General features: G+C 40.0%; 6 protein-coding genes across 19 annotated transcripts; 2 read left to right on the top strand and 4 right to left on the bottom strand.

The window, feature by feature from the left end:
- Window positions 1–317: 317 nt before the first annotated feature.
- Window positions 318–11,751, bottom strand: slc17a5 (solute carrier family 17 member 5). Its single transcript, XM_018661654.2, has 12 exons — window positions 11,531–11,751; window positions 10,704–10,705; window positions 9,357–9,553; window positions 7,971–8,204; window positions 7,629–7,716; window positions 6,979–7,065; window positions 5,976–6,094; window positions 4,538–4,699; window positions 4,133–4,265; window positions 3,900–4,047; window positions 3,464–3,554; window positions 318–2,310 (listed from the first exon to the last, which is right to left on the bottom strand). Exons 1-12 carry the CDS (start codon window positions 11,611–11,613, stop codon window positions 2,173–2,175), a joined length of 1,482 nt encoding a protein of 493 aa, XP_018517170.1. The 5' UTR covers window positions 11,614–11,751; the 3' UTR covers window positions 318–2,172.
- Window positions 11,752–14,104: 2,353 nt separating this feature from the next.
- On the top strand, window positions 14,105–28,290 carry arhgef33 (Rho guanine nucleotide exchange factor (GEF) 33). Its single transcript, XM_018661666.2, is given in 18 exon segments — window positions 14,105–14,354; window positions 17,060–17,103; window positions 18,916–19,065; window positions 19,067–19,081; window positions 19,809–19,930; window positions 20,222–20,370; window positions 20,809–20,934; window positions 21,307–21,433; window positions 22,235–22,367; window positions 24,265–24,369; window positions 24,773–24,865; window positions 24,989–25,137; window positions 25,226–25,315; window positions 25,632–25,810; window positions 26,119–26,579; window positions 26,673–26,897; window positions 27,054–27,196; window positions 27,323–28,290. Coding segments are annotated over 18 exon segments (2,484 nt in total). The 5' UTR covers window positions 14,105–14,308; the 3' UTR covers window positions 27,450–28,290.
- A 1,099-nt stretch (window positions 28,291–29,389) lies between these two features.
- On the bottom strand, window positions 29,390–70,942 carry LOC108873491 (mitogen-activated protein kinase kinase kinase kinase 3). 10 transcript variants are annotated; one of them, XM_051076433.1, is made up of 35 exons: window positions 70,640–70,942; window positions 58,876–58,933; window positions 58,047–58,137; window positions 57,717–57,781; window positions 57,507–57,562; window positions 56,942–56,989; window positions 56,313–56,355; window positions 55,936–56,008; window positions 55,244–55,375; window positions 54,609–54,671; window positions 54,373–54,454; window positions 53,838–53,954; window positions 53,256–53,330; window positions 51,413–51,491; window positions 51,194–51,252; window positions 46,735–46,787; window positions 46,334–46,372; window positions 43,868–43,942; window positions 41,481–41,532; window positions 40,892–41,273; window positions 39,009–39,115; window positions 38,565–38,606; window positions 38,123–38,207; window positions 37,937–38,016; window positions 37,662–37,722; window positions 37,411–37,528; window positions 37,140–37,198; window positions 36,758–36,861; window positions 36,394–36,565; window positions 36,206–36,274; window positions 35,972–36,064; window positions 35,702–35,772; window positions 35,114–35,169; window positions 34,961–35,014; window positions 29,390–34,155 (listed from the first exon to the last, which is right to left on the bottom strand). In XM_051076433.1, exons 1-35 carry the CDS (start codon window positions 70,736–70,738, stop codon window positions 34,068–34,070), a joined length of 3,000 nt encoding a protein of 999 aa, XP_050932390.1. In that variant the 5' UTR covers window positions 70,739–70,942; the 3' UTR covers window positions 29,390–34,067. The 10 variants fall into 10 exon arrangements, with proteins under 10 accessions (XP_050932390.1, XP_050932391.1, XP_050932394.1 ...); XM_051076434.1 differs by having other exon boundaries at window positions 38,565–38,603; XM_051076437.1 differs by having other exon boundaries at window positions 41,069–41,273; window positions 70,640–70,941.
- A 577-nt stretch (window positions 70,943–71,519) lies between these two features.
- Window positions 71,520–78,064, bottom strand: thumpd2 (THUMP domain containing 2). Its single transcript, XM_018661765.2, has 11 exons — window positions 77,847–78,064; window positions 76,916–77,054; window positions 76,039–76,704; window positions 75,768–75,904; window positions 75,364–75,441; window positions 75,185–75,237; window positions 74,662–74,749; window positions 74,164–74,235; window positions 73,639–73,753; window positions 72,627–72,747; window positions 71,520–72,374 (listed from the first exon to the last, which is right to left on the bottom strand). Exons 1-11 carry the CDS (start codon window positions 77,955–77,957, stop codon window positions 72,026–72,028), a joined length of 1,929 nt encoding a protein of 642 aa, XP_018517281.1. The 5' UTR covers window positions 77,958–78,064; the 3' UTR covers window positions 71,520–72,025.
- A 5,750-nt stretch (window positions 78,065–83,814) lies between these two features.
- Window positions 83,815–87,762, top strand: LOC108873540 (uncharacterized). Of its 3 annotated transcripts, none has more exons than XM_051076789.1 (7): window positions 83,815–83,899; window positions 84,246–84,496; window positions 84,882–85,142; window positions 85,267–85,436; window positions 85,704–85,853; window positions 86,649–86,813; window positions 86,900–87,762. In XM_051076789.1, exons 2-7 carry the CDS (start codon window positions 84,311–84,313, stop codon window positions 86,922–86,924), a joined length of 957 nt encoding a protein of 318 aa, XP_050932746.1. In that variant the 5' UTR covers window positions 83,815–83,899; window positions 84,246–84,310; the 3' UTR covers window positions 86,925–87,762. The 3 variants fall into 3 exon arrangements, with proteins under 3 accessions (XP_050932746.1, XP_018517304.1, XP_050932745.1); XM_018661788.2 differs by having other exon boundaries at window positions 83,823–83,972; window positions 84,948–85,142; XM_051076788.1 differs by having other exon boundaries at window positions 83,823–83,972.
- A 10,177-nt stretch (window positions 87,763–97,939) lies between these two features.
- slc8a1b (solute carrier family 8 member 1b) lies at window positions 97,940–230,045 on the bottom strand. Of its 3 annotated transcripts, none has more exons than XM_018661815.2 (11): window positions 229,408–230,045; window positions 218,094–219,014; window positions 216,552–216,716; window positions 214,448–215,238; window positions 137,758–137,876; window positions 125,769–125,914; window positions 122,265–122,364; window positions 110,289–110,474; window positions 109,922–110,011; window positions 105,507–105,610; window positions 97,940–105,236 (listed from the first exon to the last, which is right to left on the bottom strand). In XM_018661815.2, exons 2-11 carry the CDS (start codon window positions 218,967–218,969, stop codon window positions 104,964–104,966), a joined length of 2,850 nt encoding a protein of 949 aa, XP_018517331.1. In that variant the 5' UTR covers window positions 218,970–219,014; window positions 229,408–230,045; the 3' UTR covers window positions 97,940–104,963. The 3 variants fall into 3 exon arrangements, with proteins under 3 accessions (XP_018517331.1, XP_018517345.1, XP_018517338.1); XM_018661829.2 differs by having other exon boundaries at window positions 137,770–137,876; XM_018661822.2 differs by lacking the exon at window positions 137,758–137,876 and adding an exon at window positions 137,298–137,407.
- Between the last annotated feature and the right edge of the window lie 13,748 nt (window positions 230,046–243,793).

Here is a 243,793-nt window from a genome sequence, read left to right as displayed (position 1 = left end):
CATACTAAATTGTTAGTTAGCTGTTAGTAGTTCATTAGGTTGAAATTTAGGTTTTACGTTTTTTAAAATTATTTTTAGTAAGTCTAAGCAAGTAGAGTTGCGTCACTAAAAACTAATTACACTGACTGACGGGTATATTAAATCTTTTCATTGAGGGTACTACTTCAGTCGTTAATTAATTTAGTTATTGTCACAATGTCAGTGAACTTTATCTTCTCTTGCTTGTTTCCTCAAACTCAAAAGAACTATAATAATGAAAAACAGATTGCTCCTGTAGTGATAGTGCCTATATAATGAAATAATAACACAACACAATATTATATTTGAGCATAGCTATATATGATGAGATATTTACAATGCGTGACAGTGATAAAGACATCACTGGAATGTTTCCAGGGTGAAAGTTTACAATAATCACGCTCTTGATACAGTGTACACATATATCTATATCATACAAAAGTCCCTTTACTCTCTGTGTGTTGACACAACTGTGAAACTGAAATAAGAAAAAGCAGTAAAAAAACAATGACTCTACAGTCCCATATTGTCTGATCCCATTTAAGCTAATGTAATAAGGCACAAATGCATTTCATCTTGAATTGGGATGATAGTCATACTTGTTGACAGAAATTGCAACCAAGACAAATTGTTTCCCTTGTGGCTTAGTTTTGATTTACCTCTTTGCAGTCATCATGTATAAAGGGTAAACACACAGAGTATATACAAGTGACCTGAGAGTGCAAACGTAATGGAAAAATTATATTTAATCAGTTGGTCACATTGATAAAAAGCTTATACTAAGAGTAACCACTTCCCTGGTGACTACCACATATTGAATTATTAACCATGCTATTTGAAATTATTTTAAAATTAGATAAGTCAGTTGACATTTAAAAACTGAGGACACATACCTCAGTGTGATAGATAAATCTGTCAAACATAAATTAACATCCTTTCCAATCCTTGAATGACACAAGATACCTGAGAACTGGCACAAAAAGTGCAAATCCAGTCAATAAAGTAAGGCTGAACTGCTTTAAAGCACTTTTTTTCTTTCCCTTCATTGGACAGACACCAACAGCCAAGCATCTTCTTAGTGTTAAAGATTGGAAATATCAGAGCCCATACTTTCCATATGCATTAGTTAAAGGCTTCTACTAACATAAAAGAGGTGCCTGGTGGACATGACCTGAAAAGACATTACATATTGTTGTACACATAAAATCACATAACTGCTACCAGGAAGTAAATACAAAAACTTGATTCATTTGCATTCACGTGAGAGACAAAGAGCTTTAAAATCATTTTAAAGAGGCTTCACTGTAAGGCATTTTCCCAAACGAGTGTTTGTGCGTGCTGTACAGTCACAATCTTCTCTCAAAAGAGACATTATCTAATGTGTGTGTATAGTTTGGGATGACATGATTGTTATTTTTGGGGCAAACCTTTTAAACACTTAAAAACAACAATTACTGGCACTTACTTATGGATTGGAAAGTAGCACATTTTGTTTCATCCCAAACTATACACACACACAGGTGTAAGAAAATATCCCTCTGTGTAGACTTTCACTATGGCAGTAAAATTCAAGAGGTTTACTGTGAAGTTCTGGGGTAAACAAATAAAACAGAAGTGCTCTGGAGGCAGAAATAACAATTGAGCATAGCAAGTTGGCTCATGGGAAAACCTGAATGCCAGAAAGTAACAAAATTGGGATAATTTGTCTTTTACAGCTTGACCTTTGAACCTAAGGATAACTATGTTAACGGAGCTTAGTTGACCTCTCAGGTTGAAACTAACCATATAGCCTGTAGCTATCTAACTAACTTGCTACATTTTCTTGCCTCAGGTACTGGCTTTGGCTCTTTGACTCAGTTATTTTTTGCCTCCAAAGCATTTACTGTTTAACTAAAAGTGCAATCTGCTTTGTTCACTACTGTGACTGCAAGTTCATCTGGTAACAGACTGTAAGTACTCACATTCACAGTAAATATTATCTTTGAAGGTATCATGGCTGCTACTCACTGTTATTTAGCTGTACTTTGAGAATTATCAGCTCAGCTGGAACATATCTCTTGCTGAAATTACCCGTTGAATAAACCTATGACTGGGGTTTGTCCATCTGACAAATCCAGATCATAAAATGGACGAGTCTGGTCCTCGTCTTCTGCCTCAGTCTCCATGAGAGTAGGATGTGTGGACAGCCCATGGCTGCACTGTTCCTCGGCCAAACACAGTGTAGAACGACGCTCCAAATAGGTTGATGGCAGCAGCAATGTAAAAGACAGTCTGCCATTCTTCTATGGTGTTCTAAAAGACAGTCAGCACAATTAATAATTAGTATTGAAATTTAAAAAAATGAGTTTATCCCTCATTGGATTAATGTGTAAATTATTTATCTCATTATCTGGTTCATTCTGTGAAACATCTGCACACGATAATGCCGTTTACTGAAATTAATGGTGTTCTGGTAGTCAACACATCTGTATAGCCCAACATTTTGCAAATAGTTAAGAAGTTTGCTTTGTCAGAAACCACAAATACACAAATTTGAATATTGTAGTAGAAACATTGAAACTGACATAATATTGTATGTAAGGTCAAGTTGTGTAATGTTATGATTGCTGACTGATTGATTTGAAGTTGAAATAGTTTAGTGAGATGACTTTAAAAAAATATTATTGTTTAATTGGATTAGTTAGTTATTCTTATCAGTATTTATGTTGATAAATACTGTTCAACTCACTACAGTATGAAAGTTCATATTGGGTCATGTTAAAACTTTCAAAAAAGTAAAACACTAGAAATTAGAATTAGAAATTGTATATTTAGGTAATTAGAAGAATTTAAAAGGCACTAATTGGATTATTAACCTGGTTGCAATGGGTGATGATCAGTATGATGTTACTAAGTTAATTACTCTTAGTTATTTGATAAAGTGTTTGTCCTCAGCTGTGTGGGGGGGGCCTAAGCCCAGTGTAATGTTATATATCTGTGATTGTACAGACAATGCAACATGGTGAATGTAATGGCTTTCACTATTCCAGACAAAAACAAACTGTAGGTAAGACTGTGTTGTTTATCATAGAGGACGACTGGTGCCTCCTGGTGGTCAAATTGACGCTAACACACTAATCCGGAACTACCTAAACCAATTAGACATGAAATGGAGTATCAAGCCAAAAGCAAGGATACCATCTGTTTAGGCAGTGGCACTGCAGGTTGGGATACCCAGAGTGACCTCTGTTAGTATGTAAGCAGCGGCATCCTACGGACTAAAAATCATGAGTATGCAAAATTGACCTGCTGCTCATGCATCACCATGGCTGGTATACTGGATGTAATCATCAGTTATACCAAATTAAAAGTTTTGAGATTTGAAAAACAAAACAGTTAAATTTATGTTTTCTGTTGCACTGTGCAGACAGGTTAATTAGAGTGTGAGTGTACATGTGTCTCTTACATTTATAGTGAGGGCTCTTGCTATGACTGGTCCCACCATGCCAGGGATGGTGGCAAAAGTGTTGGTGATTCCCAGCAGAATGCCTGCATACCTGTAAAGATAAATACAGATTGTTAAATGCCACAAGTATTTATTACACTACGAGGCTCACCACAGCATTTACTTTGTACATGTACCAGGTTTAACATGAATAATCTTCATGTGTCTACACCAGGAGGAGACCCTTCACTACATTTTTTAATGCGTTTTAGAGAGTGCACACATCTTTGTTTAATAACTGAATAAATTCACATGAATAATTATTCTGCATACATTCAGGATGTATGTACTGTAAAATCATCATCTTGATTACAAGAGGAAACATAGGATACGTCTCAACATTCTTACATTTTGAAGCTAAAATCGTAATGTAGGGATAGGAATGAGTCATTCTTACGAAGGAGCGATGTCAAGATGGTTGATGTTGAAGCCAGAGGCTGACACTCCTCCCAGAGAGGAGGAGATGGTGAGGAAGGTCACAGCCAAGGTGTAGTTACAGCCTATGTATCCTGCTGCCACCAGGAACACCGCTGGCCCGATCATGCCTACAGAACAAACATGGTTATGGTACATTTGATGTCCAATTAAAGCCAAAATAGAGAGAATCCATCTGATACTGGTGCTCCTTACCGACAATGGAAAAGGACTTCCTGACAGCGACTGTGCGGTACTGGCAGGTTTCTCGCAGGTAATCAGCAATCTGGCCACTCAGCACAGCAAACACTGCACAGCCCATGTAAGGCAGAGCTGACAGCATACCATTCTGTTATGGACAGAAGGAGACAATAGCATATGATATGTTTATGTATTTTTATGATTATATTGTTATTGTATGCATTTCATCAGCAAGTAGAAATTATTTTTGACTCTTTGATTATGTATCTGCAGCCAGTTTATGATTTTACTCACACATGTTGTTTATATATTCTCTATTTTAAAAAATTCTAGAAAAAATGTGACTCCATATTGGACCTGTTAGTGTTTGCCAGCAGTTCTGAGCATGAGAAATGTTTGTATATATTATGTTGACCTCACCTGCTGTATGCTGAATCCCAGTATGTCACTCATGTAGGTCGGCAGCAGGGTGAGGAGGGTGTAGAAGGTCCAGTTGTAGGAGAAGTGAGCCACGACGATGGCCCACAGCGGTACGGATGTCACTATGGCTCGCCATGGGATGTGGCCTGCAGATGTGGACAGCTGGGCCAAACAGGTAGTAGAACACACAGAACAGACAGTTCTTGATTAATATATCCATGCTTGAAAACAGATATATGTGCAAAATCCAATAAATAAATATAGTAATAAATATTGTGTTAACTTATGGGAAGAAGCAAAATAGGCACTTTTCAATAGAATAACTTGGCTTGATTATTTGCCCTTATTCTGTATTACTACCCTTAATTTCCTTTGCTGGAAAAATGGAAACAGGCTGCAAGACTATCTTCTACCTATCAAGAAAAAATCTTGTGTTAACTTTTTCTCCGCCTGCTGGTGAGAAAAATGCCTACTTAATGGTATATTCTTGGTTGTCAACAGATGTTTGATTATGACTCTAGATAGAACATTGATGGCATTGAGTGTTTTATATCTGAAAACAAAGTAAAAAATTAAACAGTATACGACTATATACCTCCATAACCTCAACAACATTTTAGACCAAGGGTCATAGAGCTTTAGGATCGTACAGAATCAGAGGCTAAGACAGACACCAGGGTTGAATTCTCAGTGGAAATGATGAACCCTGCATTAGTGCTCACTATCACTGTGAAGATGTACAGTATTTAAGGAAGCTCTGCATCTGAACATCATGGTAAAATGCAGACCCATGAGAAGTGTTATGACTTAACAGCTGAGTAAGACTGATAAGAGAGTAAAATGCTGCAACACACTGAGATTATGTAACATTAGTATCAGATAACTGCACGGGAGCGGAAATGCCTGCAAGCACTCGGCTGCTACTGTCTCAGCAGTAGAGTAATGAACAGTACATCATAGATCATAATGGCAATTAGGGATATAATGTACCATTACACACTAATAATACCTATATAATTCATAGTAAAATAAAGAAATTAATCACAATCCTGTGTTTTCTTTTGCCTGTCTGTCAATATTTAACATTCTGCTTTGTCTCTATTGTGGAGTGTATATTATAATAACGTATATTATTTTACACACCAAATGTAGGACCTAATTAGAGATCAACAAACGAATGCAAAGGAAAAGAAACAGCTAAAAAAAAAAAATTAAAAAGTTTTTATCAAACAGCTTAAAGAAGTTGCTACGAAAGCATATTTTTGGAATTTCAGATGACAACTTTCTCCCTGGGAAAAATGTTCAAGACAGTAGACAAGTCTAGATCTACCCTAACATGCATCAGTGATATAAGATGAAACAAAAAAAGCCTTCATATAAAACTATGAAACCTTGTTTTTAATTTTTTATGACATATATTCTGTTTTTTTTGTGTTACCTCATTCTTCAGTGAGGTGGTGATGTAGAGTCTCTCCCGCTCTGATATCCGTGGGTGAGTGTTTGGACTGTCAAAGACAAGCAAGGCCCATAAGATGAACCACACCAGGCCAACAGCACCTGGACACAGACACACACAGACATAATAAAAAGATTTATTTTACTACAGATGAAGATTGGTGGCTTACATTCATTCAATATGAATCCACGATCACATTAAAGATTAGGTGTAGCCAGTAGATGTGCTACACATCAGAGAACACTGGAATTTTGTTGTCATTTTTTGAAACTGGACTAAGGTCTGAGCAATTTCTTACTTCTACTGCACCCATATCCACTGAGATTAACGGGTGGGCTTTCCATCTGTTCAGTGGTCTGAGATGGAGCTAAATTAAAGCAGTTCAGGCAAGAAAGTCAAAAGTTAGGACTTCTGCAGTGGTTCCTCGTGTACGCACATTTTCCTCTTTAATTTGCTAAATCATCGTTTCCACAGACCAAAGAGGAACAATGGAGAGACACTGAAAACAGCTCTCATAAAATATGAAAAGAACACATGGTGGATAAGCATTAAAAGAAAAAAAAAAAAACAGTCTATGACTAATCAGAGGCCACTTGAGGTCAGAGAAATATGCAAGAACTCTGAATACTGGGTTGTAAGTGTTCTTTCATGGCCTAAAATCTTTCTAAAGGTTTTCTAACTAATGCATTATATGTGTGAAAAAAAGGTCAGGCCAATCATAAGTAAGTCCCTCATATTCTGAACTCTGAAATTGTTTACAGAGTACTGTGCTGAGCAGCTAACAGGCTAGGTTCATAAATTCCTGAAAGACAATCTGCAAAATCTGTTAAATCACTCACCGAAATACAGTTAAGCATATCAGGTTGAGGGAAAGTTAGTGCACCACGATGTTTCTCAATTTGATCAACGCCTTTAAAACAGTCAGCTTATGACTGAAAGGGCCACCATTCCCCTCCCCTCCACTGGTGGCATCCAGGTGTCTTACCAAATACATAGAAGACATAGGTCCAGTCAAGGTAGAAGCAGATTTCACCAGACAAAGGAAGAGATATCACTGTCCCCAGCTGGGCCCCTAGAATGAAGGAGAAAATACAAACGTCTGTATCCCACAGCCTTGACCAGTCAACACAAGCAATCATGTGACAGAGGACAATCCAAGAGGTGTAAAGCCCAGTAAACATGGTTAGGGTGAGGCTGACAGATCACATTTCACACTGCCTAGGGTTGCAGTTGGTGGTTTTTTTCACTTGTGGTTAATTTGCTGTTTTTTTTAATGACTGATTAGTTTTTTGGTAAATAAACTATCTATCAGTGAGAAATGTCAATCACAGTTTCCCAGTGATGTCTTCAGATTGTCCATTTTGTTAGTACAAGGGTTCCAGTAACTGCAACCAATGAATAGTTAGTACTTGTAGTAGTAGCAGTAGTCGTTTACTTGATTAATCAATTATCTAAATTTTTGTTGATGAATTTTCTGTCAATCAACTAACTGCCTGAATGACAAAAAAAAGGAAAATGACTGTTTCGTTAAGCAGACATTCTGGCCAGTGATCCAAAAAGCTACTGTGTCTGTAAACAGGAGCATGTTTTGGTGGACAACATCTACATTGTACCCACTGTGTCTCTGTGTCTTACCAATGTAGGAAATGGTGAGTAGTCGGCTCCTCTCCAGCGGCGGGGCCCACGCTGCCCACATTGTGTACATTGCAGGAAATGTTACTCCCTGTAGACAAACAGAATGAGAAAATCAAGAGCAGGACTGCACATATGACACTCAAATATTACCAGTCAACCACACATATATTCATACAAAAATATCCCTATATTAGTTTGTCTGGCACCCACTTGATTATGGCAGTTCAGACAAACATTATAATACTACTAGCTTAGGCAAACAAAGCTAATTTTAGCATATAGTTGCGGGACAACTTATATAGTACAAACAGGGTGTGCACAAATAACTTCAACTTCCCCTACCTCTCCTATCCCCTCCAGCACCCTGACAGCAATAAGATAGCTTGCGCCCAGGTCGGCAGCCACAGGGGTGAGCAGTGTAAAAATCACAGTTCCCAGGATTCCAAAGCCCATCAGCCACTTGGGTCCAAAGCGGCCAGCCAAGTAGCCCCCAGGGATCTGTGTCAGGATGTAGCCGTAGAAGAAGGAGCCAAGGATCCAGCCCTGTGTTTCAGAGTCCCAGTCGTATACACTGGCCTGTGAGGAGCAGCATTTAGAACTGTATCAGGCATTAAGCTAGATCAAGTATTATGAAGCCTTATTATTTAGTCTTATTTATGAAGACTGGGTACAATGCTTCTGATTGTTTTGCTGTACCTCTGCATGTGTTTTTATGTATACATCTCTGTCAGTGTGTCTTTTCCTCTGTATACAATTAAAGTCTTCCTGCAACAGTTGGTGTGTAAACCTGACCAAAGCTACCACACACATGCAAAAACACACACTTAACTGCAGTAAGTATAGCCAAGATTTCAGTTGAGGATTGTGGCCTAGCCTCATTTTAACATGTCTGTAGAAAAATGGCCTCTTAGCACAGCTTGTCAGTAGTTACACATGGTAAATTATCTTTGTCCATGGTTCAGTGAGACAGAGGTGACTGTTATATACTCTATTGTGCACTGTGTTGTTGCAATGTGTAATTCAAAGCAGATAATATTCCAGTAACCTGTGACTTGATCTATGCATGATGGCTCAGTTTACACTGTGTAATTTACCATAACCGACAAAAAACTAATAGCAACATTTATGCATCAGTCCAGAATGCTGTGTGCCCTGGTCCTTTTTTTCCAAGACTGACAAACTATTGAATGTCAGATGTCAACTCCAGCCTCCTGATTCATTTAATCTTGACATCTTTTTTCCAAGGACAGTAGACAAATATGGAAAAACCTGGCTGCAGCATCATCTTATTGTTTTCCAAAGGGCATTTTGAAGCCTGTCAGTGAAGGTTTATCAGTCTGAAATGGGTACTGGTATGGTAATCTGGACTCTTTCGTCCTTTAGGTCTTTTTAATAGAGCAATACGTTTATAAGTCTCCACTAAGGAACATACAAAATAAGTACTGATAAACTTAATGCGTTGTCAGAATGAGTCACTGAATTTTGATTTTGGTTTTAGAGTCTTTTCACTCAGCAAATGCAATAATACCATGCAGCTCAAACTCAAAAATTGTTATTACTTGGCAAAATACTAAACATGACTAAACCTATTAAGGAAATTCTCTAAAGCTGGATTAAAATGTGCCAGCATGCAGTTAAAGTAGGAACAGTTTAAACAGCTTAATCACTACTATTTTGTGTGTAGAATCACATGGTCTTTACTCCAGCCACAGTCATTTTCTTGCTCACCGTGTGGTTGTGTTTGGGCCGCGGAGGATTGGCATGAGCAGGACACACTGAGCCACTGTGGTTGGCGCTAGATTGGTGGGTGTTGTTGAGCATGTCGACCATTGCCACACTGAGGTTCACTCGCAGAGAGTAGACCACAAAGAAGCCATACGAGGAGAGCAACGCCAGGCCATAGCGGGACGAACAGCACACTGGGGCTACAGAGTGAGGACAGAGAGAGAGATTAGAGAGACCTGTCTGGCAGATTATATTGTATGTGTGCTGTAGTTACCAGTTCAAATCCACAATGGAAAATGTATCAAGTAATACTGCCCAAGGTGAGTCTGTGTTACAATAGGCAACATTTAACAGCCAAATTCAGCAGTGTTGCACAAGTATAGTTATCTTTCCTATACGTCTTTTCTGCACAGTGACAGGAAAGACATCAGAAAAAAAACTGAACGTCATGATGTTAAACTGAATGTCTCTGGGTTTTGAGTGTTGGCTGGGCAAAATAAGGCATCTGAAAACATCACCTTGGACTGTGTGGTAACAGGTAACTGCAACAGTTTTATATTACATTTTTGGACCAATAAATTAATTAATCAATACAATAATTGGAAGATTAATTGATAAGCTTCCTCCCCAACTAAGTGCAACTTACACTTGGCCACAACTATCCATTTATCTCCAATTTTCTTGATCATCAAAGGTAAATGAAAAACATCACAGCAAGCTAATTGTTATAAACTGAAAATGCTTCATATATAAACTAGAGCTGAAATAAGTACTTGATCCTTTTTTTTTATCATTGTCCAGATAATTTTCATAACCAAACTTTAGTGCCTGACAAGTCTCTGGATTTTGCATGAGTAACTACTTGCTGATATGACTGTCATTATGGCATTATATCATTGGTATATCAACCTCCAGTGTCTTTTCATGCAGGTTGCCGTGTTTACTTAACAAGCATAATTTAAGGATCATTTCAACGAGTAATATCTAAACACAGGAAACTGCCCTGCTGCATTTTCATCAAACCTGGCCCTAGGTATGTCAACATGATATGACTCATAGCTCAGGTAGGCACAGCCTGTCATATGATCTCAGGGCAAATGTCCCTAAACTCGTGACTTGGGCTACTTAAAACAGCGTGTATTCAAAAGCACAGGATAGGTGTGAATGCCATCATGTAGGCCTTTTAATTCAGGACCGTCCTTGGGTGACAGGACCATGCACCATTCAAGAAAAGATTTTGTAAATTAGCACATTATTATGGTTTGATGACGGTAAAGGTGAAAGCTATCATGATTTACTTCAGTTGAGGATGTAGGCTGATGCAAAGGAGTTGGACACAACAACATAAACACCTGTACACTCATGTAGTTAATCCACAACAACAGGCAGTGGTGAAAAGTAACAAAGTAGTGCAACTAAGTGCAACTTTGGGGTTCTGATACTTTACTTTTGTACTTAATATTATTTTATACTGTAAGAACTACAAAACATTGGCTTTTTTACTGCACTAAATTCATTCACATTTATTTTTATACGATTTTTCAGATTAAAATTTCTCACAATAAACATGATCAGATCATAAAACATGATGCGTTATTATAACTAATGAACCCGACTGTATATGACATAAATCTAAATAATCTAACTAATCGTACCAATTACACCACAGGGTACCACTTACAAATCAACACATAACTAGTAATAATCTAGTTGCATAACACTGACCAGGGCCATTCTGAAGGATTGAGTACTCTTACTTTTGTACTTTTTACTGCCAATACTTCTGTACTAAATTCTGAATCTATAGCGTGATTTTTGCTACTTTTACTAAACTACTTAAAAATTTCTTCCACCACTGACAACAGCTGCAAAGTAACAACTGTGACACTGATGCATTTAATGAACAACTGTACGTTTAGAGACACTATGGTTCGAGCAATAAGGATTCATCTTCTAGGTCACTTTTGGGCGTGTTGTAGTAACTTGCATTATACTGTGCAGGTGTTTGTGTCATCGTTAATGTCTCCTCACTGTATTAACAACTGCAAAACAGTTTCTTCCCGATAAAACGACAAAAAACAGCGCAGATTTGAGACGTGTATTACCCGAAATGGACCTCGCTGTCAGCTACACGCAGCGTTATGGTTAGCTACAAAGCTAACTATTGTCTCTCTCACCTCTCTGCACTTTGCTCGTGTCCTCGGTGAAGCAGCGGTGTCTCCTGCTCGTCCCCCTCCATGTCCGACCCGTACCGCTCCATTTTCAGTGAATGTTTTAACAGCCGTGGTCTACAGCATCACAAACTAAACCTAACAACAACAGTAGCAGCAGGCAGAAAGCTAACTTCCCTTCACTGGAGCCTCCAGTCAGCTGAGCTCACCACCTGCTAACTGAAGTCACGTGACGAGTGGCACCAGACACATATATATATTTTGCCCTGAGTTTAGTGCTTAAGGCAATGACATTTTTATTTAAGTATAAGGAAACGATAAGGAAAACACAATTTGTAATGTTAGTTATGTGATTACGTGATACGTGATAGTATTCAGAAACCTCACCTAAGTAAACGTACCAATATAACAAAGAACTTCAATACAAGTAAAAGTACTGCATTTACAAGTAAAAGGATAAAAGTGTTTAAAAATCTAAAAATGTATTTAAATACTGCAGAAAAAAATGGAATTCAGTTCTGTTCAAAACGTTATATTCAGACCGTTTAAGGCCATGAATATAACAATTTCATAAACTCCTGAGATACACAAGGATCAATGGCAGTGGCCAGTCCACAGGTGGCCAACAATATCAACATAAAAAAGTAGTGTTATGTCCATAAAAAAGAAGGAAAAGGAGCATTTATCAGTCTATTAACTTCTTGCTATTTGTTTTACATATAGGCAATAGAAGATACATTCCTGAGGGCATTAATTTTAAGTAGTCACAGTGGGACTGGGGATCTTTATGCTTGGGCAGTAATTTTAGAGCAGGTTACTACAATTGGTCCCTGTCCCTCTGACAAGGCGATGTAAACTAGCAGGTAAATGAAAATGTTTAAATACTTTTAATAAAAGAGAAGTTTAGTTCATGTGCAGACGCTGCTGGGCCTTTTCCACGATGACGTAAATGTATATGTCAGTTGTCAAGACTAAAGGAAGTTCTGACCTTTCTTCCATTGTGATCCCCATTGTTCCTGGTCACTGTCTAATCATATTAGACTCAGACCAAAAACCCAGGACACAACAGGCTGCTTATTATAACTGTCTGATAAAAGTTTTCCTGGTTTGTACTGTAACCTTTGCACTAGACAAAAAGACGTAATGAGTAAAAAGTCCAGAGAAACTGTATTCTTAAAAAAGAAACTGGACATTTTCAGGCATAGTTTCTTTAAGCGAAGACCTGCACAGCAACATAGGAATAATATGCATAATATATATAGTTTAGAATGGTTTGCATGATAACATTATGGGTGATAAAATGCACTGAATCCTGCTTTGCCTGAACCTAACATCCCAAAAATATGAAACAAGGCATTTCACAGATTAATGTAACTTGTGACACACTTGACCTTTGGACTTGTGTCTTAGTTACATGACATATACACAAATTGATTTTCATGCTTAACTACACAAAATCATCAGCAATTTCCCCCACACCGCCAGTTATTGGTTAATAAGACACGTTTTGTTTTGTTTTTGTACAGAGAGAAATGGACAGTTCATTCTCCTGCACACACTCACATGTAACCACAGAATCAGATGATGAGTGGGAATGATGTAACCTTCAGACATGGATTTGTTGTTGAAATGAGGAGCAGCTCAGCTGTTCTGTCTGTGGGCTTTATTGTCTCCACTGCACAGAGAGATGTGTACTGTAGATATGAAAAGAAGCAGAGAGACAGACCTTCGGTACAGTGAGGCACAGACATGGACAGAGAGACAAACACGGGCTTTGGTCAGCCATGAGGCAAGAGGCTGTCACATTATCGGGCTAACACATGCACATAAACGTGGACAAACATCTCCACAGTATTCACACTGTTGATATTTGTTAGGAATTGGTTTGCACAACTTAGCTTGTAACAAACCTGAGAGAACTGTAATGACCTCTTCTTCCTTTAAAAGTTTCCAAAGGTCATTTGGCATGATGGTTGGCAAGTTGTTGGTAATGTTAATGCAGTTATGAACCAGTGTCCCTCTGCTGAAGAAGCAGAGGTCAAGGCCAGGAGGTATTTTCCCTGCTGCTGTGTCCCTGTCTTAGAGCTCTAAACGCTGCTGTTCTGACCCTGACCTCTGACCACTGACTTCCCTTTGAGGTGTAAAAAGTAAATGGAGTGGAATGATACATGGGAAGTTATAGTGTGTGTTCTTACAGTGAAGATGCTGACAGATGCATACTTTTGTAAACATGGTGTAACCACATTAAGTTCACGTGTCCTAGTGACAGATGAACACATCCAGTGCATGTTCTTAAAACAAACAGGCCTTTACTGACTTTTTATCAGAACTGGCCCACTGTGAAATCCTCATCCAGTGAAGGGGACTACAACCAGCTAGTTTCACCATTTACTCACTGAGGTAACTGGCTTTCCCATTTCAGGCTTGCTGCGATCAGTGCTGCTGTGTAAATCGTCCTCATTAGCAGCCAGTCACGCCTCCTTCAATCTAATGAGTTAGCTACAGTATGTGACTGCATTATGAACAAATGTCTGTCTCTCTCTCTCTCCTCCTGATCTTTCTCTTGTGCCCCTCTACTCTCTGAAGACAAGGGTCTTTTTGTGCAAAAGGGAAATCATAGGACTCACATGCTTTGGAGGAGAAAGTGAGTGATCACAGCACAGGACAGGGGTTTTTCAGAGGAAAAGAAAGAAGGGAGAGGAGCGGACTGAAGTCATCTTGAGCGGGATAAGGACATCAGAACTGGACAGCTGTGAACTAGACTGGACCAGACCAGACCAAAACATGGAAAATGGCAAAACTGAAGAAAAGATGGAAGACGTGTCAGAAGGTAAAACAGGTGTCAAAAAACTTAAGATGTATCTTTTGAACAGATGCTCGCAGAGGAAACAGTTCTGGTTTGTGCTAGGGCTGCAACTGGTAATTAAGGTCTCTATTGATTCATTTGTTTATTATTTCCTCAATTAACAAATTAATTGTTTACTCTATAAAATATCAGAGAATACTGCAAAATGCCCATCAGAGTTTCCCAGACTCAAAGATGACATCTTCAAATTGCTTGTTTTATCAGACCAACAGTAAAAGAGCCAAAGATATTCACTTTACAAAGATATAAAACAGAAACAAAGCAACAGACTTTCTTTTCTTGAATGACTGTGGATTATTTAAATGCAACAGTTTTACTCAAGAAAGGTTAAATTAGTCGTATAGATCTTTAAACTTGAGTCTCAAAAACTGTCTCTCAGCCAAAAGGCTACAAGGCTATTAATCACTGGATCTTTTCACTTTGAGCAAAGGAGCTGAAGATCAGGGACAGTCTGGGAAAATATGTATTAGAGAATAGCTCCCGACAGATACCGAATTTTGTGACTGATACCAATTTTGATATTTGGGATTTGTTGGTGCTCTCTGGTGGACTAATAGCCCATTTTCACATCAGACATTCTGACTTGTTATGGAAGGAAATGCACAGGTGAAAAAATCATCAGTAATGCCTCAGTAACTAAAACCAGTATGCACAACAGCAGGACCCTGGAACCAGCTCACCTAAATGGAACACTGTCACTTTAAAAGTTTTCAATCACAACTGTGCTTTTCCTGCTATGAAAAGTCACAATGTATGCTGTGAAAAAAATCTATTGTTTAACAGCAACATTATTTCTAAATGATATCTAACATAACTTTGTTTGATATTTCATAATGCAACTACTTGTTTCTTAGTGGCTAACATATATGTCAGTGCTGCTATGTAATAAGCGGATACTTGGTGGATATGACAGTCTAGCTATGATTAAACTCTCTGCTTGTGGTTTCCCAGTGGTAACATTTTTTTGTCTTGAGGTTTGAGGCCACTCTGGGAGAGTAGCTGTCTTGTAACAACTGAGGCTGAGCACAAACCCAAGTCGCAGGGGAAATTTGTCATATCATCTGTACTGCAGACAGAAAGACTCTGTTGTTGGACGCAGTATACTCTTTCTCTGGCTCTTTCACACTTAAGAAATGTTATGCAGTACAGATGTGGCACATTGTGCCTAAGGTCCTTGTCAATTATGCATGATAATGTATGTTAAGTACGTATTTCAAATGGCCCTCGGCAATGTTGACAGCAGCTTCACCCAGTGACATTTCCACAATAAACAGGAGCATTGTGCTTTTATACAGCTGGTTAACTGTCCCTAAATGCACTGCATTTAAAAGAAAAATCCATCATAAATCTGAATTTCCTCATGGGGCACTTTCTTACAACAGTCAAACCATTTTGTAAGCTTGAACAACAGTCCCTCAAAAGTCTCCAGCAGCTAAAGATCAGTAGAAATGAATATGTAACTCCATCAGGAGTCAATTCCTGGAGCTGCTCTGTTCACAGTGAATAGGAGACTTAGAGACTCAGCTGCCACAAGTCACAGGAAGATTGACACATAAGAAGTGACAGGACATAAAAATGATGCTTGTGCTTGTGGGTAGTTCGATGATTTTCTCTTCTGAGAAGTACTGGCATGCATAGCACTTTCACATGACTGCTGAAGCACTCTTACTGTCCTACCACTGACTTCCGTGGCATAAAATATTTGTCATGAGCCCTGGTGCAAATGTTTTTATCCCTAATACATCTCACGCAGGCAGACATCATCCATCACTAAGACTTATTACTCTGCCCTGATAAAAAAACATATGTAGTATCTAACTCAAAAACACAAATTCACTGTAAGACCATGTGTATAATATTTTGCAAGGATAGGTGGTATATATGTACATACTGTAATGCATGTCAAAGTTTTGGATAGACTGAAATATCATTTAGTACTGTGCTATGATGTGGTTGATTAGACAATTCAGTGCAGATATTAACATCCTATTAATTTAATTTAAATTTTTTGTTGTTTTGTTTTACTTAAATGCATTTACTGAAAACAAAAAAGACATAATATAATAATATAATGTGAGTCAACAGGTTGGATTTAGGGGGAACTCTGCTGGATTTCCCTGAAGCAGAAAACATAAGGAGGGAACAATTCTTGCAAACATATCGAATGTTGATGCGTATCACTAATTGTTGGAAGCACTATCATTAGTTATGTTGTTGCAGTGAGATAAATGCTGCCAAACATGTTGACTATGGTCTCTGTTATTTTGTGGTATTTATGCAGGATTATCACAGTTAATCCAACAGGAATACAGTACACTGATGACAAATAATGTTCCACATGGCACCTGCAGATTCTTTAAATGTAGTCTTCTATGAAACCTAAAACCCAAAGTGTATATTTTTTGAATTCTCTGTTTTTGAAAAACAGATAAATGAGTAAATGAGCTTGATTCCTCACAGTGGAAATTTCCACCACTGATGACATTCAAGCCAAATGACATTTTTTCCACTTGCATGTTTTAGCGACACATTAATATGAAGAATGTATCATGCCTACTTATGAATACATGAAGTAATATTATAATGGAATAAATCAACATTTTCATAAATGTGAATTGTTGCCTGTGTGGGCGTCTAACTGAGTTATTTTCCCTTTGTTTACCTTTTAGATAAAGAAGAAAATGTGGAGGAGGCTAACCTGGAGATTGCTCAGGTAAACAAGAGCTCTATCAACAATTACTGTCACTATTTTATCACCCATCTCAGATGTATTTGGTAGACTTGGAAAAGTAAAAGAAGATGTGAAAGAAATCGTCCATGGTGACTTGGACTTGTTGTCGGTACTTTCCCAACAACTTTCCTGTGCCAGCCCTACCTCCATCTGTCAGGAGCAGAGATCTAAACTTTTCAACAAGGAAACTTTTTTTTTTTTTTGAGTTGGCTGCTCTTATCAAACTCGCTCTGCTCTTAAGTCACTATTAGCTGTTTTTCAGTCAGTGGTTTAACATTTACTTTTCAGTTTTCATGGGAAAAATTCAAACTTTTGACCATATGAGATGTAATCCTCTCAGGATGTCACGCAAACTTTAAGGTTATAAGTCACACAAAGGTCAAAGGTCAATCTGGTCATGTGACAGACGGTCTGTTGTCTTGTCTATCTTTTGACATCCTTTGACAGAGGAGTAGCAATACAATCCCGTAGATCAGCATTCACAGCTCTGATAATTAGACTGACTGTGCCTCAAGCATATTTACATACGTGTTTTATATTTGAAGAAGGAAATGAGCTGAAATTTCCTTCAGCAGATACCAGGATGGAAAAGTCATATCACTGCAAATATTGCAGACACATAACCTAAAGCTACAAATGAAATAATCCCTGTTACTGTACTGTACAAATGTTTCTGACCAAAAATCAATACCTAGCATTTTAATAAAACTGTTGTTGCTCAGAATGCCAATTAAGTAAACAAACAGTGTTGTGCAGGGTGCTATAAGTGTCACTTTATAAGACAAAGTTGCAAATAGTTCTCACTCAGCTAGAGAGCAACATTGTGGAGCAATGTACCACCCAGGCTCTTCTAATCATTGTGCATGTGGTGTGAAAATGTAGTGTGTGAAGACTTGTTTCATGTCTCTTGAGTTTGAATTTGCACGAGGTCTCATGACATTTGATCAAGAGCGCATTATTTACTCACAGCAGAACACAGGGGAGCAGAACTGCCAGTGTGAGACTAACTGTGTACTAATGGACATATGTTTATAGGTGTTTTTCATTAAAAGGCATTGTGCAAATGTGTTTACAATGGACTCACAGTATGTCCTTGTGAACACTTATTCAAAGGAGTCAACCACCATGTTGAACAATACTAAACTTTTGCCTGATGTAATTACGTATTTACCATTAACTGATATCTATGAAGAACTTGTACTGTAATAGCTCTTTACCTCTGCAGGCTCAAGGTGTACAGATGTACAGTAGCGCTGTCAACCACTGATAGCATCAGAGAGGAAGAAGAGCAGAAGGCAAACAGGACAGATGCTCTATTCAGTCTGCTGCCTGATGCCTTTCACATGACTGAGAAAGAGCGAGCAAGACAGAGAGAGAGAGAGCGAGAGAGAGATGGAGAGATAGGGCGAGAGAGAGCTGCTCAGCCCATGTTATGTTCCCATGAGCTGATTCAGTTATCCCTGTTGGATAAATTCAATCAGCTATGAATAAGAAAAACAAAAATGGAACTGCAGAGAAAAGGGAGGCAGAAGAGGAGTCCACTGCTTATAGAATTAGGAAAGGATGAGGAAATGACTTTCGCTTAAAAAGTAGGACTGTCTGAAAATAATGATGGTGGCAGTGATGAAGGGAGGAGAGTAAAATCAGACCAGATAGGCTGCGGAAAGTGGAGAGGCACTGAAAAACACCAAAGGCAAAATATTACAACATCAAATACTGAGACTCTTTTATGCACTGTATTATCTTCCTTAATTCCTGAAAACATTATGCATTCAATTACTTCTTGTGATACAGCTGCAGGGCCTGGTGGCTGAGCTGCGTGAGGGACTCCATGCTGCCCTGACAGAGCTGTGTGAGCTTCGTCACAGGGACCACGGCCTGGAGGAGAAGCTCCAGGCCCATCAGACTGATGTGGATGATAAGATAATGGGCCTCAAGAACTCCGCTCAACACTTTCAAGGTGCTGGAGACGCTACACAGAGTATACAGACACACACGCATACACACAGAGCCTATTGTAAGAGAGGCCTGAGAGGCCGCTGTAACATAATTTAGAACATCTGACTGGAACTCTGTTGAAACTATAAACTAATTTCATTTATTAACTAGGAAGGCAACTCAGACACTTACACTGCTGTTCAGTGGCAGAGAAAATACTGAGGGGCATGTACATGTTTTATGTAGCCCGTGGTGTAAGATCTGTAATGTATGATTTAATGTTTATTACATTTATCTGTACATATACACACTAATATATGAGCTTTATCAACATACAAAGAAATGATTTATCCATAACTATTATGTGTAATGAGCTTTTAATATTCACAAGGTGCATCTGCACACATATCTATTGATGTGTTTTGCATGTGGTACATTCTTTATGCTGACTATATGGGAACTGAATAGAAGGTTTTAACGTTTTTAACATGATTATGACACAGCGGCACAACTGGCAAACTCTATGTGATAACACAACTATTTTTAATTTTAGTGACATGTCGAACAAATTTCTCATAAATCCCACCTGCCATCACCAGAAGTGATAAAAGCTTTAGCTCTAGTTGCTCTGGAAGAAAAATACCCTCTCCTTGATTTGTGCCTTAAAGCAATGCAGCAGATTTCAGACAGTCTTGGTTGGTTTATCAGCAGTTACACTAATGCAGTTCCTTGGTACAATGTACTTGCAGGAGGAGCTGAATGTGGCATTGTTCCACATTAAGGATGTGTCCAGCAGACAGAGAGAGGTTCAGAAGAGGATAGAACTACTGCAGTTAGAAAACATGAAAGACATCATCTCTGTTCCACACAGGTAGGACTGAATACATACACACATTTTTGTGCTTACTGTAAAAACGCTATACAGTAGATGCACACACACATACACACAAATTTGTTTCATCCACAAAAATATATTTTTCAATCTCATCCTCTCACTTCACTACAATGTCTACTTATACCATTTAAGTGCCCTTGAGCAAGGCACAGAATGTGTTGCTTTTTGGCATGGATGTGAAAAGATCAGCTGTGTTATGTAACTTGGCAAATAAGTTGTTTTTATCTTCTTTTACTTCTCCTCCCGCTGTGCTGATTGGTCCAAAAGTAGAAAGAGCTCCAAGGCAGATGTGCTAACAGCATCGGGGGATGAACACATCTGTGTGCCCAGCCAATCGGAACTCGGTGTTATTCAACACTTTTTTCCCAGTCTGCCACACAGTGAGTCACCACAGAGGAGCAACACATCTACACAGAGTGAGTCTGTGTGTGTGTGTGTGTGTGTGTGTGTGTGTGTGTGTGTCTTTACTGTAAGCCCCCTATTTAGAGTTTACATCCAATAACATTTAATGTACAGTGTTTCTTAATGTACAGTAATTATAACTTCACCAAAGACATATCTTACATTATATGTATATACATATTATTATATATTATCTGTTTATACACCAGCCTTCACATATAGGGGCCCACATGAAGTGTTATACATCTATTATAATGTGTTATAAACCATGTATTAAATGTTTGTATACTGCTTAGAAATACTAAACAAGGGGATTTCAAGTATGGCTCTAGTGTGCCTACAAATCAAAAGGATGTGTAGGGTTAGGAAAGAGGTTGAAGTGAAGGAAAGACCAATAAGAGCCACTTACTCACATTTGTGTGTGTATGTATGTGTGTGTGTGTCTTTTGTAGCCTCTACCTCTGAGCAGGAGGCTCAGCCACAGCAGCAGAGAGGTTGTCTGTCCAAATCTCCAGCGTGGGGAGAAGTGAAGAACAGCAGAAATGACACAGAAACCTCCAACAGCCAGACTGAAAACAGTAAGAAATAGAGCTTATTACTACTATTAATAAAACTACAGCTGCTGCAACTAATGATGCTAACACTACCACCTACAGTTTACTCACCAACACCACTAGACACACAGTACACGTTATGCAATCGCTGTCTTGCCAAGAGTTAAAGTGACACTCTGCATGCGCATAAATGTGAGGCAACAGTTAGCTTAGCTTAGCATGAAAACTGGAAGTACTCTTCATGCATTTGGTGTTATTTAGTGAGGGCTCAGTATTTAACACTAAATGGCTCCAGCTTCATATTCAACAGTGATGAGAATGACATCAGTCTTCTCATCTAACTCTCAGCAAAAAATGTTTTAAAAAAAAATACATTATGTCTTTGTGTGTGTGCAGATAAGAGACAGAGAGCAGCTCTGGAGTTGCTGGAGTCAGAGAGAGTTTACGTCTCCCACTTGTCTCTGTTACTAAAGGCCAACATAACCTTCAATGGATCAGAAGCACTCACCTCCAAAGACAAACGGTAATAAAACTACAGACAAACACAGAGCTCAGTCTGACAGAACCTGGAAAGAGGCAGATTTCAAAATCTTACATGGGCATCAAAAACAGACAGACATCTTTGAAATTACCCAATAATGGGGAGGATGGTAATTTAATAAGGAGGAAGCATTTAAACATTTTTCTTTTCCTTGTTTTAAAGTTACTTACTCAAGCTTACTCAAACACTGTATCTGTTTAAGAATTAGCCAGATAATGCCAACGTTATCTGACAAAGAAAAAGTCTCTCTTATGTAAAATATCGCAGACTACAGTCATTTCTGTCTTTGTCCATCTCTCTCACACACATCCACATAAACACACGCAGATCAAAACTCTGAATTTATGCCAGGGGTGGCTGCTGATCTAATTTGAGAGCTTACGGTGAGGGGAGAACAGGAAATGAACTAATTAAATAAAAGCAGGTTATATACACCAGTGAAACAGAGAGGACACTCTTTAAAAGAGATTCTAATGTAATCACTGCTCAGCTTCAGCACACGTGTTCCCAATGACCAGAAGCACCAATGAAAAGGTGCCACAGCTGAACTGGGTCAAATGGTATTTGTAAATGATTGCATTTATTTTAACTCGATTTACCTGCTGCCAGAAGTCTGTCACATAAGATAGCACAATAACTGTCAGAAGGTTTAGCATGTTACATGAAAGTACATGCATGAAGGACACACCAAGGCCAAATTAGGCCAATAATGTTTATGCAGTAAAAGTAAATATTCTGTGTAACTGACCTCTACCCTCTTTCTCTCTTTCTTGCTGTCTTCAGTCCATTTCCCAGCTCTCTTAGGTTTCTGATCCAGCAGCATCTCGAGCTCCTCCACACGCTCCAGGAACGTGTGCTCAAGTGCCAGTGGCAAGGCATCATGGGGGATGTGTTTATGAGGCTCACCAGCAAAGAGGTAAACACAGGATTAGGCTGTGTGACGAACACTTAAGAACCACTGTTCATTTTCTGTTTTTAAACATGCGTCAGAAGGGCAAAATGTCGGGGACAACCCAATAGCCGAATGGTTAGGGCGCGTACCACATGGGCCTTTGTGCCCTGCACAGCTGGTCCTTTACTGCATGTCATTCCCCTACTCTCTCTCCCGTTTCCTGTCTTCTCTTCACTGTCCTTTCAATGAAGGCATAAAAGCTCAAAAAATTAGATTTAAAAAAAAGAAGAAGAAGAAGGGCATAAATGGCATAAAAAAAGATGCTTGCCCCAGGAAACAGTCAGTATAGACCCAGTTCATTTGCTGTCAAGAAGACTGTACACCCTCTGGGGCACAAAACCAGACGCATCAACACTCACTTAAAGCACACAGAACTATACAAGGGTAGTTATTGTCCTTTTCCATGTGAGATGAGATCTATTTAAAAGGTTTAACTTGTCTTTTCTGGTGTTAAGTCTCCAAACTATGCGCTCCTGCCAAATCATTCTGAGGCATTTCACCACATTATTTTTTCCCCCTGACATTCCTGTAAGTAAAGACGCATCACACCATCTACTGGCAAGAAAAGTGAATGCCTCTGAAACCTGTGCCACCTGCAGGCAATGCAGTGTTAAAGATGCATTTCCCTCTTAATGCAGATATTTGCACATCCAGCAATGTCAGATACAGGTGCGCTGTAAAGTGTCACTTCAATCTAAAGACAAGATGATTGTGCACACTGCAATTGCTCAGCATCACAATTTACTGATCATACTGATATTTGGTTATTCCTACAAAAGTAATATATTATTTGATGAAGGTTGAGAGAGAAAGAAATGTTAGTATGATCAATAAATTATGACGCTGAACAAGAGCAGTTTGCATGTGTTTTTCTATTTTACCAATAAACCCTACCTGTCTCACTGAAAAATACAGTGCTAATCAGCTTGTGACCGCCATCCTTGCATTTGAAACAGAGCATTTCAGACCTCTTCGCATTTTCTCACTTGTTCTCACTTGTCATATTTTGCCCACTACAGATAAAATAATAGAGGAATCATTTGGTGCCTTCCTGACAGAGTTTCAACAAGACCTGAATATACAAAGCTCCAGAGATGTTTCAACCATATTGTAAAAAAGATCTGGATCTCCATCTTACTCGCTTGTAAATCAAAAGCTTGATATTCACAACCCACAATGCTGTTCCAGGCTAATTCATGCGGAGAGGTCAAAAGCTTTGGCCTTGTGACTCGCCATTTCTAATGAATCTGAATCACTTTGGCAGTCCATGACGGACATTAAATGAAATGTCAAATTCCAGCAGAGCCATGCTCAGAGCTGGAATACAGATGTAATGCAAGCTGTACAAAATGACAAATTGATGACAAAAAGGGTACTACAAATCTGTATTAACAAAATTATGATTCCCTGCAAGACTTAACCATCCATTGTGGAATATTAGGATGGTACTAATGGCAACCAAACCCAAGCTGATAGCCATAAGCAGACACAATACACTGAAGCTAATGAGTCTATTCTATTAAAGCCAATGTTTGGCTAATTGGCTGTGAGTGAATAGGAGGAAATGCAGTAATTGGTAAGAACACCTACCTATTTAAAAAAATAACAGCAGGTTCACAGTATGTTGTGGGATCCTAACACACTGAGTGACTTACGTGAGGAAGGAAATTAGCAAGCAAGCAAGAAAGAAATCATTACATACATTAAGCTCGTATACACTCGTCACACAGTTTTCCTATCACATGGACTGACAGTAAAGTGGAAAGGTGGAGGTGGAAAATGTGTATGAATGATGCGTGCATATATGCATATGAACATATACATGCAAACCCAGACTGTATTTCTATGTGTCTCCCTACAGAGTGATTTCTTGGACTTCTATGTGTCGTACCTAAAGGAGCTTCCAGACTGTTTGTCAGTTGTCACCGTGCTTGCCTCCAGCTCCGTGAAATCTTCTGCTCTGGAGGTAAAACAAAAAACGGACAGGATGAGACAATGCAGGACAGATTGGGACAGGCTATGATATTACATGAAAGCACAAGGCAGTACATTTATCAGTATATATAGTAAGATAGGACATGAAGTAACAGTATGGTAATTTAAAATTTGTTGAATGTTAAAATAAACAACACATCTTTTTGTGATTCCAAGACAACTCTGACAGGTCTCAGATATTCTCAGAAACTCTTTGAGTGGCTGGTCACTTAAAACTGCACTAGCCACAGTGACTGGTGTTTGTATACAATAGCTGCAGACACAGCTGAATAAAGTCACATTGCTTATACCTGCTGTGCTGATTGGTTTTGTTCTTCCATCCTGATTGGTTGACTGTGCTGCCCTTTTGCTCTGATTGGTGATGCTTCTGTCAGAGTGACATAATGGGTGATGAATCCAGACCCTCCCTCTACACTCTGCTCCTACAACCTGTTCAGAGGATCCCTGAATACCTGCTGCTGCTACAGGTTAGACACACACAAAGTTAAACAAATATGTTTAATATCTCAGTGATGCAGATGACTCTGGAGATTGCATTTACTCAAAGATGCTTGACCACACATAAGCAAGTTATATATCTGTATGTACAGGGGCTGCTGAGGCAGACAGATGCAGATCACCCAGACTATTACCTGTTGCTGGTGTGCATCCAGCAATTCAGGTCCTTCACAGCTCAGTACCACCATCTCCTCCAGCACAACCAAGAGCTTCTGCTGCACAACCGCAAGGAGGTGAAGAGGTCAGAATTACCACTCTACAAAATAATAATTTGAACCTGACAAAATAAGGGGAAGCTGTGTGTTCACTCTGCAGTGTGCCCCCAGCAGGTCTACTATGAAACAGCTGATAAAGACAGTAGAAGGTGGAATTCAAGCTAACCACATTGGTTCACCATACCCTTGCAGCAGTGCCATGTTGTAAGTATTTATTCTGCAAACACTTGCCTATCTATACATTCACAAAGTAATATTTGGAGCAACATTTGAGTCTGTGGTCACCACACAAAGTTGAGTCCAATATTCACTCTGGTTTTAGGCTCTGTTTTGGCCTTTACCTGTACAAGTGATAAAATCTGTCTTGACATTCTGAATCAGCTATTTTCAGCCTGTCTGCTGTTTGTTGCTGAGGAGGCAGCGTATAGGATGTTTTATCAGAGCTTTTTGCTGTAAACAGCTGCTTGCTGCTGGAAACAAGGTTGATTAATCTGCTTTATGAATTGTTTATTCGTAACAGGGAGCATGTGAACCAAGTGAAGCAGAGCAAGCAGCGTCTCCTAGAGCAGATCCAGTCTCACCGTTTCCAGGATTGGGATCGGGAGCGAGATCATGAAACTCACTGTTATGACACAGAGTGGCCTGCCCAGCTTCCATTCTTCAGCCCCGATCTAGACTCACGGAACCACAAGCCAACAGGTCTGTGGTTAGAGACAGCATCTGATTATTGAAACAGATGATCTTTTGTGGTTTCTTCTTGATTAGAATTATACTTTGGGCATCAAGAAGATTGGGTTCACTGGGTTCACGTAGCTTGGCACCCAGGGATCTGTTCCATGTCATATCCAGAGGCTTTGTAGACCTGTCTGTTACTTTATTATTTTTTTTCATGATTTAACTTTATCATATTAGGATTTGGCAGAAACAGACAGTCAACCCGTGTCATTTAAATGCTTTTGGGATAGCTGCCCCATCATGCAACCATTCAACCAAACTTTGGCTTTCAGGTCTTGGCAGTATCCCAGAGAGTGACACATCTGAGAGGTCCATGTCATGCCAGCATCAGCTTCCCTCCAGACCTGCAGGCTTTCGTCAGGTTCAACCAGGCTCTGCTCTGGCCGATGCTCTTGGAGAGTTCCTGCTCCCTCCAGATCCCCCGGGAATGGAGAGCCTTTACGAAGAGGATGGAGGCTCCCTTCATGATATCTCTATGTTCGACCACTGTTCGTCTGCCTCTTCAGATTCCTCCATTGACATTGCCTTCGTGAAGTGTCCCAAAGCCCCTTCAGCATCACATCATGCAATGGCAGCGAATGTATCGTCAATCCGTGATGTCTTTGGCAATGGTGCAAACCAAGGCAATGGTTACAGCAAACTGCCCAACCGAGGGTGCGTGTCTCCAGATGAAGCTGTAATGATGCGCCGCAATCAGCACCGTCCCCTTCAGGCCAGCCAGCGTAAGAGCAAGGTGAGCTTATTTGTAGTTATGTATATAGAGAGAAAGATTCTCAATTCCTTTTACATGTCTGAAAATAAATAGGTACATTTCTTTGCTGTCTAGTCACTGAATGGACTGCAGATGGATAACACAGTGAGTGGTCTGGATGGTGGACTTCTATCAGACCACCTCCAAAGAGTGGGAATGGGCAGCCATGCAAAGCTGGAGCGCCAGGGCAGTAAGGGCAGCAAGGGGTGTCCAACCCCATCCCGTAAGGTCCACAGTCCCCTGGGAAACAGATTGGATACAGACAAACAGAGCAATGATCTTCATGGGCTGCTCAGCATTGTGGGTGACAACAAGATCAATGTCATTTATCCTTTTCTCAGTTGTATATACTGTGCAGCCTTTGTGGGCTTCTAGAGACAGAAACACTATGATTGGTATCAGATGTAATCAAACCGGTCAATTACGGTAAATGTAATGTTGTGTTCAAACCCCCAGGACTCTGGGATCCAATCATGGGGGGACGAGTCAAAGTGGAGGAGTGGGACCGAGGAGAATAACCATACACCCTTCAGTGAGCGGAGTCGGAAGCAGGACAAAGGAGGTTTCAGGAGCTCGTTCAAGAAGCTCTTCAAGAAGAAGTGAGCCTTCATAAAAATCTTTTTACAATTTATGGAAAATTCCTCAATTTTTAGAAATACCCACTAAAAACACATCCACATTAACATGGAGGTATTGGATTTATCACTGCTCTTTCTTTCTAACAGGAGCAGTGATGAGAAGAAAGACAAGGGAGGTGAGAAAACACCAGAAAACCAAAACAGTGAACATGAGACATCTGGGAAAAATCCCAAACTGGTACATCTGGAGATAAACCGTGGCACGGCTGTATGAACACCACTCTATTACAGACAAACATTGTCACAGACTGATCAAACATACAGTGTATTGCATGATTGCATGAATGCTTAAGCATACGTACCTGCTGAATAACTTTTACAACTGCTGTATAAATGCTGTACAGATATAATCCATTTAGCTAGGCAACATTTCCTGTTAACAATATAAATTTGATTTTTATATGAAAGACAAAATCCTGCCCCTAACCCTCATACTGAGGGGAAAGCACTTGACATGATTGTACAGTGGATGCCATTTTTTTTTATACAGTCAAAGCAGCTGGTTGAATTTTTTCTCATATTAAGTGTTATTTTGTCAATCTTACTTAGAATATGGTATCATTTGCCGATACCAAAATGACACAGGATTACATTTGCAAATTAAACTTTTTGTCGATGAATGTGTGAATAGGTGGTTACAAATATGACCACTAGAGGGTGTAGTTTAACACTTTACATAGCCATACTGTTAATAGCTCTGCTCTACCTCCAGTCCCCACAGTTTCACAGACAACTAACACCTCTCTTTCCATTTTTGCTCCTTTTCTCAAGGTGTTTTTAAGCTACACCACAACTTCCAAATCTGTGTAAACTTACTCATAAACATTTCTATGGCTGCTTAATTTGTTAAGCCATAACCAGAAATTATTATATTGTGCATATACTCAGGAGAACAACCACTAAACAGTTATTATATGTCCATGTTTCTATATGTTTAAGCAATTTGTTTAAAGACAATAATTTCTATGCTCTGAATAAAACTGTTTTATTAAAGGATGAATGTGACAATCGGGAGACATTAAGAATGTTCAATAAAGGTTCACACTGAGAAATTGTTTTGTGGCTCAGGAGGTTGATTTTCTCAGAGTCACCAAATTATTAAAATACCATAAGACAGCAAGAACAAATAGAGAATGTTGTGTGTTGTACAGAATGAAAAGGCTTTTTTAAATGAAATTGTGATGATGGACTATATAAAATGTTATCACAGGGCACATCTCAAACGAAACTGGTCAAGCATTTGCTTGCTTGAGCTTGCTTTGTACTCACATTTAACAGGCAGCAGATTCTTCACTTGAACCAGCTGTTTGCTCCTTGTTAGAAAAGAATCCATTGGCTAGAGTTAAAAAAAAAAAAGAACATTATTGACTCACATGATACTCCAGTGGGTATTAAATACTCAAATTTGAATAAAATTAAACTTGTCGTGATAACACTTTGAATTACTACATGTTATCTTGGGAAGCAGCCATTTTCAAGGGTAGTGTTCTCAACCTGGGAGTCTGGATCCCTAAAGGAGACCAAGATAAATTTGGGTCACAAGAGGATTTAAAAACACACAAAAACTAACTAACTAACTAACAAAAAACATCCAGCATAATGGCATCAGGTATAATGTTTAATATGTTCACTGTCTTCATTGGACGCTTGCAAATGATCACTTAACACAGAGTATAGCTGGGTAGAGTTGTCGATATGTCTGGACATATCACAATTTCTGAGGGCTTTCACCTCCTCATCTCTCAAAATAAACCATCTTGGAAAACCTTTGAACTATCACATGCTGACAAGGTTTAGAACAGGCCAAACACTTCTAACAATACACAACAGATATGTTTTTTTTTTTATAGGAAAGGTTAAAGTTCAAATATTCTCCAGTTAACAAAATAAAAAGTGACAGGTTTAAAACAAATTATGAAGCGTCAAGCACACAAATAAGAGCTACCAAAAACTTTTCTCACCTGTGCATAGTGTAGGTTGGACAGGAAATGCAGCTTTGCTATTTGACAGTTTAGCATCAGATCAAAGGTAGAAAATCAGGTGTTGCTGATAACATTACCGAGGGGTCCTCTGAATTGAAGTGTCCTAATGCCGTGTCCATGCCACGCCCACTCTGCTGCTCAGCAGAAATGACCACCATAAGACAACAAATGGTTGAGTTCCTTCTTTTTAATGTGTTAACCTGTCATCTCATAAATCTGTTACACTTCTGAAACAAAATATAGGCAATTATACAGTATGTAAAACAAACCCATTTTTATTTTACACTATATACATTTCATAACGTGTGCATTGCATTATGAAAACAAAAGACAAAGGTGTTGTAATAGCGACAGAACAGGGGAGACTTGTGTTTCGTTAAATATTGGGAGGAACAGCTTTTGCAAAGAACTCAGGTGTATCTCAAAACAATCCTTGTGAATTACTGTCACACGATTTGACCCAGGAGTAGCTGAAGTTATAAAGCATTGACTTTTTAACATTTCAGCAAAACCAACGAAGGAAGGCCATGTTGGCACCTGCTTTCGGGGATTATAGATTAATCTTGAAACATTTATGGCTGCGAACATTAGTAATAATCAAAGCATCATTCAATCCCTCAGAAACTTATTTTGTTATTTTTCAAAAATGGACAGTTTCCCCAAAAGTAAAAGTAAATGAACCCACAGAAAGAAATGGAGCTGCTTATATAGCGTGTTTCAACTAAATCAATACATACTTGCAATGATTTTAGATGAGCTGCTATCATACAGGAGTAGTTTTTTTTCTTGGGCTTGAGATTTCATAATTCAAAATAAATTCAAAGCAAATGGGCATTTTAAGAAACAAAGAAAATCTCCAAAGAAAATCCTAAAGTGGAATCTCATTCACTTTGTCTTAATGTGATAGGTTTGAGTATTTTGTTTTGATTTCTCAGCTTTTGTTCATTTATACTCGTCAACTGAGAGGACGCACACATGAGCATGTTTTGTTTAACGGTAACCATACACGCTGTTGATGGCTGTCTTTTGAATAAGACAGTTTTTTAGGACATACCACGAGGTAGACTATCTAAATTTGGCCATAAAAAATTTCAACAACATATTTTGGCATTACATTTTTTAAAAATGTAAAATCCATACAATGTATGTTCCTTGGCGTAAACCGAGCCCTAATGTAAAGGAATGTTTGATTCATTTTTTTTTCCCAAATATATGAACCAGTAACAGTAAGTCACATGATGCTGCTAAAATCCAGTGATATTTCAATAATCAAATGGTGAGGAATCAGTTAAATTGAATTAAGTGAGCCTATAAATATTGGAAGCCTTATGGCTGACAATGTCAATGTGAGGCTATGCCATAAACTTGGTATAACTAATATATTTCTGATGCTGAATGAACAAAAGAAAATATTTTTTGTAAAATAACCTGATTGTGTGAATGAAACTTGGCTGCAGCCAGAAACTGTGACACATCGTTATTACTGGGTGTTGGCTAGAAGTACATGTATTAGCGTGATCACAGCTAAAACACTTGTCTGGGGTAGTGATTCACCCCCGTGTTTGTTTTGGATTACATAATCTTTTTTTTTTGAGCAAATCTCTGTATCAAACCAGGCTGCTGCCTGAAGAGTTCAGCTGATTTGACATTTATCTCAAATTACAAACAGCATTCAGTCTCATATAGGGCACTACAAAGGAAGGCAGTTTCTGCTCCCAACTTATTACATGGTATTTCATATGCTGTCATAATGATTAATATTTCTGACAGATGTACGGCAACACACTGTGGACAATTTTAGACGAGAACAGTGTGCACATGTGATTAAAAAAGGAGACTAATTATTTATATCCTCACAGTGGATTCACACCCTCCACACTTAACTAGACTATGCTTGTTTTTGTTCACTGCAACAGTGCGACAAAGCGTCAGGAACTGGAATCCACTGAGAGGATCTGTTTATCCATTAATAAATCATAGTGAAACATGGTGAAATAGTGTGTAGGGGCATTGGTGTGATTTCCATCACTGAGGTGTGGAGGAGGGACATGACGCCATGTTGGTAAAGTGACAAATTTCACTGCACGCAAGAGGGTAATGAGGGGTCAAGGAAAAACAGAAAGCTGTTACATTCTTTCCTTAAATTGTCCCCCAACATGGTGACACACCCCTTTCAAAACCACCTTAGTAACATCCAGTGACACGTCTGTACAGAGCTGAATGAATTTTCCATTTCCCCCAAACCTTTTAAAAGACAATACTATAATTGTTTCAGTTTCTCTTGAGTCAACTGGATTTTAGCTTTGATGTCAAGCACTGATAAGATTGTAAATCTCTAAATTTTCAGTTTGTAACCTGGCTTTATAGTCTAACATTGCACTGCATTTGGATAAGGAACACAGATGTGTATATATTAACCACTAGATGGCATAACACACAGGATTTTTAGCCTGTCAGATTTTGTTCCAAGGTTTAGAAAAAAAATAGTAGTTACTGTTAAATTTAGACTTTCTCTCAACAAGATTAATCGCTGTTGCCATGGCAGAGATCATTAATTATATCTATATCATTATATTAATGGTATTTAGTGTAACATTGACCTGATGAAGTCACTCATGTGCTTTGTTTTTGCTTGTATATATTCTGTATTTTCTGACTCATCTCAAAGCTGATTGGTTCATTTGCTGCAGCTTACACCTCTGTATCTATAGAGAAAATGAAGACCTGATTTGAGAAATCAGCTTCTGGAAAGTGAAAAATGAACCCAAATGTTTCAGCTCTGTAAGATTTCAGCATTAGAGATGGTGTCTTAGATTGACCTAAACTAGTGTTCACGTCCTCTGAAAGCAACCTCTAGTGTCACAGCTTGTAAAGACTGGTAGTGTACTGCCACATGCACTCTCCTACACACCACAACCACACAGTGCACATTTACATGCATGTGGTGTGATCTTTCACACAGATGATGGTCTTTAACAATGTCACAGCAATGACGCTTGAAGTCAAAATATGACTAAAATGAACCAAATGCAAGGATTTACACAGAGGTAAAAATCTGTTAAAAAAGCAATTTCTGTATATTTATGGAATTGTTTTAACAGAAAAACTCCTTCTTCATTTATATAGTGCAAACTCCAGTTAAATTTAATGCTAGAAATGATGGCTGACAGTTAATATGTCAGCTCTACAGGGTAAGTGATTTTTCTTTCTGTGTAAATCCATCTTTTTTCTCAGTGCCCATCTCAAGGGGTTTTAGGCAGAAACACAACTGTAACTTATTAAAGATCAGATCTGTATGATGCACTCGTATGTGCATATTCTATGTCTACGCACACACACATACACACACACACTGTGCATACACATAAGGTCATATATTATAATGACATCACATTTGTTTATCAAATACGTTTTTTTCCTCTGTGCAAATTTTTAACACCAGTGGTTCAATAAAAATAAACAAAATAGCATTTAAGAAAAAAATGAAGCTTTCTGATTAAAACAGAATTAAAAAAAACAAACAAAACAAAAAAAACAAAACAAAAAACAAAACAAAACGGATGATGACAAAACAGGAAAAAGAAACTAAAATGAACAGAACTCAGAACGCCCGCTGCCCTGACGACAGTTGCTATGGTGCATACGAGCAGGAAGTCTCAATGGTGATGCATGCAAAATGGAAATTACCAATCAGTGCCGCTTCCTGCGTTTGCTCAGTCCAATCCTGAGCTCCAGATCATTATTAAGAGTAATATTGGATTACTAAAGCTGTCCACCTGAGGAGACTGCAGGGTGGGGGGGGTCTTTGCTTCCTGACCTGACACGATCAGGGAACCGGGAAGTGAATTTACTGCCCCATCACTCCTCCGTGCCTGTCTGTCTCTCCGTTTGTCTCCACAGTTGTACAGAGCAACTATACACACGCCTATCTACACGACCAGTCTTTTTAGTGTTCGTCTCTGTCAAAAAATACTACATTTATATTTACAACAATTAAATAGAGGTCAATTAAGCACTTGTGTGGTGTGGTGACGGGTACTGGAATTTGATGCTAGCAGAGGTGGCGAAGCTTTTTAGTCTGTTTTCTCTTTTTTATCCTTTAAAAAAAACAAATAAAACAGGAAAGCCATCCTGGTTGTTAAAGTTACATCATGCCACAATAAATAAAGGTGTAGTTTAAAAAAAAGGAGGGGGAGGAAGAAGGGAAAGAGGGAGGAGGAGACAAGGGAAAGACGACAAAGGGGAGAAGGGAAGATTTTCTGTGCAAGATGGCTGTTCTGTGAAGCTTTAGCGCAAATAGCAGTAGTAGTAGTAGTACTAGTGTGTAGAAGTAGTAGTAGAAGTAGTGTTGAAGTCAAATTTCTGTGCTGGATGCTGTTTTCCCAGTGTGCAGAATGCAGGGGGGAGGTGGGATGGATTTCAGGATTCTGGGTTGAAGTTGCAGAGAGGTGATTCACCCCCTTCCCCTGCTATTGCAACCCAAACTAGCCTCAGACCAGCTGTTTTAACCCTCGCCCCGTCAGAAAACGGATCCGCAACCCGCTGTTCCTACTACAACACGCTTAACTGATACACGTATAACACTGCGCTGCATTTTTAAAACGTCTGCAACTGGGAAAATCCACATCTGCACCCCACGAACTGCTCGTCTCCCAGTTACACTGCTGGCAGGCCCGGGTGAGAAGGTGGAGGCTGGGTGGGTTAGAGGTGGGGGTTGGGCTGAGTGTGTGTCTCCCAGTTGCTTACTCCCTTGTTTGCATTAGTGGTAGGCTGTTTAGAGTGTGTGTTTTGTTTTTTTTTGTGTGTATGTGTGTGTGTGCGTGTGTTCTGTGTTGTGTGTTGTGTGTGTCTCAGTAGCTGTTTTCATGGCCTGCCAGGATATAGAGGTTGCTGTGGGCTGTAGGGTTGTCTGTGGGCCTGCTCTCCAGCACCACCACCCTGCAATACAAACAAACACACAAACACACACACACACACACACACACACACACACACACACACACACACACACACACACACACACACACACACACAAACATCCAGTTAAGTTTCAAGGGAAGAACATGAATCAGTTTTTATTTTGTGAGCAATACAAGGTATGAAGACACAGTAAAGACCCAGGATGTATTGTAGCAATATGTACAGACAACCAGCAACCCACACAGGATATGGTCCGAGCCTGTAAAAGTCCTGTTATTTAGGAAAAAGGCAGCGGAGGAATATGATTTGTTTTGAAACTTAGCCCTTCACAAAGTACGCTCTGTTCACCCTGAGGAAAACTGCGAGAGAGCTGTTAATACTGTTTTAACAGGGACCCAGAGACTTACACATTCACACACACACTCAGCTGTTGAGTAATGAGATAGCAGGCACCACAATCATCCAGTCCAAACAAAAGTGTTTCTTTGTGGTTCAAAACAATTACATTTTATGCAGGTTCTATCAATGCCAGACACAAATCTGACTGAGATAATGCCAATGCCCTATTGTTAGTTACATGTAGCATTAGCATGCAACATCAGATCATACAAAGATGATTTTGGTGTCTGACTTATTTTGTCACACACACACGCACGCACACACGCACACACACACACGCACACTCTCTCTCTCGCTCTCTCTCTTCCTCTCAGAAAGAAGTCTTAAAGCTCCTGATAAATGACATGTGGCGTCAAGCAGACCTCGAGAGTCCCGACAGAGAAGAGAGTTTTGGGCCGTGTGTGCCCAGGGGCAATGAGTGTACCTGGGCAGACTGAGGCCTCTGTCCTCAGCATCTGGATCTCTACAGTCAGCACGTCTTCAGCAATGAGACATCAGAGAGGGTGTTAAAAGCTAACCTGAGCGTGTGATGTGTATGAAGTGAGAGGTCAGTGCATATGTGTTGGTGTGTTCTCACCTGTCTGATCCCAGTAGTCTGAAGATGCGTGTGCTGTCAGAGATCTCCTGGGTGATCTGATTGGATTTAAGGGAAGAGACAAAGACAGAGACACACAAAGTCAAGGTCAGAGCTTGCCAGGAGAAGCCACCAGGCCGCATTGGTCTAGTGCAGGGACGGTATCATGGTCAAGTAAAATGTTTGGATCCTGGTCTTTAAAACATCCCTTTCTCTCACAAGGCCACATGGTTTTGGGGGGGGGTGGGGGGGGGGGGGGGGGGGTGTAATGTTGTCTCCTGACTGGTTGGAGAAAATCACATTAAAGCAGTGACTGGTGATAAGCCTGACTGGAGCCCTGTTTCAAGTGATTTTGCAGGTCTGAAAAATCTACCTGTACAATTCATCTAATATCATGCATGCATAGTCTGCATACATTTCAGGAATTGCAGCAGCTACAACAACTGTGATCAAAATCCCATTACAGTCAGAGATTAAATAACATCCTGCCATGATGCCTGGAAGTGAGCCTCATTATGGTCCTTGGGCCATTTCTAGTGTGCCTTTTCTTCAGGCACACAGGCACACAGGCACACACACACAGACACTCACCTCGTTGGTCTTGAAACTCCGTCCCTGCATGCCATGCCTCCAGAAGGCCAATACACTGTCTTGGAGACAAACTGCAAAGAAGCAGACAAACAAATAAGCTTTTATTGCACAAATTATCTTGAGGACATACACGTCAAGCCCCTTTAGTTCTAAGAAGTAAACCTTATTCTTTCAGTCTATGACCTTTAGGTTCTCGAGTTGCACAGCCTCAATATTTATGTCATGAATTATATTTTTGTTGTTGTTTGTCTCTTTTTTTTTTTTTTGTACCTATGGATTCGATCTGGAAGTTGAAGGTCAGCTCGGCTGACAGCTTTCTGCTGGATTTCAACCGGCCCTGGAGGTTCACTATCTTTATACACCCTGTAGGGAAAGATACAGAGAGGAAGCAGTTGAAATTTGTGGTAAATTTGTCACAAAACCCTCTGCATCCTGACTTGAAGAAGTCAAAGCTGCACAGTGCAAATGCAAAGACTTGTACAAATGTCTGCATGTTTTACTCACTGTCAAGACAGACTAGGATGGTGTCTCTCTCTAGCTGAGTGACATGGATCACACACGTCTGTGGTGTGTCTGCAGAGAGAGAGATGACAGGGAGAGCATTTTTTTTTTTAAACCTCCATGTTGTACACATCTGCAACATCTGTTGCGTTGTCAGATTAACATAACATCACTGGTAACACTGTTCTCACCTGCTTCTGTGAACCAGGAGGAGGTAGAGTTGGGGTTCACAGTGCCGAACCGGACCACCTGGTTGAGTTCGGTGCCTTTACTGACTGCCACGCAGATCAGAGGATAGGTCTGCTCTGGGACCACCAACATCTCAAAGACCTCCAATGGACATGGCAACGGGAAGTCGATATTCTAGATGAGGAGAAAGTAGGTGATAAATCACTTCACACACTCAGACACAGCATACTCCGCCTGAAGTGCTTGAGTTTGGTGTAGGTAGTAGTCTTGATACTGAATATTAGATCTATTGCTGTGTCTAAAATGAGCTAAAAATGGAGGCGAGGAGACACAAAGGAGGAATTATGAGGAGAGAAAAAAACTGACCTTGATGAGCATGAACTTCTGCATGGACTCCACCCACTCCAACAGCATGACACTGGACTGGAAGGCTCCACACAGGTACTTATGGCCTGTGTATGGGTTACGCACTGCACAGAGACACAAACAGGAATCATTGTAACCTTTTATATTTTGTCACTTGGTAGCACTTAACACTCTCTTTGTTTGTTAGCCTCTATCAATGTTTTGTATCCTGTGCGAAATGAAATGTGTACATTTTGTAGATTTATACTACTGTTATACACTTGTAAGGTCCACATGAAGAACTGACAGTGTAACGACATATGGGTTACAAAGATTAACACCAAAACATCTTAAACTTGCAGTATTGGTCACAAAAAATATAAAAGCCTTCACAATAACTCACCTACACAACACTTTTGGCACCCTTTAGTGTCTGGAATTTTATTGGACACAGCAAACTTCCTATAAACACATAAATAAAGAAATAGGTGTCACACAGAAAAGGCTAAAATGAGTGTTGAGGGCAACATGTAACATAGATGATTTGCATATAGATTTAAATTTACATGAATATTTTGTTTCATATTAAAATTTTCTAGGTATTAACAGTGTTAGAGTTCAATACATCAGATGGCTTCAGTAATATAGGTCTGGCCCCCTGGCTGGAGAGTTACCTGGGAATCATCTTATCAGGCAGCTTGTGTGTGGGAATGGCTACTGGTAACTTCTGTAACTGTCTGGCCTGTTCGAACAGACCACTCAGACTATGGGAGTACAGCTGGGAGGCTTTTCCTGGGATGGGATTAAAAAAAAAAGAACAGATTAAAAGAGAATAATGTTGAATTAAGATAGAAGATGGATAAACACGTTGTGACAGTACAACAATTTATATCAATAACATAGACACAGATATGTGAGAGCTCACCAGATATGGAAAGAAGACAGTTGTTCATGACATATAGCCAGGTACATCGCCGAGGGAAGAGCTGCAGGCAGACGCAAGGCAGAGAGACATTAAAGATGCAGCAAATGAGCAGCACAGAGCAACACAACTAGCTTTGTAAACTAATGAGGGAATTTAGATTTTCTGGTTGGAAGAAGAAAAAACAAAAAAACAAATAGATACATGAACTAAAATGTAAAAAAAAAAATGAACCACAGTATCATAAATATCTTAAAATGCACGATCTTCAGTCTCACCTGTTCCATTGTGGTCTCATGTAGCTCATTAAGGTTTAATGTATAGATCCCCTCTTCAGCTCCAAATATCAAATACTGGTCTAAAACACAAACACAAACATTTCAGAGCAAAGGAACAACTCACATTAGGCAAGACTAATGACTAATAATGTATTCATCACACTGTGAGCTTATGCATCTGGTTACCTCTGGTGTCAGGGTTGATCCAAGAAGTGGCACAGTGGATCTTCAGAGGACAGCCATTGAACACCTTGGAGAAACATGCACCCATCTGCGAATGATGAGAGACAGTAAATACATGTGGCACAAATAAAGAACTGTACAGATAATATAGTGAGTAATGTGCACATTATGGTGCCAGAATGTGTCAAGTTTGTCTTTCATTGCATGTGTTTTTGCTCAGAGAACAGAATACTTAATTTAGTTAAATACTGAAATACCTCCCTGGTTATTAAGGTTTTCTGAGGGAGTACAGTGTTTGGTTAAATATACTGGTGGCTTGTTAAAGAATGCACCAAAAGAAAACCACATCGTGATCCAATGTGAAGCATGTGATTAAATTTGATGGTATATCCTTACAAAGTGTCAACTGTTTTCTGAAGGAGAGCAGAAGGACACAGTTACTTACATGGACTTTGGGTGTAGGAGGGAGGCCATTACTGATTGGCTTCTGGGACAGACAGATAAACACAAACACGCATACAAGCGTGCACACGCAGATGCACACACACACACACACACACACACACACACACACACACACACACACACACACACACACACACACACAATCAGTCAGAAATGGATTATGACTGATCCTGGTAACACACTGTAAAGGAATCTTACACAATTGCCCTTCAAGATGACTATTCAGAAACTCCATGTTCTTCAAATCTTCCACATTAAACATTTTGGAATTTACAGGAGCACTATTTTCTGCTGTAACAAAATTGTAATGACAATTTCCCTGTGCGGTATAGGCTTTTTCATCTGCTTGGGAGCTGCCCATTTTCCATCCCTCCTTTGCACAGGCACCCTGATGGGTCGCTACTGCAAAGCCAAGTCTGCTTACCGGTACATCCTTCTTGTCTTTCCGTATGGGGACACTAGGGGGCATGGTGGACTGTCTGTCTGCGGGACTGTCCCTCTCACCATTGTGTGAAGAGCTCAGCCCATTACCTACAACAACAGAGACACAACTCAGTGTGTTTGAGAAACTGAGAGAGCGTGTGAGTGTAGAGGACAGGAAGGGAGAGTGCATGTGCATATGCAGATGTGTATGAGGGGGAAAGTGAGTGACAGAACAGATACTGACTTCGCAACAGAACAGTCCACTCACATGGACATGTTCTCATTAACATTGTTGGTCTCAATGAATATGATCTAATCTGCAGGACTACAGACGCAGGGGAGAGTTAAACTAAAACAGTAACAAACAAATACTGGGAGCAGAGAGGGAGGGAGGGAGGGAGGGAGCAGGCTAGCAGGAAGAAAACAGAGGATCAAATATAGTCATGAGCAGAAGACGGAGTGAATGCACCATATACCACCAGGCAGACAGTGGTCAGTATTGATCAGTTATGGCTGGTGGACCATGTAATACTCAATTAACCAACCAATCTACATGTACTACTCTCTTCAAAAAGTTTGAGTTGCTTGATAAAATAGTAAAATAATGAGACTTTTTGTAGTAACAAGTCTCTGTAGCTACAAACAAAATAATTTCCTGTCAAGATTGGGAGAATAACACACACGCCAATGCATTCCTGCTGAAAGCTTTGAAGACCGTTCCAGCATAAATGTACATTTCTAGTTAAACATATTCTCCAGTGTGTTGCACCATCTCTCTGTTATGCAACTCCAAACACCACAATTAACATCTTCCTAGAGTTCAACAACAGGCTAAGACAAATCTGAATTGTTTAGTTTACGACCAAATACAGTACAAATACTGTCAACCACAGCCAACATGAACTGATTATGTCATAACTTGGAAGTTATGATCAGACCTGCCTTTTTTCAACCAATTCAGTACGAAAACAGTGAAATCCAACTAACAAGCATCTACTATTTATATAGTCCTGAGATTAAATGGAAATTAAAAGGTATTTAAATATGATTTTCCCTCCATGGAAGTAGTAAAAAAAAATTCTAGTGCTTTAAACAGAAGGGGAATGTGGAAAATATTGGAAATACTCTAATCATACCAGAATGTTTCACTTCCAGCTCTCATGTACCAGTACATACATGAGCTGGTCTGTTACGGTCAGTGACAGGGAAAAAAACATTCCTTTAAGAAAATGCCATTGTTTAAACTGGGTACCTTGATGTAATTCTTGTGTTTGACTATTGTTCAATGAAACAGTTGAGTTACGTTTTAGAATTTAGATTAGTAAAGCTGCTAACAGGAACTAGTCAGAACAAATGTAATCAAAACAGATCAGATCAGATGGGCAGAATGTGAGTTGATAATGCACAGAATCTTCTGCTAAAGAATCAAAACTGAGCCGATATCATTATACCCCTTCAAGAAAGACACAATGGCAGAGACATACAGTATGTATATTTTAGTGCTGAATGAGAATAGATTCATTCATATGTGCACCATCATACAACTGTATGTTATTGCCTGAATTCTGATCAGCCAGGACGATGTTTTCTCCTCTTCCTTCTTCCTCCTAGGAAGCGAGGGGAAGTGGTAGCAGACTACCAGCTTTGATTGATTGGATTAAACAACCAATCAGACTCCACAAAAGATGACAAACAATCATACTGAGCAGAAGCTGATGGACGGAAGGAACTACAAACAAAAAAATTAAAAAGCACTATTATTAATGGACTCATGGAACAAATAAATCACAACTACGAGGACTGACTAATGGGAGACCACACAACCAATCGGAGGGAACGACAGGGTCTGCGGACACTACCAATCTACCAATCGGCTGCTCTTACTCTCTTCCTTTTCCTCCTCTTTTTCCTGCTCCTCTTTCACCTCCTTCAGCACCTCCCACGCCTCCTCCAGCTCCTCCTCTGTGTGAGGCGTGTGGAGCCACTCCCAGAAATGCCTAAAGCTCCCATCATCCTCTGGGGCAGAGTTTTCGACGTCCGCGTGCTTCGGGCTCTCGTTACCTAGGCTGCTGCGGCGGTGGGGCGGCAGCTTCGGGGGCGGGGGCCGCGGGGGGACGTTCGAGGCGGGCTTGGCCGGGCTTGCCGTCTCTGGGACCGGACAGCGTTTGATGGTCCCTCCCCCTCCACCGTCGTCCTCGCTGTGGCTGTCGTCTTGTTTTTGTTGCTGCTGCTGCTGCTGCTGCTGGGACGTGCAGATGGACTTGGGCTGAGAAGAAATACAGATAAGGACAAATAGTCAGCTCATTTCTCATATCCTAGGGAGCAAAATCCTTCATAAGTCATCCAATTTTAATGACATTAAACAGAATTCAAAACAACCATATTACAAAATAACCAAACTGAACCATTAATCCTCAAATGACTGTGATTGCCTGCGGCTGATAGATGAATTCAGACGTTCAGACATTCATACCTTGGGGGGAAGCGGGGGTGGGACCTTTGGCCTCATGATAGTGCTTGATTTACTGAAGAATGAGAAGACAGAGGATTTGATGAAACGCTTAGAAAATAAACTGGCAACTGCTGTTTACTGCAAACATGAGTTATACTGAAAATAATACAGACATTTGTCAAAATGTCACAACTGAGGATACGGTTTATCTTGTCATTTTCAAGCATTTTTTGTTTTGATCCCAAGGGACAGATTCCATAAACTCACATATTTTAGTATCCATACTTTGTTCTAAAAATCATACTAGAGTCAGTTTGAACTGTTCCTTGGTGAATAAGCTGGATGTCATCAAGACAAGGATAAAATTTTGATTTGTAGTTTTTGTGTATCCAAACCAGATGTGATATTTTACAGTGATCAAAAGTTAAAAGAAACTCTGAAATGACAAGTATAACCACAGCCTGACACTATTTGACACTGGGACAGACGTGAAATAACTACCCTAAAAGGTTAACCACTACATACAAAGTGAGATCATCATGGAAAAACTATAGCTAAAGCACCTGCAAAGTCTCTGAGAATGGCAGTGCTGATATTGCAAAACAGCCAGCGTCACTGAGGTTACTACACATAGTTTTTTTTAACAAAAATGTATGTAGTAACCCAAGTTCTAATACTTCAAATTCAACATTATCTCAACTATCCATATTCTTATCCATCACATAATATTTAATCAAGCAAAACTGAAATATTTCTCATTTGAATCAAAAATATCTCCCATTTTGAGGCTTTTTAACACCTATAATGCCTAATAATCATCATTTTGGCTACAGAGCTGCACTGCTTTCACAGAGACTTTCAATTTCATCTTACAGAGTGCCACTTGTTAATGACTGACAGACAATGAACCAATCAGAGAACAATGGGAATGGACAGAGGCTAGGAGCCAATTGCAGTGAACACAAATACAAAAAACGTCAATAAAAGTCACAATGATTCAGCTGAATTGCGGTCAACAAATATATATACAATAAACTGATCAAACATCATCTTACATAATACAAATGTGGCAAGGTGGTGGGTGGCAAATGGTGTAGAAGTTGGCAAAAAAAGAGAAAGCACCTAAAAATAAAGCAAGAGGATTTGTAACACAGCACACTCTTGAGTGCATCCACCTGATCCATGAGAATGGAACAGGAGCTGGATCAAAACTGATTTCAGATTTATCAAAAAGAAATCACAAAGAGTTTCTTTTGTAACAATGAGCTACAGCTACAACTGAGTTTGTGATTTTTTGTTCTCATGGTACTCCCTAATTGTACATAGATAGCCAGCATGGTTAGCTTGTGCTAAAAGCTAATTATTTAGACAAGACAGATAATGTTTTTGAGGTGGGTGCAGTTGTACACAAAATTTGACATGTGAGTCTACACCTCCAAATCTTAATTTTTCCCTTTACATTTTCTGATGTCACAAGTGATTGTAGCCAGAAAACAGTAACTATTTCAACATGTAAATAGCTAGAAGCTGTTGCTTTGATTTCACTTTACACTAAAATTGGTTGCAGTCAATTCAAGTTTTCTATTTTTGTAATCACTGTACCGTCTGCTCTGGGCTATCAACAAAAAGCCTAAATATAAAATTATAAAGTACTTAGGATCTTTCTGACTTCAGTGGAAAATATCTGTCTAGAAAGAACACTCCGGCCTGCCGCAGACATTTGGCTTTTACACAATGAGGGACGAGGCCGGGCGCCAGATATACAGTCCTATAAAGGCAGGAGAAGACAGAAGGCACCCTGAGTGTGTGCGCGCACACAAAAACACACACACAGCGAGGAGGCACACAGATGGCAGCGCAAGAGGAGAACAAAACAAGACAACAGCAACTCAGATGTCAAGGTCATGAGGCTCTAAACACCAAAAACACACAGAGACCTCGTATTTTGTGACTCACTAAATAGCTCAGAATAGAGTGAAAATGACATCATATGATGTGCCAGAATTTGATATGAAGCTGGATTTACATGTAGCTACGACATACTCTTTAATGCTGTGGTTTCTTAGCACTAACCCAAGGCTAACATCACTCCCTGCCCCTGTGTATTTATGGGAGTAAAATGTAATAAAAACGTTCTTTATTAACAGCCTCCAGGTGAGTGTTTTGGGTTAGGGTCACTGTTAGTAGCTATTAAACTTCACACAAATAGTAACAGCATGGAAACACACACACAAACACAGGTGGCATATGTGGCGTGATGGTGGGGTGTGCTGCATAGAGATGCGTGGATGAAACTGTGGCAAAAACGGGAAGCCTTCCTCCTCGTCCTACTCCTCATCCTCATGTGTGGGGAAGGAAAGAGAGAAGGAGGGGGAGGCTTCCAGTTCTAAGACTGGGAGAGAACTTACTGAGTGTGAGTTTCATCATCATCTGCACCATCATCATCCTCATCCTCATCATCCCCTAAGTGTGCCACATGGCCCCTGGGAGAGGAGGTGAAGACAGGAGTCGGGTGGGGGAGAGCGGACAAGGGACAGGATGGAGGAAAGGGAGGAAGAGGGTAGAGGGTTGAAGTAGGGAGAGCATAGGAGGGAGAGATTAAGGGAGAAAGGGGACAAGCAAAGGAGATAGGAGATGACAACAGGAGGAGGAGGAAGTGGAAGGGGATTGGGGGATGAAGGGAAAGGGGAGGGAGAGCTGAGTGAAGCTTGGTCCACAAACTAACTCTAACACCTGAACCCCGGGCAGATCTGAAAGGACTGAACAGATCCAAACAAGAAAGCAGAGCCCCCTGTTCTCACTGAGATCAACTGAATCAACAACTTAGTCAATTTCCTACAAACCTGAACCACAAGGGGAATTTAGCCACAGTATGCTGCTGATTACCTCCACACCACCTCCAGACTCAACCTACTGTTTAAACCTATACAGTCCTTACAGATCTACACACCCCTCAACAGTAGACTTAACCTCTACTCAGTCAATTCAATTTAACCACAATTTATATCCAGTAAATCCTCAAATATTAGCCTTTATTTATATGAACTGCACAGAGAACCAGACCATTCTTTGAAACTGGCTTCTACCAGAGAAAACCTGACTTTGTTTTATACAGTATTTAATTAGCTTTTGATGGAATTACTGCAAACTGAACACTTCCTACCTCTGTCATGGTGTCATGAAAAATTCAACATCTCTTCATCTATTTTTTTTTTTTTAGCAGAAACACCGTTCTCCCATACTACTCAAAAGTAGTCATTTTCGTCAAATTTCCTACAGATGTTTCACAGTGAAAGTCCACCTGGAAGGCTTTTAATGGGAAACATCTGTGCAGGTGGTGATGAGTTTCATAGACAGCAGCTTTACGTCGATCAAAGGAACAGCAAAGTGGAGGCAAGTGGAATTAATCAGTGAATAAAAACAGTATTTCTATTCACAAGAGAAATTCTGAGCAGATGGTTACTATGAAAAGTTTTTTTTTTTTTGTTGTTGTTTTTTTTTAGCCATCCTTTATTAGCAACCACATTTTATTTGTTTGAGCCGGACATGCTCCCAGCTATTTTTGAACATCAGCCTTTATTTGAGGATTTAAAGTAATAACAAAGCCATTATTGTCCATCTTAGAAAACAGAATCTTTTTGGGGGGGATTGTTAAATTTATGAAAACCTATAGACTGAGCTGACTTCATCAAACTAGAACCTTTAAGTCCATGTCACATACAGTATATTAACCTTTTTCTTGTATTTAGAAACAGTAAACTACACAGATATGCCTTGACAACATATGAAAGTAGAGAAAGTCAAGGACATGTAAATTAACTATAAGACCTCTTTCTAAAAGCCTTTGTAAATTATTGTCTCTCCATCCTCCTTGGCAATACTAGAGGGGTTGGGTTTACCACACCAGAGTAAATAACACCTGTCTGTCACAGCTAAGTAAGAAAAAGCCACTTTCATCTACTTGTCAGATTACTGTCATAACATTCTGCCACATAATGAATGGTACTGCATAGTAACAACCACCTCAAAGGCACCTGTATACACTAAAACAAACAAAAAAAATGCATTTTAGACAGGTGTGTAAACTACTGCCTGGCTCTACTTCTTACCACTGTTCATCAAAGGAGACAAAAGAGGAGAAAAACTGGGAGCAACTAAACTAAAGAAACTACATTTTAGGTGTGTAGTGTAGCCAAACTGGCTTACAGAAAATAACACTTTTAATAAAACTTCTAGTTTACCAAGTGAAACGCTGATCAGACTCATCAGGCTTTGAAACAATAAAGGACTTGCATAGAAAAAAAATTGGCCCCAGTAAATAAAAGGAAATGGTTTGTGTCTTTGTTACTATGCAGACCAAAGAATTCAGTGAGACACATTTGTTGTAACAGATCATAAAAAATAGCAAAGCACAAGTGTGTTGATCATCATTGTCTCTGAGGAGAATGAGAGGAATTTCTCCACAGACTTGCCAGTATAATTGCTAACGACACCTAAGGCAGCTTTGGCTAAGAAACTATACATGTGTGTGGGTGTGCATGTGTGTGAACGCACATGTGTGAGTGTAAGTATGTATGTGTGTGTGTGTGTGCGTGTGTGTGGAAGCCATGCTCTGCAGGAAGCTCCTATGAAGCACAGCCTTTTCCTGATGACATCAAAGCGTGAAGCAAGCCGCAGAGGGAAAATAAAACTTAGAAGAGTCCGAACTGCTGAGAGCTATGACAGCCTGAAGTTATTACAGCAGCATTAGTTGCATGTGATTGGCCCAATTAGTCCTGCCGTTAACAATGATTGGCTGATGGGTGGGCATGGTTAGAAGACCAGCAGATCAAGGCACCCTGGGTGAATCGGGATGTGAGAGAGATCTGACTCACCTCTGCTGAAGCTCTTCCTCCACAGATTTGAGAAGGCTCCTGTTTGTTGAATAAGTGAAGAGGAAAGCACAGAATTAAAAATCATAATCTACAAGCTTTAGAAGATGTTTTTAGTCCTCGGAAGACTATGGAGGACATTCTGCTGTCCTGATCTGAACCTGGACTTTCTGTACTTGTAAGCAGAGAGCTCACACAAACACACAGCTTCAACATCCTCAAATGGCAATTATGAATAAATCATCAAGCCTACAGCATGAAATGGCTCCCTATCACACGTTCTGGCTCTCCACAACTTTGCCTACAACTTTCCTCAATCAAGACGGTAAACTAGGACAGCTGCAACTGTAGATGAAAGAGCAGGAGAAAATTCAAGCCATGGAGAGGAAATAAAAAGGACTCACTTGTTTCCTCCCAGTAGACTCGGTGAATCGTGACCATACTCCAACTGCAGGTCCTACAAGACAGACAAATTATATTACTACTGTGACACAATATTCCATAACTGGCTCATTTAAAAGGATGCTATGTATTGGATTTCCTCAGGAGCACAAACAGGGCTGAAGCTCTTGGCCCCCTACCTTAATAAACAACACTGAAATAGTGACCACAACTGAAGCCCCGTTCAATTGCCAAATTACTGCAGGGGACTGCTATTGTAGCAGCTATAGTGACAGTTTAACAGCCTGCTAGAAATAATACCACCCCCATAAAACAGCAATTTCACCGCAAGTATAGTTCATAACCACAGACACACACAGATGTACACAGCAATTAAACGGCTAACTGTATGTATATAGATTTGATTCTTGCCGAGTTCACATTGTGGCCTGATAAATGTGTTAATCATGTGATAAAGAATATGTTTTCTGATATAGTAAAAACTGTATCTATCAAATAAAATTATAGGCGCAAGATAATAAACAGAATAATTTAGCCAAAACGGTCGATGTCTCTTTCTCATTCTGTAAGATTTTTCTGGACTCTAAAATTAGAGTAAATAAATTGCCAGATTCCTACTTTATCATCATTAGAAGAAGTAAAATGAAAAACAGGTTGACAAATGTAGATAACTGCAGTAATCCTGCTCGGTTTTTTCATTATCTACTTAGTTGGTATAACCAAAAATTTGCTTTTAAACCAGTGCTTTCCAACCTTGTTGGCTCTTTGTTTGGTCATGAACTATGGCCAGTACAACTATAGCTAGCAGATTTTATCAGAAGCTGCTAGCAAGCTAATAAAGCTACCCTAAAATGCAATTTGGGAGTACTACACAGTAGATGCGCTAATCGTGAACAGACCTTTTTTATTTCTTTCTTTTTTTTTCAAGTGTTCCCAATAACCTTACAAACTGATGTAATCTACTGTAGTCACTCAGTGGTGCTCTGTTACACCAAGAGGCAGTGAGTTAATTACTTAGACACGCTACGGATCGCAGATCTAGATCCCCACTCATACCTCTTCAGCATGAGGAGAACAGCAGGCACAGCAGGCCTTGCCAGGCCTGTGTGCTAGTTACAGTTGCTGGGCTATGACAGGAAAATAGCTGTGGCCCCCTTGTACATATTTTTGAGACCCCTTGGCAGCTCCTAACCCACTGGTTTGGACGATTTAAGCAGTGATTCATCAATGTGAAGTAAGGTATGTCAGAAAAGTGTTGTTTCTAAACCTGACCAGATCAAAACAAAAGGGCAAGTTGAATGTGTGCTGGACAACACTGATTGGGTATTGATAAAGTTTTAAGTTCCTGCAGCACCTTTCAAACCAGGCACAAGCTGAAAACCTGGTTTGACATCTTGCACATACAGCCACAATGTGAATGCAGCATTGTGTCACAGAAACGTTTTTAAAGATAATGACATAATGCAACAAGTGTGCAGAGAGAAACACACAAATGAACAGACAAGACACAAACATTATACAGGAATACACACACACACACACACACACACACACACACACACACACACACACACACACACACAAAAAAGGCCTCATTGCTCTGGTCAACTACAAGACATAAGAAGTTAGAGAACATGTAAGCAGTAGTGCACAGAAGAGAGAGACACATTCTGCAGAGAGAAATATCAGGACCTGATATTTGTTTTGATATTTGTGAGTGTGTATGTTTATACATTTCAGTATAAAAAGCGATAACTTTTGTGAGTAGTTCTGTTCTGTGTTCACACCCATGTATCCTCACTGACTGTTCTTGAGCAAGGCACTGCATTACAACTAGCCTACAGGGTTGTAGTTCCATAACAGAATATGACCTCTGATCTTCCCCTATAAGTGTGTGTGTGTGTGTGTATGTGTTAGGCTGTATTAGTCACACAAATCTCATATCTAACAAAAAAGGTTATGTTAGTATGAATGTGTGTATTGTAAGGATTTCAGAAAACAGGAAAAACAACAACAACAACATCACTAAGGACTCTTATCACCATGACAACTACAACACCAGTTAGTGAGGCAAAAGCCAAGGCTGGAAAAAGAAGAACAAAATGAACAGTAACAGATGGGTGGACCAGAATAGATGGAACAAATATGTGAAAATGAACAAAAATACATGTTGGACATTGAGCAGCCAAAGCAATCAGCACTCTGGAAAATGAAAAAAAAGAGAGGCAGCAGGGGCTCAGAAAGCAAGAGAGCCAAACGAAGGACAAGTACTTGTCCTTCAGAAAACATGATTAAACATGAAAGAGAAATACGGAGACAGTAAGATGAAAGTAAAACAAAGAATGCTTAAGGTTAGAGACATGACGACAGCATGGAAATAAAAAGAAAAAAAAAGGCAGATGTTGGTGGACAGAGGGAGAGGCCGAAAGAGAGAGAGACAGATAGAAAGAGTACTACCAGATTAGATCTCGCGGTATAGTAGAGCTCCTCAACACAGTCCAGATAGGGCTCAGATTCACAATGGTCAGCAAGACAGAGCGAGAGAGACCTCAGTTAATACATTAACCTGGACTGATGGAGGGAACGGGGAGGAATGGAGACACGGTTGCAAGAGAGAGGAGGATGATGGATGAAAAATGGATTAAGGCCAAAACGGGCTATGACGTCCATGGATCAGCAAGACAGAGAAGAAGGTAGATACTGGAATATTAATCAAAGAGAAGAGGGGATGGGTGGGCATGGATGGATCTAGGAATAAACTGGAGCAGACGGGGGTAAAAAATCTGCAAAACTGAAGAAAGACATTTAGAAATAACATTAATTTATCATAGGAGCTATGTGAGAGAATTAAAAGCCTCTGTCTAATGCCAGTTGCATTCTTGGTGGTATTTATTTGAATTAAGACAACATGTTACATTAATCTATGTTTCCTAATGTTGCTATGGATATGTTTTTTTGTGTAGCATTACACAATAAGTAAAACATGCTAAAAGTTAGTCCAGTCATTGACTTTTTTGAGGAAAGATGCCATGAAAGGCTGCTGCTAATTATTTTGGTGATAGTAACAGTGATGGTCATCAATTAATAATCTATTACAACATTAACATTAATGTGGTGATGATTTATTGATCTGAAAATGCCACACACAGCCCCACAATCCTGAATGGATGTATCTTCAAGGGTTAAAAACCACACTAGTCAGCAAGGCCAAGAGAGGACCCCGCATTATTGAATTACTTTCAAGGAGAGGGTAAAAACTGAAGGACAATGTAAATGTTGCGAGTGTCACAAAGACCTACACTGGTGTCTTTGTTTCTTAGCATTAAATAGGTGGAGGGTCAGAGGAAAGAAGGAGGTAAGGGTTTGACTTGATTTTAGGATTTTATCAGCAGAATCGAGGGGAGGAGGAATACAAAAAAGGAGTTTGTGGAAAAAGTGCAAGTGCAAAGACATGACAGAAAAAGTGGGAGGCAGTGAGGGAACAGAAGAGTTTAACAATATGTTGTGATTGTGCATGAACCCTGCACCATCCCATCTGTTCACCAGCAACCACCTCTTTCCTAAGTGATGGGCTTTAGCTTCTAGAAAATCAACTTAACAAAGGGCTATGGCTGAACCAATACACATTATTTCAAGGCCAAAATCCAGCATATATAAATTAACCCTTTTCACACACACAAAAAATTCTATCTCCTGGAGACCTGAGCGAGTAAATCCTATTTGATACGTGTCCATCCATGCCTGTAAGTAAGGAGACATTATGGCAAGAAAGCTAGTATTTGCTGTCCTCCACAGTTCACAGGCTTCATATTCTGGGTCTGCACAGTGCTAGGACATGGCCAGAATTCGTCCATGGGAAGGCACCCTGATCAGATGTCTGTGCCACCTAAACTGGATCCTTTGACTACAAAGGGACAGCAGTTCTACTCTGAGCCCCTTCTGGGCATCTAAGCTCCTCTTCTTGTCCCTGTCAAAGAGCCCAGAAACTGCAAAGAAAACTAATTTTGGCTGCTTGCATCTGCAACCTCAAGCTTACATGCACAGACGAAATCAGGTTACTGTGACAAATCAGGTTACGGACAGAAAATCAAAGCGAACACATTAACATACCCTGCGGAAACCTGCTTTTGAAGCCCACGTTTGATTGCACTTAGTAAGTTATCTGATCTCTTCTTGTCCCATAAAAAGATTTTTGAACCATAGCTGACATAATCGGGATATATCAGGACGTCCCTACTGGAAATGCTCCAGTTTTTATCACAGTGAACTACATAGACTGGCTTCCTGTTCGGGTTCAACACAGGCTGACAACAACATGGATTGGTCGTGGGTGCTTCCTGTGATTAGGTGAGGATCGGCCATGCTGGTAGTGGTGAAGTGGAAACCACACAGACCATATAATCTCACTCACAAGACGCACACACACATACATTGAAATATGTGCCTCAGCTAATAACTCACCGGCTCATGATGGGGTTCTGTCTCCTTTCTCAATGGAGGATCAAACTTCACCTGACCAACTGAGAGAGAGAAAATAAGAGAGAGACAGAGGTGAGGACAGAAAAGGAGGGCACAAAATAAGATGACAGGATAAATACAGAGAGTGAGGGTCACTTCTGTGGATTTTCTCACATTAAAAAATTGAACTGAAATTCATGTTGACCTTGTGTATACACTTACAGTTAATCTCAGACAGCGTCTTCCCTTCCCTAGTGCTCCTGCTGGTGGAACGAATACGATGAGGAACAGAGACCGGAGACTATCAGGAAAGAGATACAGACACACACACAGTGAAATAGCTGTTCAAAGAATATACACATTGTAGTAGTTTACACCGTACTTGAGAAGATTACAATAGGGTTAAAAAAAAAAAAAAACTTAATCCCTCTGCTATTTCCTGTGGGAGGGATTTGATGACACAGCAAAACAGCCAGCCGTACTCCAACCAGACAACCAAAACCTAGCAACACAGGCAATGGAAAACATTCCCAGGCAACAACATTAATGTTTTACTACTCATGAGTTCCTTTAAGTTGACATATTCTCCATACATTGTGTAATGTATGATAGAGGATATTCTTAGACTTTGATCACATATATTTTAATATGGAGGACCCTTGTGCTATACAGCTGACCCCAGCATCACACCCACACAATGATAGCACAATTTAAATACACTAAGTCAACTACTGTATATGATGATATTTACTTTACTGGAGGTTAAACTTTACTTGACTTTATGTCCTGAATGTTTAATCTTAAGATGTAAACTCAAAACACAGCAACCTCAAACCATGCTATACAAAAATGCATATAAAAAGCTACATTTGTAGCTCAGAGCAACCAACATCTTTGTCAATTTAAAACCACCTCTTATAGGTGTAATAAAGTCAATTCTCATAACACACAATTCATGGTTAGTAACTGTAATGGCAAAGGTTGATGAAGACAGCTTCCATAACTGACATATGGGAGTACTCCCCACCCTTTTCATAATGTATCCTGTATCCTGTGTTTCCAAACAGACAAATGGAGATGACGTTTTGATCTTTTAACTAGAGCCAGGTAAAACAAACCAAAGCTATTTCAGATAACTAGGACAGTTTGATGAGACTATTTTCCTGAACCTTGAGATCCTTAAAATTGAGCTCTGGGTTTTATTCAATTCAGAAGCCACTCTTGTGGACAGAAACAAACCACAACGTCAACACCATTTGTTTGCGAGTGCAATTTGACCTGGACATGGTTTAGATGCATTATTCTGAGGAGTATAATAATGTCCCACTTTGGAAACCATCTTCATGAACCTGGCATTTCTGTATCACCCAGCTGCTACCACAGAACTAGAATGAACTGAGCTGATCTATAGTGATGTTACTTAGTGATCTGCTGTGATATAGCCGATGTAACTATGCCTGAACCTTATCTATCTACTTTTGTTAATGCACATAAAGGCTTAAACAGATTTGCATAATAACAGTGTCACAAACACAAAATATTCAATTTACTATTATGTGTGATGAACATAAGAAAAGCATGAATTTTTCTTGTGTGACGCTGGAATAAGCAAATATTTGCCATTTTTTGCTTTAAGAAAATAACTACAACGATTACTGTAATATCAAAATAGTTGACAATTAATCGATTAAGTTATTAATCAATCACTGCACTGATCACTGCAGGTCTAACTGACAATATTCCATGACTGTTAATAGAAGAAATTTGATTGTATGATTATATAAAAATAACCCCACCAGCTGATGTGCAGGTCAACAAAAAGGTGGGAAACACAACTGCTCGCTGCCATGTTGAACTAATTATGCAACTGCCATGGTAATCCATCAACAGTCTGAACCTCACATGCCAATGTCAAGTTTCCATGACAACATCAGAAGACGCTCAGTTGAATGGAAATCCACTCTATTCATTCAGTTCTGTGGTCCTCCTCCACGTAAAAACACAACTGACAGTTTGGTTTGTGTTAGAAAGAAACCACTGCAGACACTGCAGCCCACGCGGGTACCTTCCTACGGGCCGCAAAACGGGGTGCACGTCGAGCACCAGGGCTTATGGGTAGGAAATGACCCCTGTACTTAAACTGAAGAAGAGGTCGAGGATGTGGGATGGAGACAAGGAGACGGGAGAAAAAAGAAAGGGAGAAAGAGGGAGAGGAGAAAGGTAAGGGGAAAGGAGAAGTGCTACAAGGAGGAAGAGAAAAGAGGAAGGAGAGGAACAGAGGGAAACAGAAGATGAAAGCCAAGAAGAGTGAGATGAGAAACAAACAGCAGGAAAGAGGTGAGAGAGGAGGAGCACAGAGAATAAGAGAAAAAGAGGGACAGGAAAGAGGGAACAGGGGAAGGACAAGAGCAGAAAGATGAGTCACATGTGCCAGGGAAAGTAGGGACTGCGGTTGAGGAGAGTAAGGGTGAATGGCAGTGGATGGCGGAGGAAATTAAAAGAAAGGAGACAGAGGGACACCATTTGAAGGGAAGGAAAAGGAGCGAGATCCAGCAAAACATAATCATTTCTCTGATGACCTGCCCGCAACCTTGATGACACTTTTCATTTTTGAAAGCCAAAACCTCAAAAGAAGGTTGAAGGTTACCTCAGGCTCGGGGTCGTCATCATCGAAGTCGTTGTAGGTGCTGTGGTCGGGGTTGTTGGCTTTGTCCAACAGCTCGATCGCCAGCGTCCTGCTGAGGGGCTGGGACACAAAAGGGTGCTGGAAAGAAGGGAGGGAGCCAGTCAGGGTGATGTCTTAAAATGACCAATGAGTAATGACTGATACTTAAATAGTCCAAAAATACTTAAGCATTGACAACATCGAAGCTGTGACAAAAGTTTGGAGGATCTGATTGGACCAGTTTTAACACCTGATAATTTAGCATTTCTATGAGAAGCAGAGGACTGGCAGAATGAGGGGAAATGGGCCTATCAACAGGGAATTGGTTATATTTTATGTATAATGTACCATTGTAGCAATTAATGCTTTTATAAAGTTTCAAAATATATGAACAAACCAATAGCATGATACGCTTTAATGTGGAAATGGTCCAATATGCAGTTTTACACATGCGTCGTAACTATGTAAAAAAAGACCATCCAATATGTTTGTGTGAATATGCTGTTTTATTGCTCACCTGCAGGAGTTTTTCAGCTGTGGGCCTCTTCTTTGGATTCTTGGTCAAGGCTAGTTTGACAAAATGGTGGAAATTATTTGTCCTGTTTGTCCCACAGAGAGAGGAAGACAGAAAAGAGAAAAGAGTTAATCTGTTGGCCTCATAACACGTGAGGCACAGATTTGATAAAACTGGGTAACCTGAAACCTGTAGTTTTTGCATCTACAGTGAATGTATCTCAGCGGCTGGTCTCTTACCACTTGAGTTTATCTTTCAACTTAGGAGGCTGGAAATTGCTCTTGGTCATCAAGAACAGAGCCCTGTGGGGAAAAAAGAGAAATACAAGGATTAATCCCCAAGACTTTACAGTAGCATATTGTTCAACAGTGGTAAACCAGCCTCTTGCACAGCATACAATTATGATGACAGTGTACTTTTACACAACATCAGCTGTAAAGGTTTTATTTCGTATAGTACATATGGGAAGCAAAAATGAAATCAACATTAAGCAGGTGTATAATATCTCATCAAGTTACATTTAACTGGACACCAACATTTTGGCAAGAAACCTTTTTGACGTGTAACTGATAACATTAATGACTGATGAAGTGATTCTGAATTAAACTGAATGAACAAAACTGAACGATACCTTTGAGAAGTCAGGCATGTTTCTGCTCCAATGAATATGTGATAAAAATTGTGTTTTCCTATCCCATATCAAACTTTTCCTGTTCCTTTTCCTGTTCCTTTTAACTCTGTAAGACGTCTCACACTGACCGCAGGTCCACTCTGCTTTCAGCATATAATCACACCCTATTCATGTATTGTACACCAACACCTGCACACACACACACACACACATACATACATATACACACACGCAATCCTCTACCTCATGGGGTGCAAGTCAAACATGGGTGGCTGTAGTTCAGCCAGCTCTATTGCAGTGATGCCCACAGCCCAGATATCACAAAGCTGATTGTAACCTCCTTTCCTCTCCACTGCAGCTACCTCTGGGGCCATCCTACAGGGGGAAGAGAGAGAGAGAGAGACAGACAGAAAGAGGTCATGAAAAAAGTGGGGAAAGAATGGGAATAAAATTTACGCTTTACAAAGTGCTAAATTAGGTTAATTAAACGGCAACAGTATTTCCCTGTAGCAGCACAGAGGGTTTCCCACCACGACCCTGATATACAACTCTCTGACTTCTCCATGAACCTACTTCTGTAGTAGTCGCTCCAAGACCCAAAAATACTATTCATTCCTGGTTTGTTAAGGTTTTGAGAGAGATGAATAGTTTGGTTTCACTACAGCTGCACTAAAAAACCATCAGCTAATGCAATAACTGCATGAAACACGTTAGATGACACATTCTGGTATATTCCTGTTGCATGACACATTAGACAAATTCCTTCATACTGCCTGACGTTATTATTATCATATTCTCACACATTCCCAAACTCACTGAAGGCCTCCCGCATGCCTTCGATCAGCAGGAAGTAGGAAGCTAGATTTTATACCTTTATTTTGCCTGCATGCATATCTACATTCAGTTTTAAGGGTCAAAAAACAAGCACAACTCACCAGTAAGGAGTTCCAATGAATGACTTCCTCTTGGCTAGAGTTGCTGTGATCTGGGCTGATACACCAAAGTCAGCTATGGAGAGAAAAGAGAGAGGAAAGAAAAAGGTGGGGGAGGGAATAAGAAAGAAGAATGAAATTGAGAATAACAGAGGGTGAGGAGTGACAGAATTGAAAAAGGGAGAAAGAATGAGGAAGAAAGGTGAGGGAGAAATACATTTAAAAAAGGTGGAGAGTAGAAACAGAAATGATCACATGAAGGGGGAACAGGAGAGCGAGAGAGAGAGAGAAAGAAAGAAACCAAGTCAGTAAATGAGGCCAATCGGATCCAGTCTTTTGAAGCAGAAGGAAATTGCGGAGGCTTTGCGCGTTCCTCTCACCTAGTTTAACATAGCCATTGTCTGTCAGGAGGATGTTGGCTCCCTGTCAGAGACAAACACACCACGCATCAGGACACATCACAAGAAAGCACACTTCAGGTCAATTCAAATTAACTTGAGAAGCACATTCAGCAGCGCAAGTTTGTTGCAAAGTGGTTTGTCATTGATCAACCCAGCCTGCAGCTGTCAATCGATAATCATTTTCCCCCATCACAAACACCGTCAGCTGTGTTCAAAATAAAAATTATTTAGGGATCAATTTTCATTTTCAACATCACTAAACATATGTTATGTGCTCATACACCAGTGTGATGAATTATTACTAACAATGATAAATTCATTTTCACCACTCACACTTGCATACATATGATCTTATGTACAGAGCCTTGAAATAAATAATGACACTTATTTCAATGTTGATTCAACTATGTAGCTATTCTTGTGGTTGTAGTGGATTTGACTGTGCTGTATCAAGCTGTTAATATTTCATCCAAACCCATACATGATATACAACCAACAGAAAGTAATGTATAGTATACTCCACAGTACATTATGGGTAAACCGGAAAGGGTTTGATCATTTTGTAAGGTACATTTGTCTCACTTGCATACAGTCTTCTCCAAACTCACCTTGATATCTCTGTGCATTTTGCCTTTATTGTGTAGATAGTATAAACCCTGAAAACAGAATCACACAGCTGATGTTATTGGCTATTATTTGTATTTGCAGAAAAAGAACAATATGTTCAACATAACAAAAAGACACTGAGAAACAGAATAAAACACAGTGTAAATATTTGTAAAAAGAAATATTTGGATATTTTTCACCAGAACCATCTGTTGGTTAGATGAAAATCAAATGTTCGGAGGATTGGCTCTACATATGCAGCACAGACACATAATCTGTGTCACTGATAGATGACTAGCTCCAGTATACAATGCTAACACTATAATGTCCTGTAACTGTATGCAGCTGCGGTGCATGAATTAGTATTTGTTTACTTCTAATTTATGTTTCAATCTGAAGGGATACATGTACAAGTAGAGCACAGTTTGATCTTTGGACCACAAAACATCAAAATATAATTTCTTAAATGGCTAAACTAAGTTAACAGTTCCAATCATTCATGATTCTGATTCCCCCCTCCTATTCAAAAATATACCTCCACTGACATAAATGCACTGAATACGCTACCTGCAGGGTCTCTCGTGACATGTAGGCTATCTGTGACTCTGACAAAGGCCCAGTTACTGGAGGAGAGAAACAAGGAAGATAGACAGAGAGAGAGAGATGGATTGATATTAAAGAGTGAGAAAGAGTTAAAACATTTTAAAAAAAAACACCACATTTAAGATCAAAGTGTGTGTGTGTGTGTGAGTGTGGTTGGGTGCATGCTGTTCTTACTGTGATAGATGTCCTGCAGAGAACCTCCTCCACAGTACTCCATACTGATCCATAACTTATCTCTCCTGCGCACACATGGAACACTTTGTCAGTATACCCTCACACTCTCACTCACACACACACACACACACACACAACGTCTCACGCAACAGTTTTTTTCTCTCTCTCTGACAATCACAGAAACACACACACAGACACTATATGCAAATCACAGTAAAATGACTTGCTTTCAAATAAACAACATGCACTTTTATGACAACTAGAAATAAATGTTGTACATGACACACACACACACACACACACACACACACACACACACACATCTCTTACCGGAGATAACTGCCAAAATAGGCAACGATGTTGGAGTGTTTACAGTCCTTCATCATTATAATCTCCTGCTGGACAACAGCAAAGTCCTCACCTGGAGTGACAACATATGTGTACACACACACACACACACACACACACATTATTATCATAGCGATAATCTGGTATGTAAATGCTTGATATGGTCATTATTATTCACAAAGAAATACAAAGCAACAAAACAGAGGAGAAGTGGATTTGGTCATGGATTTGTGTTTATGTCAGTGTGCCAGTGTGTGTGTGTGTGTGTGTGTGTGTGTGTGTGTGTGTGTGTGTGTCTGGCTAAATGATGGGGGCAGACTCATGGAAGCCAGTGCAAAAGAATGGAGAACAGCAGACTAGGTTTCAACATATTTTCCTTTTTTAAATTCCACATTGAGGACCTTAGACCTTAATTATTTCACAGCAGTGTGATGATAAATTTCCACACTTCCTGTAACCTCTGAAGGTTTTTTTTGTTTGTTTTCCTTTCTTTAGAGGAGCAGAAAATGGAAACCAGCAGAAGGGCAGGAGGGGGGAAATAATGCAAGGGGATGGAGACAAAGTTGAGAACAGTGACGGAAGGGAATGGATCTAAAAGTGGGGGATGGAAGGGGGAGTAAATGGGGGAGGGAGTGGAAAACAGGTTTGTGAATGAGAGTCTGATGAAGGGAAAAAGCTAAAGGAAAAAGATGGTGAGAGGACAGCAGAGTGAAAAAGAAATGGGCCGATGACATGATTTAGAAGAGGATATAGCGCAAAAAAAAAAAAAGAAAAAAGGGAGATAAAGGGATAGAAAGATGAGATAACTCACCCGGTTCCAGCTTGATGACTTTGATAGCAGCCAGCTCTCCTGTGTTTACATTACGTGCCTAAAGGAGGGAAGAAAAGAGGGAGTGTGAGTGAGTGGAGGTTTTGAAACAAAGCAAATTTTTGTCAATGTCATGTAAGTTCGAGGTAGAACACTGATTTGAGTTGCACTGTTGCCATTTTCAGGTTGATGTTTTCCCTGTGTGAAAAAAAATTACATTGGCACAGTGATAGAAGGGTATGCAAAGACGCTGTACCTGGCTAAGATTTTCCCAAATCATCACAGGATGTCAAATGCACTATATTAGTATATATATATATATATATATCAGATATATGCAAGCACACAGATATTCACTAAGTTATACTGTTCACCTGGAAATCATCACAATGGAGAATAAAAGAATTTGTTTGGAGTTGTAAAATCCTGTAGCGTTACTATAAACAGTGTGCATTGTTTTTGTGTTCGATAAGAATCTGTTACTCAAACTACTCTTCTTGGATTATATTTTATCCTCTCACCAAAACCTGAAGCAATACCTCCCCAAAACAACAGCACCCCCTTGGGGTAAAGGTCACACAGCTCTGATGGAAACAAGTGCACGAAAGATGGGAGATATCAGAAAGGCTGGATTCCATTTGAAACCGCTGTACAATTACCTTCAACTCAATTGTCAGACACACAATCCCCAACCCTTTCCCTTAACAACTAATACATTTCTGTTGCTCTTATGTGCAAAATTTCTGCATCAAAAAAAAATATTCCACAGGTTCCAAACATAAATTACACTGCTGTGATATAGTCAGGGTTCCAGTTTTGGCTATGATGCAAAATTATATGATTCATGTAATTTTGTCATGAGTGCTCCAACTGTATTTTTTCTGAAATGTTGATGCAACCAAAAAAAAAAAAAAGAAAAAAAAAACAACAGTAATCCAATATGTTGTTTGCAGCTTGTTTTTAGAGCTCATTTACAACACATTAAACAGAAACTCAGATAAGGCGGGGTGACAGAGGAATGTATGGACCTCAACAGGAAATCAACACAGTTTTTCCTGTATTCCTGAAAAGCTGACGTTTGTTGAAAAGCGAATTTTTGCAGGATACCCAGGCTGATTTTCTATAAATAGTGGGCTGTGTTTACATTTAACAGCAGTGCAGCTTGGGGTAGGAGGGGATGAAATATACATGAATAAAAGCCGTTTTTTGAGAGGAGACATGAATTGCTCACTTTTCCCAGGCCAAGAATGTGCAAGCGTGACTGTGTGTGACATTGCATAAGTATGTGTGAGAAAGAGAGAGAGACAAAGAGAGAAAAGGGTGTTTTAAGTTAACTGATAAACTCAAGAATCTCAACAGAGACAAAACAAGAGCTTCAACACCATTATGAGCCTGGGAGTAATGTGTCATGTCTCTACCACAACAGCTCTTGCTATATTTTCTAATTCTATGGTTTCACTCCTTGGTGTCAACGGAGCAACTGACAGAAACTCCCCCATCTACCCTGATCCTGGCCGCTGCCTCACCAGCATATTTACCCAACATTAGTGAAGAAAACCATGACATTTCACATTCTGGTCTGTTCACTTTATTGGGAAGTTGTGAAATGCTAGATGATCTATTTAAGGGTGTTATAAAACTGTCTGTTTCGTAAGACCAAAAGTAATTTCTATTTTGATACAATCACATAAGGATGGAGATTTTTTTTAAACTGTCCTGATTCTTATATCTTATTTACAAATTACAACATATCAAAAATGAGGGCTTATTAATGTGAAGTGTTTCCATTCTCAGTTGTTTAACTGAGTTAACCTTTATAAATACATGTATAAAACTATATATCCAAAAGTGTCTGATGAGGCAGTATTAATGGATGGATCAGTTTCACTATTCATCACATGACAGGGAGGGGATGGGGGAAAAGTAAACTGGAGCAGATGTGAATCAACAATAGGTCAATTTTAGGATAAATATACAGTTGTGCACTAATATGAATACATGCTATTTTCCTTATTTGCAATATCATGCTAATCGTTCTCTTGTCTTTTTTTTCATTCTCGCCTGTCTGCTCTGGCGCCCAGTGCATGATGCATATAGACTGAAGACGCACGGTGCAGCCATCCAAAAAATTCCACTGCCAACAGTGGAGTCTGTATCAGATTGAAGAAAGACGGCATTGCAAAGTAAAAGACACTGACAGGGCTTTCGGGCGAGTCTAAAGCTTTAAGTTCCTATAAGTCAACAGTGGTTAGTGGTGTTAAAATCCTGTACTGTGTTTGTAGAACATGACAAACTGACAGACTCTGGCGCTACAAAAGAGCTAGAAGCAGGGATCTAGCACCTGGCTCTTGTTAGAGAAAAAGTATAGAGTGTTATTTTTGTTTTTGTGCCCTGTAGTGAAGGCATTTTTGTTGTTTGGATTAAGGCAATGTTTCTCTAATACCATATTACCACAGGTGAACCAGCGTTCTTGCTACAGACAATGAACTGGCCAAACTGTGTGAATAAAAAAAACTTTAGACAAAGTAATCTAGGAAAAGGAGCATTTTGTGGGAGTGGGATGGGACAGGAGTGAAAAGCCACTCTTATGTCATCTATGTTTGATTCAGTGATATTTAATGTGCTAACTGAACTGCCTAATAAGCACTGATCGCCGTTATAGCTGAAGGGTGAAAGAAAAAAAGCGGCACAGAAACTCGACTTCAAAAACAAGACATTGGAGCGTTGCCCACACCAGTGCACTGCAGAAACACAACAGCGACGAAGAGACAAAATAAAACAGAACGCAAGGGTAACTGCGGGAAAACCAACTGTGCTATCAAATACTAATCAGTTATATTACACGCAACGAAAACAGATATTTAGTTTTGTCTAACAAGGAGACAAGAATTCTCAGTTCGAGAGGAAAATCAAGTGAAGAAGAACAGAGGCAGAGGAGGAAGGACAGAGGCCAACCCACTCTAAAACAAAGCTGTGGTGGGAGGGAGGAGAGACAAAGAGACGCAAAGAGAAAAGAAGAAGAGAGAAGCCGAGTGGAGAGCAGAGACAAGAGTGTCTTCAGTCAGCAGACAGACCAGAGATGACTCATAGCGCTCAGTGCCACTGTTAGTGGCAACAACACAGAGCCTGACTCGACTTGACTAACTGGCTGCTGTTGGCGGACTGACTGAAGCATGCCGTCTGGTGAATCCAAGTGGCTGCAGGTTTGATCGTCAGTCACCCAAAATGCCTGCCTGACTGTACCTCAGTGCCCTTAAGCAACAGCCCGAATTCCTTCGTGGACAAAAGTATTGACGCACAAATGAAATCATTGTGGTTTCACAGGCCTGAAGTAGCCGATGGACCTGGCAAAAGAAGGAAATGATGCTGTGCTCATCTGGACTAATCAGGAACAACTACGGAAACACTTTCACAAACTTTTCACGCTGAAACAAACTCAACATCAACCACTGTGATTCATAAAATGCTCCAGTCTATCAAATCTAATTAGTTTTCTTATGTAATGTGAAATGAATGAATGACATCCTAAGAACAACATTGAAAATGCCACAGCAAAGCAGTACAATCCATCATTCTCGTTTCAGAAAAATCTGTTCATCGATGAAGCAATGACTGAGCCAACAGTGATCTACCAAATTATCAAACAAAGAAACCTCTGAATAGAAAGCTGAACAGAAAGAAAACAAAAGCAAAAGATGATCTTTCTCATTCTAATTTCTTCTGGGTGAGAACTTTAAACCACTGCTAAAATGTCATGTAAATGAATGACTAATGGCATCACCACTACATTAACACTGTCTAGATCCTGGACTGTTACATGTTGAGACAAAAATGACTGGGTGCTTGGTGGTGGTGACACAGAGGAATGGGAAAAGTGATTAAGGCGACAAATCCGATGATGCACTGTATGTACTTAGGAATGGAGCTGGGTATACTTTTTAAAAAACTGATGCATGTACCAATGTAACAACCCAGTTTCGTGTACTTCAAGTATAAACTTCAAATATAAACATCCTTCATCATCAGTACAGGGCCATTTAATCTGAGAAGAAATAAGTGAGGGTGTTAATATGAGCAAACGTTTAATGCTAAATTCTCGTACTTAGCAGCATGGATGTATTACTGAACAGGTCTTCAGAACACACACCCAGTGGGATGAAGGGATCATGGTCCAGCGCCTCTCTTAAGTGACTAACATTTCTTTTGGGGTAGTCAATCAACCACAAAGCAACGCAAAACAACCACAAAGAGACAAAAAATACAGAGATGTGCAAAACGACCACAAGAACAGCTACAAAAAGACATAAAATGACCACAAAGACACACAGAGTGACTACAAAGGAGGGGTTGGAGGCCTTGTACATGTCGGTGCCCAGCGGCCCATTGTTTTATAATCCAACCACACTTAATACTATTTGATGCCGTGTTATGGACGCATTAAATGTGTGATACTCAGCCCCACTTGTGAAATTTTACATAATGAGAATTAACCTCAAAATGTACCAGTGAATCAAGAAATGCATATTTTCCCTCAAAGCCAAGGCAGGACTTCTGGATAAGGGAGCTGTTTCCATGTACTGTATTGTGAGATCAGCAGTGGCTTCATGTGGGCTTCTACAACACAGTAATGGAGAAACTTAGCTCACATCTATCATTAACACCTCTATTAGGCAGTGTGTGTGTGTGTGTTGTGTTTGTGTGTCATATACTCAGCATATGGCCTGCTCAGTGGAGGATCAGTGTGGCATTTCACTCTCTCCTCTCGCTGACCATGAAAAACAAACAACCAGAGCGGTAGCAGCTCACCATGCTAATCATCCCACTCAGCTTGCGCTGGACTGCAACTACTGTAATAAAAAAATAAATAAGGGTGCACCATTTTATTATAGTGCTTTCCATTTTGTCTAAATTGAATTAATGTTCATTCACTACAGCCTCGACACAACACTCATGTACTATTTACAGTTAATCCAGTGTGACAGTAGTCTTGCAGGGTTAATTCCAGGAGGACTGAGGGACTAACTTACATAAGGTCAGGAGGTCATGTCAGTGTAGTGGTCCTCTTTGCCAAGACAAGTCACTTCAGGTCACAGGTTCATGTTCAAGGCTTTGGCTGTTAACTCTCTGCTTGTAGTGACATTATCAACATAGACTCAGTATCATATGGTGTGAAACTCTGCGACCACTATAACCAGATCTGAGTGAGTGTGAGTGAGTGTTTTTCATTGATCCGTATGCTTTGTTATATATAATTTATATGATTTCCAAACAAAGTCTCTGGGAAATCTATGAGAAATATAAAACTCATTAGCTTAAGTGATCCTTGTCACCTCCTCTCGTGGCCTATTGACATTTCAGATCCTTATTTGAACAGACAAGCTTACTAATAGTTTTTTTTTGGTAACAGCAGCGGTGGGTGGGAGTGGGGGGGGGGTATACACTCAAAGAGTTCCAGTACAGCTAGATCCTTTTGCTAAAAGCCACTGAACAGCTCCACTGCAACAAGTCTGGGTGTTAAGTAACTAAAACAGTAGTTGGTTATTCACCTCCTTTGATGAGATCTTTCCAAGAGATTTGAGGTTTCAAATGGGTGACCTTCCAATCACAACCATGCTCCTCTGACTCTTAAGATAAGCATTGTATTGAGCCATGACTTCTTACTTAACGAGAAAATGCCTTGTCATGTGAAAAACTTTTCCACTTTACATGAAAGAGGATGTCTTCTTCTGTTGGTTAACTAACTTCTTCTTGTGAACATCTTTAATGTAAAAACTGGAAAATTAAAAAAATACATTGACACCAAGCCTAAGACAAAACACTTTTTCATAGTTTATGTCAGTTTTGAAACTCTACTGTGCTTTGCCCAGGTATCTTTTTCAAAACAAAGGAAGCAAATTTATCTCTTTTTTGTTAACACCATCATCCTATTATTCCTTCCTAGGAAGTAAGGGGTGGACATTTGCTAGCTATCAGTGCTAGTAGCCAAAAACCATCCTTTAATTTGTATGACTGTGTTAAAATAGCATGAGTCAATCGCTTTTTTGTCAAAATGACAAAGGCACAACTCTGCAACTTGTTTACTCGGAAGTCTCAGTCCTAAGCCCTTACAAGCACATGGCCCTGGGAGGGGAACAGGTAGATGTTAAATGCTTTAAAGTTGTACAGTTCAAGTGTGATAACATACTGCTTGTTTACTCTTGTTCGTCAGCATATGAAAGAGTACTGACTTTTCAATATGGAAAGGTCAGATTTTCATGTTATGTTATTTTCTTTAATATGCTTAAATGCACTGGTTAAAAGAGAGATTTGTTAGATTTTAGGAATCTGACTCTGGTGACTGACAGTAGCAGCTCCTGTAATTCAGAAGAGTTAAACCTGCTGAGTGGAGGTCTTCCAGGTTAAATGCAGCAACACAGTGCTGTAAATGTGCACTTCTGTGGGGGAAGGCTCATAGACCCCTTCACCTGTCACACCATTGTTTCTTTTGTGTTAACCCACCCTGCAGAGGAGTGTCACACCATTCACTGTCTGCACAGCAGGCATTTTCCAAACTAGAAGCTTAACCTTGCACACATTTTGTTAATCATTTAGTATCTAATAAAGGAGCAAATACAAGCTACAGGATCCTGCATTAAACTTTACTAACATGGTTCAAGTGTACTTTAAATAGCTGGTTACACCCTGGCTCAAGATGATGTGAACCACACTGGCCTAGTCATGTGTTTACAGGAGATAGAGACGGTCTATGCAGAGGAATGATTATACAATATTTCAAATCACAACGTATTTGACACATATTAGAGTGAAAGTCAGGATCTAACAGGAAGGGTATTGAAGTTTAGTATTCTTTCATAATATCAATATAGAAACTAAACTTAATACCATGCTGCACTGAGACTGAATGTAAAATGACTTCAGAAGGTTATTTTTACTGGTACATCTGGTTTTGTCCCATGCCACTACACTGTGTCATTAACTGCAATGTAACTATGCAAGTTATCAATATGTCACTGCACCAATGGCACTGAGACAAATCCCTACACAGTACATGAATTGTACTTGGTGAGCAGAAACCCGAGTGCCAGGACGGGGGCTAAATTTCCGATCTTGATCCGAGGCCAAAGAGGATCTCGGGAACGTTGCTCTGCTTCAGAGCTTTTGTGAGTGCAGGCAGAGGTCTGTATATCCACCTCAGTGAGCAAACAACTGGAGGAACAGTGACAAAAACAGGATGGTTATGCGCCCGGCAGCTTTGAGCGAGACTCTGCAGCCATCTGTGCATGTGACGATACAATCATCTAGTTTTGTGTGTGCGTGTGTGTTATGCTGCAGCTCTCAGCAGTGGGAAACAATAGGACATGAAAACACACACACACACACACACACACACACACACACACGGAGGAAGTGAGGATTCCTGCATTCCTGGACCATGGCTGCCCAGCTGTGCCACACACACCAAGGTTTGGCCAGAGGAAACAGTTACTGTCACCATGTTTATTACATTAGTGTTAAATTAAATACATCAGGAGTGAGTGAATGAGTAAATAGAAGCCTCTTAATATGGCTTCATTTGTGGACTAGCTGACAAAGGGAGATGGGGCATCAAAGTCAACCAGGGTAATCAGTGTACCGTCCTTTTAAAATCTGGGATAGCTACATTTTTTTGCAGTGCAAGGATATTTAAATAGGAAATTCATCCCCCAAATAGCATAATGTAAATTGGTAAATTTCCCACAAGTGGGATAAATAAAGTATATCTTATCTTATCTTACTGTGTAATGTTGATTACTTGCAACCACTAGCCATGTAAGCTTTGGGATATTTGCCTGGCTGTGCTGGTAAACTGACTCCAAAACAGTGAGAACTCACAGAGGGGCAGGTAGCATTGCTCGCCCCTTACGTGAAGTCCAAAAATAACCAGATGTCTGGTATGTTTCAAGAGCACACACAGTTACTGAAATTGATTTGTCATTAACTGATCTCAATAAGCCTAGCAAAGGCCTTTGTCTTCCTCTGCTTCCTCAACCTGAAGCCACAAGCACTGTCACCTTGCGAAAACAAACCAGTCATCCTATTCAAACAACACAAGTTACATCAGATCCTGTGTATTGGTTAATACTTGGCTTGTGCCGTGTCCTCAGACACACAGAGAGCAGCCGGCGCAGTTTTTTTGCAGCACCCCTGGAACAGGTTCTCATGGCTATAAAGCAACAAACTAAGTCGACACTGGCAGTTGTTGTAGCCCTTTTTTGAAGCAGGCTCGGTGACAAAGTGGAACTACAAAAGGAGAGCGTTGTTGCTTCCCCACTCGGCCCACATAAAGTGATAAATCAATACAAATCGTATCTTTAACATCAGTGATCGAGTGTAGCCTTTTATAGAATGAAAGCCTGGCTCATCATGTTATTTCTCCTCTCCAGTCTGTTTAGTTTTATTTGGTTTAAAGCACCACGCACACACACTCTCTCTCTCTCTCTCTCACACACACACACACACAAGTCTGATGGGTAAACATAAGCATGTTGTGTGCAGTTTACTGTCATCATGTTACAGGAATTCTGAGTGGAAGTTTAAACTGAATCAAACTGCTGCTTTCCGCTGGCAGTTCAAGTCACAAAAGTGAAAAGCAGGTTTAAAAAGTGGAAATCATTCACTTCCACTGGAAGGCAAGTAGGGTGGCTTTCTTCCAATATCGACCCAAAACTAATGATTTATGTTTAGGAATAGTAAATCACATGTCAACATGTGTAGTTGGTGTTACTTACTGTCGGATGAGAGGCCAAACTGTTCAGGTTGCGCTGCTAAGTATTTCAGGATAGTAATCTTTGTCTTCATTTAGATGGGAGAATTGTGACTGACATTTTTAATCACACTAAATTATTATAATGATAATGAGCTGTATGTGTATGTGTGTGTGTGTGTGTGTGTGGGGGGGGGGGGGGGGTTGTTATATATTGCACAGTCCTAAATGCCTTTTTTTTCCGCTAGACAGCCTGGGGCGTGTAAAATTCAACCCTGCCTCACCCTGCCTTAAGGAGCAGCTGGAGAATTTCATTAGCCTGACTTTAAATGAGGAGTTTGGTGCTACTGAATGACCTAAATGCTGTTAAGGTATTTTGCTCCCTGCTAAGGATACATTCCTGAGGGAAATTACTAAATCTTTCACCTAACATGGGCCAGTGTATGGGCTCTTATCAGCATACAGTATCGGCAGCCTATAATGAATATCGGTAGCCCCCTCACAAAAATCAAAGATATCATGTTCAGCCCTACGAGCACCCTCTTTGGAGGATCAAACCTGTGATCTTGTGGTTGGGAGGCCTGTCACACCAATCAGCCAATCCTTCTAATTCATACAGACAGAGAGGCAGGGCTACAAACAGAGAAGAAAACAAGCTAGCAGAGTTCACACTTTGTTTCCTGCTCAAACATTCCTATCCAAGCCACAGACGTTCACACAGCGGTAGAACCAAATATAGGCATCACTGAGGTTTACCAAGTGCCCCAGTGCTTAGAAACACATCCTTTGATGCAGAGGTTTCAGATTTGATCCCCCAAGTGTCCTTTACCAAAACTCTACCATATTCTAGCCTTATCAATGGATACATCTGCAATAAGCAAGACATTACAGCTTTGTTTTTATAATTGACTGTTATGTTTATGTTGTATAGTTGCATGATTTCTGCTCTTTCTAATTGTTTACCTGAGTGCACATTAATCAGCTGGGCACTGTGACAGATCTCACTGGCGAGTTAGCTCTGAGCTGCTGGCCTGGTGAAGAGATTATGTCAGCCCTATCTGTCTGCAGCCAGGCAAGATACTGGACTTAAATTAGAAACAAACAAGATTAACTCCAGCACGGAGGAATACAATACGAAAAACACAAATAAATGAGAGAAATAATGACAGACAGCAGGATATTTAGGATGCACCTTTGGAATTAATAGCACCTCTGCGTTCAAGAAAGACTTGAAGTCTGCCACACTTCTGGTCTTTAGGATCTTTATATTTCTGTAATTACCACAAAGAGTCTGGAGGTTAACCAAACATCATCTAGGCCTATTAAAGCATTTAATGAATCTCCACTCAGCCAAAAGCCTCTCTCTCTCTCACACAGCAGTGAAATTAAATTCCACAGCTGCAGCACAAACAACTACAGAGCTAAGAGAGAGGATGTTTAACTGGCATAACCTGACTGATATACTATAAATACTGATGTGCAAATCATCTGGATAAGACTGATATAACATCTCCAATACAATCTGGAATGAAAAATCACTTTAATATTTCAAGAAGAACTCATTTTTCATACTCAATGGTATGCTTCTGTTGAACGTGTCATACTTTATGGTGTTTTTATATGATATGCTGTGGACACAGCTTGGTAGTATTATAGGAGAGCACTCAACTGTGGATTTATAGCAAATATGACATTTGTTATAATGTCCTGTAGCATTACTTTACACTTTTCTGTGATGCTATGTTTAGTTGTTTACATGACATTCAACAGCCTTAGTATGTTTCTACATTACATTCTACTACATTGTGTTATATAATTATGAATGCAGTTGTTCAATGTAGCATATAATACAGGTGATGATACCCCATGTGACTGTGCTGGAGTTGTAAACCAGGAACTGCCTTCCCGTTTGGATCCCAAACTCCCAGCGCAGGGCCCTGGTAAAGTGTGGGACCACAGATAACAGCTATAACGCGACTTAAATCAGATAGTCTACATAGAAATGGGCATCTCAGTTCCTTAATAAGTGCCAACAGCTCTCACTGATGTTTAAATGTGAATACGAACAATAGGAGGGGTTGATAGTGTGGTTGTTGTTGTTGTAGCTTGCTCAGCCCTTTGCGCCTTTAGCCGATCTGGATTTCCAGGCAGGCAGCTGTCAGTCTCTGTCAGGGCAAAACCGAGACAGTTTTAACAAATTCAGCAACAGCCTCCGCATTCAACTGGTTTAATGATAAACCTGCTGGGTTGTCTCTGCTTAAGTTTGTGTTCCCGTGCGTGTAACAAATCACTGCTTGTTGTCATATTGTCAAAATGTTCCCACGACTCAGCTAAAAATCCTCGTTAGCTTCTTGATGCTATCGAGTTAACTGCGTCCGTTTTCGGACAGCTAACGGCTAAACGTCTATTATCGGACACGTCTCAATCAATCCTCCTTCTTCAATTTTACCGTAGCTATTCGTTACAATATCCAGACTTTGACCACAGCATACAGTGTGTGAACAAGCATATCGCAATTTCTTTGAAACTACTCGCACTCCTGTGAGATTTCTGCTAGACAAAATCTGATTTAACGCAACGTTATGCGCCCGAGTTCCGACTGAAGGTTTTACAGTTAACGTTACTGTATAAACGGGTTGTTTATGATTTCTCAGCACCCAAGCAATGCAACTAATAAAAGATTCTGTAATATAAGGGCGGATGTCCACAAGGTCGATAAATGGTCAGAGAGAAAGGCCAAAACAATAACAGTAACAAAACACCAGCGAAGACCAGCCCTGACTGTGCGTCCGACAATGGAATTAGCTAGGTGCATGAGAAGCAGATTATAAACTGCACCAGTAAACATCAACACGAAGAAAGAATGGAGTATTTCAGAAACGAGATGGCGTTGACTACGTAGTTTTCTATTGTTATGGCAACACTGATTGGCCACAAAGAAAAGCAGTAAATCAACTACAAACGTCTAACCCCTCTGTGTCCGATAATGGAACTATGTGGCTGCTTCCCTCACTGCAGTTTTACCTTGTACACATCTCCGTATGTGCCGCTTCCTATCCTCTGGATCAGCTCGAAATCCTCCTGCGGATTCCGCCGGGACAGGTCGACACTGGAGTTCATCATTTCCACTGCCGATTACGGCGCCGGTCGCGCACGGTTGACGAACTCCAACAATATACGAAAACAGATATTTTAAGAAAAACATACGGCGTCAGAAAATCCCAACCCGACTCCACTGTAGCTCCAACATGGCTTCCACTGCGCATTGAGCATGCGCAATGGATTTCGTGGCCTACCCTTTCCATGGAGTCTGAACAGGGAGACGGAGCCTTTTGAAATTAAGATATTTCTAATTTCATTTCACTTTAGGTGTGGTGTAAAACTACTAAAATTGTGGAAAATACAAATTAGTCATATGTGAATTTGTTTGTGCATTTAAATTTTTGAAAAGACCGAAGGAAAAATACCTACCACCTAATTTTAACTAAAGATTTCATTTCCAGCACTATTGGATCCACGCAATAACAGCAATCTGCATAGGCAGCAAAAACAGGGATTTTACAGCTATGGGGGAAAAGAAAGAAAACACTAAGCCCTGTGTGGCCTTTCTGGAATTCCAATGGAAAACTGGGCTAAGCAGGGCTAAACACGGGCAGATGGCAACACTGCGATACAGCTGATGGGGTCTATTATATGCAGAATAAAAGTCCCATTACTGAAAACTTTACAGTTAACGTGCCACTCCTCTTACAGCAGTGGCAGAGCAAACGGTGGCGTGTGGACCAAAGCCGGCCCTCCAACAAAAATTTTTGGCCACCTGATAAAGGTAATATTATTTCCCATTTTCATAGTTTGCATCAAAACCTTTGCATACATTTTCACAAATCTACAGACGGTAACAATATAGTCGACTGGCTTGTGTAATCATAGATTTGGATCTCAAGTACAAATAGGTAGCAGTCTAAAAGACAGTAGTGTGTGGATAATTCATCAGTTACAATTTAGGTTTTGTGGTGCAATGCAAAGCATATGTTTATGTATATGAGTCATATACACATGATGAGTTTTACACTAACATCAGATGCTGTAACTCTTTGCCCCTGCATACAACCCTAAAGCAATACATTTTTATTCATAAAAAGATGTAAAATATTCAAAAATAAAATACTCTAAAGAGCAAAAAACCAAACAAACAAAAAAAAAAAAAAAAAAAAAAAACACTGACAACTTACATAACTGCATCTCCACCATATGTTGATCCTCCATAGCACAATGAAGAACCTTCCAATCCACAGATCACACAACTTTAATTAAGTTAATAGTAAAATAACAGAACAATTAACTTTTTAATGATCAGTAAAAAAATGAAATAAACTAATTGCTTTGAAATGTGACTTCCATAAACACTGATCACGCATCTATCTTGACATATTTGTGGATAAGTCCATCTATTGCACCTAAGCTAACTCTCAGAGTTGCCTGGTGCTTCAGAGAGGAGAGGGGGGAAGGCAGACTGTGTTCTACCCCAGGAAGAGTGTCTGTTTCCTGGGTAGGTGGGGATTTGACCCCCTGGTGGATTTGGAAAGTCTCCTGCTTTCTGGAAGATAGAGAAGGAGATGAGCAGTCTTGTACTCCTGTTTGAGGCTTTATTTCCTGGTTAGATGTTGGTTTAGTGTCTTTTTGTGCCAGGATTTTTTTCAGGAGACAGGATAACTGAGGACTCAGGAGGAGAACCAGGGCACCACCAACACAGAGGACTCTAGACACACAAACATTCATTAATTTAAGTTATAACCCATTTTTGTATAGACTCTTTCCATGCCTATTTTAAATTTTAAAAATAGTGCACAACATAAACACACCAACATGCATCTAGATATGTCCCAATGTTGTGCAATTTGACATACACATACACACATATGCATGCACACAAACATACAAAAACTAGCAAGATTTTCTGATTCACTGAACAATTCTAAAAGAAACAACGGAGACACACAGGGGTACAGACCTCTCCATCTCAGTGACAATGACTGGCAGGTTGGCAGCCATGTTTGTTTTGGTGCCAAACTTCCTGCCAAATGGCAGGTCGCAGACCACAGCATCTACACTGGCGCTGGGCAGAGGCAGCACTGCACACACAGAGGAAAACAGACAGACCAAGAGGTAATTTAACACATGACTGCAGGGTTCATACTCACCTCCCACTCACTAATTCCTATCCAAAACATGTAGCTTTGTGTTCACAGTGAACTAAATAAAGAGTTCAATCTCTCCTGAATTTCATGAATAAATTTCTCTAAGCCATCATGACTTCCTTTGTATTTTACCAGGTACCTTTTCACCCCTGAGATTGGCCCATTACATTACAGAGAACAAAATGCATGGTACCATGGTAACTATACACAACAAAGATGGTAAGGGTTGTAACCTCAAAATGCTTAGAGGACATACAAATTAAAAATGAATTACGAAAAACAGGCCAAAATGTCTGTAATTTTGTGAACTAAAACTAGGCTAATCCCAATCAAAATCAAGCAGATCAAAAGACTAAAACTGAATCAAAATCAGGTGCAAGGTACGTAGCTGTCATTTCAAGCAGGAGAAAAAACAAACAGCCTCCTGTTTGACCTCCACAGTCAGAATAACAAGGTTCTGTGCAGTAAAATAGCAAACTTTCCATTCAAAGTTCATCTCTTCAGTGAAATTTGGATTAAAAGCATGGATTCATGAAGTAAACTTCATATTTCAAAGTAATAAATGATGTCATCTTATATACTTGTATGGATAAACTACTACAGGCTGGTTTAATAAATCTTTGGCATCTATTATCAAAATACTGTAGTTTTGGCCTTTGACTTTTTGAGAGTTTAAAATAAATTTACTGTACATTTCCTATATAATCCTGAAATCCAAGTATAGAAGCACACACTGTATATCTCTCTGGATATCAACATAAGGTTAATGCCAAAAATGTATATGGTTTAATGACATCATAAAATTACTTAGTGTAGGTTTCCTACCCATGGATGACGCTTTCAGCAGGTGTATCCTGTTTCCCAGCTCTGCAAACTCTATATTCTCATTGGCCTTCTGCAACTGTCTATCATCAATGTCCATACCCAGGAAACAGGCAGCCTGAAGATCCCATTGAGAGTGAGACATCAGATTGCAACAGTGGTGTGATGAATAAAATGTGCTCAAAGTGTATTACTCTTTATAATGATATTCAAATTATTTTGACATTTCCAATGAGATCAGAAATGATTTGTCAAATCATAGCGATCAGTAACCAAAATCAGTTAAAACATATAAAATGTGCACTAATTGTGACTAGAAAACAGAACAATGACTCTTTATTAGTGCATAAATACATGTCAAACAAATATAAGGTCAACAACTGCATATAAAAAGTAGTCATATAGGTCTGAACCATTTTGCAAACTTTGTATATCCTTTGTCCAATTCCAAAACACAAAACATTAATTTTTCTGAGTTTTCTACACTTGACAAACATACAGGAGCACTGTGTAGTTTTCTGTCCTGACCTTGTGTTCCTGCGCTGCTTCTATTAAGATGGTTCCCACACCACACATGGGGTCGACTACACAGAAACCTGGCTGGGAAACAGGAGATAACATACATACAGTACATACTGCACAGTTGGTTAACCGCATACAGTGTGACTGTGGGGCAATATTACATCATAGTCCGAAGGGTGAGAATACAAATGCTTTAACACAAAAAATGGCAAGTTATGGACAACAAATAGCATGCTTCAAGTCTGAAAATTCCGACAGATAAACGTAGAAACATTCAGGCTGAACGGTCACATTTAATGAAGAGTGAATGGCAGAATGGCAGCGTCTCTGTCTACAAAGACGAGGACTCTTGCCTGCATTATTTAATAATGCCTTCTGATTTCCATACATAAACAAAAGCATTAACATAATAAAGTAGTTTCCTCAAAGATTTTATAAGTCATAAAGGTACAATCATAATAAAGAATACAGCAGTGGGCACCCAGCAGCTGTGTGTGTTAATACCTGTATCTGAGCCAGAGATGCCATAGCCCAGGCTACTGTCGACCTCAGACCTGTAGTTTTGATGTAGTTCCTGTTAGCCAAGGGCAACCTGATGAAAAGGAAGCATGATCCATAACTTATGACCACTCATCAAATTCAATAAATTAAATTAAAATTAAACCTTAAACAGGTATAACCCACTGCCATGTCTAAATCCACTATGCTTCTCAGATTTGGATTTTCGAATAATGTTTGGGATTATTTGGGGCACATAAAGCAGCACTTGCTGCTGGTGGGTGGCTTGTGGCCACAGCACCAAGAAATCATAGAAACTATGACAATGGCACACAGCAGCTAAAAGCACACAGGATGAGAAGTGTAACTTGCAGCACATTCAAAAACACAGAGAACATCAGTATTGCATGTTGTTATTACAGATTGACTATGTTCAGAGTCTTCTCCCTTTAAGGGGCTTTGATGGACCCTCCAAGAAAACCATATACAGTCATTAGTAAAATGTAGAGAAAGAGTCACAGTCAATTACCTGGTTAGTGGAATACCCAGCAGACAGTGGTCATCACTCAAATAAACATTTACCTGCAGAAAAGAACAAACAACTGATGATGTTAAGACATACAGAAGATTTCTATTTTAACAGCCTGGCCCCAATAACCCAATAATCTATACAATCAAGAGGATTTTTTAGCACTGTAAGATGTATACCTCCATCTGTGGATTCCTCAGATCAGCCTTCCAGCCCAGCAGTCTGCCCAAACCTACTCCAATCATTTTGCTCACTTCCTGTTTTGGAAACACACAATATTCCCATTTACATACAGTTATTTATGGAGCTTTCTTTCTTTCTTGTTTTTCCGTGTGTATGGAGGTGTTCTGTATGTCCACATGAGTGCACAATTGAGATATTAACACTTCAACAGTGTCCACAAACTGATGAAATCTTATTTCTACATAGAACTCTAGCAACATTTAGCTTTCAGCAAGATTTTCTGAAGCCTACACAAAGATCAAACTAATTGTGTTTCATGTCCTTTGTTTCTAAACCTATGCATGCACCTGCAATATTCAGTATTTTCGACTTTACACATGTGCACTTTATCTTCTGCTACCTGTGTGCTGAAGTATCTAGACAGAGATCCCGTACACTTGCAGCTGATCCTAAAAGAGAGTCCAACAGAGGAAGTAATCTCTGGTCTGATCCTGCTGGGCTGCAGCAGCGTCTTATCTTCTCCAGTAGTCTTCACTTCTTTACACAGGAGGCCAAAGTGAATAAAGAGAAAGAAATCAGCAAAGGAAATGAAAATGTGTCATTCTTGAAAAGTGAATAAATCGCTGAAATAAAAAGGAAGAAACAAACAAACAAAAAAAATATCTGATTACCATTTTCCACGTTTTCCACAGAACAGTCCTCTGCCAGGTTATCTATCCTCCTGCTGCTACTTTCTATATCATGGTCCCTTGCTGGTGTAGCGTGGGCACCAACAGATCCACTGCCATGCAAACCACTTTCTGATATCATTCCTTTTTTTACATCTTGTCCACAGCTATTTAACTCCATAACTATCCTCCTCTCCTCATCATCATCATCTTTGTCCTCTCTCTCTCGTTCTCTCTCAGATGTCCTCTGAGACATATTTTCGTCCTCCCTCTTTATCTTTTTCTCCAGTATCTTGGCTTCAGCTCCACAGGTTTCTCTTCTTGTCTTTTCTCCTCCTGGTACTGTCTCTCTTTTTCTCTTCTTTTCCAGTGCACACGCTCCATTTTCTTCGCCTGTTCTCAGCCTCCTGTTCCCACTCTCCTCCTCCCTCTGCTCTCCTGTACTCTCTCCAGTCTCCACATGACAATTCTCCTCCTCTTCCCTCAGTTCTTCACTCCTCCTCCCCACCTCCTCATTCTTCCTCATCACACCCAGGGCAGTGCTTGATATGTTGAAGGCAGTTCTTTGGCCATCTAGCTCCCCCTGCAGGCGGCTCCATGTCAATACAGCATTGGTCCATTGATTCCTGTCACCCAGCAGTCTGGACTGCAGCACAGAGGCTGCCTTTGCTATGAATATTATAAAAAACACAAATCAGTCAATGAGTCATTATTGTGACAGGTCATTCAAGGTGACTAGAGAATTTGAATTTCCAGTGGAGTGTACTGACCAGATAATTTTCAATAAAAATTCATTGATTAAAACTGAGTTTTACAAACAAGAACACATGTTTTGTATTAGATATATGTGTGTATCTGTAATCTATTATGTGTCTGGTACCTGGGCTGATGTGGGAAGAGAGTCGCACAGGCGAGTCATGTTTCAATAGCAGGAAGAGTCTTTCTGCAGCCTTTAGCTCAGCGACTCTGTCAATCCTCACAGGGGAGCTGAACAACACTTTACCTGGCATCTGATGCACCTGGACACACACAACAGCAAAAAGGAGCAGGGTTAAAGACCTAACTACAGACACAGGATTAGGGCTACAACTAACAATTATTTTCTTATTTGATACATGAAAAAGTAAAAAATGCCCATAGCATATAGACCATAGTCCAAAACTATAAATGATATATGAAGATATTCAGTTTATTGTTGTATATGACAAGGCCTAGAGTAAGACCAAAGAAAGAGGACGATGCAGGATGCAGAGGATAGGGTTAGATGGAGGTAGATGATTCGCTGTGGTGACCCCGAAGGGAACAGCCAAAAGGAAAAGAAGAAGTTGTATATGACAAAGAAAAGCATCACATTTTCACATTTGAGGAACTAGAACCAAAGAAAATCTGTCATTTTTTACTTAAACAAATAATCAATTATCACAACAGTTGCCAATTAGTTTCCTGTAATCGCTGCAGCTCTTAGCAGGATATTGTTGTTTTAGAGTCATAAACTGTAACATCAAGTGACAGTAACAGTAACCGAATACCATGTAATAGTATAATTTGAAAAATGAATCAACTCATACTAAAAAAAAATCAATTTTGACTATAACAGCTCTTGAGATGCTCAAAACTCAAATTCATCTTATTGCTTAACAACAAAATGTGGGCATTATTTACCTTATCGAGCTAGTTCATTCTGTTAACGCAGTAGGAATTTCACTGTGTTAACAACATTTCTGATGGAAATGAACTTCCAATGGCATCAGAAACGTGTAATAACTCTGAATTGCCATGTGTCTCCACTCGCACTGGTAAGAAATACTCACATCTTCAGCTGCCAGCTTCCTCTTCACCTCGTCAACTAAGAAAGGCTCCATCCCGTTACCGGCGGTGCAGTAGTAGCGAACTAACCCCCCTTCACTCCTCGATTCAGTCATCACGGTGTGTAATGTGTTCAGGGTGAACAATCCCTCGTATCTTCTAGTCAAAGTTTGCCATATTGGATAGTTTGTTTACACCGGAAAAGGAAGTGTGTCATCACACTGCAGTTACGAGTCTTGGCCAGCAGGGGTCTCTCTTACACTAGTGGGAAAACTGGAACAACGTGGTTTTAAAAACATGAACAGTTAATCCCAACATCTGTCACAGTGTGGATGTAATAATGTGTCATCAGCGCTCAGACTTGTTCATATTGATTTTCTTTGTAATAATAGCATGTTAATGTGATACAGCAGCACAACAAGCCTTCATTTTGTGATTCATTCTGCCTTCATTCACACACACTTATTAATACCCAAAGGCCTCAGTGCACATATTAGGTATTCAGACACACACACACACCACACACACACACAGAAAAAAACTTTCAACAAAGCATCAGCAAACTGCACAAATGTGCAAGTGCATGCACGTACACAAATTAAATACACTCTGTTTCAAACACACACTACACACACACACACACACACACACACACACCTCTGCTGCAGTGTATTACCTGGAGGCCGTTCTGAACAGGTGTTCCTCCAAAGTTTGAAGGAAATCTCTAATAAACCCTGCAGCAGAAATAAGTGCTCCCACACAATTCTCACTTTTTCTCTCTATCTATTGGAGTCAGGGAGATCATTCTTCCATCTGTGTTGCAAAACATCTAAAACTAAATCCCTTTCTTATCGCTGCCTCTCCCCTTGCTCTGTCACACTCTCACTAACACTTTTTAATCTCCCCCTTTTCTCTGCCTGACATTTTAATGACCCCAAGCATATTTAATCCCCTTACTTCAGTTGATGAACAGTGTTCTGCTTGTTGCATTGTGCTGTAAACCCCTCAAGCGCTGACAGGCTGGTGTGACCTGCCACAGTGTAGTGCCTGCTCATAACAATGTGAAGAATTATGGTAGGTAAATATAATAGCGAACATGGGCATTACTTTAGATTGATGCCTCAGTGGGTGAGGATTTGATTTCCACTGAATCAGTAAGTGTTGTTTCTCTACATTTTTTATTTTCTCAAATGTATATCCAAAATGGAACCCATCAGATTGATATAAACATTTGGGGTGCATGTTACATTTCTATGTGAGTGATTGACACTGGACAACTGAGTACCAGCAGCCTCCTGAAATCCATTTATTTTTATGTAATCCAAGCTTCAAACCCACTATTAATCATTTCACTTTGTTATAAACTCAGTGGTTTAAACAAGACCAAGAGTCTACAGTCATGCTAGCAGCTCTTTAAAGCTGTATTTAGGCACAGAAGTGCTTTGAACTAAATGCTAAAATCAGCATGCTAACATACTCACAATAAAATGTTAACATGCTAATGTTTTGTGAGGTTTATGTTTTAATGTTTGTCATCTTCATGTTAGCTCTAGAGTAAAGTCATGGGATCACCAAAGTCATTAGAATTAAGCTTCTGGGAACCACAAATTTGCCAATCCATCTTTAGAAGTTTAGATATTTCATTAGACAAGTGAAAACTGTGGCCTACAAATGGCATTGGTTGAAAAGTCATAGGGTCACTAAAATCAGGACAATGAATGTCTGTACAAACTTTCGCGGCAATCCATTCAGTGGTTGTTGAGATATTTCAGTTGATCTGGACCAAAGTGAACCAGCACAATTGCAATCTCCAGAGCCATGGTGATAACATGTCTAGAAATGTAGGCCATCAAGAATTTTCCTGAAGTCCACAGTTTGACATGATCTGTTATGCTAGTTTACTTTTTCGCTACATTACATTTCTTTGACAAATGGATTTCGTTGTTCATTTAGCCCAAATTACCATTAACTGGAAAAACAAAACAAGCCTGAAGTGAGTTTTTCCTTCTTTGTGATATCAAATAGGTTTCATAACAATTTTTTGTTCTCCACTTTCAAAAATTCTGGACACACTGTGGATCACACAATTACATCCAGCAGTCAGAGGCCCTGTTATATCAAAATGCTCCAGATATAAACTTTATTGGGCTGATGGATGATGATTACAGTACCTTTAGTCAAGGACAGCTTTAATTAAAATTAAAGTTGAATTTATGTGGCTTTTACCTAACAAGACGAGATTCAGGTTTTGCCTTTTCTTTGTCACTCTTGTTCTTTTTAAAGTTAGTCCCGTGACTACTTCATCAGCCCATAATATTGGACGTATCCATGTAGAAAGCAGACATTAATACTCCTTTCAACAGCTGCCATTTGCAATAATTAGCCCCACTGCTGCTAAGTGAACACAACAGCTTCACAAAATGGATGCCGTCTGGCACACCAGCCATGGGATGATATATTACTGTACATTAAACTTGTTTTTATTCTCCTCCACACCCCATAAATGATCGGACGGAGGAGGATAAATGCGGAGAGGGGGCAGATAAAGACGACAGAAAAGAGAGGATGGAGGAAAAGGGAAGGGGAGAGGAGAAATGATGATGCAGGGAATGAGGCACAGAACTGAGAAAGAAATGAAGAGGAAAAAGATGAATAAATAGTATACATGGGGGAGGGCAAAGAAAACAGTAGCTCTGTTTCACAGCTTCATCATATTGAACCAATTAGTGCAACCTTGGATACAAAGTGTCTGTGCAGAGCTCAAGGCTTATTAGTTTTAAAGGCAACAATAATGTAAACAGTGTGTAACAGATTTAAAGTTCTGCACAGATAATGATAAACACTAAACAGACTCACAAACACACGGAGGACCTTAACTTGACAGAATTCCATTTGTTGAATGAATGGAAGCCATAAATATAACTAGAAATGATGTAATCTGTTGAAGGAGAGAGCATCCCAGTCTCCTTATTTTTCCTGTCACTAACAACAACAAAAAACACACAACCTTGGGGTGAGGGGAGATCAAGACCCTGGAATTTTTCTGTGTACAAGTTATCTGTTATTATGTAGTAGTGAATAACAAACTTAACACTCTCCATGACAACTGGGCAACTTCATAGCTGATGCTTGGGAAAGATGAAGGAAGTGTTGAGAGGATTTTACCAACACAAACATCAGCTGCAGTAACCCTAAGAATGTTAATGTAAAAGAATGAAGTTTGGTCATACAATTACAAAAATATATCACACAACCCACATGTTCAGGATACAGTGACATTTGGTAAAATTTCTTTTTGATCCCTGAGACAAAATGGGTTGTTTGTCGATGGATTTAATCAGTGAGGTTCTTTGACATGAACACTCACATGATGTAACTCTCACAGTTCCACTCCCTGAATCATCTATTTTGTGAGTGAAAATTAAACTTGAGTTTCAAGTGGCATTATCTAGTAAATTACACAGTCTGTGTGTGATGATTTATTCATATTCAGTGAAGCTTCAAGAGAGCTGTCATTTAAAATGCCAGACTCTTTGTGTGTGTGTGTGTGTGTGTGTGTGTGTGTGGGGCGGAGTATATTAAATCTGTTTACACAGTCACAATGTGGGGATTAGACTTTCTTGTGGGGACAAAAAGTAAGTCCCCATAATGTACATTTTGGGGTAAAGACTTGGTAATAATAATAATATTAGTCATCTGAAGTGATGGAAACACAACTGTCTCTCTCTCTTTCTGTGTGTGTGTGTGTGTGTGTGTGTAAGGTAGGTTGAATCTACCTGCCATTCTCCTCCGGTGCCTCTCTTCTTTCATCATCACCTTTACTTTATCTTTTATTCCTTTTCTTTTCTCCATTCTCCATTCATTCTCATTCCTGCCTGCCCTCCTCTCTTCCTTCTTTCCTTTCATCTTCACTTCACTGTCAGATGGAAATGAGACCTTTACAAAGAGACAGACTGAAAAAATCAGAGGAATAGGGAGATGGAGAGAGAGAAAGAGAGGGAGCACTGAATTTGCACCACTTAAGTATGTATATATGAGTGCATCCATGTCCATTCCTGAGTGCTGATGTGTGTGTCTGTGACATGAGCACATTTAAATATTTACTGCTCTCATAGGAGTGTGAAGTATGTCAACAGGGCTAAGCATCCACAGAGAGAGTAGAGTGAGAGTGAGCCAGAGAGAGAGGAAGAGAAAGAGATGCACACTCTCCCAGCAGCAGAGCTCAACCAGTAAGCACTGCACTGCAAACTGACAGAAGCTATCAAAATCAACAATAACAAGAGAAATAGGGAAGAGCAGGAAGATAGAAAGCCGACTGGCAGGAGGGAAAGATCAATGGAGAGAGGAAGGAGGGGGAGGAAATGAAGAAAAGTGTGTGATCGTCCATCTTTTCTCTCTGTGACTTTAAGGTTCACGGTCTTCAGTTTTTAAAATGACAGCATATCATCATCAAATTTACTGTAACACCTCACAGTGCATTACTTACTGTAAAAAGTTCCTGAGTTATATCAAATTCCAACTAGCAGTGTTCTGATTTAACAGGTAATTCCCATGTTTATCTCAAATTCTCAAAATATAATCTTTTTTCGTCTTTTTTTTATTCGCCTTCACTTCAAATAAATTAGCAGAATTAACAATTTCCATGTTGTAAATGTAAATAATCAACTCATTCCACTGGCCATCTTGACAGCGACATCAACTTAATGGAATTTTATTGTTCCCATCTGTTCTTTTCCTGCTGTGACATGTCAAAATGTATTTCCTTTTTCCATTTGTGGTGCAGTTGGTTTCAGCCACTTCACGTTTATCTGCTTAACTGTTGCAACTCTTTCAATTCAAAGATGTTTGCTATTGTTAGCAAACAGTTGCTTATTTTTCTCCACCACCTCTTGAAGGAAATATCTGATTCTTTAGCAGCTAATTGCTCCACTTTGTTAACTAGCTAGTTGCTGACTTTGTTAACTAGCTAGCTGATGTCTGCTGTTTGGTGCTGGGCAGGTCACATTTGCTGCTGGTTTATCGAGGCTGTTTCACCACAAACAACAGCTGGTTGTGCCTGGAAATGAAGATAACAGCAGCAGTGAGACTTAACCACAACAGTGAAGTTGCAGGCAGTTAAACCAGAACGATGAGCTGAAAGATGCTAAAATGCTCCATAAACCTTACAGGAACATGCAAAGTTGTCTGTCATTACACATAGTTTAATTTTTTGATTTAAACTTTTAAGTCCTTCCACCATTACCAATGTTCCAACACTACATTATATGAAAATAACAAAATGTTTTGGTCAAATTGGAAAGGATATAGATATATACATACACATATTGTAAAGATGGAGAGGACAAACAGACAAGAAGTCTACAGTAACCTGCCCTGTGTGGGGTATTTCATTTAGCCACACAAAACTCTGAGGCCTGACAGTGCACAAGCCCTTGTCCCAGTTAACAAAGAACATCTCTCTCACTACATAAAATCCCAAATCCCCTTGCCCCATATTTTATCAAGTAAAAAAAGTCAACATCGCGCCACCACCAAGGCCACTGTTCCATTTAGCTAAATAAAAAAGCTGAAAGCCCTTGGCCTATTTTTCAATGTTTGACACAGCCATAAAGAGTTTGAAGCTATTATTTTCATTCCCAGGGACCTCTGGTTTCTTCCAGGGAGCCCCCTCCCTCCTCCAGCACAGGGGGGATTAGTTTAATTTCACTATCATGCATTCACTTAAAGATAGCATTACAAGAAAAAGTGCAAAATAACTATTCTCAGGGGTTTTTAATTCTCTATGCACCAACAGCAGCACCTCTCAGATGGAGATTAGTTGGACAAAACCTTAAAAAGGTCTGTGGCCTTGAAGACATAAGAAACTCTTTTTAGCATTCACAGTAGTTGTATTTCCCAGTTACTGTGGCTAGGGGGAGGTGTAGGTTTACTGCTGAGCTACACTCTACTGCTGTGTTGTCTTTGTTAGTCTCTTTACTGCAGCAGGCGGGGAACAGAGGAGGAAGAGGGGAGATAGGGAAACAAGAGGAGCCGGCTGTCCAAAACTTAGCTCACTGCAGTAAGAGAGAGATTAGATGTGACTGAAATGCAGCTGGACTGTTAGTGTGAAATGTTAGGGTGCTATTTTGGAGGTATTTGGAAAATGTTATGTCCTATTGATGTGCTGAATTAAATGGATATACTTTGCATGTGCCTTGAGTTGTGTAGACTCAGACATTCACAACTTGTGTTGTAACCCTTAAGGTCATTGTATATTATATGTTGTTTATGATCATGTAAAAAAGAAAATAAGTAAACACACTGATTGTAATTGTGTGGTTCACCAGTTACTCAGTGCTGAGGGTTTATTTATGTACTGTATTACCTGCAGTTTTGTATTTTCCCTGTTTTATCTTCTCTTTCAGATGCTGCCATGAAGTAGAAATATTTACTGGTTCGTCACCACACACTGACGAATACAAATATCATCATGGGCCAGCTGTTCTCATCAGAAGAAGAGCTTTCCCAAATGAAGGATGCAATTGGTTCTGTCCTCTACAATGCCATGTTGGAGGGCGACGCTGTACCTGACCTCGGTGTTGTCCATCCTCGCTTCTTAGCCAATCACAGTGAGAGCTCTGACTCCCGGGCCCGCCTCCAGGAGCAACTGCAACAGGTTAATTAGATTTAAGATTTAAGATGATATTGCTAGTGAGCTAAAATAGACAATGAGGAGAGTGAGCACAACACATTAGGCGATCTGAAATAGACTGAGAGGGCGAACCGCTCATCGATTTCACCTTTAAATCCATTCAGTTGTGAAGTGCAGATGGAGATGAACCACAGGGGGAAAGAATGATGTTGTCGCCTTGAGACAGTTAAGAAAGAGCGATTGTGCAAAATGAAGCACCACTCAGTATTAGCAATGTGGTCCTCTTTACAGCAGGTTGTAAAGAGGTTATAAATCAATACAATGGCCAACAAGGAGCAATATGATGATGACAAAACGATGCTGTTCATACTTGTTCTTAAAAAGCAGCATTTTTATTTTATTGAGACAGATGGTAAGAAACAGGAAGCTGGAGTTCTATTACCATGAACGCTTCTGTTCACTTCTGCTCATCCAGCTGCAGGGCGACATTGGCAACAGGGCGCCCACCTATCTGAAGGATCTGATTGGCCGACTGACGACTTTCTCGGATGAGCCACGCCTGGCTGGCTTGGTGGGATTAGTGGTTACTATGGTGATGGATATGGCTTACATGTCATCAAAACGATCATCGGGGGTGAAAGGGAAATCAGCTGGATCATCATCATGCCAGGTGAAGCTTCTGTTAGAAAATAAAGAAGAGCATTTGTCAAAGTAATAACTGTTCTTGCTGAATATTAAAATAAAGTATATTCCTTTATTTATCATCATTTCTGTGCTTGAATTTCTAACTGCAGCAGAGAGTCTGGGAGCTCCAGGAGGTGATGGAGGAGTACCTGAAGCGCTGTAGGATCAACCTGAATGACAAGAACAAGTTGATCCAGGACTCTGTCAGACTTGAGGCCCAGCTCAGCTTCACCCTCACTCAGCTGAAGACCTGTATGCTGGGGGGAGACTGTGATTCCAGGTGAGTGGAGGATGGCATCATACAGCAGAGCAGCATACAGAGGAGTGGAAGAAATAAAATACAGAGCACAGGACAGCATAGCAGAATGCAGCTGAGGAGATTAACATACAGTAGAGTAGAATACAGGGTAGATACAGAGGCAGAGAAGAACATAAAGTAGCTGTGTGGAGGTGAGAAAAGTACTATTTAGTAGGAAAGTGTGCAGAGCATTAAAGAGCAGTGGTCATGAGGAGTTTTGTTTTGTTTCTACTCTGTCTGTTCCTGCAGGTCTCTGAGGCACTGGGCCAGTGGTGCAGCATTTCACACCCAAATGTTGGTTCACCTGGCTGGTCTTGAGGGTCAGGTTGAGCCTCTGGCTGCAAGGGCAGCACTGGAGCAATACAAGGATGACCTCACACAGATCATACCTGCTTACAGGTAATACAGTGCAATCTACCAATCGACCATAATGGAAGTTTTCATTACTTTGGCAGCAACAGCATGACCATGGGATGCCCTAATGGGTTTGTTGAGGACTAAAAGTTTTTAGTGTGAAAGCACACTGGAGTCATCTGTGACTTCAGTGTGCTGAGCCTGCATGATGGTGACGACTTGGAGTTTAAATATGCCATTCACAATGGTGCAGGCAGTTTACATTCCACGGGCAGCGCTGTGGCGGAGCTGGAGTTTGTATCGTGGGTGGACAACATACAGCACAAGTACAAACACTGAAGAATTTTTTTTGAGACCATGTTGTCAGACAGCAAACACGCAGCACTTCAGTGGAAGCAGGAGCCTACAGTAATAAAGCACACTGACAGCGGAAACCACAGCCTCACAGGGGCTCCGGCTGTCTGCTATGAGACAAGCTTTCCTGCCTGCTCCAAATATGACAGTAAAAACACAAAAGAAGCTCATCAGACTGTCAGAGAAGTGTGGCTCTAAACTTCCACCTTACATTTAGAATTGCTGCTTACAGTAAATATATTCAGATAGGAGGAGACAATAGCTGCAATCATGATGTAATTCAAAGCATGCCTGGAAAATGGGAAAACCTGAAAGCAAAAGCACAAAGCTTAACAGTTTTTTCATCAATGAGTTTTTAAACCTAGTCAACAACAAACACAAACCTCAACCAATAAACTAACAACATCTCATCCACTATAATGTTATAATATTCAATCCAGGTTTAATGAACGTGCAATTATAAAGCACTTCTTCTCTTTGTTACAGGCGATATAAGTTTAATACAGTGTGTGTCGTGAAATGTCGTGGGGCATCTAATGACCCCTCCAATGAAGTTCCAGAGGAGGGATCCATGACTGGGACTCACCGTGACAGACAGAGAGACAGGAAAGAGTGTGACCCTCCCTCTGTCCACCTTGGAGACAGAGACAGGTAGATTCTCTTTAAGTAACCAAGAAAACTGCTAAACACCAATCTCATTCAAGTTGCATTTGATTAAAGTAAGCTGATCTTCACAGAGAGAAGGAGAGCTTCTGGGCCTGATACCACCTCTGTGTCTTCCTCCATTAACCTGGACCTAATCACCTCAGATCAGTACACCGAGGCGTATCTGGGGCATCTGTTCTCCAATAAGGGACCTGTGGCGGAGCTGGAGAACTACTTTAATAAGGCTGGCGACAACCTGCAATCGCTAAGATCTCAACCAGGATGTACAAACAAGACAGGGGTGAGAAGTGGGTTCGAAGAAGGCGATAGAGGGCATCTTAAAGACCAGGCTGAAGGAATAAATGGAGCGCAAAGAGTAGATGGGGGCAAAGGTGATAAACAGGACAAGATGGAAAAGAGAGGAAGACAAGAAGAGACGGAGAGTCATGCAATCAAAGAGATGAAAGTTTGAAACTGAGTATTGTAGAGACGCAGCCGGAGGAAAGCCCAGATCACAGTGCATCAAGCAGTACATAAAAGCAATGACCGAACAGCAGCTGTATTATGTCAGTCATGTCTTGTTTGTAATTTATTCAGAGAGCTAAAAGTGATTGCTGGATAAATAAAGGAGATCGGCAGGTTTACTGATTTGTTTGCAATGCTACATCCTGAAAAACTGACATCAGATTTGGCCAAATATGCAACTAAAATGACTTTGGCTTTGACAAACTTAGGAATTTTACTAACACATATTAGCCTCTTTAATAATCTTAAATCAGTCAACTTAGGTAAATCTTTGTAAGATGTATGAAAAATGTGTCTACCAAGCTAAATACTCAGGTACTCAAAATGTGTGTCACTCATTTTCAGCTGGACACTTTCTTTGTGTATTTGCTCAATGCCAAAATACAAAGTAATATGCACAAAAATAAATAAAGTACAATTTTCAGTTTTCTTACAGTTATAATGGATGTACTAGCAGAGCCAAAACTAGAGGCTTAACAAGGAGCAAAACGGCTACAAACAACAAACCCAACGTACACTGCTACTATAGCTGTAAATTCACTATATAGTAAAAGGGCACTAGTAGTTATTAATGAAAAATGAAGTAAAACTTTTAATAAATTAGAAGGACTTTAACTTTAGATTGTGCGACATTGGTAAGACTGGTAAGGTTTAAATGTTAAGTCAAATGTTTAGCTAAATAAGGCATTGCAGACCTTTGATTTTCATATTGTACAGTACATACAGGCTAGTAATGTTAATAAATCAAGCAAAAAACTCACATTACATGGTCAAAGTGCAGTGTCAGTATGTGGTGCAAATATTCCCTGTAAGCACATTAGCAACACCTCTGCCTTGCCTCGAATGTGCATACAGAAAGCGATAGTGCCAGTGCCAGTAAAGAGGCAAATACACAGTATGGAGGAAATCACCAGAGGAATATGGGCAAATCAAATTAATTTACTCCAGAGACATTTCCTTTGAAACCAACATCATGTGTAATGATGTGAATTACAAGGTCTGAAGTCAAAGTGTAACAATGGCAAAACATGTTTCTATGGTTAATAACACACTACTGTGTGTATTTCTATGTTTTGGGCCTGCTCAGGTATCATATAACTTGTAAATGTAAACTTCAGCTTGTAATAAAGTAGAAATATTTATGTTCATATTGTGTGTCCGTCAATCCGTAATGTAAAGTAGTAGAAAAATAGACTCAAACCTCATGACTGTGATTTCCTGTGGAAAAGTAACAAGCACAACAACCTGTCCACCACCTGCACAAGACCATCCTCCCCATGTATGTGAGAGGAAGTGGAAGCTCAAAAAGGGGACATTTTGAGTGATGTTCACAGGAGAGGTGGCACTTTTCCCTGAGTGTTTCTCACTCAGAAAGGTTAAAAAGATGCTTTCACTCTCCTTATTATGGTGCGCGATGCAGCAGGTGGGCGAGTGGCGCAGGAAGGAGGTCTTTTGTGGCGTAGCTGGCAGGACTGTGTGAATGTCAAGCCAGGAGGGAGAGGGAGTGTGTGTGTGTGTGTGTGTGTGTGTGTGTGTGTGGATTTCTGCACATGGGTGTGTTGGCATGAGTGTGTGAGAAAGAGTTGAAAAGTGTGTGTGTGTGTGTGTGTGTGATCACATGCATGTCTGTACGTCTAGATTGGAGAAAGAAAGATGTGAAGAATTCAGACGTGTGCAAAATATTGTGTGTTTTTCTGTGTGAACTAAAAGTGGTGAGAGTGATTGTGTACTTATGTGTGTGTGCATAAAAAGGAAGGTGTGTGAGTTACTTAGAGAATAAAGGATAATAGAGATGGCAACACAGAAAGAAAGAGGGAGAGTGGTACAAGTGGTTGATTTTTCTATGTGTGTGTGTGTGTCAGGTCTCGCTAGCTGTCGATGAGTCACACTTCACAGCTCCAATTACTGGTCTCTGCTCTGCTAATGCTGTCTGATTGGTGTTATTACTCTCTCACTCTTTTATTCTCTTTCCCTCTCTCTCTCTTCTTTCTGTTTCTCCCACTGGCCATCAGATTAGAATGACTTTATTATTTAATGTAATATAGACCTGACCAGCTTTGTACACACAAACACACACACTAATGAAAAGCAGTCCATGTAATTCATTTACACATTTGCATAAACCTCTTTCCTTCTCTGCTCATGTTCATTTTTCCCTTGCAGTGTTTTTATGTATTTTTCTTTTTGTTATACAGTTTTTTTTCTTTTTAAATATTTTTTCTCTACTTTTTTTCTGATTGTTAGAAACAGCTCTTTCTATGGGTAGTGGTCCATTATTTTCAGAAAGTCTGATTGATTTATTGGCAGGATAAAATGTTCCTTTCATAGCCAAGTATATATTTAAAAAAAGACATTAAGAAAGAACATTAACACTTTTCAAATGAAAAAGGGTGAATAGCATCAATCCAAAAGAAACAATGCAACCCTGAGTGACATAAACAAAGCAAAAATGGTTTGATATCATTATTAACATCATTAAAGAGTACTTTAAAAATAATAATAAATCTGATTTATAAAATCTGCTCTTGTAGGACTGCATTTGAAGGCAGATATCATATTTCCCATTAACTTGTGACCCTAACAGAATTTCTGCATCTTGTTACTGTAATAATAATAATAATAATATTCTTCTGGGTTGCACTATAAGACCTGAAATGTAACTGAGTGCAATGGAAACAGACTTAATGAGTTAATCATGGTGTAAATGAAGCACGTGGCATCAAGCAAATAATGTTGTTGGACCATCAGGTACAATGGTCTATGAATTTGTGATGTTGGGCTATATTAGTAAAATTAAAAATCGACACACTCCTGTGAAGCTAACCTGTGTGTCGATGGCAGGAAACTGGAGCACCAAGAAGAAACACACCCATTAAAATGGCCCCAGCATAGCCCTAGTTAGCTGGTGCACTCAAACCCACTGGCTTCAGTGAAACCACTGACGACCAAAACTACTACTACTACTAAACAACCCAAAGATAATATGACTCAACACTCAAACACTAAAACACACATCATCATCTTCCATATTTTGCATGGTTCGATTGATGTGTATGATGCTGTTATCTCTTTCATATTTTCCTGTATCCTCTGCCTCTCTATCCTTCTACCTCTGGCAGGATGTGTATGGACAAAAGGTAAAAAGGTGACTCCCACATCTAAAAAGGAAAAACTGGATTAGGTTCAGAGTGCCTTCATTAAAGTAGGTTAACTATTCAGTGGCCTGTGTTTATGTGGGTGTCCATATAGGTGTAGTCTAAGAGCCCCACGTCTGGATCTGTGTGTAACTGAGAGTATGTTGACATGTTGCTTTTCCTATCTTCCCTCTCCAGCTCCGAGTAGGTGTGCATGAGTTTGTCAGTTTGTGTGTGTCTGTGCCTGTATGCTGCTGTTGGTTGTCGTGGAAGCGTCGCCGCGGCAACAGTAAATCGCCACAGTAACTCGACATCATCACGCCGCCCACAGCCTCTCAGCAGAGAACAGTCGCTGACACAGAGTAACCTACTGTTGAGAGTATGTGTATATGTTCATGTACTGTATGTGTGTTTGTGTCGTTATGTGTTAGTGTGAGTGTGTGTGTGTGTGTGTGTGTGTGTGTGTTCTTTTGTGTGGGTGTCTGCAAGTCAAAGAGAGGAGGACTTGGTCATCAACTTCTGCCAAGAGAAAGGGTGGAAGACGAGCAAGTGAGAGAGAAAAAAAGAGACTGAAAGAGTGGAGTGGAGGTAGAAAGGAAGGGAGGGAAAGAGACATGAGGAAGGAGGGCAAAAAGAGGAAAGAGCAAGGGAAGAGTGACAAAGAAGTAGAGACTGGGAAGAAAGATGCACTTTAACATGAGTAAGAACAGTAACTAGAATATAAGAAATTAAGGTGAAAGAATAATGGAAGCCAGAAACTTAAAGCCCCTTATTATTAATCAAAAAGTCCTATTAATTCGCTTCATCAGCATTGTATTTGTGGTTTGATATTTGTGACCGACAACAACTAAACAACAACATCAACTGTCAGATTGTGATTCAGACACTGCAAAATCCCAACTGGTAACAAGAGCCTACAGAAGAAGGAGAAATACAGGCATTTCTTCTGTGACATAACCACAAAGTGTTTAAATTTTAGCAGAAATTAGTGAGTTCATGTCAGACCCCAACGCTCACGGTAAAGAGCTTGTTGAGTTTTAAAGTTGGACCCAAATGCAGAGAGGGCAGGGCAGGTTTAGTGATAATATTTTAATAACAAAAAGAGCAGACTTACAAGTAGACGAGATGGCAGGACCACAGGTTTGCAAAAACATACACAGGAGGCAGGAACGCTGAGAAAACTCCAAAAGCAGAAGCATGAGGTAACTTGAGGACACTGAACAGACAAACTGACAGAAGAAATGTCCTGATATGTAGTTCAGGTTGATTATGGAGTGAGGTGCAGGTGGGAGGAGACCAGGTGACAACAGGGCTGATTGTGGAACAGGGAACAGGTGAAGGGATAAAAGACTGATGGGAAAACACTCAAGGACAGGAAGCAAAACCAAAGACACAACAACAAGGGAGGTCATTTCAAAATAAAACAGGAAATAATAAACACACAAAGAGTTGCTCAGAGGTCCAGATCATGATAAAGCTGACTGACAAAATATGCTTTCAGGGCTTTTAAAGCTGCATTAATTGATTTTTTTCTTTTTCTTCAGCCACTTGAGCACAATGGAGCAAGCTGAAAACACATCTGAAATACTACCCTCTCATGAAGTTGTTAGGGCTAATGTGTTAGCAAACAATTGTCTATTTAGACATCCAGCTCCATTGAGATGAGTGGCGCTGCACAGCTCTGGATCTCTGTGGGTTTGTCACTGTGAGCGTCATGTTTCACACTACACACACTCATTAGATCCATCATCATTATGAAAAACTATTGACTGAAGTGACTCAGACTTAAGTGTTAAAGTACCGTACTGGTGGTTTTGCATGTTTTAGCTAACTCCAAATTGCATTCACTTTACATTATTGCAGAGCCATGTACAGGCTCTTAGACTGATTGTCTACCTTCAAGGTGGCCTTTGGATTTAATTCATTTCACTAAGGGAAAATTAACATTCACTGACTTGGAACCTGCTTGAAATAGATAATCAATCAATTTTTTTTTAGGAACATTATGATATATAGTCAGGATTATTTTGTCCCTCTAAAAAGAACACTGGGGGAGGAAAACAACCTATTTAGCTTAATTTATCTCACACACATGAAATAAAACAAATGGCTGAATACTTTCAATAATTTACAGCAATGACATTTTTGACCGCCTTCAAAAGTCATGTTAATGTGCCATTATGCACATAAACAGCATCAATTATGTCAATCATGGAAACTATAATTGCTTTGTAATAAATTATTTTAGGAGATTACTACATACCAACCCACTGAAACCAAAAAATAAATGTATACAAGGCTGTGTTGCTGCTTAAATGGATTTAAAAATCCCATTTGCTGTTCCCCGTGTGCATAACACACAAACACATCTACACACTGAATACACCCACATATTTCCTCACCTAAATGTAAATGCGTCATTTATACTTGTGATCTGAGGCAAGAAATGCACATACATACATTAACTCAAAATATGAACAGACATGTACACACACACACACACCGGATCTGGGGGGAGAGTTCATGCTCTGGTATTTGCCTGACATTTAATTTCAGTCCGTTCCATGTGTGTGAAACACCTGCTCTAACATGGCCACATACACACACATACACACACAAACACACACACAGGGTGTGTAAATGTACTTTATAACACGACTTAAAGCCTATTAGTGAAGCCGGTCAGGCAGCTAGTAATTTTCAGAGGTAAAAGCAGACAGAATGTACAGTACTAGTACCTAATGATAGTCTGGTAAGCTTTTACTATACGTGTATTTGAATGTGTATGTGTGCGTGTGTATGTGTGTGTCTGTGGGTTCAGCCTTCAGTGCTGGGAGGAAGAAGTGACAGTCCCATTACTAAAAACTAACCCCCTGGCTTGCAAAGACATCCCCCCCCCCCGTCTCTTTTTTAACAGGCTTGACATTTCTACCACATAAATGCCACTTGATCTGCTGGATGAGGGATCAGCAGAGTTAGAGAGATAAGTATGTATTACAATATTTGAAGGACAGAATCATCAAGGAGGCATGTCCAAACACAGGCACAAGAAGGGAATAATCAACTAAAGAATCTGCCAATGATAACAACCACGTTTTTTTTTTCCTTTTTTTTTTTGAGGTTTTTCTAAAATCAAGGATTATCAGCAGAATAGGCACATTTCAGTATTGAGTTCAAAATGGCAACGGACCTAAGGCTCCTTACAGTATTGAGAAGAACAACTGCATGCACAAAGGGGTCATGTAATATGTCAAAGATAAAATATTATTGGTCTTTGTAATATTTATTTGTTTGTTTTGCTAAAAGCCATATTTGATAAAAGCACTGTGAAATGCATTAAAGGAAGGAGATAACATTTGCAGTGTTGATAGAAGCATGAATGTAGCAATAATTTTACATGAAATCTCAACACATTTTGAGATGGTGATGGGGACCAAACATTTTGGAAATTCTTTCTATTTTTCTGTGGATTAAATCTGTTTAGCACATGTGCCAATTAAATTTGCATCATTGTGCATGGCAGTATCTGGATCAATCTTCTGGATCTTCATAGAGACAATATTCATAATCATTCAGTTTTAATTAGAGATAGAGCTGTGTATCATCAACATAACAATAACAGTAGATCAAAAAACAAAATTATACAACCCAGTCTCATAGCAGTGTGTGAAATACTCACTAAATATAATCTATTGATTTTGTGTAAATATGATACACATTTTTTTTTTTTTTTCCAGACAATGAACACGACTTTCAAACTCATGTATTTTAACTGGAAACAGTTTTTGAATGAAACACTACATTCATTAATGGAAGTAGAGTTGTGAAATTCTTCTGTGCTGTGTGTGCCTAAATGTAACCATAACTAAATGTAATATTTTTGTAGTGACTACAAGTTGATATTTTACTGTCAATACTATTCTTGTAGGCTAAATGAATCAATGACTTTACATGACATTACAGTTAATAAATGGTAAATTTGTATCTATATACATGAAATCAGCAGACTACATTTCGTGACTATTTCACAAACTGCCATGAGAGCAGGTTGAATTTACGGTCTTTTATGTACAAATCTAGCAGCTCTTTGTATCTCTTCCATCTACATTAGCTTCTCTACATTTGTGTTTAATACATCAGTTTGACCTTATTTTGGCCTTTAGAACCTTGTGACCACCACGAATCAAAACTACATACAAAGTCTGACAGGTATTGTTACTCCAATGCTGACAGAGCTGTCATCCACGACCTCTGAGTGCAAGACAGAATAATGTCTGACTCAGAGACAGAAATAAAGCATAAAGAACAAAGAAATATATGAAAGTGATGTGTGGACCACATTAATGTCTAGACAGTGAAACAATGTTAGTTTGACATATTGAAATACAAAGAGCCAGTGTGCATTTTCCTCGTTGCACTCTAGAAGTCGACTGGGCATCCTCCCCACTTAATGCCCTCTAGAGGAAATGAGAAAGAGAGTGGCATTAATCTTGTGCTGCATATAGACAAATACATAAATGGACTCACACTGAGACAAATAAAGAAAAATAAAAAATCAACCCCCAGAGAGAAGCACTTTCCATCGCCATGTTATATCACCATGTTGCAGTCTTTGTACTAAATGATCATCATCATCATCAAACACATCCTGGACAATGTATAAGCCGAACACTGAGATGAAATTGATGCTGATCCTCTCATCTAACTCCGGGTAAGGGAGCAAAGTGTTCCTGTTCCAGCCACACAAGGGTTTTCAATTATTCTAGATGATTAGACCTCAGCTCAGTGAAGCTGGGCAGAGCTATGCAGGAACTTTAACAGGGACATCAAACACAAATCACTGGTAAGAATGATAAAGGCAAGGCAACAAGCGAATACTTCACAGGAGCTGCATGAATACTGTGATAAAAAAAACCCACTGAAAATAATCAAAAATAAATAAACAACCATGATATTTTTTTCAGTGTCACAGAGAAATTACATATTGTTAGCCAGTCCCAGGGGAGAAGCATCTCATTCCAACAGTGTTATCACTGTTGCAAAACCTTTGAAATGCTGTCAAAGAAAGGGCAGAGATATATCAGTTTTCTCACTGCTATCTTAAAATTAGACTTTTAATATGCCCCCTAAATACAAGTAATGTTTCGAAGTCCTGTTGTAACTGTATTGAATGTAGACAACAGGAAGTACAGCTTATGTCAAAAGTTTCTCTGAAAAAAAAACAAAAACAAAACAACTTCAGCACTTGTGTAAGACCTTTGGATGTCTTGTCACTGAACTTCTGTTTAATGTATAGGCTGTGGATGAGCACTGACAGACAGCTAAAACAAAGAGGAATGAACAGAGAAGAAATAAAGGCTGGTGCTGTCGTCTCTCCCTGAGTGGTTGTGTATAGTTTGACAGCCAACGCAGACTTTCTGACAGTTTAGGCTTTATTCAGCATTCAGGAGCCACCATGCACACACACTCAAACATAAATTTAACACTAATTTCCCAGCATGCTAACGTGCAAGCAGAGGCCGTCCCAATGCGTGCCTGTCTAGAAATCAAATCTGACAGTGTAATGAGTTTTTAGACGGACACAGCAGAAGGTAGGTAATGAGAGGACTCAAGGTAAACACCTGTACTGAGGAGTGTAAACAAAAAACAACAGCATAAAACATGCTGTTCTGCTGACTCACCCACACATACACATTTTGTAAGCAGTAAACACCTCACTAAATTCTCTTGCACTTCGAATTCACAAATTCAAACTTGTTTATAATGAAGTAAAAAAAAAAAAATAGGAAGAGGATTTAATTGTAATAGAAAGAATCCATCACTCTGCACACAGGGAATGGGCACGATCCATCACAGTGGCAGCATGAGAGGAGGAGAAGAACCAAACACAACTCATCCATCCGTCAGATGTTATGTGATGGTAAAGGCTTTCTACTGACTGGCTGTGTAACTTCCTGTCCAGGCACACACCATTTACATTTTACATAAAAGCTTTGCAGGCTGTAATTTTCACAACCAAAATGCAATGACCCCTCACCTCACCAGGCAGGTTACAGTGTTTGAAATAGTCAATGATTTATTTTCAGCACTGTCCAGTTGGTCAGCTAATTGTGGTGCAATATGCTTCTATCTTGTCGAGTTTGCATTAAACACATTTTTAAACATTTTTAAAATCAATTAATTGACCATTTATGGCAAATGGTTAGTTAGATTTGAGAAGCAATGAGGATTCTGCTTGAGAACTAATCCCCCCTTTAACTACATGAATGGATATTTAATCTTAGTTGACAACATAAAAAAAAAAAAAAAAAAAACAAAAAAAAACAAAACAAATGTAGCACATAAATCAGAGGCTGGGGTGGTGGAGGCAGCTGCAATAACTAACAGCATTTGTATAAGCACACCAGCACAGTAACAGTGAGAAGTAGTCAGCTGGTAGCCACACAGCACTGAAATGAGCCACTGATTGTGAAACATGAATGAAGAGGCTGATTTTAATCAGCAAGTGTGACTTCAGCACTCTGCACAATACCAGGACCTGGAAACTGAAGCATCTAAATGGAATTTAATATTTACACCCGAATGTTTTCTACTATAACATGTGAAAATGTCTTCTGTGAAAAAGGCCCATTTGAATCCTGAAACCTCTCAACACACCTTCCCTGAATTAGATAGCATAGGATAATATTCAGAGTAAAATTGCAAAAATCTAGTAAAATTACTGTTTTGTTGTTGTCAGATCAACAAATCCTTCATGCTGTAATGGTACACAAACATGTGATAAGCTAAATAACACAAAAGCTGCTGCTAAAACTAAAGCATTTTCTGAAAACGAGAACATCATTGTACCCTATTCAATTTATTTGATTCTACTATAACACAGATAGCAGATTTAATTAGCCCATTAGTCAAACATTTAATACTCTCTAATGTTCTATCCTGTGGTAGGTTAAAATGAACTTTTCTTTTAATACAAATTAATAATTGATCTCCTCTGAATTTTCTCTGACAAAGAAAGACTGGTGAGTGTGTGAGTTAAACGGAAAAAGCAGCAGAAAACGACAATAGACATTCATTATTTTTTCATAGGACAGCATAAAAAACAGACGGAATTAATCAGCAGTGATGCAGCCGTCGCTTACATCTCTGACACAATGGCAGAACAAGTCAGATGACAGTTAATGAGATGTCAGCCATTCAAACAAATGTCATTTTCATCATCGACAGCCTGAACATGTAAAAGAAAATGAATGTTTGTTTGTACGGGAGGTTGAGTGTGACACAGAGGGAGCGAGCGAGCGAGATGAGACGAGAGCGGGTTGCCATTCCCATTTACTTTCGCTAAATGAAAATGTAACTCTAATGGAAATCTGCATAATAATTAAGCTTTTATATTAAAGCTTTTCATTAAAGACTTGATATAACACACACACACACATGCACACACTGTAGAAAGGCAGTGGACTCATAGGGTCTCTGAAACAGGGTATCCCAAACTTTATTTTATTGGTTTTATCAGAAGTACCATGTACCATGGAGAGCAGTCACAGTTAGTGGCAACACACATACAACTTTCCTCCTATCAGTTGGTGTTTAACAAAAATCAATAAAAAAACAAAAAACACCCCCAAAAAACCCAAAAGAAAATCAACATACTCACGCACACACAGAGGACAGTGGCAAAAAAAGAGAAAAAAATTATCTTCATTATTACCAACATTATAACTGTTGTGGTTATTGTTCCATTTTAAAAAACACACCAAATCAAATTGACAAACATGAAATTCCCAACTACACCATGTGAGAGCGAAGAGAAGGACAGAGAAAGAAAAAGACAGAAAAAGAAGAAAGAAAGAAAGAAAGAAAGAAAGACAGAAAGAAAGAAAGGATGGATGGATGGAGGGAAAGACTGCGGAGGTGGAAAAAGATGTGCCGGAACAAAAGAAGGCTTAGGACGAAAAGAGAGGGATTTCGTAAGAAAAATGACAGACGGTTCTGAATCAGACAGATGGTGACTCAAATACAGACAAGTGATCCTTTGAGAAAGTCAGACAGATGGGGACAAGGGCAGATACACTGTTTATAACTATAGATGGATATGCATGTAAGAAGATAGAAAAACAGTTTAAGGTAGGTGCAGGTGTGGAGGCATTGTTGAGTCACACAGATAGAATGGAAAAGTGACAGTCTGAGTCAGAATCAAACAGTGGAAAGATTGACAAAAGCCCATCTGAAATGCCACCTCCAATAGATAAATAAAAGAACATAAGGAGAGAGATGGAAGGAAGAAAATAGACAGATAAAATAAAGCGGCCAAGGGGATGATTGAGAAGAAAAAGCGAGGCAGAGATAGGCATACAAGCTTTAAGCAAACTACAACTTCTCCAAAAAGGCAATATATGTCATTCTTGAGTGTAGTGAGTGTTTTTGTTTCCTTTAAATAAATATGTAGAATTAATTCTCTACGGTTAGTGTGATGGCCATATAGTCCACCTCACTTATAACACTGTACAGTATATACACAATAATATTATTATTTCTTTAATGACAAAATAACCTTTAGATGTACATACAGTTTTCCTCGCCCTCTGTCAGAGAATACAGCCACGGTATTAGAAGTAGCAAGCAGTGTCTTTTTTTGTACAAATAACCCATGCAACTCCCGTATAGATTATTTATTTAAGATACATAACGCCTTTAAGATCTCATCTCTCATTCAATAACAGCAGATATTGCCTTTTTAACAACAAAAACCTTAATTAATCAACCAGTCATGTGCAAGATACTCCAAAACAGAAGACGTCATTATCTTTGTTTAAATTAAAAACATACTGTCGTTAAGATCTACATACATTTAAAAAAATCTAACTGAACAGAATAAAAGATGAACAGAAAACCTGAATCTGTACAACATTCAAACCATTTTTTTTTGTCAACACCAGGGGAATGGGATACGATTCTCTATAACTATATACAGACATGTTATCATTCATGCACAGTATCAACAAGTAGCACATTGACATTCCAAAATATGGAAAACATGGCATAGGGAGACAGAGGGCAAAAAGGGGATCTGGGAAGAAAAGACAGAACAAAAAGACTGCTGCCTGTTATAGTTACTTTGGCAGCAGAGAGACTGAGAAAGAAAGATGGAGAAAGAGCGGGAAGAGACACAGAGGGACAGATAGACACTATAACAATACACATGCTGGGCAGGAGAAGTCCATTTCAATCTCACTGACCCAGAAATCAATGTATGGCTGTAACTTCATGTTTTTTTTCTTTAATTTTCATCTTCTACCTCCTTGTCCTCCTTCTCCTCCTTCCTCTCTTTTTCATCATCCTTTTACATTGTACTTGTTTAATGTTACTTTAGGGGAAGAGGATAGCTCTAGTAATGTTTTTTCCAACAGTACATTAACTGCTGTGGCAACGTCTCAGCTTGACGTCTCTCAGCTTGTACCAGCAGGGATGTTTGTCCTTCCTTTCGTTTGTTCATTTGTCTGTCTGTCTGTTTGGTGTTGCATTTATTTATTCCTCAGTCTGTCAGACAGACAGTCAGTTAAGAAGTGAACGAGGCAACGAAAACGCATCACCAATCTTTACATTACAATGGTACACATCTGATTCAACACCGATGTATTTTTTTTTTTTTTTACATCAGGTACAACATTATTATTGTGTACATCAGAGTCAAAAAAACAAAATCTGTTGTTGTTTACATCAGAAGCAACTTTGTGAACGAAACAACATTGTAGCTGTTTCACATAAGCGAAAAGAACCAGTGCAATGCTTTTCCTTCATTTAAAAGCCTGCCCATCTCTTCAAATCCCACCACAGAAGAATAAAAACAAAAAAACTACTGTAATCTACAGCTCATTTTTCTACTCCTTGCTTGCTCTTAGTGTTAAACTGTATGTACAGCGATGGCCTGGCTAACCTTTGACCCATCAAACCACAAAAGTCCAAACCAAGGCAGGAATCAAAATTCAAGTGCATTTGCATTTCTTTGCCTGGACGAGTTGCTTTAGAAGATAAAGAACCTGGTTGGGTACTTACTATTGTAACACTAACATATTGATAGCCGTGTTTAGCTTCCCACCTTGGTCCAAACCCTGTGGGGCTTTGAACAGCTGTTGGTAATCTGCCATTGGCTTCACGACTAGCTTTTAAGTCAAGGTAGATACACTGAGAGACATGGTGCAACAAAGCTGGTGTAGCAAAAAGAGCTAACCTCCCATAAATGAAAAATGTTAGCTTCTGGAAAACTTGATGCAAATAACTACATTACTGCAAACTTTTAATTCCTGCACAAGTTCACTCTGACAAATTAGGCAGCAGGCACATCTTAAGTAAATCCAACATGATTTAGCAATATCAAAGATAATTTATACCTTGTTGGACGTACTCAAAAAGTGACGCAAACAGCTTCTACAATATTACTTCTTTTTTGCGCAAGCTAGCATAACTTTTTACAGTGTATAAACCTTCAGCTCCATGCCAGTGAAGAGACAAATGCATACAAATTTAAATAGAAAGATTCTGGTTAGAGTTAAAACAATATCAAGGCGTCTCTTTCAGAGTGGTAATGAAATATGAATAATATTTGGTGTTTTAAGAAAGATCCATTGGTTATAAAACCCTTTTCAGGTTGGAGAGCAAATATTAAGTTTCTGATAGAAAGATTTCCCTTTGGCAAAACAGGGGTAAACTGCCACTCCAAGGCCTTCACATGAGAACAGCTACTCTAATGGAGAGCCATACATTGTGCAGAGTTTGGCAAATACAAGCAATCTGGCATCTCATTTATTCTTCATTTTGGCTGTCAAAGATGTTGTTCCAAAGAGTTGTTCAACACTGGTGCTGCAACAAGCAAAGGTCTGCAGCAGTAGAGTCTTAGAATTGTGCGTTTGGCAAGATGTCAGTATGCAAGCCATGTTGCTGGACTTCAAGCATCAACTGCTGAAATCTTATCAAGTCATTCTGGAGTGGTTCTCTACTCCAAGTGATTTTTAAATTGTTATCCGTAAGATACTCCAGATTTGCCAAACTCATCCAATCCAGGGCTCTGCTCAGCTCTACTCTCACACAGGGTTTGAAAGCTGTCTGTGACAAGATTGTTGCCAAGTTTTAAATGGATTACATCTAGCCCAGACTACTTACTTTACAGATGACATTTAAAATACTACTTATTATATTATACATCAAGTAAAAAACACAACATCAGCAGGAAAATTCTGGCCAATTCAGATGCATACAGTATAGTGCCATTTAACAAACTATGGACTTTTAGAATGCCTACATATACAGTAAGTTCTGTGTACGTTGAAATCTCTGTGGTTTTGGCTGAATAAGTAAAATAGTTTAACAGTCTGAATTGTAAACCTCTCTGACAGCCGAGACAGGCTTGAAGATTTATATTCTACACATATTTCAGGACAGGCTCTTGGGACACTTTTTATTTGGGAAACATTTTCAGGATATATTTCTTGTTTGTCAATGGCTGAATCATGAAAAACATTCCCAGCAGTTAGTGTCTGATTATGTCAGTTTGTCAGTCTGTTGCGTTCACAGTTTACAATGGTTCGTTCAACTGCTAATTTGAAGGTTTAGTATTCTAGTGTTGATAGTGTTCATGCTCCTGAAAGCAAGTGTTGACCCTGCTGACTAGCTAGCTTAGTACTTGTTAAGGATTTTCAAAGATGCTTGGCTGTTGCTTGAAATTATTGTTTGGTAGCTAGTGTCCAGAAACAGTACACCTAGTATTTTTAAATTCCTCTAGCTGCCTTTTAAGCCATCACCACATTTTTGGAAAGAAATCCAGTCAGACCTCTGTCCCATCATGCACAAAAAACTTTTGTAATGTTCAAGCTCAAAATTCAGTCTGAGGAGGGCTGAGATACAGTATAAGTTGTTATATCTCAAACAATAAAATTATTCTACAAATAATTTAAATGTAGAACCTGTGTGGGCCTGTGTCATAAAGTGAGTTACACTTTGGGCTGAACCCAGACTTTCTGGTTACACAAATATGTGCAATCTGCCTTGGGAAAAAACTTTTTCCCAAGGCAGATTGCAATGGCTGCACAGCTAATTAGCATCACCCTACTGGGCAAATTATTTCTACAGACTCCTAACATGGACAAAAACACTACACCATAACAAGTCAAGTGATGTTGCAAATTTGAAATTAACTCCACCACTTTGATATGAACCTGCTCATAGCTGGATAAGAAGAGGTTTAGAGAAGCTAGATAACCAGAGAACCCAACTTACAATAGTTGAACTCACTTTACAAGACAGGTCCAAAGGTGCAACATACAGCCAATTCAATGTATTGTACAAGGATTTCAATTTAAAAATTAGCTCCAAACCTACATGAGATTGATTAACAGAGTCTAGCTGAGATTAGATGTATCCTATGCTAGATGTTCCTAGGGCTGTGGTATTTGCCCCTATCTATTAGTAAACCTACTTTTGAACTATTCCTTCATCAGATGGCTCCCATGTTAAGAATGAAAACTGGCTGCTGTAGTAAGTAACAGCTGGTTTCCAAAGCCAGAGAGAAGCAGAGAGTCGTGCAGATTACATTATGGGTCGCTGCTCAAGAGTACACACTTGCCCTTGAATAAAGACATAGTATTAAGTCAGATGTTCATTGCTTCCTTTGGGTCAAGGCCTTCATGATCAACATGCCTGAAGACCAGTATATTTAAGCAGTGATGAGTGGAGGCTGCCTGGGAAAGAACATAGCATGGATGGCTTAATTTGGAATAAGAGTGATTATAATTTATATGTAGTCTTTGTAATCAATTTTGGAAAGACTCCCACCAGGTTGAAGCCTTGTCTGTTTTTCTAATATTTGGGTAACTCTGGAAATTTGGTCTTGGTGGTCTGCACTTAGGAAGCTGTGTTAATGTTTATTTCATGTTTCTTTTAAAGTCACACTGAAGCAAAGTCCTAACAATTAAGCAAGTGATGTATAAGGTTAAGGAATACAAATCCCTGTTAAATAGCCCCCTAAGGACCAATCTATGTGAAGAATCATAAATCAAGGATCAGGGTTAGGGATTAGTGGTTGTTTCTTACAAAGCCCTTGAGGATTTTGATTGGTCCTCTGACCAGCCAGGGGGAAGTTCTTAAGACACAAAGCGATAATGACTGAAGCTGTTGAGAGAACCAACGGGAAAGCGGCATCAAAGTGAGATAAACAATGACAGAGGCAGTTAACAAACATGAGTTTTCACTGAGGGCTGTATCTACATTTTTCAAAGTCTATTGCAATGTAATGACTGACACGTGATGGTGGCAATCTCATTGGTGGAAAACCAGTTAACAGAATTCCACAGTTAAAAAAAACACAAATACACATAAGATTAACCTAGGAATTTATGCAATGATAAAAGTTTCTCTAACAGTTTTAAACGGTAGAGTGGCCATTTTGTCTTCTCAGACATGGCCTTATTAAAGGTAAAAGCACACTAACCCCTTTGTGATTTAAATTAGACCTTAAATCTTTTACATCTACAGTATAAAGCAACAGAAAGAGGGCCCATTCAGGAGTGCACGGTGTAACCAAGACATTCAGAAGGAAAAAAGTGGAGCTGTAATGTACCTTCAGCTCTATGTATTTACATTTCTAACCTCAGTGATGTTCGAAACCTTTTGCTTCATTGAATGCGCCCTCCCACAAAAGAGTCTTACTCAGCATTTCTACAGGCTGGGAGAGCGAGAGTCAAAAAGACCTCAAGTACGAAAGCATATTCCGTCTCATGCAGAGACAGCAAAACGAGAGGCGTTTTTTTTTTTCACAGTACTTGACCATCTTCCCACAACACACGAGCACAGAAACACAGTCACACATCAGCAGTCACACAGTTCGTTGTCATTAAACAGTTGAGGGAATATAACCACTTTCTTCTGATGGTGTTTTCAGTATTATCTGGTCATGCATGTACATACTGATACAGTCTTTTTCGTTGCTGTTACTTTAGCTGGACATGGAAGTAGCACTGCTCCAACTGGAAGGGGATTTTTGATTTCTGTATGGCTGAACCAGCTGGGACACAAAGTGTGTATTTATTTCTGTGTTTGCAACTTTGGGGATTGCTTTTACGTTTTCAAAACAGGGACAGGTTTAAGACAACTTGATTGGTTTGGATTTATGGATCAAAATCATAAAATGTATTCCTTAGTTTATTTGCTTTTCCACCATTTTTTTTCCATCTTCTGAGCCATTTCTCTGACTCCTATGGTTCTCCTGTTTGCTGTTGTCCTTCAGTGTATCCATACTTTCCATTCTGTTTTAAGATGCTTTAATGCGTCCTCCATTCCTACATCTGTACATCCATCATTTAATCTATTGCGTAAAGGGAGGGAGTGATAGATCAATAAGACAGCCATAATTTCCAATCCATCCAAGTCACCCACCTCCCATTGGTTTCTTCCTCCATGTTTTCCTTCTGTCCCATCCTTCCCTTCGTCATCTCCTGCCATCTTAGAAGCCCTGGATGTGGCAGTAGGCCTCCAGTGAGGAGAAGAGGATGTAGAGGAGCCACAGGCTGATGAACAGCATGGTGGTCAGGGCCTTCGCAGTCCGGGGCCCACCCAGCTCTCCACCGATCTCTGGCCGCCGTCGGTACATCAGTGTGGCGACGCAGACAAAGGCAAAGATGGTGAAGAGGGTGACGGAGAAGGCCAGCGTGCCAGGGTCCACCTTGAACTCCTCGCCATTGCTGTGGTGGTAGATGGCAGCGATGGACCACGCCACCTGTCAAGCAATATCAGAATCAAATTGAATCACATGAGATGTGGTGACTGTTTTCAACAGCTGAAGAGACAACAGCAAAAATGGACGTCATTATAGGTGACAGATGGCTGTGCTGGACATGGCTACTTCACATATCTTTGGGCAAAGGCATCACACAACATTAACAACAAATGCATGATAGTAGTTACTGCTATGGTGGTATGACAAGCACCACTGCATTTACATCAGCTATGAAACAGTCAGTCAATCTCTAGATGAGCTGGTACTCACCCCGATGCCCAGGAAAACGTTGACAGCGTTGGAACCTGTCACATTACCAATGGATGCGTCTGCATACTGGTCCTGGATAGCAGCTACCTTACTGGCAAAAGTATCTGAATGGAGAGAGGATGGAGACACATCAGGTTTGTGGAAATGATGCAAATTCTTTATACACATTCAACTCAATGCTCGCTTATCAAAAATGCATTGCTGTCCTATAATATTAGCAGTGTTGCCTTTAGGTCATTTAAAAACAATAATTTTATTAAGAATATAACAGAGGGAAATCAGGGATATGATACGCTATCAACATATAAATTAAACAGGGTTTGAGTAAAACAGCACTCTGTTTTGGGGAAACTAATCTGCCTCCTATTGCCACTTTTTACAGTACATGACATGTGGTCATACATGTTTTTGCTTGTCTTTTTTTGGAGATACATTATGCTCTTCAAAGGAGAATCTTTTGAAACAAAGTCAGAAATCAATATTTTACCTAACATAACTTCAATGCTAACGTCTAAGTTGGCAGGGAATTGGGTATGGACAATAATACCTCTAACAGAAAATGAATACATTGACTTTAATGAAACTGTGACCTTTCTCTAGTGCTACTATTAGGCCAGATTTTTTAAAATCCTGATTCTGGAGACATCTTAGCCTTTCTCCACCATCAGTCCAAATGCAAGCCACTCTTATATAACTGTTCTTTTATTTTAACCACCACAGTGTTGGTTAAGTCTTGGTCGAGTCATAATGCATTGCACTGACTAATAATATCCATCAGTGTTAGTTGTTATTAAGTGTAAATAAAGTGTTACTGACTGAATGTTTGACAGTTGAAACAGATTTACTCCCATTGTTGAACTCCTGACCTTAGCATGGAGTCATTTGTGAATTACACACCCACAGAGTCAGGGAAGGCTCTTGATATATGCAGAACACTTATAATTATTAATACAAGACACTGTGCAAATCCTGTTTTCCACATTTAGACAGAGAACCTTAAATTAGAAACCACAATCTTTAATCCTGTTACAGTGTTCCGTCGCTGGCAGCCAGCACGGGCCACATTTGGTCCAAGATCAATAATTTACAAATCTTGGCCTGACAACTAATCAGCGCTGCACTGCTTAGTCCCAAAAATTTTCCCCCAGCTTCATGTCTGCCAAACTACGGCAGCTCCAAAGGGATGCTCTTCCTCGCCATACTGAAAGGAGCTTTGGACACTCTGCCAAATCTCAACAATAGGCTCTTCGCTGAGAGCACAAAGACTGAGCAAATAGTCAAATGGTCAGTTAGCCCTCTTTTCTCTGACTAATTTTCTGGCCGTCTTCTCTTTGTTAGCGATTTATGTCCTCCTGCTTTCATCTGCCAGATATAGCTAGGGGAGAAAAAAACTGATAGAAAAAGCAAGGAAGTGAAGGAGAAAAAGAGGAGGAAGGGCTTTCTTGAAGTGGCAGCCAAACTGGTGGTGGAAAAGAGGACAACAGGAGGACCGGAAGAGGACTGAGGAGGAGAGAGAGGGTGGCAGGGTAAGTGGGAAGGTGGACGAGGCAGTGGGCCAAGGAAAGAGTCCAGTAAAGATAAATCTCTCCATATACCTCTAAGCTTCAAGGACAGGCCTGCTGGCCTTAACTGTGTGTGTGTGTGGAGACTCTATTTATGTCTGCCTGCATGTGTGTTTCCGTGTGTGTTTCTGTGTACAGTGCATGCGTGTACACTGTGTCTATGTGTTAGTGAACGATGCCACCTGGGTCCAATCTGATGCCATGCCTCCACCAGCTGGCAAAGGCATGTGTGTGTGCATCAGTTGGTCTTTGAGTGGCTTGTGCGCCTGATTGAGTGGGTGAGTGCGTGGTTGCTTCCATGTTCAGTAGCAGCATGTGTGTATTAGTGTGTGTATGTGTGTGTGTGTGTGTGAAACAGGTTCCACTCTGCAGCACCTTCTGTGAGAGTACGCTTCCCTGGAGAGTTTTCTGCCCTTTTCCTCTGCCTTTCTGTCAATCAACCACTCTCTGTCTCTCTCTCTCTTCTGTCTACCTCATCCTTCCTCTCTCTTCTGCTCCATTTTTTCAGTCGTCTCTTGAAATGGAAGGACTCATTGGGGGGCATTGATGTGCTCATGACAATCTGGCAACCCTTCTGCATATTGAAATGTTTGCTTGGTGGCGGTGAGAACATTTCAGAGAAGTCTGGCCTTTAGTTCTTGCGATAACTTGTCATGGATCAAACTGTTGGTCAGTGGGGACATCTGACATAGCTCTTAGTGGTTATTTGAGTTAGTGAAAATAAATGCCAATCAAGAGACATGTATGCCTTTTGGACTAATGACAGCCCCATGCCCTCACTTCACCTATTGCTTGTCCCTGCTTGCCTTTGTCTCCCGAGTGACAAGCTGTTTATGTCTGAGTGCCCCGTGGTGCTCTCTTCTCAGTTGAAATATATCTATTGATTCTCTGAGGCTAACATGAAATAATACACACTGTACTTGAAATATACTTTAGAGTCATGAGCTGATAAGGCTCAGAGGTTTTACCTGAGTCCCACATCAGCAATAAATTTTAGTTTGAGTTTCCAATTCTCTTTTAACAGCTCCAATCTTCTTGTTTTCATCCTATCTCCTTGTGTATGTGCATGTGTGTGTGTGGGGGTGTGTGTGTGTTAGCCTGGCTAACTGTGATAAACGAGGTTAATCATCATGAAACTACAGCACAGGATGGGTTTTATTAACTGTAATAGCCACAGAACTGGAAGTCTGTTTCTTTGTGTGAGTGTGTGGGCCATGGGAGGTTCTGTTAATAAGGCTGAGAGCCTGAGAAAGGCTGAATCGCTTTGTTTCCATTCTGCAGCACTACACATTGTGTATGTCTGTGTGTGTATTTCTGTGTTTTGAGCAGCTGTGTGTGTATGTGTATCCATAAATTCAACTGTTAGCGAGCTTGTATTTCTGTTTGTGTGTGTGTGTAAATATTCCATATCTGTACGTGCACCTATATGTTTGGATGTATGCATGTGCATGTGTGTAAAATAGTGTGTAATACATCACTTTTATCCCTGAGGTTCCTAAATGGGAGGACAGAGACCACTTGGAGCCTGACATGACAAATAGCCCTATGCTAATAGCACATGGTGGGCACAGTACAGGTGTGTGCATGTGTGTGTCTGTGTGTGTAAGTGTGTGACACCTATTTCAAGCTTTAATGTGTCGCAAGTATATAAGTGTGTGAGTCTGTTGCTCAAATTAATTAAAGATGCTCAGACGTTTATATGTCTGCCTGTTATCGAGCATTCAAGCATGTGCTGAATGTCTGCGTGTGTATCCCCTGTTTATGTGTATGTGTATGTGTGTGTGTGAGTGTGTGAGTGTGCACAGAGGCAGGCGACTGGGGCCAAGGTTAAAACATATTTAGCTGGCTGTTGCAGTCATCGGTCATTCTTCACGTTTAGAGGATGATCCATGCTACTGTCTACAGACTGCAGTGCTTCATCTAACAGGCTCCCACATATAAAAATGCACTGGAGAGACTGGAGACTACTGGGGCCGTCATGGTAAGAACTCCCTCAGCATGTCAGAGGGGAAAACATAAGGTGTGTACTCATTTAATCTTCACCAGTGTTTTATTTGAATGTTCACTGTAAATAAAATGAACCTAATCTAAATCAATTTGCAGAGCTGCCCTGGATTTCATATAATTTTCTTCAATTAGTCATTTATTTCAAAAATGCTTTCGCCTGCCATCATGCAGAAAACCTCTTAAACTCCATAACTCCTTATTGTCATTATGCCGACGATGTGACAATCATTTTCCTGTAATGAACAATTACTGATGGCCCATTCTCAGTAAATAGATAACCAGAAAAGTTTGTATTATAGATACAATTTTTCCCCAACACATTTTACACCATTAGTGCATTTCTTCAACTTTGCAGTTGCTGTAATGTGTTTTGTGAAACTATAGAGTTCTGTATATTAACTTTTTCTTTTTGATTAGTCTTACTTTACTGTTGTTTAAAAGCGAGCTAACTTTTATAAACAGTCATCAAAGCAGGGATACACTCTGTGAAGCTGTCTCTTTTATTCTGCAGTATACACACTGAAGAAAAAAAATAAAGGAATAAAGCTCCTGGTGATAAAAACTGAAGTAAGGAATTGAAAATGTCAAGGTATCCACACTGAAGGGAATCACTGATGAAAGTAAATCTATTCTTAAATCGAAGACCTCTGGGTATTTTATGCTCATAAATGCCTTATGAAGCTAAATGCCAAATGTGGACAGAGAAAGGTCTTTGATTCAAACTGACAGAAAGTCCAATATCAGGATATTTAAGATCATTAAAATGGCGGCAGTGTTGGATAAATATTGGATCACATATGCATGTAAATGAGCATACAGTGTGTGCGCTAACATACACATACTTACCTGGTACAGAGGTTCCCAATGCAACAAATACTACTGCTGTGACTGAGTCTTTCAGGCCCACTGTGCAGCCAAAATGAGAAGCAAGGTCACCTGTAATAATACAAAAGGAACATGAATGCTAAAAGAACTTTCTAAAATGTAAAATATATATATATATTTACATATTATATATTTTTTTGTAAGGGAACATTTTGTGGTGGTGTTGTAAAGCTGAAGCTTTTACTCGGCAAAAAAAGAATACTGTCATTAAACATGTTTTACATTCACCTGTTATTTATTTTAATTATCACATATCCTTTTATATGATCTTATATAGAATATCATTTATATTAAAATGTCAAACTGGTCTTGTCAGCTGTCATCTTACCAATGACGGCGGTGAGTAGTCCAATCATACAGATGGAGACGACGAAACAGGCCCAGCCGTTCCAGTACTCTGTGGGCGGGACGAAGGCGAACAGAACCTTCCAGAAGACCGTGAGGAAGTGCATAACGTAGTCGAAACATGACGGCAGCTTCTCCTCCCCGCACTCCTCATCGTCATCATCCTCACCTGGGGGAGGACAGCAGTTAAAGATGATGGGGGGGCAGCATGGTGTCATGTATCTAGGTTTGACTGATACAGTATATTATTTTCAGCTGAACTTTAAAATGCATTTTCACACAGACAGAGGAAGGTGGATTTGGTCCTCCATCACTTAAAAGTGTGAAACTATCCTTTAACCTTTTTATCTGAGCAACAACAGGTATATTGAAATGAAGAGGCATGCATTTGACAACGCTTAGCTTAGTTATAGCAGACAAATTCTCAAATGGAAATATAAATCATACTTTTAGACTAAAAGCTGATGTTGGACACATTTTCATTTTATCATGGATTTGAAAAAATAAGCTTCATCCCTGCTGGGAAATAAGTGCTAATGTTAACTGTGACTGACCAGAAACACCTGAAGTGCAAAGGATTAAAGGACTCTGCTCTTTCTTCCACTCCAGCAAAGGGATTATAAGTTTAAGTCTAGTGAAAGAAAAGTACAGTACAGTCCATTATCATTACAGAGATTAAAATAAAGACTCAATTTGACAGACACCGTGTCTGATCCACTGTCTAACAGGTGTGTGTGTGTCTGTGTGTGTGTGTGATGTCAGTATCAAAGTCTAATCACTGCCTGAGGGCATGGACAACAGCCAAGCAAGGTTGTGCATATACATGGTTGTGTGTGTGTTGATACTTGGATGTCTGCTGAACACGGGGGAATAGTTGAAACATGAAATTCAAATGACTTTTTTTCAGTCAGTGGAGACCACACACACACACACACGCAAACACACACCATTAGCAGTCTATGCACTCCTCTCTGTTGTTAGCTGTTGTTCTGCTCCATTTATAAATGAGTCGAATGAATAAACGAGACGACCTGCTGCTTCCATGAAATGCGCTGACTGGATAAATCCCAGTGAAAGCCATGATCTCTTATTGATTTTACTCGCGTCACTCACTCACCGCATACTATTAACCTTCTAAAAGGTGGTGATGCATTCAAATGCTCCAAACAACCAAACAAAAAGTCTCTGCACCCTACACTGAGCTGAGCCTTCTTTTACCACAACAACTGTTTATCCTGCTGAGGTGTAAGAAGGGACTGACGAAGTGATCCACATAGTGTTGAAACACACTTAATTTTGAGTTTGCAAAGATAAATTTGTGTCTGGGGCTTGCATTATTTTTCAGTTTTATATAATATTACTCTTGGTAAAGACAGGTAAAGGCTTGGTAAAGGCAGCAATCTTATTATTGATTGGATGTACATCCTAAAGAGAATCTTGCCTTGACATGTTTACTATGGAAAGGAAAATGTGGAAACCAGAGGCCAAGAAGACACACTCTCCCATATGCACACTTCATTTTCAGTGATGGATGAATTACCTTCTTTTGAATATATCATTTTGGATTGAATGCATGGATACATCTGCCTTGGCAAAACTGTCATAAGAGATAATAAAACAGTACAATGTCTGCAAAAAAAGTCAACTCAACACTTTAATTGTCCTTAGCTTGACTTATAACCATGAAGATTGTGAACTGAGACAGACAGTTTCTACATATTTAATGCAGCTGTGGACACTTTGAGTGCTGACCTTCTGCTTTAAGTATAAAGTTACAAGACAGCCTGATATTTAAGTCATTAAATATAAGTCACGAACCAGATCAAGACTGTGTGTTGTGCAATTATTAGACGTTAGCATGAGTTAACACAAAGATTAATGTAGCCTACTCTAATAGGGCCAATAATTTCCTCTGGGGTCACGTACCTTGGTTAATGTAATTAAAAATAAATGTTCCTCTTTCAGAGTGAGTACTTGGAGCAAATCAAATCATCAACTATAAATGAACAGTAGAAGGTCACTGCAGGTAGCGAGGGCGCCACTCCACTATTATGGTTTGGGACACACACACACACACACACACATACACTCTAATGAATTATAAAACAAGACTCTCTACCTGAGTTATGTCACTTTTTACTTTGAGCAGCTCTCCTTCCCTCCCACACAGTCTGTCATGATTGAATTAAACCATTTCTCTCTCAAGTTCTTTTTTTCTCTTTCTGCTGATGCTTATATGAGCTCTTTTGTTTAAGTCTTGGTCTCTCTCTTTTGTCTCTTTCTTTTCATTTTCTGTCCCTGTGTGTGTAGGCCTTTATTTTCCCTGCAAGCACCATGGGGAAATCACAGTCTCGACTAATCACACTTGGCAAATGGTAACATTGTCGAACGATACTGTATATAGAGGACTGGGAACTGTCTAAAAGCAACAAGTTTGAACTTTCTTGGTGTCAGTGTCTGACAGTTCATAGGCTTTGACTCTCAGTCAGTCTCAGTTTGAACTGGTGAAGTGAGCTAATGCACTCCTGCTGTGTGTCCAGGTAGAACACAAGGTGAAGTTTAGAGGTGGTGTGACTGCATCCTAATTCTATGGAAAAATGCCACTGATGCAAATGTAAAATGATACAACTTTCAGTGAAAAATTTCTGTATATGTATAAACATGCAAAGACAAGATTAAAGAAAGAGACTGGAGAGAAATAACAGAGAGACGTTCTTGCTGAGTTATGAGTTCAGTGAGAGGCTGAGCTGAACACAAACACACACAGAGGTACTCCCATAGACACAGTTGTAGTGCACTTTGCCAGCGTACAGGTTATGTCAAATGTCGCTTTCTGTTTGAGCACTTGTTTGGGAATGCATGATTGCGCAAGTGCACAATTTAATCGGTGCAAGCAGCTTATTATGACCCATAGTTACGTTTCATTGTTAAGTGCCCTCTAGCAGCCTATAGTAATTATAATGACAGGTTTGAGGAGTGAGTTAAGAGCACAGATCAACAAAGTCTGTGTTAGGGTTTGACTGATACAAGGTGGGACGTCAAAACACAGGACTTTGACATGGCAGATGATGGTTGTTTCCCCTTTAAATCCAACAGACCATTGTTGTTTCTTTTAACCACAACTATTCCTCATCTGTAACAGTGTGTTTATTATTGTAACCATGACAATGACGGTTGCCTAACTGTAGTAAGTAAGGCTCACATCAGAGGGTAGGGACTGTATTTATATATTTGTTTGAGATTCATGTCTCTAGCACCCCTCAAAAAGTGACTGATTTCTTTCTATGCCTGACTTCCACATTTTTCCCTCCTCGTCTCTCTATTTCCATGCTCAGTTAGGCGTTATACTGATAAAAGTGGTTATCCAAAAGTGATTCTTTCTTCTCCTCTCTCCCTCTGTCTTCCTCTCTCTTTTCATCCATGGTCACATTTTGCTGATATACTGTAGCTTTTATATAATTGAATATTCTCTGTGCATTTCTCTCTTTCATCCCTCTAAATCTCCCTCATCCCTCTGCAACCCTCTGTCACTCTCTAAATGCCATTGTCAGTGTCTTTACTCTATTTTGCGTACATGTGTGTGACACTGTAGTGATAGTCTGCAAAACATAAGCAAAAAATAAAATGAAATAAAATGACACAGCATTGCGGTATCGCTCCCAAAACAACAGGTAGAGCGTAAATATCAGAGAAGATAAACAATATCACAAATGAAAGGGTAATCAACGATGAAAAAAAGAAAAAAGTAATGTCCCAAGCAACAATAAACAAAACAAAATGACATCTATATCAGTTGCTCATATCATGCTAATCTGACAGCTGCTTTTCAGAGGCTTTTCTGTTGAGAGGCACTAGCATGCTAATGTACTTGACACGAAGAAATATCTCATCTCACACATGCACACACATATACTCTCTCCTCTTGCCCTCCAAAGATAGTGTGTGTTATCTCTTGCTACTCACTGAGTGTGCCCGGTAGCTCCGTTCTCATAGATGAGGGCAGAAGTGAACAGTCGCTCTCCTCTGCAAGGTTGCTAGCCAAGCAAGGTACGTGTATATGAGTATCTTGGACTGTGTGCTTAAAGTGATATGGTCTGGGCTTGTGGGACTTGTAGGAATCATTCACACCACTGCCTGTTTACAGATAATCACACACATATCCAGACCCACGCGCGCACACACACACACACACACACACACACACACACACACACACACACACACACACACTGGGCTTTGAAACTATTTGACCAAACAAGCTTCTGTGAGTTGTTGTAAAATGACCCTTCAATCACTTCCCATTAAAGAAGTTGAGGAAGATAAGTCATATCAGACTTTATACAGCTAGCCACTGGGGTTGTGTGCAAGAACACACAACCAAAAACACACACACTGAGATCAACAGAAATGGCACATACACTTGAAAACAGGACAGTATGCATACAAGCATTGGGGAATTCTTGATGTGTATAAAGACAAAAAAAAAACAAAAACAAAAAACCCACATACATGCGATACATGCACAGACTCTGAATCCCAAATGAAGGCGAGAACATCACACACTCAGTGCACTGTGGGAAATATCACACACAGAGTAGAGAAATACAGCCTGTCATTCATCCATGCATCTTCAAACGTAGCCACAGTTTGTGCCTCTAGTTAGTGGGGTTTTTTTTGACACTGATGGTTACATTTGAGTCAGAAATGAGCTGCTGTGGTTGTCAAAAGTAAATACAAGTCCAATTTTGAGAGCCTGTCGGGTCTTTTAACAAACCTCCCTGCATTTTTGAAGCCATAATCTTAAAAGCCTGGTCTTTTGTATAAAAAATATTCTCTCCTCTTTGTAGTGAATCTCAGTTCTAACCAGTTTTGCAAGATGTTTCTGTATTCCTTGACCAAACAAATCCTGCCTTACTACAAACTAACCCACACTAAACTGAATGTGTGTGTGTGAGTGTCAGAACTCATGCTGAACTCACACACACACACACACACACACACACAAAGTCAGAAGTCAGGCTGTCAAACAGGTACCAGAGTCACTGGAGAGCTTCAAACAGACAGTTAACAGTTAAAGGCTAAATCTATCCTCACTACACTACAGCATAAAATGACTTTATCATTTAAAGGCTTTGAAGCACTGTCTGAACCAGTCTGAACCAGTGTCATCAATTTGTCCAGCAAGGACTCAAACTTATACAACATCCTTGCAAAATGCATTTCAATTTCTTTTGTCTGCTTTCAGCCATTTCATAACAGCAGTCACAAAGGCTGCATCAGTAGATGAGCCAGTCAGTCTGTCTTTTGACAATACAGTCAGTTAGTCAACCAACAAATCAATTAAATAATCAGCCATTTAGTGAGTCAGATATTCACTGTCATTCATCATCTAAAGGATGCAAATTACACTTTGCGTGCAGCAAAGACAGACAGGTGGTGACGTGAGCTGGAGCGCAATGAGTGTACATATGAAAACATGTAATTTTTTGCTGTCATATTTGGCCAAAAAGAGTTTGCTGGTCTTTCTTGTGTATATCAAAGACACAAAAGCCCATGACAAAAGTTAAATCAAGCTTTGGCATGAGTTGAAACAGTAATTAGCGATATTAAAAATGTAGAATAGAACACACAGTAAAAATGAGCACAATATGTGCTTGGTCTGCACATTTCATTTCTTACATCTCTTTATATTCAGGCGATATTTATTGGCATGAAATTGTCTAGCGAGCTGAGATGTCAGCTAAACCAACTTCCATGCTGCAAGGCCCTTTCTTTGTATTTTTCTTCTTTCAGTGTCTTTTCTCAAATACCTATATTATCTACACTACCCTCTGGGTGTAGACACACATACACGAACACACATGGATATACGTTTATAAAACACACACGCGCACAGAGGAGCAGGTGATGAACAGCATGGTGGGGTCTCAGTAATTACAGGGCAGTGGAGTGTAGAGTGGTTGCACATCAATCTCTTTCTCTTTCCTTCACTTTTCTCCCTCACTCTCTGTCCTAACAATCCCTCTCTCTCCCTTTATTTCCTTTCCATTGATTTTTTTTCTCCCTCTTGTTGTGCCTTTGTTTGTGCCTATGCTCTTAGTCAAACAGTCATAGTTCAACAGGAATGAGATGCACAACAACATGGTTTAAAGAACTGTAAAGTTTTAGTAATGAACTTTACACATACCATGCCATTTATGTGTGTGATGAATGTTTTCTGATTTGGGGAACAGGATGTCAACTTTTGTCAGTGCTTGATAAGGTTAGGCAACTAACAACTTACGGAGGGATTGTAGTTATGGTTTAAAGAAATGAAAACATCTGTTTACTGTGCCAAAGTTGCACACTTTGTTCATCCAACCATCACAGTCTTCCTCCCTGTTACTGGGATCAGGCTACAAAATATCAGCCTGCTGATAAGCCGAATGAATCTTACGAGAAGACAACTCATGTAGCATCTGTGACACATCACACCATCCTGACAAAACATATCAGAATTGTTTTGCCTTCCCTCATCTAGTTTTACAACATGGTTCTGAAGTGCTATAACAACATCATGTCTCTTTCAGTGTAGTTGCTTCATCGCCAGTAACTACACGAGGAATGATTACAGTAACCAATAATTCTTCCAACATTTAGCTTTATCCTTTATGGTATGTTTAAGAAGTGTCATTTCCAGTGCTCATTTATCAGATGTGTGGAAACAATGGAAGGAATTAAAAAAAAAAAAAAACATTTCATGCTCTTGAAGAGTAATGTGTAAATGACATTAAATGCGTTGAAGAAATCAACACTATCAGGCTGCTTGCCACACTGCAACTTGACAGTCTTGTCACATACTATACTTTCACAACTGCACATTGACAAGCGTACACATAATCTGTCACTGTCTCTCTGTGTTAGCTTATCTGGGGGAAATTCTCCATCAGCCATGCAACAAACACAAAAAGACACACACAATCGGAAACAGGTCGGTGTACACACTCCAGCACACTGACATTTCAGAGGGCTTTAATGGGCGGCTAAATGCAGGTCTCTTGCTCTGAGATGAATGTCAGGGTCTCTGCAGCAGTTTGCGTGCATTTGTGTGTACATAAGTGCACATCAGAGTAAGTGCCAAACTGGTGTTATGATGTGGCGACCTGTCTGTTAAGCCTTGGCAGATTTTAAATGTCCTCTCTCAGCTACCAGCTTAGCAGACTCCAGATCTACAACCTTTCCCTAATTGAAGTCATAAACTGATAAGCAGCAACAGATTTTTGCCACATATGAGGCTGAAATCATTTCTGCAGGGTTTGGAGATCTTGATCTGACACTTCAGACGGAGGGAGAGGATGAGAGAGACAATGAGAAATTCAAAATGTCTTCAGTCAGGGTGGATATTTGAGGCTCCTTTAAAGTGATTTTAATCTTGCTTCCAATCTAATATGTTTGAGAAGAGATAAGAGAGATGGAGGGTGAGAGAGAGATGAGATTAGATGAAGCTAGCTTATCAGTGTGCATTAAATCCACCACTGTATCAGTGACAGCCGCTCTGGACTTGTTCAAACCCTTGAACCAGAAAAGGGAAAGCTGCCAAGTTACAGCATGTCTCCATTTGGGCTTATTGTGTAAGAGTGTGTGTGAGTGTGTGTGTGTGTATGTCAAGTCCACAAGATCTCCTAAAACAGATGTCTGAGATTATTAGTTGTTTGTCTTGTTTGTTAAGAGATTAATTGCCCTTCATTGCATTCTTTTCTTCCCTCTTCCGTTACTCATTTCCTCTTTCTTTTCCCACCTTCCAGGCTGTAGTCAGAGCTGTTGGAGCCATTTTAGTTCATTTTCCTTCCCTGTTGTTGCATACTTTATCCACCCATCAAAAATGTCTTTTTTTAATAACTGCTATTACACTTACCATACTTTTCCCCCCATCTTCTTCCTTCCTGCTGTTTTTCCTTAGCATTCCTCCATTTTTCTTTCTTTAATTCCTTCCTTTCAGTAAGTGGGAAATACTGTTTGAGATCATTTGACTATAAAATACAGCTGATTTCTCTTTGTCGCCCCTACCTTCCTCTTCTCTCCAGCACCCATCTGTCCATCTATCTATCCATCCATGAGGGATAAATGACCAGATCTGAGCCCAGAGGAGATGACCCTGACGTGGCCTTATGTCACAGCCAGACTCCCTCATTTCCTTTTCATGCCTCCACCATAGTTTCAACACATTTGTTTTCCACAACAGAAGTAATTAATCTCTGACCTCCTTCATGTGTTAGGTAATTAAGTTGGGGAGGCTTATGGGCAGAGAGTGTGAGAGACTTGGAAAAAAGGCAGTGCAGTAAAGTGGGGAGAGTGAAATAGAGAAAATGAGATGAAAGTATGTGTTATGTTTGAGACTGCAGTAAACCCACTTAAACTCATTTAATACAACTTCATCTTTTTCTGATTACAGTTTAATCAGTGAAGATAAGATGTTGTGGTAAGTTGAGTTTATTGTACTCTACACTGAAGAAGGCTTAGTCAATCCCTATTTAAGCCAAACACAATTGGAGACCTCAATTATTCTTTGGTGTACGTGCCAGTTACATGTACGTGACATGATGAAACATCTCAATATGAGCATCACATAGTGTCAAACAGTCATATACTGTAGCTGATTTTAACTGTGTTTAATTATGAAAAAATACAGAAGGAAAAAAAATTGCCTCATGTTTTCAGGCATTGCAACAAGGTTATTTGGTGCCACACAAATTGGCATCGTTCTAACTTTACCAAATTAACTGAGCCAAAAGAGAAGACACACCAGGGTTCAAATAAACACTTACAAACGTGCTGGGTGTGAAAAAGTCTTGGTGGAATATAGTAAAACCCAGACAATGGGAGCTGGTGATAATGATCACAAACGCACCTGATTTCAGGTTGATCCCAGCACCAACCAAACTTCTATTTCTACATGCTGTCATAGTTCTTGACTTCCATTTACTTATACTGCAATACTACACACAATGTATTATCTTTTCATGTATTTGACTGCATCAGCACCTCTTCCTACCTTCCTTTTTTAACTCTCTCAGCATACTGGTTTGGTTTCATCATTTGTTTGACCTCACTGTATTATTCCTCTCCTCCTTCCTCACTCTCATTCCATTATCAGTAAACAAGTAAACAGAGAAGCTTCGCAGCTGGATGTCTGTCTACCCAATCACCTGCCACTTTGATCCGTAAGCATCCAATCAGCTCTTTATCTAAGACACTTCGATCTTCTGCAATCCAATCAGCTTCTGGTTAAAAGGCCCTGAAAAACCAATCAGCAACCAGTTTGATCTGGTTTTGAATCTGATTTGAGTTGTCAACTGCATGTGTATACTTGTGTGTGTGTGTGTGTCACAGTTGAGCTGTCACAATATGCAGGCATTTAAGTGTTTTGAATCATGTTGAAACCCTGGCATGTTCAATCGCTGTATGGATACAATGTAATGAAGCTGTATGTGTGTGTGACAGAGAGTGAATGTGTCTCACAATAAAAGCCTATTCTTCAGTGGAAACTGCACTCACTGCTTTTTTACTGTCTTTACCACACCACATGCAACACACACAGCACTCTGTCAGCCTCGACAAGCTAATCCCAGATAAGAGAGTGAAGACAGGCCTTTCCATTAATGGCATCAGCTCGCCAACAAAGGCTGGCTGACAGGCTGGCTAACTAAAGCACAAACAAAAACACACACACCCACAGGATAAAGTTATTTGAAGGCGCTAAAGTGATTGAGCGGGCTGTAGACAAATAATGCTATAATAGAAACCCAGTTTCAGAGATGGCAGCAGAAGCAAATTGGGGGATTTTTTTTTTCTTTTTTTTGTCCTGCATGCATTCACAGCAATTATCTGGTCTATTTTTTCTAACAGTGTTAACAGTGGTTTGCTCCTTTCTAATATTTTTCTACTACCTGCATATGCCAGTCATGAGAATGTAACCTTGAATTCTTAATGTACTCCAGTCAATTTGAGCAGCAGGAAATAAAGAGCCTACAGTTTTTCTTGAAATAACATTTAATCAGCACCTACACACATCCTACTACTACTGTTGCAACTACTACTAGCAGCAAAGCAGTTGCATTAGGGATGAATCCCCATTACATTCAGAAGAGCAGATGGGGGGCACGTTTGAGCAACTAGAATGCTACACACTTAATAATCAGATGTACAGCATTACAAATGATAATGAAATAGTAGCTAAACTACTGCAGTAATAATGATAAAACTTAACCCTACAACTGTTCACATTGTGAATGTACCCATAGTGTGCTGTACAGAGAGTTATAGGAGAAGATCAACACTACTCTCATGTCTGTCTGGTAAATATACAGTCAGATTAGCTGGCTACAGTTAGCTTAGCTTAGCTTAGCGCAAACATTGTAAACAGAGGAAACAGCTAGCCAGAATCTGTCCAAGCTAACAAAATCAACCTTCCATGACCTCTAAAACTTGATCATCAACACGTTATTAAGCATAAAATCTGTACATTGCAGTTTTACAGGGGTTATGTGCAGTACTATCTTTACCGCCCAAGAAGGTAGATGGATTGTGTTGTGACCTTTAGACAGAGCCAGCCTTAAACTAAGCTCATCTAAGATAACCAGCTGCTGGCTGTACACGTATATTTACTGGGCAGATATGAGAATTGTTTCAATCTTCTTATCTAAGTCTTCGTAAGTAAGTGAATAATATGCCCAAAATGTTGAACTATTCCTTTAAGTAATCAAGTCAAACTAAGGTGTACAGTGAGGTCATAAAACCTCTAAATTTTTTGTTTGTGTCAAGTTTTTTTGCAGGTAAAATCCAAAGAAAGTGATATGTTGGAGTACAGAATGAACAGAAAAAGAGCAGAACAGACAACAGTAAATCCAGGGGGAGAAATACTGCTAATCACTGTTGAGTTGACAAGTGAACTTTGAAGCAGAAACACCACAACATTGACATCTTTTAATTTAAAGTATTGCTTTCTCAGTTTCCTCTCCTTCTCCTGATGAGCTGCAGTAATGTTATCCTGTCTCTAGAGGGCAAGTTACCACTAGTAACCAATCAACTGTGAAGATTTTGCAGTGACACAGAAAAAAATTCTACCTCTTTCTTTTTTCTCTTTTCTGTTTCTACAACCAGCGTTCTCTCATGTCCCTTTCCTCTCAGCCACTCACTCTATAACCAGCTTACTTGTTGAATGAATTTTTTCTTTTTCTCCTTCAGTCTCTGTTTGCATAATAAACTGTCTCTCTCGCTGTCACAGTGGGTTTCCTTATCTCTCACTCTTAACATGTATACTCTCTCTATCTTTCTCTTCATAGGTCATTAGCACCTTCTTGGCTCATTTTGACAGTGACAAGACATTAGCGTTAAATATTCCCGACTTTCCCTGCGTAGCTCACATTAACACACATCCTTGTCTTTGTGGGGGCTGAAACACACACACACAAACGCTCCCACAATCGCTCTCAACATAATCTCCCATCTGGTCAGTGTTTGTCTGTCCAAACCATCAAACCAAGCCAGTCCACTTTCCAATAACCATTAAAAACCATAAACACACACACACACACACACACACACACACACACACACACACACACACACACTTGGTGCAAATGCCATCATTAGAGTAGCAAACCACACGTGCACACACATTCAACACGAGACTTCTGATATTTTAGTTATATTGATCATTAGGACAAAGAGCACAGGACCACATAGAAATCACCAGACTATAAAACTGCAGCTGTTCATACAAGAAGGAATTTATATGCCACACACACACACACACACACACACACACACATCTGCTTCTTCAAACCACCTCAGATGACTCCACTTAAATTCAGAGCTGAATCCCTGAACTATTAAATTGATAAACTCTCTCTCTCTCTCTCTCTCTCTCTCTCTCTCACACACACACACACACACACACACATCTGTCCATTGGCCTTACCTGCGCTCACAGTGATGGCTTCTATGAACTGGTCTCTCCAGCTGTTGGTTCCAACCAGCAGAGCCAGGTTGGTCTTCTTTATCAGCTTGTCCACTGTGTTCTGTCAAAGGACAGATAGATAATAATGGTTAGACAGGAGACACCAGCCTTTTCACAGAGTATTCAAGATGCCATATTATATAATGAATTCATTCATTTGTGAAAATTTGCCATTTATTTGGCATGAGAATTCTGATGGATTGCTTTATGGCACAAAACAGCAAATGCAAATGTTTTAAAGTCTTCAGGAGAAATGTGGTCTTAATTTTGAGGAATGCTAGCACCACTTAACCAAACAGACACCTCGGCATATGCTTATTTTTACCCTGTTGTTGTGGTTGTGTTGCAGTTCCCTTGATAATGATATATTGATAGAAAAGGGTGAAAAAAATAGGCTGATGTCAGTGGGACATATATAACAGCTTGGTTTGACTGATCATTGAAGCTATTTGATGATTACACTCAGTGAAATATTCAAACCCAAGACTCCCAAGTTTTTTATAGCTGCACCATTCTATCAAATGCAAATACTCTGGATGTCTTTTGCATGTCATTTTGTATGCATTTCCCAAAATTTAGCCAGACATATTTGGTATATTTAGAAACTCTAAGATATCCACTAGAACTGAAAATAAACTTCTGTGGGTTTGAATGTTTGGCTGCACAATATGAATATGTAATGACAGACTTGTGGGGGAATGAGGCTCAGGAGTTAAGGACATTAATTTAACATCATTTAACTTTTCATATATGTTTACACAAGTCTGCGCAGTTAAAACAACTTTACAAAATATAAGCAAGACAATTTCACTTATCCACTCTAGAATTCTCTCCCCTTCTCTTTCCATACTTCTTCCCAAACTCCTTCTGTCATTCATCCATGTTTGTCTTCCTTCCTCCCTTCTTCCTTTGTTTCCCTCCTTGTCTCCTTCACTCCTAGTATTTATATGTCTTTGTTGTTTTCTTCAAAAGGAAGAAGCTATGACAGATTGAGATAACACACACACACACACACACACACACACACACACACACACACACACACGCACACACACACACACACACACACACACACTCAGGCGTGCACACATGCACACACATCACACTCTAATTAGCGGAGCAGTGGGGATTGCTCTCCTTTTCTCTCCACTTCAGAGGGAAAGTGGGATGCTAATTGTGTTGAATTGAGCTTAGGGGTGTAAATACTGCCTCGCTGCCTCTGTGGACACACACGCATGCACACAACTAGCTTTACTTTGCCTGTTGTATGTGGAGTGTTTATTTAACCGCACTCTGCAAGATTTTTGTAATACCGTCTTTCTCATTCTGTTACGCTGTTATTTTTACCCCTGCTTTCTTCTTCATTTCCTCCCTCAGTTTATTACTTCAGACTCAGATGGACTGCTGTGGGCATGTGTTTCTCACATGTGCAACTCTAAGCGGTTTCTGTCACTGGTATGCAGCACTATAAACCCCAGTGATGACCCATCCTGATAATCTCTCTTTCTCACTCAAATGATTGACACTGACAAATCTTTTCTCTCCAAACAAACATTTTTTAAATATACGAGTGATGATGAAAACTAGACTTTTTGAAAGAGTTTTAATGCACAGATAAGTATATTTATATAATATAGCAAACCAAATGCCCTCAGTGAATAATAATGGCAGCAATTTAGGGATTTGTACTAGCTTTAGCAAAAATTGTAAAACATCTTTCCATTAAACCCCCAAAAATGTCATACATGCTCTTTCTCCGTTGTGTCTGTCATGATCAGTGGTTTTTATGTAGGCAAAAATACATGAGGATCAGTAGCAATATTTTAAGACTCTTGTATGGTTGTCAAAAATGGGTCTTCACAGTTAGAATACAATCAGCTTCTTTCCCTCTACGTCTAGCTCATCACTGTACAACAGCACCAGAAGAAGATTTTGCTGGAGACCGAGAGAAGTAGTGAATGACTCATGATTTATTCCTCACTGTTATATGTCTCTGTCTTACTAGCTCTCCTGGACTGAAGGTGTATTTAGACCAAATGTGAAGTCAATTTTAGAGGCAGTGCAGATACATATAAAGCCAGTTGAAAAGCTATGATTGATGTGAATTCGCCCTGGGTGCCATGAACTGAGCCAAAGATATGACTGTGTGAGCTGAAAATGTTTTATCTTGGATGAAAAATCTGGATTTTTTTCAGACATTTTACAAATTTACTTAAAATAATACACATGCTAGAGGAAAATAAGAGAAAGCAGATGGAAACTGTTCATCTGAAGTCAGTCTGTATGTTCCTAGTTAGCTACAACTACTGTCTCTACAATTGAAAACAAACAAAAAAGGCCCGTCAAAGGTAAACACATTGCAAATCTGTACAGAAAACTCCACATACTCAAACACTCTTGAGATTTTAGCACAGTGCTGTATATGGATTGAGATCTTGATACAGACTTTAGACTAAAGAACCAATAGTTTTCTACCTGTTTCAACATCCTTTCTTGCTTCCATTGACAGTATGATTAGCTGTCACTAAAACACAACTGTAACTTGCCTGGTGCTCATCACTTCCCTATTTTTTCTTGTGTTTTATGTTTGTTATATCATAGACACTTTCCATTTATTAAGTGGTTTTATTGTCTGATTGAAATTTACTTTGAAAGGAGACTTTCAACTTCCAAGTAAATTTTCAATTAAAGCAATTTTTCTTTTTTCTCCTTCAATCTGTTATGTCAGACACTCACACTGTTATACTCCACTATCTGCCAATGGACAGTACTTCAGAAAACTATAGGATGTAGTTACACACACACACACACACACAAGTAATGTACAAAACTACTTGACAAAATATTGCATTCTGTCAAGTGGCGAGCTATTACTGGGTGTTTTTAACTGTCTGTCTGGAGTGAGCGTGTAGGTGGAGCGGCAGCAAGGAACATGCATTAGTACACACTCACACACATACAAAATGTAACATGGATGGTAATTACATCTATGCTTGTCTTAAGGGCCTGTGTGGGAGCAGGAGAGCATGGAGAGGAACACTTTCACAATGATTTCCTGCATGTATCAGAAAGGTTTGTGAATGTGTGAAGTTAAGATGTGAGGGTGAGGTGCTTTTGTGTAGTTATTGTCTTCTGTCTTTTGATGAATTAGTAACATATGTAGTTTAAAGTCAGCCTGGCTAATTGTCAGTTGTAGAATATCTTGGATGTATGCTGATGTTTCAGTGTTTACCTTCCCACTAGAGATGAATGATGTGAAGCGACTGTTGTGAAACTGATTACCTTTGTGTAAATACATCCTCCTATTATTCAAGGTTGTGTGTGAGACCTGGAGTTGTTTGGTGGATTATTTATTATATGGCACCATCAGTGATGGACTGCATGTTAGGAAACAATAAATCCAGCTGACTGAACAACAATGTGACCATTTGACCCACACATACACAAACACACCCCCTGTCTTACCTTGAACTCGTACGATTCCTCTATGATGACCTCCAGTTTGACGTGGTCCCCCAGCATGGGACGGCCCATCTCAGCGATGCGACGCTCCTCCTCATCTTTCCCAGTCAGCGCCTCTTCTTCCTCTTCCTCTTCCTTCTGCTGTTCCTCTGAAAACACAACGAGACAACAGCATATCAGCATTAGAATGGGAGATCAGATTTGGTTGAACAGAATGAGCAAGTAGTTGAGTGGTAATAAAGTACGCAGTTTAACATGTTGTAGCTGTTAAAAGCTGACACTATATGAACAGTAAAGGGGGAAAACAGCCCAGCAAAAGACGCAGGAACACCTTGTGAAACTCAAAATATATGCCTCATCTCATTACGTTTTAACAAAATCTAGTGGCACATTTGTTTTTAAAATGTGGAGACTTACATCAGCCCTACTGGGACAGTAACTGTCAATTTGTGTCAAGTATTACGGACTCAGCAGTGTGGGCATTTAAAATTTTTATGTGTAGTGACAGCACCCCATCTGGCCACTGTTTTTTTTTTCTTTATTAAATGCAATAAAAACAAACCATTAGCATTTAAGATAGCAGGTTTTTCTTATTTGAGCTGAATTAATATCTAGATGTCTCTGTGGATTTAATATATTTAATTAGGTTTGCACTGTTTAATAATTAGAGTGGCATTACTAAATGAAAATATACTTCCTGTTCCTCTATCATCTCATTATCCCTGTATCTCTATCTCACACCTTCTCTTTTCCCCCTTTGTTCTTTATGGTGTGTGTCAGTAATTGAGATTCACTGTCGAGCCTGAACTCATTGCTGGGATCAAAGAGAGAAAGAGAGGGAGAGAAAGGCCATGATCAAATTTTCCATGGGGGAACAGTTATCCATGCTATTGCCTTTCATTATAGTGCAGTGCATTGTGGGCCTGCACCAGCTCGTTGGTCATTTGTTCCCGTCAGTTGAGTTACAGCATGGAGCTCACAGGTCACTCACTCACATACACACCCATGCAAATTTCTGCCAGGACCGCTTTCGTCAAAAGTGACTCCATCATAAGCAAGAAGCACAGTTCTGTTTAGCATTGCTGCTCCCTGGCCAACCATGACACATGAGAGCCGAAGGCCGAAGAGGAGCAGCTAAAGCCTCCCAGACGCCAGCAGAACAGAGCCCGCTGCAACAATGACATACTTAGGTGTGACATTGTTTGAGTTCAGACGAGTCATTTTATATATCTTTTTGTCTGCTGCAGCGTAGTTTCATAATTGGGCTGCTTGTGTTGCAATTACAAATCAGAAAGCTGTTAGTTGTCTGTCTACATGAAAGGACGAATTTCTTCCAAAAATCTAATCCATATTGAATTAATGTCACATGGTCTCACTGACAAACAGCAGACAGCAGCCTGCTACACAACACAAGAGCCACACACTTTGAACATCAATTCACTTTAGCTTTCCTGCTAACATTCCCTGTGTAATCTAACTTAGCCTACAACAGGTCTTGTCTTGACCATACAAACATTCTCCTTAAACAGCTTTATAAGTTACCTGAAAATATAATATTGGTCCATTTAGATGCTGGTGTGGTCCGCACACTGCAGCTACCACAGCAAACAACACGCTGCCTGAGGCTTGTAAGCTACAGTGCAAGTTTGTTTACTGTCTCTGTTGGTTAGCCTGCAGGTTAGTGAGCTCACATGCTCCTCGATGGTGCATTTCTAATACTTCCCCAAAAATCTTTTTTTTTAATCCTTTAAATAAAATCTAGCTATTAACAATAAATACATTTAAAAAATCAATTTGACTGCAAAAAATCTGTATTAATTGGGATTTCTGTTGGACTTTCGGTGCCCATTAATATTTCAGTCTGAAGTGGCCTGCACATGGCTGAAGGCACTCTATACACTGTGTGTTAATTAGCTTAACGAGTTGCACCTGTTGTGGTTTTGATACTAATTAGGTCTGTTGAAAATCGAGCTGATAAATGTTTACACCATATTTCTACTCTAATCCATCTCTGGCTGCTGAGAGTAGGGATGTACACAGTTATTTTCTGTCAGTCTATGTTGATGGTCAAAATGATCCTTTTTTATTTTGGTCTGGTCTGATTTATTTTGGAATTACTTCTTTGCTCATGAATTCAGTATTTGCTACGCACATTACACAAGCTACTGCTGTTCTGTGTATTGACTGAGGTGTTCTTTCAGTGATGGTCGATGAAAATAAATATTGAAATGTCCTGTGATGGTATGCATCGATGCAGCAGCACTGCATTTAAACAGACTGCCTGATTTAGGCAAAAAGGAATAATTTTAATGACAATATTATAACCACATATAAACGCTATGTCAGAGCCTCTATATTGTACTTCTTGTTTTAAATCATCCAAATTGTTTTAACAATTTTCTGTGAAAATCAGTTGAAAGACAACATTTCTTCTAAACTGGCTGACATGCCCTTCACGGTTCCCTTTTAGCTAAATTTATACTGAATTTGATTCACACGCACACACACACACACACACACACACACACACACACACACACACACACACACATTACACACCATGTAATTGTGATTTAATGAACTCAATTAACAGTCTACGCTAAACCTCATGTGGGATGAACGTGACCTGGCAGTATCCTTGTTAGCTACACTCCCTTTGTGTGTGTGTGTGTGTGTGTGTGTGTGTGTGTGTGTGTAAATGGACCTGACAGAGGTTGAATGTTGCAGGGTAAGATGCTGCGTCCTGTCAAAGCTGCTGTCTGTACCATTTATCACTTTGATTTTTTTCCCCCTCTGGTGTCCTTCTCTCTTCTCTTTTGCAGCTCAATTCAAGTGAATACAACTGGGTGTTCTTTACAGCCACAGCATACACAGAGAAATACTGCTGAAGTGTCAATACACCGGGAATTCAGCATTAAAGTACAGGTTTTTTTCTCTGTTTACTCACAAAAATTGTCTATATCTTCAAATAAGTGGACACAAAAGACAAGGAGGATATGATCCCCCTCTGCACTATCCCCAAATGTCTGTCTTTTTGTTACGTAATTGTTTCTCCCTCTTCATTCTTAATCCTTATTTTCCCTTTGATCTACCATCATTTCATTTTCTTTGTCTCTGCTTTTTTTGCCTCTTTCTCTGTCTTCCTCCTTCTCTCCCTCTTCCCTGATTTAGTTTCAATTCAAATGAACCAACACAAGGCCAGTCACTTATTCAGGTAGAAACCTTGACAACACAACTGTCAAATTAATGCTTGGTATTTTCATTCAAACAAATTTATTCACATGGGGACAATTGGTAGCATCTCTCTCCCATTAGCAGTGTCACTAGAAATTATTATTTCTTTATTAGGAATACTTTTCATAATGTACTTTATCCTGAAAGGAAGAGTATTATCTGTTACAGCTATGATTAATTTCTAAAGATGGGTGCTCAGACTGAATTTTGATTTTTTTTCTGTTTAGGAAGTGTGTCTGTCTCTAGATTGAACATGGGTAAATATGTGCTGACAGGAGGTAGCATGTGTGTGTGTGTGTGTGGTGTGTATGTGGGATATCACACCTTGTGTCATGCTTTGATAGAGTCCCTAGTTCCACAGAGGTGATAGAAGACGACAGGCAGAGGAGGGGAGAGGACGAAGGAGAGGAGAGGACGAAGGAGAGGAAAGGAGAGGAGAGGAGAGGAGAGGATTTTTATACCCTGTCATGTTTGATGGATTCAGACTCCATCAGAGGAGGCAGAGGAAGAGGAGGGAAGAGTAAGGGGGGTGGGGGGTCTTTGCAACCTGTCAATTTATAAAGACGAGAGGTGGAGGAAACTTCTGTGCTGTGTCAAGGTGGAGATGAGCAGATGGAAGGAGGAAGAAGACAGGGAGGAAGACGGGAGGAGACACGGTCTTTGACAGGATTAAGCAGTACAGCAGGAGACAAGGCGGGGAGGAAGACGAGGACGAGGAGGACGGGGAGGAGGACGGAGCTGTTACGCTGTCACACTTTTGGAGAGTCCCATAGGAAGCAGAGGAAAGGAGCAGGTGGAGAAAGGACAAGTGGAACTTTTAAAGACTTGACAGGCTTTTAACTAGTCTCAACTGTCCTCCAGGGAGGACAGGGAAGGACAGGAGAGAGGGAGGGAAGGAGGATGGAATGAGAGGGAAGATGAGGAGTTGAAAGAGAGGAAGCAGTAGATGAGAGGGATGGTAAAACAAAAAACATGAAATACTGTAATTCAGGCAGCAACTAAACTGAAATGTATTATTTAGATATATACGACATTAGTAGCATATGAGCACAGGATGTCAGAGGAGGGGAACTGAGGAAGAGGAGGGTGGGTGGATGAGGAAGAGGAGAAAGCTAAAAAGGAAAAGCAGGGAGATGAGGAGGAGAAGAGAAGTGAGGACGATGAAGAGCAGAAGGAACAGGAGCGGAGGGATGAAGAGGAAGGAAAAGGTAGACGAGAAGAAGAAATGAGGAAAATCGAGGCTAATCTAATCTACTCATTTATTTACTGCAGCAAATGACTATAATAATGTCATTTAACAGATAAAAATAAACAAAACAACAATGGAACTAATTTCCAAAGATCATTAATCACCGCTAATGTGAAGTTTACTCACTTCTATCTGCATATAACTATAATAAAGATAAAAAATACATTCATCTACGTTGTTTGGTGATTTGTTTAATGGCAGTTAATGATACTACTTCACAATACCTCATTAAAATGTATTACTAATCTTGTTTGCTTTTGTACTGTGTACAATAACAGAGAATTTAATTAGTTAGTACATTATAGAGACATGTGATGTATATACTAATGAACAGACTAAATGTAGATGGACCTCGGTGAACTCATGCACACAAGCAGACTCTGACTGGCATGATAAACAGAGTATCATGTTTCCAATTACTTTATGTTGTTTTTGTCTTAATTAATGCCAGGGTTAATAATTATGTTAAGTACTGCTGGATAACTAAACACACACATTCATATACAGATACACACACACAGAGGACATACGAAAAAAGAGGATGAGAGGAGAGGACTTTCCTGTCGGACACAATCTGTCACATATATTCACACACATACATGTATGCATGTGTGTGGTCACATGTTGCAATATATGTTACTCTACGAGTGTGTATTGCATGTGTCCGTGCATGTTTGATACTCTTTATGTGTGCTAGGACGTGGGGTCGTCACCCTCTGCAGGGCGCTTGTCTTTTCAGCTGGTTTCCCTCTCAGCAGCTGTTCCCTGCTCACGCTACACTTTCTCCCACCCCCGGATGACTGACGGAGGTTCACCGGCTACAGTGAACTCTCCTCTGCCTCCTGCTGTCCTGAGGCTCCTATGGACCAAATCAAAAAAACCTGCAATATCGCAGGGTCTTCTGGAAACTTCTAAATGCCCCCCCAGGTAATCAAGCTTTTACCTCAAAAAAAAAGAGCTGTGATCACAGTAAAAACCTTTAGAGGGAGTCAGAAATGCATTTTCTTTCTTAAAGGAAGACAAATCTACCCTGTGTACCCTTAACAACACTGTCAGATGACTGAATATCTGTCTCTGCCTAATACTAAATATCGGGCTACACCTGCACAAACAAACCAAAGCAGGATACAAGTTCACACCTGCTCTCTGGAGGTTGTTGAAAGGTATTCTAGGACATGAAGGAAAACTCAGCCAGAAATAGAAGAGCATGAAATAGGTTAATGGAAAAGTAAATCACAAGCCCTCTTCATTCTCTCCTGAATGAATGAGAACTTGTGGCAGCTCTACAGCTACATTTCACCATTGATTATCTGTGGGGAAGCAGGCTGTGGTGGAAAGATAGAGGTAAGATTTATGTAAAAAAAATACAAATATTGTTATGCTCTGAACTAGCAGGGACTACTTAGCCTCCTTCTATGGCTGTAATAGCGGTAAGGCTAAAACAAAAACAAATCACTGCTTAGAATACCCATAGCCAATAAAATTATAGGTGACACTCGGTACATCTGTTTGAGAAAAATAGCTTTTAACAGTTACCAAAATACTTTTCAAAAAGGCTCTGAGTCCTCTGCCTGCTTACTCTGTTAAAGTCACACTGCATAATGGAAATGTACATTTTAAGCTTCAAGATCTGATGTAAACAGCAGCAACCCATTCAGCTGCTACCAGTAAAAGCCTTGCTAGTCATTCATATCTTTCCTGTTCTCAGTAAAGTCAAATAGCTTCAAGATAAATTACTCAGCTACACTCTTTCCCCCTCCATCTTTCTAACTCTACAATGTATAACTGCTCATATCGGTACAATAAATGTCAGATCCGGTGCTTGTTTAGTCAGTGCATTAATCCTGTCCACCTCCTTTGCTTACAGCGAAACACAGCAAAATGAAACGACTAAAAAAAAAAGGATGAAAGAATATCAGCTTTTATCTCTGGCTTGGAGGTACTTCACTAATATTTGAAGTACCGGCTTTACAGAAGATGAAACGGGACCTTACTGGATTCCAATAAGAAAAGCTGACTCTTGTTTTCTCACTCCTACACTCCCTGCATGTTAACGCTGCTTTCTGGAATTAATATCTCGAGGCACAAATTCACACATTAATCAACATTAGAGAGTGAACGTGTCTCTTTTTGGTTGGTTTTTCAGCTGCTGTCTCTGGGGCAGGATGCTTAAAAGCCTATTTGAAATGTGCCAAAATGCATTGAGGAAATCAATTCTACATTCCAGAGTCTCTCTGCAGGGCTCTCTGTGTGAGAGTTAAATCACTGAAAGTACACGTCGTCAGTAAACACTAATACAAACCTAGTGATAGAGAGACATGAAAAAACAAATCTCAGGCTGTTATTATGTCAGTATATTCATCTGTCTCAGATGTTAATTGCAGATATGTTATAGATATGTTTATGTGGTATTAACACACCTCAGACAACAGATAAACAGATATTTGCTTAGTTATGGTAAAAAATCTGGAATGACAGGTCTGTGCAGCACTTGTTAATGCTACCACTTAAGTAGTATTTTCACTTTCAATTATTACCTGTACTGAAACTGAAAAACCTACAAATACATATATGATATAAGTGTGGCATAATGATAAGGATTTCAGTACTGATTAGTTGAGTTTGTGAAACCCCTATAACCCACTGAATCAGACTGAATACTTTTGACATATAAAATACATGTATCCCAAAGTCTATATATTATCAATGTTCTTCTTGTTTCTAATGTAACAAAAAAATGTTTTTTTAATGTAAAAACATCTACTTAGTTCATTTGCTATTAATGTCTCAAATCTCAAAGGCCGAAAATAACTGACAATCTCAATTCTTAAATTTAAAACAGAAACTTGTAACAAAATGTAATTTCTCCAAATAATTTCTCCATATTGACTGTTGAGAGATATATTATCTTTGAAAGTTGAAGCGCGGCTACTGTACAGTGTTTAGTCCAAAAGTTATTTTGTATTTTTATGATTAGTTTTGCCCCAAACGGCAAATTAGAGGAACATTTTTTAAAACAAAATTCCAAAAGCTGAACATTTTATAATAATCACACAGCTATTCCACTGTCCCAAGCACAAGACTTTGGACTAGTGAGGGTCTATCGCAAAAAACAAACAGCAGTAAATGTAGATATGTACACACACATCCATGCACAAATACACACACAGTCATGGGCTGAGGCTGTGAAGATCTGCGCAGGGCTAATTTAGCACAGAGAACCACCACATCAGTTCATGAAACACACTCATTAAACACACACTGTACGCCTATATGTGCATTTGTGTGTGTGTGTGTGTGTTTGTGTTTGTGTGTGTGTGTGTGCATCCCGGAGGTGTGCTTGATCCCCTGACTGTGATAATGTGATCCAGCCCTTGTCTTTGATCCCCTCATCACTATAAAGACTGCTGATGCCTGGTAAACACACGCTGCCATTAACACACTGATAGCAGTGCTCTGTCAGTGTGTGTGTGTATGTGTGAGAAACATAGACAGAGATAGAGCTGCTTTTAATGAGTGTACCCAGTAGAGGTAAAGTGAGTTTAAAGGCGTAAAACACCCATTTATATGGCAACCTGTGGACAGTGTGGTGCTCTGGTTTTCTGTTATTTCCACCTCACATCAAGATGCATTTGCTTTGTGGGCCATGTCACTTACATTCTCTCTCGCCTTTTTTAAAAAACATAAACTGCCATTTTCCTCAAAGTAAGATAAAAAAAATATTGTGTTATTATGCTGAATGCACATTTCTTTGTGTGCGTGTCTGAAAGGCAATGAATAACAAGTGGAAAAATACTCTGGGTTTTTACAACTCTATATTACATTAGATCATAATAGAAAAAGAGGGAGATGAGTAGCTCCAATGAGATAATGGATAAACACAGTGGAAAACAGATGCACAGATGCTCCATGTGACTGAGGACAGAAACACACACACTCACACACACACCTGATCATACACACTCCAGTGAAAATACTGTAGCAGCTTTAAAAATGATCACCCACATCACTAAAATCAATGAATCAATATATAATATACAAAAGAAAGGAGGCAATGGAGACCTGTTCATTCATTTGAAGGCAAGTCTGCTAGACTGCTTAACAGACCATCTTAATCACTTTCTTAACTGCGCCAATTTGTACAATTACTCGTGTTACTTAATGGCATGGCAACACAACTGTTAGCTATAAAAACAGGTAGGTTTTATGGTATCCCTGAAGAGAAGGTGTGTTTTCTCATTTGTTTTATGATTTAGATGAGACTGAAATTCATTTTATACTTTATCGCATTTTTTAAAATAATTTAATAGTTATTTTTATTGTTTAATTGTTTTAATAATCAACCAACAGAAGCTAGCAGAGTTAAAGACATGAGGTGTGTTATAGGAAAGAGGTGTTTTATAAGTGGAAGATTTTATTTGTAAAGCTTGGGAGAGCAGACAAAGTTCTTTGTTTGCAAGTCATCAAACGAGTCCTCCAACCTGAACGACCTTATCGATCATTTGTCCCTACTCTCTGACATGACCCATAGGAGCATTTCCTGAAATAGTGCCTCTAATGCAACAGGTGGTCCAGACCTTTTTCATTCATCATTCCATTAAAAAATAAGATTAAACTTGCGGAACAGTCACAGTTTTGTTAGGTCCAAGCATAACAAGCATTTGGTTTGGTTAAGAACAAGAGTGTGATAAGGGTTAAAATAAGTACTTTCTTAAGATTAGACGACTTTCATCGTCATAGTTACAATAATAAACACACACTTAACATTGGCAAATGTCATGGTTAAAAAGAAGCAATGACTACCAGGTTCAAATGGGAAGTGAACAGTGGTCCCCTGTGAGAATGTCCTGTGTTTTGTGGAGCCTAACCTCCTCCTAATGTGGACTAAATCAACTAAATTCCTCCCAAGCTCTCGTCACCATTATTACTGCTACTAAAGGTTGCCTAACAACAAAACATAGCTATGGGTTGTAATAGGCTGCTGGCATAGATGACCTATGGGCTCATTTGTGACAATGCAGTTTTTTGGATGCTATCTCCACCCTTCATGTTGTGTGACCTTTCTAAACAGAATATGCTAAAGAACAATAAAAAGTGACGCCGAGGGGTTGTGACCAAGCGTCAAGATGTGATGAGCTGGGAGTGAAACCTTGTTCATAATATTGTATAAAACCCATAATGCTTAATACTCTTGATACCAGTTTTTATTATGATGACAATGTTTTCTTTTGCTATTTTCCTAAAACTATTGTGATATTTCTGCACTGTGGATCCTCATTACTTCCTTATTATCCCATGGGATGTGGGGCCTTCTTTAGTGGGATGAAGGGCAGCTACGTGACCATGAATTCTATTCACATCATAGCTATACCACAGCGAACACCCTCTTGGGTATTATCTCTATGTGTCTTTTTTTGTGCCAACGAGGGAGTGGTGACATTTTCAAACAGTCACAGAGGAACAGATCTCAAAGCATGAAAAGCTCTCAGTTGGATGAGGGGGAAACGAGAGAACAGGGCAGATGAGAGGGAAGGGAGAAGAAGAAGGAGAGGACAGGTGTGATTCTCACTGAGTTTTGTGTATAGACATCTGAGGAGAAGCAGAGGAGGAAGTAGGAAAAAAAGAAGTAAAAACTGAGAAGTACAGAAGGGAGCGGCAGAATCGCTCCAGTATGTGTCCAACCTGAATCCCAAATCAACAGGCCTGTTAAAACATGAGCGATTAGGGAGCAGCTCTGCGTTTTGTCACTGCAGAAATATAAGTACAACTGATGTTTGATTTTATTTCTTGTAGTGTTGCCAGCTGTAAAGGGCTTTTTTCTTGCCAACTGTAAAGTGCTCTTGTCTGTGCTATTGTATTAGGCTTTGCATAAAATAAATATGATTCATGCAAATACAGTATCACACCTACTGTGTAATGTCCTCTAACCAGTAATGTCCTTATGTCTCTTTTCTTTGTCTCCATTTTTGGAGAATTGCACAATTTCTGCTGCACTTCAAACATATTGTTTTTCCTGGCTTTTCTGTTGAGGTTGTAGGGAGTGCTCTTCACCGTGTCACAGTCCTATGCTGCATACTAACTGACTGCATGCAATATAGCATATATACCATGCTTTATAGTCTATTGTGTTTGGAGTTAGTAAGACATTAGAGCTGGACTAGAGAGAGAATGTTATTTGGCAGCTGTTTTGATAACTGTCAAATTACATCAGTCATTTTTCATGCAAAAATGCAAAATACTCTCAAATGTGAGGATCTGCTACTTTTCTTTGTCATGTGTGACAATGAATGAAAAATCTTTAGTTTTAGGATTATGGTTTGGGGAAAAACATGCAAACTGAAGACAAGACCATATTCACTAGAAAATTGTGAAGGCCATTTTTACACATTTTTAAAAAATATATGTCATAGGCTAAATTATTAATCAATTATATATGACATAATTGTTTGTTGCAGCTCTACAAGTAAGAAAACACTTTACTGTCTTCTGTTGACCTGCACCATTGTAAAACTACAACGTAAAAATATCGCTGCCAGTTAAATTTTAAGACAATGTTTTTCCAAATATTGAATAGATTTTTTTTCAGGAGCTGTTTCACCACCATCCACAACTAGTCTTGACTTTTTTCGACTGGGAGCTGCTCCATCATTTCCTTTTGTCTACTGCGTTGTGGCTGAGTGGTATTCAACAGCACACTCAAAAATCAGGGAGTGTTTTGAGTAGACTTCAACTTGTCACTTTTCCAGAGTGAATACACAACATACTCAAAACCTGCTCAGAACTGGTATGTGTTACTGAATTAGGATACACTGTGCAGTCACACTGGTTATTGTTGCTGAGATTGTGACGTTTTAAGAACTTGGGAAAATAACAACACAGCGTTTACAAAAGTAAAAATATTTCCTGACCTGACTATAGTGTGACTTAATGCTGTGTTGTATTAGTGAGTGATAAAAAAGTGCTGCACTTTAGTTCTAGGATCGGCCTGTTGATTCAGGATCCAGTAAAACCTCATAAAGTGCGTTCTCAGTGCTGATTGGCTGTCACACCTGTCCGTTCCTTCCCGCTGCGTCTCCACTGGGGGGTGTCAAGCAGAAGGTAGAAGGAGGACTGCTTATTGTACTCCTCCCGGTCTAAGATCCTAACGGTTATGGTCTTCCTGTATGGGACAAACATGCACACACACACACACACATAGAGGGAGGTGGTAAATGCATGCATGGTAAACAAACAACGTGGCAAGGTTTGTACACATTCACAAAAAAATGCTCACACACGCGCGCACACACACAAAGTGGAGTGGTGGATGTGGTGAGATGAAGTGATCCACAGCTGCATGTTCACTATCACAGTAAGGACACATGAGGAGATACAGTAGCAAGAAAGGAGCCATATTTAAGTCTAAATCTCCTGCTGTGTGCCTCCATGTGTTGAGAACATGCAGCCTCTGCAAAATGGCGGACGCTCTGAGGGTCAAGGGGTCAGCGTTCACAGGTTCACGAGGCTCACCCCCTTCCCGACCTTTGGTGTCATTGCTCTCCACCAGGCGAGGCTCTCCGATCTCTATGTAGAAGGTTTTGTTCTTCTCATACTCCTCGTCGTCGATTATTTTCACCTTGATGGTTTTACTGAGGAGGAGGAGGAGGAGAGGGGGGAGGAATCAAAAGAGGGAGGAAGAAAAAAGAGAAGGCAGAAAAGTGAGGAAAGGACAGGCTGGAAACTGGAAAATTTAGAGAAAACAGAGAAAAGCAGCAGCTTGGTTTTCCCACAAGCACCTAAAGCGTGAGATATGAGGAGCATTTCTTTGAATATCAATGCCTCCAGCAGTGTCTCGAGTTATCAGGTAACATTAAAAAACTCATTTTGCTCAATAACAGGCTGCTCTTCAGGCTGTTTTGCCTTCAAGCCTGAAAAGTTTTTCTATTTCCACCTCATCTAAACATAACATCTGATGTCAGATTAATCTCTGATGTTATCTGAGCAGTTCACATCAGTCTGACATGATGGATCTGATAGACTCTGCACTTTGCCAGCCCATGGTCTTGATCAAGGTTCAATTCAATCTTCTGCTTCAGCCTGATATCAGACTTTTTTGAATGGAAAAAAAAAACTTGAATGCCAAACTCTAAATGAAGTGTGGCAGTAGCTGGAGAGTTTATCAGCTCTATTAGTCATTTTGGCAAGTGAACAATCATAAATCTCGATGATGAATTTGTCTTGTAGTCAAGGCTCTTTTGAGATCCAGCAGGAAGGTTTGCAATTTCAGTATTTAGTACAGAATGTTATCCACTTTTATAAGACTATTTGATGAAATAATCCCAATGCCGTGACAGTTTTTGAAGGCTGAATGCGTGTAATTTCTTTGTTTGTCTTGTGGGAAACCAGGACAATTCACCGTCAGTTCAGCCAATCCAAGAAATTGGTTTTTAACAGAATCTACTAGGTTGAAATATCCAGCAATACCTAAAAATGAGTGTGGGTTCTTTTTACATTTTTAGCTGAACTGAAAGTGAACTGACACATACTTTAGTCGTTAAAGTTGAACAGATCAGCATGTAGACAAGTCTGAAACTTCAGAAGAATAAGAAATAATTCCAGACCAGATGCAATGAACAGAAAGACTGAGCATGGAAAAGACAATGAAGAAAGAACAGGAACCAAAAGATATGACTGCTGCTGCAGTTAACACCTTCAGTTATCACCCTTAACAAGACACAGTGAAGATACAATCTAACCAGCTCTGGTTTGTGATTTAAGCCAAGAGAAACAAATGAATATGGCGATATGCCACAACTGAAACAGCACATACAGAATATGCAACCATCTGTCTTGTTCAAGAACTTGCTGAAATGTGCTATATTACAAAAATCTGTTCCACGAGTCAAAGTCTCATCTCTCACATTTATAGATATCTATGTCCCTCCATCATTCTCCATCTAGACCTTCCAGTTCCTGATTGATTACAACAAAACAGCAGTAAACCAGCCTGTAAACTGTAACATCGCTCTGTCGATGAGCAAAGACAAGCCAATGATTTCTTTCTCTGGAGCTGAGCTTTCACCAACACTGAAACCGATAAGTGTAGAAACAGCAACAACTCAGACAAATAAGTAACAATGTGGAGAGTAAGTGTAGAGAAAGTTTGTGTGACTGTGTTTATTTATCGTGGCACTTATCCCCAGTCATATTTGGCAGGAAAGCTAATATCTGAGGTCCATAAGTTCTATGGAGCAAGACCCCGTATATACACTGTATGTGTGTGTGTGTGTGTGTGTGTGTGTGGTGTGTGTGTGTGTTAGCATGTGTGTGTCCCTGTGGACATATGTGTATGTGAGTATTATCTTGTGTTTCCAGTCTGGAACAAACCCCATATTTTGATCCAAATCCACTACAGGCAATAACAAAGACAGCGGAGAGAATACTCATAATCTGGCCTATAGGGTGGGAAATGAGAACACACACAAACACACACAGCTTTATCTCTGATCACAGGCCTGCAAATCTGTGTTGAATCTTTGGGTGGCATTATTTTAGAAGCATTTCATTTGAAACCACACTCTTTTAACTTGGAGGCCATTTGAAAAGTAAAAGGCATGTGGAAGTTCATGTACTATCATTCACTTCAAGCTCACATGCAGGTCAGTCTATAGTGTACAGACTGTGTACTGGGTCAATGTCCTGCTGCACTGCTGAACTTCTGGTGAGCTTCAGACAGTGGACAACCACCCTGACATTATCCTGTAAGATGCCTTGATAAAATAAATGTTCCCCTTAATGGTGAGCTGTTGAGGCCCACAGGCAGTAAAGTAGCCTTAATAAGCATTCTGTGTTGTGCTTTTGGGGTCATCTTAGTTGGGCGCCCGCTTCTACAGAGATGAGCCATTGTACTAAATCGCTCATTCACAGACAGTTTGTCTGACTGTGGACTGATGGACATCTAAACTCTCTGAAATTACTCTGTAACCATTTCCAGCTTCATGCAAATCAACACTTCTTCATCATATGTCCTCTGTGAAATCTATTTTGTAAGGGACTGTTCACATCAGCATATGCTTCTTAAGAAAACCATATTCAACATGTCTGTTTTTTAATTTTTTTTTTTTTTTTTAATTAAAGGAGCTGTACACACCTCCAAGCTTGTTTCACTAATTGAACTCCAGGTGTACTGACTTTAGTTTTTGTTGATGTCATTAGATTTCCAACCTACACTATGAATGTTTAGTAATGTATCTAATAGAATAATACAATGACTTGTATATTATTAGTAAAAATAGACTGTTTGTTCGTAATTGTAACTTAGATGAACATCTGACCATTTATTAAAACAAATTTATACATAAATTCAGACAATCCCAAAGGGTTCACTTACTTTGTTTTGCCACTGTAAAAGTCCAGTATTCAAAACTGTACTTCAGTAAAAGTACAAACGTATTATAAGCTTAATGTGCTTAAAGTTTAAAAGTAAAAGTACTCATTGTGAAGAATGACCTCATATTAAGGATGTTATAATACAGCTAACATTATTAGAATAGCTAATTAACAAGTTAATTAGAAGTACAATAATTCCCTCTAAAATAAAGTGGAGTAGAACTACATGGCATAAAATGACAGTGCTCAAGGAAATGAAAGAACACTATAAGTGTGCTTAAGTACAGTACTTGAGTTGTTCTTTTCACCGCAGACAAATCTACATTTGTACTTATCACCACAGACAGCCTTGGCATCCACATCATGCCCCTTTCATAAGCAGCCCGTTAATCATTTAATTATACACAAGAGCATCACAGATTAATCTATGAGCTGCATAATACACACACGGTAGAGGTTAATCCATTAAAATATGAAATGCAAACACAGGTAACGACACACACACATACACACACACACACAAATATCAGGGGTTAACTCATTACACTACAGGGATTAGCCCATTTATCACTGTCCCATAACAGCAGATGGAGAACAGTTTTCACCTTCTGGCCTGGAGAAGCTCATGAACAATAATCAGTTAAAACTCACACAGCAGCTTGAGAGGTGGAGTAAAACCCTCCCCTGCCTCAAGGTGGAGCTCTTGAGCAAGGCACTTAACATTCCAGCTGATGAACTGTAAAGGCTCAGGGAACAGCAATATTTACATTCCCAGTGGGTAAATGAATACTGCTACTATTACTTCAATTAATACAAGGTCTCTTACCGATGCCCTAGAGGTACACAGGGGATTTTTATGATTTTGGAAGTTGCCGCTCACATTTGTGTTTCCTATGTTTTCTTTATTTTACATTTGTACACAATCTGTGTTTCACTCAGATTCACCAACTTGCTGATTGGTTCTTCCTCTGAGTGGGTCTTCATGCTGAGTAGCTACATGCAGTTCTTCACTTTGCACCCATGCTGCTCTCATCAAAGCTCTCATTAAACATCCACATGCAGCCTCCACAATTCTCAACTCAGGAAAGGAGAAAACAACGAGGTAAAAACTGCTGATTCAGGAGACAAAATTGATAAAAAAAGATGAAAAAAAAAAAAAAAACAGATTACAGACATGGCAGATTTGCACAGGATTGAGAACACAGCTGACCTCTGCAATTAACACAAATCACAGGACCCAAAGCAACACTAGTCCAATGTAAATATGGTTTTGGGCTGTATTAAAATAAATAAATAAATAAATACAATCCATCAAATCAGCTACAGAACAAATGTTTTTGTATCATTAACCTAATTCATCAGTGCCACTGTAAAATATTTGTACCAATGATGGCCATCTGCCTGGAAATAGCAAACAGAAATTACTCAAAACTGTGATTTAGTTCTCCATATATGAATAAAATTACAATGAATCATTTTTGAGGATACAGATTGGTTGGCTTTTTTTTCCCCCAAAGTTTGGGAATGGTGACTCTAGTGTTGAAACTGGCAAACCTCACAGATGACCAGTTCGCTGGAAAAACACACATTCTCACATACTTGCATGGTCAAACAAACATTTTCAGACAGTGCATCAATGCAGATATAATCTATCCACAATGAACTGGATTTATCATCTTGTTTGAACCCTTGTCTATCTCTTTCTCTCTCTCTCTCTCTCTCTTGTTTCACACATATACACTCACTCGAATATGTGAACACGCGTGTATGCAGTTCCCTCTACATGACAAACATGCTGGCTGTACAGTGCACTGTCCGGTTGCCATGGCAATGATATGTTTGGGTAACCAACAGGGGTGGAGAAGATTGTTTCCAGACCAATGATGGGTGTGTGTGTGTGTGTGTGCACTGACAAGTGAATATGTTTGAAATAGAGAAAGAGTTCAAATACTGTACAGACGCTATACTGATGTATGTTTCATTATATATGGTGTGTCTGTGTGTGGGTGTGTAATAATGTGTGTGAGACTTTGATATTACACAGCAGTCTACATTGTTTGTAGTAAGTGGTGATTCTTTGTGTGTCTGAATTTGCTCACATGTTAATCTACCAAAAATATACACAGTAAGGGCAGTGTGAACACACGCTTCTCTCTCTCTTTCTGTCTGTGTGTGTGTGTGCCATGTGATGGTTCGGTAAGAATAATGAAGTAGGAAATGTGCTGAGAATCATGTGATAGTGGCACACTGAATGTGAAATTTACACTCTTTAAACACATGTATGTTTGTACGCCTACACATGTGAGGACTCTCACTGACATAGTGCAGTCCTTGGTCCCTTACGCTGACTAAACCTAAGCCTTCCAGTAACCCTAAAATAAAGTCTTAACTCTCAAAAAGCCCTTTGACAGAAGCCAACCCCAAAAATGTCCTTGCTTTCCAAAAATGTTCTCGCTCTCAAGGCTTGAAGATCACACTAGTCCTCACAAAGTAAGAAATACCATAGCATACACTCACACAGACAGAGGTGGTATCACACGTGCATGACAGCATTCACAAATGTATCACACTAACATGCTTACACACCCACACACGCAAGCACTAGGGAAATTTCAGCTGCAGGAATTCAAATGCACACACACAGACACAAACACACACAGACAGTTGCGTCTCCATAACTTCAGAGGACATTACACTGATTGACATTTAGACTTTCTCTATCTATAACCACTAGTTGCCTATCCCTAACTCTTACCCTAACCTTGAAATTCAATGATTTATGTTACAGGGACTTTCTGTCCCACAAGGAAGACAAGTCCCCATAATGTGTAAACAGATATAGGTCCCCACAACATCAGTAATATCTGGACCACACATATACACACACACACACACACACACACACACACACACACACACACACACATATTACTTCAGGGACCACAATGTGTGTACATCTGTGTTTCCACAGAGATGTCCTCCATCTGACTTTGCTAAAAAGCATAAAAAACAACTCTGAGCATCTGAGCAGCTGTGACAGATCTCCACTCCATCACTCCTCCATCACATGCCATCTCCTCCTTTCCTCTCCCTGTTTCATCTGCTGTTTCTCCCTGTTGTCTTTCATAAACAAGATTCCTGCAACACTTTTAACACTTGGCCTCTGTCAGGGTTTATAAAACATTTCACTAAACATCTAATAGAGAAAACCTGTGTAGAATAAGCCAGGAGAATAAGATATAATGGAATAAACAGACAAGAGATTCAGCAAAAACAGTGTGACTGAGGCACATTAAGGCAGAGGATATCTTCATCAATTACAGACACACACCTTTGCCGGTGGGTGATCTGAATGTGCCAGAATGTAATTTCACTGTCTGTTCATGCTGATGACCTTCACTTTTCCCTTTTGCTGATCAAGTTTGTTCGTGTTTGGCTTTCTGTTGTCATGATTTTCCATACTCGCTTCCTCACTAAATAAATGATTTTGCAGGTTTTTGGCTCTGGAGCTTGTGCAATTTGGACCCTGAATATTTGCCATGATGCTATGAGACACAAAAGTGGTGACTGTTAGCTTTTTTTTTTCCTTAAAGGAGCAGACAACGTGATTTGGCTCATTAAGTTATCTACATGACCCTGTTGCTCCATGATAACACTTAAATACACTGAACTGGTTATTTCCATAGAGAGAACATTACAAATTGCAGCGCGACAAGATATCTGGCAAAGCCTGACAGTTTTGCGCAAGAGATTAAGCAAATTTCTGCCAAATATCACATAATAAAACAACAGGAGACCGTTAAAGCATGAACTCTGCAGCAGATAAATATCAACTGGATCACTAGAGTGCCTAAATCCTAAAAACTAAACCTGTCTAAATGCCGTTTAAAGCTTGTATTTTTATTTGTATGTTTAATGTATCCCTGTCATGATGATTCACATGTGATAGTACACACAGACACACAATTTTTTTAAACTTATGTGATATGTTATATGTGCATGTATTTGAATTCCTGCTGTTTCGTGTGTCTTTTGTAAGGTTTATACTAAAATAAAGTTTATTCTGAAATAAACTGTATCATTTCATATGATTTAACTGTGTGACCATCTCTGAAATTGTGATGGAAAAACTTCAAAGTAAAAGTCCTTTTGAATGCTGTCTTTCAGTTATTTTTTCCATTTGCTGTATAAATGTGTGCTTTCTAGGTTTATGCACATACTGTATCTAGTATCCAGCTGGGAAAACAAAGTTGCCAGTGTGTGGTTACCCATGGAGTCAATTCTGTTGCATGGCACACTCTTGACACTAACAAAGCGCTTTTCCTCTGCCTCACACACAAACACACACACACACACACAAATACACAGGAAGTTGTAAAGCACAACAGGCAGCATTGTCGGTCACTCCCCTCTCCTCAGCAACCTGCCTTAGCGACGTATTTGGATTGGAAAATTTGAGTTTGGGAACCAGCGCTTTATTTTAGGTTTGAGGGAGAAAAATGCTGCTGCTCAGCTGGTTGGTGTGTGTGTGTGTGTGTGTGTGTGTGTGTGTGTGTGTGGACGGACAGAGAGAGAAGGGTAGGGGACAACCAAGTCCAACTAACATAACAGTGATGGAATAAACTTGTGTGTGTTATCTTTATTGGTGCGTATGTGCAACTATGATTAGAATTCTAACATGTTACCTTTTTGGTGTGTATTCGCATGCATGTTTGCCTGAGTTTGGAAAAGTGGGAGTTTTGTGTGTATGTTTGTGTGTGAGTGTGTAGAACTGGCCTTTCTGATTGTGAACTGGTTTGCTTGTGTGGAACAGATTGCTGGTGGGTGGACTTCGGTCACAAACTAAACAAAAGAGGTGTGTGTGTGTGTTTTTTTGTGTGTACATAGTACATAGTGTGTACTTGTGGGAATGGATGAAAGAGTGTCAGCATGGTGCCCCCGTGTGTGTGTGTGTAACTGCTTGTGTTATGTCAGCTCACGCATTAAGACTCATTGTCTAACATATAGAGAACAAGAGTGTGTGTATAAGTTGTGTCTACACTTGAGCAAACATGAACGTGACAGTGACAGTAACAGTGTGTGATTTTATTAGCACGAGTTTGTAAATGTTTATGTTTGACACCGCTTAACACGGAGAGCACTAAGTGTATGTGTTGGTGTGTCTGTGTGTGTGTGGGTGGCTGTGAGCTGTTTACATGCAGTGGTTTTATAAGACAAAGCTGATAATGATGTTGGCCATGGTGGGGAAACCACAACAATAGGCCGACAGCGTCAGCCAGGCCTCCTCTAACAAGCTCCACTCTGCTCTCTAATACACGTAATCCTGACTTTATGGAGGCTAATGGAAACATAAAGGTTACATACACACACACACACACACACACACACACACACACCTGTGACAGGGCTGCTGCTGGTCCCACATGGACTACAGTTCCCAATTTATCTCTGAGGTCTGTGATATTTTTATATGAAGAAAAAATGTTTGATTATGTGAGCTGAAGAGTGATAGAGATTCTCACTTAACCTTTAGCTTATCTAGTTCACTAGAACTTTTGATTCCTTTAAAACATTCATTGCCTGATAGCTGTTTCATGGGAAGAACTGACACATCGATGACATATGTATCATAGCTTCAGTATATTTACATATATGGAATTTAGTTATTGTCGGCACATTTCCTTATAAAGAAATCAGACAGTGGATGGAATGCCTCAGATATAGAGTGGGCTTTAAATTTGAATTAAACTGAGGATAAACAAGGTTCTTTTGCTTGCAGGTTAATGAAAGAAGTTACCCTGAGCTACTAAAGGTAAACTCATTAAAGCTGAATGAGATGAGCTCTTTAAAGAACCATTTTTGACATAATTGACTAATAATTGTGTAGTTACAGTGTCCTTGAATGCACTAACAACAAAACTTTGTTCACAACTTCATCAGTGTGTGACAACAACATAACTGACATCACAAAAAAAGGATGACTAAAAGGCTTATTGTTAATGAATGAATAAATGAATAACATAATAAAGGAAACTAGTGGCTGCCTGGGAAGAAGAAAATCTTGAATATGTGCACTTTAAACATGAATGAAAAGTGTGAATGATGCTTAGAGGGGGAAATATATCAAGGTTTGACGGGGACGCTCCAAGTAGCCAGCTGTTGAAGGTTGTGCTGTAACTTTCTCTGGATACATCCATTCTAGGGAAAAAAAGTTTAGCTCAATAATCTGTTTTTGTTTCCTTTGAGAAGCTTTTAAAGTCAGTGAGAAACTGCAGTAACAGCCATTTTGCTTGTTTTCTCAGCTAAGAGTAACTTTATCAGTCTGATACTGAACTGGGCTGTGAAAAATAATGTTTACGATAATAGTCATTTTTATTGGACAGCACTATGCAAAACAGTTGACAAAGCCATAAACAGCAGTCACTCCATTTTTGTGTTTTGTGTGTGTGTGTGTGTGTGTGTGTGTGTGTGTGTGAAAGTGCCTGAGAGTTTATATGTGTGTGCGTCAGACCCTCCTCTGTGTCATTTAAACTATTTTCAATCATCACAGGGAGTTTCCCTATCCCCCCCCCCCCCCACTCTCTCTGCAGTATGTCTGGCTATCTTGCTCTCCCTTCATTCCTATCTGCAGTATATCTTGGTAACCTAATAAGGAGTTTGGAAAATCCTGGGGACTCCCTCACACACACAGACACTTGCACACACAGTCACAAACATACACACACACACACAGAGGCAGCTTCACACAGGAAACATTGAGGGGCTAATTATTGTAACTGAAAACACATGTATGAGAGTATGCGCATGTGTGTGCCATATAATAATAACTTACAATAACATCACTGAAACTGATGGAAGCTTTTGGAGTGAGTGACTGTGGGGTTCTAAGTCCTAAGTTCTAAGTCCTTTTCAACAACTTTAGGACTTGGGGACAGATACTTTTTCATGGTCCAGATGTCAAACAGCTTATCAATGTAAATATGAATGAATAAAAAAGAGAAATAGGTGGAACTTCAGTACAAATAACAAGACAGTGAATGAAATCTGCAGATGTAAAAAAACTGGTGACGTAGTGACGACTTGCAGGGAGTTGTTGTCGACCTAACGACTTATCTGGCAAGCTAACGCCTAATGCAGTTGCATCCCATGAGCATACTAGCGCTAGCGCTAAGAGCTACTAGGGAGGTGGGGGGGCTCTGTGAGCTACAAAAGTTGCCACACAGTCAGGTAGCATGTCAGTTGACACTTTTTATTCATTAGCTTGGGGCAATAGCTTCACACACTTCAATTCGAAAGATGTATTAAATAAAAGCAGATGGTGAAACACAGCTAATAAGTCACAATAGCTTCTTTCTTGGACTACCTGGTCTATCAGGACTTGGTTTTGTGTATAATTGTATAATTGTGTACCAGAGGTCACCAAAACTGACCTTGAAGCAACAACAGTGTGCAGACTTATTCCACCCCTGCGAGCAAATGAGCTGATTGTAATGATTCTGTTGAAACAAACTGATTTTGCTGTGTGATTGTGTGCACATTTCACTTAACACAGCATTGCTCCGTGCTCCCATTTGTTTTCACACTTCTCTCCCCAACTCTTCTTCATCATTTGCAAAGATTAAAAGATAGAGAGGATGAGAATGTGTGTGTGTGTGTGAGAGAGAGAGAGAGAGAGAGAGAGAGAGAGAGACTAATTAATGGTGTCTTTAGTTATTCCAGTCAGGATGAAGTGAGAGATTGCTGAGTTTAGCAATTTACAAGTACTGGACAAACTGACTTGTGCACACGCACGCACACACACACACACACACACACACACATGCACACATATACACTGTAGCTTATAATTGCAATTAAAGCTAGAAAATAGTTAGAGGTTAGTGAAGAGGGTGCAAAGAGTGACAGATGGAGAGGCTGCAGAACAAAGTGATATTTAAATGTAGTGCATATATCATGTTCTATATGTATGAACCAATCGCTACATAATGAGATTGTAGAGAGATTGTGTGTGTGTGTGTGTGTGTGTGTGTGCACGCAAGCCAACGAAAAAGAGAGGCAACGAAAAAGCAAGACAGGATATGAATGCTAATCAGCTGATGCTGCCAAACCAGCTGCAGCGCTCCATCATTTCCAGGCCATTTATGTGCTCTAAGCTGCACGATGGGATCAGCACTGATGGAGAGTGACGCACAGTCAAGTGGACTGAAGAGCCTCTGGAGCCACAAGCCACAAGTGTGGAAGTGAAGAAAAACCACCATACCCCCATCCTAAGAAATAAAGTCTTTATAAAACCTAAAATGTCTAAATGAATAGTCCTGCTCACTGCGTGACCAAGCTCAGACCCTCCAGTCAGACAGAGACACAGTTTTTGTCTTTCACATACTGAATATTTGATGTGTATTAGGATGATAAGGAGATGATCATTTTTGCAATGCTGTCAATGTTCATTTGTACATTTCACACTTTGGGTTCAGAAGTCTAAGTTTTGGATTTTGGCCAATCCTTACTCCCAGACAGAATGCTGACATTAGAAAAGCCTGTATTATGTTCATGGTGATGAGTAAACAGCCATAATTGTGGCAAATAAACTTAAGATATGGTTACAGTTAGTCTGATTAGTCCGGTTAGAAACAGATTGGAAACATCCACCTCCCTGACTCCAGAGACTTTCTTTTGTACTCAGGCAAGCACTAGAGATCGCTTCATTTTCTACAACCAAACTCCATTTTAGCAGCAAGACACATAAATGTGTTAATGTGATGTCATGCTGTGTGTATTTGGGGAGCATTTTTGTGATACATTAATGCAAAATGAAGCATGATGGAGAATACTGCAACTGATAGATGCCAAAAGAAACCATGAAAAATAAAAGGATTAGTATTTGTCCAGAAGGATGTCGTAACAAACATGTTGGCAAAACAGGGATGAAAAAACATCCCAGATGATTAAAAAGTTTTTATTTGCCTGTTGAATTTTGTTTAAGAAGTAGCCCACAGACAAATGTTTTCATATTTTCCTTAGAGAGTTCCTTTGGATGTTTTCCAACAAACTCTAACTTGCTGTTAGCAGCAGGATAACTAGCTGGCTTATTCTGCACGTCTCTGCAGCATCTTTTTGTTCTTCTCTCCCCATCTCCCAAAATGACGACAAAAATGACGTGGAGTTTCAGTCAGGAAACATGTCCAAAGTTTAGGATTTATAGTTTGGCATGTCAGATGTGAACGCTTTCACCCCACCCTGCGTCTGGGCTCTGGTCCCCCCCCCCCCCGAAAATGACACATCGGTGTCAAAACATGGGAGAGATGATTTCATCTGACACAGCCATAAAAAGAATGCTTTTATTCAAACATTTAATACACTGAATTTCCCATGGAAATTCTCCTTCCTGATCCTATACTGAACCCTAACCCTCCCCCTCTGCTGCTGTCTTTGGCATTTTACTTCTCTGAGACGGCTTCTTCCTTCACCAACACACGAGACAGACAAGGACGTGAAGTCACTGGCGATGTCACACGGGATCTAATCATGATCACATCTTAATGTGAACAGTGGCGCGGCATATAAATGTCAGGTGTTAATTCAACTGAACCACATCTAGACATAATCTGCATATGTAATGTACAATATATAAATGCCAGGTGTTAAGATAGCTTTTCACATTACTATGTACCTCAGGAAAGAAGTGCTCCCATTTTGAACCCATATTTCTAATTACAGTAGAATACTTTCTTTTTAGTAAGATGATAGAAAATGCTTTATTTTTTCTAGACCTATATAATGCTGTTACAGGTGTTTCATTGCTACCCAACCTGGCGTAAGTGTCACCATAAAGGTTGTTAGTGATGAAAAGGTGAAGCTAATTCCATCTTTGCTGAATAGGTGGGTGGGGGATTGGGGGGATTAGTCTATTACACCTCCTTTTATTGCTTTTCTCAATCTCCGTGTCTCCCCCTTACAGAATGTAGAATCTACTTAAACAGAAAGAAACCATTTTACTCTTCAATCCTTTGATTCATTTCCCCTCCATTTTAGTGATTGATGTGTATGTGCCTGTAGTTATACAAGTGTTTGCTATAGCCTTCCCTACTTTCCGTCTTTTTTCTCACTCTACCTTGAACGACACGATCAATCAGCCACTTTGTGTCGTGTGAGTCTGGGAGTCTATGCACATACAGTATGTGTGTGTACATGAGTGTGAGGAAGGAGAGGCAGGTTTTTACAGTGTAGACTGTAAAAGGGGGCACATGGTAAAATCAAGGTTAGAATCTAACAGATTACTTTGATATAGATCACGACAAGTACATGAACTACAATCTGTGAAGTGGAAAGCAGTCAGAATGAGTTTACGGTGTGAATGAGGGAATTTGAGTTAAGTTCTTTAGTTTTTCTTTTCCATTTTGGAGAGGGCTTTGGTGCTTAAGAACTTATTGCATGAAACTGAATTCAAAATTGACTGAATTTGGGTCAGTATAGCACTGATATATTACAGGGTTAGCTTTGACCAGTACACATGGGTAGAAAAGAACCCACATTTGCAATTTTGAATGTCACATGCACACTATTTTCTTCAACTAACAATGAATCAATTACTGTTACACACAACCATAATCATAATGGTTGGTAAATAACCCAACAGTTAACAGTAGCACTATGGGAGAGCACAAGAAGCAGAGAAACAATTTTTTAGACAACATGTAGCTGATCAGTACTTAACATTTTCCCATCTGAAGCAGCAGCTTTCTGAAACACTGCTGTGAACATGTGCAACCTGCAACAGCAGGGTTTTAACTTGGTAGCAGGAACCGGCTGTATGAACTGATCGCCAGTGCTGAGTCCGACCACACAAAAGCCAGCAGGGGAAAAGCAAATGGCAGAGCTGTTGACAAGGCTGGAAACCATACAATAAACCTCAATGTCTTTCTGTCAGCATCTTGCTCTTTGCCATTTTCCTTTACAAACTTCTGATGGGGGAAAAAAAAAACCTCTCTTTGCTCTCTTTCCTCCCATTGACATTTCCCCTCAATCTACAGATTGAGTGGCTCGCTTCGTCCCCTCCTTTCAACCTCTCCCTCCTCCTCCTCCTCCTTCTCCTCTTCCTCCTCTTGTTGTTGGCTGATTAAGTTTAGCAATGGCACACTATTCCAGTTGGCAATGCCAGCCGCTCTTCCTGCCACTTACACACAAACTCCAAATCTCTTTCGTTTCCCCTCCAATTTTCAAATGAATTTTACTGGCATGTACTGAAGAGTCCCATTCACCTCCCCTCTTCACAGCATCTCTGTGTTTCTGTTTGTGTTCATTTCAGAAAGCTTTACTATAATGATTCAATGACAATAAGTCTTTTACTACCCCACCACCACCCCCCACCCCACCACCACCACACACACACACACACACATATACACTTATTTCTGTCAATTCAAATGGCTTTTTGGCACCTCAATGTAACACTTGCAGGAACTTTAATACTGACTGACCTGAGCATGTAAACTATTATAAACCAAGACTATTAAAATGTATTGTAATAATGAAAATATATTCTCCTGTTCTTCTCTCTGTGTCTGAATTCGCTTCTATCCTTTGCTTTGACATTATATTACATTACATTTGGTCATTTGGCATTAGGCACTTTTATTCTGAAATAGCAATGAAACAGTAACTAAATCTGTTCAATAAGGCAAAGTGCAATGAGATCAGGTAAAAAGAGCAGCAAAAGTTTGGCATGTTAGGGTGCTAGGAGAGGAGGTGCTTTCAAAGGAGATGAGTCTTCAAGAGAAGATCTTCTTGAAGATCTGGAGTGTCGCTCCTGCTCGTTCCACCATTGGGGAACCACAAGCGAGAACAGTCTGGACATTCCTTGGAGGAAGGCAGCGGCCGAGAAGGAGCATAAGCCTGTATGATTCAAGTTCAAGTAGATGGGTGCAGACACAAAAGTCGCTCTGGAGGCAAGCATTAGTGACCTGAATTAGATTCTGGCAGTCAGCGATAGCCAGTGGAGGTCATCGGATCATCGGAGTGCTTTTGCTTTTTTTTGTTCTTCTCTGTTTCTTCCTCTCCTTGTTTGATTTGATGTGTATTATTTTTAGCTTATTTTTGGGTAGTTTAGTAAACACAAGGCAGCTGACTATACAATTAAAAGACATAAGTAATTGTAATGCTCCCAGTTCACAGTTCCACTTTGCACTGTAGTGGCAATGAGAGGAGAAAGCGGTCGGATTGTTGCCACAGCAACATGTGGCCAGTGTGGCTCGGTTTCCAAGGCACTTCCGTGGCTCTGCTGCCACTTTCTCTGAAATGGCTGTAGCCTACAGATGGCCGGAGGCAGGACAAGAGGATATTTACAAAGACAGACATAAAGAGAGGAAGAGAGATAGCAAGGGGAAAAAAATCAACAGAGGGAGAGAGAGCGATAACTTTTTTCATTTCTCCTTTTTCTGATCCTTTCTTTTACCTAAAACACAAATTTCCTTCTCTTTTCTATTCTTTTCTTTTAATCTCTAACACTACTGGTATATAAATCCACACTGTTTTGAAGCTGTTGCAAAATTTGATTATATATCTGATCTAATATGAGCTGAAATATCAGCATAATTAAATTAGTTTTCTTCTACAAACTTCACAAGAAACATATGTACATAAATATAATGTTACTATGGATTTAGTTACTCTGTGGTCCACAATTGTATTGTGCAGTGATACTAAATATACTTCGATCTATTTGGAGTGACTCCATGTGTTAGACGTATTTCAGTGAAATGAGACCCTACCTAGCTTGGTGAAATATAAGTATAATTAAAGTGTGTTCCAGGTCTCTGCTCCTCAGAACAGGACGGACCTGTTAAGACCTCTAGTCAGAAAGCAGAAATTAATTTCCTAACCAGCGGACTGACAGAGATGTGTGAGTTTAGGCTGGACCAATGCACTGGTTTTCTGTTATATCAACACTGATATTAGCTTTTTATTAAAAATCACAGCGGCTCACCGAGGTCAGTAATGTCAGTTTATTTAATTACTTATACTGATGAGTGGATGAATGATGCACTTTTCATCGATGGAACAACCTTAACCTGACTGAATATGAAAATTTTGTTTGAGTCCACACAAGCATGGATGGGTGGATTTGTTTTCCTGCTCTTGCCTGTGTGTGTAGACAAGACAACATGAATGAGTTCTATTTGTATCTCCAACAAACTGTACAGTAAAAGCACATGCCCATACAAGGCCAGTGCATTCACACAAGTGACCTCTTGACCTCTGTCCTTATAAGGTTGTGTATATGTGGATGAATGTATACAGCTGCCAGCACGACAACGTGGGGTTCATGGCACAGAGTGGACAGTCAGGGAACATAAACAGTCATATCTCTCTGTCTGTCTTCCTTCATCTTTTTCTGTTCTTTCTCACATATGGTTCCACTGTGCTGACAGCTAGTGGCCAGGTTAATCAATCAACAAATAAAATGATGCAAAAGTAAAAAAGACATAAAATATATTAATATGGCCTTGATTTCCCTAAAATAATTCATATTGATTTATCTAAATGCATAGGTCTCTATTTATGCGTGCAAAAGTGTTAAGAAAATGATTTTGCAGGCCAGTACCATTTTTCTTTTACTGGAAGGAAAATAGATTTTCCATTCACAGTATGTGATGTTTCATTCAGGATTTTGTTCTTGTCAAGGTGGAAAATCTTCAGATTGAAACCATCACAGGGCATTCTGCAGTGGACAAGGGCTGAAACACTGACTTTGGGAGACAGGGGTCCTGCTAACCAGTGAGACATAAAGGTCAAATCTATATGCTGCAGCCATCTGGAACTTTCAGTTTATAAATCACTATGAATTCCTTGGTTTTAATCGTGCATTGTATCAGGTCCTATCTTCCATCCATCCCTTATAATGTATGGCTTTAGGTCACATTAGTCAAGGGGCATTGCTCTTCAATATCGCCACTATGACTCATGTGCAGGAAGCGTATGAATTACAGACGTGTTTTCATCATGGTTTGTATTGTCTTACTTTTGACCAGAGAAAGACGCGTAATGGCATCCATCATTTTTTCAAGACATCAGTGGAATTTAAACCTTAATGCATTTCTGTAAATAAGCTAGCATTGTTTCAAAATGGCTTAAATTGAGCTAACTGAGCAAATCTTTTTGTCTTTAACAACTGAACTGAATGATTCTTAGTTTTGAGAGTGATGATTAAACAATTTAAACTTTATTCTGAGAAACATAAGTTAGTATGAATTAGGTTATTAGGACTCCCTCACTTCAGCTGAAGAGCTGAGAGTCTAGCTTAGAGTCTAGCTTCAATTGTTGGCACAGTTTTAGTTTTAACTTTAAGTGCTAGTAATTTATGTTTCTAAGGCCTAACAACCCCTAACTGCCAAAGAATATAATTAGCAGTTTTAAGAGTGTAGCTGAATGAATCACACAAGAACAAAAACTGCTTTTAAATCTTAACCTTCAGGTTATCTATCACTCCATCTCTCCCTTATGTTCCAGTAACACCAGTCTAATCTTAGTCTGTGGAACAGATAGTTCTGAGGTCAGGGATTTGTTCAGAAATGTTGTCTGAATGTTTTCGGCTCGTTTGATGCTGTCAGACAAGGTGAAATGTATCTCTTCCGCAGCGGAAGCATAGCTGACCGGCCACACTTGTCACACACTCGACACACACTCACATGCACACATACAAACACCCACACGAGTGCACAAAAGAAGACACAAAGCACACGCACTAAGCAAGTATACACATGTGTATTTAGGTCTGGAAACAGTGTTCAGAGTCCCTGTTCTTTTCTGAACTTCTTTGTGTGTGTGTGTGTGTTATTCTCTCACTGTCTCTGTCTCTCTCCCACTTTCATTTACACATGGACACATGGACACACACACACACACACACACACACACACCACACACACATTTTATTATCTGGAAAATAGGAATGAAATTTGACACAAAAGGCATGGCAGACCTTTGGCAGCAGGGAGTCATAAATGCACACATACATTACTTCATTTTCCGGACATAGAAACAGAAAACTGACCCATACACACTCTTTAAACAGCACGGCTAACACTCTACAGCACACACATACAGCTTCATAAATCACTTTGGATCATACAGCCAAAAAGACAGGAGAGAAGAGAAAGAAAATGAAAGGATGAAATAGACATGATACAGTACAATAAAGATGAGTAACTCCTCTGCATTACAGCGGCATCATAAGGTCATTTTGGGAGCTACATTGAGAAGTATACAGTATAAAACATATTTTATCTTTTTAATAGAAAGAAAACAATGTGGTGCCAAAGAGAACCTGACAGGAAGAATATAACAATGATGTAAAGGAGATAGAGAGATCGAGGTGAACGAAAGATTAGCATGCTGAACTGGTCCCTGAGGGAGTCACCTGACTGGCTGAGGGTCAGGCAGAGGTCAACCAATGCAGGCAGGCATTTTGACGTGGACTTAGACAACTGGTGTTTGTGCCTGTATAATGTGTACTCCGCAGGAAAGCACATGACACAAACAATACATAGAGTTCATCTTTGCAGATAAAATTAAACAGATGTGAGCAAAAGTCTGTCCAAGACTTGAAGAACTTAAACTCAACAGCTATCAGTCATTCTGGGAGTAAACTTTTTTTGTAATATGAAGAAAAGTTTTCCTCCTCAAGCGTCTGGTTGAGGAAAACAGCCAAGTAAACCTCAAAATGCCACACTAAACCTTCTACATGATAGGAGAGTGGGGCTAAAACTCCACTGAGAATTCATAATAAGTCATTCCTCGGGCCCCTGCATGACTGAATCAATAAGTTGGAATGTGATTAACACTCTGCCAAAGCTGGCATGCAAAATACCAAAAGCCTTATCTATTGCTGATGTGGAGAGAGGTATCAGGAAGTGAGGGAGATGGAGGGAGATGAGAAGAGACATTTAGCAATTTACCAGGAGTAATGATCAATTCTGCAATGTGGGCTGAGCTCTTCAGTAGAAACTCAGATGTTAGGGGAAACATAAGTATGGTTGATGGCAGGTCTGTCAGTGTCAAGTGGAAACCTCCCTTCGCAGATGAAACATTAAAGCTCCAGTTGGCACCACATTCTGCACCGAGTTGTATGATACATTAAGCTTACACTCGGGTCACAGCCTTTCTCAGATTCTCAGATGGGCAACCACGCTCTGTCTGCTCTGACACTTAAGATATCAAAGTCTGCTATCAGTCAACAGGCAACAGGACTGACCAGCCTTTTTTTTTTTTTTAGCTTGAAATACTTTGCTGTTAAATCTTTCTATTTCTTGAGGGCATATAGATCACATGGCATGACACCTGACATGGGACCGAAAGAAAGAACAGCTGGGAAAGCTGGTCCTGATGTAGGTCTTTAAGGACCTGCAGACAACAATTGTGTAACTGGACTATTGTCTTAATCAGATTACTGGTAATCAGGTTAAAGTTAGCCTTGGTTTGTGTGTTAAATCAGATCAAACTGAGGCCAAAAGCAAAATTCGACTTGCTGGCTAAAAACAGCCCATCTATCAACTCTGAATCCTCAATGTGCAGATAATAACAGGGTTATTTTAATGTTTTCCATTTACAGACCTGAAATGAAAAGCAGTCGCATTGGTAGCAGTAATGCAGAATGCAATCTCCTTTCAATAAAACACGCCTCTCATTTAATTCTCTGCCATCCCTCCGGCTGAATGAGGTGAGGGCCGAAAAAAGACTGGACCTATCATTATCTTCAGATGGACAGCTATTAGAGAGGAAAGTGCTGTTTTTCCTTCGTTCTTCTTTTCTCTCGTACTTCACTTTGCCTCTCATATTGTTTTGTTCTTTCCCACCTTATATAAACTTATGAATTCACAGGAAAAACAACCTTTCGACTCACACACCTTGTATTTTTACAAGTGATTTAACAAAGCTATCAAACGGTGAGCACACATGGTCATACATACAGTATTTCAGCAGCAGCCTGAAGTCCAGCAGAGAAAATTATGGCCTTTACAAGGCAACACAATGAATGTCATTGTCATAGTAACCACATACAATGAAACAAACAATCTCACAAAGACAGAAAGGCGGAGAGAGACATTAACAGCCAGATATTTGGGGTAAAAAAAAAAAAGTCATTTTTTCCCTCAACGCAGACAGACTCTGAACCAAATGTTTTGCATTCTGTTCGGCATCATCTGTCCTTTAGCTTAAACCTGTTACACAAACAGACAGAGCTCGCCTCCATCCACACACACCCAGAGAGTTGACCCCACTCAGCTCCTACCGTTGTTTCCCTCACGATACGATTGAGCACTGCACTCCCCGAGGCAACAGACGGCCTCTACAGTTAGTGTAGCCACAGATGGTTTAGAAAATAACATCAAGGAATTAACACAATAGAACAGAACAGAAGAGAGGAGGTCAATTTTTTATTATTTATTTATTTATTTTTTTGATTTGAGGGACATCGCAAATATCAGCTATATGGTGTTGTTCTACTGCTATGTATGAAAACATCACTGCTATATATAGTGCAGCTGGTTGACAAACTAGTCAGATTCCACTATTTGACACGGATTAGAAATGACATTACTGAATAAACGTATAAAATTTTGATGATCTGATTATATACAACAAATGCAGCCTCAGACACATGAGAGAAACTAGGGATGCAATAATAAATACAACATATACTAGTCATCTCAATTACCAGTGAACATGGTCATTCATATTTATAGGGGATTGCCCCTTTACTCTCTCTCACAGCGTTAACACCTCTCCTGGGTGTGACTCTGGGTTCAAAGTTCACAGCTGTCGGTGATGAAACATTGATTGATTGTTGCCATTTGGCTTGTCTGCCCTGCTCATTAGTCACAGGACAAGGGTCCGAGTGTGAGTCTGTGTTTGTGTGTGTACTGTTTGCATTTACTGTGTGCATGAGCTAGTTGTTGAATGTGTGTGTGTGTGTGTGTGTGCATGTGCATGTGTGTGTGTGCTTTCTACCCATGCATGACTGTCTCTTAAGAGTGCCTGCTCAGCACATGAACCTCAACAAAGATAGTCAATAAAAATAAAAGTGAATTCCTGCTTGAGGCTCGGGCTTCATTCTCTTCACTAAATGTCAGTCCTGACAGGCAGTTTGTTCCCTCAGGAGATTAGCTCTCGTATTGATCAGGAATAGTCTTTCCCGTTGTATTGATTCCACTGGCTGGGCTGCCCTACCCTGACCAACCATTCTAATAGATTAAAAAAAAAAGGAAAAAAAAAGAAAAGAAAATCAAAAAATTATTAGATTCAGTCAGTCCTGATCCCAAAGCTAATTTGTGGAATGGAACGTTTTTACGCTTCTTCAAGCTGAGGTTCCCTGCTGTAGTTTCAGACAGAATTTAATTTATACAACATATGATTTGGTGTCATCATCAAGTTAAATCCCCATCAAACAATTTCCTCAGGGTTCCTCAGTTACTGCTGCCCTGGGTTTCTGACTTTGTGGGACATTTTCACACCACAACAAGGAGGAAACTTGTCGACACACACACACACACACTATGCACATCTCACTCTTAGAATAACCAACATCATCATATATGTGACAGTGATGGGCGCGTGTTGTGACAAAGCGCTTGCTTCCTCCTCTGATGTCACTGGACACCTGTCAATCACACCCCGACACCAACCTGGTGAAAAAAAAAGGTCACACTCTCCCACACAAACCAACTCACACTGCCAGTTACCGGGCCCACTGTCTCGCACTATAATGCTCTACTGAAGTCAAGAGTGACGTGTCATTCAAACTGTGTCAGCGTCTTGCAAACATGCTAATTACATAGACGGTGACACATCCACCTCAGCATGTTTCATTTATGTGCAGTCCCAGAGTTTTGAAATGTGTATTTCTCAGTTGAGATATAAAATAGTGAATGAAAAGAATCTTCACCATCAAATACTGAGAAATACAAAATGTCAGGTATTTACTGGTACACAAAAAAAATTATTTCCACTGACCTTTTCTATTTCCCAGTGCAAACCACTTCTTTTTAGCTGTAGATATGTGTAGGTGGCCAGACGGATATTAAATTTGACAGGAGTGACAGGAGTGTCTCAAGTCAACAAAAAGTCTATCTTATCACAAAAACACTGCACAGATACTTGTCATTCTAACACTCTTTTATCTGTGCTATTGAATCAATTAACTACAAATATAACATCAAGTAAAATATTGAAATCTATAATAGTGCAGGAAGCAGCGGGAGAGAAGCAACTAAGGCTGTGATTATGAGTAGGATGTACAGTATGTTTACTGTAATTATGTAATGTGTGTGTGCGAGAGAGAGAGTGTGTGTTATTGTGTAAGATGGTGACAGAAACAGAGATAGAGATTCAGAGTGTTTGACCTTGAGTGGAAGGTAAACAACTCGTGACTTGGCAGCTTGTCCTCTCCAAGATATATACACACACACACACACACACATACGCTCACATACACACCTCCTACTGCCGTTCTTGTTTATTGTCTGTTTTGCCTAGAAACACCCATGCTGAGAGATGACAGGACTTAGATCATGTCACACTAAGGGCAGATAAACCTGAAAACACCGTTTATATGAGAAAACTACTTGCAGGCCACACTCATGTTTTCATGTTTTTGATAAGTTCTCTTCTGAAAAACAAACACAACGTCCCTCAACATTCCTCATCCTTCTTTGGGCAATCGACAAAACTGAGCATCACAGCCATCATTCTGGAGTGAGAGTGGGACAGCCTGGTCCCTCTGCTAAAATTTCAGCTGGCTAAACCTCTGTTTTGTTGCTTCTTGTCTACACAATCACTTATGCCATAAAGTATAAGTACTATACTGTAAATATAGCCTAAAACACAATTAAGTTGTTTTTTTTTCTTTGTTGATTTTTTTTCAGATAACTAAATGAACAGAGAGGCTTGATTGTGCTCATAAAAGCTACTTGTTTACCAATACTAGAGTAGAATTTACTAATAGATAAATACTGGGAGGTGGCAAAAAGACCATAGATCAGATCATTATTTTATCCTCACAGCACAAAACTAATCAGACAACACAAATATAAACGGCAACAGAAAGTCACACTCTTAACTTGTCATTTATGAGTGGACAAGGTTTTTGAAAAGCTCCATCTTAGGGTATGAAAAACACCACATAGGAAGTAAAAAGTAAGATGTATTTAGTTTAGTGTGTGAACGTGGCTTCACAATCACAACTGCCGTCAAATATTGATTTTTCAGACACTAAATGGGTCATTAGCGGTTGGTTAACTGATAACTGCTGATAGCATTTGGTTTCTATCAGGGGCAAAAGCGATAATGACAAGACATTTCTCAGTTACTGTTGAAGCAAAAAGAAATGTGCGTGTTAAAAACTGCATATAATCTAAGTATATAGATAGAACATCATGCCAACAACCACACTGTTCATAACTTTAAGTAAAATAAACTGCATGCAAATTACATGGTCAATAAGTAGATAAAGTAACTAAATAAATGTACAAAAGTGACAATACAAAAAAGTGACAATTTTGCTGAACTGTCACTGACCTATTTCAATGATTAGGAGCAGAACAAAACAAAGAAGAATATAACTCTCTGCCTTTATTGTGTTTTTACTGTTGGACTGCAGGCATTGGCAGATGTACAAGTGCAGCTGCAAACACTGCTTTGTGTGTGTGTGTGTGTGTGTGTGTGAACAACCAATCTGTCTATGTGTATGTGTTTATAATGTAGGTCTCACCAACATCAGAACTCTAGAGCTGCATGTGTGTGAAACTAGTGATAAAATCCCAAACTGTATAGCTGTGTATGTGTGTGGGTTACCTCTCTGTGTGTATGTGAGTGTGTGTGCTCACGCAACCAACTGAGAAATTGTTTCCTCTTTGGTCTGTTTCATTAGCGACTCCATAATTACCACCCCATCTGCTCCTGGAGTTCAGCTCTTCTCTCCCACATTCTCTCTTTCGTTTCACTCACTAAATAAAAACGATCCCTAAACACAGCCAGGAGGATTTGTTAGTGACATGCAAAATAACACTAAACTGCTTGCCCAAACAGTCTACATGTTGATATAAGTGTACTCTTTAGTCTGTGGGTGACTTGCTGATTTATGGGCAGCAGGTGAATTGGTATTTACAATCAAAACAGCAGCTAGCAAATGAAGGTGCAGAGATTCAAATAGTGTTAAACATTAGTGGTTATTGTTGTTTATCTTTTATTAGACCTCTTCACCTCTACTGCTCTAATAAAACACACTGACACTTCTTCCTCAATAAGAATGACTTTCAATCCAATCTTCATACTAATTTTGGGCAAATCTGCAAATAACATGTCAGACCATCAACACTTGACATTGCTTTTCTACTTTAAAGCTGCTCTAAACTGACATTTTTATGTTAACTCTGACTAATATCACTATGCATACTGGCATAAACCTTTTTTTAGCATCTCTCCGCTCATTGTTTTGGTTTCACAGGCCACAACTTCACTCTGGTGATTCAGTATCACCACTGTCAATGTTGTTTCCAAGCACACCTGCACACACGCTACCTGCCCTGCACCAAACTGCAGAAAGAGTTAGCTACTAGCTAGTGAACCTAGAGGAGTATTTAGCGGATAAGGAGCCAGATTTTTCCCTCATGTGTTTGTGGAGACCAAACCAAATCTAAAAGGAGAATCAATGGATTGGATTGAATTGGATTTACATTCAGACAAATGAATGCAAATCCAAGATACATCATTCCAAACGAATGCTCCATGTTTGGAAGATGTGTAAACAGGCAACTGTTTGCTGGCATGTTAGCAATGTCATCTTCACAAGATGTTAATATGTCAATGTTGTGTTTACTGCTTGTTGCACTTCCACCAAGTGACCAAAATATTATAATATTATTACAAAATAACTAGTTCATTATTTAACCAAATGATGAACACACCATTATGCCATATTCTATTGGCAATAATGATGGAGATTTAGACATGCAACCTCAGGTAAATATTTTGTAGAAAAATATACAGTATTTTCTGATGTCTGTGTTTCTGTGTACTTTTTATTAAATTATTTATCAAGTTATTTGAAATTTACATTCAGCTTTGACAAAACATTTAAACAGAGACAGCTGAGAGCCACATAAAGACACAGTGAAACATGAGCATACTGCTCTCATATACTGTGTAGGTTGAAATGAACAGGTGGATTCCCAGTGGGAAGAAAGCTCAGTATCTCCATCCCCAGACCAGTCAGACACTGAGGGGGTTTGAAAATTAACAACGCAATGATGCTGCTAATTGGCTGGAAAATTACATTTGGAGCAAAGTGTCAAGCCTGCTGTGCAGGAGATGCGTGGATGGTGTGAAAAGTGCACGTGTGGTCTGTAGGTGCATACATGCAAACGTCCGAAGACAGCCCTTATGAACAGGAGTGTGAAAGCAGAGCTGTTTATAGTATGTGTGTATCTTAGTGCATGTGTGATTTACAATCACAGACGTGTTCTTGCTCTTTCCACATTTAATGTTCATACAGATTTTGGTATTTAGCTGATGTGTTTGTGGACCGAGGGGTATTTCTTTGTTATTATTTTGGGGATGAAAGCATACAGCGATGATGAGATACCAATTTATTGGACTATAGCATTACATTCAGTGAATACACACAAACACACACTATAATGGCATTGTTTTCCAGGCAGCAAGGCACCAATGGCATCAAACATCTGAGAATAGAAATGCTGAGGTTTCAGAGGTGCAACCTGAGGAGATTTCGGCGCAGAGTAATGGACCCGCATGGCTCTGAATCTACACAGACGAAGGGTTTCATTACCAACATGACATGTACACCATTTGAAATAAAGACATCTACTTTGGCATGAAATTAAACCATGTGGGTTGCTGTTGTGGTTATGAGTCATCGTAACAGTAATCCTTGCTAAATTCCTCTGTTGGATTTTGACTTTCAGTGTTCAGGGGTGAATAAAGGCGCCACATACAGTATTTGATATCAATCTGTTATTGTCAAATTAGCAATGATACTTTGGTTTAAATACCACAAAGGAAGGAGACAAAGGCCGACATGACTCGGAGACTGTATGTCAGCAAAAACATGTTGCAAGTGATTTTCCATCATCGCAAAGACAAGCTTTTTTTTGCCAGGAAGACGTGATGGCCTTTTCCTGTTTTTAGCAACAGAGTTTCATCCCACAGTAAATTACCACTAACATCTGGATAAATATGATATCTGTTAAAGGCTGTGGGATGAATCCTTTCATTAAATTGAATTACATCAGCATTTTGGATTTAGTGAGCATTCACAATGCTGTGATGTAAAGCAATACATCATTCAGAGTTTCTAAGTGAATCAAAGGGCATAATTATTATGTATTATGTAGTATTATGTGACCCCAGCTGCTCAGTGGAAGATCAGTGACCTCCATTCTGAAATTACTGGGCCGTACAAGACCTACAGGATTTACACGCTCATGCTCACACACACACAGAGACATGCACAAGTCCTTGTTTCTAAGGGCCTATTGGATTTCTCCAGTCTCTCAAAGTGAGTGTCATTCAGGCCGCCTGCCTCTCCCTCAGGACCCTGGTGATTGCAGGCTATTGAAGGCTGGCGCACACACACACACACACACGCAGAGTGAATATATGGTACATCATGTAAATTCTGGAAAGATCAGAGTGATCCTGGAAGGGTTTAATTTGTAAATGAGACATTTTTTCAGCTTTTTTCATTCAACGCGCTGGTGACATTTTTCCAGTTTTTCTATAACATGAAATAAATTATAAATTATCTTTTCACGAGTCATTACACCTAATACCCATATGAATCTACAACAACCATGTTATTCTTTGTGTTTAAAATAATCTCAAGTGATATGAGAGGGAAAAACATCCTTCAAAACAATTAAAGTCAGTAGCCTTATGACTTCAAGGTTGAATGGTAGTTTTGGTTGGTGACAAAAACACAATCCTCTGCGGAATAAGGAAATCTGAGGTAAAGGTTGCTTTTAGACACATAAAATGAAATGTGACTCTCGAGGCTGTGTCTTGAACTGGTCAGGTTTGAACAGTGAGTTTTAGATCAACTGGGGGTGTTGCACAAACAACGAGGTCTACCATTTTTCCACTGTGACCCCAGCTGGGTGTGACCTTTGATAAACAGCAGCCAGTATTTACACCACTGCAAGACCAATAGCCTCTGCTTTCTCTGACATTTACAGAGCTGAGTTTTGGGTTGCCTTAGGGCCAGGGAGTCATACAGACACATGGACAGAGAGAGAAAGAAAGAGAGCTTAGCACCAATAAGAATTTTTCTCTTTGCTAAACCTTCATTCAGATGATAATTAAATGCTTGTCCTGACAGTTCACAGCCTCATTACAATATTTAACGTGGCTAGATATCAGGTTTTAATTAGTCACCAATAATGGAAAAACAAACAGGAAAAACATCTATTAAGATTAACAATGCTGCTTAACAATGCTGCAGTCATCATCTATTGAGTCAATGAATGTTTATTTCAAAGCTTACTTAATGTACAAATTCAAAAAATCACTTTAGCATGAGGTGCAAAGCTAAAACTGGAAGTTATATGTAGTGAGTATTCTAGGCTGTGAATCTTCTTGTCTGCTCTCACATTGGCCAGATGTTATGTAATGCTGTCGCTTTATATGCACTGTATTTTATGTGTCCTTAGTGTCAGGTTTTGGCATAATGTTTTGCACATCCATATAATTTATCTATTTTATTATTTTTAATCCATCTTATATTCAAGCCTCTGTGCTTTCTATGTTTCGTCCTGGCTGAATGACAAAATTCCTTGAGGGACAATAAAGCTGATTTGAGTTGAATCCTCAGTCAGCTGTGCTCAACATGAATGACGTCCCACGGTTGGTTAACGGCGCTGCAACGTGAACGAATGCAACGTCAAAACAAGACCAAAAGCAGTTGCTCATTTGTTACAGGTTTGTTTCAGGTTAGTGCCAGAACTCAGTTGAAAGATCGCCCCCTTTTCATCATTCTTTTTTTTCCATTCTGCTACTCTGACACTATTTATCAGGACTTTTGATCTGTCCAGATGCTCATTAATACAGATTCACATTCACTCTTTGAAGTATGAAAAAACTGAGAGGTAAAGGGACAAATTTGACCCTGCGTTAGATTCAAATAGCTTTGATTTTTGGCTGCAGTGACAGCGGTGAAATATTTCATGAGCTTCTGTATTGATTAAGGCAGCAGAGTGTAAAAGTGGAGTTGGGGTCACCCCAGTAGGTCATGAGGGGAGGTCCAATCTGTCACCACTTAGATTATCTTGCTAGAACCCAAGCCAATCACGTGTCTAGAACATCGACTGAAATCACCAGTGACCGTTTCGGCGCAATCGCCCCCTCTCCCATACAATGTACATGATTCAATTCAAACTGCAAACTACCAGCAGACAAACGACTTGTGTCTCTTTTGGGGGATTTGATCGATGCAGGATTGTAAATTCTAATTATTTAGTCGATATGAAAAAAAGTGATCTGCTCTGAATGTTCCCTGGGAGGCAGATTTTGTTTTTGTTGAGGATTTTAATACAGCTGGCTCACCCTCATGATCACAGCACACATCTACACACCACCCCTCCACCTCCTTTCAGTCCTGCACAAAGACACTGAAATGCACACAGATGGAGGGAGGTGACAGAGCAGACTGTGTTTAAGAGAGAAGCAGCGAGGACAGAGTGGACACACAGGGACATAGAAAGAGAGAAGACAGACTGAGTGTGGTAAAGAGAATCTGTTACTGTGATGGATGGGTAAATGAAATCACTTGCTGGTTTATTGATTTTTCTGGCTGGCTGGCTGGCCACTTACTGGTGGGGTTGGTGGCTGACTGGATGACGAACATAAATGAATCCATCATGCAGTTCTTTCTGATGTCCCTAATCTGTCTCTGGCCCAAGCCCATTTATTCCTAATAAAGATTTAAATCTTTAAAAATTGGTCAAGTTAACAGTACATTTGTCAGGGACTTTTATTTTCAGGTGCCAATTAACACACATTTGATGCTATAGGACACTGTCTGTGGGATCAACTCACCATAAACTACAGTGTTTATACTCACAGTAATGGTTCATACAACTCACACACCCAACAGAAAGTACTGGAATTCCTCCAAGCCTTGTGAGATTCAGTTTCATCTTCTTTAGGTGCAGGGAGTTGCTGATTAAAGCTGTAGAGTTGAAAGGAGTCTTAAGGAGCCTGTTTTTTCTTTTGTTTTTTTTATTGCGAAGAGGGGACAGATGGTCAAGGCAAAGCAAAATCTGTGATCTAATCTGACAGAGAAAATGAGATAGGGTGAAAGGGACAGAAACAGGAGAGGGAGATAATTTGGTAAGAGAAGGACAGGCACAGGCTGAGAGAGAAAATCAGTTGCGGGAAAAAACAACAACAAAAAAAAAAAAGAATGGTTAGAGAAAGCAAAAACAAAGAGGTATAATCTAGAAGATTAAAGCATCTGTGGAGATTGAGACGTGAAGACTCTCTTCTTTATAATTTCCTTTTTGCACACAGAGTCAAGTCAGGAGTTTTTACTTGGTGTGTAGCTCCACATCTGACTGGTCTAGACTATATCCTTGGTATTAGATGACTTTGAATCCAACATTTATGACTTTTGCTTGTTTTGATCGTGGCTTGTTACAATTTGAGGAAAAAAACTGCTTGAGTCATTCTAAACATTTTTAGTTCAGACTTGTAGCATTGCAGGTTACAATTTCACTCGTAACAGCATTAAAACAAAATGTTACCACTGTTGTTTTTTCCTCAAATTGCCAATTGGACAGCAGTTTAAAATTATACCTCTGGCTGTTGTAGCAGAGGACATGATTTGGCTCTCTAATATAAGGGTGCGTGTTTTGAGTGTGTGTGTGTGTGTTTGTTGGGATAAACTGAATTCTCACATTAGCTATCCCTGAAAATATTCAGCCATAATACCTGCTTATTGTCACTGTGATTATGCTAACAGGAGCTCTGCCTGCAAGTGCATTTAGATATTTTTGCGCACAGATACATGAGTGTGCGTCTTCCTAATTCTTGCTGGATTCAAGTCTCACATTAGACTCTGCTTGCATCTATTTTTTTTTTTTTTTTGTTCCAAGCATCCTAAAGGAAAATTTTAACCCCAATCTGTCGTAGCAGATCCAGCACAGGTTTTCCACAGAGAACAGCTTCTGAAGCAGCATCAGTAAAGCCTTCCTCTGCACACAGCTGCAGCAGAGCCTCAACAGGCTTACTATAGCACACAAGCTATTTGATGTCTTCCTCAGCATCTGACACAACTCTTTGTGTTTACATAACGCCTGAAAAAGAGGGCTCTGGGCACAGTTTTCCATCTATACATTCTAATATCTCAGCATGTTTAAAGTGGGAGATACATCCTTTACTGAAATAGAAATGCAGTTTCTAGCAGCTGGTAATAATACTAACAGGGATACTGCTAACAGTGTTGCACACATTTCAGTCAATGACATAAACCCTCTACCAAACATCAGCTTAGTAAAAACAAACTGAATCTGTCCACTTCAGTATTTCTGCTGACAGGCAAAACCCCAGTAACTTCCAGTAACTGGAAAAAAAAAAAAAAAAACTTTGTTTCTTGCTTGACAGCCTGCAGAGTCTGAGCTTATCAAACTTGCTTTTTAAAGGATTGTGTAAACCAAAGGAAGCAATCTGTCAACTGAAGTTTAAACACTGAAACCACCAACACATGGAGTCCTCTATAACTTGCTGTGACTGACCCCTCTGGAGGGGAAAAAAGGTAGAAACTGTGGTGAACGGTGCCACTGGAAAATTTACCACCACAGAGAAAATCTTGTGTTTTTATGTGTGTATATGTGTGTAAATGTGTGTCCTTACACATTTTCCATCTCTAAATGACTGTATGTGTGCATATGTGTGTGTGTGTGTGTGTGTATGTATGTGTATGTGTGTCCCTGTATCCTTCTACACTTTCTGTTCACAAAGTCATAAAAAAGGTTAAAAATAGTTGCGTGTGTGTGTGTGTGGGGTTGGAACACAGTAGGCTACAGTGCTACACTAACAGTCAACATCTGTCATGTTAAAGCTCACTTAGCCTAAACATGGAAACTTTTCACTCCCCTGTGTGTGTATGTGTTGTCATATGGAAGCGCTTAACATGTGACAAGCACTGTCTTGCACACACACACACACACACACACACACACACAGGAAGGAAAGTAATTTAAATGTGGTTTATTTCTATATGATTTAATATGGGATTCCCCATTTGACCGTCTCAGTCACTCTCTCTCGCTCCCTCCCCCTCTCTGTGTATGTCTCTCTACCCACTCCCCTCTCACTCTCTCCCCCTGTATCTCTTCCTGTCACCCCCCTCGTCATTTGATTTAATTCACTTTATAACAGGACAACAGTGGAAAACAGATCATCCAATTTAATCTAACTCCACTCAGAGTTGTGTGTCCATCCATCCATCTCCTAACCCAGTAGCCTTTCCATCCAATTACCTCAATCCAGCATCAGTGGTCAAAAAAAGACAAGACAAAAAGGAAGGATAAGAGGATGAAAGACAGAGAAAGAGGCATTGATTTACACTGGACAAGTGTGTGTGTGTGTGTGTGTGTGTGTGTGTGTGTAATATGGCTTTCACTGTACACAAATAGGTAACATAATAACAGGAACACACACATACAAACACACACACACACACACACACACACACACACACAATAGAGCTCAGGTTTGTGGTTGATATGAGGGAATAGGCTGTGATTCAATGCCTGGAGAGTGCAGTCAAATTACACACACACCAACACACGCACACACAAAGCTACACAAGCAAACATATATGACAACACACACACTGGCCTAATACCTTAATAAATAAGACCTGTTTTCATTTCATTACTGCACAGCTGTATTAATTACCTTGATTGCCAAAGAGAGAGAGAAAACAGAGAGAAACTCTGCCGCAGTGAGGTGATGCTGCAGCCTGCGCATGCAGCATGTGTGATAAGGAACTGAGTGTGTGTGTGTGTGTGTGCATGCACGCACAGTGATATAATATTAATGCTCCCTGATGGAGTGTTGCACCAGTTCCACATCAAAGCAGAGCAGAGTGGAGAAACAGGCACATACAAGCTTCTCAAACAGGACAACAAAACACTGAAGGGACAGACACACACAGATTCGGTGCGTGTCTGAGTGCGCATGTGTGTGTTATTTATGCCTGTAATGGCAGTGCATGTGCCTGCGGTTCAGAGTAAATGGTGTATCTTATTGACACTGTATTTACTGTAAGTCCCTGGAAACTGAAATATTCTAACATTTATTTTGGTATATTTGTGCTACTATCTTTTGTTAATGGCTATTCTGTGAAAATAGAAAATACTTGTGTCTACTTAGCTAGCTGACACTTAAGTAGTCATGAGTTTAATGACTGTTTCATTTTGCATTTTTCTGTATTTTACTGTGATCTGCAGGTTATCATAGCAACATTACTTCTGCTTCACACTACGTTAATAGTTTCACAGAATTTACCTAACAAAACCACAGCCTCCATTTTTTCATAGCCTGAAAGTCCAAAGAAGATTCTGATACACTGTCTAAATTTAATCTGGTTAGTTTTGGTGTTAAATTTCAATTTCACAGGCATAACAAATAAGTGTGTATGACATACTTACATCCTGTTGTAATGTGCACTGCACCTCCTTATACGTGACACTGATTGATGACTGATTGGTCGTGATTGCTGACGGGTGTGTCTGAAGTTGGCGCGTCAATTCAACTCATCCTCTCAGAGAATAACTTATAAGTTATGGCATTTTCAAGTTTCTGACCAAATCACAATGAAATATTTTGTCTCCTCCTGTCCCCATGTTCTACCATGGCTCATTTGTTACTTCTCTCTCCTTTTTTCTTCTTCTATTGTTTACTGGGTGACAAGAGTTGTCATGCTGCAAACGAATCAAACCATGGTTCAGTTTGATTGAGACTGAGACCACCTCTTTCGTTCATACCATGTTTTGGTCCTCTGATTCAGACCGTGGTCCAAGGCACCTTTCACATCTGCTATTTTGGTTTGGACTAAATTGGAAAGTCTGACTATCTGGACCAAACAAGCTAGGTGTGAAAACACCCTTAAAGCAGCAGTGGTAAAAGCTTTAATGCACTTTGAAGTGTACTGGTACAGAAAATAACTCTGCAGCGGAAACACCACCCTGCTTCACATTAACACTTATTGTGAATGAAGGCTTACACAATGATTCCACTCACTGTATTTTCAGCCCCACCATCCCTCACACCACTTTGCTTTACTATGTTCATGTGGGTTTATTTTGGAAGGCAGAGACAAATAACGCATTTGTTTGCTTCGTTTACGTGCGAATACCTGTTGGACTGTACAGGTAAGAGTTAAGAGAAACTTCAGAATCAAGTACTTCAGAGCAGACACTGACATAAGATGCTCTAATGCTCTAATTTAATCCACTTTCTCTCAATCCCACTGACATTATTTACTGTCTGTGAAACTAAACATGGAGTTTCTCTAAAAGCTGTGAACCAAGTAAAAGTGGAGTCTGTTGTATCACATCACTAGAATGATGTGCTCCACTTACACTGACACTGTGTCTGTGTACTGTACGCATCAGGACCAGTCTGTTATTTCACTATAACGATTTGCTCCATTTACTGTGAGTCTGCGTTTGGGTATGTGCACATATACTTATCATTTGTGTGTGTGTGTGTGTGTGTGTGTGTGTGTGTGTGTGTGTGTGTTAGCATGGCAGGTTGTTCTGCAGTGAGAGCCTGAGGTCATGGAAAATATGCAGCTAGTTTACACTGCTTCTCTAAACAATAAGAGACTGACAGAAAGTGAGTGAGGCATTCTGAGTGTGTGTGTGGGAGAAGGAGCAAGAGAGAGAAAGACAGTGTGTGTGAAGTGGTAAAGGAAAAAAAACAGTGAGTCAGAGGAAGAGAAGGAGAAAGGAGAGTGATGAAGAGGAAAACATCTTTTTTATCGGCTCTGTCTGCCCTTCCTTGGCTGGAAAATCATATTTCCGCGTGTGTGTGTGTGTGTGGGGCCTGTGTTAGTCAGCAAAAAGCCTAGGAAAAGAGCACGTCGTGTTTGAACATTTCCACATGTGCAAAAGCCCATCTAAGAATCTATAAAGCAAACATCTTGGTAGTTCACTGCTGCAAAAGTCATTTTTTACACTTCCATGCGGGTGAGTCAGTGTTAGCTTAAGAACACATCCGTTACAGAAACACACAAGGCAACTGTCACAACAATGTAATGATATTACGCAAATAATTTGTAAAAAGTGCATAATTAGGAACAACAGCAGCAAGGGAAAAAAGCCAGCAGCCCACAAGCATTCCCTCACTGACGCAATGGCCAATCAGAATCAAATTCTGTCCGATACTGAAAAAGCAACATCTGCTTTTACACAGTGATTGACGACTCCAACTTAAAATTAACTGCTACATAAACATAGGTAAATTATGTCCTGCAGTAAGCTGGAAAGAGCGAGAGAAAGCTGAAGCACACTGATTCTATTCTGAGTAAATGAGAGAGAGAAGATGATCAGAAGAAGCATGTCAGCTCAGTTGGAGGCCGAGCACAGTCAGCCATCAACTCTCTAAACAGCCGCCCACACACAGGTAGAGAAACACCCACACAAGAATCAGCTTGCATCATGCGTGGATACACACACACACACACATACATCTACAGTACAAAATAAACACTCCAGGCACTCAGTGGTTAGAAAGATACAAAGGTGAACAGACACAAACACACAAAGAGACGAGTGCGATCATAAATCATAAAACCACACACACACGCAAAACAAAATGACTCACAAGTATACAAACCAACAAGTTGACGTATTATGCTGTGCTGACTTTTTGTCCCCAATTCATCCACCCCGCCCTCCTCACTCTGATGACTTTGTGGCTCTAAAAAACATCACACTTTTTCCTCCTTTGCTCTCGACAGACAGGAGTCGTATTTCGTACTGGTGCCTCAGTTCACCTCAGTGTAAACATGTCATTTTTGTCAATTTGCTGAGACGACTGACGCAGCTGATGTTTGGAGGACAGTCTCATACATACAATAAATGGCTATAGGCCGCACTTGAGACACACACACACACACAAACACACACACATGCCAAGCACAAAACTGCACAGCCACTCAAGCAGGCGCTTCACTTTCTCAAGAAATTGATTTGAAGGCCCGGAGTGGAAACAGAGAGAATAAATTCTTCTTGTTCCTCTTCTTCTCATATCTAAAGGACCCATCTGGGGCCGTCCAAGCCTGCTGCCTGCCTGCATGAACAGCCCTGCGCTGACAACAGCTGCCAATCATCCTGCCAGGCCATTGGCCAATTAGGACAGGGTTGCCATGGTTACCGGCACACACTCGCGCTCTCACTTCTCACCTCCCGACGGTGTCCGCCTACTCACGGCATGGAGAGGGAGATGGAGGGAATGATGGGATGATGAAAAGAGAGAGAACTAGGGAGGTGGAAAGAAGAAATGAAACACTTGGAACAAACCTGTAAATGACAGCTGAGTAATATTTGATTCCTGCATTAAAAACTGTGGGAGCTGCGGGCTGCAGTGGGATTGTGTGACTGTAATCTTTATTGTATCACATTCTTAACTAGTTTTCCCTGGAAATGTTACAAGCAAGAGGAACAGGTATTGTCACCAGTGTCTCCAGTTTGGCCAGGTTTGACTTCTGAAGAACTCCAGGATACATTGCCTGTTGAAATCCAAATCCCTACCACATTCCACTGAGAGAAAGACCATCCTAAGTAACTGGATATTTATGTCTCACAACATCTATCATCCAATGAGAAATCAAATATTTGAGCGAGTGAGAGTACTAATAGGCAACATAGCAAAAAAGTATTGTTACAGCCTCTGAATGATGGACTACAGATCATTATTTTGTTTTGACAGTAATGGAAACAGAATGTTTTGGAAAATAACTGTTCATTTTGGCCTTGAAAACACTCTATTGTATTACATCTTCATCCTCTAATTTTGTTATTGTATTGAATCATTCAAGTATTATATAACAATCATTGATGGGTGAATGTAACCTAAGACAGACAGACGGAGGAAAAGAGCCTCTGCGTCTCATGATGAAACAGGCAAAAACGCACCACTGCACGAACACACACTTAAACACTCTCTGGGCAAGCATGCACCACAGGGCACATGCACATAATCCTGCAGAAGCAGTGTTTGATTGAGTGTTCAAACACAGACACACACACACACACACACACACACACATATTCCCTTCCCACATAAAAAATGCTGCCTCCAAGTAAAAATCAATAAAATGCTTCTTAAATTCCTCAGCTTCTCAGAGACGAGGAGAGAGAGAGAGAAAGAGAGAGACCTTGTCTGACAGTTGTTCCCATTCCTCGCTCATCTGATCTTTGGGAGATGAAGGTAAGATATTCAAGAAAGAGAGGAAAAGAGATGGGAGGACGGAGCAACGGGGAAAAGAGAGACACCTACAGGAGGTGTTGAGGTGAAGAGGAAAGAAGTGAGAGCAGAGGGAGAGAGAGACAGAGAGGAGAATCAACGTTTGCTTGAGGCTTTGAAAAAAGGGAGGTAGGATGAGAGGGAAGGAAGTAGGGGAGCGAATGCAGAGAGGTAGCAGGATGAAACTGAGTTAATCATGGCACTAAGGATAAGAAGGTGAGGGATGTGAGGAGAGACGGGAGGAGAGGCTGAGAGAGAGACAGAGAGAGAGAGAGAGAGAGAGAGAGAGAGGGAGGGAGGAAGGACAACCTCAAAATCCAAGACTTGAAAAAATGAAGAGATAGATGAGGTTGTGAGATCTGACAAAGTTATCTGAGGAATGGAGGGAACGTGGGAGGAAAGGGGTTAAATGAGATGAGGGGAAGAGAGGAAAGGGAGGATGGAACGAAGATTGGAAACATGGAGAGAGTGAAGAACGAGCAACAAAAGAAAGAGAGAAACATATTAAGTCATAAAAATGAGTTATTACAGGACAAAGGAGGACAGAAAAAAAAATGAAGCCAGGGAATGAGAGCGAAGAAAAAATGACAAGAGAAAAAGGGAGGAAGAAAAAAAGAGCGAGAGATCCACAGCGACAAAAAAGCATGATGGATGTAAGGATGGGAAAAATGAAAGGAGAGAGGGAAAAGAGAAAAAAATGACTGCCCTGTGGAAAGCAAAAGAAGGAGAGAGTGATAGGTGGGGTACAGGAAATTAAACGGGGGGAAAAGCGGATGAGAAAGAGAGAGAGAGATAAAACCTGTGATATCCAAGATGCAGAGGAAAGGGTGCAGGAGGGAGGGAGCGCAAAGCATGTGGAGATCAATAGTGATTAAGTTGGGGGAGAGCAAAGAAGGAATCCAGAGAGGATATAAGCTGAGACATACATCAGCGGAAGATACCATCTTAAACACTGCTGGGGGGGGGAATCACACTTTATTCCTTAGCCCATTTAGAGATAGCCGTGAGCACAGTGGAGGAATTCAATTCTTGAACCATCAACCAGGGCAACTTTCAAAGCACAGAGTTGACAATTCTTCTGCTCCATTCATTTAGCAAACTGTGAGAGATATTTACAGAAAAATTTTTGTGGGAAATTACTTAGAAGAGTTGAGTTTTTCAATACATGAGCTTTGGGAATTCAGGGATGCAGGGATAACAGTTGTTTTTTTTTTTTTTTCAGAGTGAAAACGTGAAATAAAACAAACCAAAACTTATGACACAGCAGTGTCCAGTATTTAGTCCAGTATTCAATATTTAATACACTTATTCGTAGACAGATGAGAGTGGTATTGTGGTATTGGTATAAGTGTCATCCCAATTTATTTACTAATGACTGACATGTATTTCAAGCTGCAACACTGTATGGTGGAAGCCACCTGAGCAGGCCTGACCACCAACTGGACAAAGCAGAGAAACTGTCAGAGGGTCCTGAACCCTTAAAAGCCCCAGAAATCCCCAGGTTCACTGCTTGTCAATACTGTCAATTTTGGTATCTGAATCATTAGCAGACTCTTTAGGGACTTACGTACTGTCTTGCAGGGGGCCCTTGTAGCTTTAAGACGTGCATGTAATTATTCTTGTTTGTTACACTCTCATGGTTTATATTCCCTGAATGAAAGTGTGTTTACATCAGGGCCCAACAGAAAAATCTTTACCCCAGGAAAACCTTCAACTTGTTTATCTGCCATTCACCTCAGCAACCTTGGCTTGGTTTGGTTTGCTGACAACATCCTAATGTATCCATAGAATATAATACATTGCACTTTGTCAGGAACAGAGTGATAAAGTCCTATGTCCATTGTTATCCTTCATGTTTTAACTGCCACAATGGCACCAAGCCATAGACCTAGACTCCATGTTTCAAAATCTTCCTTCAGTAATGTTTGGGTGACAAAGGCACTGCATCCAAATCCATCTACAGGCTCCAATTTAAACTCTTCAAACATACACAAAGAACAGGCTGAATATGAGCATCAGCTCAGACTTCAGTCATTTGTTTGTCTTCTGAATATGACAAGTCGCTGGTTATAAGATCTCTATTATTCCATCTGTCTGATTTTACTTGCACACCAATCTGCAAACAATAATGAAGCTTTCTGCATGAATTTTCCAGAAGTAAAAGGCAGTGAAGTGAGTCATTTCTGGAACTACAGTATATTCCTTTCTGACAAGCACCAACAACTGAATCATCAAAACTCATTATCGATCCACTTCGTTTAACTTATCTAAGCTGTACATACTGTACATGAAGTAACTCTGAAGCTCATGAAGCTAAATAACTTTTAATGCCAAACGCCTAACCCAGCTTTCATCAGTACATGTGACGGTGACGAAGCTGTATTTTCAGCCTTGTGAGCAGTTGAGCAATTGAGCAAAGCAACATAAATCATTCTAATAAACACAACTCCAGCTGTTTTGCACACTAATCTCCCCCTGGTGTGTTATTACTGTTAGAGGGGTCAGCTCTCAGTCTTCCTGCCACTTTATACATCTGACTGTATCTGAGATGAGAGGGCAGACACTGCATGTAATATTCACCGGGAGCGAGCTGGGATTAAAATCTATATTCTGGAGATGAGAGAGTGAGGAAATGAGAGTGAGAGACAAAATAAAAAGGTAATGATAAATGGCTTTATTCTAAAGATCCCATACCCTTGAAACACATTGTCTCTCTTGCTCATGCACACACACACGCTGTATATACCAGTTCAGAAATGTATCTTGTGAAACATTCATTATACTCACTGCAGATCCTACAGATCTCTGTCTGGACAATCCATCATTTACAGCAGGAACCAGTGGCATGTTTTGAAGATGGATGTGTCAATTTCAGCAACTCTTAAAGTGCAGCTAAGGACACTGTAATAGTATGTTCTGTTTTTTTCATTTGCCAGAGAATAAGGGTAAAGACAAAAATAGTAGCCATGTATAGTAAGGGAGAAAGAAACAGAAAGATGTTACAAGCTGGTTTTGGATAATCTTTCCTCCCTCAAAGAGATAACGGTCTTTTTGAAAACATGAATCCTCTCATTAGCTGAAAGAAGGTTAATCAAATGCCCTCCTCGTGTTTCTGTCATACTGGTTTAAAATAGAAGCTGTTACACACCAATCATGGACCTAATTGGACATGGTGTAATTCAGGATGCACACACACAAACTCACACACACACACACACACAGACATCTACAGGGGCACTCTGATATACACGCACACTTATCTATTAAAAAATTACCCGGCAATCAAGAAGTTGTACCCATTTATCCAAGTGCTCTGCTTTCCAAAAGTAGCTTTTAACCTCATTTAACACACACACTCCCTCTCTGTCGCTCGCTTTCTCTGTCTCTGTCTCTCTCTCTCTCTCTCACTCACACACACACACACACACACACACACACACACACACACACTAGACAGTTGAGCTAGTTTGTGGCTAATTGGTTCTCCATCGATTGCTCTGATTGGTCACTAAATTACACCGTCCAGTTTTCAGTGATTAGCGCCAGCTGCATGGTCATTCGTCACAGCTCCACACACATCTCATACACACACACACACACAGACATACACACACAAAGTGCCGTGAAGCTGTACAGCACCTTTCATGGTTTTGATCTAACAAGTTTTGAATCCTGAAATTACTCTGCCAAGATGACTCAAGTAGGAACCCTTTTTATCACTTTATCACACTTTTCATTACACAAGTGTCTCAAAGTTATCACTGACCATGGCTCAGGTGGTAGGGTGGGTTGTCCCCTTATCACAGGGTTCGATCCCCGGCTCTTTCTCTCCAGGTGCTGAAATGCGCTTGGGCAAGACACTCAACCCCAGGTTCCTTTACTTGTACATCGCTTTGGATGAAAGCATCAAATGAGTAAATGTAAACTAAAAACACCCCCATCTAAAGGAATGTAAAAATGTGACTGAAACCTACTGCATACAAGACACAGATATATTGTGAAGACCTCGGCTGGCTTCGAACACACACGCATAAACTCAACAGCACGTTCACCCACAGTGCATTGTAGCTGTGGGACAGTTGATGCTGGAGACACAGATGCACAAATATCCCCTTAGAAACCTTTTCTTCCAACTTCAACACACACTGCACTCTTTATACGCCACACACATACAGGTATAAACCCTTTAGCCTCCGAATCTCTCCCCACGTCAGCACACACACTCACACACAGACACTTACACACTGCCGTGGATATGAAATATGAATTCTCAGAGTGGCAGATGAATAAAAGATGACAGTGGAGGCGGTGTGGAGGGACCTGCACTGTCACACGTTACTAAAATCAAACCTTAGCCGGGATTTCCTCTTTCTCTCCGTGTTTATGGGGGAAGTGTCAGAGCGCAGCCAGGCTGGGCGGCGTTACACTTTCCTCTGAGGATTCTCAGTCTATCTTTAGTCTCGGGCCCTCTGCTCCTGGTCTGCCTGGCTGACAGGTAGCAATGCTGCACATCCAGCTGATCAGAATAATTTCTAAAAGCTGAAAGGGCTAACATAAATGCAAGTTCTACATTGTGTTTTTGTGTTTTTTCATTTTTGATTTGACTGTTCCTTTTAAAGTCACACTGCACAAACAGTAGTAAAGCAGGACAACAAATATGAAACTACAGCTAGCAGGTGGCTAGCTTAGTTTAGCATGTCTTAGCACAAAGACAGGAGAAACAGCTAGCCTGGTAACAAAATCCACCTACCATCACTCCTGCAGCTCAGTAGTTAACATGTTACATGAAAAAATCTGTGCAAAAACCTAAAATGTGCAAAAATTGTAAGTTGCAGTTTAAGTGGGTTATGTGCCAGACTACTTCTTGGCTGAACAAAGTGACTGGTTGACACAGTGACAACTGTGCAGTGCATTTCTGTTTCAGACTGATTCTGGAAATACTTTTAAAACTGTAGATATTGTTAAAAAGAGAGAGAGAGAGAGAGAGAGAGAGAGAGGTCAATGCAGCAGTTCAGCAGAGTCAAAAGTAACACAGCAAATCTTGAGCTTGCGGTATTATTGTTCCCAGTTTTGTCAGATCAGAGCATAATCCTGTACGGCACCATGTAAACCTCCCTGACTCGGTTATGTCAGAGAAAAAAAACAAAAAAAAACATGTTGACAAAAAAAAAAAAAAAAAAAAAAAACAACAGATTCTTTATTCCCAGGCTGTTTGTGAATGTAGGAGAAGATTAAGGGAATTCACATCTGGCAGACAGAGAGATAAAGGGGAAAGGTGAAGGGAGGAAGAAATATAAAGCAAAGATTACATCACAGAGAGATAGACAAGGAAAATTACTAATAAACCAGATAGCTCACTGTTAGGCTGTTGCTAAGAGTTTTTCTGACATGAGAGATGTATCAGTGAAGCTACTGTTGACAATAAGACAGGAAAAAAAATGCAGAGAGGGGAAAATGAACCAACAGAATGACAGGGGAAAAGATTAATTAAAATTGATGGAGAAACTGAGAAAGAATCAGGTTGACAACCAGTCCTAGCATTTTTATGTATGTGTGATTCAGGCTGATGGACCCATCTGGTCCTCAGAGAGAAGCTCCGGGCTGATCTGAGTTTTAATGATCAACCACAGGACACTCTGACCCTAAACACATCCATTCTAATGCTTACAGTTCAAATCAGTCCAACAAATATAAACCTGCGGGGCAAAGGTTATTTTTAATGTAATCTCTGCTGCTTTAAGTAGAGATCATTCTCACTCACTGAGTTATGTATTTCATCTACTTACATACTAATGGGGGACTATCAAAGCTTTATGATTCCTGGATGTGTGTGAGAGGGCAGCCTCTCAGTGGGTTTCGGGGAAACATTACTAACTGTACCAGTGTACATTTATTATGCAGGGACAATTAAGTGTTCATAGCTGAATGACTGGATGAATTCATTTGAATGAATAAATGGACTTAATGTGTGCAAGGCCAAATAGGAAGAAAAAACGGTGAGTGAATAGGCACTTAGAAGCATAAATGACAAAACAACTGAATAAAATGAGTGAATGAATGAAAATCAAGGAAAATAGATGTATGAATAACTGGATGCTGCTTGGATGACTGAATGAATCGTGAGTGAGGGATCGTGAATGAATAGTGAGTGTGTGTGTCTGTGTGTGTGGGTGCAGTGGAGACTGACACACACACACACACACAAGCATCAACATCTGGCTGAACATCTGCCTTTCAACAAGAGAGGAGAGACAGAAATACCAGAGAGCAGGACAGAGGTTGGAACCCTGATACTGAGTGTTATGAAATCATGCAAAATGTCCTTCTACTTTTATAAATCTTAATTTTATCTGACTCATTTGTTATTTGCCTCATTTGTGTTTGTATTGTCATGAAGAAGAAGAGATTCAGCTGGCAGTGGGAGCAGAAACACAGCTTTGGGTTTTTTTTTGTTTTTGGGGCACAGGGCTGTGACAAGCAGCAGTCACAGGAGAGAAAAGTCAGACAAATTAATGGTGAGGGCAGCTAAAGCACAGCTGGAGCAGTGCTACAGGCTCTGTATGTGTGTTAGTGCATGTGTCTAACAAGTGTGACGGGTCAGCCCCTTCTCAAAGTGTGAGGTTTAAAATGGGTATAGCAGAGACATACACATATACATACACACACACACACACACACACACACACACACACAGCCTCTTACTCTCACTGTTGAGCTGCACTGATCCCATGTTTGCTCTACTGAGTTCCCACCGATCACATCTCCTGTCTCCATCTTTTGTTCTTTCCCTTTCTTATTTCCTTCCTACCATTTGAACTTCTCAGAGGTTAAGAGGAACATTGTGCTCACCAAGCTAATTGCTATGATCAGGAAAAAACAGCAGTCATGATCAGACAGGTTTTAAACAAACTCAGTGGTTAGCCAAATTCATTTAGCCATTTCAGCTTAGCTCACTCTCAGTTTTACCTCTGATTAAAATGATTTAAGTAATAAAAATGGCTTGTTTACAACCTATCTGATCTCAGCAAATACTTCAGTGAAGTATAATATTATCGTAACTAATAGAAATTATGGCCAAAGTTATGAAAATGAGTCTCAATTTGTACTAAACTGGATTTATTCTTTAAAAACCTGCCATGCTAAGGGGAATGCAGTGATGGATGAGGGGAAAAAAGGAAAGTGAATGAGAACAAGAAAATGAGTGAGTGTATATTTCTGTACAGTTCTAGATGAGTTAGAGTGTATGAGGGTCATTAAGTATACAGAGTGGAAACTGCAGGCCCCTTATGTCACTGTATGTGTGTGTGTGTGTGTGTGTGCATGTTTAGTTTGCACTGCAGCCTACACAAACATGTTCTCTAGTCTAGTCCAGACTAGGTTATTTATGTCCAACACATGCACACACACACAAACACACATGCGCACATGCGCGCGCGCGCACACACACACACACCACACACACACACACACACACACACACACACAGGAATCTGTAGTCTTTCAAGCTATTCAATTACACAAATTGCTTTGCTTCAGCCACGGTCCGTTAACTTTTCCTACAGGGAAATGACATATGTTTGCAAACATGCCAGGCACTGTACACACACACACACACACACACACACACATAAAACACAGAAGACAGCTGGTCCACTGACCTGTGTTAAGTCATGACCTCATATAATAGACACTCAAAAGACACACACACAAAAAAACACAGTCCTGATTATGTGCCAATATGAATAAAGACAAATTGAGCAGACCACATTATGGTTGTACATGGTTTTCCTTCATAGCTGTGGTGATATCAGTCTTTGCTGAATGGGTCTTAGTTCTGCCTGGTCCAGACTGATCCAAACAACACATTTGTCTGATTGTCAATATCAGACCAACTGCAGCTTAGCAGGAGGGGATCTTACCCTTGTTTCTGCAACAGGGCCACAGAGAGCTAATCATGCTTTACTTTAGTGTTCTTAAACAGAGCCAAAAGGGAGTTTTCAGTACTTACTTTAGCTTTAACTTGGATTGCACTATACAGCTAAACAGTCCTCATTAAGCCTTGTTAAGGCCTGGTTCTCTGCAGGAACAAAGAGGACCAGCCAGAGAGGGTGAATGCTTATTTATTGGCCTGGATTTCACTGTATCGCCACAGAATGGAGCTTGTTAATGGCTTACTGTCACTAGGTTTTCCCAGCACAACTAGCCAACGCTAACTTATTGTCATTTAATCTCCTGCTTTTGTCTTTCATCTCCTTCCTTGTCACCATATGTGCAAATAACAACTCTTCTGTCTTTGTCTGCACTGCCACACACACACACACACACACACACACACACACACAGACAGACACACACTCACACACAGACAGACACACACACACACACACACACAAATAGTTGCTGCATCCCATCCCCTGACAGTCTGATGAGAATGTCTTGTGATATGTGAGTGGAGAGACACAGAGGGGAGAAAGGGAGGAGGAAAAACAGCACACTAATCACTCTATCGCTGTGGGGATTAACAGTGGGTAAGACACACACACACACACACACACACACACAGACAGACACACACACACAGAAACACACAGCCCCCTGCTCTTCTCCACCTGCCACAGTTCAAGGGTGAGCCGATATCCTGTAGAAATGTGTGTGTGTGTGTTACGGATGTGTGTGCCTATGATTACGTGCGTGATTGATGAATGTGAGACAACAATTTGTATTTCATGTGTATATGTATGTATGCCTTTATGCGATGGGCCCTCTAGCAATTTCTGTAATCCTGCTATGTCTCTCTGCTAATGTTGCTGTGATAGTAAGTTTTACACAGAGAGTCAGAGTCAGTCGAGAAAAAGAAATGGTGAGGTAGAGACTTGCAGAAATGTCAGAGAGATTAGTAGAACCATGTAGAGAGGTCTGCTAGTGCTGATTCAACAAAACACTATAAAGTTAGTAAGTTCTAAAGGGGGTAGAAAGCTGCAGAGTTGGAGGGTGAATGAAAGAATATAGGGTGAAAGAAAAGAGAGGGATGAGAGAGAGGTGAAGGAAGGATAAAGAAGCTGACATTTATTTACCTACTGCATTGGAAAAAAACAACAAGGGTTACTGTTCTTGAACCCTAGAGTCAGAATTAGTTTAAATGATACAGAATCAAATTTACAGAAGCACAATTATGATAAAAAAAAATGTCAGGACTCACATTTTCCAAGTTAACTGACTGCTCTGTCTTATATGCACTCCTGGTACAAAAGAAGTGAATGTTTTCCTAGGGATACTGGGATCTTAAAGTGGTTTACACAGATGGCATTCTGAGGCTTTGTGCATTCAAGTCATCTATAGTTTGTAAAGGCTGAGTGAGGATTCAACAAGATGCCGATCCAAACATGGCAACACTCCCCCTCCTGGACTATACTCAGGCTGCTGCTTCCTAATGGGTTACTCCATGATTATTGTAGCTAAACAATCAATTATTAATACAGTATATTAGAAAAAAATAACATACCAGACAGGTAGCGTAGGTAACGTAAACTTTTTATATATATATCGCGAAACCTGTTTCAGACAGACTGAGCTCACTGGAATCAGTGCAGAGACACCGTTTTGGCAAATGCCAGATGAATAATTAGAGCAAAGACAAATTGAAAAAGGTCACCAAATCCCATAAGAGCTCTTATGATTTGTCATCTTTACTTTCACTCACTCCCCATCTTCATCCTCTCTCTCTCTCTCTCTGTTCAATGTAAGCAAATGAACTCTGTTCATGCACGCGTTGCAGCAGCTGTGATTAATTTCCCAGTTTTGGAGGTTATCTTTTTTCATCTGGGTGGCATGTCAACACATTAACAGATACAGTATATATAGTCCATCTATCTGCTTAAAATATGTGGATAATTAAATTGTATGACCTTGCCTGATGTTTGTATTTAGTGCTTTTTTCCACCTACAAGTCTATGCATACCCACTACCTGTGACAAAGTCCCCACTGATTGTAGATATCTTTTCTTTTGTAGTGTGATTAAACAAAGCGGTTAGAAAAAAAACAGAAGTCATTTGAATAGCTGAAGTCCAAATTTAAAAACATGATTTAATTCATTTGTTCCACAGGTTTTGGCGCATTGATTTAGTGAAATATACCTTTTGATGAGAAGTATTTTCACCACATTACTGGTTAGTTACAATTTTCCTGGCTATTGCAGATGTTCTGAGCTAAGCATCATAGAAAAGTATACCAGATTTTCCTACACACTGCAGTATGAGTGAGTCAGTATTGAGCTATTTGTTTGCTGTGGTTCCTGGAGAGATCTTCCTCCTTGTAAGCCTCGAGCCTCTACTTAAAAAAAGAGGCCCAGCTGCAGCAGGTAGTGCATTATGTAAGCCGGTGGTGGGAGATGATTAGCAATCATAATGTTAAGCTGGCAGAAAGAGAGAGCCAGAGGGAGAGAAAGCAATGGCCAGAGGAGAGGAAAACGAATGATGGGAAGCTATATGCGAGAGGAAATAAGTTTTGGTGGATCTTGTACCACTGAGACCAAAACAGCGATGGAAGCATCCAGACAGCGACTAAAAACTCAATTTGCTGTTGAGAACCTCGATAAGCAGGACATAATCCAGTCAAAGAAGATCAACAGTATCCTGATCTGGGCCAAAACAGCACAGAAGACAGTCGAACCAGAAAACAGTTCTGCAAAAATACCCAGAAATGGCTCATTGCAGGCTGTGTGTAAAAATCTGTCTTGTTGTGCCCCCGAGATTACTCTCCACGGTTTGGTCTGTAACTACAGGCATCTCTCTGTGATTACGGTGGACTAGTTACATGTATCTGAGCAGCACACACAGACACATAAAAACATTTACCACAGAAAAAGGCACACTGAAAAACTGACGTACACACACATAAAGAGATACTAAAGGCACAAATAAAGATTCTACAGGTCACATGAGACCAGATATTTCTATCGGAGCAATAATAAATTAATCTGCAGTAAAGGTGTATGTGTGTGATTGTGTGTACACTGGGACCCGTTAAGTAGGTCAGACATTGCGCTGTTTAATAAACATCCAAATAATAATTTTATTTTTTTTTCCAGGAGGGACTCACATACACACATACACACACAAACACACAGCATTTGAACAGCAGTTTTGTGCTGAGTGCTGTCACTTTTCCTCATTAAGATCTGCCATTAGTAGCTTTGTAGTTGTGTGTTTTTGCGTGAATTTGCAGTTGTGTACTTGGAAGTGTCTCTCTCTCTCTGTGTGTGTGTGTGTGTGTGTGTGTGCATCGGGTAAACACCCACTGCACTTTGAGAATTAGCATATTAGAGGTCAAACCCATAATACACTTAGGAGGCTGGAGGGTGTGCATTTGTTTGTGTGCGCACTCGCCTCTCTAAACCCTCCTGTGATACTGAATGTGCTCTAAAGATTCAGGCCTGCAGGAAACCGTGCTTGTGTGTGTGTGTGTGTGTGTGTGTGTGTGGTGTGTGTGTGTGTGTGTGTGCGTTTGTGTATGTGTGAACATGTTGCTTGCTCCCTTGTTGATGATACCACCAATTGCATCAGACATACACGCATACCACACACAAATACAAAATTCATTCATGCCCGCACACACAAACACACAGACACATACAAACACACACAGACACTGTGAACCACAGACATAAAGACTATTTCCCTGAGGAATTCCTACCAGCTGTTGTGGAAAACGTTGTTTTAAAGTGACGACATGGTGTTTCAGTCTGTTATTAGGCGGTTAGCTTGTGGCTAACAGTAACCCTTGGTTTCTCTGAAGAATGCTAGCAATGCTACTAAGCCAGTTGTACAGTTATCAAACCACGTCTTAACATTTAAGTAAATGTAACCAAAATGACTGTGACTACATTTTAAAGACAACAAACAACATGACAGAACAAATAAAATATCAAATATTCAAATGTATGTGACAAAACGCTAGCTGTTCAGTCAGGAGCAGAGGGTATTTTACATGTCTATCCAAACTGGAACAAAGCAAAGAGGATTAGAAACATGAACAGAGTGATTTTTATTCGTCAGTCATTATGAGAGATGGTAGACATTTGTTAAATTGTGCTACATGATTGATTGATTTTTATAATTACATACATACAGATTAGATACATTTCTGTTTGTACTTTTAATGGGATGGAATTATAAACAAGACAATGTCCAACTCACACTTCCCGTCTCCCACTCCGCCTTAATCCAAAATGCATGCGCAGATCCAGACACACACCCCCACACCCACGTAGACACACACTCTCAGACATCGCCGTAGGTAGATGCTATTAATACACGGCTGAACCAGGACAGTGGAAGTGGGGAACGGAAGCAGGCCGGTATCCGCTGGGAAACAGATCGCTGCCCCTGTTTTAACCAGAATACTGCTGGGAATATCAGCGGGAATGACCGGCGGGAATAAGGAACGGGAAGACCGCTCAATCTCTGAGAAAATCTGTGACCTAGACATCCCAGACAAGGTATATCACCACTCTAGTTAGTGATCTGACACTTTGATCTTCAGTGTCTCGCAGAGGAGAACAACTTCAAAAATCAAAACCAACAGCTCAGGACTGATCAGGAAATATTCTGCTTTGATAGCAAGACATATATAATCAGGTGAAGGTGAAAGGGATGTAGGCTGGAGAATGGAGTTGGCAGTAGGTAATGTAGATGGCACTGTTCTTCAAAGACAGAACAGAGAGAGATACGTGAAAAAAGGAAATAATAAAAAGTTGTGGTGACAGGAAACTGAAACAGATGGAATAAAACTGACAGAATGAGAGAAATGGTAAAGAAGACGCACATAAGAAAATATGTTGTATGGATAGCAAAAGAGACATTTGAAAGTGGAGAGATGATGGGCTTTTGAGAGTGAAGTGTGTAGTGAGGGAAGGATGGACTTTGTTAAACTGCGAAAGAAAACACACCTGTTGCCCTGCTCTTTCTGTCTCCCTGTGTGCGTATGTGCGTGCGTGTGTGTGTGTGTGACTGTGTGTGTTATGACAGATGTCGTATCATGCTGCTTCTCAGCAGAGGACGGGCTTAAAGTTCATTGGGAAGGCCTCTTGACATTCAGCCTCTGATACAAGACACTTCTAAAACACTGAGGACTGCTGGTAGAATAACAAATACAAACTGGATATCTGTGTTCATGACCTCTGATTGGCCAAAGCATGTTTAAAGCCACCTCAAGAGACCCAATGAGTTTTATAGCTTGTACTCATTTTCATGTATAAATGTCATATGCTCAGCATATTAGAAGAAGGAAAATAACAGGACTGTTGGCATCTCATTACTGCAGCTCAAACACTCAAATAGTGCATCTCACTTGAGGTATCTGGATATTCAGTAGAGTGGCATTACCCACAGCAGGGTGGCATTACCCACAACAAAATGTTCAAAGCTAGAGAGTGTTGAACTCTTTGTTCACACTATGAACAAACTTAAGTGATGCGAGTTAAAATAACCCTGGGGACACACAGAGACAAAGCCAGAGTCAGAGACACAGAACTATTTGTACAGTATTTAATGCTACCCTATGAACTCCATTGTGTTTAATAGGAGCCAGAGTGTAATTCATTCTGTAACCACCTGAGAGACCAGACAGGACCTTCTGACTCCGCATTATAATGAAGTGAAAACCATAGTCCATTCACTCTGAAGTTAGTGCAGACATGAGTGTGGCCTGGTGTCCTGGGACCTGAACTCATTAAAACTCAGAACAGTTGAACCTCCTGCTGTTTTAAAACAGACTATAGTAGAAGTTTCTGCGAACTGACTGCTTACTAGACCTTTGTGCTATCTCGGCAGATGTACTGTTTCCATAGAATCCACTGAGCATGAGAACCTCCTGCTGTCTCTATAGTGTTCGAATCATAAGTAGAGCACCGTGCTGTCTCCATAGATCCTACTGAGCAGTAGATCCTCTGTTGTTTCCATACAGAGTCTCCTTTGTCTCCATTGGATATGCTGAACAGTAGAATCCTGCTGCTGTATCAAAACAGGAGAACCTCCTTCTGTAGTCTGAAAAAAACATTTGAATCTCCTGGTGTCTCAAGAGAACATTAGAACCTCCTGCTGTTTAGTTTAGGAAAAACCTACTGCTATTATCTTCACTGAGTTTATTGGACAGTAGAACTGCCTGCTGTTTATTCCACTGAGTCTAACCAAAAGTTTGGGTTAGACGATAGAATCTAGAGTAGAACTTTCTTAGAACCTCCTGTTGACTCAGTAGAGTCTACTAAACATTATAACATCCTGTTATCTCCACAGCATCTCAACAGCAGCATCCTGTTGTATCCAGAGAATTTCCTTACATTAAAACCTCTTGCTTTCTCCATTGATTCTATCGAACATTTGTGCTTCCTGCTACATTCACTCAGGCGGGGCAGAAACCCCAACAAAGAAAAACATTCAGAAAATTGCATTGTAAAAATCCCCAGTTGTGACACTTACCCAGCCTTTATTACATTCTTTTGTATTATTTTACTCAATCTCTTGTATGTAGCTATAATCACCTCTATGCAACCGTGCTCTATTGTATTCTCCTATGTTGCAACCACTACAGTTCACCTCCATTTGGTTTTATTGTGTTAAGTTCAGCTCCACTGCATTTGGTTCCATTTCATTCTCCAGTGAATGAACAACAGCACGCTGTGTGTGTGTGTGTGTGTGTGTGTGTGTGTGTGTCAATGTGTGTGTGTGTTGCTGCTGTCTCTCTTTTGACAGTCAGCAGAGGTGAGTGCAGAAGAGAGCTGAGGCCCTTCATTGATTTCCACTTTAGCTTCTACTTCATACATCCAGGATAGTTGAAGAGGTGAACGAGGAGTCTGAATGACACCAGGAACAAGCAGGGAGATGTTACAGGGACAAATCTGACAGGAGGTAATTTTGGCAGTTACAGGATTCTGTCATATGGCACTGAAGATATGTGAGGGCTGCTTTAGGGTCTGAGAGGTGGCTGAGACTTGAGCTACATTTGTCAGACCTGTGACTCTCATAATATTTGATGCTTCCTCAGAACACAGATGAGAATGGGACAGTTTTAAACAACCTGAATGGCTCAATATTAATTCTGAATACTTCTACTTTCATTTGGGTTTCACTTGAATACATTATCTGCAATTAGAAGTGAAAAAAGAGGACAGAAGGAGAGTCGGCATGTGTAGACAGTGAGTAATAGGGAGCAGTGCGCTGGGCCTGCTGCCGTCTCCGATAACCAATGATGGAGGGGAGACCTGATCAATAACGGCACACACACACACACACACAAGTAGAAACTGAAAGTTTTTTCACTTTAGCTCTCCATTTTGACATCTACGCATAAGCACAAAGCACACACACACACAAACATGCACACACATACACACTGACCCCTGCAACTTCGTCTTTTTTTGAAAGCTTGGGAATGGAAACATTCCTGTGAGACCGTCCCCAGAGAGAGGAGGAAAGGGGGATGGAAAGAGAGAGAGAAAGCAAGTAAGGAGGGAGGGAGGGATGTGTATTGGGGTCTAACACAGTATAAACCTGGGCTAGCAGGGCCATAGGATTTGCAGCACAAATGTATTCCTCCACCCAGATCCAAAGCTACCTCGTATTTGTCACCCTTATCATTCTGTCCTGTCATTTCATATCACGATATTCTACTTTTTAAATGTTTTTTTTTTTCCTTTTCATGTCAGCACCAGTCTTAAAATAGAGCTAGTCTAGTCTGGAAACTACTAGCATGCTAACAATGCAAAACACACACATACACACACACAGAAAAAGCCAGTGGAAACACACAGGAAAGCACTAAGGCTTTTTTGTCCGTTCTGTGGCATGCTAAAGCAATAATCGTAAGTCTTACTAATTAAATACCTGCATGAGCTTGTGGTGTGTGTTTGTGCATGTGTATGTGTATGTGTGTGTGTGTGTGTGTGTGTGTGTGTGTGCATGTGTTTTATGTGCATCTTTTGTCAGTGAAGGCATTGGAGGGAGTGAAAGGTGTAGGTACCCCTTTTCTGTTTAGGGTGACATAAATCTACTACAGCTGCTACTGAAACACAAAGGGGGTGATTGAATGCATATAGATAAATGAGGGGATGGAGGGAGGAAGAGGAGGAGAAGAAGAGATAAAGCATGAAGCAATAGGAGAGAGCAACAAAAGGAAGAAAGGATGGTGGTAAAAAGCAGATTCAACATTTACACTTTACTAGAAATGTGTGATTATTCATGAATGAAAAAATATAGGTTCAACTCTTTAACCTCTAAGACTTAAAAAAATAATAAGTTAACACAAAATTGAAGACAGACTTGAAACCTGGTCACTGCGATTGGAGAAACATAAGCTCCCAGTAATTCAGGAAAAGGAACTTTTTGCACTTACATGTATTCATTGTATAATAAATACATTCTGAAATAATGATAACAGCCATATATATAGCTTATGAACTTCTGTACCCACATCTATAGTTGGGTATTGTTTTTTCCTGATACAATATGATAGTAAAGTTTCAACCAGAACCAATATCACAATCAAATGATTTTTTACTGAGTAATTTTCAATTTCTTATGTTGAGAAGTTTTTGATATTTGGTGGTGTGGACACATTTCTGTCAATATCAAAAAAGTATTGAGGTTCAATACCGAGCCCAAAAACACAGCATAGTATCAATTATCATTCACGTCTAATCTTTGATACCATTGTATTGGTATAATACGATTATATGTTCCACTTGTACTATGACAAATTTGCACATCGACAGTCACATCAATAAAGCACCTATCAAGTGAACTGAACTGAATTATACTGCATTGACACTGTGAAAAAAGAGATATTAAGACCCAGAGGGACTGGTCGAGCTGTCCAGTAGCTGGTCCTGGATCAGCGCAGTCAACTGTAAGGTGTCTAACAAGGGCTCGTCTCACATCAGCAGTTATCGCTGACCCCTTTTTCTCTTCTTTGCTTTCTCTCTCTCTCCCTCTCTCTCCATCTCCCTCTCTTTCTATTGATCCACTATAAATTCTCACACACTGTGAGAAACTGAGGGAACCATAACTGTGAATAGAACACACAAACACATGCAGACTAAAGCCAGGATATATCAGCAGAAATACAGGCGTGCTGTGTACCCCAGCAAAGGTAAAAATTGTATGTTAATGCATAACCACACACACCCATCTACCCACCCACACACACACACACACACCGTACAGTGAAACGACTGATGTCATTTGGAGTTTCCAGAGATGCACCAGAAGCCAAGTCCAACACAGCAGACTGGGAGAAATGATTTCAGACCCTGGTAATCACAGCTTTAATTACATATTCTGCTCGCTCTCTCTTTTCCTCCCCTCCTTCTCTCTCTCTCTCTCTCACTCTTCCTTCACCCTTCCCTCCCTTTAGATCCGTCTCTTCTTGGCTTCAGTTTATGGCCAGACGTTTGTCACTCTGCCATCCTCCTTATGGCTTCCTCGCTCCCTCTCTCTGTGTGAAGCAATGGAAACGGGATTTTTCTGCTCGGTCTTTCTTTCCACTTCTTTTTCATTTGCTCACCCCACCTCTTGCCCCCCCCCTCTTCCCTGCATCCCTGTTCACCTCCTCTTCTGACGCCTCACTACTTCAGGCATTTCAAAAAGCGAGTTTGTGTGGTTGCGTGCACATGCAACTACGTACAAAACTGCATCAAAAAATCAAGTGCAGCCACAAATGGCACAATGGGGACAAGTGTACAGTATATAGTACATTTTGTTTGTGTGAATATGCTTTTTAGTGAATGTACACAGCCTCAAAGGATAAAAGTCATTTCAATTATTAACATGCTACAAAGCTTGATCACAGCCTCACCACACACATAGATGCAGTGTAAGGACTCCAACCATGGCTAAAACCTGCACATTGTCTTAATGCAGCACTGTGCATTTCAAGTACATGATTTATTAAATGCATACTAAATATATCATTTGATGCATTAAGTGTTTATTTCAGAGTTAAAACTATAGATGACACCTCCACTCTGCAGTAGGCACACAGAGCAGATATGATATATTAAGCTACAAAAGCCATGTTCACCCTGCAACACCGATGCTTTAAGTGCCACATTGTTTTTCCTTTACAAAATTGACAAATGTCTGAGCTTTTTAAAGCATCTAAGTGCATGAACTGAATCTGATCTTTTACTGTCTGATCTGGACCAGATTCAAATGCAGCCTTGCAGTAAATCAGCTGCATATCTGACCACTGAAGTGGAATTCCTGTGGTTTTTTAAGTCCCTCTCCAGTGGACAATGACTCAAGCTGCTGGTGGTGAGATCTGCACGCATTAAACATGTATTCATATTTGGGCAGATGCTTTCATTCAAAGAAAACTAAAGCAGACAAATCATATTTATGGGAGAATTTGCTCCACTGTGGTTTTCCTGCACGGGTTTGGATCCCGCCGACAAGGCCAAACTGATAAAAAAAAAAACATGCTCCAAAGAAACAAATTACATGTGTGTGTTTTCTCCCTAGCACCAAGCTAATAAATAAATTGATGACAACAGAGACTGATCAGAGAGTGTTTTCCCATCAATATTTGACTGAATATTAAGTATTGCAGCCTGAGTTCTTTGAGAAACATAGATGAGCAGAGGAGGCTGGAAATGCAATGTGTGTGTATGCGTGTGTGTGGGCTGGTCATGAAAAGTTCGGTTTTACTGTATACTGGAAGCAAAAGAGGCAAGAGGGGAGTGTGTAATGGAGGATTTTTTTTAAAGCTTGGAAGTGACACATGGAGACACACAACGCAGAGAAAGACTCAGGCCTTTCATGTCTTTACTGTAAATGTGTCAGATACAGGAAAGGACTTAACACACCTCTACCACCAGAGCACATAGACACTCTCAAATACTGTTGATTTGACTTGCCAAACAGCAGGGGATGTAACACACACGCAGATCTGTGTCTAAACAGCAGGTCATGGCTAGTGTCTGCCTGTCCCTGTTTGTTCTCTGTGTGACATACAAAAGACAGAAGGGCAACTGTAGGCCAGTCTCTGTGTGTGCGTGTGTGCGTGTCTAAACCACTTACAGCTCTACATTACCTGCTGTCTGGCTGTCACATGCTGTCCAGCTTGTGAGTGTATCTAAGTAATTATAAACAGAGAGAGTCATGGTTGCAGTTGATCGGCCAACTGGTCAAATGTAGTTTTGAAAATATAGACAATGAAGCTGTCCATGTGAGCAGGGAAAATAATGTTTTTTTTCTTCTTCTAATGTTTTTTTAAAACATTTTTTGCCACTCTGTTTGAGTGATGTAAACCTCAGTACAAACTATAATACATTTGCATTGTATATTGCCCATTAAAGACTCTTTTAGTGCTAAGATTAGTAACTATTTATTTTCCATTTCCATTTTCCATTGCTGGATACTGTCAGCAGGCCCTCCAGAAGAGTCTCTGTGCTAAACCACTTATTCTTCCTCCCCTTCATTCACTTTTTTTAAATACCATGTTGGTTGTTTTATCTTTTGTTGATGCAGTGGTTTGCATTGATTGTCATTCACTCCCACTTGCTCCAGAGTGGTGCCAACAATTTGGACTGCTTCAGGCTCAGTTTTTGAATCAAATTAAAGAAAAATTCTCAGCCAGAACACAAAACCATCAACATGTCAGAGACTCCCACGAACCACCTACACCAATCCATGGGGGACAGTGGTCCAGCTGACGCACGGATATTTGATAAAAATAAAATGTCAGAGGGTGAAATATAAAAAGTGTGGTTTTGAATATAAAGGCATTTTTCCCACTCAGTTTTAATGTTACTGGCATTTTTGGGATGTGTTTAACTTTTACCACAAGCCCATGGTATTATCTGACTCTGTCCATGTGCTAATGATAGTGAGTGAAGTGAGTATGTCAAACTGCCATTCAGCCTTTTTCCCAAACTGGCTTAACATCACTAATGTCTGTCACATGCAAGTCACTTTTGGATTTAGGCTGTGTTCACCTGTAGTCATTTTGTTTAAGGTACAGGTTCAGACTCAAGTCTTCCAAAGACAAAGCCTTCAAAAGTTATGTACTTTGAAGCAGGTGGCTCCTAAAATGGGACACCATAGTGTTGCAAAATGACAAATTGTAGAGGCAAAGGTCATAGATGACTGGGGGCATCGAAGAATCATTGCAGAGATGATACATATGTGGTTGTTCATTTCAAACAGTTCTAAAAATACACCTGGCTACGTTCACTTTGTTGGGAAAATCTAAAAAACCACTTTCAACTTTTTTCCTAAATGGCCAGTCTTGTCACTTGTTACTAACTATATAAAGGTTGCAGACACTCAACACTGTGCAGGATAAAGGTCACCTGTGAAGTTTTCTTATAAACAAACAAAAGTCATCTTCTTCTTCGCTGACTTTGTTGGTGCATTGCTACATTTGTGGGCACATTACTGCCACCAACTGTCAATGAGAGGAACAGCATGAAACTAACAGCAGGATGTGAATCGTGCCAACAAATGGGGACCTACGCATATAAATGTTGCTCCATAGCACTACTAGTGGTCAAAAACTCCACAGGTATGTTTTAACATGGAGTGCAATCATTGTGTATGCTTAAATGTTAATGTAGGATCTAACAGAGTCATGTTCATATATTAAGTGTTCACATGTTGGTTGGCAAATTTGAGATTATCTCCTTAAGATGTGATTGGCCAAAGAACCAAATGTATTAAAAACTGCCTTTATGTAATACTCTTCTTTGAGTATTACAGTAGAGAATGAAATGAAGGATAGGAGAGAAACAGAGAAAGTTCAAAGAGATCACATGAAAAGAGCTGAGAGTGATGAAAGACTTAAAGTATGCCTGAGAGAAAGTTAAAATGAGGGTGAAAGTGTGATAGAGGAGGACATATGAGAGAGAGAGAGAGCAAGAGAGAGAGAGATAACGAAAAGAGAGGAGAGCCTGAGGCCTTTCTCTCTCTCCCGCTCTCTCGTCCTCTGCAGCATCATGGGAGTCAGTGTGCTACATTAGAAACAGGATCAGCTGATAGCCTACATCCACCGCTGTCCTGACTATGTTACTGTACAATACTACTGCTCAGCCCTTAAAGCACTAATCCAACAGAAAATGTGAGTTTATTTCACAAATATAACAGAGTAATAAACAACCTGTAGTCATATTGTTTTTTACATTTGCTGTTGTAAACACCTGAGGCCTGGTTAAGTATAAAGAAAAACTATAACTGCATGTAAGTAAAACCATGCTCCATCAGTGTCATTGTGTTTCTGTGAGCATGGTTCCCAAAGTGAGCAGCATGTGTGTGATGTGTATGTGTGTGTGTGTGTGTGGGAGGAGAGAGGAGGTGTGTGTGTGTGTGTGTGTGTGTGTGTACTTTCTATGGTTCTATGGACAAATGTTTGCAGTTGTTTACAGGTGATTGTATTTCCATTGCTGCACTTCAGCAAGACTATACACAGCTCTCTATACCACTTAGAGAATTCATATATGAAGGGGAAAAAGCACAAATTCTGGTCATGTTTTCAGTGTTTTAACTCCCATATATGTTATCCAAAAACATTCTGACCTACCCATGGCCACTTAACTGCAAAGGTTTTGGTTGGATTTAGGTTGGGCTTGTGGTTGGGGATAGGGTTAAGGTTGGTTTCAGTACCAGTTATTTCTGAGGAAAGCTTCTAGGAAATGAACGTAAGTCAACACAATGTCTTCACCAGTGTGTCTGTCTGTATGAAGCAGCCATGAGGGCGTTTCTCATTGTCAATATGTGAAGTCATAGGTCTCCATACACACACACACACACACACTACTACTACTACTATGGGGCCTGTGCTCTCTGACAGTCCGTTCATCCAATCATTGCTCGCCAGGGAGATGCTTGTCACCACGGAGACAGGCAGCAGGGCCACTGGGGCATTATGGGATTGCTCAGTCCTCCAACATATAGACAACCTGCCATTGCTGATAGATGGGAGAGTGGATTTATTTGCCCCTCTCTCTCTACACTGCACTCTTTTTCCATTTTTTTCCCCTTGTTTTACCGACTGCCTCTCTCGTCTGTTGCTCTTTTCTGTCGGTCTGACTTTTCCTCTGTGTATTGGAGCTGGTATTAGCATAAATATCATGTATCAGGATGACATACTAAATTCCTGAGGTTGGCCTGTTACTAAATACTTAATATTACTGCGTTGCTGGAATTTTGTTTATTAAATTTTAAATGTCCAATTTTGCTCTAAAGGCAATCAATTATCCCAGAGTTGCTGCTAAAGCTAAAAGAATTTCATTAGCCTACACCCCCATAGGAGAGTTTTGGTACTGATCTCCTGACAAGAAGAAAAGAAAATTCTGAGAATATTTGTAATTAATTTTGTATATAAAAAAGATTACTTTTGATTTTGAATAGTTAAGCAAAATATTGAACGTCAGCAGCTCTTCTTCAATCCAACTATTTATTATCAGTATCCTCACTTTAACCTGACAAAATAAAAAATCTCATTCCTCTTAATCAGGTGAACTGCCCCCAGCTAACCTTCAGGAGTTCAGTCAGCATCAGTCACCACTCATCTCATTAAAAATCTGTAATTAGTCTTAACCAACTTACAGACACCCGCACATTCCTCTCCATACAGGAAGCGCAGGTGGAGGACAACAAGAGATAAAAGGACAAATTAGTTCATGGATACACACTTGGAGAATGGTAAGCTGGAGGTATGCTTGCATTTAGATTTTTAAAACCTAAAACAGGCTATATTTTCTAGTCTACAACAAAAAACCTGTAGTGTATTTTGTATGTATTTTGAAGGGAGAAAATGGGTAGTGGTTCATTTCTTAAGAAACATTTTACTGGGTAGTGAATTAGGGTTTAGCTTTGAAAAATAGTCATTAGTCATTTTATTCTCTAGAGAAACAGCATCTGCTCATTACTCTTAAAAATAAATATGTATGGATTTTGGTCTCCTGAATGGTCCCCATCTTTACTGTTCAAGCCAGAAAATGACCTGTGTGACAGTCTGTCACAAAGGTCTATGTAGCGTTTACAGGTTTTCTAATGCACAAAATGCTCTTTGAAATGAAGTGGAATGCAAAATCTCAAGAGGTAAAATCTGTAGCTTGTATTCTCTAGAGAGTCTCATATGAAGCTTAGTTTGTTTAGTTTTTACCAACATGCTCATGATGCTCAGGATATGAAACTAGGTGATTTGTTTTGGCAACAAGTGATTACCATGTCTCCCCAGTGGCAGACCACTTTGTTTGTTTAAAGACAAGTGAGACATATTGAATATCTTGTTGAGATGAAGCAGTGTGTGCTACCATGCTGCCTCCATCCTCAGAATCAAACTCTTACTATGATGCCCAGCCTTACTGCAGGGGCTGAACACCCAGATGTAAAACCACACGCGTAACGCAGAGGTCAAGCCGTCAGCCTTAAACATGGGTTCAGTTCCTATGGCAGCCACACAACGGCAGCTTGTGACAGCTCAGTGATATATGGGGATGCGCAGGTAGAGCTCAGATACATACACACACCAAATCCCTCCGCTGAATCTCTACCAGCACATTCCAGGTCGGGAAAAGCTGCGAGGGAATTCCAGCTGGGAATTCCCGAATTATACTCTTATTCCTGGGATCGCGGGAGAACTCAGTGGGGTCGGATCCCACAGGACCCACGATGACATGAGGATTTATGTATAATTTAGTTGCTGCATAATATTAGTACATGCAAACATGCATTATACATATAGTGCAATTACCATCCAGTGCATACACAATCATGCACATGTGCACATATAAAAGCACACATTCTGCATTCCCACTCTCTCTCGCACTCATTCTGCATGTCAGGACAGTGGTTAAACTTGGTAGTGTATTGTTAATTTGATTTAATTGGTTCCCATGTTTACTCTTCCTACAAGATGTGCGGTAAGTATGTGGAGATGTTTATTTCTAGTGAACTTAAGTTAGAAACTAGTTAGTGACAGTAAACTAAACAGAGCTCCAGCCAGTACATCTCTCTCTTTCTTTCTTTCTTTTTTAAATACACACCCGCGCACACACATACGTGAACACAAAATCTGTCCACAGGGTTTTGTACACTTTGCGGTTTGAAGACCAGCAGCTTGAGGGCGACAGCGATGACAGAAAAACGCTGTCAGTGCCACATCATAACACACAGATGTGGCACACGATGCTGTGGCCAAAAGGTCTCTAAGTGCCACAATGGCTACAATCATTTTTATGTCTGTGTGTGCGTGTTAGCATGCTCTCTTTTATGTTTATCCTTGTGAGAAAAAGGAATATGATCTTAAAGGACCAGTACAACCATTTGAGAAATATATTGTCTTGGTGAGAGTTAGATAGAAATATTATACTTCCTGTTTGTTAAATACATATAATTACTGCTCACTGCTCCTGGCCAAGAAATAGTCCTGAAAAAAACTCCCTGAAAAATCATAACATGTTGTTTTTTTCACAAGATACAATGTGTTAATTAACGAGTTGCTGGTAGATTGATTTTGTTACTGCTGGACAGTCAGGCTAGCTGTTTCCCCCTGTCCAGTCTTTATGCTATGCTAAGCTAATCTAACTGGACTGCTTGATTTAGCTTCATAGGTACTGTACAGACATGAGAATTTAAAAACTGCCTGACTCTCCAAAAGAAAGCAAATATGCATATTTTCCAAAATTTTGAACTATTCCTTTAAGATTTCTAGCTTTTTTTGAGTGACCAGTCCTCCCTCCTACACATGGTTGGTTTGGAGTTAGAACTTTAGGGTTGACAGATGTTTTATCTTATATTTAAGGTTGAGAATCTCAGAACCTCAGGGGTTAAAGTAAAATATCCTCTCACTGCCAGGCAAGAATCGCTTTCAAGTATGTTATTCATCTGGGTATGGAAGGGGCAAAATGTTTCCATGTGACTCATCTTCAGGAGGAACAGGAAGGCAAGGTGCAAAGGAAGCAGTCGTACAGTGGCAGGCTTATCACGGCGATCAACATCTGTTGAGTCAGAGTGTTAAGTGAGGCCACCAGACACTCTGGCACAGTATTTCCAGTGATTTCTGTGGCTGCTTTGACCCTCACCAACTCCCTAAAACACCCAGACATCATCACTCACCTCTTATCATGCTTCCTTATTTTCATTGGAGCAGTGTATTAGATTGGAAACAACGGTATAACCATTCCCAATTAATCATGACATTTTCAGATTTTGGATAAAGACATACAGTAGGTAGCTTGGTGCCTGCAGCTGCCAGATTGTGTTGTTGTGTACAGTGGGAGAGAGAGAGAGAGAGAGAGAGAGAGAGAGAGAGAGAGAAAGGAGAGAGACCGGAATCTGAGTCACACATGGCTGCTGGTAATTTGGAAAAAAAAAGTCCTGTACACCTACATGCCTTTATACCATTCGTAGAAGAAAAAAACATGCAGGTTTAAAGAACGAGAACTGCCCACGTACCATTTCATGACTTTTTTTCTATTCTGTCAAAAGTTAAAATGTGACTGATGATCCCATAGCTTCACAGGCCAAGTTGTTCATGAGTGACTGCAAAAGTTTCAAAAAAGGACAGAGGAAAGATAAAAAGGACACTGTGACTGATCTGTGTATTTCTAAGAGCTGTCCGAGCCTGTGACAAAGCATCAATTCCAGACACTGTCCCTGGCAAACTGGGGCATCTAGTCATTGTAGATTACATGGAAAATTCATCTAGTGGCATGACAAGGTTTTTCCATTGTCGGGGAATATTGCCTCTTAAAACCACAATCCGCAATTGATATATGGCACCCTTGCTGCCAAACTGTAAGAGTGCTGTAGATGTGATGTAGATCCTGCCACGGGGTGGGGGCTGGAAATAGCGCTGTGCACCGATTGCAAACCGGGGCTTTAAGTCTAAAAAGGTAACAAGGCGACACATCGGCAAATAAATCGCAGATTTTGGTTCCCTGCAGCTTTAAAGATCTCTAAGCTGCCTCCTCCGCTTCATCTAAATCCCTCATGACTGAAGTGGATTTAATAGGTGAAATCAATCAGAGATCAGAGCCTGGATTCTCCTGATCAGCCTGTTTCATTGAGAGAGCATGTGGATGTAACATATTTGCAGCTTTGAACACTACAGAGAGATAGAGAGAGAGAAAGAGATGAAAAAGAGAGGCAGATGAATCGGTATCAGATCTCTGTAAGCCAGGGATTCTGCACACTGTGGCTCGTACAGATTAGCTTACACTGCAGCTGCTGCAGCAGGAGAGTGTGTGTGTGTGTTCCTCACTATCCACCAATGCACTTAACCAGGGGAGCATGGTACTTGTTTGTGTGCGTTTGTGTTTTCTCACCATGCAGCAAACAGTGCAGGGATTTTGTGTGTCCATGTCACTATCCCCACTTTGACTGCTATCAGATATATATCCCAGCTAAGCTCCAGGCAAGACTCACTCTCTTGCATCAAATCCATTGCAGTAAATCGGGCCACTAAGCACCTCAAATCAGTTTAACTTCCACTTGGTTATCCCAGCTCTCGGATCACCTCGCAGTTCATACTCAGACATCCGTCTTCACTTTGTACCTTTGCGTTGCTCACTTGAATCCCAATAGGCAATGTTGACTAGCTGCAACAGAGGCTCACAAATGGAAATGCTAGCAACTCTATACTGAGAATAAAGATGGATCAGCATGTGGGCTTCCTGAAATTTGCATTAAAAAAACCTCATCCAGCAGAAAGACTGAATTTCCAGCCTTGCATTAAAAGAGTGCTGCATTTTCTTGCAGTAATTTCATCCATACAAATCACTTCTTATTACATTTGCAAGGAAACCTTTACAAACATGTGATACAGAATAGTTAGACAATAATGTACATCATGCAAATTATTCACAAGAATTCCACATGACCAGGGTCGATACAAAGTATAAGTTACACCTAAAATGAAGTGAAGTGAACATGCTTATTCTCTGAGGAAATCATCTGCTTAAGTGAGACCAATTTAAATGCCTAGCTGACGAATGAGGTCCAGCTGAATTATTCATTAGAAAAACAGAAGTTCAGTGTCACAATGTTGAACATGTTAGTTATGCTAATGGCTCCATACACAATGTTGTACATTAGGTTTGAGAGCGCAGACTTTTTTTCCCCTCACTTTCCACTAGCCTGTCGCTCATTAGCAGTGCTGTGTATTTGTCTGCTGCTCTCGTTAACAGAATATTCCCCCAGCAGCCCGAGTGAAATTAGAGACAAAGAGGTTTGGTTCAATGAGAGCAATGAGAGGAAAGGCTGAAAGTAGAGTATTGAACGTATTATGTATATTTTAGGAAAAAAAATTAACTCAATGTACATCCCCTACAACTGCAAGCCTGTACTGCTGGACACTGGAGTACCTTCTTTGGGAGATTAATTACTAAAGGGGTACCTCACCAATAGTTGTTGACGAGTCACCCACCCACATTGTCCCAGCTCATCTGAGGATTTGACCCAGCAGCCCTTGAAATACAAAGCCACTCCTCTAAACCTTTAGGCCACTGGCAATGCATCTTATTATGGTGTTAGTGTTTATTTTCCCACTTTGGTTTTTTGAAATCACTCAACCCAGGAATCAAATGCTAAAATCAAATCAAGTGTTAAAATACAAGATCGGCAAAAACTTGACCGCTAATTAAAATGGAAAATGATCTTTCGTTAATTGTCTTGATGCGGTTTCTTTTCAATCCACCCTACTGAGGAATTCAAATATGTGCATATCTTCCCACCTACCCTCCGTTAAGTGCTATCAAGTTTCTAATGCACTAATTTTCTTGCCTCTCACATTCTCAATGAGAGCAACCCCTCTGCTTTTGTGTATTATATCTGCAGCCAAATGCTGGAATTCTTACATCATCAACCACATCTGTACCAGCATTAGTCCAATGTGGCCAGACATAGCCTCATCCTTTTTTGGAAAAGTTCCCCTTGTTGCTAACTGACCAAAACTATGCAGATTATATTAACATGTTGTAAACAGAAAATGGTCACACAGCCTACATGGGGGGGGGGGTTCCGAGAAGTACATCTAGAGGTCCCATGATCTCGATGACTTGAGAATCTTCAAAGACACAGAAAAGGAAAGTGTACAAAGGCAGACAGAGCAGAATTCCAGCTAAGACGTCCAATCCATCAGCTGCGATGTGTGATTATATTGCAGCAGACTTATTGGTGCTGCTGGATCTCACATTGAGCTGACGTCTCTGTTTATCACAGTGAAAGAAGAGGATGGAGTGAGGTGAAGAGGAAGACAGAATGAGTGGAAGGGCCAATGGTAAATTTAAAATACAAAGCCGAGTTACTGAGTCATTCTTTTCCCATGCAGTACAAAAGACAAAAAGACGGCAGAGTGGAAAATAAAGTAAAGCATGACTGAGAAACAATTTAGGGATAGTTGTGGTTTCAGAACAAACCATCTCTGTCTGACCATCCCTTGAGTTTTCAGGACTTGAGTCCTATATCTGCAGTGAGGGTCAAGAAAAGGGTTTGGACAATCAATTCCAATTGCCTTAGGCCATTTTCTCTTCAAGGCTTTACTTTGAGCAAACTGCTAACACACTCATAATAACAAGGCTAACATGGTGTTATAACGTTGACCATGTTCACAGTCTTAGTGAGTCTTAGCTAAAGTCTTAGCTAAAATTAGCTAGTTCGCACTAAACACAAGTACAAGTACAGAACAAATTGAAATTTTGATCTGGTGATGGAACTAGATCAAACAGTCGTTGACCAAAGTGGTGGATGAACCAACTGACCATGCTGAGTCACTATAGTGCTATCTAAAGCTATTAAATATCATGGAATACATATCACTTATAATATTGTTGTTGTCAGGACATTAGCATGTTTATCTTAAGCAAATAAGGAAAACTGGGGTCTGAGGGTGAGAGATTGCTGACTGAGGAGTATATGAGGAGTGATAGTGAGGATGAGGATGAAAAGAAGGGTGGAGAGCTGTGTTAAGAGACTGGAGTTTGATCTACAGAACAATATGCTGTGGCTCTGTGGTTTAGTTGAAGTGTAGCTTTATGTTTCTACTGGTGTGATTTTTCTTTATCTGTCCCTTGATAGTCTCTCTGCTCTTCAGGTTTTCCCCCCCTCTCTCTCTCTCCTCCATATATTTCTCCAGTCTTTCCTCTATCAGTCCACTTTTTCTCTGCATCCAATGATTTCTCTCTCCCTCTCTCTCTCTCTCTCTCTCTGTCAGTACAGCACAATAATCATCAGAGAGAGAGAGAGGAAGACAAAGAGAAGCCTAGCAGAGCATGAAATGGTCTGAGCTTTTACTACAACTGGCAGCATTTGACCGCATACTGCACCAGCCATTGCAGCGGTTACCCACAGCAACACTGCACTAATAGAACGGCATGCTGAAGGGAAAAAAGAGGGAAAAAAAGAACAAGTAAAGTTGGTGTGTTCTGCATGCGGAACAGGTGTTAATGAGCAAATTGAAAACATGCATGAACACACACAGACACACACTAGAGTTGGTCGTCCTCCTGACTTAGTAGTGAATTCAAATATGGTTTACCTCACTGTTTTAAATACAATAATAGTTTGCACAAGCAAAACTGAGACCTGAACTCAGCCTTTATCAACATCATAGGACCCAACCTGTCTAAGCTCAAGTCATAATGTCAAAACTGAGACCTGAACTTGGCCTGACCCAAAGTAATATTTTAGTTATTCCTTCAGTAAAGAGAAATATATGTGCCCGCTTTGGACACTCAGAAAGTTTTTCTCATGACACTATAACATCTCATAATAATAATACATCATTTATTTGAATTGATTCCAAACTTGACTTCATTTCATTTTTAGTATTGACCAGTATTGACCAGATAAACATGGCTGGTAAACCTGAAACTGTTTTTCCCAGTTGAACTTGAATAAAACTAAATAGGGGGTCACACAGGTCATATTGTTCCCACAATGAAGAGGCCCCCTTGAATCACCAAGGATTTTAGGGAGCCTCCTCTTTAGCATGTTTTTGTTTTCTTACATCCATTAGTGGCCATTAAGCTTGGCAAGTTAACACACAGGCTACACACTCTCTCTATCTTTCGGTTTTCCCGTTTGGCCATCGCAGCCTCATTTGAAAACACGGGACACACAAGTACAAGATAACCCAAAAATAGCCAAACACAACCTGAGCCCCAAGCTTCAAGAGAACAGCCCGAGCTCAACCTGAGTCTTCAGGGACCCAGACAAAGTATCAGGTTTCAGGCAGCAGAACTCTAACACACAGTTTAACACATTCAGTTGAAATGATCCAGGTCATAAACAATGATGATACATCTGTTTCTCTCGACCTGCCAATTTCAAACTCACACACACACACACACACACACACACACACACAGTCCCTCTCTCTCTCTCTCTCTCACACACACACACACACACATTTGGCAGTCCTCCTGGCTCTGCGGTGCCTCTGTGACTAACGTGGAGGATAAATAACCCGGTGAGATTCAGTTCCAATATCACAGGCCCCGCTCGCCAAAAAATTAACATCAGCATAATAGTATTAGCCTGCTCATAGTCATCCATTAAAACTACTTAGGGCAGACAGGCAGACAGGCCAGGGGAATACACCAGCGCTCTTATTAAAGTGCTTCCCTTGTAGATAAGCACAGAGCAAAAAGCTACACCATCGATGAGGAGACGCCACAGGTTTGAATCTGGCTCAAGTCTGCCTCATCTTCGTCATCGAATTGGTCTTAATTAGCCATGTACAGGATATGAACAATTAATTTGACCTAGTTGTTTGGAGAGAGTTACAGCACACAGAGAGAATGTCACACTATATAGAGAATTAACTTTTTAACTTCAGAGTAAGTGGGAGGTTTATGGTGAAATATCCCTTATATGAGAATGGTGTAGCCTCAAAAGGAGATGCAGTTAAAGCCCACCACACTGAAGCAGATCATCCCTGATTCTGGTCCCGTAACGTGAAGCAAAGCAGAGTCAATTCTTGACGTTTGCTCCTCACAGCAAGAGTCCACTTGCCACATTGTTTTAGGGAATAATCCTGTAAGGCACACATCCTCTAATATGAGATAAAGCCTTATCTTGTGGCTTTTTAAAATAACATCCTTGACTGTTAAAAACACCACTGACGCGCGGTGTATGTTTGTGGAGCAAACGCAGCCCTATCAGCCTTTTGTCCTCGCCTTGAAAACCTGCCAGAGATTTATACCCTCTGCTTTGTTTCTGACAGTCCCACCTTCCCCTCTGTAAGTCTCAGCGAGCAACATTCACAGCTCCCAGCTACAAAGTTGGGAGGTCAGAAATAAAAAAGAAAAATCACTCTTCAGCTGGTTCAACTGCCCATACTGGTTTCAGGGGATTTGAATTCGCAAAACTGTGCAGAGGAATGGTAACCCGAGCCCTCGCTGACAAATGGGTGTGGCTGTACAATGGGATATCCCTTTTCTCAAGCAGCTGAACGGGCTGAGTGGCAGAGTCGTGAATAGGAGCTGTGACCGGGTCAGTGAAATCAGTGAGCCTTGTCTTAGAGTACTGGTAGCACTGTGACATCTTTTCTGTTAAAGCTGGGAAAGACAAACTGCATCACTTCCACTGTGCGCGCTGTGTCAGTCTTTGACAAGTTGCAGCAAAATGCACATTCTTAGATATCAAAATGTCATGGGCTATCACTTGAACAGTGCTTCAAGTAGATCGGCAGCAACAAGCACAGTCAATTCATTATTGCAAAATGAGTCATGCCTCTTGTTCACACTGATGGATCAAAATCAGTAAATGAGAACGCAACATAATCAGAGGGCACATCTGGCAGCAGTAAGAGCAAATAAAGAGAAAACATAGTTTCCCCATCTGGTCTCTTAATCTTTATATTCCTCTCCTCCTTTCAATTGCTTGCTACCTCCATCACCCTCTTTCCCCTCTTTCTCCCTCTCCTGTGTTTCATCACTCTCTCGCTCTGCATCTCTTTTCTCCCTCTACTCCGTCCGTCTCGTTCTGAACCCCCCCCCCAATCCATCCCAGCGGTTGCCTAGGTGATGGTGTTTTGTGGAGGCAGCTGGTTAGGGCTCATTTGTCAAGCTGCGGACCTGCCCTCGCTTCTCTTCTCTTCTTTCTCTCGCTCTCTTTCCCCCTTCCTCTCTGTTGTTCAGTGTAGTAAAAAAATAAAAATGAATATATAATGAATAGACTAATTTTCTATCAATAATACAGCTGAAAATGGCACATTCCAGCGTTGTCCAGTTCTCTCATTATGTTTATAGGATTGTCCATTTGAATTGAAGGTTGTACTCATCTTTTTTGTTTGAGCAATAGGCCGCCCAACTGATGTATACACTGAGTAAACACAACTACTTCTGGGATTGCATCATGATCTTGACAAGGGAATTTGGAACATTGATTACACTCTCCTTCATGAGAAACATTGTGGCAGCCTGCCCAACATAAAAGCTGACTTTCGTGGAAACTGGGGTGAGAAAATGCCAAGACTCTTACAAGACCCAACATGTTTGCTTTCTCTTGCTTTTTTGCACCTGACTATAGATACTATACTTCTCATCCACAATAACTACTGATCTTTTTTATCATTATCAAGTAAAAAGTATGTTATTTAATAAAGTTTATATTGGCCAATGTGACCAAAGTGTTACCAGGAAATGGTACTAGATTGCAATTCTGGTAATTAATCAGAATTATCAGCAGATTTATTTTCTGTCACTGTGTCTATGCATGCAATCAGTGCACGTTTAAACTTTCATGCTCCCTGTCAGATACATGCACGTGCACACATACACACACTATGACAGGCGTGTGTCGCCTGCCAAGAGAGGTGTTATTACCATGTACTCTGTAACACGAGAAGACAACCTTAACACCTCATAAGGCACAGCCTGCGTGTTTGTGTGCGATATTTTACAGTTTGCTCTGTTGTTCAGTGCCACAGAAGAATTTATTAAAACAAATCAGGCACACCACACACGCATAGCCAACACACACACACACACACACACACACAGTTTTGATCATCTGCCCTCTATAACAGAAAAAATGTGGCTCTTGTATGGTTTTTACTAATGACACTGCTGTCACACAAGGATGGAGTGTGTATGTGTGTGCGCAAGTGACCTACAAACCTCATCAAGCCTCATTACCATCTGATGCCCCACTGATAGGAGCGTGTGAATGAGCATTCAAGTGTTAATGTGTGCGCACGCAAGTGTGTCTGTGTGTGCCGACTGAAGTGATTTGTTTGTGTCTGCGTGCATGTGTGTGTGTGCATAGGCCTGTGCATATTAGAGGTAAGCCCACAGAATTACATCAAATATTTTAGATTTTTGCAGCTGGAGTCTACAGATGTTAGGTGTGTGATGTTTTTTTACATTGTATGATTCTTCAATTACACTTGTGTCATCACTGACTGAGTGTTTCAGTGAAGACGTCACTATATTCTGACCGGGCTGCTTCTCAAATGGCTGAACAGCATCTGAAACCCCCTCCCTTTTTATCGCGTTACGAAACAATGTCTGTCACTTTTCATATGTACAACAGAGTACAACACCAACCAGAAGTGTGAAAACATACACACTCATCCCATATTGAAACAATTATTGTACCCCCCCCCCCCCTCCAATCTATGATGACTGGTGTTTTTACCCCACCTTGGAGTGTGGTCATTCAAAACAGCCCTATACACTTTTGTCTTTCGAGTTTGGAAGATATGTCACACCAACTCCGTCCCTCAAGTCACAGCAGGTCAGTCCATAAACCCAGACCTTACTCATATTTTCATATTAAATTTAGCGCTGTAGGAGAAACAGCTGTTTCTGTTAAATAAGCAAAGATGGACAGTTAGCATGACAAATGATAGCCACAAAAAAGAAATACAGGTACTCAGATGTTATTGTTCCCACCAAGGGCATTTCTGTAACTATTACATTTGTAAATAATCTATGATGTTAATGAGACAAATGAGACACAAAGAGATTAGACTGATTGATTTCTTAGGCCTAAGATCTGCTAATATTATGACCAGCTGTCATAAATCGGTCAAGCTGACCTTTGGAAAGTAGAATTTGAATATTTTTCCTAACAATAAAACCACAGCAACCATGAGCTCTACTGGGAATCTTAAGAAGAACGACGCCTGAATAAAATGAACCTCAAATACAAACAAAAAGTCATTTCAGACAAATTAAAATATGTAGGACTGCACCACATATGAATATCCCACATCCCTATAGCTTCTAAGCATGTTTCTCAAAGGGCCAATCTGTGCAGGTTATTGGAGTGTGACATCCCAGTCTGCTCAATGTGTGTGTTTGTGTAGGAGGGAGCCTAATTTGATTTTCAACTGTACCATGTTTCTCCACTGGCTGCCTATTTATGGAAATTGCATAATTGGCTCAGTGTTTGTGTGTGTGTGTGATCCATGCATTCACAACATCACAGGGTCAAAGAACGACTGTATACAGGTCAAAACCAAGCTATAGTAAAACAAATGTATGAGGTTCTGTTTCTGGTTAGTGCTGTGTTTGTACATGAGTGTGTGCACCACCTGTGTTTGTGGTGTGAAAGTACCTGTGTGATTATGCATGTGCATTATAAATATGTGTCTATTTGTGTGCATATACCTTCATGCCCTGTTTTCTCAGTTCTTTTGACCTGAATGTGTTTTGTATGCCTCTTGTTGCCCCAGGAGCTTGGCTTCATTGATAAGTGATGAAACATACAATATGGATTCGTTGTACATTTTACAACCTGATACATGTTCAACCTGATGTTCCTCTCCTGTGCAAATACAGTTCTAATGCAACAGCTATGGAAAAAAAGTTGAATTGCTGACCTATTTTGTATTAAGTGGTCTGGTAATTCCATCAGGACCAACTACAATAAAAATAGAACCACTTAGGGTGCTGGAAGGTGCTCTGGATAAAACTGCTCATCATATGACAGGTATGAAGATGCTTGTCATGGTGGGTATGCATTAGTAGCGGTAGTTAAAACATAAATACATACTCTAGCAAAAAAGTTCATCTTTACAAGTTATCTAGTCTAAAACTCAGCCTTCAAACTTAAATTTTGCTGAAAGAAACAGTAAATGAAGTGCCGATGGGGTGAAACAATTCCACCTGTTCGGAGTGTAGTTCACGGCATGCATAATGTACAGCTTTGAAAAGCCATCTTTTCAGGGGTGCCCCCATAGCTGAATGGTCAGGGTGTGTACCACATGGGCCAAAGTGCAAGTGCCCTGAGCAGCTGGTCTCTGGATCGACTCCCGGTCCGGCTGGTCCCTTACTGCGTGTCAGTCCCCTACACTCTCTCTCTCTCTGTTTCCTGTCTCCTCTCCACTGTCCTACCTGAGTAAAGGCAAAAAGCCATCTTTTCAAGCCGTGCTGGAGAGACATGGCACTAATCCAAAGTAACTAATAACTAATACTAAGTAAGTTTGTATTAAAGCCAAGCGAAATCACATCACACTGAAGAAAATGACTATTTCTTAACTAAATAATACACTAAATGATGTTAAGACGAAGGAAAATTTTGAAGTGTTTTAGTGGTTTCATTAGTAATAGGTGAGGGAGCAGCATTGTTCTTACTAAAAGTAATAGTAACACTTGTGATGGCTGCAGTAAGCTAGTGTAGCAAGAGTAGTAGATGAGGGTATTAGTTGCGTAAGCTGTAAAAGTAGCAATGGCAATGTAGTCATACCGGTTCAAGTGGTTGCAATCACAGTAGCAACTGTAGCACTAGTAGTAGTGGCAGTACTTGAAATGAAAAACGACTGTCAAGATCTGTCAAGATCTAGAATCTGTTTTGGTGCATTACAACAAGGTGCTGCCCACACCCACCCACTAACCTAACCCACACCACACACAGGCTTGAGATGGTATTTTGTGTACTTGGGATTCTATCTCTCTCACTCTCTCTCTCTCCTCATACACACACACACATATGTACACACATACAAACACACACACCTTTCCATCTTTCATATAACACATCAGACAAGCCCTCACAAACTATTTCAGAGACAAATTGCAGAGGGCCTCCTACAGACAGGGAATAAGAGAACTGTAAGGAGACAGAAGAGAAAGTAAATGGGGGAAAAAGCAGGGATGGTAAGGGAGGAAAGTTCAACAACTTTAAGAGCTCTAAAACTTTTCTTCTCCCTCCCTGCCCACTCCATCATTTTCTGCCATCCTACTCCCATCACCACCTCCATTCACACTCGTTTATCTCGTTTACTATACCCTCCCTAGATCAGTCAGAGAAACAGAATCAGGGTAGAGTTAGCCTGCAGGCAAGTCTATTTAGATCAGCTATTTTGTAATTCCCTTTTTCTGCAGCAAAAATGTCCTAAGCATTTCCCTAAAGGAACATATCAGTGCCCCAATGGCTCATTTATGACATACACTGTGTATTTCTATGCGTATACATATTTTCTAAAATAGCCCATCATGGGACAAGTACTGCAAATTAGTTTAGGCTATAAATGCTTTGGAATCTGGCAGTTTATTTAGTGAATATTCTTTACAATGTGTGTGTTCTTAATGTTATATGTTCAAGTTTATCAGCTTTTTTCCACAGAAGCTATTTTTAACTCATGTCACATTAAAGGTGTGAAACTTTACCCAGAAGACAGCACAGTATTTCCCCTGGAAAAAGTCTGGAAAAAAATAGGTCTCATTTTCCATGTTTAATGACTAAAGCTAAATGATAAACCATAAATGATAAAGTCTGAAATATTTGACTTTCCTTGTCTACCTATTGTATTTCAGCAGGCACTTACTAACTTTGGCCTAAAATATAGTCTAATGTGAAACTTATAGACCATGCTTGTAGTTTTGTCAACTACAAACCATTAAGTTTTTTTATGTTTTTTTTTAAATCTTATACAAATTCATAAGTATCCATCCATTTCATTCGCTGAAAATGTTATAGAGTTATAGAGACTTAGATTATACCTATCAAAGTAAGCATCCAAAGCCCTTGTTTTCTTTTGTCAGTTAGTTACATTGGTGTGGTAATACATTTCCAAGCAGCCACTATTTTGAGCACTTGCTGCTGCCTTAATGAATAATCCAATAACTGAAAATTGGGAGTCCTCATTATCTTCAGTCACATTATCTTCATCACTGTGTGTATATTTGCTCTTTGTCTTCTGGGAGTTTAAAATAAAATAATATAAAACTAGGGTAGCCTTTGAGAGTCCTCAGCAGTAATGTTACAGTGTTTGTAGTTACTGAGCTAAAACCAAAACACCACCATTGTCCTTTTTATTGCTAATTAATTAGGCCACTATTTATGTAATGGTTACCATTTTGAACTATAAATCATATTAAAAATTCAGCACAGATAGTATTTAGGGGCAGTTAGAGATTAAGTAGTTTAAAGACACTGTGTGGAAATCAAACTTGAAACTGAAATGCTTTTCTCTTAAAGCAATGTTACTATATTTCAGTCATTCTGCTCCACCTCTGGGTCTCTTCCCTAAGAAGCACACACATGTACACACAAGCATACACACACAGTAACCAGGATAGCCAGAAGGACAGTCCATCATTTGATTTGGACAAAGTGTTATTAAAACCCACTTAGTCCTGGCTGTAAGAGCTATACACTATGGAAACTATGCAGTCTGCCACAGGCTGAAAAAGACAGCCCCGCAGACATCTGCTTCAAATTGGACCAAAAACAGCAGAGAGTGAAAGAGAGCCTTAGTTTTAGACTACTGTTACTAAGACAGCATCTCTCCAGTTCATTCATCATGACAGCACACTTTGTTTTATGCCATTACAACCCTTCTACTATCTCAAAAAACAATCTGAACATTTCCAAACAAGCATTGTAAGCAAACTTCTGGTTTCCAAGACAAACTGGTGCAACTAACAACTGATGCCTGCCAGCTGAAACTAGACAAAGCTCTACATCTCCCTGCACTGCATATCTAAACGAGTCAAGTCTAGTTTATTTCTGTAATCCCATATCAAATCCAACATATCAATTCATTTTTACAAGCTCACAACAGCAGGCGACTTAAGCTCTCTAAGAAGACATGGTGGGATGGGGTGAGTGAGAGGGTCATTGGGTTAGAACTAGCAGAGACTGCAGTTTTAAAAGATATTCACTCAGCCAATATTTGGTGATAATTAATGGTCCAGGGTGTTCTCCAAGCCTACTGACAACTCCCATAAACTAGCACGTGGCCCAAACAGTAAAAAGGCCAACTGCTGAAAGCTGTGAATTTTATTGTATTCTCACTAAAGCTACGAGCCCAACAGGCCCACAGGCCACTATGAGAAGGCTTAACTGCAAACAGTAATTTGTGGTGACATCGTGAACACGCCCACCCTGCCATGTGTGCTTATGTGTGTGAGAGGAAGAGAGACCAGTAGCCCACCTTATTGTACGCTTTGCAGAAAACAATCATTTTGCACACAAACCAGCGCTCCACCTCACTGAGTGCTTTGTGAAAAACAGCAATTTCACCTCTCACTGTGAGAAAATTACCACACGGAGAGTGTGCGTGTGTATTCAGTTCATACATGTGTGCATGCATCTGTGTCAAAATAGGCTAAAACCACTGCAGCGCTGAAAGCTGCTTTTGAACAGTTGAATCGTAACAACACAGGGCCAAACACCATCCCTTTGATGGTGGTCAATAAAAACACAAGATTCAAATCAACAGCAGGGCAACTCCACATGAAACTGTCATCCTGAAGCAAATCAACTGTATCACTACTGATACTAAAAATGAATATGAACCACAAAATTACACCATGACAGCATGTCATGAACTTAGAGATTTGCACTAATAGATCAATTGGTGCAACTGATGAACTGTGTTAATTAATGTTATAATACAATTCTAACTTAGCAACATGATGATACTGTTAGCTTGATTACTGTTAGCCTGACTACTGCGACTACAAGCTTAAATTAACAACTTATACAGTTAAGATATTTTAATATGAAAGAATAGATTAGAATAAAAATATCAGCATTCACCTGATGCCATTTTTTAGAACCAGTTCCTATCAATTCTACAGTGTTGTCAATATGTGAGTGAGTAAACATTTGAGTCAGTGTATCATATCACCAGCTAATGTCTCATAAGGTTCAAATAAAAGAGTGGGGAGAAATAACTTTGTCACAATGGTATGCATGTACGCACAGCAATTGTTTCCACAATGAAAGATTTAAAGAACAAAAAAGGACTTGGGAGTTTGGTTTGGTTTTAAGCCAAAGTGGTCAGCATTACACAAACATTTGGCTGATAGCTAGAGCTAATTCCCCACATTGTGAGTGGATCAGGATGAAGCGTACAGCAGCTGGCTAAGAGAAAAATCACCACTGTGGTAAAAGACCTTCTGAAATGTGATCAAATAGCAATCATGAACCTCGCCATGTGTCACCATCAAATAATAAAGCCTCTGCGTTTGGCTAAGAAGAGCTTTGAAGTGTAGCTGTGGCATTTCACAACAGGGATCCTTAAATAGAGTTTCAAGTCCTTTTAACACAGGAAAGGACAAAAAAAAAAAAAGCATCTAACCGGCTGTGTGAGTGGTTGCTCTGGGATGTTCTCACACAGTATAAAGCCACCTAAAAGGGCAACTGGGATTTATTTTTTTTAAAAAGCCTTTGTGTATCCTAATTAAGTTGACTAGATAGATGCTCCTTCCTAGCAATGCTCTGATTCCCTGCTGCTTATTGTGTTCTTGTACTGGTACCAGCAACCAGCTCCTCCAGGTTTTCCATCAAGTGCCTAAACTTCCAACACTTCTCATTCAATTTCCACGTCCTGACAGTCTATCTACTTAAATCAACCATCCAGCAAATAACCCAGTTTCCCGACCTCTTGGCTTCTGCAACTCACAAGCTAAATCTATTGCACTGACAGTACAACAATACAGATTATGGAAACCTTTGAAACCCAGACAACTAAAACAGCAGCATAACAGAATCCAAAGCAAAGAGGAATGAACAGATTGATGAAGATAAAAGAAATAGGTAAAGGTGAGGTAAAAAAAAAAAAAAAACACATAGAGGGGAGGGGAATTGTTGATTTTGTCTAGTCCCCAATGAGCAGTCCACTCATCGTGACCACCACATCTCACTCACGCCCTCACTTTCTCACATCATCAGCAATAACATTTGCAACATCACACTGACACAGAGCGTGAAAAATAATCAAGAAAAACATGTAGATAATGAGAGTGAAGCTGATAAATATCTGCATGAATAAATTAGGATTGTACCATCCTGATGATAAACTGAGGTAAATTGATTAGTTACTCACAAGATCTCGTCGTTCTGAAATTCCAGGATACCATGAGTGTCTTCAAAGTCCTCTCCGTTGCCTCGTGCTGTTCCTTCCACCGTCTTGTATGGCAGCATGACCACACCGCGAGCCCCCGACGTTCTCAGCACCTTCACCTCCATGGTGCCAACGCTCTCGCTCACATGGCATACAGGCTCCTCAAAAGTAAAGATACCGGCGTGGTCATCATCGAAGATGGTAACGGTTGCTGTGGAGGGTAAACCGAGACAGGCCACTGAGTCCACATGATTAGCTGACTCGCCCTCCTCAGGCTCCTCACCTTCTGATGTCAACACCTTGACATTGGATAGGTGAATCAGGAAGTTTTCATCCTCCTCAAAGATGTCATCATCAATGATCCCCACACGGATCTCCTTCACCGTCTCACCAGACTTGAACACCACCACGCCCTCTGTGAACTCGTAGTCCGAGCCGGCATTAGCTGTACCATCTTCTGTCCGGTACTCCACAGAAATCGTTTTGCCTAGGTCACCACCACGCCGCACCACATTCACCGCCACTGTACCGCAGTTCTCGAGGCACTGGTAAGAACCAGGCTCAAAGAAGATCTTAGAGATGGGGTCGTTATCACCAGCATCAGAGCGAACCTCGTGCATGCTGACGGCCTTTCGTGCCTGATCAGCTGCATGTTTCTTCAGAATGTTGCCAGCACCTGTCATCAGCCGGGTGGCCTGGCAACGATAGAAAGCACGACTTTTCTGTTGCTGGCTCAGGACTTGGTAGTTGGCAAGCTCAATGAGTTGTTCCACCTGGAAAGAGAAAATATAAAGGCTGATCAGTGGATGTGATGTAGAATCCTAAGCTGTGGGGAAAAATATATTTGTCAACCCATTGGCTAGAATCAGACGTTGTTGCGGATTGGGCTTGACTGGCTGAACTATAGGGTTCTAGTTAGCTTGGTTTGATGGTGTGTCGTGGATAAATCCAACATAAACAGTCAAAGAATGGTGATCAACAGAGTCTGTGATTTAGTTACATTAGGGAAAATTAATCTGATTATCCGAGGTTTTGTGAGGTCTTGCAGACTTGTACTTGATGTTTAAAATGAAATAAGAGTAGCCAAGCAATTTCATAAGTATAGTAGTTCTCACTATTAGGTCAGTCGACAATGTGTGTGCTGCCAGTATCAATTCTCAGGTCTCAAACAAAATAAGGATATAGTGGGAAAAGAGAGCTTTGGGATCCAACTCCTCTCAGTTATAGATATATGTGTGCTGCAACCAATATCGTAATGCCCCTACCTACAACACAAGTAAGACATTTACCTGCAAAGTCAAAGCACTTCATGTCAAAATATGATTATGATGCAAGTAAGAAGGGTTGCCATTCTAGAAGCTTGCCTTGATGCTTGCAGCTTCCATTATGCTTTTAATGTTAACCGTGTCCAAACAGTAAGAGCATACTGACTAGAAGAACCTCATCACACCATATTTTATAGCTACAATATATTGCTATTTTTCCACATACAGAAGTTTGCAAAGATGGACACAATGGTGTGAACACAAAAACACGTTGAGGAAAAATAGTTTCCTCAGTATATTTAGCCCATCTTATCTTATAGCTTATCTTCATGATAACAATTGAGGTTTGAAAATACAGCTTTGTACTTTGGGGAACTTTTATTTGCCAAGTCAAAGTACACTCTCAAAAATTCATCAAATTCATCCATGCAGTGCGGTAAGTGCTAGAGGACACACAGTCCTCTAGGGACTGAACTGCCAATATCAGAATTGGATTATCTGTGTTTATCTTTTTATTTACATATTGATTTAATGGGTGCTCAGTTTCCTTTGCAATTTTCTTTTTTTAGATGCGTCATTATCAAATTAATCTGAGAGGTTGTGATGAGACCTTAGCTGCATTCATCACCATAATCACTGTGATAATGGAACCAAATAGAAAGCATGCAATCTGCTGCTACCTATTTTGTCATTTCATTTCCTCTACAAGAAAACAACACTGAGAAAAACAACCCTGACAGAAGCAGCAGTGACAGTTTGTTTTTTCATGTCAAACAGTCGTTGCATTTTACGTGAGGTCCTTTTTAAGTTCTGCTACCCACCTCCTTGTCAGGGTGTTTCTGTTTGAGCTCCTTCAGGATTTTGGCCATGTCTCTACGGGTCTCCTCCTCATCCAGATCCTTCTCATCTAAATCCAAACCCAGTGGGCCATCCAGGAAGTCAACACCATGAGAGTTCAGCATTTTCCCATCCATCTCAATGTCCACCTTATAAGGAGAGAGCAAGGAATTTCATCAGTACCATAGCTCTTGATTCTTTGGAGCAACATGCCATTTCTTAAAAACGCTCTTCTGGTGCTACTAAGAAGGTCAACTGAGAATTAGGTGTGTACCAAAAAGAGCTTTAAATAGATCTATAACAACCATGCAAATAAAAGCAGATATAAATAGTTTTCTGGTGTGTGATACATTCCCTGGTTTTGTCAATTGAAACTTTTTTAAGACTTTTTTTGTTGACTATTTTTCCTGTGCATTTGACTATGAGTTGATAGTAGCATCAGCTTTTAGATATGTTAATGTTAGCCACCTGTTTCTGAAAAGCTCTCAGAGTAAATTGTTCTGTTGTTCAGAGAAATCCTCCCTTGAGTCCAGTTTTATTGATGAAATGTGTTTTAGCTCTTTAAACAAGAAATTATTAGGCTTTCCACTCAGGGACAGTGTTGAGTTTGGTTCAGTGATTTGTTAAAGCCAGAAGTTGAATTTACAGTGCTCTTCATGTAGTAATGGAGCAATGATTCTTAATAATCCCATCTAAGAAATGCAAGAAATAAGTAATTTGCAAAGTGTGAAAATTACTTGTGTACAGTGAGAGACTGAACTGAGTGGTGAATAAATGTACTGTACACCACATTACTGAAAATTTAATTAGATGTGCACAAAGCACTGCATGGGACATCACACAAAGCATCAGATAGTAGCCAAAACAGGAAATTAAAAAGTGACAATACTTTAAAATTATTTGTGTGTGTCTGTTTGCGGTAATATGCTTCATAGCATTAGTTTACCTTGGCAGAATTCCATTCAGTAATGCAGATAATTGTTTCAGATACACATTACTCATGAACTCACTTCCGCCTACATAGAATGGCTTATCTGCTTCTTTGTTTTTTTCCCACTGCATGTTTGGATGAGGACAGCTTAATTAATTTTTACTGGTCGGCTGTTCTCCAATGATAGGCCTTTGGAAAAGATAGAGTTCCCAGCATGACTGTTAAGATTCTTTACAAGACATCAATGAAGGAACTTTGAAAGAAGTGATGAGGACAATAATTCCTCATTACATAGGAAAGCTGTATGTGCACAGGTATAATACAAGTACAGTAGGTCAGTGTTGGATGTTACGTAAACTGTGATTGAAGTTTAAAACCTACCCCTCTACACCTGGGGGATTGTTTGATTGTCTATCTGCATGTGTTTCTGTCTGACTTCTCTGCAATTAATCAGGTCAGAACTATTAAAATAAGACCCAGGTTGTGATAAACCAGAATTAGCAGCTGAGTAAAGCCTTGATATGGTGGTAATACTAGTGCCTATACTCATAGTGTTCAAGTAACAGTAGTAGAGTAGTAGTGGTTGTGTATATACCTTGGAAGGAAGTGGGCGATCACCCTCCGTCTCAATGATCATTCCACGTTGCTTGCCAGTGCGGTAGCGTTTGTACACATACTTATAGAACAGCAGGCGGCGGTCGGCCACCCAGGCGAACACCACACAGATGGGGAAGAAGAGGAACGTGAGCAGCCCCTCCCACACGTGCACAACGCCAGGTGAGATCACGGACAGGATCAGGTAGAGCCAAATGTAGGCGAAGATACTCCAGGTGGCCGTGACAAAGAAGACGCGGAGGTGCTTGACCTTCCTTGTCTCGCCATCAGGCACGACATACACACATAACCCGATGATGACAAACATGTTGAACGCAGCAGAGCCCACAATGGTGGAGGGGCCCAGTGTGCCAGCTGTGAACCCATGACCTATGACTTCTATGACGGACAGCAGGATCTCAGGAGCTGAAGAGCCCAAAGCCATGAGGGTGAGATTGGAAACGGTCTCGTTCCAGATACGAACAGTAGTGGTGGTGGTTTCCCCATTGGGTTTCTTGATGGTGATCTCCTTTTCCTGTGACGTGATGACCTCTATTGATGCCATGAAACGGTCAGCAATGATCGACACGCCTAAGAACATGTAGACCAGAGCCACGAAGTAAACTGTTGCCCGAGCAACTTTGTCACCAAATGATGGGTTTTGGGGCTCCCAAACAGGTAAGATCACCCCCTTTGAGCACTGTTCTGCCTTGCTGCATTCGGTTTTATTAGTGGACACTGCCGAAACAGAGCCACCCAAGTTTGGCTCAGGGGGGGCGCCGGCCAGTGAGGGTTGGATCTTGAGGAGGAGAATCATTGTGATAACTGCAAGCCTCAGGGCAGGGGACAGGAGAGAGGAGTGATCCCAGCAGCCCATGGTGACTTCCAGACCGGTACTGTGAGGTACTGTGAGATCTTGAACCTTTAGAGAAAAGAGAAGTGGAAAGAATTCACATTAGACCAACATAGACCTGATAAATGTTTCAAAAACAATGACATTTGGGTGAAGGGGGATGTTAAGGTTTGATTCTCTCCTTTAATTTGAATTTATCATATTTAAAGATATTCAAGGATTACACACTTATTTAATTTAATTATAATACATCATGATGCATAGTAATTTCTTTTATAACAAGTACTACATTGTAAAAGACAAATTTCCCCTGTCTCTCATCTCAAACGTGTAAATATAAGTGATGACATGATTTTTTGTTAGAGGCTGTGTGGGTATCACCTTTGGTTTACATTTGTTCAAACTTTATGCAGTGAAAGGTCAAATCTGCATCTGTCTGAAAAGCACTGAGGACTGAGGCTATTCACTAGACAACACTCCATGTTTAGCATTTAACAGTCTAGTTTACTTGGAGGCATGAAGAACCTTAAAAATACAGCACTGCAAAAACAAATACATATGTTTCTGGTATGATATTTGCTTAACTTTGCAGTTCACCAAACCACACCAAAGATAAACTTAAGTTCCTGGGCTCAGCACTACAGATTTCCAAGGAACAGTTTCTGACTCCCCATTACAGTATTAGTAATATCCTGCTGTGCCTAATATAACCCAACCATGAGTGGCTTTCTCTGATAACAGTCTAGTTGACTCCTGTCAACAACAGTGGCTCCTAAATTAGGTTACTTGAATCAGATAGCTTTATAGCCGCTTGGCCATCATTTGAAGGTAATTGTGTATTCTAAATTTTATTTCTAAAGCAGAATGGATAAATAATAAGTTAAGGAAAGCTGCTGCAAAAATCAGCACTGCAGTAGTGCATACCCATACACCACAATGACCTCTCCTGTTACCACAAACTTTTATCGATCTCTCATGTTTTTAAGTCTTGAGAAAAAAATTAACATTATAAGCCTCACAAATGTTCATTTCAGATCTGTTATATCACGTTGTACTGGCATTTCTTTTATTATGTCCCAACCCTGTAACTGGATTATCTATCTGATCAGGGGACTGTCTATGTCAGGTTTGTGATTCATGCTCTCATTATAGTATATTAAACTTATACTTGTATGATCTAGTTCTTAAATTCATAATTTCAAATGTTTCTCTTGTAGCACTCAGCTCAGATATAGACATTGGTCCATCTTCTACACTGTGGAAACACAGACTCTTTATTGTGTGTCACATTTTCTACATTTCCTAACTATTTGAAAAAAAAATCTAATGCACTGATAACTGTGATTGAGCAGCATTTAAGTGCATTGAGGATTTTTGTAGACTGTTATCAAAGAGACCACCAAATCCCATTCATTCAGGTTCCATGTAATTGCTTCCGAGCAAACATAAATAGAGGCAAAATTGAAAGTACAAAACACATAATTTTCTAAGAATCAGTTTCATTTAAGTAAACATCCATGTAGCCCAAATATATACAGTGCAGTCACCTCATATAACAAGCTATTTGTACATTGTTGGGTCATTTTCCATGGCTAGAATAATCTATCTGAATATTATTTACAGGATTATGATGTACCAAAGTACTCAATTTTGTGTCATTCAAACACTTTGGTGCATGTATAAAAGTGTACAAGTATGTTTGTGGGCAGAGTAATAATCACAATTGATTTTATAAAACTGTTTTCTAAGCCCAATTATAAAGTGCTGTACAGAAAAGGAAAAAAGCAAATACATTCATTAACAATTTTTCTCGCTGTGTTAGAAAACATAATCTAGACAGCATTATGTTTCTTACAAAACAAGACTGCTGCAGATTATTAGCATACAAACAAAATTCTAGGATACAGGGTTGCTGTGATTATTATGTACTAGCACGACCATGCTGTGAACCAGCGCTGTCATGTTCATGTGGATTAACACAACTAGAAACTGACTATGCATAAAGTACTGAAAATTATCAGCAAAAATGTAAAATTGTTCTAAAATGCACATGGAGTCGACTGTGCATGCTGTAGGTGGTCTTTAATAGGAGAAGGAAGCAGACGTAGGGAAAAGGATGCGGGTGTTCTTATATTTTAGTACAGCTTCCAAAGACACATCCTCTCCTGAGATTTTAGGGGATAAAAAGAAAATACAAATACCCCTTTGAGTGCTGCTGCTGAATAACAGAGCATCCAGACAGATTCTGAATTTATATGCCCATGTATTCTCTATGGAGCGGATATGATATGAAGAGAATGGAGGACTGCCTGGTCTTTTTTACTCTGAGGCTCAGAATACATAGTCCTGTTTATGAAATGTTGGCGACACATTTGTTTGGACAACAATAGATGTTATCATATTGATATTGTCCATTAGTAGGCAAAATAACCACACCAATAGTATCTGTGCACATGTTGGCAGATCAAGAGAATTTCCGGAAAAAATAAATTATCACCACTGATCACCAAAATTATGACAATTCATGCTGAAAGGGACATGAATGCTCCAGATTTATGACAATCCAGCCCAATAGTCGTTGAGATACTTCACCCACGATGAATGACAAATGTCAACCCCATGCTGGCATCAGAGGAAAAGTAAGGGGATGACCAAAGTCATGGGATTTATCTTCTGGGAACCATGGAAATCAGTGCCAAATTTCATGGCAATTCATCCAATAGTTGTCATTATGGTGCAAAATGGTGCACTGACAGACCAACATCCCTGTTGCCAATTAGGATGCTTAAAATATTATTTTCATTGTGATATTGATTTGAACTATACTGCTGAGTCCAGAACAACAACTAATTTAACACATACAGCTCTAGAGACTTGTTGACACAGTTTGCAAAGACTTTTTTACTCATCCTCCCATCAAGTTTTACCACTTTTAAAGAAAGCACTACTGCACACACACACACACAAACACATAAGCAGTAGTAATCCTTTTAATCAGGGATCAATAACAAGAACCAAGACCCGAAACAAAGATCAGCTTAGAATTCTCCTCAAACAAGCTGCTTCCAAATTCCTGCATGCCAATATCCATTCCCTGATAATTAACTGTTCACACTCTTACATGCAGACACAGCACAATTTACCAGACATCAATAGTAACATAAGTACTTTCCTGCATTTCTTCCTAGCACAATACTCATAATAGATGAAGCTGTAAATTACCTAACAATATGAATCACATTTTTGCTCACATTATATGCAGTGAAGCATGGAGGCTGTAGGGCCCTGACACTATAAGCTAAATGAACTACATATAATACATTTCCACTGGGGATGTAATCAATGTTTGAATGTTGATTCAAGATATTATACAGCACATACTGCAGAACGTGTGTGTGCGCCTTGCCTAATGTTGTTGACAGCTACTTGCTGCATAAATCAGATACTGTGTAATGCTTAATCAGTCCACCAATGGTGAATTTAAATATTTGGGTTAAATAAACCAAGCATGACAAGTGCTCAGTTTGACTGCTGTGTTGATGTGTACTGAGTGGGCTCAGCTGTGGTGTGAGAGCTTTTTGCTCAGATGTTAAGAAAATCAATTCTAAACAAAATCACTTCTACTTAATTAAACTACAATTCAGTGAGCTCATAACCAAACATTTTCCTCCTCGTGGCTAAAGTGAGTCTGCAGCTCTTTGCCTTCTATGGCCCTCTTGTGTGGTCATACAAGGCTTTGTGTGGCATTTCCAAAGTGATCAATAATTCAGTGCGCTTTGGGATTTGGTTGTTTTCACTTAAGGATGTCATTTTTCTAACAGGCTGATGGCTAAAGAGCATTCTTTCTATGCCAGCCTTGCTCTATTAAATAGAGTGTTTTCTATAGCTACTATACACCAGTGGATTCTCAAGTTGGGGCCCATGAAATTTTAGAAAATAGAGACTGTTGGAGTAGTAAGTAGTTTGTTACTTTTAGGGTAAAATGACAGAAATGTATGTTCTGTATCATCAGAGTCTTATATGTAAAAAAATACAGCATAAAATCCTTCAAAAAAGTAACGCTTCTGTCATCCTTGCTGTGAACCCACCCTGCTCATGGCATCAACACCTGTACATTGCTATAATGAAAAGAAAGTCACATTAAAAGGACACGACCAGTACCAGTTGGAGTCTGATAGATTCACCACAGGTGGGACAGGCAATTTATACTTTGCGCTTTAAGTTCCTTTGGTGTGTCAGCTCATCCACACAGCAGCCAACAGGAAAAAAAATACACAGAGGACATATTTTACTGGTTTATGCCATTCATGGTACTGGAATGTATTCCTGTGATGTTTTCGATACTAAGTGTTTTTGTTTAACCAAAAATACCAGCTGGTTTATGAATTTAAAGCAGCTTTTATTCTTTTCCTCCCTGTAGGCTGTGCTGTGCGAGTTCTAACATAAAGCACAATATGCTGTATAGATATTAATATCAGCATACAGAGCCACAGGTGCTAATATGAAACACAGCTCATTTATTAGCCCAGAGCCAGTGCTCTAGTTTCTGTTTCTTGTGCTGTCTCTTCTCACCAGCTTGTTTAAAATTCATCCTCACGAGCGCAAATCCTCTGATAAACTTTGCTTACACAATCTTGATTGCTTTACATTTTATCAGGAGATTATACTTTAGTTGACTTAAGATAATTACCTGCTCTGAACTCCATTTTGTCGTACAACTCCAAAATATATCCTGCAGGAATGTCTGACTCAAGCACCCCTCTCTGCGTAGGAATCATTGCTGTCTATTTGATGAAGGAAAAATTGATGCCCTGGCCGGCATCAGCACCAAACTCAAGTGTGTGTGTTTATGTTTCTGCTGTTAATGCTGGAGCGCCTTAGTCACTGTACAGTGGCTTCTATTTGAAATACAAGACAAGACACAACATAAGACAAGTCAATCCAGCTTCAGTAAAAAAAAATTAAAAAGCCAAAACACAGACATGCACAAAAACTGGACCACTGAATCCTATTCCCCAGGGGCAAAAACAAAAGCACAATACATAAAGTTAAGAAAACCAAAACCATGTGCTACACTCAGGCAAGCTGTTCCCTCTCTGCCCCAATACTGTCAGTCCTCCGGAGTCTCTGAGAGCAAGCGCCCAAAGGTGCCAAGTAGGCAGCTGATTAGACCAACGGGCAACAGAGAAAAGAGAGGAGGAAGAAAGGGGAGTGTATAAGACATGAACATACTTTCTGCATAAACCTCATATGTTTATCAGAGACTGAATCATGCATGGAAATTGCCATCATTATAAGTGATGAAGTGCTAAAATGATTCAAAGATGAGTGGATATTGACCATGTGCATGCAAGTGACAATAAACCTGTGTGTTGCAGGAAAGCACAGAGAAATGCATCTCAGCCTGCTGCTCTGTGGAGCAGCCTGTCTGAGATGCATTTTCCTCGCTACGGGGCAAAAGGCGATGATAAAAAATTTAAAACAGTGAGTGAAAGAAAAACAAAGAAATATGGAGAAGCAAATACAATAGGGAGAAGGGGGAAGGGGTATAAAGAGAAAGAGACTGAAGGAGACAGATGTAATGTTGGTAACAGAGTAAGATGTCTGGAGGAGAGAGAGAGAGACTGAGACAGATGGACAGAAAAGGAGAGTATGAGATAGAAAAGACAAGGCTGACAAAAGGTACTCTCACCATCTCTGATGACATTACAGCAAAGGAATATTCCAGCATGTGCAAGTGTGTGTGAAAGCATACCCACACACACGCACACACACACAGGCCACTGCAAACAAGTGAAGATTAATGGTCTGCGTTTACCGTCATTAGAGTGATGTTGAGCTCTTTTAGTCTGGATGTGCCTTGCAGCCAATCCTTGAGCCAAGATGTCTTGTCATATTATTACACCGGGAGTGGAGGAAATGATCAGACTGGCACTGTAATACACAGGACTATTTCCTACTGCCAGTCACTTTGTCCATTTGTCCATCGATATTATCTGTCTGTCTGACCAGGATGTGACGGGGGTACATGAACGTGTGGGAAAGCAATGATGAGCCATGAGAAATGAAAAAAAAAATCATTAAAAGCTGAAGAATCACATAATCACCCCCCTTATCTCCAGTGCTCAATCCATCCATGGGAGAAGAAGCTGCCACAGGCAGATAGTTATCTTCATTTGAACCCTAATGCTAGGGGTGGGTGGTATAATCCATAAGTAGAGATATCTGCCATGATTTATGCATTTGGACAAAGGTTTCAAGCTAACCTCTGTCCCACTGTTTCTCTTATTAGTCTTTCTGAAAATGTGAAACATGTTTTCTCTCCATATTCTAATTGGTATATGCTCTGGACAGCAGGCCAACAGTTTTAATACCCAGTCATTTCAACCAAGATAAAATTGGTTAGTTTTTTATTTTTGTTTGTTTGTTTTTAAGCATCCAGAGACAACATGTCACTTGCCACTGGCAAACTGTCAGCACTTTATGTTTTTTTCTGGGCCAACTTGCTTTCAATCTAAAAAAAACTAAACATATATACAAAAACTAATGGAGAAAAGTGAAAGGTGGCAGTTGTTGTACCAAAACCTCAGAGAACTGTTACCCGGCAGTTCCCTCAGCTTTACGGAGCGTTAGCATGTGCTAGCATCTTTCAGCTCATTGTTTTCGTTTTACTTTTTCAGCAAGATGAGGCAGCTGTTATCAGCAGAAAAAGCTCTGATAAAACCCACTATATACACCAAAACTGCTGACAGCAAACTCAAAGACAGCAGAACATTTAGCACCTAAAAAGCCAGATATTTCCATCGAGAGTTAGCAGAGATAACACCAAAGCTACCAGGAAAGAGAATATTGAACTTCCATTAGCTGGGTCTCTAGAAAGAGCACTCCAAGTGAATGCCAGTATTACTCTGTCTCCTGCTGGATGCTAGACCACTGTTTGCTAACATATTTGCCATATCTTTATAAGCTGATAATATATGTTGTCTTTACAGCATGTTTTTATCTATCAGTAGAGTTTCATTCATCCAAACAAAGGTTCTATGATTCGATTATAAAGTGCTCTGAGAAAAACATATTCATATGCTTTACACATTGAATTGATATGACATGAATATGATTTTACCATACTTTGTGATACTATGCTTCACATGTAACCATGTTTGGATTCATCCAGTTTTAATCACTGGACATATAAGTTTTTGGGGGTTGTGCCCTACAACCCTGAACAACCACAGACAAGGACACTCCTGGTGTACCTTCAAACCACGTGCTTCTCAAGAGATACATAAATCATTTTCCCGCATCAATTCTAACGTCTCCATATATCGACTGTAAAATACTGAAGCCATGTTGGAGACAACTGGTAGCTTCTGTCTTATCCTAGAAGTAATACTCTCTTTCAGAATTAGCCTATATTTTCCTACAAACACTGATCCTTTCTGTCATGGAGGTGAAGTTACTACTGGCTCTGTTTACTAAGGGTAAACACAGGGCACTTACAGATTGAAGTTTTGCTGTGTTTACCCTGCTAGAAGAGCGCCAACCTGTTTTTGTGCTAACATTTCTGCCGCCAAACCTTACCCTGTCGAGTACCGGCCAATGAAGGCTGACAGCGGTCAGCTCATTTGGTTCCAGTGCTTTTACAGGATTTACATGACAATTTATTTGCACTACTGTGACGTCTAGTGGCCTTCATATGGCAGAGCTAGCATTATGTGTCAGTCTGATAGCATTAGCGGGTTGTTTCCTGCTGTGCACCACCACACTAAAGATGTACAAAATATGTTGCCTGCAAGATTTCCAATAGAGCAGCTGTTCTCCACATGTTGCTGAAAAAAACATGTGGAGTCCATGCAAGTTCACTTTGTTTGTGTTATTTTATCATCTGGAACACATACTGTACATATGCACTGAACCTAACAATAGTTAAAATACACTGTAATGTAGCAGTACACCCACTTATTAACCTAAGAACTTACAACTGACATTGAGATCACACATATTAGCCTATCAGCATGACTGCAATGACCTTTGATAGATGGTGAGTTTGCAGAGAACCCACAATTCTGCTTATTGATTTCTAGTAGATGAGCTCTTCTACAGGGTGACGTGGATGGCTACCGATTAGCTTATTAGCTATTGAATTATATGATGGAGGTCACAGTATCACTTATCAGTTTGACTGCCTTTACTAGATGCAGAACACTATTCACTATGTTATACTATGCTGATGGCTCATTTTAATTTTTAGAACTTACAGGAATTTACCTGAATTTATTTTGGATATTTAAAAGCACAACAAAAAAATACATATAAAAAAGGGCATTTACTTCAAGGGAATTATTGATGTGCAGCAAAAGCAGCAGCTATTTTGCATTTTTCTCACTTCACATTAGCAGAAGCATTCCCTGACCTGTCCTTGCTGTGACATGACCCTGTTTACTATAAACTATCGATGAACAGGTTTCCCTTTGCAGAAAGAGGCATAACAACTGTTTTGTGCGTGGGAACATAAGATCTGAGTGAAAAATATTTTCAAACTGAGTTGATCTAGTTCTTGGGAAAAAAAACTCTATGGCTTATTCTTTTCCTTTCTCAGTCCCACTTTTCATCACTAGGTATGAATAACTAGTGAATGATATGCATTCAACCTGGCAGGTACTTTGGTACGAATCAAAATTTAAACCTGAGTTTTTCTCTTTTTTTTTTCCTCTTTTGCCAAAATGATACAGGCCTGGCAGCAATCTTCTGGTGACAAAACTGTATATGTTAACAACCATTTACATCAAATACCATAACCTATATATACACCTACACTGTGGTATACTAAACCTGCATCTTCTTATTTATAACAAAGTGAACCAGCAGTTGTTACACTGTAAGGAAGATGTGTGCCTGTATGTATGTGTGTGTGTCTGTGTGTGTGTAGGGATACTATCCTCTCAACCAGGTTAAGAACAGGCCTAATCACTGCACAATGCAGACCCACTCCCACTGAGAGGTGGCCTAATGATCTGGCATCAGATGTGCTGTGAAGCCTCATCACCGGACCGATACAAGATCTTCTATTTCATCAGTAACCAACTGCATCGCTGCTGGAAGGTAAATAAAGCAGTGAAGACCTCTTCAGTTTTTCACCATCATAAATAAATTTTTCATACCATCCACTGTGGATGAGCTACAGTTCCTCTGTGTCATGCCCATAAAGCTCCGACTGAAGTCAGCTGGAAAAGAATTGCCTGGAAAGCCTGGACAGTACCTGCCTGATGTACCCAGCACTCATCACAAGACGAGGCGTTTGTGGTGTCAAATCAGGAGAATGAAAAGCTGCTGTCTGATGTCTCCTCTAATATTATCTGTGCCAGGTTTACAGGAGCAGTTAAGTGGTGTGTGAAGCTCTGCCATTGTTTCATTTCCCTTTTATAACATTTTCCAAGCACAGCAGGCAGGGGGGTAAAATAAGCTTTCATCCTCAGACTAAAAATCCTACAGATCCAGTTCTGTTCAATTCAGAAACCAGGTTAAATTAAACCCATTCAAACTCAACCACGGGGTCCGGAGTGAGATTTCTCCTCGACCTACTATACACTGATGTGCAGAGGCACTCCATCACCCCACCAGGAGCACTACACCGTTTGGCGCAAAGCATGAGGGCTCTGCAGAATTGCGCAAAACGTGGCTCTCAATGCGCTTTTAAGGATCACTTACCCTCTGCAAGGATTACCATCTCTAAGGGGGGGCAATTCAGACCGGACTGCGCATGTTTGTCACCCAACTTCCACATTGGAAGCCTATAAAAGGTGCAAGCGTGATTATCTGAACGTGCTCTGCATCCGTAATTGTTATTCCTCTAGAAATAAAGCGAGGCATTCGGTCAGGACTTTAACATGCGAGGAAAGGGAAAAGAAGAGAGCCGGTAAGGAGGGAGGGAGCGAAGGGCAAACCAAAAAAAAAAAAGAAAGAAAGAAAAAAAGCCCCTGGAGCAAAAGGAAGCTGCCTCCGGAGTCTAAATCATTTTAATGAAAAACAAATGACAGACACACCTTCCACCGCACCCACTGATTTTTTCTTTCTTTCTTTCTTTCTTTCTTTCTTTCTTTCTTTCTTTTTGGTAAAGCAACGGTCCTCTCTCTATGAATGCTCCAAATCACAGAGGAGGAAAAGCGCAGTGTGGAAAAGCGTGGAAGGGTTGGAAAGGATGATGTGAGGAAACATCCGTCTCCACATCGCATCCAAACCCTTCCGACGCATGGTGCTTTCAAGTCTCCAGTCTGGGCTCCATGCGGCGATACCGTGCCCCCTTTCACCCCTCCTTCCATCCCATTCACTTCTCCCTCCAAAATACAACTTGCCTTCAACAGACAATGCCGCGAAACAGGGGGCAAAGACCCCCAGCATTCATCATCATTAAAACCATTATCTCCCGCTGAAAACGCACCCAGAAAACTGCAGAATGTCTCACCTTTCTGTCCAGAGAGTGTCCACAATCCGGAGAGGAGCGATTAGTAGAAGAGGCAGCTCTACAGCTGTACTAGTACTAGTAGCAGTACAAGGAGTAAGAGGAGGAGGAGGAGTAGTAGAGGTAAGCCAGTAGTGGGGAATGGTAATGGAGACGCAGGGAGCTCTTATAGCCTACGCCAGCCAAGACGGCGTATCCACCGACCGAGACGCACAAAAGGAGGGGAGAGGAGTCCGGATTCCCATGCACTGACAGTTTTTTTTATTTGTTGCTGTTTATCTGCTGTTGCCTACTCCTCGTTTCCATACAGCGCGACCCGAGCGCCCTGTATGATCGGATGACCGGAGTGGCGCTTCATCAGCAAACCCGCATTTGTTGGGACGAGGTGCGCAGCACGGCGGACTTCTTCCTCATTCTTCCCTTCCCCGTTCACCCCCTTCTCGCTCCGTGCGAGCGCAAGAGCAGAGGAGAGAGAGTGTGTAGAGGAGAGAGTGTGTGTTAGCGGGGGGGGAGTGTTTGTGAGCGAGCGAGTGTGTCTCGGTGTGTGTGTGTGTGCGCGCGCGTGTATGTGTGTGAGGAGGTCTCTCCTTCGTCTGTTCTCTCACACGCCGACTGAGAATCAGCTCGCCTTCTTCCTTCTCTCTCTCTCTCTCTCTCTCTCTCTCTCTCTCTCTCTGTGTGTGTGTGTGTGTGTGTGTGTGCAGCGTGTGTGAGCGCCTCGCTCACTGATGTCACTGTGTGTCTATACACATATATCCTGCTTGTCTCTCTCTTTCACACACACACACACACACACACACACACTTTGTTCCTCCCTCTCCTCCTTACTCACACACTTCATTCACCCCTCTTTCAGATTAATATCAATATCCCATTCAAAATAAATGGAATCGAGAAACAAGTCCCAGCCCACTGTCCCTGTTTACACACCAGGGTCACTATCTTTCTTTCTTTCTCTCTGATGAAAGCCATACAAGTTGAATGATGTTACTTAAAATGCTTTTTTTCTAATTGGCTGGCAGATGTCAATTAAAACACCTCCAGTCAAAACTATCATTCAGAATCATATGGTTAAACCTCACCAAAGAGGAAGTGGTCTCTCAAAAGGGTGAAATGTGTAGCATCAGTTTGACGTATGACACTATAAGACTGAACTCACTAAAAATTCAACGACGCACATCCTTTTTTTGTTTTCTTTTGGTGAATGGCCATGGGAAAAGAGCAACAATGCACTCAGAGCTGTTATACACAAGCCAATGTAAATGGTAGAGCAATTGCTGCCTCCACTTTATCTATTACCATATCTACACACATACTTTTGAACCATCTAAAATCAGCATGACGTATAATTTTATGTTAATGCAAAAAAGAGGGAAAGAGTCAAAGAGAAACAAGATTTACTTTTGAGGTTAATTGGATGTTAAGAGTCATAACAAAAGAAAACACTGAAAGTTTGATGAGTGCCATATCACAAAGACTGACACAGTAAAGTAACCCCACAAGCTCATGAGGAGGGGGCAACAAAGGGGGGCTTGCTAAAAAAAACATAACTAAAAATAACTCCCTCTCCAGAAAAACTCAACAATGTACCACACGTACAATGCAGTAAACACAGAGTCTATATGTTTTTTTTTTCCCATCTTAAAACCCCTAATGTGTAGCATATGAATGTTCGACTTTGGCAACTCCTGCTGTTACAGACCACAACCGCACACAACAACATTCCACCTCAGATTTGACAAGGAGACACTGAGTCTCTCTAGTCAGATATTTTGTATCATTCAAAACTAGTGCTGGGAAACTCTTATGAATATTCTCTTAGGTCGTGTTATTAAGTGTTTTTAGGCCAGTAGGGGGCAGGACACACGATTTATAGTGCTGCTGATATGTTAAGACATAAAAATTAATCACATCTACTATTCACTTTATGATGACTTTCATTCACAATCAGATTTAAAAAATGTACATGAATCATTGAGTGTTTGCTTTTATTTAGGTGCATTCATTTAACACTAACATCATTTTGCAACAGTAAAAAAGGAAAACCGCAACTACAAATGTTTATTTTATAATGTAAGAGAATCTGAAACAAAAGGTATTTGGGGAAAAAACAGAAACACCACTGCAGGGGTATTCTGCAGCAGTGTAACTCCTGCAGTGAGCCGTCACGGGACAAGATTCAAGTTCACTGGTTCCAGGTACAGAAACAAATGCCTGAATAGCAGGACTCATCAAGAATGTCTAGAATTTATTATCACTGAAAATGTGTGTCAGCTTTTCAGCACAAAGGTTAAGCTGTCAGAATTCAGGTGACTCATAACAGGAATGACACTCACCTGATGGAGTAAAGAGCAGTTTGCAAAGTGCTGGTGCTCAAATAGCTGGGAACTGGCAGACAGGCCAAGGAACTAAATCCAAAAATGAGTAGGTAAGGCACAATTTGCAACAGGACATCAGAATAGTTAATATTATAGGCCAGAAACAGGCAGGTAGGAATGGTTCATAGGTAAAACAACATTGGCAATCTTGCAAAACCTGTCTGAAAACTGGTCTCTGTATCATACTCACTGGGGTTGATTGTGAATGAGGAGCAGCTGGGTAGGGAGGTGACTGGGTCAGGTGAAACTCAGGAGGAGAAACTCAGTGAGGGTAACTAGAGGGCAGGTGAAGCAGGGCAGGGTATGGAAAATTTCACAACAGGCACATTGAGAATGGTAGGATAAAGAGTGCGAGACTAAACAGGAAGCTTATACTACTAAGGGAGTTTAACCTACTCTGATTTAACTCGGGGTTATCAAGGAAAGTCGGGGTTGACAGACCCTGACTGCTCGATCTGTGTTAAACGGTACTATGACGGTGGTTAAGATGTCTGTAAATTGAGTCGGTGTTAACTTAATCGCAGTTAGTGCGTGTGCATAAAACGGGCGAGCACCGTATCTCTCATATGAAGAGCGCATGTTAATTCTGTCAGGTTATGAGGAATTTAAAGAGACTCTAACGACACAATGTAAAACAGTAGCTGCCAACAAAGCCAGGGAGACTTGTGACATGTTCTCTGGTACACATTCATATTTCCCACCATTAATACTGCATATTCTAGTATGCAGTCTACAATTACAACAGCCTGTTGTATTATAATGTCTTTCAGGACAATAATGCCCCCCACCCCTATTTAAAGGATTATTTAAATCGATAATATGCAACACTAATGATGCTAAATTCTGCTGTTTAACTGTGAGAAGAAAAAAATTTACAAATTACAATAACTGAAGTTGAAAATGGAAAACACCAATTATTGGTCCACATACCTCTACCATCCACTACATACTTTCTTTGTGTTTGTTTGTTTTTGGTGGGGGTGGGGACTGACGAACTGACAGACAACCCCTGTCCTACGGAGTCAGCCTCTCTCAGTCATTGTGCCAATATCGATTGGTTCCTCCACCTGTGGGGCAGTACTTAGGTAAAAGTAACCCCGGTAACACCAAGTTAACCACAAACATAAACTGCTCTGAGCAGTTTAGAGACGCAGCATAAATTACCATGGCAGCAGACCCTGGGTAAAAACTATCCACCTTTCGCAGTACAGGTTAACCAGGAAGTTACATCTGACGTCACCAAGTTACTCCTGAAGTTACCCTGATAAGACAGTAACCTTGCTTTGTAGTACAGGCCTAGGGACTCTGCAGGGATGCAAACAAGCCAGCCATCACTGAGCAGGAAACCAAGGAGTTTAGGAAAGGATTTACCCAAGAGAAATGATGTACAAAGCTGACTATGTCGAAAGTGACAAAGAGCCCGATAAACTAGGGTGTCAGCCTGTGGGAGGGGGAGCAGATGGACGGCCTGTTTCTGTTGCCCAAGATTGTAACAGGGAGCACAGGACCAGTGACCAGAGTCCAGTGGATTTCCTGAACACAGATGAAAGATGGAAGACACTGCTTGGGAGTAGGTCCTGGGCTCTGGAGAAGCAGCTAAGGCCAGATGGGCCAACAGGATTGCTCAGGAGGATCATTAGACAGGAGAACACAAGAAGATGAAACAGGCTGACCTGGGTCTGACGGGATAGAGACTGGAGGGCAGGGTTTTGAAGAAAGCCCACGGGGAGAAGGCTGACAATGAAAGCACACTGACTGGGGCAGAGATTTAAGAGAGATCATCTGAGACAGAGACCTGCTGGAGACACTGAGTTGAGCGACAGGCAGAAAACTGGAGCGGAAACACAGAAAAGGCAGGATCGACAGATACAGGGTATAAAATTGAAACAGAGGCGAGCTTTGATGGGCAAAATGGCACCGACAATGACACCGGAGCAGACACTAAACAAAGGATAGATTCAAGCTTGATGGACAGAAAAGGGGCTAAGGCAGTGAAATAGAAAGACAAGCTTTCAAAAAGACATAGACTAAAAGGCAGCTACAAGCTCCTGCTGAGAAACAAAGAGATTCGGGCTCCGATAGAGAGACAGATTCAGCCAGAGAAACAAAAACAGATGCAAGTTCAGGCAGAGGAACAGAGAAGGACAACTGGAATGACAGGCAGTCATTCATTGGGGGGGGGGTGAAGGGGCAGAAGGGAAACTAATAGGTTGGGAACCAGAGGGGAGGTTACCATATTGAGAAGCAGAGGCCAGACTAGCTGTCAGAGGGGAAGGGGGCAATGCATTAAAAAAGAAACAGCTTGGGAGCTGGGCAGCAGAGAAACAGATAAGGTGGCTGACTGAGGATGTAAATGGCTGGTTACTGAGGTTGGAGACGCTGCACTACCAAACAGGGAAACAAGTGAATCAGGGAACCAGGGAACAGGATGGCACTGGCTGGATGTAGGATGTACACATAAAGCTAGCTGCAAGTGATGCTACAAACAGCTTGACATGAGTCTTTTACATACCATAGTTCACTCAGTGCTCATGAGTCACTTCAGGTCAGTTATTGTCTTTAGCTCTTCAACACAAGAGCACATTTCAGAGATGTTCACAAAGACAAGACTGTTGATCCTATTAATTAGCCACATACAACTTTCTCTCCATTCCTGGTTGGCTTCCATGATTCTGTTAGACAAGCATGGTATTCATCACAGCATGCAATGTCAAATTTTCACTTAGTATGATGCAATGTGCAATGACCAAATGTTGCACCAGTGGCAAAAATGTATGTATGTGTTGTGCTCCTAAAACAGTTGAGAAACGATGTAACTGTGGCTGAGCTCTGAAGAAAAAATTTCAGCAGGGATTTGTAACAGTTTTGAATGGCACAGAGAAATTCTGTCTTGTATGTGTCATGTTTTCAATCTAGATCATTACGAATGAATTGAAAAATATATATTTCAAATCATGTTTTCTCTGGGTGCAGCTCTTACCCTAGTTAATATTATGCTCTCATGGAATCATAATATTGTCCATTAATTGAATTGGCTTAATTTCTGTCATGATGATAAAGCACATTTCAATAAAGCTGGATTGAAGTAGAGAGAGAGGAGAGAGGAGGGAAGAAAGAGAGCCCTCTGCAGATGTGACATTGACACAGGGAGGTAAAAGCTTTAGCCCGTTCATTCATAATTCAGAGGAGCTGCACTCTGGGGTGCCTCCTTAGAGCTCAGCCATTTTCACACCTGCCAGTCAAACAATCCTGCTAACACTATAGGAGTCCAGCAAAAGCTATGCAGCTGACATAAGCTAAACATATGTATAGATTTAAACTGAGCGGGTGAGGAATTATGCAACTGCATTCAAAAGAAAAAAAACTTGACATGTTGTGTCATGTTTCAAATACATAGTTATTTTCTACGTTATTTTAAACCACTTGTTATATAGTAAAATTTAAGCAGCTGTTTTGCAAAGAAACATCATAAAGTCAAAGTATTGTTTAAGAGGACACTTTTTAAATAGTTGATATCCTGTGTTGGAATAAGACAAATTGTTTTTTTTGTTCAAGTTTTCCAGGGTGAATTTCCCCATTACTGGGTAATATCAGTGTACACTCCTTTGTGAATACAGACTGAGAAGCGAGCTGCATCTCTGCAGGGATGCATTTTATTAGACTGTCACCACGATTATGATAATAGCAGACTGCTGTTTTGAAATAGGATCATTTACATTTTAGTATAATTTGGATGTGGCAGGGTAAAATATGGGAAAGACCTTCTGCTAAAGATGACAATTTATCATGCAGTTACAAAGACAGCATACACACACACACACACACACACACACACACATTATACACTCAGACACACACACAAGGAATAAGAATAGGAAAAAGTCACACACATGATTTAGAGGAAGCTCACATTAAAGTCTTGTTCTTTTACTAACATCAGAACTCGCACCTGTGTGCATACAAGCACACACAGACACACACACACACACACACAATTTTAACATCACCATGGTGGACAATGATGCATAAAAAGCCAGAGGGGGAAAATATTTTGCAGTGTTAAGACAATGTCCCCTCAGGAGCAGCTTACAGCTCAGATTAAACTTAAGCACTGTGATTCTTCTGGACACCTACAGCTGAGGTAAAAAGCCACTAATGGATCTGTTACTCAAACTTTAGTCTCAAAGTAGGCAACTACCACATGACATGTTATATAAAGTGTTTATAAGTGGAGAGTTAAATTATCATCACAGCAAAAGTAAAGAGCTTTATTAAACTATGTGTGAAGAGTGAGAGTAAATAATTGTATCATCTTTATTTAATTCTTTAGCTAAAAGAATGTGTGCGCTGTACACCGATGTGCTAATGTATAGTTTATTTTTATCAAGTCTGTACAGAGATCTGGTCATTGTTTGAAACCTGATTCAAACTTTGTTTACACTCTTCATCGCTGCCCTGAAAACACATCACTTCCATCGTGGCCAAGCAAGAGACAAATTGGTGCTATAGTTCTGCGGTGAATGTAGACAGTTGCCGTAATGGGAAGGTAAGAAACGAAGGGGAGAAAATTTGCAGAGCACTTTAAGCCATTTTAATACCTAAGCAACCTGGACGGTCGCTGTAGAAAGTCAGCATGACTTTGTAAAGTTACAAAAACTTAGGGCAGTGCTCCCTCTCTAATCTAACCAACCATATAAAAGGAGTTTCACCACTTGACCTGTCAAACCAGAACTTTCCTATATACTGGCCATTTACTTTCCCTTTATTGTGTAAATGCTGTTTCAGTTTCCACAGTCGAAAGGAAAGTGTGAACACATTTAAAAGGACAAAATACCTGCTTGAAAATACCATTGTTGTCACAGGCCTTGAGAAATCTGTCATTCAAACTCAGGTTTTCTCTCTTCTGGTTGCCTTACTGCCTGTGTTGAGTGTGTCTGCAAGCTTGTTTGACATGCAGATATACATATATAATAAGACTGTCAATTTGTCTTTGACAGTTACAATACACCGCACAGCATATAGCCAAATAAGTCAAATGTGACTGAAATTCAAATCTTACGGATTACACTTACTTAATATTGATCCATGAAGGTACAGTGGGTAAGAAACAATCCATATCTGAGATGTGGTTTTCCAGTTCATTTAAAAGTCTGTCTTTGTTTTGTGTTTAAAATTTCTGAGGGAGAAGAGAGGTGAATTATTGATTACGAGAAACATTTTCCAGTCATCTCTGTTCAATTTAAACGTGAGCTGTCTTTGCCATGGCAGCACTAAAGTATGTGTGTCGATACTATGGTAACTGGTAAGATTCAATAGAGCTGGGAATGAGCAGCCACTGATAGATAGGTTGATACAGATACATCTCCTGCGTAGATAGATATGTCATGTGATCTCCATGTATGCTTTAGGGTACACACACATACACACACACACACACATACACATACCCTAGGGTCATACCAGCAAACTTATATGTACATTTATGGAAAGCCAATGATTCTTTACATGCTGCTCAATTTGTCTTTATGTCATCTCATGTCATAACATCTCTGCACAGAGATGATAATATATTTACACACACAAGTGCAGCGCATGCACAGACACACACACACACGCACACACACACACACACACGTATACATAGGTTGGCTGGAGCAGGCTGGAGGTGAGTAATCTCGCCAAAGGGGACATCTACAAATGCAGCGCTGAGTCACTCAGCATATATCTCTCTCACACGCTCTCTCCTTCTCCTTCTATCTCTCTCTACTACCCTCTGTCTCTCTCTCTCTCTCTCTTTCTCTCTCTGTCTCAGTCCAGACAGTATCAGGGGACTTGGTTGACTAACACACACTGCATAACATGTTTGACATGTTCACCCAACTTTGACCCTCCCTACACCCTCCACTACCTTCTCCTGGACGAATTTGTCACTTACAGTGTGGCATCAATGCACTTTTAATAATAAAATAAAATAGTGATACACTGTTTTTGAAATGAGCCACTGCTGCTCAGAATGTAAAGACATTTCACAGGTACAAAATTATGTTATGAATGCTTTACAGAGGCAGTGTGCAGAGTGTGAAAATGGAGCCAACAACTGGTAGGACACCAGTATTTTATCCAGTTAATGACAATACCTATGGGTTGTGACTGAGGAATTTTGGCTGTGCCTGGAAGAAAGCTGCTCTCTGAATAATTTTGCTCACGGCACCTTTAGGTGAACACGACCCTAATGGGGCCTAATGGTGACAATTTTGTGAATCCCTCTTGTGCCCAAAATGCACAGAATCACATGTCAGATGGGAATGGGCATTACAGAGGAAAATACACCAAAAGAGTTCAGTTGAAGCATCACTTTCAAGCCTTCTAGACTCCATTTTGACCTACTAAGCCTAATTGCACAAACAATATACTGCTGGGTTTACCCAGTTTATCCAACTTTGTGAAAAAACACACACACATAACAGGGAAAAAACCCTGCATTTATTGTTCATATTGGTATAATGACCCATATATATATATAGTTGAGTCAACAATGCATGTGGTTTGGAAATCGGTCATTTCCAGTTGCCAACCACAGTTAGTGTTTTCTTTTAACCATGACCACAACCATTTCCTGACCATTACCAAATAATTCTAGTTTTAACCATGAGTGAACTGTGCCAAGACATTTTTGTGCCTAAAACCTAACCATAGCTGCAACAGATCAGAAAACACTTGTGCATTGTTCTTGAATGACAAACGTGCATTTGGTCATTTAGTGTGGAGGACTTGTTGCTATAGTAATGAAATGAATGAAGATCATAAACTTGATATAAGTGGAAAAAAGCAGTTAAGACACTCTTGGTCTGTAGCTCTGTGGTGATTTGATGAAAAAAAACACCTGTAAGTGTGTTTTTCAGGTTACATGAGTAGGCATGATTGTGGTTCCTTCCTGCTGTGGCGGCTGGTGCACCTGTTCTGAAGCAGGTTGACTGGCTCAGGACAGGCACACAACATGCCCACGCTCTGACACTGTGGCACTGGTGTCACACTGTCTAAGCTTAGCCACAGAAAAAAGGAAAAACAACCCACCTGACAAAGTCTGGAGAGAGTCAAACACAAATGATTGGACTGGAGTTTTAATTGAACTGTTTTCAAAATTCTACATGTATGCATTAAGGTGTGTTATTCTTTTAATTATTTATTTTATACATAGGACATAGTAAAATATAGTAAATGTTTGAGCTGCATAATATTAGAAACAAAAAAGAAGAAAAGGAACATTCAAAATAAAAGGAATCTGTGGGAATTCATGAGAAAAATGAGCAGGTTCGTTGAAAGGTTGTCCTTGCAGAGTGGTGAGGTTTCTGCAGGGCAGCGATGATCACTCTGCCGAACTGGATTAGTCTGAAATGTCAGGAGAGGAAAACTGTAACAGAGGTGAAATGAAAGAGGGGAGAGTATCAGACATCAGCTGTGAGGAGAGACCAGCCTGCAGTCTGCTCTGTCCTTAAATACTGACCACACATAAACACTCATACGCACACACCTCGCGTGTGTATGTTTCGTATCCACACTATACACTCATCCTTTTCTCTTTTTCTCCAAGGCGTGGGAAATCAGAATCTGCCAGCAGACATCCAACCATATTTTTGACTCTGCAGGCTGAAGACTCTCTGGTCGCAGACTTTGTACCAACGGGCTTGGACTGGGGCATTTATGGCATCTAAATGCAGAGTGTGTTGCTTCAGATAACGCGAACTATGACCTTTTGATGATTAGACTTTTAATGACTATATTAGACCACAGGGAAAAGACAACTGTTACGCAATACACACGCAAACACACAGGGTTTCCGTGAAGTCTACTACAGCCGCCATTAAAGGTTTGACCAACAAAGGGTCATGGTTTATTCCCTCTGAGGCAACACCAGGTCGCTACCCCCTCAGGCGTATGTGTGTGTGTGTGTGTGTATCACAGAGTTTAGAAGCACTAAAACTCCGTCTTTATACACTTCCAAATGATCAGGGTGAAAGGTAAAGTACAAGACTGTGTGCGTGAGTCATAAGATGACGAAGGATCTGGTTAGGCATTTGTGTCTCATTTAATTTCAACATGGAATGAAAATGTCTTTGGCCGCCCAATAACATGAATCAAAATGTATTACATACTGACAAAGATCTGAAATCTGAAAGAGAAACAGACTGTTCTCACAGAGCAAATGGAGCTAAAGCCTTCAGAGGTAGTGACTGGAAAATAATGGTTGGTGTGAAAGGCAAATGAATTCAAATATATTACTTTGACAAAGGTTATGATCACTAGTAGTGACTAGGAGAACAGAAGAATAATTTATAGAAAATGTGTCCTTAAATGATAGAAACACTAGAACTAATGACCAATCTAGTCTCTGTTGTTCACGTAAGACTGAAAATTAAAATTACACATCAAGAACATCTGTACGTGTATACACTTCATATTTTTACCACATTAATTTGGACTATGCTGAAGCCAGGAAAGAGCAATCATTGTCTTTATCTCTCTCTCTATCTCTCTCTCCCTCTCTCTCTCACCTGCAGCCACTCCTCTGTTATTGGGGACAGCTTAAAATAAGGGAACTATTTTGGAGAGGGGGGAGGGGGCTGAGCTAAAAAAAAAATAGCCCTTGGCTCCTCTCGTTTTCCTCTCCTCCTCCCTCCTTTCTCCTCTCTTCTCCTTTCCAGTAGCCCTGGGCTTCAGTAAAAACAGAGCAGTGCAAAATAAAACAGTACTCACTGGGGCAGGATGACACAGAGTAGAGCCCCACATTACATATACTGCATTACAATAAACAGAAATCAAGCAGAACAGATTTTGATACTGATATTAACAACATTATAACACAGTGGGTGATAGTCAATCGAACCTTCTCCATTATTAATCAAACATTTGGATGCCTGCGGTTTCCACTGTTGAATCATTTGTCAACACGGTTTAATGTATGTTAACAGGATGCTGATTATCATCGATACACATCAAGGTATCACTTCACAAAAAACATTTCACTCTCACATCTCCTCTCTGTAGTGACACTAAAAGTTAAAAAAGAAAAAGAAGAACTCAGCGACTCAGACTGCAAGGAAGTACTCTGACAAAAACAAATAGCCTACTATTCTGCAGCAGAAGCAGAAGGACTTCTCAAAACTGTCATATGAAAGGAAATGACACAGCAGGTAAACACTGTCACTTCTTCACTGCAAACTATACAAGGAGATCAAAGGAAGTCTGAACGTTTAGAGTGATCAGTACAAGTATGACAGCGTGAACCAAAGCAACATAGTTACATTGGTTTCTTTGTGCTGAGTTTATATTTCTATATATTCTATTTAATGTATAGTTTTATCTATAGGACTACACAGTTTCCTATGTCTAAGTTTCTCTTTTATGCATGAAAAAGTCAGGCTGCTGAAAACCTCATACATCCTACTTTGCATCTCTAAGCATACCAGTGCTGTGCACAGTGCTTGATAAAGAAGGCTCACAGTGCATGACATATACAGTTCAGTAAATGTTGCTGTAGTTGTTCCGTCATCGTCTTTTGCCCTATGGCTTGATCCTTCAAAGCAGAAAATCACAGCCGCACTGTTCCTAAAATCAAACCAGCTTGAAAGACAAAAAGAAACGAAAAAAAAAAAAAACTATCGATCAGGACTAACCTATATACCTTTCTCTGCATATTCCAAAAGTCACAAAAAATGGCAATAGGGGACAAAAAAACCACCAGAGTGATAATGTCAGATGAACAGAGCGGAGCTGAGCAGAGCAGAAAAGAACAGATCAGAGGGAAAGAGGGAAAAGATTGATGCAGTGCAGGTGCAGTGCAGCCCAGTTAACGATGGAGCTGATACAGTAGAGCAGGAGGAAGAAATGAAACACACCTCAGCTACAAGAAAAGCTTGTTAGAACTCAGATTCAGTGGGTTTGTTTACTGTTGATGAATACCAGATCTGTGAGAAGAAAGACAGAACAGACAGAAAGAAGAGTCTGAGAGGAAGAAAGCAATGATGGGGCAAGAGCATGAATGATGGGAGAAAAGAGAGGAAGAGAAATGGAAGGAATGTAGGACATAAGAGGGACAAAATGACAAATCAATAGAGAGAAAGAAAGGGAAGATGAAATGCAAGGATGATGAAAAAAGGGACAAATGCAACATAATAACAAACAGGAGAGAGGGAAGAGAGGTGGGAAAGTGTCATGGTGGAGGATCAAAGAAACATCAGAGGAAAAAAGTGAGGTAACTAGGAAAAAAAAGGAAGAAAGTATGATGTATGAAAAGGCAAGAGTGGAGGAAGAAAGGAGGAAAAATGGAGGGATGTCACTTCACTTGAAAAGTAAAGACAAAGACTGTTTTCATTGACTGAGGCCTGGAACAAACACCAAATATAATGAAAATCAAATATGTCTACACTGATGACAGATTTTTCCCAAAATGAGTTGAGAAATATGCAAAAAGTTTGGGCAATGTTCGCTGCTGCAGCATTTTTTAACAACATTAGTCTTCTGTCCTGCATTTTTCATCTTCTTTTCCATTCATCACCCTTTCCCCCCTCTCTTTATCTAATGTTTGCATCTGTTCCCGCTTTGTATTTTCACATTTCTTCTCCTCTCTCTCCAGCTGTATTTTTGTCATCTCATCACCTTCCCTATCTTTATCTCTCCTTTTCTCTTCTCTGCCTCCAACCTTTTCTTTTCATTTTGCCATCATTATTCTGCCCTTTTCTGACCTCTCTTCTCCACTCCTGCACCCATTCTCTCTCTTTTGCTTCCTCTCCTCACTTCTCCCTCCTCTCTCACATTTCCCCCTGCTCTTATCTCACCAAACATTAAGTCTTTCCCATCTCCTCTCCCTCCTTCACTTTATATTTTCTCTCCTCACTTCATCCATTTCCACCTTTTCCATTCATTTAATTTATTTTCCTTTCTCTCTCTCTCCCTCTTTCTGTTTTTCTTTCCCCTTAAGATTCAGAGCTTTGTTCAGAACCTGCACTACAAACAAGGTTGACATTTACACAAGTGCTAATCACAGCAGACATGTCTCTGTGATGTTTCCGGTCAATCTGAAAACACACACACACACACACACACACACACACACACGTATGCACACACACTGGGGTCAGTGGCCGGCAACTTCGGACAGAGAGCAAGAGAAAGAGAGAGAAAGGGAAAGAGAGGGAGAGAGAGAGAGGGCCTGCATCTCTCTGGCATCAATAGAATATAACACCAGGTACAAAAGTGCAAAGAAAAGTGAAGCTAAAACAGACTTATATTAGTCTTTACAACTGCGTCTGCCAATCTAAAGAATACAGCCCTTTTGAACATGGATCCTAATAATCAATGAAACAACACTTCAAACCAGGTCCCTCCAACAATCCAGCAGATTCTGGGAGATGTCAATAGAAACAAGAGGAGTTTTAGTTCTGTTTTATTACTTACAATATATTTGTGAGGGACCAAGCAGAGAAATCATTAATCTTATACAAAGAGATGCTTTATACAAGATTAGTGACTTTCCATCTGCAGCCCCAGGGAAGACAGACACAAACAACACAATTTATACAAGCATAGTTGTAACTGAGTGGTAGCTTGTTGTTTGAACTTCGTCATTGTCTGAACAGACAGACCAACTAGAGGAGCTATTAGTTCTGCTTTGGTTGTGTCTTTTCTGTATGACAGAGAAAAAAATTGAGTTTTCCGGAGCATGAAGGTTCATTCTTGAGCTTGGTAAAAAACTTAACTCAAGGTCAACTTACAAGCTTTTCAACCACATCTCATGGTATTCCCCACTGGATGGTTTGTTCACTTGAAAGCTCTGGATAGGGCTAGTTAAGTGGACCTGCAGTTTTTTTTATGCTGCATATCTGGGGGTTGTTAAAATGTTCTGTCTTCTCTGTGCTACTGCTGACGTAAACAATGCATCAGCTATAAATAACACAGTTACCACTCATGAAATAAGAGTTATTTAGAGTCTATACATTGTGATTGCTGTGTTT

This window comes from Lates calcarifer, linkage group LG16_LG22 (assembly GCF_001640805.2).
Source record: "Lates calcarifer isolate ASB-BC8 linkage group LG16_LG22, TLL_Latcal_v3, whole genome shotgun sequence".
NCBI lineage: Eukaryota > Metazoa > Chordata > Actinopteri > Centropomidae > Lates > Lates calcarifer.
The sequence above is the reverse complement of the archived record's forward strand: the minus strand, read 5'-3'. Positions and strand labels throughout refer to the sequence as shown.

Excerpts from the sequence above, each read along its gene's own strand:
- slc17a5 (XM_018661654.2), bottom strand. The coding sequence starts at position 11,613 with ATGGAGCGGTACGGGTCGGACATGGAGGGGGACGAGCAGGAGACACCG. Across the intron at positions 7,717-7,970 it reads TGCTGGAGGGGATAGGAGAG|GGAGTAACATTTCCTGCAAT; the intron begins GTAGGGGAAGTT and ends GTTTGTCTACAG. Across the intron at positions 4,700-5,975 it reads CCACCTCACTGAAGAATGAG|CTGTCCACATCTGCAGGCCA; the intron begins GTAACACAAAAA and ends TGTTTGGCCCAG.
- LOC108873491 (XM_051076433.1), bottom strand. The coding sequence starts at position 70,738 with ATGATGAACTCCAGTGTCGACCTGTCCCGGCGGAATCCGCAGGAGGAT. Across the intron at positions 51,492-53,255 it reads GTTTTGCGGCCCGTAGGAAG|TCTCCGGTCTCTGTTCCTCA; the intron begins GTACCCGCGTGG and ends CTTTCCTGATAG. Across the intron at positions 36,065-36,205 it reads CATCCTAGTCTGTCTTGACA|GGTGTATAAAGATAGTGAAC; the intron begins GTGAGTAAAACA and ends CTTTCCCTACAG.
- LOC108873540 (XM_051076789.1), top strand. The coding sequence starts at position 84,311 with ATGGGCCAGCTGTTCTCATCAGAAGAAGAGCTTTCCCAAATGAAGGAT. Across the intron at positions 85,437-85,703 it reads GGGGGAGACTGTGATTCCAG|GTCTCTGAGGCACTGGGCCA; the intron begins GTGAGTGGAGGA and ends CTGTTCCTGCAG. Across the intron at positions 86,814-86,899 it reads CACCTTGGAGACAGAGACAG|AGAGAAGGAGAGCTTCTGGG; the intron begins GTAGATTCTCTT and ends TGATCTTCACAG.
- thumpd2 (XM_018661765.2), bottom strand. The coding sequence starts at position 77,957 with ATGACTGAATCGAGGAGTGAAGGGGGGTTAGTTCGCTACTACTGCACC. Across the intron at positions 73,754-74,163 it reads AAGCAGCGCAGGAACACAAG|GCTGCCTGTTTCCTGGGTAT; the intron begins GTCAGGACAGAA and ends TGGGATCTTCAG. Across the intron at positions 72,375-72,626 it reads ATTGTCACTGAGATGGAGAG|AGTCCTCTGTGTTGGTGGTG; the intron begins GTCTGTACCCCT and ends TTGTGTGTCTAG.
- slc8a1b (XM_018661815.2), bottom strand. The coding sequence starts at position 218,969 with ATGGGCTGCTGGGATCACTCCTCTCTCCTGTCCCCTGCCCTGAGGCTT. Across the intron at positions 215,239-216,551 it reads AGAAACACCCTGACAAGGAG|GTGGAACAACTCATTGAGCT; the intron begins GTGGGTAGCAGA and ends TTCTCTTTCCAG. Across the intron at positions 105,237-105,506 it reads ACGTTTTCCTGGGCATCGGG|GTGGCGTGGTCCATCGCTGC; the intron begins GTGAGTACCAGC and ends ATTGCTTGACAG.